The sequence below is a fragment of the Podarcis tiliguerta genome, assembly GCF_965153285.1.
Source record: "Podarcis tiliguerta genome assembly, chromosome: 14".
NCBI lineage: Eukaryota > Metazoa > Chordata > Lepidosauria > Squamata > Lacertidae > Podarcis > Podarcis tiliguerta.
In genome coordinates this window covers 49,177,721-49,395,544 of record NC_139547.1, presented here as the reverse complement: position 1 = coordinate 49,395,544, position 217,824 = coordinate 49,177,721, and the positions used below count along the sequence as shown (strand labels likewise).

At 47.9% G+C, this 217,824-nt stretch overlaps 4 protein-coding genes and 1 long non-coding RNA gene across 15 annotated transcripts; 3 read left to right on the top strand and 2 right to left on the bottom strand.

Annotated features, from left to right (window-relative positions):
- The first annotated feature begins 5,975 nt into the window (after nucleotides 1-5,975).
- TMEM184A (transmembrane protein 184A) lies at nucleotides 5,976-39,189 on the top strand. Its single transcript, XM_083413650.1, has 9 exons — nucleotides 5,976-5,995; nucleotides 27,330-27,572; nucleotides 30,380-30,545; nucleotides 31,595-31,685; nucleotides 32,185-32,260; nucleotides 33,702-33,793; nucleotides 34,747-34,916; nucleotides 37,229-37,426; nucleotides 38,832-39,189. The coding sequence occupies exons 2-9, from the start codon at nucleotides 27,330-27,332 to the stop codon at nucleotides 39,074-39,076; spliced, it is 1,281 nt and encodes a 426-aa protein (XP_083269776.1). The 5' UTR covers nucleotides 5,976-5,995; the 3' UTR covers nucleotides 39,077-39,189.
- Nucleotides 39,190-44,309: 5,120 nt separating this feature from the next.
- On the bottom strand, nucleotides 44,310-75,660 carry MAFK (MAF bZIP transcription factor K). Of its 7 annotated transcripts, none has more exons than XR_014504932.1 (4): nucleotides 75,519-75,660; nucleotides 54,312-54,391; nucleotides 49,813-50,620; nucleotides 44,310-49,290 (listed from the first exon to the last, which is right to left on the bottom strand). XR_014504932.1 is itself a non-coding variant. In XM_083413818.1 (3 exons), exons 2-3 carry the CDS (start codon nucleotides 54,345-54,347, stop codon nucleotides 50,186-50,188), a joined length of 471 nt encoding a protein of 156 aa, XP_083269944.1. In that variant the 5' UTR covers nucleotides 54,348-54,391; nucleotides 75,519-75,660; the 3' UTR covers nucleotides 44,310-50,185. The 7 variants fall into 7 exon arrangements, 5 of the variants coding, with proteins under 5 accessions (XP_083269944.1, XP_083269947.1, XP_083269943.1 ...); XR_014504933.1 differs by lacking the exon at nucleotides 75,519-75,660 and adding an exon at nucleotides 59,589-59,943; XM_083413818.1 differs by having other exon boundaries at nucleotides 44,310-50,620.
- Nucleotides 67,688-105,296, top strand: LOC310664348 (lysosomal alpha-glucosidase-like). 4 transcript variants are annotated; one of them, XM_083413387.1, is made up of 20 exons: nucleotides 67,688-67,799; nucleotides 80,002-80,533; nucleotides 82,402-82,547; nucleotides 82,820-82,985; nucleotides 84,385-84,481; nucleotides 85,982-86,101; nucleotides 87,327-87,445; nucleotides 88,438-88,569; nucleotides 89,205-89,315; nucleotides 89,638-89,751; nucleotides 92,333-92,417; nucleotides 93,072-93,189; nucleotides 93,364-93,497; nucleotides 94,721-94,872; nucleotides 96,310-96,458; nucleotides 97,669-97,810; nucleotides 98,862-98,960; nucleotides 100,380-100,544; nucleotides 101,805-101,951; nucleotides 103,014-105,296. In XM_083413387.1, exons 2-20 carry the CDS (start codon nucleotides 80,012-80,014, stop codon nucleotides 103,074-103,076), a joined length of 2,781 nt encoding a protein of 926 aa, XP_083269513.1. In that variant the 5' UTR covers nucleotides 67,688-67,799; nucleotides 80,002-80,011; the 3' UTR covers nucleotides 103,077-105,296. The 4 variants fall into 4 exon arrangements, with proteins under 4 accessions (XP_083269513.1, XP_083269512.1, XP_083269515.1 ...); XM_083413386.1 differs by lacking the exon at nucleotides 67,688-67,799 and adding an exon at nucleotides 75,338-75,492; XM_083413389.1 differs by lacking the exon at nucleotides 67,688-67,799 and adding an exon at nucleotides 75,358-75,488.
- On the bottom strand, nucleotides 104,529-108,243 carry LOC310664565. Its single transcript, XR_014504954.1, has 3 exons — nucleotides 108,140-108,243; nucleotides 107,184-107,293; nucleotides 104,529-105,454 (listed from the first exon to the last, which is right to left on the bottom strand). It is a non-coding gene; the product is annotated as an uncharacterized lncRNA (long non-coding RNA).
- A 162-nt stretch (nucleotides 108,244-108,405) lies between these two features.
- INTS1 (integrator complex subunit 1) lies at nucleotides 108,406-198,286 on the top strand. Of its 2 annotated transcripts, XR_014504883.1 has the most exons (48): nucleotides 108,406-108,573; nucleotides 110,782-111,045; nucleotides 112,295-112,491; nucleotides 113,672-113,809; nucleotides 114,568-114,727; nucleotides 116,139-116,244; nucleotides 119,052-119,238; nucleotides 120,404-120,549; nucleotides 122,955-123,096; nucleotides 123,204-123,380; nucleotides 125,154-125,262; nucleotides 126,457-126,577; nucleotides 130,618-130,695; nucleotides 131,779-131,936; nucleotides 134,414-134,510; nucleotides 135,707-135,798; nucleotides 136,568-136,628; nucleotides 137,042-137,239; nucleotides 140,703-140,832; nucleotides 142,331-142,510; nucleotides 144,634-144,783; nucleotides 146,451-146,630; nucleotides 148,055-148,159; nucleotides 151,302-151,469; nucleotides 155,061-155,172; nucleotides 156,853-157,014; nucleotides 157,908-158,054; nucleotides 159,772-159,870; nucleotides 160,736-160,860; nucleotides 162,678-162,932; nucleotides 164,656-164,815; nucleotides 166,012-166,152; nucleotides 171,420-171,600; nucleotides 171,718-171,841; nucleotides 173,498-173,628; nucleotides 175,361-175,448; nucleotides 177,485-177,711; nucleotides 179,580-179,703; nucleotides 180,929-181,062; nucleotides 183,673-183,865; nucleotides 186,858-186,985; nucleotides 187,106-187,218; nucleotides 188,306-188,422; nucleotides 190,562-190,632; nucleotides 192,430-192,521; nucleotides 193,684-193,793; nucleotides 197,580-197,940; nucleotides 197,998-198,286. XR_014504883.1 is itself a non-coding variant. In XM_083413298.1 (47 exons), the coding sequence occupies exons 1-47, from the start codon at nucleotides 108,516-108,518 to the stop codon at nucleotides 197,693-197,695; spliced, it is 6,552 nt and encodes a 2,183-aa protein (XP_083269424.1). In that variant the 5' UTR covers nucleotides 108,416-108,515; the 3' UTR covers nucleotides 197,696-198,286. The 2 variants fall into 2 exon arrangements, 1 of the variants encoding a protein (XP_083269424.1); XM_083413298.1 differs by having other exon boundaries at nucleotides 108,416-108,573; nucleotides 197,580-198,286.
- Nucleotides 198,287-217,824: the final 19,538 nt, after the last annotated feature.

Sequence of the window (217,824 nt, the reverse complement as noted above, 5' to 3'; positions counted from 1 at the left end):
GCAGCAAATTCCACTGTCAAACAGCTCTTACTGTCAGGAAGTTCTTCCTAATGTTTAGGTGGAATCTTCTTTCTCGTAGTTTGGATCCATTGCTCCATGTCCGCTTCTCTGGCGCAGCAGAAAACAACCTTTCTCCCTCCTCTATGTGACTTCCTTTTATATATTTAACATGGCTATCATATCACCCCTTAACCTCCTCTTCTCCTGGCTAAACATGCCCAGCTCCCTTAGCCGTTCCTCATAAGGCATCATTTCCAGGCCTTTGACCATTTTGGTTGCCCTCCTCTGGGCACGTTCCAGTTTGTCAGTGTCCTTCTTGAACTGTGGTGCCCAGAACTGGACACAGTACTAGGAGGAGAGACCAACCTTACCAGTTGCATCTTGGTCCCAGTTAAGTACACAGAGAGTAGCAGCCGGACAGCACAATCCTGATCATGGGTACTTAGAAGTGAGTCATCCTGAATTTAGTGGAATTTACTCCCAGGTGGAAGGAGTTTGGAATGCAGCCTTAATGATTACACTGGGAAACAATTTTTTTGTTGCATTGACACCTGCAGTTGTTCTGACCTAATTTCGAGGTGCTGATTTCATATCTGAAGTTGGTTTTGTTCTGTAAGCTCTAGTTTTTTTGCAATTCATGTTTTTTCACTTTTCATCATAATCTTTGTTTTTCACAAGAATTCAATATTTCATTAAACACATAGCCAAAGTAGTACAATATGAGCATAAATGTAAGTGGCTTATATAGCATTGAACATGACATGTACAGCATTGAAAATGACATGTATATCTAGGTACAGTTGGAGGTATGCAAAAAAATGTATTCCCTTGGGATACACAGTATAAAAGTTAAAGGGACCCCTGACCATTAGGTCCAGTTGTGACCAACTCTGGGGTTGCGGCGCTCATCTCGCTCTATAGGCCGAGGGAGCCGGCATACAGCTTCCGGGTCATGTGGCCAGCATGACTAAGCCGCTTCTGGCGAACCAGAGCAGCGCACGGAAACGGCATTTACCTTCCTGCCGGAGTGGTACCTATTTATCTACTTGCACTTTGACGTGCTTTCGAACTGCTAGGTGGGCAGGAGCAGGGACCGAGCAACGGGAGCTCACCCCATCACAGGGATTCGAACCACCGACCTTCTGATCGGCAAGTCCTAGGCTCTGTGGTTTAACCCACAGCGCCACCCGCGTCCCTTCCATACACAGTATACTGGGGAACAATTTTTTTTCATTTTCTGTTGCATGAGATTTTCACCCAGGTGTTATGTTCAGGTGGCTCTCCATCCCAGAAGCTGGGAGTAGACTTTAACTCCATCTCCCCTGCAGCGTGCAATTGCGCCTCACCCGAAGATTAAATCTTGCAACTCGCTTGGAAGACGGAGACGCCATAATCACTGTTGTCACTCTGCCTTCCGAGGCTGCAGAGGGACCCAAAATCTGGCAGCCTCTTTCTGGCAGCTGATGCGTCCAGATGCAGTCAATTAAACGGGTGTTTTATGGCACCTCTGCAAGTTACAAATTGGACAAGCGATTGCCAGGAAGGAATTATGTGGCACCTAAGCGTCCATCACCGCGCCGTAGCAGTGCCGTAATTCAGGCTGAGATGTGTGCGAGGCATAGAAAAGCAGGCCCATCGATCTGACGGTCTCTGCAAGGCAATCTGTCACCTCGCTGGTTCTCTGGAAGTGGTGGCTTTGGGATGCGTTTCGAATGCCGGGAGAACCGTTGAGGTTATGCAGTGATCATGACCGACAGGTGAAGTGGGAGCCTGCTCTGCATCTTGACACAAATGTAAGGGGAGCGTGCTGGATCAGGCCCATGGCCCGTCTCGTCCAGCATGCTGTTCACACGCAAGCAGGATCTGAGCACAAGATCAACACACTCCTGGGGCTTCCAGCAACTGGTGTTCAGAAACATTACAACCTCCAAGTTTGGAGGCAAGGCAGAGCCATCATGGATGGGGGGTGTCGCTAAGCCCTCTCCTCTATGAATTTGTCTAATAATAATAATAATAATAATAATAATAATAATAATTTATAGCTACGAGCTCTTGTGTGGGACAAGGGTGGCGCTGTGGGTTAAACCACAGAGCCTAGGGCTTGTTGATCAGAAGGTCAGTGGTTCGAATCCCCGTGATGGAGTGAGCTCCCATTGCTCGGCTCCTGCTCCTGCCAACCTAGCAGTTCGAAAGCACGTCAAAGTGCAAGTAGATAAATAGGTACCGCTCCGGTGGGAAGGTAAACGGCGTTTCCGTGTGCTGCTCTGGTTTGCCAGAAGCGGCTTAGTCATGCTGGCCACATGACCCGGAAGCTGTATGCCGGCTCCCTCAGCTAGTAAAGCGAGATGAGCGCTGTAACCCCAGAGTCGGCCATTACTGGACCTCATGGTCAGGGGTCCCTTTACCTTTACCTTACTAGCTCTTGTGCTTGGGTCCTGCCTGCAGGATTCCCACAGGCATCTGGCTGACCACTGTGAGAACAGGATGCTGATCCCTGGGACAGCTCAGTCAGTAGAGTACGAGACTCTGAATCTCATGGGTTCGAGTCCTGCATTGGGCAAAAGATTACTCTATGGTCCCTTCCATCTCTGTGATTCTGTGACTAGATGAATCATTGGCCTGATCTAAAAGGTTCTCATGTTCTTCATACAGTGGAGCCTCGGTTTTTGAACATCTCGGCTGCCAAATGTTTTGGAAGCCGAACACCGAAAACCCGGAAGTGAATGCTTCTGTTTTCGAACGCGCCTCAAAAGTCTAACAGCTTCCACAGCACTTTTTTTTTCTATTTTCCCCATTCAGTTTGCCGACAACCCTCTGATTGTCGAACATTTTGGAAGTCGAACGGACTTCCGGAACAAATTACACTTGAGAACCAAGGTTCCGCTGTAATCATTACTTCAGAAATCACCGGAGAGGATTTTGAGGAGAAATTTGGGGATCAAATCTGTTGAACAAGGGAAATAGCAAAGTTACACTCAGTAGGCTGTAAGTTCTTTTGCTTGGGAATCATAGAATCATAGAGTTGGAATAGACCACAAGGGCCATCGAGTCCAACCCCCTGCCAAGCAGGAAACACCATCAGAGCACTCCTGACATATGGTTGTCCAGCCTCTGCTTAAAGACCTCCCAAGAAGGAGACTCCACCACACTCCTTGGCAGCAAATTCCACTGTCAAACAGCTCTTACTGTCCGGAAGTTCTTCCTAATGTTTAGGTGGAATCTTCATTCTTGTAGTTTGGATCCATTGCTCCGTGTCCGCTTCTCTGGAGCGGCAGAAAACAACCTTTCTCCCTCCTCTATATGACATCCTTTTATATATTTGAACATGGCTATCGTATCACCCCTAAACCTCCTCTTCTCCAGGCTAAACATGCCCAGCTCGCTTAGCCGTTCCTCATAAGGCATCGTTTCCAGGCCTTTGACCATTTCGGTTGCCCTCCTCTGGACACGTTCCAGTTTGTCAGTGTCTCGCACTCCAGAGCAAAGCTGTCTCCCTTCAGTGCTGTCCAATAACGAAGATGTCCCAGTAGCAATGAAATCCATTTAAATTCCACTGGAACATCAATTCAGATGTCCTCACGATTAAGCACTTCCCAAACTCAAACAATGAGGACTAGGTCCTTGCTTTTGGCAATGGTTTGGATTCTTTGGCATCCAAATATGATGCAGAGATGCAACCCACTTGGGTGATGTTTTTATTAGACACCAGGAGGTAGGTCTACTATATGCTTAACGCCTTTCCCAAGAAGAGTATCTTGAGAAGGCGGCGTGGCGGGTGGGGGACTGGAACAGCAAGTCTGGCTTCCTGTGAAACATCAAAGCAGGAGACAGGAAGAGGGGAAGGAGCAAGGTGTAATCAGCAACAGAAAACTGAAGGCAGGAGGAAGTACAGTAAATGGCAGGCACCAGGTTTCTTTCTCTGCTGCCAGTCAGTGCTGGTAATTACTGAGCAAGAAGGAATAATGGTCTGACTTGGTACAAAACAGCTCCCTTTGTTCCTAAACTGTTTGCCCTCTCGCACAGCCCTGGAACTGGCTGGGCAGGGGTGGGGTTGGGGAGCCAAAGAGGCTGATTTGTGGTAGGCTCAGAATGGACAGAATAAAGCACTTCTTTACATATATATATATGGCATTTACATACACTTCTTTACATATGGCGACAGCAGCCACGAAATTAAAAGATGCCTGCTTCTTGGGAGAAAAGCAATGACAAACATAGACAGCATCTTAAAAAGTAGAGACATCACCTTGCCAACAAAGGTCCGTATAGTAAAAGCTATGGTTTTCCCAGTAGGGATGTATGGAAGTGAGAGCTGGACCATAAAGAAGGCTGATCGCCAAAGAATGGATGCTTTTGAATTATGGTGCTGGAGGAGACTCTTGAGAGTCCCATGGACTGCAAGAAGAACAAACCTCTCCATTCTGAAGGAAATCAGCCCTGAGTGCTCACTGGAAGGACAGATCGTGAAGCTGAGGCTCCAACACTTTGGCCACCTCATGAGAAGAGAAGACTCCCTGGAAAAGACCCTGATGTTGGGAAAGATGGAGGGCACAAGGAGAAGGGGACGACAGAGGACGAGATGGTTGGACAGTGTTCTCGAAGCTACCAGCATGAGTGTGACCAAACTGCGGGAGGCAGTGGAAGACAGAAGTGCCTGGTGTGCTCTGGTCCATGGGGTCATGAAGAGTTGGACATGACTAAACAACAACAACAACATATATATATGGCATTTCTGAAATTAAAGCTGCGTCCTCTTCAAACTTATCTCACAGGAATGCTACTGCAAACAAACACAGTTCAAAGAACTTGTCCTGTTATTCACTCACTGAACAAGCCCACTCTCCTGTAGAAATTATTCTGAATTGCAGTATCTGTAAATCCATGGTTTATCAGTGGTTAAAAATAATTAATACCATATGTTTAAACCACATTTAAAACACATGGCTTTCTCCCAAGGAATCCTGGGAACTGTAGTTCCACGTGGAATTACAATTCCCAACATCCTGAACAGTTCCCAGGAGTCTGGGGGGTGTAAGTCATATGCATTCAATGTGCATTGGCTGAGCTTTAAATATACCATGTGGAGCTGCCCCTTGTCAGCTCACAGCTCCAACCAGACCCCTTTTGCCCAACATTGTTCTCAAAGATCAGCTGTGTGCCTTGCCACCTAAGTCAGCCAGTAGGCTATACAGTGGTACCTCAGGTTAAGTACTTAATTCGTTCCGGAAGTCCGTACTTAACCTGAAACTGTTCTTAACCTGAGGCACCACTTTAGCTAATGGGGCCTCCTGCTGCTGCCGCGCCGCCGGAGCACGATTTCTGTTCTCATCCTGAAGCAAAGTTCTTAACCCGAGGTACTATTTCTGGGTTAGCGGAGTCTGTAACCTGAAGCGTATGTAACCCGAGGTACCACTGTACTAGCAAGAGCATTGCCATAAAACTTGATAGACCAGGGTTCAAAACCCCACTCGGCCATTAAGCTCCCTGGCTGACCTTCGGCCCATCACAGCCTACCTCGCAAGGTTGTTGTGGGAGGATAAAATGGTGGCGGGAGGAGAATTATGTGTGCCACTTTGATCAACTTGGAGGCATGGTAAAAAAAGAAGAAAACAACAAATAAGCAACCAGGAAATGTGGAAAGAATCGCCATCCCCGTCTTGGCCGGGCTCTCCGTTCCGTGCGCACCTGTGCCAGGTGTGGCTGGGAAGGGAAGCAGGCGGCGCCGCGGAAGGAGCGCCCAGGTGCCGGGCGACGTTTAGGGGCCATCTCCAGGGAGACGCGCAAACAGCAAAGGCCAGCGAGGCTGGGACTGAGCAGGAGGGAGGAGGAGAAGGAGGAGGAGTCTCTGGGGAAAGGAAACCAGGTGGAGGTACGGCCGAGGGAGGGCTCTCCGGGGCCGGATGGGACGAGAAGAGGAAGCAGCCGCGCTGGGAAAGCGCCGCGCTTCCTGGAGCTGCGCCTCCGCCCGTGCGCTCCTGTTGCGCGCCGGACGCAGGTGAGTAAGGGGGCGCGCGGCCGGGAGGAGGAGGAAGAGACCTTCCTGTCCCGGGGGGCAGGTGGGGCGGGAGCGGCCCTAGAGAGAGAGAGAGATCTCAGCCGGTTTGGGCAAAAAAAGAAGCAGGCAGGTCGCCAAACGAGGCTGCCCTTCTTTAACCCAAACTTGGAAACGCGCTGCGCTCCTTGGAGACGTTTGGGAAGTTCCATGGGAAGCGGGAAGTTTTCTTTTGATTGTTGACGTTTCTGTAGCAGAGCCAGCTGGGGGGCGTTGGTTTACTTTTGGGGATTCAGTTCTAGCCCACCTGTTTCTCCAAGCGGCGTCCGTGGTTCTCTCCTCATTTAATCCTCACAACAACCCTGTGAAGTAGACCGGGTGTCTGTGGCAGGTCCGAGGGTCGCCCACTGAGCTCACGGCCAAGTTTGTGCATTTGAACCCTGGGCTTCCAAGCCCCAGTAGTCGGGGACACTAATCAGTAAAACCACCGCGGTTCTCATGTTATTCCTCTCCCTCTTTCTGACAACCAGCAGCGTGTAAGGCCAGTCTCCCCATCTGCATGGATTTCTATGCCACATGATCCCCCTTAAGTCTCCACAGCCCTGCTTTCTGCTCAAACTGGCTTTCCGATCTAATTTATCATAGCCTATAGATCTCAGTCGAGGCTGGCCCTTTCAGAAGAAGGGGGCATTGCCCCACCAGCCTCAACTCGGTCACCTCTCTGTCTCCCTGCTTTGAACCGGTTCAGGGAGTCGCACAAGCTGTCAACCTCCTCCTCCTCCATCTCAACATTGCTCTTACAGAGGAGGAGGAGGATGGGGATAAAATTAGAATTACATGGCTCTCTAGTGCCACCTACTGCCGGGCCGCCTTGCCTCCCCCACCCCAGGCCTATGGGGCGCCAGTTGTCACTGGTCCCATCTTTTCCACAAGCAACTAGCTTTATAAGGATTCAGCCGCCGAAAGTTTGTTTGTGTTGACATGTGTGATTTCAATCCTAAAAACGCTTGCTGTTTTTAGAGTTTTTGGAGAACTTTGGGAGTGTGGCTTTTGTTTTTAGAACAGAAATAGTATGCCAACAGCACTACTTTTATTTTTTAACTGCAACACGCAACAGAACTTGAGTATCACAAGGTGAAATAATTTCTTTATATATAAAGTTGCTGTAGCATTTGTTCTGGATGTTAAATACATTGTTTACCTTTGTTATTAAATTGGTTGGGTTTGCCTGCAAGGAAAAAGCAGGGCATATATTTGTTTGTAAAAAATACAGCAGTGCAAATCTCTTGTTTTGAGAGCTAAGTTGGACACCATAAGAATATAAAGAACATCTGAAGTGCCTGCTGGATCCAGCCAATGGCCCACTTGGTCCAGTATCCTGTTCTCCCAGTGGCAAACCAGGTGCCCCTGTGAAAAACCCTCAAGCAGGACTCGAACCCAAGACCCATCTTCCCTCCTGTGGCTTCCAGCAACTGGTATTCAGAAGCATTGCTGCCTCTGACTGTGGAGGCAGGGCAGAGCCATCCTGACTAGCAACCACTGAGAGCCTTATCCTCCATGAATCTGTCTGCTCCTCTTTTAAAGTCATCCAACTTGGCGGCCGTCACTGTCCCCTGCCGAAGTGAGTTCCATAGTTTATGCAGTACATGAGGAAGTAAACTACCTGAGTTTAAAAACCAAAGTCTGACACTTGAAGCCCAATCCGACTCAGAAGTAAATCCTCCCCCCCCCCCGCAGCTCTCTGAGGCTTAAAGGTAAAGGGACCCCTGATCATTAGGTCCAGTCGTGACTGACTCTGGGGTTGTGGCGCTCATCTCGCTTTATTGGCTGAGGGAACTGGCGTGCAGCTTCCGGGTCATGTGGCCAGCATGACTAAGCTGCTTCTGGCGAACCAGAGCAGCGCACGGAAACGCCGTTTACCTTCCCACCGGAGTGGTACCTATTTATCTACTTGCACTTTGACGTGCTTTCGAACTGCTAGGTGGGCAGGAGCAGGGACTGAGCAATGGGAGCTCACCCTGTTGCGGGGATTCAAACTGCTGACCTTCTGATCGGCAAGTCCTAGGCTCTGTGGTTTAACCCACAGTGCCACCCGCGTCCCTGAAGCTTACTCGTAGGTAAATGTAGTCCTAAATTATGAAATCTGTCCTCGGTCGTGTTAAATTTAATTCCAGCATTCTGTATGAAGAAATATTTTAGGCTCTGCAGGCACCCTCCATTCGGGAGGAAGCAATGGCCGTCTTGTATAAAGCTGTGTGAACACAAGGGTTTTAGCGCGGAAAGAGGTAATTAATTTATGTTAAACGATATTTAGGTCCCAGTCCTGATATCTTTCACTGAAGAAAGAAGGGCAGCTCATTAAACACCCTTTAATATGCTAGCAATCTGCTTGTAATTGATTAATTCACAGATTGAACATGAAGAATATGTAATCTTGATGCAGGTGCCACTTTGAGGCTCTCTAATAAAATTAAGGGGTTTTGGAATAAAATTAAGCAGGTGAATTAATTTATCCCCTTGAGAAGTGTTTCAGCATTGTCTGAATTGAGTGGCGTATATAAGATGTTTTGAAAAATCCATGTAAGGGCTTTGGGGGGGCTTAATCCAAAGAAAATTGTGTATGCCTTAGGCTGTGCATTCAAGATGTACTTAACTGAAAAGTCAGCCCCGTGGGAACCAGCGGCATTTGCTTCTGAGTAAACACGTTTTGAGGCTTCATTCCAGTCTCCTTGGTTTCAGTGGTGCTTGGTTCTAAAGATATGTTTGTGTACCACAATCCTTATTGGGTTTACTCAATAGAAAGGCATAGTGATTTCAGCTGTGTTGAGGAAGTCTGGTTTGAAGATGGCACCATGATGCTCCAAAACATGGCTTTAAATGAGACTTGGAGGAGAGTGCACTTAAACTTTCTGAAGCCTAAGTTATACTCTTGGAGCTGGCATAGCCCAGTAGGACTGTGCTCTGTGTCTTTCATCCTGAGCCTTTAACCACCCCACCCAATCCCCCCAAAAAGAATCATTTAAAAAACTTTTCTTACAGGGATCCCTGGCATGCTGCGAAGTGCACTGCTAATGAGATCCCAGCTACCTTTCCCGCCCCGACCTGGCCACAGTGATCCATGCGACGGTCATCTCCAGGCTTGACTACTGTAGTTCGCTCTACGCGGGGCTGCCCTTGAAGCTGTCCCAGAAACTCCAGCGGGTACAGAATGCTGCAGCGAGGCTCCTCACGGGGTCTCTGCCTTGGGAGCATATTCACCCAGTGCTTTTCAAGCTGCACTGGCTCCCGGTGGAGTACAGGGTCAGGTTTAAGGTGCTGCTTTTGACCTTTAAAGCCCTTCATGGCCTAGGACCCTCGTACCTACGGGACCGCCTCTCCTGGTATGCCCCACGGAGAGCCTCAAGGTCCATAAATAACAACACCCTAGTGGTCCCAGGCCCTAAGGAAGTTAGATTGGCTTCAGCCAGAGCCAGGGCCTTTTCAACTCTGGCTCCGGTCTGGTGGAACGCTCTGTCTCATGAGACCAGGGCCCTGCAGGATCTGATTTCTTTCCGCAGGGCCTGTAAGACAGAGTTGTTCCGCCTGGCCTTTGGCTTGGAGCCAATTTGATTCCCTCCCTCTCTTTCTTTTTTCTTTTCCTTCTCCTCCTGCGATGAGGCTACATTTTAATATTTTAATGTTCCATTATTTTAATGTTGTACTTTACTTTTGTTTTTAAGTTGTAATCATTCATCTTGTTTTTATTATTGCTTGTAAGCCGCTCTGAGCCCGGCCTTGGCTGGGGAGGGCGGGGTATAAATAAAAAATTATTATTATTATTATTATTATTATTATTATTATTATTATTATTACCTTCTGCTCTGAATTCGCTCGGAAAAAACCCTACATTTGCCTCTGTTTGTATAAATTGACCGGTGCAAATCTGTGATAAGGGGCTGTGCCCCAGGTTTTTAAGAGCCCGGAAACATTGGCTTGCCTTCAAGTCCAGGGACGAGAGCTGAGCGATTTCTTTAGCTTGAGCTGAAGGTACAAAGCTGCCTTCTGTCATGGCAGGCCATTGCTCTGTTGGGCTCAGTATACCCTGCTCTGGCTGGCAGCACCTCTCCTGGATTTCGGGCATACAGAAATGTCTTCCCTGCTGCCTTGGACCTGAACCTTTCAGCTGGCAGTTCCAGGGACTAAGAGCAGACGCACAGCATGTATTTAAAGCATCTTCAGCACACATCAAAGAACGTAAGAATGGCCTGCTGGATCAGGCCAAAGGCCTAGCCAGTCTGGTATCTGGTTTTCAACAGTGGCCAGCCTGTGGGTAATCTGCAAGCAGGATTTGTTCACAAGAGCCCTCTCCCCTCCTGAATATTCCAGCAATTGGGCTTCAGAAGCATTGCTGCCTTTAAAGCACAGGGCTTCCCCCAAGGAATTCTGGGTACTGTAGTTTGTTAAGAGAGCTGAGAATTCTAACTCTCAGCCACAGCTCCCAAGATTCTTTGGGGAAGTTATGTGTTTTGTATGTGCATTGAATATATGGAGTGGATTTCTTCAAAGCAAGAACCATTACTATCAAATAATAATAATAATAATAAATAAATAAATAAATAAATTACTACTACTACTACTACTACTACTAATAATTTATTATTTATACCCCACCCATCTAGCTGGGTTTCCCCAGCCACTCTGGGCGGCTTCCAACAAAAGATTAAAAATACATTAAAACTTCTGTCATTCAAAACTTCCCTAAACAGGGCTGCCTTCAGATGTGTTCTAAACGTCAGATGGTTGTTTATTTCCTTGACATCTGATGGGAGGGCGTTCCACAGAGCAGGCACCACCACCAAGAAGGCTCTCTGCCTGATTCCCTGTAAGCTCCCATAAGCCCCAGCCTGCATAGCCAGGGCTGATGGGAGTTGTAGTTCAGCTGCACCCAGTGGGCTACAGGTTCACCAGCACTGATCTAGGCCCCCATCTGGCAAGTGGGAGCAGTTTCTTCCCTGCAGAAAGTGTTGGCCGGGTGATCTTGAAAGCCTGTGATGAGATGATTCTGTGCCTCGCAAGCCATCTTGTTCCTTGCAAGCGACTATTTAAAAATAATAACTGGGTGCCTTGTTCTGCATTAATCAGAGGTTGAAGGGCCCGTGCATCTGGCTCTGCCAGGTGTTCCTCTTATGGCTGCATAAGCTTTTTAACTCAAACACTCTTGGTGCACTTCCGCTGGTCAGTGCTGGCTGTGGAAGTTCTTGCTGCTTGTACTGGGAGAAGGTGTGAGGTCCCTTTGCGTTTATGCAGTGGCGTAGCATGGGTTGTCAGCACCCGGGGCAAGGCAAGTAATTTGCGCCCCCTAACCCGTGGATTTGCGCCCCCTAACCCGTGGATTTGCGTATATACATATACAGTGGTACATCAGGTTAAGTACTTAATTCGTTCCGGGGGTCCGTTCTTAACCTGAAACTGTTCTTAACTTGAAGCACCACTTTAGCTAATGGGGCCTCCTGCTGCCGCTGTGCCACTGGAGCACAATTTCTGTTCTTATCCTGGAGCAAAGTTCTTAACCTGAAGCACTATTTCTGGGTTAGCGGAGTCTGTAACCTGAAGCGTATGTAACCTGAAGTGTATGTAACCCGAGGTACCACTGTAGCTCAGGAAGGTTGAGATTCAGTTGACATTCCTGCATTGCAAGGAGTGATAACTCAGTGATGGCACATCATTTCTCACTCGCTGGATCATCACCTTGTCGCCGTGAGTGGGCTCTCCTAAAATTTTACGCATCACTTGGGAAGACAAGTGAACTCATGCCAGTGTACTGGAAGAAGCCAAGATCACCCGTGTCAAAGCGATGGTTCTTCAACATCAGCTTCGTTGGACTGGTCATGCTGTGACGATGCCTGTTGATAGTCTTCCAAAGTAACTACTCTATTCTGAACTTAAAAATGGGAAGCATAGTGTTGGTGGTCAACAAAAGAGGTTTAAAGACTCCCAAGGCAAATCTAAAAAAATGTAGTGTAAACGCAGACAACTGGGAAACACTGGCCTGTGAGCGCTCCAGTTGGAGAACAGGCTTTACCAAAGGTGTCGTGGGCTTTGAAGATGTTCGAACTCAGGACGAAAGGGAGAAACGTGCTAAGAGGAAGGCACACTTGGCAAACCTTCACCATGATCAGCTCCTGCCCAGAAACCTATGTCTCCACTGTGGAAGGATGTGTGGATCCAGAATTGGCCTCCACAGTCGCTTATGGACTCACTGTTAAGACTGTGTTTATGGAAGACAATCTTAATCGGCTACGAGGGATAAGAAGAAGAAGAAGAAGAAGAAGAAGAAGAAGAAGAAGAAGAAGAAGAAGAAGAAGAAGACATCATTTCCATGCGGCCAAAGGTGTAATTTGTTGTGTATTTGAAAGACCTCTGAAGCATCTCACTGATGGTGTGTCCTTTGGAGCACAACAGGCGCAACAGCAGAAAATGTTCTTTTGTTTGTCACTGCCATACAATAGTCTTTAACACTATGCTGCCACCAACAAGACTTAACAGGTCATTCCTGCAATCTACCAGGTCTATAGAAGGACAGGCAGGTGGCTTGCCAGTTAATCAGGTGCAGAGTTCTTCAGGCCTTTACCAGCATTTGAAATTCTCCAGGCCCATTTTGCAGCTGGCTATTGGCCAGTTGTGACCAAGTGAAGATGCCCCGGGGTGCACCTGATGTCTCCACCACCTGGAGGTGCATGCCTGGAGATTCTTAGATCTTGACTATTTCCACACACTAGCAGCGCATCCTGTAGAATTCTACCCATCATATTTTATCTGCACAATCGGAATGAATTTCAGGAACCAGAAAGCCAGGTTGAAAAATACACCTTTCGAGCACTCTAGCTGCAAAGTGGCAAGTAGGCATTCCATTTTGGTGACTGAAAGACATCTACTTCTGCTTTATTGACTATGCAAAAGCCTTTGACTGTGTTGACCACAGCAAACTATGGCAAGTTCTTAAAGAAATGGGAGTGCCTGATCACCTCATCTGTCTCCTGAGAAATCTCTATATGGGACAAGAAGCTACAGTTAGAACTGGATATGGAACAACTGATTGGTTCAAAATTGGGAAAGGAGTACGGCAAGGCTGTATATTGTCTCCCTGCTTATTTAACTTATATTCAGAATTCATTATGCGAAGGGCTGGGCCAGATGAATCCCAAACCGGAATAAAGATTGGAGGACACAAGGAGAAGGGGACGACAGAGGACGAGATGGTTGGATAGTGTTCTTGAAGCTACCAGCATGAGTTTGACCAAACTGCGGGAGGCAGTGGAAGACAGGAGTGCCTGGCGTGCTCTGGTCCAGGCGTGCTCTGGTCCAGGGGGTCAGGAAGAGGCGGACACGACTAAACGACTAAACAACAACAACAACCCTGGTTTCAGGAGCCATTTGGCACCTAGCTTATATATCTGAGTTTCTAACACTGCCCTTTACATACAGTCCTACCTTGGATCCCGAACACCTTGCAAGTCAAATGTTTTGGCTCCTGAAAGCTGCAAAAACCCGGAAGTGAGTGTTCCGGTTTGTGAACATTCTTTGGGACCCAAATGTCTGATGTGGCTTCTGCAGCTTCTGATTAGCTGCTGGAGCTTCCTGCAGCCAGTCGGAAGCCAGGGTGGTGCCACTGTACAGTGGTGCCTCGCAAAACGAAATTAATTCATTATGTGAGTTTTTTCATCTTGTGAATTTTTCGTCTTGTGAAGCACGGTTTCCCATAGGAAATGCATTGACGGTTTCCCAAACATCTTGCGAAGCAAGCCCATAGGGAAATTCGTCTTGCGAAGCAACTCAAAAAACAAAAAACTCTTTTGTCTTGCGAGGCATTCGTCTTGCGAGGTACCACTGTATCAGAAAGCCACCAAATGCAGGGCTCTATCTTTTCTTCTTCTTTTTAAATAGGACTATTTAAATAAAACAATAATTTATGCTAGTATACCTGGGAAGTCTCTCATGTTGTGGCCTCATGTTGATAAGGCGGCTTGGCCAAGCAAAGTCAGAGGGAATAATTAACCAGGTTCCTGCTCAGGACTGGGATTTAAAATCTATACGAAGCTTAGCACACTCTTACTGAAAAGCAAACAGAGGTTTAGGGTGTGGTTCCACAGCTTTGCTTATTTACTAGAGTTCTAGGAAGCAGTGGGTGAAAGGCTTGTTTCTGAACTACGATGTCGCTGGGTAAGATTCACGGGAATCCAGGCAAAACGCTCTCTTGTTTTTAACAGCATGTTTTCTCCGGCTCTGTGTGTTTGCAACGAAACAGGTTTTTCGGAAGGCAGGTTTTTCAACTGGTGGCTCCCCTGTGATGAAAGGTTGCAACATCTGGGATTTTTTTAGTTTAGAGGGGAAAGCGTGTAAATGGGTGGCATGATAGAAAAGCGTCTGAAATTATACGTGGTGAGTAGAACGTGGGCAGGGTTTTCTCCCTTCCATAACACTAGAACTCACGGACATGCAATGAAGCTGGACGTTGGCAGATTCCTGACAAGACAGAAGTACTGTTTTGCGGGGACAGGGGGCGGGCTGGTGTGGAGGCCTCCCTGGTCCTGAATGGGGTAACTGTGCCCCTGAAGGACCAGGTGCGCAGCCTGGGAGTCATTCTGGACTCACAGCTGTCCATGGAGGCGCAGGTCAATACTGTGTCCAGGACGGCTGTCTACCAGCTCCATCTGGTACGCAGGCTGAGACCCTACCTGCCCGCGGACTGCCTCACCAGAGTGGTGCATGCTCTGGTTGTCTCCCGCCTGGACTACTGCAATGCGCTCTACGTGGGGCTACCTTTGAAAGTGACCCGGAAACTACAACTAATCCAGAATGCGGCAGCTAGACTGGTGACTGGGGGCGGCCGCCGAGACCACATAACACCGGGCTTGAAAGACCTACATTGGCTCCCAGTATGTTTCTGAACACAATTCAAAGTGTTGGTGTTGACCTTTAAAGCCCTAAATGGCTTCAGCCCAGTATACCTGAAGGAGCGTCTCCACCACCATCGTTCTGCCCGGACACTGAGGTCCAGCTCCGAGGGCCTTCTGGCGGTTCCCTCATTGCGAGAAGCAAAGCTACAGGGAACCAGGCAGAGGGCCTTCTCGGTAGTGGCGCCTGCCCTGTGGAACGCCCTCCCATCAGATGTCAAGGAAATAAACAACTACCTGACATTCAGAAGACATCTTAAGGCAGCCCTGTTCAGGGAAGTTTTTAATGTGTGACATTTTAGTGTATTTTTGGTCTCTGTGGAAGCTGCCCAGAGTGGCTGCGGAAACCCAGCCAGATGGGTGGGTACAAATAATAAATTATTATTATTATTATTATTATTATTATTATTATTATTATTATTGACAGATAAAAGAAAGGACTTTTTCACACAGGGCCTTGTTAAACGGTGGAACTCACTTGTGCAGGAGGAAGCTGCAGCTGCCAACCTAGATGGTTAAAAAAATTAGGAGTAGATGGAGATCAATGGCTGCTAGTCAGAATGGCTATGTTCTATATATCCACTGCAGTCTTGGGCCTGTTACTCTGAAGTAAGCCCCATTGTGTTCAGTGGGTGCCTACTCCTAGGAAAGTGTGCCAAGGAATCAAGCCCAAGGCTTCCCATCCACCTTCTTGGCATGTTTCTGAGCATCTGTTACTTCCCCTCAGCAGATAAATTTTGTTTTTCAGCTTCAGGGACTGTGATGGTACATATTTATACCATCACAGGTCAGCGTGTTCCCAAAAGATTGCACTTGTTGATGTTCTGAAACCTGATGCGAGATGTTGCAAAATGTAACTCTCGAGATGAAATGTGCTCGATAAAGGACATCTGGCTCACAGCTCCTCTTCCAAGCTCGTTTTGGCCTCTGCAAATTTTAGGAGGATGTGGCAGTCCAGTCCGAGATTCCTTGCAATCGAGCCTTCGGCTTCATTAAAAACTTGAGCAGAACCTCAGCAGCAAAGGACTTACAAATGTCGCTGATCAAATGCTTAGAGGGCTGGATCTGAAGGAGATAAAGACCGGTGTGTGGCGGGGGACAATTGGCATGGTTCAGTGGTAGAGGACAGGATGGATAAAAATCATCATCATCATATTAATCATCAGATTTTTAAATTTAAATCAGATTTTTTTTATTTAAATCTGATTTTTTTAAATTTAAATCAGATTTTTAAAATAAAATGCTGAGCTGGATAGACAAATGGTCTGGCACAGGGGTTGGTGTTAAGATTTTTATCCATCTGTGCTGCTCCAGCAGTAGCACTATGGTTTGTGTACATCATGTGAGTGTCTGAGTGAGCGTGAGACAGGAAGTCTGAGTACTGTTGGAAGTTAGTTTCACTTCTGAAAGTGTTGCTGTTCTGTACTGGTGCTCAAAGAGCACAGACGTGCTGATGGATTCTCTATATACAGACTGTAAAATAGCTGCTGAATCTTTCTTCTGCAATGATATGCCAGAAGACAAGTGTGCTCCTCTCAGGAGAGAGGGGTCGCTTATCACCGGTCTCTCTGGACTAAGGGAGATTTATAGCCAGGGAGGACCATCAGAGAGAAGCCCCAGAGTCTTCGGAAGTTGGCGGCCTTCCCGGGCATGTTTTCAACAGGTTTACTTTGCCTGGGCCGGATCAGTCCTGCGGAGCCCCCTCTGTGGGCCAGATAATGAGCATGCCTGAGCGCATGCGCTCGAGATTTCTGGCGTCTACACGAGTCTGCACATGTGCAGATGTGATTTCCGATGCCACAGAAGAGAGTCCCCACACCGCACCATGCCGGTTAGCGGCGCGGGGACTCGCTGAGCGTGTGTCTTGGTTCTGGAGTGGCTCATGGGCCGGTTAAACAGCCTCCACAGGCCGCTTCTGGCCCATGGACCGCAGGTTGCTGACGCCTGCTCTGACAGCTTCCTGTGTGTTCCTCGGTGGCATGGATGCGGTGGAAAGACCATGCGAGTCTAGTGTCTCCTGGTTGCGGTTCAGATTGGTGGGGAACAGGATCAGCAAAAGGCATTTTTCCTCTTCTGGAGAACTGGTCTAACAAGCATCCCATATTGACACCAAGCAGGCTCCTTCGCCCTCCTCTTTTCAGCACCTGCTAAAAACATTTCTGTTTCGACCAGCCTACCCAGATGTTTAGAAAGCTGGTGCGAGTTTTTTTATCTGTCTTTAGTCTATTGTTGTTGTTTTTTAAATAATATTTATTAGAAGTTTCAAAGTTACAGAAAAAGAAAAAGCACAAGAAAAAGAAGAGAGAAGAAAAGAAAAGAAAAATCAATACATAAAAAAGAACAAAAAACACAATACATCAAAACACAAAAAGAAACAGAAACAATTAAAAACATCCTTATCTTTCATTAACTTATTTCCTCAACCTCCTCACACCTCCCTTTTTTGTATTCCAGTTATTAACTATATCAGCAAATCCTTTCCCTCTTTCACTGCTTTCTGTCATTTAATTATCTTAATTTATTTTAACATTATCTTACCATCAAAACCTTAAAGTTTATTTATACTTAACTCCTTATAATGTTTCTACTAAAGTCATGTAATTTCATTCCAACATTTCCTAACAATCATTAATTTTACAATATTTCTCTGAATAGATTTTTTAAATTTTTTCCAATCTTCTTCCACCGTCTCTTCTCCCTGGTCTCAGATGTCTTTAGTCTATTGTTATTCTGACTTTTGCTGAAGTCTTACATGGTTATTAACTTTCCTCGTTGTCTCATCTTTTTTTGTAAACCGCTGAGGTTTTTTTTGACAACCAAGCAGTGTATAAATCTTACGACGTAAAGGTATTCCTACTGTTCCTACAATCCAGCCTCCTGCATATATTTTGGACCACAACCCCCATCTTCCCATGACCATTTTTAATGCTGGCAGTGGCCGATGGGAATTGTAGTCCAAAATTTCCAGAAGGGCCCCACACTGCGTGCCCAGGACTTACTGTAAGTTAGATAGATGATGAATAGAGCTCTGTCTGTTATTTGGTAATGCAGATTGCTGTTCCTATTATATGGGCGCAGAATATATGTCTCACAGGGAGTACGCGCAAATAGTGTGCATTGAATCAGTACTGCAGCTTTTTAATTGCTAGACTCTAAATGGGAAATACACCAATCTTCAGATCGCTCAGTCAAGATTCAGTGGGCTTACCTGTCATGGACTGATTGGAGGCAGAGGAATGGTGGAAGGAACAGCTGGGGAACCCCCAAGAAAAGATGGCTCATAATAATAATAATAATAATAATTTATTACTTATACCCCATCCATCTGGTCGGGGCTCCCTCCCCAGCCACTCTGGGCTGCTACCAACAGAATATTAAAAACACGATAAAACATAAAACGTTTTGGTATTTATCACCCGTGTTATACAAAAATCTCCAAATGGGTCCGGACTTCAATGTCTAAAACTCCTTGTAGAGGACAAGGACCCAGGGATCACGCTAACGGTGGCCAAATTCTGTGCAACTGCTATAAAACTTAGGGAACAAGCTGTATTACCAGAATGATTAAGGTTTTAAATGACAATTTTGGGTTATATTTTAGTAATTAAGATTTAACTTACATATTTTTAACTGCTGCTATATCTGTATTGTCCCTGTTATACCCAATTGCAATTCATTGTATCCCGATCGTGCTTTATGATTTTCCTGATAAAGTCATACCTCGGGTTACAGATGCTTCAGGTTGCGTTTTTTCAGGTTACGGACCGCTGAAACCTGGAAGTAGCGGAACAGGTTACTTCTGGGTTTCGGCGGTCGCACATGTGCAGAAGCGCTAAATCGCACTTTGCGCATGCACAGAAGTGCTGAATCGCAACCCATGCGTGCTCAGAGCGTCCACTGTATTGTAAGTGAGCCGGAACTGGTCTGTGACCGTAATAATAAATGCATTCATCAAACATAAAAAACTTCCCTAAACAGGGCTGCCTTCAGGTGTCTTCTAAAAGTCAGATAGTTGTTTGTTTCCTTGACATCTGCTGGGAGGGCATTCCACAGGGCGGGCGCCACCACCGAGAAGGCCCTCTGCCTGGTTCCCTGTAACCTCACTTCTTGCAGGGAGGCAACCGCCGGAAGGCCCTCAGAGCTGGGCCTCAGTTTCCGGGCTGAATGAAGGGAGTGGAGATGCTCCTTCAGTATTGCCTGCTCTGACTGGCAGTGACTCTCAAGGGTTCCAGGGAGGAGCTCCTCCTAGTCCTGCCTGAAGATGCCCAGGGTGGAAACCTGGGGCCCCTGGCATGCAAGCAAGTGCTTGAACGCTGGATTTGTGGCCCTTCCCTTTCCAAGACGGGGTGGCAGAATGGATAAGGAAGAAATTCGGTGTTTCCGAGCACAATTCAAAGTGCTGGTGCTGACCTTTAAAGCCCTAAACAACCTCAGTCCAGTCTATCTGAAGAAGCGTCTCCACCCCCATCGTTCTGCCCGGACACTGAGGTCCAGCGCCGAGGGCCTTCTGGCGGTTCCCTCCCTGCGAGAACTGAGGTTACAGGGAACCAGGCAGAGGGCCTTCTTGGTGGTGGCACCCGTCCTGTGGAATGCCACAGATGTCAAAGAGAACAACAACTACCAGACTTTTAGAAGACATCTGAAGGCAGCCCTGTTTAGGGAAGCTTTTAATGTTTAATAGACTATTGTATTTTAATATCTGTTGAAAGCAGCCCAGAGTGGCTGGGTATAAATATATTATTATTATTATTATTATTATTATTATTATTATTATTATTAGAAACAAAGCAGGCAGGCGCTGTGCCCCTTGCTGCTTCCTTTCCCATGACATCAGCCTAGTGACTATCTTTGCAGCCCAGTTAATGTTTACTTGCTGGACTGTGCCCGGCGGTACCTGCTTGGCCCCAGGAGCCGTTTCCTCTGCCAGCTACGATTCCCGGGGGTGAACTGGTGGCTAGCTGATCCTTTGCTCACGCCTCTTCTGCCTCTCTCCTCCTTTAGATGCAGGTGTCCCTCGTGCTGAGCTCTGAGCCGCTGCCCTGCGGGACCACCCAGCCCCTCGGCAGTTGGGGCTGCTCGTCTGCATCCCGAATTCCTCAGCCCAGCGTTCTCCCCGCCTCCCCGTTCTTCGGAGAGCACGAAGAGGAGTATTTTTAGCCGCTTCTGTGTTCCTCGGCTGAAGATAACTGAAGCTCTTCTCCTGCAAAAGTGTGGGGTGAGTTGCACGTGTGTTGCAGGGGGGAGAAGGAGGGAGGCTCACCTGAGAAGGTAGCCGAAGCGTGCGTCTGATGGGGGTGGAAGCGGTTGCTGGAAAAACCAGGGTGATTTTTTTTCTATTGCTCAACGGTGTGCCTAGGTGGGAACAGGGAAATATTAAGGCCTGCTTCTCATCTCCAGAGGAGCTTGAACGGGAGTCTTACCCTGTTACGGGTGCGAGGTTTGATCGTTTAATTGGTGAATTAATGACTGAAAGCTCATGTTGATTGGTGTGGGCAAACTTTAATGGATGAAGTGGGAAGCTTAGGGCATGTTTGTTCCCAGAGTGTGTTAACTGTGTTACTTATGTGTGTGTCTGTGTGTGTATGTGTGTGTGTGTGTGTGTGTGTGTGTGAGAGAGAGAGAGAGAGAGAGAGAGAGAGAGAGGGAGGGGAAAGAAAGAAAGAAAATAAGTGGTTTATGAAGTCGGAGCTTCTTTCTGAATCTAAGAAGTGGTCAGTGTTTCTTTATTTCATAAAATTTATATACCGCTTGATTGCAATAAAACCTGACCTAAGCGGTTTACAGAAAGAATAGAATTTTGATAAAAACAGATATGAACAACTATTTAGAAAAAATAATTAGAATCACCGATAAACCCAAAAGGATTAAAACACACATCAATTTTCCATGTACAGTGGTCTCTCTGGTTGCGAAAGGCAACCTGCAGCGGCGCGTCTGCACAAGCGTGGGTTGCGATTCACTGCTTCTGCGCATGCGCGTGACGTCATTTTGCGCTTCTGTGCATGCGTGAGCGGCGAAACCCGGAAGTAACACTTTCCGGTACTTCCGGGTTGCCGCGGGACGTAACCTGAAAGAATGTAACATGAAGCGGACGTAACATGAAGTATGACTGTATCTGGTTTTAGCAGGCATTGAAATGGCATCTGGCTGATGTCGGTAGGCTAGGAGTCCAAAAAGTGTGGGTCCTGACACACTAAAAGATAAATTTCTTCCAGTAATAGAGCAAATTTTGCTTAAAAAGCAGCCTTAACTCAGGGAGCTCCCGGGCCGCTGCCATTTTCATGCGGGTATCAATCACATACCAGGAAATTCATCTTGGGCAACAAAAGCTGATTTGGAGCTCTCATACGGCAATCTTGCTCCTTAGTTGCAATAAGGAAAGCGATGGCAAAATGCACTGGGATAGCATTTGTTCTGTGCAGTTTCATCTGACCTCCCCAGAATTAAATCACAACAAATGCCCAGGAAATAGCTGGCATTGTCTGATCTCCTTGCAAAACCATAGGGGTGAATCATCAGTGATCAGGTCATCTGGGAGGGATTGAATGGTTACAGGCCCACCTACAATCTATGAATGAGTTGGCTGTCCAAATTGGCTGTCCAAATTGTTATTGGTCCCGCAGACTTTAATGGATCAGTTTGATTTATTTATTTTTTAATCAGCTTATCTGATTATCCCTCCAAACTCCTACACGTGGTTAATTACATTTATAGAAGAGTCACAAAGGTGATGGACGTCTGGCGACATCTTAAGAAGTGTGGAGGAAGGAGGACTTCTAGGAGTTCCTTGTGTGTAACAACAAAGCTGAGATAGCTCCATTGGTGGAGCATGAGACTCTTAATCTCAAGGGTCATGGGTTCGAGTCCTGCCTTGGGCAAAAGATTTCGCGCATTGCTGGGGGTTGGACTAGAGGAGATTCATGGTCCTTTCGAACTCTACAGTTTTATGGGGAAAAAACTATGGGAAAAAGGGGGACTTTTCCACCCTGATCTCCAGACCTTTCCATCTTTTGGGCAGACTCCTTTAAGCAGCTTACTACGTTCTTGCTTCTCACAAGGAGGCAGAACCAAGAGGCATAAATAGAGAGCAGGACCAGAAAAGAGGCGCCACTCCTGATAAGCAGGGACAGTTGGAGCATCTGAGAATGTCCACACCCTGCACTGTTTCCATGCTGCTAAACAGGCTTCTGTGCCAGCCCAATGTACTCGCGTACATTTTGCTGTGAGATCTCCTGTGCTTAGTTTCTGCAGCAGGATCTGTTGGTAAACGATTCACTGGTATCGCTCGTTCCTTCTACAACATGGATAAATATCAATGATTAAAAAAAAATATATAAAATAAAAAAATTAATTTTTAAAAAAAATTAATTTGGATTTTTTAAAAATTTAAATTGGATTTTTTTTATTTAACTTCGATTTGTAAAATAAAATGCTTTTGGAGGAAAAAAAGATTTCTAAAGATTTTCTACTTAAGTTAAATTATAGTCCAAAGGCTATTCACCAATTATACCAGCAGGAAAGCCTTTCTGTTAAAAAAAATATGATTTACAGTAAATCAAGTCTTACTGACTAGTGATTTAAATCGTGATTTAAATCAATTTGATGTAAATCAAATCCACCCTGCTCTCCAGCACTTGCAGAAACTGCCTTCCTGACCGTTGGATTCACTTTTGGGAGCAAAGCAGCAATAAAATTGCATTGGGAGTGCGGAACTCCAAATCTCAACGGTTCCTTTCAGCCTGGCCCAGGTTGGAGTGATGGAGAGATTTGGTCCAAAAACATCTGGACGGCCACAGTTCCCCATCCCATAGTTATTTGAAAACTGCTTTGTGGTTGATTTGCTTCTTATTCTTCAGAAGTAAATACAAGAGTTTATTGTGTCTTGAATATACCTTTGCTGGAGGCCGGATCTGGCCCGCAGGATAATCTCTATTGCTTTGGGACAGCCTTCTCCGAACCTGGATCCTTCCAGATGTTTTGGACTACAATTCCCATCAGCCCTAGCCAGCGGGACTCTTGGACACTTGTTGCGGTTATTGGAAACGTTGGTGTGTTTCTTCTTTAAAGGAGGAATCCCAGAATAGAAACCTTGATAAATGTAAGGAATGACATCTAAAGATGGAACTGTGTCGTCCACCACCTAAAAATACACATGTATTATTAGTTTGATGCTGGGAACGGGACACCCTGAGAAATCCTGGCTCTGTTGCTTCTGCTGGCAAAAAAAATCTTTGTCTTTTGGGCTCAGCAAACTATAACAGGAAGACCACCAAGAACGGGGAAAGGTGCAAAGCATTAATATAATAACAGTATCTTAAAAAGCAGAGACATCACCTTGCTAACAAAGGTCCGTATAGTAAAAGCCATGGTTTTCCCAGTAGTGATGTAGGGAAGTGAGAGCTGGACCATAAAGAAGGCTGATCGCCACAGAATTGATGCTTTTGAATTCTGGTGCTGGAGGAGACTCTTGAGAGTCCCATGGACTGCAAGAAGATCAAACATATCCATTCTTCAGGAAATCAGCCCTGAGTGCTGACTGGAAGGACAGATCCTGAAGCTGAGACTCCAATACTTTGGCCACCTCATGAGAAGAGAAGACTCCCTGGAAAAGACCCTGATGCTGGGAAAGATGGAGGGCACAAGGAGAAGGGGACGACAGAGAACGAGATGGTTGGACAGTGTTCTCGAAGCTACCAGCATGAGTTTGACCAAACCGCGGGAGGCAGTGGAAGACAGGAGTGCCTGGCGTGCTCTGGTCCAGGGGGTCACGAAGAGTCGGACACCACTAAACGACTAAACAACAACAACAACAACAACCCCATCCACCTGGCTGGGTTTCCCCAGCCACTCTGGACAAATTCCAGCTGAATACTAAAAACAATACAGCATCAGACATTAAAAACTTCCCTAAACAGGGCCGCCTTCAGGGCCGCCATCAGCCAAGAAAGCCCTGCTTTTAAAAGACATCTGCGACGGATTTTGGTTGTCGCCCTCAGGAGAATTTCTGCAATCCAGGGGGCTAGTGGAGAAAGCGAAGCCAGAGAAACAAGAGTTGAAAATCTTGCTTTATCTAAAACCAAAGAAGCGAGAGTCACTTCAACCGGTGGTTAGAAGGAGATGCAATCATGCCCACTGAACTGCTGAATAACCGAGTTTCCTGTTTAGAAATAGAGGGTTTGGGAACATATGGCGCTGTAATTTGCTGAGTCAGACCCAATGGTCCATCTATTTGTTTATTTTATTAATTAAATTTGTATACCGCCCTTTACCCATAGATCTCACAATATAACACATGCAATATAAAAAGATAAAGAATGCAATACCGTTAAATCTGTGGCAGCTCTTGAATAGCTTCTGTTGCCTACCAGATAGGTTTAGGAAGATATAACATCTTGGTTAAGTAATTATCTCAGAGACAAATAGTGCACTAGATAAATATACATTTAGAGAGAATTGGGAGGAAGTCAGTGGAACTAAGAAGAAGACTGTGATAAAGTGTAACAGATTATTTGATGTTTATTTGTTATGGGTGGTTTTGATTTTGTTTTGTTTTTTTTTAAGTTCAATAAAGCAATTTAAAAACTATATATATATATATATATAAAGACAAAGTACATAATAAAAACAAGAACACACACAAGCCAATAACACACACCCCTCCCCCAGAAAAAACACATTTAAAAGAGGTATAAGATGTTAATCAGCCAAAGGTCTGGCACCAAAAGGTATATATTTGAAAGTCCTGATGTTTTTGGAGGACGGGTCCCCTCAGCCCTGACCTTTGGCCCTGCTGGCTGGGGCTGATGGCAGCTCAGCATCCAGCGACATCTGGGGAGGCCCAGGTTCCTCATTTCTGATTGCGTGTTTGTGTTCTTAAACAAGCAAGCAGTGACTTCTAGGAAAATGACTTCTCCATGTGGAATTGCAAAATAGAATCTGTGTGGTTTAGTGGTGGAGAGTGTTGGGCAGAGACCAGGAAGAAGCAGGTTCTAATCTCTGCTTGATCAGCAAGGTCACTGGGTGACCTTTGGCTAATATCTCTCTCTCTCTCTCTCTCTCTCTCTCTCTCACACACACACACACACACACACACACACACACACACCTACACCTCTTAGCTACTTTGCAAGGTTGCTGCTGGAAGTTTGGGTGCAACTGAGCTTGCTGAGAGGGGTTTTCATGGTCGGGCACTGAGGTCCAGCTCCAAGGGCCTTCTGGTGATTCCCTCCCTGCAAGAAGCGAAGTTACAGGGAACCAGGCAGAGGGTCTTCTTGATGGTGGCACCCGCCCTGTGGAACGCCCTCCCACCAGATGTCAAGGAGATAAAACAACTATCTGACTTTTAGAAGACATCTGAAGGCAACCATGTTTAGGGAAGCTTTTAATGTTTGACCTTTTATTGTGCTTTTAATATTCTGTTTGGAGCTGCCCAGAGTGGCTGGGAAAACCCAGCCAGATGGGCGGCGTATTATTATTATTATTATTATTATTATTATTATTATTATTGGGCTGTGTGAAACCTTCAGCTTCCCAGGCCATCCCAGTAAATCTATGCTGACTTCTCTTTGTCTTTTTGATGTTTAGTGTGATAAATCTTAGGCTGCGTTCAGCTTTACAACTTCTTCTCCTCATCACTTACTTCATCCTTTCTCATCCTGTGGGTCCCCAGATGTTGTTGAACTACAACTCCCATCACCCCCAGCTAGCAAGGCCAGAGTTCAGGGATGATGGGAGTTGTAGTCGAACAACATCTGGGGACCCACAGGTTGAGAACCACTGACTTGCTTTCGCTGGACCTTGAGGCAAGAGGTCATATTGGAACGATCTTCTGAGAACAAAAGAGCAAGCATGACTTCTTTGTTTCTCCAGCTAGATGGTTAGCTAGCATTTCAGACCCCAGCTAGAGTGTTGTGTTCAGTTCTGGGTGCCACAGTTTGAGGATACTGATGAACTGGAAGGGTGTGCAGAGGAGGGCAGCCAGGATGATAAAGGGTCTGGAAACCCAGGCCTTATGCGGAACAATTGAGGGAACTGGGTATGTTTCGCCCAGAGAAGAAAAGAGAGGTGACATGATAGACATCTTCAAATATCTAAAGGGCTTCCACATGGAAGATGGAGCAAGCTTCTTCTCTGCTGCTCCAGAAGATAGGACCCAAACCAACAGATTCAAATTATAAGAAAGGAGATTCCAGCTAAACATCAGGAAAAACATTCTGAGGTTAAGAACAGTTTGACAGTGGAATGGACTCCTCAGAAGGTGATGGACTCTCCTTCCTTGGAGGTTTCTAAGCAGAGGTCTGATGGCCAACTGTCATGGATGCTTTCGTTGAGATTCCTGCATTGCAGGGGGTTGGATTAGATGACCCTCAGGGTCCCTTCTGACGCTACGATTCTCTGATTCCTGTCAAGAATGTAAAGGTAAAGGTACCCCTGACCGTTAGGTCCAGTCGCTGAACGATTTTGGGGTTGTGGCGCTCATCTCGCTTTATTGGCTGAGGGAGCTGGCGTACAGCTTCCGGGTCATGTGGCCAGCATGACTAAGCCACTGCTGGTGAACCAGAGCAGCACACAGAAATGCCGTTTACCTTCCTGCCTATTTATATACTTGCACTTTGACGTGCTTTCGAACTGCTAGGTTGGCAAGAGCTGGGACCAAGCAATGGGAGCTCACCCCGTCGCAGGGATTCAAACTGCTGACCTTCTGATCGGCAAGCCTTAGGCTCTGTGGTTTCGTCAGGGAAAGCTGCGCTGGCAAATAGACAGTTGAAAATATATATATACACAAATAAAGCTGTATTCGACGGACGGAAGGATATATGATTTCTGACATGACTGAGAATTGTAGAGCCAGGGACGGAGAACTTTAAAGCGTTAAGATCAGAAGTCAGAAAATATGAAAACAATGTGAAGAGGTCCAGACTATGGGGAGCCCGGAAAAATTAATAATTACACTTTGGACTATAATTGGTCGTTTGTTTGTTTTTTTAGTTTATTATTTTTAATTGGATTATGATTCGGATATGTTGATTGGTTGTTTTTATTGGAAAATCAATAAAAAATATTTATTTTTTTAAAAAGACCATAGCGCCACCAGCATCCCTATTAAGAATGTACTTCCTGTAATAAATGCAAGCGTTCTTATTTTATACCAAGTCTCAGTCTGAATACCTTTCAACTAAAGGTGTGCTCCAGGCAAGGATCCGTTTAACGAAGCTGCATCTAAACTCTGCCGTGTCTGCCATTCTGACCTTTGACAATAAAAGGGTGCAATAAAAGCTGTCATTGCGAAGAGCTGAGAGCAAACACAAAGCCCTGATTCTCCCCCGTGCCTCCTGCAGAGGTGTCATAGGTTACCTTTTTATCTCCCGATGGCTCACCTTTGCTCTCTCTCTCCTCTCTGCCAGATGAACAACGCAACGCTCGCCAACGCGTCTTCTCCCCCCGGCAACATGTCTCCTGCCACGCTGAGCTTGGATTTCCTCCCGTCGGCGGTGGGCTCCGGCCCCCTGGTCGTAGGCGATGGCTCCCAACTGAGGGCCGACCAGAACCACTCCCAAGACAGCCAGCATCTCTTCCTGACCACTTCGGCGGCCAAGGTGATCTCTGGCCTCTTTGTGTGGGCTGCCCTCGTCATCACTTGCCACCAGGTAAGTTGGGAGAAGCTCAGTGGCGTAGTGTGGGGGGTGCAGGGGGGGCCGGCCGCACCGGGCGCAACATCTGGGGGTTAGGGTTAGGGGGTGCAAATCCACGGGTTAGGGGGCGCAAATCCACGGGTTAGGGGGCACAAATTACTTGCCTTGCCCCGGTTGCTGACAACCCACGTTACGCCACTGGAGAAGCTGGAGGCCCCAGGCTCTCAGAAAGACCGTATCTTGCCATAGGGACGTGCCTCAGGCTCCGAGATCTATAGGGGAGGCCCTTTTCTCAGTCCTGCCACCCAGAAGGGCAGGCATGGTGGAGATATGGGAGAGGACCTTCTCAGTGGCTGCTCCCAAACAACTTTGGAATTCCCTCCCAAATAAGCTAGGCTGGCTCCCTCCTAGTTGTCCTTCTGCCGGCAGGTGAAGACTATTTATTCCTTTGGGAATGGATTGTTTTTTTAAAGAACGGGCTTTTAAATAGTGTTGTTATTGAATTACTGGTAATAAAAACATTTCATTACCTTTGAACAATTGTCTTGTATGCATACCCGTAAACATTTTTGTACAGTGGTGCCCCGCAAGACGAATGCCTCGCAAGACGGAAAACCCGCTAGACGAAAGGGTTTTCTGTTTTGGAGGTGCTTCGCAAAACGAATTTCCTATGGGCTTGCTTCGCAAGACGAAAATGTCTTGCAAGTTCCTGCGATTTTTTTTCGCTCCCCACCCCCTTTTTCTAAGTTACTAAGCTGCTAATAGCCTTTCAGCAGCTAATCCGCTAATCCCTTAAGCCTTTAATAGCTGCTAATAGCCGCTAAACCGCTAATAGCGCTAATCCGCTAATCCGCTAATGGGCTTGCTTCGCAAGACGAAAAAACCGCTAGACGAAGAGACTCGCGGAACGGATTCTTTTCGTCTTGCGAGGCACCACTGTACTTTTGTCCCATTTACTGTATTTGTTTCCCCCGATTTGAGCTATAAAATGGTGGTTTTCTTGAGTCTAAAAAACAATTTTTTAGAAAAGTTTTTTGTTTTTAGTTTTTTGTATTTTATCTGCTGCTTTGAGTCCCAGTCTGGGAGAAAGGAATAATAATAATAATAATAATAATAATAATAATAATAATAATAATAATATAACAGGGCTTTTTACAGTTCCCCAAGTTCATGCCCTACAGATGATGTTGGACTACAACTCCTAGCATGCCAAGTGAAGACACAAGTCTAAAATAATAAATTTTATTTCTACCCTGCCCTTCCCGGCCAGAGCCAGGCTCAGGGCAGCTAACACCAGTAAAATTATAGTAAAAACATAATGGGGGGGGGGAACCAATTTAAAATACAGGCAAGGGTCAGACTGAGTCCAAACCAAAGGCCAGGCGGAATAGCTCTGTCTTGCAGCCCTGCAGAAAGATGTCAAGTCCCGCAGGGCCCTAGTCTCTTGGGACAGAGCGTTCCACCAAGTTGGGGCCAGTACGGAAAAGGCCCTGGCCCTAGTTGAGACCAATCTAAGCACCTTGCGACCTGGGACCTCCAAAATGGTGTCATAATAACACCACCTAACAGCGACACATCTTTGTGTTAAGTTTTTTGGAAGGTGCCACAGCAATTTAAATGGGCTCCTCCTTACCAAGCATGATTCCTAGGAACAAAGGAAACTGCCTTCCACTGAGTCAGGCCCCTGGTCCATGGAGATCAATATCGCTTACACTGACTGGCAGCAGCTGGTTATGGACAAGGTTCTCTCCCAGTTCTGCTCGGAGATGCCAGAGACTGAACCTTGGATGTTCTCCTTGCACCACAAGTGCATTGCATGCTTTGCATTCCAATGAGCTGTAGGCTTGCGCTTAGAACAAGATTCTAGTCCTCATGTTCTAAAGACGAGGCTGATTAATGAAAGAACATTGGAAATGGCCTTTTGCCAAGTGGATGATAGGTGTGCCTAGCTCGGTGTTGTCCACACCAGGGATGCCTCTGGAGGTTGCAGACTCCCAACTCCCATCGGTCTCAGACGGTGTGGCTTATGGCTGAGGATAATAATAATAATAATAATAATAATAATAATAATAATAATAATAATAATATATTTATACCCTGCCCTTCCCGATTCAAAAACTGGGCTCAGGGCAGCTAACAACAAATTTAAAACACTTTAAAACACATAATTATAAAACCAGCATAAAATACAGTATAAAAACATGAATAACAATAAAATTCAGAAATCAATTTGTTAATCCCCAGGGCTAGCTGGCTGAATTGGTCCTACTTGGGCCAATGAGGAGGCCAGGGGAGAATTAGCTGTGGGGTCCCAGAGTGGGTGACCTTCATAAAAGGGGAGGGGGAGGGAAGAGAAGGGAAATAAAAGATCAGGCTGAATTCAAATTAAAGGCCAGGCAGAATAGCTCTGTCTTACAGTCCTGATGGAAGGAGGTTAAATCCTGAAGGACCCTAGTCTCATGGGACAGAGCATTCCACCAGGTCGGAGCCATCACTGAAAAGGCCCTGGCCCTGGTGGAGGATAGTCTAACTTCCTTAGGGCCTGGGACCTCTAAACTATGGTTATGCGTGGACCTCAAGGTCCTTTGTGGGGCAGACCAGGATGGGAGAAACTTGCTCTCTTGCAGACATGGGCAAAGTTGGCCCTCCAGATGTTTTGGGACTACAACTCCCATGATGCCTAGCTAACAGGACCAGTGGTCAGGGATGATGGGAATTGTAGTTCCAAAACATCTGGAGGGCCAACTTTGCCTATGCCTGCTTGTGTTTCTCTGGAGTTGATGCCCTGCTACCCACAGCCGTGCCCGTTTCTTTTCTTCCAGATCTTCTTGCACCTGAAAAGCTACACCATCCCCAACGAGCAGCGCTACATCATCCGCATCCTATTCATCGTGCCCATCTATGCCTTCGATTCGTGGCTCAGCCTTTTGCTGATCGGCAGCCACCAATACTACGTTTATTTTGACTCGGTGCGCGACTGCTACGAAGGTGAGCCGGGTTTTGTGGTTCGGCCTAGGAACGTGGGCGCCTTGTTCTGCGGCGGGCTGAATTTGCACCGCCGCCTGCCACATAGGCAAAAAAAGGGCGCGCAGGGCTCTTCGATCCCCAGCAGCCTGCACATGTTGAAACGGCTGGGTTTCTTTTGCAATAAAGTTCAGGAGCAAGGAGTTCATTTCTGTTCCGAGAAACCCTTCTGTGGTGAATTGCACAAGACGTTCTGAGTGTGGCTCAGAAACACTGTGGCTGAGGACAGGCGCATCTTAGAGCATTGGCAGCATCCTTATCTTCTTCGGCGCAAAGCACACCACTTCCTCTCCAGGGCTGAGCTCTGCAAATCCTCCTTTCTCTCAACATAAATTTTCTTTTCCGCAAGCATCCAGCAAAAGTCAATTGTGGAAGGCATCAACTGGCTAGTACCAGTGTCGTCGCCAAGATGTGTTTCAGCTCTTTGATGCAACAACTAAGGAAATCTTTCTTTCTGAGGAGCAAGAAATGGGGGGGGGCTTGCAAGTTTTGGCAGAGTCAAAACCTCTTTTTTGGTCTGTTTGGGGGGGGGGCAGGGAAAGGGAGAAATTCCAAAAGCAGTCCAATGAGGACTGAGTTTGCTTGGTAATGCAGATGGACAGTGGCGAGGCTCTGAGAGGGTATGCAGTGGCTGGAATGCTAAATGAGGAAGACCTCACGCTGCAACATCTTGTTGCAGGCCACGTGGACCAATTTTTTTTGCATTGCCCATGAGTTTCACAGTCTTCTGTCTGCCAATAGAACTGCTTTCGTTTCATCTTTTCAACACCTGCTGAAAACGTCCCTATTCTGTCAGGCTTATGCAGACAATTAAAAATATGTCTTTCCATGATAAGTTAGCTGATCTCTAACATTTTATATGGTTTTTATGTATGGCTGTTGCAAACCACTCTGATATACTTTTCATGAGCAGTGGTGTAGATAGATAGATAGATAGATAGATAGATAGATAGATAGATAGATTGTAGGGTGGACTGTTTTTAACTGCCAATCTCGCTCCTTCCGTGTTTCAGCCTTCGTAATCTACAGCTTTTTGAGCCTTTGCTTTGAGTACCTTGGAGGGGAGAGCACCATCATGGCTGAAATCAGAGGGAAACCCATTGTGTAAGTTGCTATAAAGTAAAGGTAAAGGGACTCCTGAGCATTAGGTCCAGTCGTGGCAGACTCTGGGGTTGCGGCACTCATCTTGCTTTACTGGCCGAGGGAGCCGGCGTACAGCTTCCGGGTCATGTGGCCAGCAGGACTAAGCCGCTTCTGGCGAACCAGAGCAGCGCACGGATACACCATTTACCTTCCCGCCAGAGCAGTACCTATTTATCTACTTGCACTTTGACGTGCTTTCAAACTGCTAGGTGGGTAGGAGCTGGGACTAAGCAACGGGAGCTCACCCCATCACGGGGATTCGAACCGCCGACCTTCTGATTGGCAAGTCCTAGGCTCAGTGGTTTAACCCACAGCGCCACCCGCGTCCCATGTAAGTTGCCATATTAGACTGCTAATATGGAAATGTCCACTGCTCCCCATTGGTTAGCAGTGTCCCCCTGCAGCATACCCTTGGCGCTCCTAGCCTGTATTGATGGGGGCTTGTCTTATCTTTTCCTAGGTCTAGCTGCCTCTATGGAACGTGCTGTTTACAAGGGATGTCCTATTCGATTGGATTCCTCAGATTCTGCAAGCAGGTGAGGCTCACAGGAGAGGCACTGCCTATCGCTGCAGCTGGACATTTTTCATCTCTGATGAAAATAATACAGTGGAACCTCAGTTTTCAACCTTTTTTTTGTTTTTGTTAAATCATTTTTATTAATTTTCCAATAAAAAACATCCAATTAACATATCAAATCATAATACTCCAATTAAACTAAAAAACTAAAATAAAAAAGACCAAATTATCATCCAAATTATAATTATTAATTTTTCGGGACTTCCCATAGTCTGGACCTTGAAGCATATCTCCAAATCTTTTAATCCTTTCCGGAAGACTGTTCGGCTTCCGAAAAGTTCAAAAACCGAGGGTCAATGGCCTGGATGCAAAGACAATGGAAAGAAATGAAGAACAACGGCTCAGAAGCCGTTTGGCTTCAGAAAATAATTCGAAAACCAGAGCAGTTACTTCTGGGTTTCCGGCGTTCGGGAGCCAAAACGGAGGCGTTCGGGAAATGAGGTTTGACTGTACCTTCCAGGGAGTTAGCTGTGTTAGTCTCTTGTGGCAAATGCAAAGAGAGAGAGAGAGTGAAAAAAGAACAGCCTTGCCTCATCTTGTAGCAAAGGTTTTAATGATTTTCCTTAGACAGAAAGCATTTATCGTCCCTTGGAAGCTATGTGCAAGCATTGTTGTTGTTCTTGTTTCTACAGATGTGCAACAACAACAACCCCACACATAATACTTAGGGGGGGAATTTAAGAGAACTTTAAGAGAAAGGGTGGACAAGAAATAGAAACAAATAGTGCCAGGATACTGGGACCTACAGGCATATGTGGTGGGACTGCCCCAAAGTAAAAAGGTTCTGGAGAAAATTAACTTCTGAGATCTCATTGATAACTGAACAAATGATTCATTCCTCCCCTTGTCTCTTTTAAATTTGTGCAATTGGTTTGAGACATGAATAACAGTTTCTCACCTTTTGATCGCGGCTTTTTATCTCAATACCCTGGATTACTAGTATTCCAAACCTTGGCAGATCGCCTTTGGGAGGGAAAATCACATAAACTAAAGGGCTCAAGGGACCAAAATGCTCAAGGTCTCGTCTTTACTGTTTGGATTCATTTTATTTCAGATACGAATGCAGTGGCTCAGGAGCCCATGGGTCTATGCGAGTGTTCAGAGTTATATACAGGCAGCTCTCAATTTAAGCTGGGCTTATGTTTTGGGGATAGCACCTAAAGCCATAATTTATAGTCAAAACACACTGGGTTCAGTAGTGGGTGGGATTGCCAAAGGTTCCTTAACCCTAGATGCCTGCCACTACCCCCTTTTTATTTTATTTTAATTTGCCACACGCATAAAGCTAAATGTGCACAACTTAAATGCACACAAGTTGCCTCTGGTGGTAGGAAGCGTGTGACTGTAATGCATTGTCACTGCCTTAATGTGCTTCAGTTGTGATTGTTCAATCTTTCTAGGCAACGCTGCAGTTCTGCATTGTGAAGCCTCTGATGGCTATCATCACCATCATCTTGCAAGCCTTTGGGAAATACAACGACGGCGACTTCAAGTGAGGAGACGGGAGGGTGCGGGGAAAGGGCGGGTGGTTTTTATGGTCTGGATGGGGTGGTTCAATGCCTTGACAGTTTTCCTTGGAAAAGGAAAAGTTCAGGGTAGCTTTCTGGAAGGCAATTGAAATTCACAAAAATAAAGCAGCTTGAAACCAATACTATATTATTATTATTATTATTATTATTATTATTATTATTATTATTATTATTATTTTAATGGAGCAATAAACCATTTTCGCTTGGCTGACCCACAGAAAAATTTAAATGATGAAAAACTGCTAAACTGCCATGAGAGAGGAATGCAAATGGCCGTGATTTGATTACATTTCACGAAACCATGTGGTTTCACTGCATCCAGAATGAACAGTGATTGTGGACCTCTTTGTCCAAAGGAGCCAAGGCAGCTTGAATCTCCTTTCTTGTACAGTGGTACCTCGGGTTATATACGCTTCAGGTTACAGACTCTGCTAACCCAGAAATAGTGCTTCAGGTTAAGAACTTTGCTTCAGGATGAGAACAGAAATTGTGCTCCAACAGCGCAGCGGCAGCAGGAAGCCCCATTAGCTAAAGTGGTGCTTCAGGTTAAGAACAGTTTCAGGTTAAGAACAGACCTCCGGAACGAATTAAGTACTTAACCAGAGGTACCACTGTAACTTGAATCCATATTCCTTAAAAATTTGAAGAGGGCTATCGTATTGCCTCTCGGTCGTCTCTTCCCAATTCCCTCGACCGTTCCTCATCAGGCTTGGTTTCCAGACCCTTGATCATCTTGGTCGCCTTCTTCTGCACATGTTCCAGCTTGTCAACATCCTTCTTAAATTGTTGAGGGGGTTAAATGAGAAGCAGGATGGAATCAAGCCCAGTCCCTTAAGCGCCTTGGAGAACGGAGAGGGATCTAAATGCAATGATTGTCTGACGCTTGGTACCTCCGTGTGTGTTTTATGCTTCCCAGCATCCACAGTGGCTACCTCTACATCACCATTATCTACAACTTCTCCGTCAGCCTGGCTCTCTATGCTCTCTTCCTCTTCTATTTCGCCACCATGGAGCTCCTGCGGCCGTTTGAGCCGGTCCTTAAATTCCTCACCATCAAGGCAGTGATCTTCCTCTCTTTTTGGCAAGGTGGGTTTCCATCTTTCCATCTCCTTCAGAGGCAGCATCTCCTCTCTTCTGACTGAGCAAGATCTGGAGGGAGAGCCAGGGCTGTGTAAACATTAGGAGGGTTGGGCTGGGACCCAGCAGGTCTGGGTTTGAATCCCCATTTGGCCAAGTTTCTCGAGGGAGCTCTTTAGCGGAAGGGCTGGAATAGGAACAAAGGCTTTTGAGACTTGGCAGCTAAAGCCAAGGACGTACCTGGCAAAGGTTGGCCCCCGCCATGGGCTCAGGACCAAGGGGGCATGAATATCATGCTAGGAGTATTTGTGCCATGTAACATGGAGGTGTCTCTACCACAGTCGCACCTTGGAAGTCAAACAGCTTCGTTCTCAAACGTTTTGGGTCCTGAACGTCACAAACCCGGAAGTGACTGTTCCAGTTTGCGAACTATTATTGGAAGCCTAACGTCTGATGCGGCTTCCTTGGCTTCTAATTGGCTGCAGGAGCTTCCTCGGCAGCCAATCAGAAGCCGCGCTTTGGTTTTCGAACGTTTTGGAAGTCGGACGGACTTCCGGAATGGATTCCGTTCGACTTCCAAGGTACGACTGTACTATTAAAGTAGCACTGGTGGTAGCAGGCACCAGCGTCGCACCAATCCAGCTCCAGAGAATTTGCCCTTCCAAAGTGAGAGGGCAGTGGAGCTGTGAAGGTGGAGGGAGCCAGGATGGTCATTGTACCTGCGGGGGTGTGTGTGTTATTGTTTTGTCATTTTGATTTAATTATTTACTTGTGTTTTATCTTGTACTTTATTCTGTGAACTACCCTGGGATCTCTTGATGAAGGGCGGTAGAAGGAAGGAAGGGAGAGAGGGAGGGAGGGGGGGAGGGTTGTGGGGACATACAGGCTGAGGCTTGACTGGGCTCTCTGACATTGCTTGCTACACCTGGAAAAATTACTCCCCCCCCCCCCGTCTCTCTGTGTTTAAAAATAACGTAAAAAGTGATGAGAGACTAATTCATCGTTCACCCCATCTGCAGATGCCTCCCTTAAATACTTGAAGAAATACAGTCGTACCTTGGTTCTCGGACGCCTTGGTCCTCGAACATTTCAGTTCCCAAATGCCACAAACCCAGAAGTGTTCCAGTTTGCGAATGTTTTTTGGAAGTTGAATGTCCGACGTGACTTCTGCTTGAGTGCAGGAAGCTCCTGCAGCCAATCGGAAGCCGCACCTTGGTTTTTGAACAGTTTCGGAAATCAAACGGACTTCCAGAATGGATTAAGTTCGAGAACCAAGGTACCACTGTATAGGCAGCTGCCTTAAAGTGAGTTAGGTCAGAAGGAAATTGAATTGCTATTGATTTATATTTATATGCAACTTTGTATTAATGTAACATTTTAATATGTGTATTTTTGCAATGTTTTGTTTGAGTTGTCTGCCGTTGCTTCTGTTTTGTACACCGCTTAGAGCTATTTTCCATATATTAAGCGGTATACAAGTGAAATAATAAAATCAAATCATCAAAAATCAAACCTGCACTCACTGGCAGTCGCTCTCAAGGGGTTTAAGGCAGGTGCAAGGCATGGGGCGGGCAGCAATACAGATCCCTGCCAAGGGCGCAAGGGAGCCTGGGCACATCTCTGGCTAAAGCCCTGGTGGCAAAATAATGTACTGTATTTTTCACTCTATAGGATGCACCCAACCATAGGACGCACCTTGTTTTAGAGGGGGAGAACAAGAAAAAAATACGCTTTCTCCCCCTCTCTGCTCAGGGCCCATCAGCGAAGCGGCAGGAGAAACGGAGCCCCTTCCATTTCTCCTGCCGCTTCACTGAAGACGCACTGCGCAAAGAGGGGGAGAATTTTGTTTTCTTGTTTTCCCCCTCTAAAAAAAGGTGCGTTCTGTGCGTTCAAGGTGTGTTCACCCGAAGCCTCCGGAGCGCAGTGGGAGTTCCCGCTGAGCTCTGGAGGCTTCAGGCGGCTACCTTGGAAGCCTGGAGAGCAAGAGGGGTCACTGCGCACTGACCCCTCTCGCTCTCCAGGCTTCAGTGAAAGCAACGCAAAACCTCCGGAGTGCGGAGGGAGCGCTCCCTCTGCGCTTCGGAGGCTTTGCGTTGCTATCGCTGAAGCCAAGGAGCCTGCATTTGCTCCATAGGATGCACACACATTTCCCCTTAATTTTGGAGGGGGGAGGGGAAGTGTGTCCTATAGAGCGAAAAATATGGTACCTCACGAGAGAACTGCTCCGTGGACCTGTGGGAAACCCACATGCACCAAGAAGACCTGACAAGCCACCTAATGCTTGGGTCGGTGATAAATTGACAAATATTCCCTTTGCACAGGGATGTTGCTGGCTATCCTGGAGAAATGTGGGGTGATCCCAGAGGTTCAGATTATCGATGGGAACACGGTGGGAGCTGGGACGGTAGCAGCCGGCTACCAGAACTTCATAATCTGCATTGAAATGCTGTTTGCTGCCATTGCCCTTCGATACGCTTTCACCTGCCAGGTGTACAGGGAGAAGAAGGAAAGTGCGACATGTGAGTGTTCTCAACAAGGTTGTGTTCCTCTGATGCTAGCCTTCTGCCACCTGGTTCCATACAGATGTTTGGGGCCGCATCTGGGGTTGATGCGGTCTTAAAACATCTGGACAGCACCAGGGTGAACGAGGTTGCTTTAAGTCAGGGCTTCCCAATCTTGGGCCTCCAGCTGTTTTGGGACTACAGTTTCCATCATCCCTGACCACTGGTCCTGATAGCTAGGGATGATGGGAGTTGTAGTCCAAAAACAGCTGGGGGGCCAAGTTTGCGAAGGCCTGTTTTAAGTGTACAGGGAGATGGGAGGTGGAATCAGAGGAGGAGAGAGAAACCAAACCTGGAATTGTTTGTTTCTTTCCTCTTAACATTACACTATAATTCATATGTGCAAATGATGGATGAATGGTGGTACTCAAGTAGAGCATGCGCTTTTGTGAAATTCCCCAGTAACAGGGCTCTGCGCCCTGGATTCAGCATCAGATATAAATCTTGCGTATTAATTGTATTTGCATGCTTTTGTTTCTGACGCATAAATGCTTCTTGGGACAGAGGCTTTTTCAGCCAAGTGGAAAGGAGAGAAAAAAGACTTACCGTATTTTTCGCTCTATAGGACGCACTTTTCCCCCTCCAAAAATTGAGGGGAAATGTGTGTGCGTCCTATGGAGCGAATGCAGGCTCCTTGGTTTCAGCGATAGCAACGCTAAGCCTCTGAAGCGCAGAGGGAGCGCTCTCTCCACGCTCCAGAGGCTTTGCCTTGCTTTCGCTGAAGCCTGGAGAGCGAGAGGCGTCAGTGCGCACCGACCCCTCTCGCTCTCCATGCATCAGGGATAGCTGCCTGAAGGCCTTCGGAGCGCAGTGCAAGTTCCCGCTGCATTCTGGAGGCTTCAGGTTCCTTTCGCTGAAGCCAGGAGAGTCTTGCTAATGCCCCCTGCCTCCCACTCACCTGGCTGGCGCCCACGCCTGCTTGAGGCGGAGTCTAGCCCCGACCACAACCACTCCCCTCTTTGCAGGAGGAGAGTCTTTGTTTATTTCCGTGACATCTGACAGGAAGATGTTCCACTAGGGCAGGTGCCACCACTGAGAAGGCCCTCTACCTGGTTCCCTGTAACCTCGCAGGGAGGGAACCGCCAGAAGGCCCTCAGAGGTGGACCTCAGTGTCTGGGCAGAACAATGGGGGTGGAGACGCTCCTTCAGGTCTACTGGGCCGAGGGCTGTTTAGGTCTTTAAAGGTCAGCACCAACACTTGTGCTTGGAAACATCCTGGGAGCCAATGAAGGTTATGTGATCTTGGCGGCCACTCCCGGCCACCAGTCTAGCTGCTGCATTCTGGATTAGTTGTAGGCATGTTGTAGTAGATTATGTAGTAGATTATGATTATGCTTCTCTTGTGTCCTCCTTTTGCTCCCAGCAAACCTTGCCCCGATGCAGAGCATCTCCAGTGGTCTGAAGGAGACCATGAGCCCCCAGGACATTGTCCAGGATGCCATCCACAACTTCTCCCCAGCGTACCAGCAGTACACACAGCAGTCCATGCAAGAGGCTGGCGAGCCGGGGCAGAACGGGCACGTGGAGCCCAAAGCCGATGGCCAACACATCAAGAAGAGCAAGAACATTGAGAAGAGGGTGCTGATAATCTCCGACGACGAGCTATAGGGCACGTCTCGCAGGTGGGACCATGGTGGGTTTTGTAGGAAAGACCTCCTTGCCACCTTCCAGCTCAGTTGCTGCGGACAGAACCGGATGTCAGATGGGCTGGCCGACGTGAGAGAAAACGGAGGTGTCGCCACCAATCCCGTCAATTGGCTATTGCCTCGAGAAGGCTCAAATACTTGGAAAGTTGGTTTCTCAAGCCCTCCCACTTCTTCGCGTTTCCTCGGCCTTTGCGCTCAACCCACTGTGTGAGCCTTTTCCTCCGGCTTTTGGGGATGCGCCGTGAGGGCACAAAATGGCGGCATGTTCCGGAAAGTTCCAAGAGGTTCTGGAAGATGGCTTAGAACACCTCCAGCCTCTCTCTTATTGGCTGAAGCAAAGATAGTGTAGTGGGGACGACTTTTCTCAGTTGGACTCTGAGCGACAGCTCTGGTTCCAAGATGGGAGTGGGTTGGAGACTGGCTTGGAAGAACGGGGAAAGGCCAGGATTGCGGGACCAGAAGTAATGGTTTTGAATGAAAACTGTGCCCCAACAGCAATATAGTCTGGGTTTGGTCCCATGGGAAGGAATGAAACAAACTGAAGTTTTGAGTGGGGAGCTGCAATGGCTACAGCTGAAAGCAGAGGCAAGTGGGAAGTGAGGAACTCCTTATGGAGCAAATGAAGACTTCAAGGAAGCTTAAAAATTGCTATTCCTAGTCCGTTCTTGGTGCTAAAGGAAAAACCTTTTAAAAAAAAAATCAAAAAATTTTTGGGGCGTGTTGGTTGAACCCAGATCTATCTCAGTAAAGCCATTTTAGCGAGACTAATCTGCTATGGATCAGGAATCTTGGCCCTGTATCAGATTGGTGGTGGTGGAATTGAAACTGTTTCCTGGAGAGGAAAGCTGAGGACAATTTGACCACATAGTAGAAAGAATGTAGGCAGAAATCTTTGCTGCGTTTAACACAGACACACACTGTGTGGGCTCAGTTCTGGCTCCCACCATTGTGGAAATTTCACACATATAGGGGGCAGCATAAGAACTGCCTGTGGCTCTCCCCTTGGAATGTAGAACATGTAGAAAGGAAGACCAGCCTATGGACCTCTAATCTTGTGCGACTCCCATCTCCCCATCAGCTCCAGAGAGCATGGCCGATAGCTGTAGTTTCCGAGTCACCTTCAAAGGCAGCCCCATGTAGAGAACATTGCAGTAGCCCAAGCAGGAGATGACCAGAGCACGTACCACTCTGGTGAGACAGTGCGTGGGCAGGTAGGGACTCAGCTAGCATACCAGATGGAGCTGGTAGACCTTGGATGAGGAACTGGCCATCATCATGGACAGTTGAGTGTCCAAAATGACCCCCAGGCTGCCCACCTGGTCCTTCAGGGACACAGTTACCCCATTCAGGAGCAGGGAGTCCTCCACACCTGCCCACCCCCTTCCCCCAGAAACAGTTCTTCCATTTTGTCGGGATTCAACCTCAATCTGAAGACCGTCATCCATACTCTAGACAGGGCGTTCACTGCCTTCAATGGTTCCGATTTAGAGAGGTAGAGCTGGTTATCACCCACATATTGGTGGATACTCAGCCCCAACTCCCTGGTGATCTCTCCAAGTGGCTTCATAGAGATGTTAAAAAGCATGAGAAGGGGGACAGAGCCCCGAGGCACCCCACAAGTGAGAGTCCAGGGATCTGAACACTCATCCCTCCACAGTGGCGTAGCGTGGGGGGTGCAGGGGGGGCGGCCGCACTGGGCGCAACATCTGGGGGGGGGGGCGCGCTCACAGCTCTCTGCCCCTACCTGGCTTACTCACTCTCTCTCACTGCAGTGCTGGCTGTGCGAATCCGATCCGAGCCGCCGGGTCACCGCCCACTGTGGAGGGGAGGGTGCCAGGCGTGCAGTGCGGTGCGGAGAGCGAGGGACTATCTGAGGGAGGGACAGTGCAGCGGGGGGGGGGTGCAAATTACTTGCCTTGCCCCGGGTTAGGGGGCGCAAATTACTTGCCTTGCCCCAGGTGCTGACAACCCACGCTACGCCACTGTCCCTCCAACATCACTTTCTGGACACGGCCCAGGAGAAAGGAGCGGAACCACTGTATAACAGTGTACCCAAAACCCAACTCCTCTAGATGGTCCTGGAAGCTACCAGGGTCAATGGTACTAAAAGCCGCTGAGAGATCCAGCAGAACCAGGAAACAGCTTTCACCTCTGTCCCTAGGCTGCAGGAGATCATTGAAGATTCTGCTTGCAACTTCTCTATGCAGTGATAAAATGTATGTAATAATTTCTTCTTTGGATGTTGCATCTTTTACAGAGAGGTGGCAACTGCTGGGAGTGTAAACTTGTACATTTTAAATTATTTATATAAAAAGGCTTCTAATAAAATGAAGAGGGGGGAAAAAACATTTCTGTGTGCATTTTCAAATCACTGTTAAGTATTCCCCTAGCAGGCAAACCCGTTCTCTGAATAGGAGTCCTCTGTAACCCAGGAAGGCACGACCTGGGACTGGGAGGGATCAACAAGCTGCCGGGAAGCCCCAAGGTTTGCAGAAGTACAAAGAAATTTTTGCAGGGAAAAGCTCAGAATGTTCCAACCGAGTCAGAACTCCCTGAGCTCAGGTAAGCAAGAAACTTCAGTACAGTCGTACCTCAGCTCCTGAAAGGGACTTGGGTGGCGCTGTGGGTTAAACCACAGAGCCTAGGACTTGCTGATCAGAAGGTCAGCAGTTTGAATCCCTGCGATGGGGTGAGCTCCTGTTTCTTGGTCCCAGCTCCTGCCAACCTAGCAGTTTGAAAGCACATCAAAGTGCAAGTAGATAAACAGGTACCGCACCGGCAGGAAGGTAAACGGCGTTTCCGTGTGCTGCTCTGGTTCACCAGAAGCGGCTTAGTCATGCAGGCCACATGACCCGGAAGCTGTACACCGGCTCCCTTGGGCAATAAAGCAAGATGAGTGCCACAACCCCAGAGTCGGTCACGACTGGACCTAATGGTCAGGGGTCCCTTTACCTTTACTTTACCTCGGCTCCCGAATGCCTTGGGAGTCAAAAGTTCCGGCTCCCGATCTAAACACGGAATTGAGTGTTCCGGTTTTTGAACGTTCTTTTGTAAGCCAAATATTAAAATATAGTAATTCATCAAATTCTAAAATATTAATATTCCTCCTCACGCACCCTAGTCAGCAAGCAGCACAGCAAATTCCCTTGCAGATTGTTGGAAGCAAGTTGATGATTCGTTAGAATCCTTTAAATTAAGCAGTCCAGTCTGGCTTGTCCAGTCTGGATTGTTCCTGGTAAGTTTCCCTTTTATTTCATCATCATCATATCATTTATACCCCAGCCATCTGGCTCGGTTCCCCCAGGCACTCTGGGCGGCTCCCAATGGAATATTAAAAACACGATAAAATATCAAACATTACAAACTTCCCTAAACAGGGCTTCCTTCAGATGTCTTCTGAAAGTCAGATAGTTGTTTATTTCTGTGACATCTGACGGGAGGATGTTCCACAGGGCGCGTGCCACCACTGAGAAGGCCCTCTGCCTGGTTCCCTGTAACTTCCTGCAGCCAATGAGAAGCTGCGTTTGGGAAGTCGAACGGACTTCCGGAACGGATTCTGTTCGACCTCCGAGGTACGACTGTATATAGAACCAAAGGGGAGTGTGGAGCAGACCCCTAATGGGTGTTGTCTGGGCAGAGTTCTGAGGGCTCAATACAGAAGCTTGGAGGGTTGCATGTGCCCCACAACTCCTGTTTGAGCCTGATACAAATGCTACTGCATTTCAACTTTTGCTGTCTGCCTCGAGGGCCCTTACGTCTTTCACTTAATGTTGGACACAGAGCAGAATAACTGATGGATTTTGTTGTCAGGGTTTTAAGCAAGTTGTCACTGTTGCATCTTTTCCTAGATGCCCTTGACACAACTATGTAAAGGGACCCCTGACCATTAGGTCCAGTCGCCGCTGACTCTGGGGTTGCAGCGCTCATCTCGCTTTATTGGCCAAGGGAACCGGCGTACAGCTTCTGGGTCATGTGGCCAGCATGACTAAGCCGCTTCTGGCGAACCAGAGCAGCGCACGGAAACGCCGTTTACCTTCCCGTCGGAGCGGTACCTATTGATCTACTTGCACTTGGACGTGCTTTCAAACTGCTAGGTTGGCAGGAGCAGGGACCGAGCTACGGGAGCTCACCCCATCGCAGGGATTCGAACTGCCAACATTCTGGTCGGCAAGCCCTAGGCTCTGTGGTTTAACCCACAGCACCACCCGCGTCCCTCTTGACACAACTACTAGTGCTCTAATTAAGTGTGCATGACATCTCCTGCCCGGCAGCCTAAGGCTGCTAACAAATTAAAGCCCTTCAGGCTTTTCCCATTAGCTTTCTCCAGCCCTTCTCGTCTCCCCTAGGAAGAGCCCTGTTCCACCAGGCCACAGGCCCATCATCATCTCCAACAGCTTGTTCCTCACAGTTGCCTAGAGGAAGCTCACAGGCAGGGCTTGCGCTCTCCAGCAGCTGTTGCTCTGAGGCACACTGTGGAGATGATCACTGGAGAACTTGAAAGCTTGATAAGGAGGGGTAGTGTTTTAATTAGTCCTATGAAAGGCAGGATCGCTGTGGTTTTTGGAGTCCCCAAACGGACTCTGCTGCCTGCCAGCTTTTGTTCATTTTGGTTAGACTACGCAAATGCAGAGTGGCGGCTGGATGCCCTCCTTCCATCAACTGCTGCTGCCAAACATTTTGCTCTGCTTTCCTTTGGGGCAACCCAAGACCTCCAGACACACAGCCCAGGCTTGTGCCCTGGGGAGGCCACTTTGGTGCTGCTAACACAGCAGTTTGACTTCACCCCTGGAGACACACTTCATAAACTCCTGGGGCAGACTGATGCCAACCATCTAGGTCATGGGTAGGCAAACTAAGGCCCGGGGGCCGGATCTGGCCCAATAGCCTTCTCAATCCGGGCCTTGGATGGTCCAGGAATCAGTGTGTTTTTACATGAGTAGAATGTGTCCTTTTATTTAAAATGCATCTCTGGGTTATTTGTGGGGCATAGGAATTTGTCCCCCCCCCCCCTTTTCAAAATATAGTCCGGCCCCCACAAGGTCTGAGGGACAGTGGACTGGCCCCCTGCTGAAAACGTTTGCTGACCCCTGATCTAGGTCTTTCATGTAGCCCTCCTGGCCTCTGTGTCAGCTGTAGGAAGGAAGGCAGCCTGAGGTCCCAAAGTTTTGAACATACTGATCACAGACCAGGTCAAATCTGAAACCAGAAAATGCTTTATTGGAAAGGTACAAAAAAAACAAAAACAAACCAAAAACCAGTCATTGCAGCTTAAAATTTACAGCAATAAATTAACATTGTGTTGTAATTTATTTATTTTTTTGTCAAGAGAAAAGTAGATTGGACACGCACACACACAGTGAATATGCCTTACGAAACAGGCACCCACATTACTTGATATATCAATAATTTATTTCATAATAAAAAAGCAGCGCACGAAAAATAAATATCGAAATGAAAATCAAGTAAAACCACAGAAGATAGAATGAACGGGTGACAAAAAAAAAGAGAGACTTTCCTACAATTTTTCAAGGATGAGTGAAAATGGGGGGAGAAAAGCATTATGGTCGACTATCGGTGAGAAAACACTCCCATGTTTATGGAGGTAGGGACACAAAACCTTAAACATTGAAACCAAATAGTGGTAAAGCTTAAAAAGACTTGAAAAGGGAGGGGGAAGGGAAGGGCTTCACTTTCTTGGCTTTAGGCCACTGGAGTAACCTGAATTCCCTTCTGATTTCTCACATTAAGAAGCCTCACTGCTGACTGCTCCAGGTACCCATTTCTCAAAAAGTTGCACATCCTTCACAATCCAGCTTGTTAGCTTTCAAATACTGAAGTGTCATGGATTATGGCAGCCTCCCCCGACCTCCAGATGTCCTCCAGATGTTGTTAAGAGGACAACGCTGACCATCCCTGGCCATAAGGGGCTGGGGCTAATGGGATCTGGGAATACATGATGCAGATTGAGATGGCAGGCTTGGACCACCTGTGGGGAGGTCAATTTCTTTGATACTCCCCCATTTGTTTGTTTTTTGAACTCCCCTGTGTGTAGTAAGCCAACATGGAAGGGAGAAAGGTTTAGCATGGTTTTCTCCCTCATGCGTAAGGTTACTGCAAGTGAGGAGTGTTCAGTGCATTCAAAATCAGGATCCATGCCTCCCCCCCCCATGGAACCTGGTACAGTCCAGAATGATACCATCATGGTAGCCTACACAACAGCTCCAATACTGAGCAAGCCTTCCAAGAAAGGCAGTTGGTCTGGCCAAACAGCAGCAGGGATCAGAACAGCGCAACTGGCTGTTAGTGGACCAAAATTAGTCCATGGGATGTTTCATTTGGCCCAATCATCTGCCTCTCTTGGACATGCTAGCACTGAGGAAAAGAGTTCAGCCCCAGTAGAAAACAAGGCAGACCCCAGAACCCCCAATGGCAAGTTGTGCCCAATGTGGACATCATGCACAGCAATGGTGTCGTGCATGTTTCCAAGGCTCCTCTAACAGGTCCTGGAGGCTGGATGGGCAAAGATGTGCCAGACCTAGCAGAGAACAGCTGGACTGTTAACCTCGCATGAAGGTGAGCTGACACCGAGACGGGAAGATACCGCAGGAGCCGAATTTGGGGCGCCATTAAAAGCAGAATAGAAGACGGACAAATCTGACCATAAACCACTGGGCAGTTCCTTTGGAGGGGGACACTGAGCTGGGCATGAGTCGCACCAACACTCAGAAAAGCCAAAGCATACACTGAACATCTTTTCATGTACGGAGAAACCAAGCTCAGGATGGTGGAAGCTGATGAGCAGAAAACATGAAGGGATGTTTCGTGGTTTATAAAAAGTTGGCCTGCAATCCCTTGCTGCATGAATAACACACTTGAAAACACACACACATCGCAGGTGGTGGTTTGCGCACATGGGTTGCATATTAACTCACATGTTCAAGTGCCTTCCATGTAGGAATTGTCTAAGTGGGCATATGCATGTAGGACAGGCTAAGGATACACATTCCTGCAGCGACTGATTGCACAATTTGCTCAGGTCTCGTCTCCTGAACTTTCCATCCTTTTGGTGCACAGACTTTTGAGAGGAAAGTGTTTCCAATGGATATCTCTGGCTGCAGCCACAGGTGTCGAAAAAGTAGGTGAGAAATAAAACTAAACAAAGCTTTCAGATTCCTTCTGTCATATTCCTGACTCGTCAGAGAAAACTATCGGTTCTTCTCTCCTCCCCACTTTCTCTTGGAAGCAGACTTTTTTTTTTAAATAAGAAAACGACAATATACCACACTAAAAAAGACAACAACCCAGACAATATCTTTTACAAAAAAATCTGTACGATAAAATGTATATAATTATGCATTTATTATATATATATATCTATATATATTTATATATGTTTCTATAAGTGTGTCTCTCAAATATTTCCACATGGTCCTTAAATGATATCCAATATGGATTACCTACCATGGCTATGGTAACGACAGCTTTAATAATGCCTTCGGCCTCTTGCTCCTGATCAAATTACAAAGGTACATAGTCCTGGTGTTGGTTGGGTTGTTTGCCCCACAGAAGCTGCTCTTAGTTCTCAAATTAACGGCAGAGATCAGGCTGAGGTCACTCCCTCAGAGATTATCATATTATCCACGGAAATTCTAGATGCTTCATGTGCCTGCAGACCACCTATGGAGGAGGAGGTTTTCCAGCAACTACCCTATGGGGAGAGTAAGCAGCAACTAGCTGGTGGTAAACACACAGCTGCTAAGGGCTAAGCCCTAAGGCTGAAGCCTTAATTCCGCTGGCTGCAAACACAATTTCAGTTAGATTGTTATTGGAGCGTCTCCTACCAGTTTCTTTTTTTAAATCAGGAATTGCTTGCCTGCACCTCTGGCCAACTTTCCTAGAACTGAGGGAGGCAGGTGATTACTCAGTTGCAAAGAAACACTACTCAAGAAAATGTCCGTGTCTCTGTTCTTATTCTGAAAGGAAACCCCATGAAACGCATTCAAGGAAACCCAAGAGCTGTACATCTATGGGACTCCAGCACTGTACGGTGGTCATTAACTGGGCGCAGCCTGTACAGAACAATTTCTGGAGTCAACGTAGGAGCTGCTATTGGTGATGCCCTTCGTATGGCAGCTTTTGAGCAAGTCTAGTCTTTCGTTATCTCTATGATGAAACAGACCTTAACACTATCCTCTCGTTTTCAGGGTCCTGGCTATGACAGTGAGCCTGTGGCCATACATGTGTGGTTGAGCACCATTTCCAATCTGCCCCAGCCAACAAGGCTACGAGTGAGGGATTGTGGGAGCTGTAGTCCTGCAACATCTGGAGGGCCACAAATTCCACACTGCTCAGCTATGAGATGGTCCTGGGCTACAGACAGCGGTTTCCTTCTTGAGAATAAATCCTTGGGCGGGGCAGGGGGAGGTTATGAAGCACCCAGGCATCCTTCAGCTCATAATGGCTCGCCCTATTTGTTTTCCAAAGCTCCAACAGTGCAAATTATCTAATACCTTTCTCCGCTTTATGAACTCGAGAAGCTTGCAGAGATCCAGGGCATTTTCCAAAATAATTTTTTACAGGAAATAAGAGCAATATTTTGTGATTTTTTTTTCTTCCTCAACCTTTGCTGAGGGGGTCAAAAAAGGCATGGGTTAAAACACAGGACACTGGCTTGCCTTCTAGAGGGTAATGTGAGGCCTGGAAAGAAATGAGGTAATCCTGAAAAAAGTCACATCTCAAGACTCAGAAAATAAGCCACCGGAACAGTGGGCTGGTAGGAATTTAAGTCTTGAATAGATGACTTGGTTTTTGTTTATTTTCATTGCAGTTGTTGCAAGTGTGCAACCCTGCTAACTCTTATTGCGTGTAGACACAGTAGGCGTTAGCGGCAACGTTGGTAAAGGATCTGCCCTGTACATGCACCCAACTGCCATGGGCGATATACCATCTGTATTCCTAACTCCATTAAGGGGAGTGTAGTCTGTGCTTGCCACCATCCATGATAGTGTCAAGCAGTGGTGTGTCAGGCAGAGTATCACTCCTGCAGCAGCAAACGCACACACAGAGTGAGAGTAAAGTTGGCATTGGCTATATGGGAACACACACAAGGTTTAAATCGCCACCAGCATCTTCACCGGCCCGCCCTGGTTCAAATCCACGTCACAGATTGCCCCACCGGCAACATGCAATGGTTCAGGTCTGTTTTGGAAGTTCTCCAGCCCTGTTATCAATATACAGAGTGGCGCATAATGTGCAAAACAGAGCTTCTTCCCTGTAAAAGGATGCCATCCTCCAAAAGGAGCAAGTCAGGGAGAAATTCCAGGGTAGCTTTTTTATTCTGGTATGCTTACTTGGGGCTTATGTGTCGAGTATCTGGTGGGGAGGAAGCATTCAAAAGGTCCTATCTTATACCAGCAGTCTAAAATGGTGCAGGCCCTCTAAAGTGTTGCCACATGGGCCATTTTGGCTCCAAGCCTCAGGGTCCTCCCTCTTTTTATCTGGGAACCTTACAGGAGTACCTTTTGCTAAGGAAAAGGAAGATTACTTTGTCTTGCAGGCACAGCTTAAGTCAACTTGTATGAGGTCCTTCCTTTTCATTTAATCTGAAAACCTGTTGCTTTTCCTTACTTCCTTGGATTTTACAAACTCATTTACAAACTTTAACTCCTCTCTTTCCCCACTAAATTCAAAAATCTGTTTTCCTCTCCCTCCACTCTTCCACCCCACCTCCCAAGTCCTCTTCTGCCCTCCCCACCACGAACCAATCAGCTCCAATCCTTCCTGTCTCAGATCCACGAAACACATTTCTCCGCCCATCCCCTGTCCCAACTTTGCAATTACTTGAGAAAGAAACCTTCCTGCATTTTCAAACCTTCTTGCATTCCTTGGCAACATTTCATCTATGCCCTGGTCTTGAGATTATCTCCAAGGATCTGTTCCCTTGTAGATATTTACATCTACTAGACAGCTCATCCAAGAACACTGCTCTTTGTTTTCATCACTCATCTTTGCCATATGTTGTCTTTTGGCATTAAAGAGCACCAAAAAGAGCTCTTGTGAAGTCAGAAAGAGGATATGTTAAGGCTTTGTGTTGATGTCACACTTGTTTCTGTCTCTTACGTGAAACTTTCTTGTCTTCTCCTGCATGCTTCTGCTTTACAGGCCTTTTAGCAGACCCTGTAAGAGAACACCTTGTCAGAGAACGGGCTTCCTGCCGTTAACAGTATCTCTCTCTTTTTTACAGCCCACCCACATCCCCACACTCTTAACACTTTCTCATTTCCTTTTCTCTGCAGCGTTGTTCGGTCTAGATCTAATAGTTATTGTTATGAGAAAGAGAGAGAAAGCAAGAGAGAGAGAGAGAGAATTATTGATTTAGAAGTAACAAGACTACATTTTTAAAAAGACATCTGACTCACAGGCACATTGTGGGGAAGTAGCTAGAGAGACATTTTTGCATTGTAGATACTGCTCTGTTTGCTAAGCCACACGGCAAAGGGGAGGGGAGATAACCACACCAAAGGTGGAAATTCACCTGTGAAGGTGTTTCCATAACTGGAGAGATAAGACATTGTTCTATGACATTCTGATGAACTCTCAGCATAAGCTGCTCCAGAGCCAATTGCTCATTCTGTGACTGACATAAAGCTGACTACGATCGGACATTTTTTTCCCCTGTTCTTCATTTATTCAAATTGCCTGTCAATTCTGCCAGGCCATCCGTTTCTGAGTGGTTCAGTTTCACTCCAAAATGTTCTGGAGAATACCCTGATGTCTTCTCTCGACTGGGGAGCTGCCTGGGACTTAAAGAGGCTGTGAGGAATAGTTGTGCAAGACCCCTCGTGCAATACCTACTACTTGATACGGCATTCCCATTTCAGCCGCAAGCGGCTTGACAGAACCTGAAGTGCCCAGCAAGAACAGCCCATTAGTTTCCCCCTTTGCAGAGTCCACTTGCTAGCTTTGGGGGAGAAAATGGATCGCTGATCTTTCAGGAAGGCAGGCTCCTAAACCCATCAACGAGATCCTACTCTCACTTCCAAAAGGGCTGCTAGTTCTGCCACTTTGGAGACTAGGAGGCCGCTGAAAATGGTACAGAAACAGACGAGATTTCTGCCGACTTCACGATGGTGATGACGCTGGTGGCGGCAACTTTGGTCGGAGTGATGGGCCCCCGGGCAACGGTGCGGGCAAAGGTCTGCAGCGCCTCGTACTTGGAGCGCAGGGCATCCAGCTCTAGCTTCATACTGCTGTTTTCCCGGGCGAGCTTCTCCACCTCCTGCTGCAGCTCCACCCGCTGCCTCTCCAGCTCCTCCTTCTGCGTCACACGCTTGATGCGGCAGCTGGCGGCGTAGCCCCGGTTCTTAAGCGTGCGCCGCCGCTGCTTCAGGCGGATGACCTCCTCTTTCGTGAGACCTCTCAAGTGCTGGTTCAGCTCCCGCACAGACATCGACACGAGTTCATCGTCACTGAGCACCGGGGCGTTCTCTCCCGACTCCTCCTTGACCTGCAGACACCAATGTCACAAAGGCAGCTTATGGATCACAGAATCATAGAACAGGAAGGGACCACAAGGGCCATCTAGCTCAACCCCCCTGCAGTATAGGAATCTGTTGCCCAACATGGGGCTTGAACCCACGACCCTGAGGTTGAGAGTCTTGTGCTCTACCGACTGAGCTATCCCAGGTCTAACCATCGCTCAGCCTTGCTATCCTGTACGCCTCGGTAACTTCCTGATTATTTGCTATCATATCTGGAACTGCCCTTGAAGGCTGTCCAATTAGTTCCAACTACTGCTGCCCCTCTTCTGACCAAGATGAGCTGACAAAACCGTATTATACTTGTTCAGCAACTGCACTGGCTTCCAGTGCAGTTCTGGGCTCAAATCAAGGTGCAGGCTTTGACTTCTATAAGTCTAAACTGTTTGGGTCCAAAGTATCTCTGGGAATGCCTTCTCCCGTGTGAAGATATACTAGAGCAGGAAGGAGGCATGTTGGGTTTTAGTGGTAGATCTCTGGGTTATTTGCAGTAGACCAACAAAAGTCCCTGGCCCCAAATAGCGAGTAAAATGGTAAGAAAAGCAACCTTCTCTGTCACTGCTTTCCTTATGCTAATCACTTAATCTCTTGGCCTCAGTTTTCCTCACGTGTAATGATTGGAATAGTAATTGGCTGCCTCTGACCACTTCTTTGTGAATCTCTACTACCCAGTTTCAGAGTTCTGCATCAGAATTCCTCATCTGCAGGAACTCAGATGGAGAATTCTACAGTGGTACCTCGCAAGACGAATGCCTCGGAAGACGAAAAACTCGCAAGACGAAAGAGTTTTCCGTTTTCTGAGTTGCTTCGCAAGACGGAACGTCTTGAGCCTTTTTTTTTAAGCCGCCAATGCATTCCTATGGGAAACCGTCAGTACACAGCGGTGCTTCGCAAGACGAAAAAACTCGTAGAACGAAAAAACTCGCAGAACGAATTAATTTCGTCTTGCGAGGCACCACTGTACTTGAAATCTGCAGATGATCCAGTGAGTGGCACTTGGTGCAGAGTAGTTCCTACCCAAGTCAACATTTACACCTGACTCTTCCCTCTGAGCCCAAAGCATTATTCACAATAATCATTCATCATTTATAAAAAACCTGAATCAACACGGTTAAAAGTTATGGTAATGTACTAATTTTTTAAAATAAGTATTTTTTTCACAAAAATTAGCAGTATCATTCATTTTTTATAATTCAGATATGTGGCAGTAACTTTTCTTTTTCTGCTGCTGTGATAAAGTTAGTGCTTTAAAAAAATACCTGACCTGTATTTGATCTGCTTAATTGACCAAATCCTTTCCCCCTCTCACAGAATTATAGGGTTGAAAGGGACCCCAAAAGACATCTAGTCTAACCCCCTGCAATGCAGAAACACAGCTAAAGAATCCATAACAGGTGGTCATCCAACCTGTTCAAAAACCTTCACCACCTTCAGAGGGAGTCCGTCCCACTGTTGAACAGCTATTTAAATCAGTCAAATGCTCAACTGCAGTATGTAAATAAATTAATATTGGCTATCTGTTTGCTTCTGGGCCCAATTCACAGTGCTGATGCTAACTTTTAAAAGCTCTAAATGCCTTGGGAGCCAAATATCTTATGAACTGAGTCTTCCCACATAGGTTATGATATTCTGCTAAAGCCCTTCTCTAGGTACTCCTTTAGCAACAAATGACAGGGTCTTCTCAGCAGTGAACCCATCACGCCCCCCCCCAAGCCCATTTATCACTTATGCTGAGATGATATGTGATAGCCATCTTAAGAGCTATCACATGGAAGAGGGAGTATGCTTGTTTTCTCCTGCTCTGGAGGGTAGGACTTGAACCAATGCTTTCAAGTTACAAGAAAAGAGATTCCGACTAAACTTACTGACAGAAAAACTTTCTGACAGCAAGAACTGTTTGACAGTGGAACAGACTCATATGAGAGGTGTACTCTCCTTCCTTGGAGATTTTTAAGCAGAGGTGGATGGCCAGCTGTCATGGATGCTTTAGCTGAGATAGACTACATGATTCCACTTCTATGATCCCATGCTCAGTCTTATTCTGGGGGCTGCCCCACCCCCCAAAAACCACCCAGGTATTGTGAATTTGATGGATTTTTTAAAAAATAAAATGGATTTCCTGTGTAAAGGACCACGTTGATATATTTTAAGAAACGTCAGCGTTTCATGGGCTGAGTGTTCAGCCACTCCAGGTCCCACTAATAAAAGAATGCTGCCCTCATAAGGGATTTTGGCATTTTTCCAGTGGGCCAATGGGCCTTTGCTTTTTGCCCACTTCCCACAGCGGCATGAGGACATCCTGCTAGCTGCAGGGCAGGAAGCAGCAGAGTGGCTCCTTCCTTCCTCTCCACAAGCCACGTCAACCTCAGGATGTTGTACCTCAGAAGGGCTTCCCATGTCCCTCTTCCACGAGGAATGGAAAGGGAAATGACTCAGATGATTATGCACGGAAATTCATGGCCATATGAAGACATCCAGGAAATCTGTTACAGGACCTGAGCGCGTGAAGCTGTTTAACACGGAATCAGACCATGAGTCCATTTAGCCTGAGCTGGTTGACAGCAGATCAACTGGGCATCAGGTAGACGTGCTTTCCAGCCCAATAACCAAAATCCTTTTATCTAGAGATGCTGGGGGTTGAATATGGAAATTTGTGCCTTGCAAAGATGCACCCTACCACCACACTATGGTCCCCAGCCTGTGTGTGTGGCATGAATTTTCCTGCAAGATTCCACGAACTGCGTAAAACTTCACTTCAGCTCAGGTCCGGATATAGAATATTGTCCTCGTCTCCAGCAAGTTAGACACAGGTATCCTTAGTTTCTCTTTTAAAAGTGATGAAGAAAAACTCTCTTCTGAAGGAAAGCTGTATAGCTGCGTTATCGGCAGGCAAAAGAATTTGGCACCGAACAATGTATTTTAAAGAATTACCGCTGGGGAAGGTGGTAATTTAGAACAGGGAACCTGTGACGCCCCACAGGATGGAGTCTAGCTCACATCAGCGCCAGCCAGCATAGCCAATGGTCAGGGACTCTGGAAGTTGCAGTCCAACAATACCTGGAGGTCTACAGGTTCCCCGCTTGTGATTTAGGAGCTCCACCACCATGAAAACTATTCTCATACAGAGCACACACACAATTTTTTTAAAAAATAAAAGCTGTGCGTCCTGCATTCTGTTTCACAAATGCTAGCCAGATGCCTCTGAAACAGCCTTCCCCAACCTAGTGCTCTCCAGATGTTTTGGATTACAGTTCTTCCAACCAGCACAGACAATGGTCTGTTGCAACCCGGGAGTTGCAACCCGGATGGGAGTTGCAACCTGGAATGTAAGGATGGCACTAAGTTAAAGGAAGGCTGCTCTGGGAGTTCACAAGCAAGGTGTGAAGATAATGGGCAGCTGCAGCATCTGGCACATAGAGGTATATTGCCTCTGGCCATTAAGGTTCTATGAACTTGTCTCAGTTTTCTTTAAAAAGCCATCTATGCTTTATATCAGAATGGAGGGGGGGGGGGAGCCTGTGGTCCTCCAGATGTTCCTGGACTACAACTCCCAGCATCCCTGATCATTTGCCATTCTGGCTGGGGCTGATGATAGCTAGAGTCCAGCAACACCTGCAGGGTTGCAAGTTCCACTTCCCCATTTTATGCCACTTTACTTACCTTTAATGTTTTGTTTGGTTTTGGATTAGTCGTCATAACCTGGGTACGGTCACCTGGACAGAACTGCTCAGAAATTGCAACTAGATGGGAAGAGAAAAGGGGGAGAGAGAGAGAGGCAACAGGTTTAGAGAAAGGAAACAGACCCAGAAAAGACATTTTAAATGGGACATTTCCCCCACCACATTCATATGCTGCATTTTGATTCAGAGAACGTCACATATCTTTTATATGTCAAATCTATTTAAGGCAATGCTCCTCCATTATTTTTTGAACTCTTTCCCTTGTCTTTCTGCTCATTTCCGGAACCACGTAAGCCATCTCGCCAACCATTGAGCCCACAAGAGAGCATACGGATATACAGGCTCCTAAGGTATGTATGGACGGATGTGTGCCACCAAAAGACGGGGGCCAATTATCCAACAGTGGTATTAGAAAAGGCATAAATTCAAGGAGACCTTATTCGAGACCTCATCTTAGAACCACTTGTGGGGAAACATCATTAGGAGAATGCTGGGCTTTTCCTGGGCTTCCCAATTCGGGCCGGGGTGGATGAGCATTGTAGATGTGTCAGGCTCAAGAACCTGTTGTATCAGAGAAGTGCTAGGCAAAAGGGGGGGGGGTACACAATCAGCAGTGAAAACAGAATCCCCTAGTTGCTCAGTCTCATTCAGGGGATCTTTAAAGGCCAGAAAGCACGTCCTGATCTGTTGTGGCTTATCGGTATGGCTGGCTTCCCTGTCACTTTTCTCAACACCAGAATGAGTGGGGATGGGGATGGCACAGGCTCAGTCTCTGCCTGATGCCCCCCCCACTTGTAAGTTTAAAACCCACTGTAGTCTTGCGTCATTCCATAGCAAACACAAACTTAGTCTCATTGATCTACACTGCCTTCTGTTAGGGGACAATCATTTTGGGGCTGGGGAAGCTCTTTCTTCTATACCACTCCTGGAACTCTGTACTTCCTCCCTCTGTTGCCCAACAACCCCATCGTGAAATGAAAACTGCTGCCTTAAAGAGAATAAATTAACAAAACTAGCCTTTTTACAATATAACATGCAGGATGTGGGGAGGTAGAACTGAAGCAACATCATGCCCTACCCTGGCCATCAGTAGCCATTTTTGCTAGTTGGCGCATTGAGTGGAGCTACTAGAACTTCTAACTCTCAAGTTGTCCCTGATTTCCTCCTCCCTCCCAATCCATTTTCCTTATGTGAGGTGCCTTTTTAGATTACTAAAAAATAAACTAAAATATTAAAACCAATCCCTGCCCTCAGGTCTGCAATCTGTAAGTCACGCTGGGGAACTTTTCCTCAATTGAAGAGCAGGATACAAATTATTTAAATAAATGAGATAAACAGGTCTATGATTTCAGTCCCACCTATGTTATTACAGGCAAAAACAGGGATTCCCCATTCTCTGCGATCCTATCAGACATCACATGCATGCAACCAGAGCTCATTTAAAGAAAGAAGCAGCACTGATTATACATGTTCCATGGGGCTTCTTTTAAAAGACTCACCCTGTATGTGTGTCTAAGAACTTGCATACAAACCCCTGGGTGTGTAACACTGGACCTTCCTTGTTGAATAGGCATTCTCTGTGTGTTCATGTTAGGCATGAGAGCCCAACACACAGCTAGTTGCCAGCATTCACTAGACAAAGAAAGTATCAATATCTCAGATTGTACATATATAGGAACATAGGAAGCTACCTTCTGTCTAGCTCAGTATTGTCTACACTGACAGGCAGCAGCTGTCCAGAGTTTCAGACAGGAGACATTCCTTGCCTTATCTGGAGATGCTGGGGACTGGACCTGGGACCTTTCGCAAGCGCTTCATAGCTGAGCTATGACCCTTCCTTATTAGAAAACCACTTTATACAGACTCAGGGCCACTGGTCCACATAGCCTGGTGTTGTCTGTCCTAATGGGCAGCAGCTCTCCAATGCTCCCACCTTTTCTAGTCTTGCAACCACAAATCATTTTAGGTACAGTGCCAGGGTTGGATCTGAGTTCCTCTTCCTGCCTGAAAAAGATGCGCTCTGCCACTAAGGTGCTTTGCGCCTGAAGGCATGGAACCCAAACAAAATCTGGGGTGATGTTTTTGGCTATTAGGCTAGGGAAGGATTGTGGAATAACAAACCAGAACACCTGATAGGACCGAACACAACAGCGGCTTAATCCACACTCAGAAAGAAATCAGAGTGGCAAGATGGGAGAAGATGAGAAAGCAGCCCGAGATAGACATCATTTCTGTCCAGGATTTTCATGTAATTACCAAGTTATTGAGGTAGAGAAGAGCTCCTCCATCCCTACCTCCCATCTCCCACATCACTGTGTCCACAGGCCTACAAAGACTTTAGACCCAATTTTTATCAATTTGCTTATCCTGGATTCCAGCATTTCATGATGCCAACCTGATTCTCCCCCCCCCCCCCCGGTTTAAGTGAGGGGGTTTCTAAATTTGGAACAGTTCCTTATCTGTTTGTCTGGGTGCCGTTTGTTCCGTAAAGCTAACCTTTTCTTCCCCAATCTCAACAGCTCTAGCCGATTGCTATTTTCTTCGTACAGTTTTTGAAAAACCATGCAATAGTATCTTGGAAATCTGCACAAATTTATTACAATTACAGAATCAGGGTTAGCAGATAGCAGAAACAGGGAATATGTTTTTTCCCCCAATTAAAAAAACAACACACACACACACACACACACACACACACACACACAAACTTTTACTTAAGACACCCCACCACCCCACACGAAGGTCACCTAAGAGCTAAGGGATGATAACCTCTGGCCTTAGTCCCCACCCTGCTAAAGATTTCAACAGTGCAAGTAGAAAAGTGAACAAACCTCTGCCCACCACCACCTGTAAGCCTCCCAAATCTCAAGGCAGACAAACAAACCACACAGGAAAAAAATCACAAGACGACAAGACAAGGATGGTGGAACAGGTTGCAAAAGAGAAAGAGAAAAAATGCAACGTTCTCCTCACTTTGTGGGGTTCTCTCGCCCTAAGGCTGAGGGAGGGGGTGCCCTTCTGATCTTCCCCGCTGTGTGGAAATGTGGCACACAGCAGCGACGCCTCCTCCCCACTCGCCCTGAGGACGGCTGCCCTTCACTCTCACCTCAGGTACACTTTGCAAACTACACCCCTTCAATCAGCGCAGGAGAGGCAGTCTGCCTGTCTAGACCTCGGCGGCAGAGCCTCCACCTGCATCGCGCAGCACGGATGGATGACACAGTTGGAGCGCCTGTAGGAGAAGGGGGAGAGGGCAATGCAGCTGTGACATCACAGCAGCTTCCTTCTCCCCTGCCAGCCTGGGCCGGGGGAGCGGAGGGTCTGGGCGCTCAGGGCTGTCGCGCCTAGCAAGCACAGGCGGCTTTCAGAAGCTGCAGCACCGGGCGTAAGGAACCTTAGAAGACAGTCTGGACCGAGTTCTCCCTTCTCCCCTACAAGCTCCCTTCCGGAGAAGGAAAACTTGTCTCCATCCACCTCTACATCGTGTCACACGTTCTAATCATTCATTTTTTTTAAAGAAAGGATACTCAGCCAAAGCATCCCAAGCATGATTCCCTTCCGATAGTTGCCATGGTGACCTTGGGAAAGTAGCCAACCCCGAGACGGTAACCATGGAAACAAGAGAAGCCCAAAAGCAAATCATGACTTGGGGTCATCTCTGTGCAAAGACACTGGGAGGACAAAGGGAGAGTCAACAAACTCAATTGGTTTCAGGACACTCTTTCCCGCCCCCCTAGAGAAAGTGAAAGGGGGAAGTCCAGCAGGCTGAATGGAGGAATTTGAGCAGGGGCGGGGCGGGGGGGGGGGGAGCCGGTCTGGCTCAGCCACAAATGCTTCTCCCTTCACTTGTGGTGATCAACACAGTTCAGCTTCACGTGACATGCGCGCAAAATTGAAAACGAGAGAAAGGACTGCTGCTGTGGAAATGAAAACATTCCCTTTCAGGGGCCTTGCACTTCTTGGGGACATAGCTGATTTGAACCAGGTCAGATCACTGTGTCTGTCTAGCTCTGCACTCTTGGCCCTGACTGGCAGCAGCTCTCCAGGGTTTCAGGCAGGGGTCTCTGCCAGCCCTGCCTGGAGATGCCAGGAACTGAACATGCAAAGCAGGTGCTCAGCGATGGCCTAGCCTCTCTCCTCCAGAAACTCCCACTGAACTACGGCCATGCTTCTTTAAAGAAACAGATGTGGAATAGTGTGATACAGAAGTTCCCAAAATGGTCCACTGACCACCAGTGAGCCGTAAGTGTTATTCAGCTGATCCACTGCATGTCTGCAAAAATGCATTTAAAATCGCACATCATGTAGCACAGCGCATTACAATTACTACAGCAGTCAGAAAAATCATTAAGTGGTCCACCAAAACCCTCAGCAATTTCCAAGAAGTCCATACATGGAAAAGTTTGGAAGTTGCTGGTGTAATACAATAAAGAAAAGTACCTCTGAGTAGATACAGAGTGCCTTCCCCTCACCGCTAAGCAACCACACCTTGCGGTTAAAACAGGGAGGCATCGTTTGAGAGTCTGGACACCTGTTAGAAATCAAGCACAGCTCCCAGTAATCCTGGGTAGCAGTGTGAGAATGCAGCCCAAATATTTTAAAACTCTGAAAGTCTGTAGGTGCTTACAGAGGCTCTTCCGCGTCACTGGTCAACTCTGTGCTGATACACTGAATGTGACTGTATTTGCCAATCCCTGTAGGAACTGGAAAGACGAACAGAACTGACAAAACTAGTAGGCGATACAGATCCATTACTAAGGTAGCCAAGGTGTGGGAGGCAAATGAGGACAGAATGAAGAAGATGCAAGAAAAGGGAAGGACTCAACAGGCTGAGGAATTGTGGGATATATTTTAGGAAGTGGAGGGAACTGTTATTCCTACAGCAGCATCAATATAACTCAAGCACCGAGTGTAGTAGCAGTGTCCTAAGCTTGATGTGAGCCAGGGCTGCCAAGGTACCTAGAATCCATTTCTTCTTGGGATGAGAAGCAGGGGGCAAAGGCAAGGACTGCCTAACAAACGTGGGTACTGAAGGGCAAGAGAATCGGAGGATCCCCCACACAGGGAGGCTGCAAGGGGGTTCTAGGCCTCAGGATCTCCCGGAGAGAAAAGCAGGAGGCTTTGGAGGGCAGCTGAGAGCGGTTAAAAGCCAGAGGAGCGAAAATCACAGGCAAGCCACATAACGGGAAATGAGAAAAGGTGGGGCGAGGCGGTAGAGAGCTTTGCAGAGAGCTGGAAAGGAGCCCAGCAGCTTTACCTTGGATTTGCAGAGCCCTTCCCAAGCCCTTGCTCATTTCTGTGCAGCTCTCCTCTCCCGCCCTCATGTTTGGACTTTGCCGTGCACCATGGAAGCCTCCTTGCTGCTGCCCCGGGCACCTCCCGTGCGGAAGGCAGGTTGTGCAGGCAGGAGAGGCATGAAGGCAGGAACTCCGCAGGGTCTCTCTCTCTCCTCCCGCCAAAGGTTTTCGGTGAGAAAGTCAAGGAAGCAGAGCGGGGATGTGGCGGGAACAAAACAAGCTCAGTTCCCTTCCCTGTGTATGTACACATACACACACACAGCATGCCTTAGGCCATGCATCCCTTTGGTGCCATAGCTATGCAATGAGTCACCAGCTGTTTACAGAGTGGGAGAAAGCTCACATTCCCACAGAACCAGAAACACTTCCTCCTCCTCCTCCCTGCCTCCCCACCCCAACCCCTATAAGGAGAGGCATACACTGGAGTCTTCCTGTACTTGGCAGGGCTCTACCAGAAAAGGGAAGCAGAGAAAAAAAGTGAGAGGGAGGGAGGGAGAGAAGGCCACATCCCACTAGCAGACACAAAAAGGCTTTTGATCCCGGACCTGGAAATATTCAAAGCACTTCTCCCCTCCCTTCTGCCAGCTGATGGGAAGGCTAACCCGAAGCATGCTCAGAGATGGGAGGAAGGCGCAGGACTGGGACAGTCCAAAGGCTGAGAGTTGCTGCTCTTCCATCTGCCCACCCAACCAGCTGCTACTTTTGAGAACGCCCTTCGACTTCCTCCCGCCTTCAGGTCACCTGCTGCATCTTTATGTCTCCTGCTTTTGCTGCTGCACCAGAATCTCATATTTGGCATGTATGTATGCATGGATGGATGGATTGCATGAGGCAGCAGCAGGGATGTGCAGCACTTTGGTTGCATCTCTACAGGGCGGAAATAAGAACCTAAGAAGAGCCTGATGAATCAGGCCAATGGCCTACCTAGTCCAGCATCTCACAGTGGCCAAACTGATGCCTTTGGGAAACTCTCAGCAGAGCCACAACCACAAGAGCCGGCTCCCCTCCTGCAGTTTCCAGCAACTGGTATTGCAAAGCACTGCTGCCTCTGACTTGATAACCTTTTCCACGAATTTGAAGCCATCTAAGTTGGTGGCCCTCACTGTTTCCTGCAGGAGTGAGTTTTATAGTTTTAACAATGTGCTGCCTGAAAGACTTAAAACTGTCCCAAATCTTCCAACATTCAAATTCACTGGATGTCTATGATTTCTACTGTTATGAGAACAGGAGAAAAACTTCTGTCTGTCTGTCTGTCTGTCTGTCTATCTATCTATCTACAGTGGTGCCTTGCAAGACGAAATTAATTCGTTCTGCGAGTTTTTCGTCTTGCGAAGCACCGCTGTGTACTGACGGTTTCCCATAGGAATGCATTGGCGGTTTTAAAAAAAAGGCTCAAGACGTTTCGTCTTGCGAAGCAAGCCCATAGGGAAATCCGTCTTGCGAAGCAACTCAGAAAATGAAAAACTCTTTCATCTTGCGAGTTTTTCGTCTTCCGAGGCATTCGTCTTGCGAGGTACCACTGTATCTAATTTTATTAACTTCTGGGGAAGATGGGAATCTCAGACCTCTCTCTCTCAATTGCATTATACTAAATCTCTCCAAATTGCTCATTTTCATTTCCCCACACTGTCATCCACACTATGGAAAATCCTGACTAGCTAGTAGCCCCCAAACACTGGCTTCCAGCCATTAGTACCTACTAAGGAAACATCTAATGATCATCACTGACCACCAAGAGCACAACAGTAAACTGTTATTAATTCTGATAGCCCTTAATATGTGACATTATTCTACATTGCTCATTATGTTCTCAGAACATCCTCTATGAAGCTAAGCCAAGAGACAGCAACTTATCACAGACGATTCAGGACACTTAATGGCTGTGTGGAAATTTGAACCCGGCTCTCCCACATCCATGCTCAATGCTACGAATTTCCACTTAGCAAGTGTAACTATTGCAAGTCATTGCAGTCATGACTGGCCATGAAAACCAAGAGGAGTCAACCAAACGTGACAGCATGCCATGAGATTTATAACTGCTGTCAAAAGTAAATGGTCAAAACAAATACAGCATTGCAAGCCTGGATACTTCCCCTAATCCAGGATACTTCCCCTAACCCCACTGTCTTGCTCCTCAACCTGATCAAAAGCTGTCATCAGGGATGTAAAAAGAGAGAGAGAGAGAGCTGTGCACTTCTCTCTGCTACTCTCAACAACCAGGGACCTGCTCCTGGCCACCATATTGACAGAGGAAAATAGAATGGTCACTATAAGCACACCAGAAAAAGCAAAACATGCTGAAATAGTTACCTGCAGTGGGTAATTTATTATTATTTTTAAAGCTGCAGGCAAGCAGTATTGCAGAAATGCTTCTGGTGCTTTGGGACGGGAGAGCAGAAGATAAGCACAACTCCGACTTCTGCTATCAGGCCAGAGAACCCAGGGCCACTGGGAGGCTTCCTCCCAGGAAGAATATTAAGGCAATGGGGAGACCAACCTGGCCCCACCCTGCCTGAGTAGACATGCCGTTCCAGCCCCAGGGAACGCAGAAGCAAGCAAGGGACACTCTAGAGTCTGGTCCCCTCCACTGGCTGAAGAAGAAGAGGAGTTTGGATTTGATATCCCGCCTTTCACTCCCTTTAAGGAGTCTCAAAGTGGCTAACAATCTCCTTTCCCTTCCTCCCCCACAACAAACACTCTGTGAGGTGAGTGGGGCTGAGAGACTTCAGAGAAGTGGGACTAGCCCAAGGTCACCCAGCAGCTGCATGTGGAGGAGCGGAGACGCAAACCCGGTTCCCCAGATTACGAGACTACCGCTCTAAACCACTACACCACACTGGCTGAAGGACCAAGAGCCACCCATTGCTATTCAGGCAACACCACCAACAAAGGAAGAACAACCTGGCCCCAGGTAGAGGTAAGTGCTCTCCAAGAGCACACTTTGAAAAGCTCCTCTCCCTCCAGTCCCTTTCCTTGGTGCCTCCTGCTCTTTTAGTCTAGCCACTTTGGGAGACAGCAATTATCTAAAAAGTGGGATAAGAAATATAGTAAATAAATGAGATAATGCTGGATAACGCCAGGGCAGCTGGGCAGGAAGGAGGCTGAAAAAATTAAAATGTGCCGTGGTGCTTCAGAGGCTCATTCCAGCACATGAAAAGCTGGTGCTGCTTATAAGCACCAATAAATCATTTTGGCCATCCAGTTCTCTCTCTTAGCGGAAGCCAGCTTTTTATCAACAAGTCAACCTGCATGTGTGGTCTGAATGAGGCTGCTGGAGCCACGAATGCCAACTGTTCTCATCTCCAGTACAATTATTGACTCAGCCTGCACGGGTAACTCACTCAAGATTGCCAAGGTACATTCCCTTGCCTGTGAGAAAGGATGAAAAAACTGCTTCAGGCTGCCTTCATTTATTTATTTTATTGTGTTTATTACATTTATACATCACCTTTATATTCCAAGGATCTCAAGGTGGTGCACATGGTCCTCCTCCTCCCCATTTCACCCTCACAACAACCCTGTGAAGTAGGTTAGGGTAAAAAGATGGTGATTGGCCCAAGGTCACCCAGTGAGCTTCATGGCTTAGTGGGAATTCAAACCCTGCTCTCCCAGGTCATAGTCCAACATTCTAACAATTATACCACATTGGCTCGTCTCAGCTTCTGGTGTTCCTTAGGCTTAAATAGGAAAATGCTCCCCCGTTCTATCAATCCTTACTTAAAACAGGTTCCCAAGATTCTGCCTAGGGTGGCCAACTTTTTTTTTTTAATCTGACACCAGGAAGCAGCCAGAGAAATTTATTAAAATATTATTATCAAAATAAGGTATATACCATCTTTCATTTTGAGAAGAAAAATCAAGGCAGTTTGCAAACAAGTAAAAGCCAACAGCAAAGTCACAAGTAAAAGCCAACAGCAAAGAAACAAGTACAATCCACATTATAAAAATATAGCTACCCATAATCAAAATACACAGTATAAAATTTCATCGACAACATTAAAAATCCATAATTAAAATGTGTAATGAACAAGCCCATTGAATGGCATAACAGTTACAACATCAATTAGAACAGGTAAACTCCTCAATTTTCAAAAGTGGCAAGCATTCACCAACAGAGTCCCTATTCAGCCTATTGGTCCTCATACATCCAAGGACTGGTTCAGCTTCTGCACAGCCTCTCCTGACTCAGAGGTAACAGAGAAACATCCTGATGATTACTCCAAATGGCTTCATACAGATGTTAAAATAGCACCTTGTGGCACCCCACAGCGAAGCTGCCAGGATGCAGACACATCCTGGCTGCCAATCTGGCTACTGGGCTAAATTGAAGATGCTCCTACTAAGATAGAATTCTCTATACAGCTCAGAAACCCAGTTACTTCAGAGACCACCTTATCCCTTGTAACTTAAAGCTTTCAAGCTGCAAAGTTCGGCTAATAATTGTATTTACAATTGACATCCATTTGCTAAAATGGATTCTCTGCCCCCGCCTGAAAATAACACACGGGAAAATTTCCCACCCCACAACAGTGACCACATCACTGCCATTTTCAGGAAACTAAATCAGGTTGCCCAGCAGTGCCAAAGATCACTCTCCTGGGGCAAGAGTACAGCATGCTCAACAAGGTAAGGAGCACAAACTTCCCTCACTGTTGTAAGGTTGACAAATTCAGCTTCTCTGGGTTCAGATTTTGGATTGCCTGGGTAAAAAAAATGTTACACGTTGAGGGTGATAGACCATTCATAATCTGGCACTACATACAGAGATTGGATGAATGGCGTTTGACAGATGGTGGTGGTTCGCTGTGTTGGTCAATATGAGCTGACAAATGCTAAGCATTTCTTCCATTTTTTTCTCTCCCACTGAATCTTCAAGGGAGGAAACCTTACTCCATTAATACAAATGTATTTCTGTATTGCAGTATATTTTTATTTATGTATTTATTTTCATTTATTATTACATTTATATCCCACATTTTCTCCAAAGAGCTCAAAGCGGCACAAGCACTTATTCCCCTCTTCCATTTTTACCCTCATAACAACCCTGTGAGGCAGGTTAGTCTGAGAGAGAGTGACTGGCCCAAAGTTACCCAGAGATCTTCGTGATCAAGTGGGGGTTTGAACCCTGGTCTCCCAAGTCATAGTCCAGCACTCTAACTACTACACCACAATGGCTCTTTGTCATCAATCTCCACTTTGTCCTTAAATGCAGAACTATACCTGCCTCCCCCACCCCACAAAAAAGTATTGATCTCTTGCCACCTTCAGACCTAAGCCCTCAACTGAAACAAAGAGACCCACTGCGTTTAACTAATATTCTGCTTAGGTTGCAATCTTTTACACACTTACCTGGAAGTAAGTCCCGCTGAAGACAATGGGACTTACTTCCGTGTAGACAAAAGATCACGATTTAGTCATTATTCTTTCTTTTATCTCCATTTCTATGATTCTATGGAAACATAGTTATCCCTAAAGTGTTTTTTTATTTTACTTTTTATAAAATATCCCAAACTTCAGTATTTTTCTTTAAATGAACACAGTAACCAAAGCCCAACAAAAGGAATCACAGGGGCCAGTGAACATTAAGCATGGACCGTTGCTTGCAGGGAGATGCTTCCACTCTATCCTTCACAATTTTTTTCTCCTGCTCCATCAATCCTCACTCATACACGGTCAGCCCGTTACCCACAACAACATAGCAAGGGTGGACATGGGCAGTTATGAGCATCATACAGACGGTGAGCATATGCAAAACATTTGCCTTGAACTGGTGGTGGTGGTGGGAAGGAGAAAAAAAGGGAAACAGGTGAGTCACAGTGTTTACATAGCAGGGAGAATTCACCCAGCTGGCCAGGTTCCTGTTTCCCTAGTGATCAGAGCCAGCAGCGAAAAACGGGCAGGAGCCACCAAGCTGAAAGAGGCTTCTGCCAAACCACGGCTCTCTGGAAGAAGGCTGGATGGGGATCAAAGAGTCTTCCGTGGTCTGGGAGGCAGATGCTGCAGATAGTCTTTGGTTACAAAGGAAACAAATGCAGAGGGAGAGGCATGTCTGTGCTTTGGACAACACAGATTGGCAAAAATCTATGACCTATCAATGGACAGGGATAATGGCAGTGTAATCCACCTGAATATATGAAGCTGCCTTAGACCAGGTCAGGCCATTGATTCGTCAAGCCCACTATTATCCACACCAGCCTTTGCAAAGCAGGTGCACTTTAGTTATTTTGGACTACAGGTCCCATCATCCAGCATATTGGCTGGAGCAGGTAGATCAAAATATCTGGAGGGAGCCAGATTGAGGAAGGCTGGTCTACTCCAACTGAAAGTGGCCCTCCAGGACCTCCAGCATAGGTATTTCCCATCATCTGCTACTAGAGGTCCTTTTAATGGGAGATGCCATTAATCAGGGACCTTTTGCATTCAAAGCACACGTTCTGCTATTTCAAAAAGGTTGCAGCCCTCATTCACCTGTTTTGCACAGGCGTCTCCAAATTTGAAGCCCAGGTCCTTGCACACTCAAAGCAAGAATCATGCTCCTAAAACTCAACACCCAAGTATTGGCACTTAGTGTATTCTAGAGAACCCTGGGGTTCCTCAGAAGCTTGTTAGGCATACCTCAGTGAGATCAATAATGGTGGACTGATTTCCTGAACGAGCATTATGCTCACCGCAACACATCTTTTCCTGCAATGCTCAATGGCAGGGGAGCATCAAGTGTGGTGTGTTATGAAAGAGTGCCTACTGCTCATACAGGGTAGGGGTTGGGCCCAATCGCAAGTCCATGTAAGTCAAGTTTTAAGAACACTGTGACATCCCCAGAATGTGCTATAACATTGTTTGGCTCCTTGGTAGATGATCAGATGTGAAAAGAGAATCCAGTGGGAAAAGGGTCTAAGGCCTAAGGCCCATGGGGGTCATTTAACCGGCCCATGGACCCCCACTGCCAACTCGGGGACCGCCACCACCTGCTTGGTTGACTCCCATGCGTCAAGCTAAACCGGCCCGGAGCGGGGACTGCCTTCTGCGATGCTGGGCGGCTTCCCATTGGCTGCTGGAAGCTCCTGCAGCCAATGGGAAGCTGTGTATGCCTCCTACGTGCCAGAAGGAGGGTTTGCACATGTGCGCACATGTATGCACACTCTCTGGCCCACCACAGCATCTGCGGGACCGTGAACCGGCCCAAGCCGCAAAAACTTTGCCGACCCCTGGTCTAAGGGAACCTTTCTGAAGTTTGTCAATCAGACTTCCAAGAAGTACAGACCAGGCTTTTCAGCTGATGAGTCTGAGTCAGTTCACCCACCACCTTGCTCTCTTGGGGGTCCCCAATGGAAAAGGCAGAGGGAATACTGGGGCCACCATATGCAGCTCCAACCCAGAGCACTGCTGCTTTAAAGCCTTTGCAACCTCACTTAACATAGATAGATGCTTTCCCCAGGAGCTCTCCAGACGCTGAACAACTGTTACTCCAGGTTTGATGGTCAGCACCTTGCAGACTCACAGCTCAACCAGAACTGGAGAGTGAGTTCAGGCGGCACAAGACAAGTTATCACTACTGCAAATCTCACTAGCATGAAATACAACACACTAAGAGTTCATTTGAAGATGCTGCAAATATCATCAGCATGTGCTGCCACACAGCATTAATAATGCAGTTTCCTAGCCCTTAATCTTTTATCGCTTCCATAAAGTGGAGGGGGCAGCTGTGGTTTCTTCCACCACCATGAAACTCTCAATACAGCCAAGGCTGCAAAACTGAAAATAATGCAATCTCTAGAACCGTTGCTCTTATGAAATACTGCTGCTGCCGAGACCCTTTCTCAGTTAATGATCTGAAGCCACTAAAACATTTCACAAAGCCCAGCTCAGCTCTTTGCTTCTCTGATGCAATCCGTTCCAAAACAATTTTATCTGTGACAAAGTCCAGATTTCAGCAACCCCCTTTTTCCACTTGCTCATTTGGTCTCTCTGTAGGTACAAAATAGGGTTAATTATCCCTTGCCTACGGCTCTGCTGATACTGTGCACTGCTATTGGGTAACACGGGTGTCCATCATGTTTAGGAAGTGACTGCAAGAAGGAAGGCTTCGCTGCATTACAGCTTGTACACGGAAGGAAGAAAACACAGCAAGCAGGCCAGCAAGTTGCGGGTTTTGCCGGTGCAGAGGCAGCAAGGTAAATGAATTAAATACTAAACCACATCAGGCAGACTGGGATAGTGGTTTAAGCAGGGCTGCACTGTCAAAACAAGAGGGCCTCAGAATTCCATCCACAAAAAGAGGCACAACTTTCCACCTTAAGAGGACGGAATACTCTATATTCTGCTTCTTTATCTACTTCCAAGAACCTTTTTTTTTAAAAAAAGAAGCCAGCAAGGAGATTGAAGGGAAGCAGAATTGTGTGTGTGAGAGGCAGCCAAATAACAGAGGTCCTCTACGGCCTGCCCTTGGCATAAGGATTTTTGCTTGCTTAGCTAATTCCTGATTTGCAAAGGTCTCTTTTCTTAGGACGTTCCCCCTAAGATAGTTTCCCCCTTGCTTAGTTTTGAAAGAAGAGGAACAGCTTTGGAAAACAGGAAGGAGAAAGTTTCGGATTGCTTGAAACGATTGCTTGAAGTGATTTTGTGTTTGGAAGTATCTCAGTTCTACAACTGGGAAGGGGGAGTTCCTCTAGCGTCTAACGAATTGGCATTGTTAGCACAGGTTGTGCTTTTTTGTGCATGTGCTTAAAGTGCTTCACGCAGTTACCTTGGTCATTCGCGGAGGATACGTCAATCAACAACTATCAGTGGTTATTTCGATCCTCCATGTTCAGAGGCAGCGTGCCCCGAATGTCAGTTGCTAGGGGCAACAGTGGGAGACGGCTGCTGCCTTTGAGTGCTGCTTGTGAGCTCTTGAGGTACATTCAAATGAATGCCACGGGAAGCATGATTCTGGCCTAAACAGATGCCTAGTGTGATCCTGCAGGGTTCTGCTTACATGTAAAGTAAAGTAAAGCATGTGTAGCACCATTTTATAGGTGATGGGGCTGAAGTTGAAAGACTCTTGGCTTGCCAAGATAACCCAATGGGTGCCTTTAGAAACCCTTCCCATCCCTCTTCCAGTGTTAGAAACTCAGATATATAAGCTAGGCGCCGAACAGCACCTTAAACCAAAGTTACAGTTGCCAAAACAGAATGCCTGGTTGCCATTTTGGGGCCGAATGGCTTGAAAGTTATATTTTTCAATACAGTGGTACCTCGGGTTGCAGATGCTTCAGGTTACAGACTCCACTAACCCAGAAATAGTACCTCGGGTTAAGAACTTTGCTTCAGGATGAGAACAGAAATCGTGTGGCAGCATCGCTGCGGCAGCAAGATGCCCCATTAGCTAAAGTGGTACCTCAGGTTAAGAACAGTTTCAGGTTAAGAAAGGACCTCCATAACAAATTAATTTCTTAACCGAAGGAATCACTGTACGACTTTTTGGTTCCTGAAATTCATTCTGATTGTGCAGATAAGATGTAATGGATAGAATTCTACAGATGTGTTGCTAGTGTGTGAAAACAGTCAAGATCAAATGATCCCCAGGAGTGCACCTCCACATGGTGGAGATGTCAGGCACCATCCTGGCATCTGGCTGAAAGCGGCCGATAGCCGGGTGCAAAATGTGCCTGTGCTCTTCACAACACACTTTGGTCTCTTGTCAGGGGAATGCTCTCAACCCAGAGGTTGCTTTCCATTTCCCCACCATCTTTCTTAGCGCACAGCCAAGTTTCTAGTCACAACAGAGTGCCAGACTTATTGGACACTCTATTATCTAAAGCAGAGACAGAAAACCTGTGGATGTCCACGAACATCAGGAAGGCAACTCTCATCAGTCCCAGCCAGCACTGCTCATGGTAATAGATAACAAGAGTTGTCCCACAACCTCTGGCAGGTCCTTATAACTGGTCTAAATGAAAAATGGTGGAATTCACAGAAAGTTCTCCCTCCCCAAACATCTACTTCTTTCCTAACTTTTTTTTTAAAAAAGAGCATTCCCCCCCCACGGCAGTCTTTCCTCCCTCTCATACGAGATACTCTGGCCTGTATTCTGGACAGGCGTCACCAGGTTGTAAAATACACAAAGCCCTACTCCACATATCCTATTATGATTCTCAAACAGCAGCTCCATTTTTTAGGCTGACCATTTTTGAAACTTTGAGACTGAAAAGCCTGGAGAGCTGTTATTCCCAAAAAAGGTTGAAGCCTGCTGGGTTTCTGCAAGTCCTTTAGTGGACCTAAAACAACTCTATGCTTAATCATGTCTATACAATGCAAATAATGGTTGCTTTTCTAGCTAGTCCCCTCTCAGAACTGTAATGGGGATCATAAGCTGACCTGACCAAAAGTTACAACACCAGCCATGTTTACTTTCCATAGGGATGCTTTCCTGTAAGAGCAAGACCTGGGGAAAGGGCTCTTTAATCCCCTTCTCTCCCACAAGAGCAGCAACAGATGCTTTGGTTTCATTCTCCCGTTATACATGTTAATCTATCAGGGTGCATAAGCGAAAGTACGTAAGTGGCAAAAACTCTGGCAAAGGCTATGCTCACACTGGAGAGTGGAGAGCCATGAGCCTGTGTCTTGGCTTGGGAGAAATCAGCAGAGGAGCCTGCAAGGAGTTCTCAGGTCACTAATGCCCATCCATTGTCTAACCAGTAAGGAAGCAGTATGCTGCACCAATATTAACCAGTGGGCAAGTTATATTGGCCCTTACTGTGCCAGCATTCACTGAATTCTTTTGATTTGAATCCCATGAGATTTTTGGAAGTCTCCCTGGTGGCCCTGTGAGAACAGATGATTAAGATACACTCCCTAGTTGAAAATTTCAACTATGAGCTGTCATAAGAAGGTACGACCAATTAAAGCAGTCTACAGTAGTTCACAGATTGCAGAGATTAAATGATTTGTGGAAAGCGAAACTCCCTTTTCTTTTGCAATAGGTTCCGCTGCTGCAGAACCCAGTTCAAGCGACTTCCCTCCATCGGTGTCTTTTGCATGCTTCCCACAAACAACCAAAGCCTGCTGTGCATGCCATCAAGATGCATGGAGATTAGATTTTGCTGAATGGACTCATTTGAAGTTAGCTGGCCAGGATGCATGCATGCTACCACTGAAAGTGTAAAGAGCACAATGACTCAGAGGCACCTCATATCCAGAGTCCCTAAAAGGAGTTAATCTGCCGACTCATTCGCCAGGGCTGAAATTCCTGGAACCCAAAGCCAAACTTTCCCAACCACAAGCAGAGTACTGGAGCTCATTCTACTCCTAAAGTACAATTACACATTCATCCGTGAAAAACAAAACAACATTTAAACTTACTATAAGAAAGTCCAGAATAGATTTCACACCAACCTACCCACATCGCACAACTGCTCATGCATGTGCAACCTATGCAGCAAGCTGTGAATGTCACAGCCCCTCTGGCACTAAATAAATTCCAATATAACTCCCCCAGCCCTTCACATATTCATCATTCTCAGCCTTCCCATAAGGCAGGTTGGTATGGTTATTCCCCTGACTACTGAAAGTGAGACTGATGAACTGAATTGATTGGAGGGCTGCGGTGAGACATGAAACCAGGAGTTTCCTTGGTTTTAACAATATTAGACTCGGGGGCACTGGGTAGATTCCACTAGTAGCAAACAAGAATATATAAATTCCTGCTCACACACTCATCAAACGTAAAGGTATCCAGAAATGAAACCATGTTAATTTGTTGCAAAAAAAGTGGCTTTGGATTAGCAATATACTCTCAATTTATGCCAGGGTTACAATCCGCGGAAAACGAGTAAAGCCAAAATCGTGTACAGTGGTACCCCGCAAGACGAATGCCTCGCAAGACGGAAAACCCGCTAGACAAAAGGGTTTTCCGTTTTTTGATGCGCTTCGCAGGACGAATTTCCCTATGGGCTTGCTTCGCAAGACGAAAATGTCTTGCGAGTCTTGAGATTTTTTTTCGCTCCCCACCCCCTTTTTCTAAGCTGCTAAACCGCTAATAGCCTTTTAGCAGCTAATCCGCTAATCCCTTAAGCCTTTAATAGCCGCTAATAGCTGCTAAACCGCTAATAGCGCTAATCCGCTAATGGGCTTGCTTCGCAAGATGAAAAAACCGCTAGACGAAGAGACTCGCGGAACGAATTAATTTCGTCTTGCGAGGCACCACTGTATAGTCAAAACACACTGGGCGCAATGGTGGGTGGGATTGCCAAAGTTTCCCCCCCTGTATATGTGGGTATATGTGTGTATATATGCCAAGTGCTTAAAGTGAAATGCACTTAAATTGCAAGTTACCTGTAACTGCAGCACAAACAGCACCTGCAACAAAACGTTGCCATGTGATATGCTCCTTCCATCACCCCACCAAATAGGAAACATAGACTCTGCTGGATGGGTCTGGGGTTTACCCCTAGTCAGCTGTCATGCGCGCGCACACCCACACACCCCATGCATGAACAGTGTCTTTTTGGCTACATAAGCTCAGCTCTAGAGTAATTTCATAGACCAGAATCCAGTTTATTGTATAAATTATAAGATTACACGGTGCATATATAAAATATAGCCACACGGGCACATGGCTATGAACAAACTAAGTAATTGTAAACAGTGGGGCCAAGAGGCCATGAAATGCCAACAGGTGCACCGCTGCTTACAAACATGTACCTGTGGATGTTCACAACCTGCCAATAGAGGGGAAACATTTCACATGCCACTAACTGTTGCACTTTTAAGGTGTCAGAAAATCTAATCTATCTAATGCTTTACAGTATAACATAAGCAAAACGGCAGGTCTCTGCTCTCACAAGCTTCTACACACGCATACATATATCACACAGGCATAAAACTAGCTATTTGCTTGAAATAACCTAGGTATTACCTCCATGTGGCCTACAGAGACATCTGTAAGTTGGAAGATAATAGGGTTTCTCCCTTTGCCCCCTTTTATGGTGTCTGAACCACAAAATGATTCACATAAGCATGAGGGGCAGGCAGTGAAAGCAGTCTCTGAGCTGGCGTGACATTTGTGGTTTTACCTAAGAGATCAAGAGCATGTAACAATCGTATATGCAGGCTGTCTATGCAGTTCTACAATGTGGTAGTTGTAGTTAAGAAGTATTTTATACAGAATATTGTATGCATGGTGTAGCAGTTAGTGCAGTTAGTGTGACAAGCTAGGACCAGGTGGGCATAGGTCAGCTCCCCATTAAGCCAGGAAGCTCCCTGATGACCATGGACCATACTCTATGCCAAAAAATATGCATCGGAAGGGGTGTCAAAGGTCATCCAGTCCAAGCCCCTGCTGGTGCAGGAAAGTCACTGCTACAGCATCCCTGATAGGTGACCGACCACCCAGCCTCTGTGTAAAATCTTGTAATAGAAAGTCTGCCACATTGCAAGCCATCTATTCAACTATCAAACAGCTTGTGTGGTCAAGAGGTTCATCCACATCCTTTGCTCTGTGATCTGTTTGACAGCTTTCCAATATCTTAAGAAGGCTGTCAGACTACCTCTTCATAATATCTTCTACAGGCTGAACATTTTATTGTGTTCTTGTTTTGTATTTTGATGTTGTGAACTGCCCTCTGATCTTTGGATGAAGGGCAGTATACAAATATAATTATTATTGTTTTTCTAAACTGCTTTACCCTTTCCTTACAGGACCTTGTCTCAATACCCTTCCCAATTTTCGTCACTCTCTTTTTGACAAGCACCAGGGTTGTTGCAAAATTTAGAGGTTCAGAACGGGGGGCGGGCATGGCTGTGTGTATGTTATCCTCAGCTTCTTCAAGTGCAGTTGGGAGACAAATGAAATAGAACCTATTATTACATATTACATATAACAGAGATAAAGTTTTGCCTTCTGGCTTCTTGAACTCCTCTGGTATGCAATAAATACATTTATACAGATACTTTACAGTATGCTAATTTGAAAAGCAGCAACATTTTGGGAGCATAAAATAGCCTTACAGGCTACACTGACTATGTGTCCTCCTTCACAGAGGACAGTCCTCTGTATCTGAATCTGAAGAGTCATGTATTTAAAAGGCTGTCCCATTCAAGTACAATGTAAAGAAGAAATCATAAGAAGGAAAACAAAAGAAAGTATTGAAGGTGCCCATTAACATTACCAGCTGAGTAGCAGAAAGGTCGCCTGGCCACATTGTTCATCACCATGACAAAATGTATTTCCATTGAAATTATAGTCATTATTTCAATTTCAAGAGGCTTTTAAGAGCTGCTAATGTAAGCATTCACTAACTTAGAGCAGTTCAATTTTACAATTTATTTGTATTGGTTGCTGCTGTTTAAGTTTGTTGGTTGAATTTGCTGCATTGGCCCCATAAAAGGTAAAGGGACCCCCGACAATTAAGTCCAGTCGTGAACGACTATGGGGTTGCGGTGCTCATCTCGCTTTAAAGGCCGAGGTAGCTGGTGTTTGTCCACTTCCGCAGACAGTTTTTTTGGGTCATGTGGCCAGCATAACTAAGCAGCTTCTAGAGAAACCAGAGCAGTGCACGGAAACACCGTTTACCTTCCCACCAGAGTGGTACCTATTTATTTACTTGCACTTTGACGTGCTTTCGAACTGCTAGGTTGGCAGGAGCTGGGACCGAACAACGGGTGCTCACCACGTCAGGGGAATTCAAACCACCGACCTTTCGATCAGCAAGCCCAAGAGGCACAGTGGTTTAACCCACAGCGCCACCCGCATCCCAATTAGCCTCGTAGACTCATGTAATTGTAATTGGAAAGGACCACAAGGATCATCTAGTCCAACCCCTCCTGCAAGGAAGGAATCTTTTGCCCAAAAAGGGTCTCAAAGCCACAACCCTGATAATAAGAGCCTCATGCTCTACTGACTAAGCTATCCCAACTTCAGTATGTGTGCTTTGTTTATTCATTATCATGAATAAACTGTTTAGTTTGTTTGTTACTAACCTGCTAGCCACCTGTGAACATAAACCTATGTTGAAGGGGCAGGATAAAAACGCTAAAAATGGGGAGCCCCATTCGCATCTAGAAGCAAACATAACTAGTGATGGCATGTCTGCGCACGCACGCGTGCGTCGCTTTCTGCTGCTTTTGCGCATGCGCGTGACATCATTTTGAGCGTCATTTAACAGGCTCTGTTACTTCCGGGTTGCCACAGAGCGCAACTCGAACACGCTCAACTCGAAGCGTATTCAACCCGAGGTATGTCTGTATGATTCTAAGGAGGAGGGGTGAGCTCCCCGTGATGGTTAGTTGCAAACAAGCAAGTGGGGTGAGGGTGAGGTGGGCTGAAGCTGACAGGCAGCGCCCCCCCCCACTAATGGACCAGCTTCCCCTCCCAAAATAATAATAATAAATTATTATTTATACCCCGCCCATCTGGCTGTGTTTCCCCAGCCACTCTGGGCGGCTTCCAACAGAATATTAAAATACAATAACCTATTATAAACATTAAAGCTTCCCTAAAGAGGGCTGCCTTCAGATGTCCTCTAAAAGTCAAACAAGCTCTGATCCACACAGGGGCAGGGAAGAGGGGAGAGAGAACTTCATACCTACATAGATAGATATGGCGTGGTAGACTTTATTTTGCCACCACGTGCTTGGCTCCAGCAATGACTCAGCAAATTCCTCCCTTCAGCCTTTTCCCTCTCTCTCTCTCTCTCTGTGACCCCTCCCATCTAGGCTCCTCCCCCTCCCTTCCACAGGGCGGCGCATGCGCGAGCCGGCCCAGCGCGCGGCCCAATCCCGGACCTCCCTCCGTCCCCTCAGCGGTCCAACCGAATTCGCCTCTGTTTTTCTTCCCCTCACGAAACAACAAAGCCGCGCCGCCGCCAACCGCCGCCACTCCAGTCAGTCAGTCAGTCGCTCGTTTGCCTTACCTTGGACTAGGCGGGCGGGAGCGCGGGGAGGGCGGGAGCGCGCGCGCGCACCCGCGGCTACTCTTCACCCCCCCCCTCTTCTACCCGCCGGACAGAGAAGCGTGAGGCGAAAACTGGCGAAGGGGCCTCGCAACGGCCGGCCGGGCTCGCGCCTCGCCTCCCCTCAGCGCAGCGGCCTCGCTCTGGCCTCCTCTCCCTGGCGCGCGCGTGCCGCGAGTGAGTGAAAGTCAAGTTCTCCTCCCCGCCCCCATCGGGGACGGGAGGGAGGGAGGGGAGGGGAGGCCGGGAGGGAGAACAGCGGCAGCAACAAGCGCGCGCCGAAGCTCCTCCTCCCTCTCGAGCCGCCCAGCCAATCGGGGCTCGGGCCGTTTTCCGGGGACGGGTTGTCACCCGAGCCTCGCCACGGCAGACGTCAGCGAGCCGGGGGCGGGGCAAGGGAGCAAAAGCCACGCCCTCTCGCTCCTGCTTCTCTCCCTCCTCCTCCTCCCGGCTCTTCCTTCCTCGCTCCCACCCACCCGCCGTACTTGGCGTAGCCACGCCCACTGAAGAATGTTCATTCATGCGGGGGAAGGAAGCGCGGGAAAAGCGGGTGAAGAGCTGGGTGGTCTCTGTCGGCAAGGCGCATGTGTTTCCTGATGGTTTTGTTTCTGTTGAAAGGGAGGGGAGGAAGAGACTTTTAAGGGCTGGTGGTTGGGGGGCGGGGTTAGAAGCCACATCAGATACAATATTACCATAGAATTGTAGAGTTGGAAGGGAACCCAAGCTTCAAACCCTCCCCCCCCCCCCCCCCCCCCGCAATGCAGGGGTCTCAGCTAGGGCATCCATAACAGATGGCCAAAATAATAGTAATTGCCAGGGGTATTGTAGTGCTGCTGTCAATTACAGTGAAAGACCTACACTAGCTCCCAGTACATTTCCGAGCACAATTGAAAGTGTTGGTGCTGACCTTTAAAGCCCTAAACGGCTTCGGTCCAGTATACCTGAAGGAGCGTCTCCACCCCCATCAATCTGCCCAGACACTGAGGTCTAGTGCTGAGGGCCTTCGGGCAGTTCCCTTGCTGCAAGAAGCCAAGTTACAAGGAACCAGGCAGAGGGCCTTCTCGGTAGTGGCACCCACCCTCCCACTGGGTATCAAAGAGAAACTACCAGACTTTTAGAAGACATCTGAAGGCAGCCCTGTTTAGGGAAGTTTTTAATGTTTAATAGACTATTGTATTTTAATATTCTGTTGGAAGCCGCCCAGAGTGGCTGGGGAAACCCAGCCAGATGGGCTGGGTATAAATAATAATAATAATAAAAATTATTATTATTACAGTGGTGCCTCGCAAGACGAAAAGAATCCGTTCCGTGAGTCTCTTTGTCTAGCGGTTTTTTCGTCTTGCGAAGCAAGCCCATTTGCGGATTAGCGCTATTAGCGGCTATTAGCGGCTATTAAAGGCTTAAGGGATTAGCGGATTAGCTGCTAAAAGGCTATTAGCAGCTTAGTGCCTTAGAAAAAGGGGGTGGGGAGCGGGGAAAAAAACCCCAGGAATCGCAAGACATTTTCGCCTTGCGAAGCAAGCCCATAGCAAATTCGTTTTGCGAAGCACCTCCAAAACGGAAAACCCTTTCGTCTAGCGGGTTTTCCGTCTTGCGAGGCATTCGTCTTGCGGGGCACCACTGTATTACAAATCAGCCTGCTGTTTGCAACATTTTTCTTTGTGTGCTCAAGTTATGGTCAAATAGCTACCTGGAGTCCTTTGTCAAGTTCTGGGCACGATAGTTTAAGAAGGATATTGACAAGCTGATATGTGTGCAGAGTGGGATGACCAGGATGATAAAGGGCCAGAGAACCAAGCCTTATGAGAAACAGTTGATGGAGTTGGGTCAAGGGGAGATATGAGAGCCATTTTCGAATATCTAAAGGGATGTCACCTTTTTCAGCTGCTTTGGAGGGTGGGATCCGAACAGAAAAGTGTGGAGATTCTGACTAAATGCTAGGAAGAACTTTCTGACAGTAAGACTCCCTTGGAAGGTGGTGGGCTCTCCTTCCTTGGAGGTTTTCAAGCAGAGCTTGGATGGCCACCTGTCATGGATGCTTTAGCTGAGATTCCTGCATTGCAGGGGGTTGGACTAGATGGCCCTTGGGGTCCTTTCCAGCTCTACAATTCTGTGTAAAATCTGCCAAGTGAGAATAACAATTCATAGATCTAATGAAGGGGTCTCTTATTTGTTCTTTCACAATAGCAGTATAGTCTTATACAACTCTTTTTAGACGTAAACTGAGTTCTGCTAGTCTCTTAAGGTTGCTCAGTACCCTTTTCTATGCGGTATAACAGACAGTGTCCCCCCTACCCCCATTCATTTATGTTACGTTTGTTTCGTTTGATTAAATCAAATTGGTTTGGGATGTCTGCACATTTGAATTCCTCCTCTAAAAAAGCTTTAAAAACAATCATTTTGGATTTTTGCCACAGTAGGAAAGCACGAAAACACTTTCGCTTTCTATTTCTCCACAGTGAGATCAAATAAATCAAAGGGTGTGTGGGTGTGATAAATAGGTGCCTGAAAAACAGACAAGAGTGTGTTCAAGAACCCAGATTGGGGGAAAGGTAGCAAGTTCTGCCCTAGAGTGATAGTGCTGAATTTTGCACCTTGCAATAATGGCTTTTCTCTGTGTCCCTGTATGTACTTTGGGGTGTGTGTGTGTCTGTGTGTGTGCAAATTCTATGAAACTTAAAGCACAGCCAGTGCAGGTCTACTCAGAAGTAACTAAAGGCTGTGAAGTGTTTACGCTGCTTCTGTTGCAAGGAAAGGACACTTACAAATTTTTCTGTTCGTAGACAGGCTTTTACTTATCATCACCATCATCAGTTTTGTTGCTGTTTCCTAAATACCAGGCAGTGCACACAAAAAAATTAAGAACATATGTTTCAAATAAAAACTTTTTTAAAAAAAGCAGGCAAGAATGATTAACAATTGTTGCGCAACAAAAAACAACTCAGCCTCTAAAAAGCAAACAGCGTTAACTGTTTGCCACAGCTAAGAATGCAGCCCAGGCATATAAGCCACAGAATCCAGCTCATGGTGTTCCTGGGAGCAGGCTCAAAAAAATATTCTGCTGAAAAGAAAAGCAAGAGTTTATTCTAGGAGGTTTGCGGCAGTACCATCCAACAGTTGCAAGGCGGAAGGCTTTATTCCTTCCTGCTGTTACCATTATCAAGCACAAACACATGGAGGTATGGTCGGGGAGGTGGATTTGTTTTAGCTCTCCCAAGAGGTGAGCCCAGCTGCAGTAAATAAGGAAGCACAGGTTGACTGCAAGGTTTTTTGACATGTGTGTATATGTTGCTTTTTAAAGCTGCTGCCCTCAAGACTGGTAAAACCAAGTACAGTGGTGCCTCGCAAGACGAAATTAATTCGTTCTGCGAGTTTTTTCATCTTGTGAATTTTTCGTCTTGCGAGGTACCACTGTGCATTTACAGTTTCCCATAGGAATGCATTGACGGTTTTAAGAAAAAGGCGCAAGACGTTTTCGTCTTGCGAAGCAAGCCCATAGGGAAATTCATCCTGCGAAGCAACTCAAAAAACAAAAAACTCTTTTGTCTTGTGAGTTTTTCGTCTTGCGAGGCATTTGTCTTGCGAGGTACCACTGTAGGATATTGAGATACTAACATAAGGACATAAGCAGGCCAATGGTCCATCTCATTCCTGATCAGTCACTGACAGTTTAGCTTTTATATGCGAGATTAATATTATTTTTTTTGTCCTGACATGCAGCACCTTACATTTGTTTACATTGCTTGGCATTCATGTTTTTACCACCCATTCACTCAGTTTGGAAAAGTCCTTTTGGAGCTTTTTCCTGAACAATGTAGTATCATCAGCGAATGTGATCACCTCATTTCTCACCTGTAACTCTAGCTCTTTTATGAACAAGTTAAAAACCACACGTACTAAAACTGCTTCTTAGGACACTGATTAATTTCCTACTTTTGTTGTGTCAGTTGCTATAGCAGGAATAGGGAACCTGTACTCCTCCAGAAATTTTTGTTGTACTACAACTCCCATCATCCCTGTGCATTGACCACACTGGCTGGGGCTGATGGCAGTTGGAGTCCGATAATGTTTGGAGGTTCACAGGTTTCCCATCCTTGTTTTGAAGCCTAAAAACCGTACTTGGAATTAAAGATCTTAAACAGCTTTATAGGCTCACGTTCAGTTTCCACGCTTGTGAAAGATGCTGGCACTTAGGGAAGCTGTTTAAAAACTGGCAAGATGTGCTCAGTTCTATTGATCCAGCAGCTGCACTTTTGGCTGTGTGAACTTTCTGAATAGTCTTCAAAGGTCGTCTCTTGTACAGTTCATCGCAGTAGTCTAATGTCAAAGTTACTGGGGTGGTGGTAGATAACATTCTGCGCTTATTTCTTCAGTTCCTGTGGTTGCGAATAAGAGAAATTATTGTCACTGTGGGTTTCTTCTTCCTTTCTCCTTCCTCATCCAGCACGCAGAAAATGAAGTCCTATCAGAAGCTGACGGCAGACGTCCCCCAGATCACAGAATCCGGAGAGGAGGCTGCTGATGAGAAACCGTTGTGTCATCAGAAGTTGTCCGCTTGGTGGCTGGGTGGGGGCCTCCTGACGGTGGCCGCCCTGCTTAGCGGGGTGACCGTCTGGGTTCTCGGGCAGATCTGGTGGGGTCAGCACGGAACGCTGCCCCTGACCAAGTGCGTCTCCATCCCAGAAAGCCTCCGCTTTGACTGTTTCCCGGAGAGAAGCACAGTCGTGACGCGGGAGCTGTGCGAGGCCCGGGGATGCTGCTTCGTCGATGGTGACTGGCCTCCAGGCAGCGCAAGGGGGGTACCCTGGTGCTTCTACCCGCCTGACTTCCCCAGCTACACCTTGGGCAGCCTGAATGAGACTGAGCTGGGACTGCGAGGATTTCTGACCAGGAAGGCAAAGACCTATTACCCCAGAGATGTTGAGAAGCTGCAGCTCAGCGTGGAGTTTGAAACAGATGCCCGGTTGCATGTCAAGGCGAGTCGTTTCCTATGAGTTATTGTTCCCAGAGCTGTCATTTTCCACTTTTAATCCTACTGAGCCTTCACAAGAGAGCTGGGAATGGGCTGCCAGCCCACGAGGGATCACGCATTTTGCTTGCAGAAGGTCCCTGGCACCCCCGAGGGAAAAGGCTTCTCAAACTCTGGAGAGCAGTTGCCAGTCTCTGTACACTAGGGTTAATAATAATAATAATAATAATAATAATTTATTTATATCCTGCCCTCCGCAGCCAAAGCCGGGCTCAGGGCGGCTAACAATAAAATAATACAACATTCTAAAATCATTTTATTATAAAATTAATTCAAATCAAATTGGTTGGGCAACCAGGGGCCCTCCAGGTGTTGCCAGGCTCCTGTTATGCCTGACCATTGACCATGATGGCTAGGGCTGATGGGAGTTGGAGCCCGACAACCTCTGGAGAGCAACAAGCTCACCGCTCCTGTGCTAGATTAAATGATAAATCATGATATTCAGTGATATTCAAGTAGCTTACGGTGCACTGAAATGAAAACAGGCAAAGATCTCTCACTAGCTCCAAAAACGTGAGCCATATGTTCGATTCTGCATGCTGGCTATTCCAGGGTTGGAGAATCCGTTGTTGGACTCCAACTCCCACCAGCCCCTTGCAGCATGGCCAGTGGACAGGGATTCTGGGAGTTGTATTCTCAAAGCATCTGAGGGTGGGTGTGCACTGGCTCCCCACCCAGATCAGCTCTGCTATTTTCAGCTGGGCAGTCCTGGGGCGCAACGAACCCTTCAGGGCAGGGGCCTTGGGGGAGAGGAGAAAGGGCATACTTCAGTGGTGGAGTATCTGCTTGGGGTGTACAAGTTCCCAGGATCAGTCCCCAGCTTCTGCAGGTAGGGCTGAGGAAAACCCCTTCCTGAAACCCTAGTCAGAACTGATGGGCCAGTGATCTGACTTCCCACATACCCTGATGTTCATGCTGGATGTGCGTTCGGAAGGGAGAGAGGCAGTGGAAAATGGGAGATTTGTACATGCAGGAAATGCTAGTTTTGCGCAATGAAAAATGCTTTTGAAAGCAAACGGACCGTGCCCGCCTCATCAGGCTGCTGGTCTTCAGTCAGCCTTCATCAGCCTGATGCTAGTATTATTATTATTATTATTATTATTATTATTATCATCATTGTTATCGTTATTATCATTCATATTCATTAATAGTAATAATAATAACGGTAATGAATACTTGGTAGTTGCACGTTACCCAAGGAACTCCAGACAACTGACAACACATCTTAAAACAAACATAGATACATTAACACAAACACATTGCGTTTACAATCAATGCAGTGCAGCCGCAACTTAACGCCCAATTTACTCGTGTGATTTCAACCTTGTGCGGTTGAAAGCCGGCTGGTTGAAATTGTGCATATCAGTTGTACACAAGGCGGGTGCAGAAAGAGCTTTTAAGCTCTCTGCCTTGCTGGAGGGAGTGTGTGTGTGTGGGGGGGGGGGAGTTCCAAGGGGGTGGTTCAAGTATACATGTTTTGGTGTATACACTCCATCCCTGCGTTACCCCTGCACAAGATGCGACCGTACTGTACATTCTGTTTATAATTTATTTGATGTCAGCTGTCGGAGACTGCCTCTCCCATCCGCCCCACTCAGCATAGCCAGGCTGGCTGGGGCTGATGGACATTGTGGTCCAAGGCATTGGGAAGACCTCAGGTTGGCAGAAGCTGTCTTAAGTGGTTGCAATTGGAGACCTCCTTTCACTCTCACATGCGGCTTTAGGATCCTGGCCTCAGCTTGAGCCCTTGGTACAATTCACAGTGTCTTGCATCTCCCATTTACCTGGGTGTGTCTGTGTGTCCCCTTTTTGTAGATCACGGATGCCACAAAGTCTCGGTACGAAGTGCCCCTTGATGTTCCTCCAGCAACCAAGAGAGCAGAGAATCCATTGTACACCATTGAGTTCTCCAAGGAGCCCTTTGGGTTGATTGTGAAGCGGAAATCTTCGGGGACCGTGCTGTAAGAATTCGTCTCTTCCCCTCTAAATTTATATATTTGTTATTCACTTCTTAAATTCATGTCCCGCTTCCAGGCTCATGCAGTAGTGTGTGAAACAGGCCTAAAGCAGTACCTCTCCTTGAACTTGACTTAATATCCCACCACATTTTAAAGCTACTCTCTCTCTGTTCAGCCATGAGGACTGGAAACACTTTTGGCAAAGGGAAACATAGGTAAGCAGCCTTTTTCTCGTCACCTGTCCTTCCTAACATCTCTTCCCCTCCCTTCTTTAGGCTGAACACAACAGTGGCTCCCTTGTTCTTTGCTGATCAGTTTCTGCAGATTTCTACAGTCCTTCCATCCACATTCATTTATGGACTGGGGGAACATCGAAGCAACTTTTTGCATAGTCTGGAGTGGAACACCCTGACCTTCTGGGCCCGAGATGTCCCTCCTACGGTACCTTTTATGCAAGATTGGGGGGGGGGGTCTTAACTATTTTCAGTCATGCTGTAGCTTTATTGCCCCCTCCCTGGTCAAATGTTCTCTCTTATTTCCTCCTGTTTCCTTACATGTTTGAATGGCCAAAGGTGGATCAGATTCTCCCATGCTTTTTTAATAAAAGTTGATTAATAACAACTGCTGAGTCCCCAATTCAATTAAGGAACTTGGTTGTGTTAGAGGGGTTAACCTTACCCCCTTCAGGCTGCCTGAGCCAGCATGGTGTAGTGGTTAAGAGCGGTGGACTCGTAATCTGGTGAACCGGGTTCGCATCCCCACTCCTCCACATGCAGCTGCTAGGTGACCTTGTCTCTCAGCCCCACTCACCCCACAGAGTGTTTGTTGTGGGGGAGGAAGGGAAAGGAGAATGTTAGCCGCTTTGAGACTCCCTAGGGTAGTGATAAAGCGGGATATCAAATCCAAACTCCTCTTCTTCTTCTTCTTCTGCCTTCCTATTTAAAATTCCCTCCTCCCCCAAAGTGGCTGTTTGCCCCATGAGCCAATGTTCCCATAAGGCCCCATGTTTGTAATCACCAACACCTGTCAGAACCATCACTCCTCCATAAATGCGACCCAGGGAAAAGGCAAGAAGGTTCTGCTCCATACATATAGTTAACTTGTGGAACTTGCTGCCACAGTCAATGGCCATCAGTTTAGATGGCTTTGTGACCAAGCAAACCCAGGGAGGTCCATCCAATGATTGCATTCCATCTCCTCCTTGTAGCCTTCCTGGAGGCATCCAGTTGGCCACTGTGGGAAGCAGGATGCTGGACTATCATGTTTGGCTGCCTCTCTAAACCCAAGAAGAGCCTGTTGGATCAGGCCAATGGCCCATCTAGTCCAGTATCCTGTTCTCACAGTGGCCAACCAGATGCATCTGTTGGGCTATCTGCAAGCAGGACCCTGAGCCACAGCAGGAGAATAAGAAGAAGAGTTTGGAATTGATATGCCACTTTATCACTACCTGGAGGAGTCTCAAAGCGGCTAACCATCTCCTTTCCCTTCCTCCCCCACAACAAACACTCTGTGAGGTGAGTGGGGCTGAGAGACTTCAGAGAAGTGTGACTGGCCCAAGGTCACCCAGCAGCTGCATGTGGAGGAGCGGAGATGCGAACCCGGTTCCCCAGATTACGAGTCCACCGCTCTTAACCACTACTCCACACTGGCTACAGGCACTGGGAGGGGGATCTTGGGCTTGGGTTTTGCTTGCAGGTTTCCCACAAAGAGGCATCTGGTCAGCCACCGTGAGAATGGGATGTGGGACGGGCTGGGCCATTGGCCCCAATCCAGCAGGGCTCTGCTTGCGTTCTTATGAAGTGCTGGCTGAAAATGAGTCTTGACTTCTTTTTGTTTTCAGGAGTCCTACAATCTCTATGGCGTCCACCCCTTTTACCTTGCCATGGAGAGAGACGGAGCTTCCCATGGGGTATTCCTCCTGAACAGCAACGCAATGGGTACGTGTCCCCTTGGCACCTTTTGGGGTGAAATAGTTTAGATACTTAAACCAATCTGAACGTTCTGAGCATTGCCCATGTGGATCTGCTTGAAGGCGATGAATAAAGAAAACCAGGGAGTTTCGGGCTCTTCACTGGAAGCAGCGAAGAGAAAATGTTTGTAAGCTCACTTCTTTTGAATAACTAGTCAGAGGGTGGTCAAAAGTGGGTTCATCTTCAGGGGTTTGTATGTATTTTTAAAAAGTTCCGGGTGACACATGCTTTTCAGGTAATCAGATGGACTTCAGATGCGCGGGAAGCCAATCTGAGTCAGTGCTTTTGAAGTAACAGAGGAAAATGGAGTTTTGGAGGTGCAGCAGGGGCTTTTTATGGAGGCAAGAGCCATCTGTTTCCTGCCGCGAGGCGGGCTCTTTAGCAACCGCTGGGCGGTTTAACCGCATCTTGCAGCTGCTGGCTCCTTGCCTTCACAGCCAGCTGCTTCTCAACCCTCCTTGGCTGTGTCTTGTCTCTGACCTTCTCTCCAAGGGATTTGGCCTTTTGACTGCATGGAGACTGCAGAGTGGCTGGTAGAAAAAGAGAGGGAGAGGCAGGTGGCCTGCATCAGCTGAGAGGGCTGCAGGCACCCTTTTGGCCAAGTACTTCCAAGACACAGATCGTGTCGGCAAAGCCATGAAGCGTAAGGGAGAAGAGGGATCTTGGTATGTCCCCGAGGGCTCTTAAGAACCAGTGAAGTGGCTCCCAAACTTTTTTGGGCCACCGCCAGCTTGGATCCATAATGTCACCCCCAGTGCCTTCCTTCATAATTGTGGTTTGCACAACTCAATAAAATTCAAAACAGTAAAACACTTAATTGCACATTTATTGCAGTTTAAAAATTCATCAGAATTGATGTACTTGATCCACTGATGCCAGCCTTTCAAAGTCTGACAGTCCTTTATACCTCCAGCAATTTCCAGCATTTTATTTTTTTTAATGGAGGGTTGATGGATATCGAAAGCCATAAATTCAAATATCAGCTACACTAAAGGTTTCTGTTGGATACCAAATACAGATCTTCTCTGTTCTCCCCGTTTTTGTGGATTTCTCCAAGCTTCCTTCTGCCCAACAATGCCCATTTGAATTCAACATTTATTTTTATTCATTCATTCATTTGCTTAAATATTTATGCATCACCTTTTTGCCGAAGCCTAGCAATACAGAATTTTTTTAAAACAGCTTTTCCCCCCTTTTTCTTTTTAAAAGCAATGGAAATAATCAAACAGGACAAATAACAGATGAAATGTCTCAGCACTAATGTGCACAGCACACACTTTCGCTTGCCTCACCACTTTCCCCGGGGAAAACACACTCTTGAACATTCGTCAATTGGGCTTTCTGTGGATTGATGTTTGCTCTGATTCAGCCCTGGTTTTCCCAGAGAAAGCAGTGAGCAGGTGGAAAACCACACAAGCAGAACCGTGGACAAACCCTAAGTCTTCCTCTCTCCTGTTTGTTGCCTAGAGGTGGTGCTTCAGCCGGCACCTGCCCTCACCTGGAGACCCGTTGGAGGCATTCTGGATTTCTACATCTTCCTAGGCCCAGACCCCAACTTGGTGGTCCAGCAGTACCAGCAGGTGATTGGTGAGTATCTATAGGCTCCTCCAAACGTCCCTTTGTCTATTGTGCTTTGTGCTTTTGATAGTAGGTAAACAGTCTGGGTGCAGGCACCCTGCTTCGGTTCCAATCCCACAGCTTCCTGCTGAACTCCTGCAATTTTTCACATGACAAATGTTCCTGGTTTGCCCTGCTTTCATTATGCTATAAATTCCCCCTCCAGGTGGAAACAATGCTGTAATACTGGGGAAGCATGGCAGAACGATTAATAAAGTGGGGGGTGATGTGTGGATAGTCAGTGGCCCATGCATACTGGAAATAGTTACAAAAAGAAATGAGAGAGTGTTGAGGAAGTGGTGGGCATGAAAAGGGGAGTAGAAGACAGTGACAGTCGATCCACCCACCCCAAAACACAGAAGCAAATCATCTATGACCCCAAGTGCAGTGATTCAGAGCTCAATTTCCCCCAGCGTATTGGGTTATCCCTGCACTGGGTAAACGTGAATCATGCTGATTGGTGTTGTTTGAGGTTCTTGTCATGTGGACTACAACAGTGTTCATCCATCATGGGTCCCCAGAAGTGGGTGGACTACAACTCCCATCATGCTTGCCCACCAGGCTAAGCTGGCTGTGGAAGATGGGAGTTGTAGCCCACCCACATCTGGGGACCCAAGATTGAAGAATGTCAGGCATGCATGCAGGAGCCAGGCCCTGTGACTGGTAAGGCTTTGCAGGACTGGGGCCTTCCTGAGTTTGTTCCGGAGAGGCAAGGCACAGCCACACAGGTGAGGCTGCTTGGTAACTCACTGCACCTGGTGGCAAGAGCCGGGAAGGGATATAAGGTCAGCATTTTCCTTCAGCTCCTGGCCACAGCAACTCGTTTCTCGCCTTGCTGTGTTTGGCTTCTTGCTTCCTGATCCTTGGACCTCGGCTTCTTGACTCCTTGCTTCTTGACCCTCGGACCCTTGACTTTGTGACTCCCTGCTTCCTGACCCTCGGATCCCAGGCTTCTGGACCCTCATTCCTGCGCCCACCTCGCCATCTTGTCTCCGATCCCGACGTCCTCAGCCGGGACTTCGATCGCCCGTAAACTGGACCATGACAAAGAACACTGGACTATGTGGATTAAATCGGAACGCAAATAACTGCAAATACACAGTAAACTCTGACCTGGACAAGTCAAAAGGCACAAGAGGAAGAAGACCGTGGCTCTGGGGCAGCACACCTAACACTTTCCTGATTTTTGTTTTAGGTTTCCCTACCATGCCTCCCTTTTGGGGGTTGGGCTTCCATCTCTGCCGCTGGGGCTATGGAACAAGCAACGAGACCTGGGAGATCGTCAAGGCCATGAGGAATTTTCAGATCCCGCAGGTAAGCATCAAGAGGGACCCTCCAGAATGAGAAGCTTGCAGACTTAGGTCAGGGGTGTGGCACATAGTGTTTCCCATGCAAAGGGTCTCGGGTTCAAATCCTGAATCTCCCAAGGAGGGCTCCTGTCTGAAATCCTAGAGGGCCATTGTCAGCCACTGTCGGCCAATGGTTGCCAGTGCTTTTGAATGCCAATGGCTGGGAACCACAGGAGAGAAGAGGCCTCTAGGGCTTGGGCCCTGTTTGCGGGTTTCCCCGCAGGCATCCGGTTGGCCAGGAACAGGATGCTGGACTAGGTGGGCCCCTGAGCTGCTCCAGCAGGCTCGTTTTACATTCTTAGGACAGTACACACACCCCTCCCTTCTGCTTTAGCCTCACAATGACCTTGTGAAGTAGGTTAGGTTGAGAGAGAGTGAATCGCCTAAGGTCGCCCAGTGTGTTTAATAGCTAAGGCGGCAATCCTAATTTAACTTAATTTAATAGTAAGTTAATTTAATAGCACTGAATAGACTGAATCATTTAATAAGACTGAATTTAATAGGACATACTTCTGAGTGGAGGGACGCTGGTGGCGCTGTGGGTTAAACCACAGAGCCTAGGGACTTGCCGATCAGAAGGTCGGTGGCTCCACATGACCTGGAAGCTGTACGTCGGCTCCCTCGGCCAATAAAGCGAGATGAGCGCCACAACCCCAGAGTCGGCCACGACTGGACCTAATGGTCAGGGGTCCCTTGACCTTTACCTTACTTCTGAGTGGACATGGATAGGATTGTGCTGTTAGTAGCTTTCTGCAGTTCTGGTCCAACACTGTTTCTTTCTTTCTCAACGGAGGTAGCACAGTTGAGTAGAGCATGGTGCTAATAATGCCAGTGTCCCAAATCCAATCCCTGCATGGGGCAGCTGCATATTCCTGCATTGCAGGCAGTTGGACTAGATGATCCTCCGATTCCCTTCCAGCTCTACAGTTCTATGATACCTATGCTTTCTTTTTGCAGGCTGCCCAGTGGAATGATATTGACTACATGGATGGCTATCGAGACTTCACCATTGACTCCCAGAAGTTTGGCACTCTCCCCCAGTTGGTGGAAGACCTTCACAAACATGGGCAGCGCTACGTGATGATTCTGGTAACCTCTCTCTGCTTTTCTCACTTCTTTCTTACTCCAGCAATATAAATGTGCAATTCCAAAATACAATTTAATTTTTTCAAGCAAGGTTAGTAACATCCTGTCGCTCTGGTGTAGCTTTCATCAAAGGCTGCTGCTATGCTGGGACTCTTTATTTAGAGCTTTGCATTTCCCAAATCCTGTGTGTTTCACTTATTTAGCCATGGAGGCAAAATGCAATCTAGAAGCGAGAACGGAAAAAGCGGTTCCATGTGGCATTAAATATAGCATTCTCTTCCCCATAAAAACTTGCATTGCCCTTCATCCATGGACGAAATCCTGTTTGCTCAGAAGTACTTTCCAGCAAAGATCCCTGTTCTCCCTACAAATGGCCTTTTATTTAGTGATGTGTGCTTTCCCCCCGTTCTATAGAGCTTTTCCACCCGACTGACATACAGTTGCAGGGACGGGAGGGTGGGGGTGTGACATTATGGAAACGAGGCAGCGGCCTGAAAATGTTGAGGAACCACTGCTCCAGCCCAGTAGAACATTTGAGTTTCCTGCCTTTCTTGAAGCAGGTAGCCAAAGATCCATTTGGTGCAAGAGGCTGGTTTCATTGCTGTGTGGATCCTAGCCTGTTTTTGCTTTTCCCCCAGGACCCAGGAATCAGCAGCACCCAACCTCCAGGCTCTTACTGGCCTTATGATGAAGGCTTGAAGCGTGGAATATTCATCAACAGCACCCAAGGAAAACCTCTGATAGGGAAGGTGAGAGCGAAGGAGCAGGGTGCATTTTGCCTCTTCAGTTTACTGTTTTGAATTTTATTGTATTGTTATCTTCCTTAGTGTGTTGTACAAAGAGCTATTCTCAGTACAGGGTATTCTCACTGGGGATACTTTTATGGAACCCAAAGGCTGGTGGCAACTACTGGCCTAGATGGTAAACATGAATTAAAAAATAAATAAATACGGGTAAGCCTGGTGGGCTGGATAAGGTGCTAACCTATTGCACCCCATGCAGAGAGTTGATTGGGTTCAACTCTGCCTGAATTTTATCCATCGGATTTGTGCTGTTGTCCCCACCCCCTAGGTCTGGCCTGGCCTCACCGCTTTCCCCGACTTCTCTAACCTAAACACTCACCAGTGGTGGCTGGAAAACCTGGACAGATTCCACTCCCTCGTCCCCTTCGATGGCCTTTGGATTGTAAGTTCCTCCTTCAATCTTTTCCGGTTTCTAAACAGAAAAGTTGCAACAGTTGAGTGGGCACTGAAAAGGGGAGGTGATGATTATTAGATTTGGAGTATTAGATTTGTAGTATTAGAATCACAGTTGGAAGTCACCCAAAGGATCATCTACTCTTTTTTTCCAGTTTTTCAAATTTTATTTATACTTTTCAAGTTTATGCATTTCACTAATTTTATACATTTCACTAATTTTACAATCATTTTAACATTTCAAAACTTGCCTTCCTTCCCCCTCTTTCTGCGATTCCTTAAATGTATTTTTAATATCCTTTGCATATCCATATTTACTTAATTTGCTCATTTATTCATCTACTTTAAGTATATACTCTTATCAAACTGCAGGTTAATACAATAATCCTGCCAATGATCTTACCTGCTCACAATTTTTCTGCAAATATTCAATAAACCATTTCCATTCTTTTATTTTAAAAAGTTTGTTATCTTGATTTCTTATTCTTCCGGTAAGTTTTGCCATTTCTGCGTATTCCATAAGTTTTTGTATCCATTCTTCCTTTGCTGGGACTTCTTACTTCTTTCCATTTTGGGGCGAGTGACATTCTAGCCACTGTAGTAGCATACATGAATAAGTTTCTATACATTTTAGATGGTTCTGTCCCTGTAAGCATTTATGTTCCACCTCTGTCTCCCAGGAGCTCAAAGTTTGGTATGTGATTCCCGCCACTCCTCGTGGCATCTCCACAACAACCCTGTGAGGTAGGTTAGGTTGAGAGACAGAGAGTGGCCCATGGCCACGCAGTGAGCTTTATAACTGAGTGGGGAATTGAACCCTGGTCTCCCAAGTCTGTCACTCTAATCACTCCTTGTGGGAATTTTCAGGGTGGCAGGAAAGGATATACTGTTTATTAATATCCTTCCTAACTTGCGCTAGCAAGTTCCTTTACTTAGCAGAGTTACATTCCCCTTTTTACATGCACAGCAGACAGCTGGTTGCAGGCTCGTGTGAGCCTCTCACTATTATACAATTCAGTCTGTCTCAGATTGAATTGTACGTTCCTGGTAAGTTCCCTTGAATCCCTCCTAGAAGAATAAAGACACCACAATCTTATTCACAGTCAATAAAAGAAGTTTACTCACATCAGTTCACAGTTGGATTCCTGAAGGTAGACTTAGTTACATATGGGGGAATAATCCCAGTGCTTCTGCTAGCTGAGAGCTAGCAGAGCAGTCCTAGCTAAAAGCTGGTCAAACGAAGAAGGAAGTCAAAAAGAGGGAAGGGTGCTGCATAACTTGTCCTTTTGTTACCTGGGCAGGTTAGGTCACACCCACCTATCACATACAAACGGAAGGATGCTCCAGCCAGAAGGAACACGAAGTTTTGACTGGCTGGACCAAACATTCCCTTGCATGTCTTCTCAAGCATTAAAAGGCATGTTGTACTTGACTGCCTCTCATGGATCACATCCCACACTCCTCTGACCCAATGTGGGAGCTAAACATTAAAGCCCAGTCCCAGGGGTGCTGTTAAACAGCAGACCAGGTGCAAGGCTGGGGGAAGGACCATAGCTTATTGGCCGAGCACCTGCCTTGCATGTAGAAGGTCCCAGGTCCAATCCCTTGGAGAGCCACTGCGGGTAGCACTAAGCTGGGTGAGCCAGCGGTCTGACTTGGTATAAGGTAGCTTCCTAGCGGCAGTGTGGCTTAGTGGTTAGCATGTCAGACTAGAACCTGGGAGACCGGGGTTCGACTCCCCAGTTGGCCATGAAACTCACAAGGTGACCTTGAGGGCTAGTTGCTGCCTCTTGGCCTAACCTACCTCGCAAGGTTGTTATGTGGATTAAACAAGGAAGGGGGAAAGAACTGTGTGTGCCACATTGAGCTCCTTGGTGGGATGGAAACACAATAAATACCTGAATAAATGCGCCCCTAAGTTGATCCTGGCAAATGTAATTTCTCCCAAGAGGCGTTTCAATAGTTTAGTTCCCCCATGTGGCAGCAGAGGGAGGTGATAAGAGACCTGTTTCTCTTCCCTGCTCCTGTTTTTCCCCAAATTAAGAGCGTCAGCTGCCGCAGCCAGCCATGTGGGGCAGGAAAAGGGGGTTTGGAGGGCTGGTGAGTGGGTAGGAAGGAAGGGGGGGCGGAGAAAGAGCAGGGGGCAGGCAAGGAGGCTTATGGGGAGATGAGGGAGGGAGGGAGGCTTGCAGGTCAGAGCTGCTGCTGGTGGCCTCCAGTCCAAATTCAGATTGGCTCAAAAACAAGCCAAGTTATTTTTCACTTTTGCAGACAGGATGGGGAGTAGCATGGCTTATTTCTGAGCCAACCCTATTTGAGGAGCTGGGGGGGGTCACCCCTCACTGCTTCGCAACCTATGGTCAGGCCATAACCTTAGGGCTACATTCACATTGAACAAACACAGATATCTGTGCCTTCGAAACACGGAAAAATGTTGCGCTGAAAATGCTCGTGTTGGCTTCAGGGCAAGTCCCATGGTCTGCAACTGACCTGTGCTTGAGGAAAGTTTAAATTTCCGTGGGTAGTGTGTGAACTGGGCATTTTAATTGGCCCCAATCTCTTTGCTTTAGGACATGAATGAACCTTCGAACTTTGTGGATGGCTCCACCGCAGGCTGTTCCCAGGAAGAGCTGGATAAACCCCCATACGTGCCTGGTAAGAGAGGAGATGCTTTAGATCCTGCTGTACAGGCCCATGATCCTACAATAGCCTTCTTGAGTGACTGTCTCTGTGTTTGTGTGCAACAGGAAGAGAGAGAAAGAGAAATGCAGTGGTGCCTCGCAAGACGAAAAGAATCCATTCCGCGAGTCTCTTCGTCTTGCGGTTTTTTTCGTCTTGCGAAGCAAGCCCATTAGCGGATCAGCGCTATTAGAGCAATTAGCGGTTTAGCGGCTATTAGCGGCTATTAAAGGCTTAAGGGATTAGCGGATTAGCTGCTAAAAGGCTATTAGCGGCTATTAAAGGCTTAAGGAATTAGCGGATTAGCTGCTAAAAGGCTATTAGTGGCTTAGATCAGCTGATAAGCGGCTTAGGGGCTTGGGGAAAAGGGGGGGAGGGGGGAAAAACCCCAGGAATCGCAAGGCATTTTCGTCTTGCAAAGCAAGCCCATAGCAAATTTGTCCTGCGAAGCACCTCCAAAACGGAAAACCCTTTCGTCTAGCGGGTTTTCTGTCTTGCGAGGCATTCGTCTTGCGGGGCACCACTGTGGTCTCCATGGGTCAACCACCCCAGACAGGAGCTCGTATCTGTTTGCCAAGCACACACGATTTGTTGTACTACTTCTAACCAGCCGTTCTCTTTCCCCACCAGCCGTGCTGGGAAATTCCCTTTCCGCCAAGACCATCTGCGCCTCCTCCAGGCAGAACGCATCTGTGCACTACAACCTCCATAACCTCTATGGGCTGATGGAAGCCAAGGCTACTGCTAGGTAAGCTCCCATCGCCTTGGTGGATGGGTTGGTCTGGGGCATGAGAGCATCAGTGACAGACAAACAAGACAGGTCCGGTTTCCAGGGCCAAAGTTCGCTGGCATCCCTTCCCGTGCTCTCAGCTTACAAGCAAACATTTTTGCTAGTCTCCTTTTCCTTTCCCCCCACTTTTAGCGCACTAGTCAAGATCCGAGGGAAGCGGCCTTTTGTCATCTCCCGCTCCTCCTTCCCCAGCCAGGGCAGGTATTCAGGGCACTGGCTTGGCGACAACAGAAGCGAGTGGAAGGACATGGTCTGCTCCATCCCAGGTACGTGCATGTGGTTTTCTTTTCCAGCTGCAGACACAGCTCTCCAGAAAGACTCACGGAGAGCCTGGCTGTTGGATGAGGTCCATAGCCCATCTAGTCCAGCACCCTATTCTTGTGGGAATGTTGTGGATAGTAGGAGAGGATACATTGATTAAACATTATCCTTCCTCACGCTCGTGAGCTGGTGGTAGAGCACATTCTCTGTATGGGAAGCTAGTTGGTAGATTCATTTGAATCTCTTGAGTTAAGCAATCCGGTCTGGCTTGTCCAGATTGGATTGTTCCTGGTAAATTCCCCTTTATTCTCTTTTAAAAACAATAAAGACACAACAGCCTTCTCTTTAAAATATTAAGAAGTTGACTTACATTCAGTTCACAGTATGATCCTGGAGGCAGCCTTTGGCTTGTAGTTACAGAAGATAGTAGTTACAGAGACAGAAGTGGAGCCTGGAGAGGAGGGGGTGTGGCAGCCATGAGACAGAGATGAGGCAGGCAGCTGAAAAAGCCAGTGAGTCCCACCCTCCTGCTGCAACCAGCTCCCTCCCCCCGGTCTCCTAGAACAGTGTTTCCCAACCTTGGTTCTCCAGCAGTTTTTGGACTACAACTCCCATCATCCCTAGCTAGCAAGACCAGCAGTCAGGGATGATGGGAACTGTAGTCCAAAAGCAGCTGGGGACCCGAGTTTGGGAAACACTGTCCTAGAACATGCAGAGAAATGAAAAGAGCAGAGGAAAGAATGTTTGCACGCTAACACTGTCTCATATTGCTTGGGGGAAACCCTGGGGAGGAGGAGACTTAGGCAGTGGTGGGTAGGCAGGGACCTTCAGTCCTCACCACTGCCTCTTTGGGGCAAGACCTACCGGGAAGAATTGCTGTGATCGTTAGGCCTGCACTGTTTGGGTTTCTTTGAATAAAGGGCTAACTTCACTAACACTGGGTGTTTTTTATGGACCAATCCTAGCTCCGGCTCCTTCCAGACCTGTTTAACCACGCACCTTCAATTCGGCCTGGGAAAAGACTGGAAGCAGTATAGTTGTTTTAAATCAGGCATAGTGTCCATAGGCAGGTGGCTGCATTCTGTACCAGTCGGGGGTTTCGGACTGTCTCCAAGGCCTGCTCCATAAACAATGCATTGCGGTGATCTAATCTGAAATTCAGCCGGGTGTTAATGTCAGTAATCACCTGGCCACTACTGACTCCTTTCCCCTCTGCCTGAATCCTCAGGGGTGCTCAGCTTCAGCCTCTTTGGGATCCCGTTGGTCGGGGCAGACATCTGCGGCTTCTCGGGCTCCACTTCGGAGGAGCTTTGCACTCGCTGGATGCAGTTGGGAGCCTTCTACCCCTTTGCACGAAACCACAACACTCAGGATGTGAAGGTGAAGCTGCTGGGGGCAGAACAGGGACTCACATTAAGTGTTTCTCAAACTTCCGATTAGCTAATGCATTCCCACCCTCACAGCCTTTGAGTTAAAACATTTTGCTTCTCTTGTTTTCGTTAATAAAAATTCTTCAAAACCAGAATTGGAGGCACACTTTGCTAACGTGCAGCACGATTTGTTTTCAGGTAAAACAGTAAGGTCTGCCTGTCTTCCTGAGAGTGCTCCACCGCCCCTCTGCATGAGTCTCTGATCTGAGTCTGCTTCTCCAATTGGGAAGCCGTGAGCTCATGCAGAGATGCAAGAGGGAGCCTCTTTTGAGTGCCGGTAACCAAACCACCCAGTTTGCTTTATGCCGTTGACATTCTTTTGCCCCTTCTTTCAAAGTGTTTGGTCGCACCTGATGCAGAACATGATTTTCTGAATTGATCCTCAGATACGACTCAGAGCAGGGTAAAGAAAGCTCTGAATTCAGCTTCCCATCATTCATAGAATCATAGAATCATAGAGTTGGAAGAGACCACAAGGGCCATTGAGTCCAACTCCCTGCCAGGCAGGAAACACCATCAGAGCACTCCTGACATGGTTGTCAAGCCACTGTTTAAAGACCTCCAAAGAAGGAGACTCCACCACACTCCTTGGCAGCAAATTCCACTGTGGAACAGCTCTTACTGTCAGGAAGTTCTTCCTGATGTTTAGGTGGAATCTTCTTTCTTGTAGTTTGGATCCATTGCTCCGTGTCCGCTTCTCTGGAGCGGCAGAAAACAACCTTTCTCCCTCCTCTATGTGACATCCTTTTATATATTTGAACATGGCTATCCTATCACCCCTTAACCTCCTCTTCTCCAGGCTAAACATGCCCAGCTCCCTTAGCCGTTCCTCATAAGGCATCGTTTCCTCATAAGGCATCGTTTCCAGGTCTTTGACCATTTTGGCTGCCCTCCTCTGGACACGTTCCAGTTTGTCAGTGTCCTTCTTGAACTGTTGGGGTTGTTTTCTTATTTATTTGATGTCTTCCTTGCCCTTCACCATAAGATCCCAGGGCAGGTTGCTACAATGTAAGCATACAGTATTTAATTCATTTTTTAAAAAAAGTTCAAGTTTCTGCACAATCTGGACCATTTTTGTTTGTTTGTTGCATTTATAACCGCCCCCCCCCCCTTTTCTCCAAGGAGTTCAAGGTGGTGCACTTGGTTCTCCCCACTCCTCATTTAATCCCCACAACGGCTTTGTGACGTAGGTTAGGATAAGGGCAGTGACCAGCCTCCAGGGTCACACCCAGTGAGTTTCATGGCCGAGTGGACATTGGAACCCCGGTCTCCCGGGTCCTATGCAAGGACTGTAACCCCTACGCCACACAGCTTCCTTTGCCATGGTCCTCTGTGTGCCACCGTTTTAGCTCATTTGCCTACTGTTGTTTTCCACCCTTCTCTTCAGGCCCAGGATCCCTCCGCGTTCAGCCCTGCCGCACGAACTGCCATGAAGACAGCACTAGAGGTCCGCTATGCCCTCTTGCCGTACCTCTACTCCCTCTTCCACCGGGCTCACCTGCAAGGGGACACCGTGGCCCGGCCTCTCTTCTTCGAGTAAGGAATTGTGCCGATTTCCAGGGGGCTTGTAAGTGGGCATGGTTCAGGGCTAAGAGAACGGCGCAGCTCTCTCCCTTGCCTTGCCAAAGCCCTCTTCCCGGGGGGTGGGGTTATCCACAGGAAGTTCAAGGTCCCTAACAGAATCAGGAACCCATTAAACCAGAGGCGGGGGCACTTTCAACCTGGGACACCCAAGCCACATTCACGCCACACAGTTAAAGCTCTGTGCTACTGCTTTAAAAAGCAATGGCTCCTCCCACAAAGAGTTGTGGGAGTCGTAGTTTGCTAAGGGTGCTGTGAGTTGTTAGGAGCCCCTGTTCGCTTCTCAGAATCTCCGTTCCCATTGTGGTTTGACACTCCATTAGTCTTCCCAGGAAATTGGGAATTGCAGCTCTTGGAGGTGCCATCATTGCATGTCCTTAGGCGCCAGGCAAAAACATTCCTCTTTACCAGGGCCTATGGCTATTAAATGGGGTGCGGGGGGCGCTGTGGGTTAAACCACAGAGCCTAGGACTTGCCGATCAGAAGGTCAGCAGTTCATAGAATCATAGAATCATGGAATCATAGAGTTGGAAGAGACCACAAGGGTCATCGAGTCCAACCCCCTGCCAAGCAGGAAACACCATCAGAGCACTCCTGACATATGGTTGTCAAGCCTCTGCTTAAAGACCTCCAAAGAAGGAGACTCCACCACACTCCTTGGCAGCAAATTCCACTGTCGAACAGCTCTTACTGTCAGGAAGTTCTTCCTAATGTTTAGGTGGAATCTTCTTTCTTGTAGTTTGGCTCCATTGCTCCGTGTCCGCTTCTCTGGAGCAGCAGAAAACAACCTTTCTCCCTCCTCTATGTGACATCCTTTTATATATTTGAACATGGCTATCATATCACACCTTAACCTCCTCTTCTCCAGGCTAAACATGCCCAGCTCCCTTAGCCGTTCCTCATAAGGCATTGTTTCCAGGCCTTTGACCATTTTGGTTGCCCTACTCTGGACACGTTCCAGTTTGTCAGTGTCCTTCTTGATGGTGACTGGTTCCAAGGTCACCCAGGGAGCTTCATGGATGCGTGGGGATTCGAACCCTGCTCTCCCAGGCCCTAGTCAACATTCCAACCATTACGCTTTAAGGGAAGCCATAGCTTTTTCAAGGGGTCTTGTGGTGCTTTTAATGTGTGGCGTCAAATCAGTGTGTGGTGTTCTCCCTCCTAGGTTCCCGAAGGATGTGGCCACTTACTCCATTGACAGGCAGTTCCTCTGGGGGCGGGGCCTGCTGGTGACTCCCGTGCTGGAGCCTGGCGTGAATTCGGTGATCGGCTACTTTCCCCGAGGCTTGTGGTATGACTACTACACGGTAAGAGCGTGCGGCCCGTCAGACCAGCCGCGATGGTCTCATAATTTCTCTGCTTGGGTCGTCATTGTTGCCCCAGGAAAGGAAACTGGGAAATATTCCTCTGCTGGTTCCAGTGGCGTAGCGTGGGGGGTGCAGGGGGTGCCGGCCGCACCGGGCGCAACATCTGGGGGGGGGGGCGCTCGCACTCGCAGCTCTCTGCCCCTACCTGGCTCCATGGGTTAGGGGGCGCAAATTACTTGCCTTGCCCCGGGTGCTGACAACCCACGCTACGCCACTGGCTGGATCTCACAGCATTAACACCCCAGAAGATCTTGCCTCCCCTTTATTTATTTATTTATTCAATAAAAACTATATACCTCTTGATCGTAGGGGAAATGCCTCCACACGGTTCTCAAAAAAAGATAAAACGATAAAATTATCGCTAAAACCATAATTGCAACCATAATTTAAAACATACAAATAGTTAAAACCGCAACAGAATAAACTAAAGCAGGGTTTTCCCAAACTTGGGTCTCCAGGTGTTTTTGGACTACAGTTCCCATCATCCCTGACCACTTGTCCTGCTAGCTGAGGGTGATGGGAGTTGTAGTCCAAAAACAGCTGGAGACCCAAGTTTGGAAAACCCTGGACTAAAGCAACTTGAAACCTATACAAACTTTCTAAGCATCTGGGTAGGCTTGTCTGAATAAGAATGTACATTTAGCGGGTGCTGAAATAAATGCAGTGAAAGCACCTGCCAGATCTCAAGAGGCAGGGAGTTCCAAAGGGCCCCTTAGGTTTCCAGAGAAGCCCCAGATTTAGTTTTGGGGTCCGGCACAGAGCAAGACATGCCTCTAGCTTGCAGTATCAGCCCAACACACATATACACACACCCCTCCTATACATAGTCCCTTTCAGTTTGTTCTCTTCCCTAGGATGATTTGGCATCCAGGGCCTTAGTTTGCTTACCCATGCTCCAGATGTTTGGGGCTGCTGGGAGGTTGGGAGAGGCTGCTGTAATCTGACTGCTTGGCATGAACCTGACAGCTCAGCCTCTTGCTGCCCCCTGCAGGGCTCTTCAGTGAACAGCAGTGGGGAGAACCTGAAGATGGCTGCACCTCTGGACCACATCAACGTGCATGTGCGGGAAGGGACCATCCTGCCAACCCAGGTGAGGTCTGATAGTTTTCATCCTCTTCCACCTGCCACCATGTGACTTTTCTTTAAAAAGGGGGTGGGTAGGTATCTCTTGGACCCCCACATATTGCGGGACTGCAAGTCCCATCATCCCCTATCCCCTGACCCTGCTGGCTGGTGCTAACGGGAGTTGAGGTCCAACGGCACCTGCGTGGTCACATACTGCCCACCACGGTGCTATAGGATAACCTCCGTTGCCAAAGACAGGCTTTGTTGTGGTTTACCTTTCGAACAAGCCAACGCCAAACCACGATTGCTGGAGCTCATTGTTTAACCACAGCAAAGATGAACCGCAGGCCTAGCTCTGGACGGCCCAGCAAACTGTGCTTAACTGCTGAATTTGCCTTCCCAGCCACATGGGAGCAGGAGAGGGAAGCCTGGGAGGGGGCTTGGAGACCCGAGGAACTCAGTTCTGTTTGTGCATTATTATGCTGTTTGTGCATAATATGCACAGTTCCACTCTGTGCGTGTTATGCACAGAACAAGAAATGCCTCTAGCTTCCAGCATCAGCCCAACACACACATAAACACACCCCTCCTATACATAGTCCCTTTTGGTTTGTTCTCCATCCTAGGATGATGTGGCATCCTGCCAGGTGAGATGGCAAAAAGGCCCATCCATTTGTCTCTATAGCAACAGAGCAACCCCCTTTGGATATGTTAAATCACAGTACTTAACTGGCCAGCCCAAACCTTTCCCTTAAGAAAGGAACTGTTACAACTTGTTCAGTAGCCTTTTCTAAGCAGACCTGGAAGGAACCCAGGGTCTGATCCAGACTGACACCCATTTAGAACAATATAATTACAGACACAAAGACCAGTTTAGTGCAATGTGCAGTGAGATCAAAGTGAGAGAAGGCCTTGCATACCACTGTATAAATGTTGTTACCAAATAAGTGTTGGACATTTGTTGCTGTGAATTTATGAACTGAGGCCATATCCACACCATATGTTTAAAGTGCTCTGGCGCCATTTCAGACAGTCACAGTTTCCCCCAAAGAATTCTGGGAGCCGTAGGTTTTTTTAAGGGTGCTGAGAGTTGTTAGGAGGCCCCTGTTCCCCTCTCAGAAAGAGGCAGCCTGCCCCGCTTGCTCGGACGAAGGCAAATACGCAGGCAAGCAGAGCACCTTCTCAGGCTCCCTTTGCCAAGGCTGAGGCTGGGCTGTGAAGTGGGCAGGAGATCCTTTGCCCGAGCAAGCAGGCCAATTCCTTCCCTTCCTCCTGGTCGCTCCTGCCTGCCTCCCTCCACATCCCAGCCCCTTTTCCAGCCTTTCTCAGTGTTACTTCAGACATCGTGATATATCACAATGTTGAAAACCAGACATCGCCCAGCCCTAGTCGGGGCTGCTTTCAGTGAATCTGGATTTCACACGCTGATCTCTTTCCCTCTCAGAAACTCGGAGGCAGCACATCGGTGGGCAATGGGAATGCTCTTCACCTGATTGCGGCCCTGTCGCAGAACGCCAATGCCTGGGGAGACCTTTACTGGGACGACGGTGAGAGCCTGGACACGTTTGCCAAGGGCGACTATTCTTACTTAGTGTTCAACGTCACACAGGTAAGAAGAGCCTCTTTGCCCTGCTGTGGTGTGACCAGCAAGTTACCTGCAGTGGTGCCTCTGGTTACAAACTTAATTCGTTCCCTGCTCTTCGGCAAAAGGAGGGCTCCCAAAGCAGCTTGCATGCAATAAATTAAAACAAAACAGTCCCTTCCCACAGGTCTCTGATCTAAAAAAGCATGGCACACAAGGGGAAAGTGACAAGGAAGATGAGGAGGGATTAAACGTGGACCACCAGTTTTTAAACCATTGCTCAATAGGGGCAGGAGGCGCCTGATGGAGCTGGGCTTTTGGCAAAGGAGACGGAATGAGCCCCGCTTCTCATCTCTGCCCCTGAGGCAGTCTGGGGGAAGGTGATGCTGGACGGCAGTAGTTCTCACAAATTGTGGTGTACCACACTGATGTGGCAGGAAAGGGTGCCAAGTGTGGCAGGAAGATTCAAGGACAATCAATGAAAAATGTACCGTATTTTTCGCTCTATAAGATGCACCAGACCATAAGACGCACCTAGTTTTTGGAGGAGGAAAACAAGAAAAAAAATATTCTGAATCTCAGAAGCCAGAACAACAAGAAGGATCGCTGCGCAGCGAAAGCAGCAATCCCTCTTGCTGTTCTGGCTTCTGGGATAGCTGCACAGCCTGCATTCGCTCCATAAGACGCACACACATTTACCCTTACTTTTTAGGAGGGAAAAGGTGAGTCTTATAGAGCAAAAAATACGGTAAACATTTCACTGTAGTATCAATTTTTATTTTTGCAGATTATGGATAGATATATTTTCAAAATGGGAGCAAGAGCAACGAGTGATACTGCAAACAATCCTAATTGTGTTTTCCAATATATTTCTTCTCACTAAAAAGATGTGGCACGAGCAGTTTTTTATTCTGAAAGTGTGGTCCAGAGAAAAAAGTTTGCAAATGACTGCCCTAGGGTGAGGAGCTGGCCTGCCCCAGCAGAACCAGTAGAGCGAGCCCTGCTTCCCATTTCTCTCTTCCGCTGATGTCAACCGACCTTGAGAAGTTGCTTCAAATCTAGTAGATCTCTTCCTGTGGCCTCGTCAGACGGGAATCACTTCTACTCTTCCTTTAGCGACAGCCCCAGAGGATCTGCACACAGACTAATCTTTCTGAAGCAGGGTGGTATGAATGAATCGATCCCATATTAGCAGTGGGGAAGAGAAGAGAGGAGTTGAGTGTGTTTGCTGAAGCAGGGAGGCAGCTGTGACCAGGGAGTTCCCGCTTTTTTCTCTTTTCCTTCCAGAACACATTCACGTCCACCGTCCTGCATTCAAACACGGAAGCCACGTACGTCACAGTGGATGCGCTGAGTGTCTACGGGGTCCGAGAAGAGCCAAAGGCAGTCACTGTCAATGGCAAGGAGAGGCCGTTTACCTACCTGACAAACCAGGTAACTGACAGGCAGCTTGGATGTGCAGCAAGTGGGTGCTAGAGGCAGGGTCTTGTCTGTGTTGGCACCTAGAATCTGGCATGCCCTCCCAAGAGAGGCCCATCCCTGCTTGTTTTTCACTGGGCAACTCTATGATTCTACTGCCTTTGTTTTCTAACTTGGTCACTGTACTGTGTTTAGCTTTATTCTAATTTAAACAAAAAATAGAAAGAAAGAAAGAAAGAAAGAAAGAAAGAAAGAAAGAAAGAAAGAAAGAAAGAATAGGACATAGTTGGCTGTAACCCTAAACAGAAGCACTCCATGCTGCAACATTTTCCTGCAGGTTTCACTTAGAATCACAGAATTGTAGATTTGGAAGGCACCCCGAGGTCCAATGCAGGAATCTCAGCTAAAGCATCCATGGCAGATGGCCATCCAAGTTCTGCTTAAAAACCCCCAAGGAGGGAGAGTCCAGAACCTCCTGAGAGAGTCTGCTCCACCGTTGAACAGCTGTGACTCTCCGAAAGTCCTTCCTGATGTTTAATCGGAATCTCCTTTCTTGTAACTTGAAGCCAACAATTTATTAGATTACCACTGGCAGCTTTTTTTAAAAAAATAATTGCAGTAGAAAAATGGGGGCGGGAGGGATAACTATTAGAGACGCAAACTATTGAAGGGAATAAAGGTAAAGGGACCCCTGACCATTAGGTCCAGTTGCGGACGACTCTGGGGTTGCGGCGCTTATCTCGCTTTACTGGCCGAGGGAGCCGGCGTACACCTTCTGGGTCATGTGGCCAGCATGACTAAGCCGCTTCTGGCGAACCAGAGCAGCGCACGGAAACGCCGTTTACCTTCCTGCCAGAGCGGTACCTATTTATCTACTTGCACTTTGACGTGCTTTCGAACTGCTAGGTTGGCAGGAGCAGGGACCGAGCAACGGGAGCTCACCCCGTCATGGGGATTCGAACCGCCGACCTTCTGATCGGGAAGTTCTAGGCTCTGTGGTTTAACCCACAGCGCCACCCGCGTCCTAATGAAGGGAATAAAGGCCCCAGCTAATCACTGATCTCGCTTCCTTCGTAGGTTCTCACTGTGAGTGACCTGCAGCTCAATCTCAGCCGCGGATTCAGCGTCCACTGGATGTGAGACTGGCAGAGTTTCCTCCGCCCCAGCCGTCTGAATGTACTGTTGCCGGCAGGCGGGTCTGCCGCCCGTCCAGGCCCTCTGGCTGGGGGCCGCACACCCCTAGAAGGGTCTCCATGGCCCCGAGCCTTGTGCTCTCTTCTTCGTGTCTCCTCAGGAAAAGGGACTCCCTACTGCTGCTTCGGCTTTTGCTGCATTTCTGCCAAAAAAACAAAAACCAAGCCCCATCTCTGCCGGGCCCTCGATGGGGCGAGGGTTTCTTGCACGCTGCTGGGCGTCCCACCGAGCCATCCCGCGCTTTGCTGCTCCCGTCGGAAAAGGGAGACGCCTCCGTCGCCTTCGCTGGGTTAGAGTGCCTAAACTGTGTATCTGTGTGCGTGAGTTTTGTGCGTGTTTCTAAAGGTAGCCCAGGATCTCTGTGCTGCTGCTGCTGCTGCTACTGCATCCTTTATCGCACTGTCTCTGCTGCTGCATGAGAAGGGACTCTATGCATGCCAAGCGTCCCAAGCCCAGTGCCTGGTGTTCCCGGTTTAAAGGATCCTAGATAGCAAGGCTGAGTGGGGGGAGAGGACCTCTTCTTCCTAAGATGCCACATGTTTGTCCAGCATAACCCTACCCTCCAGGGTCCTGATTTGGGGAGGGGAGGATGTGCAAGCCAGGGTCTCTGCTGTCTTTTTCTGGGAGCAGGACCTGAAGGGCAGAAAGGGCAGCACCTCCAAGCCAGGCAAAGGTAGGAGAACAGGTTCCTGAGCCTTCATCCTCCGTGCCAATGAGAGGGGCAGGTGATGTTCACCGCAGTACCCTTTTGTTTCCGCAGAGGGCGCTAAAGCTTGAGCACTCTCTTGGGGCACCTTCACACCATGCATTTAAAGCATGGGTAGGCAAATTGAGGTCCGGGGGCCGGATGCGGCCCAATCGCCTTCTAAACCTGGCCCACGGATGGTCCGGGAATCAGTGTGCTTTTACATGAGTAGAATGTGCCCTTTTATTTAAAATGCATCTTTGGGTTATTTGTGGGGCGTAGGAATTCGTTCATTTCCCCAAAAAAATATAGTCCAGCCCCCCACAAAGTCTGAGGGACAGTGGACCGGCTGCCTGCTGAAAAGGTTTGCTGACCCCTGATTTAAAGCAATATGATTCCACAGCGGTGGCTTATGCCAAAGGATTCTGGGAGGTGTAGTTTGTTCAGGGTTCTGAGAGAGCATTCCACAAACAGGAATTCCCTTTGTAGAGGGACTGATCATTAAACCACTCTGGGGTCCCCTCGCAACTCTTAGAAGCCTTAACAAACCACAGCTCCCAGAATCCTTGGGGGGGAATGGCCATTTACAGTGGTAAATGTGAGGTATGAATGTGCTGCTAAGGCTCAGCCTCAATTCCAGACATTTTCTGGTTCATAAGAAGTGTCCAGCTGGATCAGGCCAGCATTGTCACTGCAGCCAACCAAATGTTTGGGGTTAGCCTGTTTAGGCCCGCTGTCTGTGTGCAGGAGCCGATCAAAACAGAATTCCTCCAGGACCTGAGCCCAAGAGTACTCACCCGGAGTTCTGGGACGCAGCACAAGGCAGCTTGTTCTCAAACCAACATCGTTAAGCCAAAGCCCTATTTTGCCAACATTGCTTTAAACCCACAAAGATCAACGGAGGGTTTTCACTTCGCCATAACCCCGTTTGTTCGATGGCTCACAGGTTCTGCTTGAAGGTGCCTTCCAGCGATAACCGAACCGGGCTCCACGAGCTGCTCAAACAATAGATGCCACTGTTGACCCTAACCCACAGCCTCGCCCAAGGCTGGCCCCTTGGGGTTTTGCCGCCTTAGGTGAGGTTCGCTTCTTTCAGTGCTGCGGAGGTTGTGCCTCTTGCATCACATCCCAACACCTGCTTGTTTCGCCAAGAGGGAATTGGGGCTGGTTATGAACCCGCCTCCTGTTTGAATGTGTCTGCAGTGATTCAGAATGTATCCTTGGGGATGGGGGGGATGCTCAGTTGCACTATTTTTTATACAGATCCCTCCTCCCCCCCCCCCTGCAGTTTCATGAGCAGAGCAGGGAGCTGCCTGCTTTGCTTCTGGCCATTTGGGAAAGGCCAGCAACGGTGAAAAACAAAGTGAGTGGCGCATTCGGATTGTTTAGCTTTTACCCGTTCATTTGGGGCTTTGCATCTGCCATTTCTCTGTGGCTGGCTGTACCCAGATTGACTCTCAATAAAACAAACCTTCAAAGAGTTCAAAGTGATTCACTTCCGTTCATGAATGCTTGCTGGGCATATTCAAAGAGAACCAAACCTGCAAAGCGTGGCGTAGCACAAATTCAGGACCCTGGTGAAATGATGCACGATCCGCTTGCCACTTCTCGAGCAACGCACGAGAGAGCAAACCTGTCCCTGGGCCATACAAAAATGCAATGTTAAATACAGCTTTGCCATTCTCGTTTTAAATGCAAACACTGGTAGCTGGGGGTTGCAGGAAATGACAACTGGAATTACAGCTGGCAGTAGTGGAGAGCTTAATTCTTTTCTCAGTTGATTGTGGTCCTGAATAAAAATTAAAATAGAAAGCTTTTCTAGGAAGAAATCCTCAATCAACACTTGTTATTGCGTTGGCTGCAGAACTGGCTGAATGTCCCTTCACTCTGTCGCATTTGGCTGAGTCAGGGAGGCATGGCTGGCTCTGGGTGCCAACATCTCTAGGGCAGAGATGGAGAACTATGGCTATAACTCCTGGAGAGAGCATTTGGCAAGCAGGGAGCCACAACTGAATGTTGGGTTGAAATAAACGACAGACAAGTAGCAAGTGTCATCTGGGAGGCATCTCCCGAGCATGTCTCGGGGAGTCCCTTTTATTGAATATTACAGCATTGCCTCGTATGTGCTTGCTGCTGATTGGTTAACACAAATGCGTTACAAGGGTTGCGCATAAGACATTAATCATCAATAGATAAAAGGAACACGGAGTTAGACAGGCATGAAGACCTCCTTAGTAAACAATCTATAATGATTGATATAGCGAGACTTAAAGAACGTACAGAAAGATAGGTATGGGTCAGGAACTCAATGTGCACTGAACATTCCAGGGTGATAAGAAGAGAATGTATACAAATAGATAAGAACAGGTCAGGAGACAATGTGGACTGAACATTCCAGGCTGGTGTCAGGGTGGTGAGAAAGGAATGTACAGAAAGATAACTTACAGAAAGATAACTACTCAGCAACTGAAAAGGCCCGTTCTTGTGTTGCCACCCTCTGGACTACCCATTGAGAGGGCACACAGAGAAGGGCTGCAGGTTACAATTGCAGGTATTGGATTCCTAGCCTACATTCCATATGCAATTCAAAACAAAATAGCAAAGCATCAAAATTTTGTTTTATGAAACGGCACAAAACTTATACATGTGCTGAAACGTACTTGCAGGTATATGATGTGCAACACACGGCAGGGATCGGATTTCCTCACATTCTTTTAATTCGCATTAGTAGGACGCCACTTGGTTTAAGTGGGGATAAGTAATGACGAGAACAGGAAAATGGAGGGAGAGTGTGGAGCGTAAGGAAATCAAGCAAGATTCCGTTTTTCCCCACAACACGTGATTCTCAGGGACCTTTCCAACTCTACATTTCTATGGTTCTGTGAACTATGAACTGCAATTGTCTAATTTTACTCTCTTTGGTGCCCACTGAGCCTAGGGCTTGCCGATCAGAAGGTCGGTGGTTCGAATCCCCGCGACGGGGTGAGCTCCCGTTGCTCGGTCCCTGCTCCTGTCAACCTAGCAGTTAGCAAGCACATCAAAGTGCAAGTAGATAAATAGGTACCGCTCCGGCGGGAAGGTAAATGGCGTTTCCGTGCGCTGCTCTGGTTCGCCAGAAGCGGCTTAGTCATGCTGGCCACATGATCTGGAAGCTGTACGCCGGCTCCCTCAGCCACTAAAGCGAGATGAGCGCCGCAACCCCAGAGTTGGTCATGACTGGACCTGATGGTCAGGGGTCCCTTTACCTTTACCTTTAATAGTCTGCCTATTGGGTAAGCCAGCACAGGGTTACATCTGGTATCCCATTCCCACCAGCAGCAGCAGCAGCTATCAAGGCCAGAAAAAATTCTCAGCCCTCTCTTCCTCACCTGCAGAATAGCAATGGCGCAAAGTGTTTTGCGTGACATCCATAAGCTTTGTTTATCTGTGTCTGTTCTGCTGCCTTGCTCAGAACGGTGATGCATCCTGGGCCAGACCACTGGGGCAGATCATGGCATAAAAATACAAGGTGAAAACACAAAATACGTAACAAGACCAAAACAAGAACACTTTTTGCCCCCTTTGCTAGCCCTGTCTAGTGCCATTGTTACGGTAAAATCTGGGTGCGAGGCTGCTCTGCCACCCAGCTCGTCGGACTAAGTCCGCGGGTCCCTGCGGAGGAAAATGAGCGCAGCCGGAGACAGGAGCAAACTGCAGAAGATCCAAGTTTATTGCGCAACAGGTTCAAGGCGAGATTGAACAGCGAGAAAGGGGTGACATGAACTTTTGAAACTTCCCTCCCTGTCCCAGAATACAGTGCAAAATACATCCGTTACATCATGAATACATTAAGAAGAGGTTGGGTTACACAGGATTAACATGGAGGAGGGAGGGGGGGGAATATGCAGAGCTGGAGATATGCGTAGATAAGCACATCCTGAGTCCCGGTGATGAGAAGACAATGGTCCATGTATGCATGGTCTGCCACCTGGCATTGCCCGGAGGAAAGGCTTGGCAGAGTGATTTGACAGGATTAGGGTCTTGGCACCTTGCTTGAGGGATTATGGAGGACAGGGGAGGTGTCATGGAGTCCTAGAGAAATTGAGCAAATTGGCACGTTGATTTTCTATGAATTTTATAGATTTTAGTCCCTTTGACATTGACAATTGGAAATAAATGGATATACTGTAGCGAAGGAGGTGAAGAAGACATGCCCCCCCCAAGACATGCCCCCCCTTCCGTATCAGCCATTGACCATGGATTACAATCGTGGTGGTGTGCGGGTGGAAATCGTTATTTTGTTTTGTTTTTAAATTAAAGAAATATCAATAATCAATAAGTCTACCGCTTGGGAGCCCCGTCGTCGCAGTTCCCCTTGCCAGCCACCCCGCCGCCGGCCACTAGGTGGCGAAAGACTCACATCGACACGGTTTCCTCGCTTAACTTGAAACGATCCCGAAGCTCTAGGTGGCGCTCCGCGGTCTCCTCCGGCAAAGGGGAGAGAAAAGCCTGCAGTTCCCCCTCCCGGCCGCGCGGTGGCGCCAGAGCCTGGCCCAGCCCAGAGCCTGGAAGCGCGCGTTCGCTCCCCTCCCTCGCCTTATTTTTGTTCCGGGTCGGGAAGGGCACGCGCGGCCTCTTCCGCTTCCGCCTTCCTCTCCGTTAACTCCCTCCCTGCCGGCACTTCGACTGTGAGGAGGAAAAGCGGAGGGGGCTCCGCGGGGATGAACCGCCCGAAGCCCGCGGCCGCGCGCCGCCCCAGCGCCGTCGCCAAACCCTCCGGTGGGTAAATGGGGGTGGGGAAGCGCGTGCACGAGACCCGGGGGGAAGGGCAGCTCCGCCCAAAAAAACCAAAAAACCCTCTTCTCCACCCCCCCCAGAAGGAATGACGTAGAATCCTAGAACTGCAGAGCTGGGAGGGGGACCCCCAGGGGTCATCTAGGCTGACCCCCCGTAACGCAGGAGTAACAGCTCGACGATCCTTGGTGGGTGGCCGTCCAGCCTCTGCTTGGAAACCTACGAACCACAGAAATGTAGAATTGGAAGGGATCCCCTGCAGCCTTTCTCAACCTGTGGGTCCCCAGATGTTGTTGGCATCCTGATCAAATTTGCAGATGACACCAAAGTGGGAGGGGTGGCTAACACCCCAGAGGACAGGATCACACTTCAAAACGACCTTGACAGATTAGAGAACTGGGCCAAAACAAACAAGATGAAATTTAACAGGGAGAAATGTAAAGTATTGCACTTGGGCAAAAAAAATGAGAGGCACAAATACAAGATGGGTGACACCTGGCTTGAGAGCAGTACATGTGAAAAGGATCTAGGAGTCTTGGTTGACCACAAATTTGACATGAGCCAACAGTGTGACACGGCTGCTAAAAAAGCCAATGCAATTCTGGGCTGCATCAATAGGAGTATAGCATCTAGATCAAGGGAAGTAATAGTGCCACTGTATTCTGCTCTGGTCAGACCTCACCTGGAGTACTGTGTCCATTTCTGGGCACCACAGTTCAAGAAGGACACTGACAAACTGGAACGTGTCCAGAGGAGGGCAACCAAAATGGTCAAAGGCCTGGAAACGATGCCTTATGAGGAACGGCTAAGGGAGCTGGGCATGTTTAGCCTGGAGAAGAGGAGGTTAAGGGGTGATATGATAGCCATGTTCAAATATATAAAAGGATGTCACATAGAGGAGGGAGAAAGGTTGTTTTCTGCTGCTCCAGAGAAGCGGACACAGAGCAATGGATCCAAACTACAAGAAAGAAGATTCCACCTAAACATTAGGAAGAACTTCCTGACAGTAAGAGCTGTTCAACAGTGGAATTTGCTGCCAAGGAGTGTGGTGGAGTCTCCTTCTTTGGAGGTCTTTAAGCAGAGGCTTGACAACCATATGTCAGGAGTGCTCTGATGGTGTTTCCTGCTTGGCAGGGGGTTGGACTCGATGGCACTTGTCGTCTCTTCCAACTCTATGATTCTATGATACAACTCCCATCACCCCTTGCTAGGCAGGCCAGAGCTCAGGGATGATGGGAGTTGTAGTCCAACAACATCTGGGGACCCACAGGTTGAGAACCGCTGCCTAGGGTCATCCAGTCCAACCCCCTGCAAGGCAGGAATCTGAAGCCTCCATGGCAGATGGCTATCCAGTCTCCAAGGGAGGAGAGCCCAGAACCTCCAGAGGGAGACCGATCCATTGTTGAGTGGCTCTCGCTGTCAGATGTTTCACTGGAATCTCCTTTCTTGTTACTTGAATCCTACCCTCCCTGGCAGGAGAAAACAAGCATGCTCCCTCCTCCATGTGACAGCCCTTAACATACAGTGATACCTCGGGTTAAGAACTTAATTCATTCTGGAAATCTGTTCTTAACCTGAAACTGTTCTTAACCTGAAGCACCACTTTAGCTAATGGGGCCTCCTGCTGCCACTGCGCCGTCGGAGCATGATTTCTGTTCTCATCCTGAAGCAAAGTTCTTAACCCGAGGTAACATTTCTGGGTTAGTGGAGTCTGTAACCTGAAGCGTATGTAACCCAAGGTACCACTGTATTTGAAGATGGCTATCCTATCTCCTCTCAGTCTCCTCTTTTCCAGGCTAAACATACCCAGCTCCTTCAACTGCTCCTCATAAGGTTGGCTTCCCCACCCTTGATCATCCTCAGCACACTTTCCAGCATGTCAATATGCTGCTTAAATTGTGGCGCCCAGAATTGGACACACTCTTCCAAGTGTGGTTTGACTAAGGCGGAATAGAGTGGGACTATTGCTTCCCTTGATCTGGACACTAGACTTATGTTTATGCAGCCTAGAATAGCATTAGCTTTTTTTGCTGCTGCATCACACTGTTGTCTCACGTGAAGCTTATGGTCCACTAAGACTCCTGAACAGCAATACTCAGCTACCTGAGCCAATGATCCGACTCGGTATAAGGCAGCTTCCTGTTTTCTCCCTGACTTTGCATTTCTGTGAACTGCTCTCTTTTTCCCTCCTAGGTCACCCGCCTCCGGGAGATTTCATTGCCTTGGGTTCGAAAGGCCAGTCCAATGAATCGAAAGCAGCCGTCACGCTGCTCAAGCCGGCTTCGGCCGGGTTGCCCTCCGAGCGGAAGCGGGAGGCTGCCTCCAGTCTTGCCAAGCGCCCCAAACTCTCCTCGACGCCCCCTCTCAGTGCCTTGGGACGCTTGGCGGAGGCAGCCGTGGCTGAGAAACGGGCCATTTCTCCTTCCATCAAGGAGCCCTCCGTGGTCCCCATTGAAGGTAAAGAGAGAGGGAAAGACCGTTTGCTCCAGAGAAGGCAGTATACGCCTCTGAATACTAGTTGCTGGAAACAGCAGGAGGGGAGGGGGCTTTGTGTTCGAATCCTGCTTGAGGGTTTCCAGGAAAGGCATCTGGTTGGCCATGGTGAGAACAGGATGTTGGACTTGATGGGTCATTGGCCTGATCCAGCAGTTTCGTCTTGTGTCCAACAGACATCACTTGCATAGCAACACCCTAGTGGTCCCGGGCCCTAAGGAACTTAGATTAGCTTCAACCAGAGCCAGGGCCTTTTCAACACTGGCTCCGGCCTGGTAGAACGCTCTGCCTCACGAGACCAGGGCCCTGCAGGATCTGATTTCTTTCCGCAGGGCCTGTAAGACAGAGTTGTTCCGCCTGGCCTTTGGCTTGGAGCCAATTTGATTCCCTCCCCCCCCTTTTCTTTTTCCTTTTTCCTTTCTCCTCCTGCGATGAGGCTGCGATATTTTAATGTTTCAATATTTTAATTGTTGTATTTTAATCTTGTTTTTAAGTGGTATTCATTGAACTTGTTTTTATTATTGCTTGTTAGCCGCCCTGAGCCCGGCCTTGGCTGGGGAGGGCGGGGTATAAATAAAAATTATTATTATTATTATTACAGTGGTGCCTCGCAAGACGAAAAGAATCCGTTCCGCGAGTCTTTTCGTCTTGCGGTTTTTTCGTCTTGCGAAGCAAGCCCATTAGCGGCGTAGCGCTATTAGCGGCTTAGCGGGCTTAGCGGATCAGCTGATAAGCGGCTTAGCGGCTTGGGAAAAAGGGGGGGGGAGGAAAAAAACCCCGCAGGAACTCGCAAGACATTTTCGTCTTGCGAAGCAAGCCCATAGCAAATTCGTTTTGCGAAGCACCTCCAAAATGGAAAACCCTTTCGTCTAGCGGGTTTTCCGTCTTGCGAGGCATTCGTCTTGCGGGGTACCACTGTATATGCAGATGTTTTGATGCAAAGATAGATGATGGACTTTGTTGCTCTGATGCAGATTTCAAGCCCTGGTGGCAAATATGAACCATGCTGCAAGACTTCTGCTCTTGGCACCCTCACCAAAAAGGTTGTCTACCTTTAGGTTATCAAGAGTGTTACCTTTTTTCCACCCCCCCCCCCCGAGAAGCCATTTGCCTTGAGTTTTGGTATAACATTTATTTGGATTGCTTAAAAACGACACCTGCCAATAGGCTGAGGGCTCTGAGGAACCCATTTCTTGCCTGGCTCTCTTTGCAGTGGCCCCAGCGGTTTTGCTGGATGAGATTGAGGCTGCGGAAGCCGAAGGCAATGACGACCGCATCGAAGGGGTGTTGTGCGGGGCCGTGAAGCAGCTGAAAATGAACCGGGCAAAGCCCGACACCACTCTGTACTTGAGCCTGATGTACCTGGCAAAAATGAAGCCCAACATCTTTGCCACGGAAGGAGTGATTGAGGTGAGAGCCGGATATGTCTTTGTGTATCAAGATTAGAAATATTGACTACCTTAATTCTAGTGGCATGGTAGGATAGACAATGGAACATACCTCTTTTGGAGAAACTAATGTAGCGCAAAGGAACACAAAGACCAATGTTGATTTTTAAACCGTATGGTGCATGCTTTCTCAGTATCAGGAAATGACGATGTGGCCCCCTTTCCATTAGCTATTCACAACTCACTCAGGGACAATTGGTTAAAAAAGAGAGTAACGGTAAAGGGACCCCTGACATTAGGCCCAATGACTCTGGCGTTGCAGCGCTCATCTTGCTTTATTGGCCGAGGGAGCCGGCGTACAGCTTCCGGGTCATGTGGCCAGCATGACTAAGCCGCTTCTGGCGAACCAGAGCAGCGCATGGAAACGCTGTTTAGCTTCCCGCCAGAGTGGTACCTATTTATCTACAGTGGTACCTCGGGTTACATACGCTTCAGGGTACATACACTTCAGGTTACAGACTCCGCTAACTCAGAAATATTACCTCGGGTTAAGAACTTTGCTTCAGGATGAGAACCAAAATTCCCAATGATTCCCTCACATAAAATATAATACCTAAATTACAACAGCTGCATAATTATACACCTAATTTTAAAACCCACCACCCTACTTCCCTCCACAGCAATTCAACTTCTTTATATTTCTTTCTACCTTTCCCCCCTTGCATTCTATAATAATAAAAATCCTTTGCTTCAGGATGAGAACAGAAATCGTGCTCCGGTGGCACGGCAGGAGCAGGAGGCCCCATTAGCTGAAGTGGTGCTACAGGTTAGGAACAGTTTCAGGTTAAGAATTGATCTCCAGAACAAATTAAGTACTTAACCCGAGGTACCACTGTACTTGCACTTTGATGTGCTTTCGAACTGCTAGGAGCAGGGACCGAGCAACGGGAGCTCACCCCGTTGCGGGGATTCAAACCGCTGACCTTCTGACCAGCAAGCCCTAGGCTCTGTGGTTTAGACCACAGCGCCACCCGCGTCCCTAAGAAAGAGGGTAGAAGACCCTTAACTGATAGAATCAACTCTAAGCTATTATACAAACCTGCTTAACATTTGACCTCACCATTTACATGGAAGGCTTTCTTAGCAGGTAGGAAACTTTCAGGATCTCTGCTTGTTCTCACTGGGGGAATTTGCTTTTGCAGGCACTGTGCAGTCTCCTCCGCCGAGACGCCTCCATCAACTTCAAAGCCAAAGGGAACAGCCTGGTGTCTGTCTTGGCCTGCAACCTCCTCATGGCGGCATACGAGGAAGACGAGAACTGGCCTGAGATCTTTGTCAAGGTACATCAGCTTGGGGCAGTGCTTGTGTGGGAGGCTTACTGGAGGCAGGCGGAAGTGTTAAGGCTGTGTGCAAGGACAGGAGCATCTTCAACACCTGTCACTCGAAAATAATTATCTCTTTTAAAGTGTTTTTATCCCTGCTCTTCAGATGAAAAGGCTCCCAGAGCGGCTTTGTTTTTTTTTTAGATATACACAGTCAAAAGGAAACAAGGCAGGCCCTGATGGACATGTCACAAAAGGAAAAAGCAATGGGGAGGGAAGAGGAAATCAAGCAAACTCAGCAGCAGTTCTTAAAGTGGCCAGCTTGAATCAAAACAATTCAGGGGCCAATTGGAGTGGTGTTGTCACTCCCTCTGCTGCAGCCTGGTGGAATGGTAGAAAGAGAAGCTAATACAACATTAATTGAAATATCCTACCCCATTAACTAATGTTTTTATTAAGCTATGGAGGTTTTATTATTTTGGCTAAAATTAGAGGGAGCCCAGAGTTGCCGGTGCTGCAATTATCAGCCACCGTTCATTTCTGCCACACAGATCTGTGCCATCCCAAAAGTTTGAATACCCGTAACACCAGCATCTGATATAAGAGTGGCTGGAAAGTACTGATCTTGTCTGTTTGGGGCACACCCACCCACCCCGCTTAACTGCTTTGATGCCTGTGTGTTGGTTCTCTTGACAGTTGAGCCCTGGGATACAAAAAGGGGACCAGTGCTTTTCGGTGTAGGTGCAGAGAAGAGTTTCTGTTCATCTCCTTTACAGGTTTACATTGAGGATTCTCTGGGAGAGCGTATCTGGGTAGACAGCCCCCACTGCAAGACCTTTGTGGAAAACATCCAGACGGCTTTCAGCACCAAGATGCCCCCCAAAAGCATTTTGCTGCATGGGGAGGTTGGACGCAGCGGAGGAGACCTGAGCGCTGGTAGGGCACTGACTCAGAGAGTTGCTTGGAAGGTGGTTGTTTGTTTTCTGAACATACAGATAACAACGTCAACATGCAAGAGAATCACATCCATTTTAATTGTGTTCACTGTGAAGTCCAGTAGATTAAAGTTAAAAGATCTCTATTGTTTGATTGATAAATTATGGTATGCGTAGACCTGTTGACGTATGAAATCAAACCAAGCTAAACTGCCAGTTGTGTTTTTTACCTTCCATTGTCTTTTTGTTAACTTTTCAGTTATGTATTGTTTTACTCAGGGGTCAGCAAACTTTCTCAGCAGGGGGCCAGTCCACTGTCCCTCAGACTCTGTGGGGGACCGGACTATATTTTGGGAGGGGAAATGAATGAATTCCTATGCACCACAAATAACCCAGAGATGCATTTTAAATAAAAGGACACATTCTATTCATGTAAAAACACACTGATTCCCGGACCGTCTGCAGGCCGGATTTAGAAGGTGATTGGGCCAGGTCTGGCCCCCAGGCTTTAGTTTGCCTACCCATGGTTTTAAATCCCACCTTTTCCTCCAAGGAGCTCAAGATGTGGCATGCGTGGCTCTCCCCCTCCTCATTTAATCCCCACAACAACCCTGTTAACCTCATAGACAATGACCGGCTCATGGTCACCCAGTGAGCTTTATAGCCAAATGGGGATTTGAACCCTGGTTTCTCAGGTCTTAGTCTGATACTTTAACCACTGTGCCACACTGGCTCTCAAATTTGCCAGATGCTTGGATAACGTTAATCCTGTACCACTTTTCCGATGTTTACTTATCAGCTGATGAGCTGCCACCTTTGAAACTAAAACTAAGTCCTTGTAAGGAACATCAGCCTTTTCATCATCAAATAGGAACAACAAAGCCAGCTGTGGAATACACTGAAGCTTGCATCCTACTATTTTACCAGTCTCTTCAAATACCTTTTGCCAAAATCAGTTTGTTACGGAACAGTTCCACCACATATGATCAGTACAATCCCTCCAGCGTGGTTTGCTTAACATTTTGTTGATGCAGAAGCTTAAATGGAACTTCTCAGAAATTGACCCGGTGTGAAATTTTGACAATGGTGCTTGGCAGGTCCTGGGATCTGAAGATGAGATTAGCAGAGAAATTGCCACAAAATGAGATGGCGTCATTTCATAGGGCTTATTTCAATAAACCATCGTTTAAGGTTAACCACAGTGTACAGTTCAGACGTAGCACTAAACTGTCGTTAATTGAAACTGGAAATGAAAGCTTCTGCACTCCTCGCAGCTCTTCTGGAGAGGAAGGGTGAGAATGAGTCTGTGATGTTTGCTGCTTGTTCCCACTGTGACAAACCACGGTTTATTGTGACATCTGAACTTGCTCCCTTTCTCTGTGTTGAAATGTGTATTCTTGGCTTTCCTTCAGGGAACAGCCCACATCCCTCTGTGCCTGAAGAGGAGGACAGCCAGAGCGAGCTGCTGATTGCTGAGGACAAGATGAGTCCAGAGCAGGAAGGACAACTGATGCCCAGGTACGCTCACCCATTGATGGCAAATGCCCTCGCTTCAAACAGCACTGGAGAACTGCAGAATGATTGAAGGAAATGTAGTGTGTGAGATTCAGCTGGACCTTCCTATGTCTTTATTAACCCTATAGCAGGGGAGGACAGACTCCACACTTACAGGACCTTCTTTGTGCTTTATCAGATCCACCCAGGGGAGCCAGGTGCAAAAGCATGGTGTCCTCCGCTGCCGAGCTTTGCTTTGAGAGCCAGAACTGAGGAGCAGTCACACTCCTCCCCACCCCCCAGATCCATTCCTGGTCACCCCCTGTGATGGCTTGTGAGTGCTCTCCGCAAGAAATGCCTCTGCTCACTCAGCGATACATATATACAGTGGTGCCCCGCAAGACGAATGCCTCGCAAGACGGAAAACCCGCTAGACGAAAGGGTTTTCCGTTTTGGAGGTGCTTCGCAGGACGAATTTGCTATGGGCTTGCTTCGCAAGACGAAAATGTCTTGCAATTCCTGGGGTGTTTTTTTCACTCCCCACCCCCTTTTTCTAAGGCACTAAGCTGCTAATAGCCTTTTAGCAGCTAATCCACTAATCCCTTAAGCCTTTAATAGCCGCTAATAGCCGCTAAACCGCTAATAGCGCTAATCCGCTAATGGGCTTGCTTTGCAAGACGAAAAAACTGCTAGATGAAGAGACTCACGGAACGGATTCTTTTCATCTTGCGAGGCACCACTGTACGTCCTTTATTTTACATATGTACAAGCAGCACACATAATCATGCGTCCTAATCCTCCGGGTCAGATTCTTGGAGTGACTTACATCCGCCCCTTTTCCAGCAGAAGAGGCGAGGCGTTCTCATGTGATGTCTCTGTCCCCTCCTCTTTAACACCCTCCTTTCCTGAGCAGTTGGAACCAGCACTGCCTCGCTGTCCGTGCCAGAGCTTCCTGTGCGGTGTTGAGGCTCTGCCCCAGCATCTGAGAGCCTTCCCTCCTCCTGAGTTTCCCTCCTTTCCTCCACTGTCACTTCCTGCCCCCCTTCCTCTACTTGTCTCTCCTCTTCCCCTTCGTTCTCCGTCAATACCATGACAACCCCTAGCTTTAATTTGAAGTGTGGGTGTCCGGGATGGGGGGCAGAGTCAACTTGTTGTTGCTGCTATTGTTAATGAAGTAAAGGCATGAGGCGGGAGTTGAGAATGCAGGTGAGCTGTGCCCAGGCAAGCTGCCAGCTAGCTCTGCCGAGGCTCTTTTTATTAGCACAATATGCAAAACCAGTCAGATGCATTTTGGACTGTGCCCTTTACATCTTCCAATCCCGCGATCGTGGGGTAGTCCAAAGTTATTTTGGCACCTGTTTCCACCGCGTCATTTTCCCCTTGCACAATGTATGATGAAGGAGACAAAGGTCACAAGACAGGGCATGGCAGACCACTGAGAAAGCCAAAGGTTAGATAGAGGGCATGATGTTCAGAAAGCTGTGGCTTGTCTGTGGGTGGAAGTGTGCTCCACGCCCGGCGATCATTCCTTCAGTTAAACAACCAGGAGTCAAACTCTTTCCAATTTCCTGCAAATCACTCACTCCCAGTAGATCCGTATGTGGCTTCTCTCATCCCTGCCTTATAGGCGTTGTAATTCCTATAGCTGTAGACGCAGTGATTGCATATGGCAAAGGCTGGGAAGAAGAAACGACGGGATTAGTTGAGGGCAAGAAAAGATGGTGATTAGACTGTTCTGAGGCACAGTTGGTACTAGCATGAGAGACAGCCTTTTCTGTGTCTGCTCCCCTATTGGGGGATTCCCTCCCAAGAGATGTCATCCTGGCTCCCTCCCTGTTATCCTCCAGCTGGAAGATCAAGATTTTCCTCTTCAGACAGACCTTTGGAAACTAAGGTGCAGACAGACGATGCTGATAATGGGGTTGCTCTCAGGACAAACCGCATTTGTAATTGCTGGTTCTCAACGTGCTTTGATGTGTCTCATTTAGTGTTTCCCACTAGTTTGTTTTTGGCATTTTATAATAATGCTTCTTCCAAATGTTGTCATCCGCCCTGAATCCCAGTTCGGCTGTGTGATAGACCTAAAAGCCATGGCCCCAAACCTGTCCTGCTCTGTTAACCTCCTTCTAAAAGCAGCCTGTGCTTCATGCCCAACATTTGTTTCCGAGCACAATTCAAAGTGTTGGTGCTGACCTTTAAAGCCCTAAACGGCCTCGGCCCAGTAGACCTGAAGGAGCATCTCCACCCCCATCGTTCTGCCCGGACACTGAGGTCCAGCTCTGAGGGCCTTCTGGTGGTTCCTTCCCTGCAAGAAGTAAGGTTAAAGGGAAGCAGGCAGAGGGCCTTCTCGGTGGTGGCGCCCACCCTGTGGAACGCCCTCCCATCAGATGTCAAGGAAATAAACAACTACAGTGGTACCTCAGGTTAAGAACTTAATTCGTTCTGGAGGTCTGTTCTTAACCTGAAACTGTTCTTAACCTGAGATACCACTCTAGCTAATGGGGCCTCCCACTGCTACCGCGCCGCCAGAACACAATTTCTGTTCTCCTCCTAAAGCAAAGTTATTAACCCAAGGTACTATTTCTGGGTCAGCGGCGTCTGTAACCTGAAGTGTCTGTAACCTGAAGTGTCTGTAACCCGAGGTACCAGTGTACCTGACTTTTAGAAGACACCTGAAGGCGGCCCTGTTTAGGGAAGTTTTTAATGTTTGATGTTTTATTGTGTTTTTAATAGTCTCTTGGGAGCTGCCCAAAGTGGCTGGGGAAACCCAGCCAAGTGGGCGGGGTATAAATAATAAATTCTTATTCCTATACGACTTTGTCCTGTCCCAGGTACGACGACCTGGCCGAGAGCGTGGAAGAATACGTCCTGGACATGCTACGGGACCAGCTCAACAGGCGCCAGCCCATGGACAACGTGTCCCGGAATCTCTTGCGCCTCCTGACTGCCACCTGCGGCTACAAGGAGATTCGACAAATGGCTGTGCAGAGGCTGGAGATGTGGCTGCAGAACCCCAAGGTAAGAAGGCTGGGCTTGGTTTGGAATTTTTAAAAAACTGAAACTCCCTGTTCCCTTACTTGAACTTGGAGATGGGGCTGGATTCTAGCCAGGACAGGTATTTTTTGTTGTTGTTGTTCTGGCATGTTTTGTGTGTGTTTATATTGTAAATCGCCCTGTGATCTTCAGACGAAGGGCAGTAAGGAGATTTAATAAATAATCTGACCTGATAGTCTGACCTGATATTAGGCAGCTTCCCATCTTCATTTTTTAAATCATTTTTATTGTTTTTGCAAATACAAATGTAATGGTTCTAGGGGTTGCTCGTGCGTAAGTTGCCTTTACTCCTGGCTAGGTTGCATGGTTGAACCCTTTCTGTCAGGACAGCCTCAAGATCCGTGGCTGCCTCAGTCGCTGGCAGAATCCGTCAGTGGGTGTTTCTTGAACCTTTTCCAGCATAAAAGCTGTTTGACGCCCAGTCTCCTCCCCCGTTGCCTGCGCGAAAGTTTCCTGCGCAAGGTGGGTGTGGGCAACGGAGTACTCGTACCCTCTCCGCTGGTCTCCTGCGAAGAGTCCTGGAGCCACCTCTCCGATTCCTCTATCTCCTCCCTTTCCCACTGGTGTTACGCTGATTACCTTCCCCAGCGGATGGGCTATCCCTCCTTCTACTAGGACCTTCTCCACCATCGTCCGGGAGCCTCCTCTCCGCCTCCTGCTCCGATGCCAGTTCCCTGACAACAAAGTACAAATAAACACATACTTATAAGAACATATCTGTATAAATTCTCTGAATCTCGAGACTTCCCCCCCATTCCCTCCATAAAGTCTTATTTTAAGCATCTACAACTGCATATTCAATCATTCTCCAATTTTTATATCAAACCGTATTGTCCATAATATTTTTTTACACTACAAGTGAGTCAAAATCCTTCTCTTGTTTCCATCTGCTTACAGCGGCCTCCTAAGTAGCTTATAAAATTTCCCCATTCTTTTATAAAGTTTTTATCCTTTTGGTTTCTGAGTTTTCCAGTCAGCTTTGCCATTTCAGCTTGGTTTGCCATTCTTCTCTGGTAGGAACTTTATCTTCTTTCCAACTCTGGGCTAAGCTTCCCATCTTTGTTTTATTCACGTGGCTTCTTTCTCCCCTGCCTGCCCTCATTGCACCCCTCTTCCCCTTCCTTCCCAGCTCACCAGGCCTGCCCAGGACTTGCTCATGTCGGTCTGCATGAACTGCAACACCCACAGCTCTGAGGACGTTGAGGTGGTCTCCAACCTGATCAAAATCCGCCTCAAACCCAAAGTGCTTCTCAACCACTACATGCTGTGTGTCAGGTAAGCCCAGGCTGAAGCCAGGCAAAAGGCCCTCTTTCACTAGGCCTGGGGGCCTAATCCGGCCCGCCGGTTGGGTAAAAGCGTAAAAAATCAAGCTCAACAACTTTAACCCTAAAAAAGATCAACAACTTTGGATCTGGCCCTCTTTGAAAAAAGTTTGTGGACACCCCTGCGCTGACACCTGAGTAATAATAAATAATAATAAATTTTATTTAAACCCCGCCCTCCCTAGCCAGAGCCGGGCTCAGGACGGCTAACACCAGTCAAATTACAATAAAAACATAATAGGGGGTTGGGAACCAATTTAAAATACAGGTTAAAAATACAATTTAAAATGCAGCCTCATTTTAATAGTAGCCCATAGATAAAAACCATAAAGGGAGGGAAACATAAAGGTCAGACTGAGTCCAGACCAAAGGCCAGGTGGAACAGCTCTGTCTTGCAGGCCCTGCGGAAAGATGTCAAGTCCTGCAGGGCCCTAGTCTCTTGTGACAGAGAGTTCCACCAAGTCAGGGCCAGTACTGAAAAGGCCCTGGCCCTAGTTGAGACCAACCTAACCACCTTGCTACCTGGAACCTCCAAAATGTTGTCATTTGTGAACCTTAAGGTCCTCCGCAGGGCATACCAGGAGAGGAGGTCCCGTAGGTAAAGGGCAAAGGTGGGCCAAATCCTCCTTGTGGGTAGGGCTGGACCGATAACCGATTTTCAACATTGTGATATACGGGCTAAACATCGTGATATACCAATGTATCATGATGTCTGGAATAAGGATGGAGCTACGTAGAGGCATTGGCTGGCTTCACTGCTTTACCTGCATTGTGGTTCTTGCATTACACACACCCACATCCACACATCGTGATTCACAATATATTGCCACGTCAAAAATTATGAAAACGATAGTGCAATACGGACTTCAAACTGGTTTTGGACAATATATCAGTCTATCGCCCAGCCATGCTTGCGGAGAGAGCAGGCGCAGTAGGAGCAAGGTTTGTGCACATCAGTGGTTAGGAAAAGAGACTGGTGGACCTTGAATTGTTGCTAATGGAGATGGGGAAAGGTTTCTCCCCTACATCTGGCAGGTGCCAAGGACAGGTAGAATTCGCATTAAGTCCAGCAGTCTGTCTAGGAGCCTAGTTACAGTCAACTTGGTTGGTTCTTTGTTCAAAACCTCTGGTGGGAATACCACCCCGTATAAGAATTTTGGTCTGATGTGCGTTAGCAACTGATTAGTGATAATATTAAATTTATGCTAGAATTATTTTTTTGCTTTCATAATGTTTAAAGACTGCTTGACTGTTAAAAGGAAAAGCAAATGAGCAAACCACAAAGTGATAATTACCAGTAATAACAAGAACAACTATCTAACACATTAAAAATAAAAATAAGTAAGCAACAAACTAAAAACAGGGTAAGACATGTCAACACATCTGGGTAGGCTTGCCTAGACCTAAAATGTTTTTATCTAGTGCTGAAAAGAGTTCAATGAACGCTCTGGCCTGATGTCAATAGGCAGGGAGTTCCAAAGTGTAAGTGCTTTCTTACAAATACAGAATGACATGGCACATATTAAAGGTAAAGGTAAAGGTACCCCTGCCCGTACGGGCCAGTCTTGACAGACTCTAGGGTTGTGCGCCCATCTCACTCAAAGAGGCCAAGGGCCAGCGCTGTCCGAAGACACTTCCGGGTCACGTGGCCAGCGTGACATCGCTGCTCTGGCGAGCCAGAAGCCGCACACGGAAACGCCGTTTACCTTCCCGCTAGTAAGCGGTCCCTATTTATCTACTTGCCCCCGGGGGTGCTTTCGAACTGCTAGGTTGGCAGGCGCTGGGACCGAGCAACGGGAGCGCACCCCGCCACGGGGATTCGAACCGCCGACCTTTCGATCGGCAAGCCCTAGGCACTGAGGCTTTAACCCACAGTGCCACCCGCGTCCCATGGCACATATTACATGACACATAATAATGGCTTTACAGGACATCACAAGGACACAAAATTTAAGGACTTGCTTCGGCGTTTCCTTATAGTTGCTAGGCAAACCACCCTTTGATCGTGGAAAAAATTGGATACCCTAAACTTACCCACGTTATATAGAATGATTTGGACTTTAGCAATAGCATTAAAAAATGCATATAGAATCCAGGTTCTGCAAGGAAAAGGAAAAACCACAATAATTTTACGTCACCTGGCAGAACTTTATTACATATGCAGCGGGCAACTTTAATTACATGTAACATGAACTATGGAACTTCTTATTCTTTGAGGAGGTCTTGACATGCCTTGTATATCACACAGGTGCTTTTGTCAAATTCCCGCTCCTCTTTTTTCTACATTTTATGTAGTATTGTTTTTCTTCTGCATAAATAAGCTTTTTCCCCCTTTAAAAAAAACTCCATTTCCTTCAGGGAGCTGCTGAACGCCCACCGGGACAACTTGGGCACAGTGGTCAAATCGGTGGTCTTCAACGAGCTTTCGAATGCCAGAAACCCCAACAACATGCAGATTCTCTACACCGTTTTGCAGCACAGCCCAGAGCTCGCTCCGAAGGTAGGTGGCTGGTTAGCCAGGGCTGGGGAAGCAGTCGGTGGGGCAGATCCGCCCCCTCTTGGCAACCCCACTTAACGCAGCATCATCTCCTCTTGCTCTCTGCCCAGTTCCTGGCGATGGTCTTCCAAGACCTGCTGACCAACAAAGACGACTACCTGCGCGCCTCGCGGGCCTTGCTGAGGGAGATCATCAAGCAGACGAAGCACGAGATCAACTTCCAGGCTTTCTGCCTCGGTCTCATGCAGGAGCGGAAGGAGCCTCAGTACGCAGAGATGGAGTTCAAGGTAAGAGGCGCGCTCAGTTTCCCCCACCAGTTGCTTCTGCGAAAGGCGCCTTGTATGGTGTGTTCCTTCCGTGTTTTTGTTTGTTTTTGTAATTTTCAATTACTAAAGGTAAAGGTACCCCTGCCCATATGGGCCAGTCTTGACAGACTCTAGGGTTGTGCGCCCATCTCACTCTAGAGGCCAGGAGCCAGCGCTGTCCGGAGACACTTCCGGGTCACGTGGCCAGCGTGACATCGCTGCATCTGGCGAGCCAGAGCTGCACACAGAAACACCGTTTACCTTCCCGCTAGTAAGCGCTCCCTATTTATCTACTTGCACCCAAGAGTGCTTTCGAACTGCTAGGTTGGCAGGTGCTGGGACCGAATGACGGGAGCGCACCCCGCCGCGGGGATTCGAACCGCCAACCTTGCGATCGGCAAGCCCTAGGTGCTGAGGCTTTAACCCACAGCGCCACCCGCGTCCCAATTACTAAAATCCGATAAAAACCACATTTTGTCAATCTCTAATTCATATGCCAATATATACCAATTATAAAGCCAATTATACATTTTGTGCAATTTCCCGTGTGCTGGATTTCAAGGTGGAATGTGCTTTTTTCCCCATCCTGCTTCCGAAATCTTAATTAATCCAACTACATTCAGTCTTGTTCTTAATCCCTTATGCACAGCTACAGAGCTTTTGACTTCCATTCGTATTATCAGATTTAACGAATCTTATTTCTGTAACAGAAGTTCTATGTCCTATAAATTTCCTGTGTGCGATGTTCACCGTATTTTTTGCTCTATTAGACGCACCGGACCATAAAATGCACCTCCCACAAAAGCCAGGGATAGCCGCATGAAGCCTCCACAGGGCAGCAGGATGAAGGCTCCCCACTGCTCTACGGAGGCTTCGTGCCACTAAGGCAGAAGCTAGAACAGCTAGAGGGAGTGCTGCGCAGCACTCCCTTTGGCTGTTCTGGCTTCTGGGGTAGCCCGTGAAGCCTACGCAGGGCAGCGGGATGAAGCCAATGGGAAGCTGCGCATGCCTCCTCCGCACTGGAAGGAGCACCGGAAATAGCATTTGCGCATGCGTGCGTGTACACACACTCTGGCCCACCGCGGCGTCTGTGGGACCGTGAACCGGCCCATACCACAAAAACTTTGCCGACCCCTGACAGAGCTGTTCCGCCAAGCCTTTGGCCAGGGCACAGCCTTACTCCCTCCTATGGCAATCTTCACAGAACTCTAGCCCAATGGTTGCTATCAATTTGATTTGAAGTAATTTTTAATGAAATGATTTTAGAATATTGTATTATTTTATTGTTGTTAGCCGGCCTGAGCCCGGCTTCGGCTGGGGAGGGCGGGATATACATAAAAATTTATTGTTATTATTGTTATTATTGTTGTTATTGTTATTATTGTTATTATTATTATTATTATTATGTACACTGTTCCGTTCTGTTGTTGTATTTTTGAATCCCCCTCTCTCGGGGAAGAAGAGAGAGAGGAACCATGTTTTCCTTTGTCCAGATTTGTGTATAATAGAAGTAGCTTAGTACTCACACCTCCAGTCTAGCTCTGCTGTTGTTGACTCTGCTAAGGCAGTGTGTGCTCACGTCCCAAGACGTGAGTCATGGAAGCACGTTGGGGAAGAAGACTGATGGATTTCCCAAGCGCCACGCAGAAGGGAGAACCGGGCTGGCACATGTGTCGTTTGCCTGGGGGGCCTGTCCTGCCGCCCGGCAACCCCCCACCCCACATAATCACCATCCTCCCCTCTTATCCCTGGCAGGACCGCTTTGTCATCCACATCACAGACCTGCTGGCCGTCTCCATGATGCTCAGCATCACTGCCCAGGTGAAGGAAGCCGGCCTCGCGTGGGACAAAGGCGAGAAGAAGAGTAAGTGGGTTGCATCACCTGGCTTAGTCTCTAAAAACAGGGCGAGGAAGAGGGAGCTGGGTAGACATGCAGGATCTGTGGGCCTGCTCTGGAGATGCTGCCCAGAACCGATGTGAAAATAAAGCACGTAAATAAATAAAATTATGAATTCCATCACATGTCTGTCATAATAAATCTGAGCTTTGTTGCCTGTTTCGAGAACGTTACCCTCTTTTATCAATTAAAAATGAAGCATTTGCATGCCCAAACTGCACAGACAGCAGCAGTGGTTTCGTTTGCAAGAGTCGGGGGCCGTTTTTCCAGCGCCAGTCCTTCAGCAAAGGATCCCTTTTGTTTCCCCAGGATCATGTGATTCTTACTATCTCTTTTTCTTAATCTGCATCTGAACATTGTTAACAAGATAACTCTTGCAGGCAAAAAATTGAACTCCAGTTAATTTTTTTAATGTGGTTCTTTTTTGAGGGGGGTGTTATTGGCTTGTTGTTTTCATTTTGATTATATGTATTGTGGTTTTACATTTTGATTTTGTTCTGTGAACCACCCTGAGACATCCGAGTATAGGGTGGTATATAAATTCCAATTAATAAATATAAGTAAAATGAATTTTCTTATTGCCGCCACCCACCCTTCAGATCAGTCTGCCCGGACTTAAGAACAGAGCTTATGTGTTGAGAGCCACAATTTCCCCCATGGTAACCTGTTTGGAGCCGCATTTTGTTTGGGGGGGGGGGGCAGGACTGCAACCAGAGGTGGGCAGGATCACACCGAAAAGAGTGGGGCCACCCTTTCTCTTTTCCTACTACCCTGTTTCCTTTTTATCTCTCTCTTTCTTGCACCCTTCTTCTCCCTCTAGCCATCCCTCCACACCCTTGCATCTCCCTCTCGCTTTCCTGCTTCATCCCAGCCCAGAGAAGGACTTGACCTCTCTTGCCAAGAGGTCTGATCACTTCTGGAAGGCTTTTGAAATCAGGCCAAGAGGGGCATGAACTGAGGCCCCTTGGGCTGCAGATTGCCCACCCCTGGCCCGGAACCTTGACCCACCTGTTTTAAGTAAGATGGGGAAGATGCTGACTTTGGCCCTTTGCCCTTTCCCCTTCCCCACCATGGCTGTGTGCAAGAGGGCTTCCTGGCTCTGCCGTCCTGGGACTTGATGACGTTCCTTCTGACCTCCTCTGCCTCTCTCCTTCTCCCCAGACTTGGAGGTCCTGCGTGCCTTCCAGAACCAGATCGCAGCCATCCAGAGGGACGCGGTTTGGTGGCTGCACACGGTGGTTCCCTCCATCACCAAACTGGCTCCCAAAGAATACGTTCACTGGTAAGAAGCTGAGCTGGAGTTGATGGTGCACCCGGCCTCTTGGGGGAATGTCCTGGGTTCCCTCTGACCACCCTCATTCAGACCAGGATTCGATCTCGGAGCCAGAAGGCAGAGGGTGGGGAATCAGAATAAGATGAAATGGGGGGGGACGGGACATGCATGGATCTTCTGACAAGGTAGGAGATTGCTCCTTCCCTGCCCAAGAGATCTTGTGGGAAGTTTCAGGACAGATTCAGCACATAGTAGTAGTAGTAATAATAATAATAAATTTTATTTATACCCTGCCCTCCCCGGCCAGAGCCGGGTCAGGGTGGCTAACACCAGTAAAATTACAGTAAAAACAAAATGGGGGAGGGGGGAACAAATTTAAAATACAGGTTAAAATGCAATTTAAAATGCAGCCTCATTTTAAAAGTATCCCATAGATCAAAACCACTGGGGAAGGGAAACATGAGGGTCAGACTGAGTCCAAACCAACGGCCAGGCGGAACAGCTCTCTCTTGCAGGCCCTGTGGAAAGATGTCAAGTCCCGCAGGGCCCTGGTCTCTTGTGACAGAGCGTTCCACCAAGTTGGGGCCAGTACTGAAAAGGCCCTGGCCCTAGTTGAAACCAATCTAACCATCTTGCGACTTGGGACCTCCAAAGTGTTGTCATTTGTAGACCTTAAGGTCCTCTGCGGGGCCAACCAGGAGAGGCGGTCCTGTAGGTACGTGGGTCCTAGGCCGCATAGGGCTTTAAAGGTCAAAACCAGCACCTTAAACCTGACCCTGTACTCCACTGGGAGCCAGTGCAGTTGGTAAAGCGCTGGATGAATGTGATCCCGCAGCAAGGACCCCGTAAGGAGCCTTGCCGCAGCATTCTGCACCCACTGGAGTTTCTGGGTCAGCTTCAAGGACAGTCCCGCATAGAGCAAGTTACAATAATCAAGCCTGGAGGTGACCGTCACATGGATCACTGTGGCCAGATCAGGGCGAGAAAGGTAAGGGACCAACTGCTTAACACAGGGACAGGGAAGCTGCTGGACATTGATTGGTGGATTACCGTATTTTTCGCACCATAGGGCGCACCTGACCATAGGGCGCACCTAGTTTTTAGAGGAGGAAAATACGGAAAAAAAATATTCTGAATCAAATGTTGCACTAAACTATTTAAAGCAGCAAAGCGGGCGGCTCCTGTCCACTTTGCTGCTTTAAATTGAGCCTCAGAGGAGGGTAGGAAGGGGAACCACGGCTTATCTAAGTCCAGTTAATAATGCTGAGCCTGACTTATGGCCATCGAGATTAGCCTGGCCATCTCAGTGGAAATCTGGGGAGGCTGGGGTGGACTTTTCAGTGGTCAAAGTGTGGTTGTGTCTTCCTGCCCGGCCTCTATTTCCTGCCCTCTTTCCCCCCTTCACCCCTGCACCCTGCTTTGAGGGAAGGAAGCAGAGCCATGGATCCTCTGCTCGCAACTGCAGTGGATTCCCTCCACTTTGAAGCAGGAAAGTGGGAGAGGAGCTGCTTACACAAGTGTAAGCTGCTCCCCTCCCACTTTTCTGCTTCAAAGGGACCCCGGGAGAAGGGAATCTGCTGCATTCGCCAGCAGAGGATGCATGGTCCCCTTCCTTCCCTCCTCCGTAGTTGCTTTGAAGGAGGAAAGTGGGAGAGGAGCTGCTTACACGAGTGTAAGCTGCTCCCCTCCCACTTTCCTGAGCAGCGGAGATCCATGGTCCCCTTCGTTCCCTCCTCCTCCTCCTTGGTGCTTTGAAGGAGGAAAGTGGGAGAGGAGCTGCTTACACGAGTGTAAGCTGCTCCCCTCCCACATTGCCGCTTCAAAGCAATCACGGAGAAGGGAATCTGCTGCAGCCTCGAGCAGCGGAGGATCCATGGTCCCCTTCCTTCCCTCCTCCTTAGTTGCTTTGAAGGAGGAAAGTGGGAGAGGAGCTGCTTACACGAGTGTAAGCTGCTCCCCTCCCACTTTCCTGAGCAGCGGAGGAGCCATGGTCCCCTTCCTTCTCTCCTCCGCAGTTGCTTTGAAGCAGGAAAGTGGGAAAGGAGCTGCTTACACGAGTGTAAGCTGCTCCCCTCCCACTTTCCTGAGCAGCGGAGGATCCATGGTCCCCTTCCTTCTCTCCTCCGTAGTTGCTTTGAAGGAGGAAAGTGGGAGAGGAGCTGCTTACACGAGTGTAAGCTGCTCCCCTCCCACTTTCCTGAGCAGCGGAGGAGCCATGGTCCCCTTCCTTCTCTCCTCCGCAGTTGCTTTGAAGCAGGAAAGTGGGAAAGGAGCTGCTTACACGAGTGTAAGCTGCTCCCCTCCCACATTGTCGCTTCAAAGCAATCACGGAGAAGGGAATCTGCTGCAGCCTCGAGCAGCGGAGGATCCACGGTCCCCTTCCTTCCCTCCTCCTTAGTTGCTTTGAAGCAGGAAAGTGGGAGAGGAGCTGCTTACACAAGTGTAAGCTGCTCCCCTCCTACATTGCCGCTTCAAAGGGAGCGCGGGAGGAGGGAAGCTGCTGCAGCTTCCCCAAGCTCCCGCAGAAGCCGTGCGCTCTTTAAAGGGGCTGCGCGGCTTCTCCTAGCTTTTCTGGGAGGTGCGGGGATTCCCCCACCTCGTAGAAACGCCCGCAGGAGCCGCGCAGCCTTTAAAGAGGGCGCCGCTCTTTGGGGCTTTTCCCCGAGGAGGGAGAACGGACCGATGCGGCCAGTCAGTCCCTTCTCCCTCCTGGAGAAAAGCCCGCAAGAGCGCACGAAGCTTGTGTGCGGCTCTTGGGGGCTTTTCCCGCCTGCCTCCCCCTTGCATTCGCTCCATAGGACGCACACACATTTTCCCTTGCTTTTTAGGAGGGAAAAAGTGCGTCCAATGGTGCGAAAAATACGGTATATTTCTATGCTGATTTTCATTCAAACGATGAGATCCCTGCTTCATGCAGTAAATAATGACATGACAGCATTACAAATACAGCATAACTCTCGTGGAATAATTAGCAAGTCGCCAGTAAAACAATTACAAATCATCAGCGAAACAATTTCAATTATGAGGCGCTATTAACAAAACAACTACTACAAAATAAACTAAGTATCGCAATTATAGTCATGTTTTAGGACTACAGTATTTGTAATCTAGAAAGCAATATTACCGTTGGCACAACAGCAGCCAAAATTAAACTAAGCACTGTTCAATTCATACACACGCTCCCCACATCCCCATGACTGATAATCTTTCAATCTGTTCAGCTCATTAAAATGCCCAGGCATATACCGTACTTTTCCGTGTATAAGACGCCCCCATGTATAAGATGCCCCCTATTTGGGGGGACTCAAATATAAGAAAATGGGAGGAAATGGCACGGAGTTGTTGAGTTGAGCTATTTTTTTGTGGAGAATTGACCTGAATTGAGCTTTTTTTGCGGAGGAATGCCAAAAATCACTCCCCCCCACTTGTCTCTAAATCCACCTCCCGTCTGTCCCATCACCGACAGAAGCTGCCAATCACCCGCCCAATTGCCAGAGCGTCAGCCAATCAACGCCACCCATTGACACAGCAACCAATAACACGCCCAATAGCCGCTGACAGCCTCGGCAGCAACCAGTCATACGTCCACCCTATGCACTACCCGTGTATAAGACGACCCCCACTTTTTAGCATGATTTTAAAAGGGGAAAAAGCATAGTTTTATACACGGAAAAGCACGGTAATACCCGTGGCAGCAACTCCTTTCTGAAGGTTCCTCGGGCTGGAGGTGGGGCAGCACCGGGGAAACCAACCCCCACAAGATGACAACGTCTCTCACCCCTACAGTTCTTCCTCTGGTAACAACCTCCTTTTGAAGACTCCTGGGGCTGGAGGGTGGGGCAATGCAGGTGGAAAAAGCCATTGCCTGACGGACGGCAGAAACCTGTCACCCCTCCACTTGAAAGCTTGATGGGTGGGCAGGGAATCTCGTTGGAGCAACTTTGCTGCTCCTGTGCAGTCTTGGAACATTTCCTCCTGTTCTTGGGCTTTTGACCCTTTTCTTCCTGGATCAACTGATTCTGACACATCGCTTTTTCTTATTTTTTAAGCCTCCACAAAGTGCTGTTCACAGAGCAGCCAGAGACCTACTACAAATGGGACAACTGGCCTCCCGAGAGCGACCGCAAGTAAGTCGGGGGCTTGGCTTGGCTTTATTTATTTAAAAAACCCACAAAAGCCCAGGGAAAAAGGTTGTCACTCTTATGCAGAAAGGTTATTGGCTAGTGTCAGGGAACTGCCATCGGCCAGAGGCGAGAGATAGAAGGGCAGTTGTGTCACAGGGAACCTCCAAAAATCTTGCAAAGCAGTTCCTCTTCCGGCGAGGAGGAAAGCCCCACCTCCAGTGGAGGGGGGGGGTGCAAGGACCAGAGGATGCTAGTAAGAACCTTAACACCGCCCCTGAGCCAGTTGGAGAGGAGGGAAGCACGCCTTTGCCATCGCCCATCATGCGCAGTAGTCTGAGGCGCAGGGAGGGGCAGAAAAGGCTGGGGGTGTCAGGGAACTGCCATCGGAGCGGGAGGCGGAGAGGAGGCTCCCGGACGATGGTGGAGAAGGTCCTAGTAGGAGGAGGGATAGCCCATCCGCTGAGGAAGGTAATCAGCGTAACACCAGTGGGAAAGGGGAGGAGATGGAGGAATCGGAGAGGTGGCTCCAGGACTCCTCGCTGGAGACCAGCGGAGAGGGTACTAATACTCCGTTGCCCACACCCACCTTGGGCAGAAAACTTTCGCGCAGGCAACGGGGGAGGAGACTGTGTGTCAAACAGCTTCTATGCTGGAAGCGGTTTAAGAAACGCCCACTGACGGATTCTGCCAGCGACTGAGGCAGCCACGAAACTTGAGGCTGTCCTGACAAAAGGGTTCAACCAGGCAACCTAGCCAGGAGTAAAGGCAACTTACGCACAAGCAACCCCTAGAACCATTACAGGGGGTGACGCGACTTTTATGCTGGGGGGGAGGTACAAAAACAGACCACTCCCGGATTCTGCTAGCGATTGAGCCAGACATGAACTTATGACGCTCTTCACTGTAAATAGTTTGCACCCAAATAAAGCCTGTAAAAGACAGGTCGGAGTCCTGCCTGGTTGCTCTCGAGCAACCGCAACAGCACCTGACAGCTAGGTTTGCGGATTTGTTTGACTTTGCACCCTACATGGACTGACTATTTGGAAGTCAGTAGCTCTTTCTCTCTCCCTCCCTCTCTCTCCCCAGCTTCTACCTCCGCCTCTGCTCCGAAGTGCCAATCCTCGAAGACACACTCATGCGCATCCTCGTGATCGGCCTGTCGCGGGATCTCCCCCTCGGCCCCGCCGATGCCATGGAGCTTGCAGACCATCTGGTGAAACGGGCGGCAGCTGTGCAGGCAGACGGTAGGATTCTGGAAGCGAAGCCTCAGTTTCGCACGCCCACCGGTTTTATTTTGCTTATGCATCTCCAGGTGCTGGAATCATAGAATTGTAGAGTTGGAAGGGACCCGGAGGGTCATCTACGATACGATAATCTTTATTGTCATTGTCAACAAAATTGGAAAATCTACATAAGACATTCAAAACCCAACAAGCCTGTTATCCCAACCTGGTTAGCCCCCTAAAAACTCTGATACCCCATTTTTAAATACAATATACTTCCATAGGGACGCGGGTGGCGCTGTGGTTTAAAGCCTCAGCGCCTAGGACTTGCCGATCGAAAGGTCGGCGGTTCGAATCCCCGTGGCGGGGTGCGCTCCCGTCGCTCGGTCCCAGTGCCTGCCAACCTAGCAGTTCGAAAGCACCCTTAAGTGCAAGTAGATAAATAGGTACCGCTTTCTAGCAAGAAGGTAAACGGCATTCCGTGTGCTGCACTGGCTCGCCAGATGCAGCTTGTCACGCTGGCCACATGACCCAGAAGTGTCTGCGGACAGCGCTGGCCCTTGGCCTCTTGAGTGAGATGAGCGCACAACCCTAGAGTCTGTCAAGACTGGCCCGTACGGGCAGGGGTACCTTTACCTTTACCTTATACTTCCATACAGACTCCTTACACTGTGTTTAAAACCAAAATCGCATTTGGATAGAAACTGTTTCTCAGGCGGCTAGTCCTGGCCTTTATAACCCTGCACCTTCTTCCAGAAGGCAGAAGCTGAAAGAGATCATTTCCGGGGTGTGCGCTATCCTGCACTATCGCTGCAGCTTTCTTATGGCACCTGGAAGCGTAGATTTGATCCAAGGTGGGAAGAGTGTTCTCTCCGCAGTCTTTATAACTCTGGACAGCATTGTTTTTCCCCTGACTGTGCAGCTCCCAAACCACACACACAGACTAGTTCTAGTCTAGTTCTAGGTAGGAACTCAGCAAAAGCGTCCACTGTTGTTGGACTCCGGTTCGCATCAGAGCCAGCCAGGGGTGGAGGAAGGGGGGTGCGGTGGGTGCGGGGCACCCCGGGTTTCACCACTGGGGGGGGGTGACCAAATGCCAGGCAGCACTCACTGTGGGGCCTGCAGCGTGCCCGAGCCACGCATCTCTCCTGGGAAAGACACGGTGGTTTGGCACCCGCAGGCTCCACGCTGCCCAAATGGTCTGCCTGCTGCCTGCCCCCCAGCTGTAGGGCAGCTGAGTGGGAGGAGGCAGGCAGACTCCAGAAGCCCCGCGGTGCGGCTCGCGCCACCCCTGGGCACGCCGCCCCACGCGCCTGAGCGGCTTCCTCTGCTGCTGGACCCAGCCAGCGCGGCCATTGGCCAAGGACGATGGGAAATGATAAACAAGGCCACAGTTTCCACATTTCTACTATAAACGGCGTGAGGACTCCAGTCAAAAATCAGGATGAACACCTGCCAAATAATCCTGTCTCTTAAAAAAACACAAGTTCCCCGTTTGTGTGTGTGTATGTGTGTGTGTGTGTAAAGTGAAACCTAAGGGGCTGGCCCTCATGGCAGCAGATACAGTCACAGTGGCGTAGTGTGGGTTGTCAGCACCCGGGGCAAGGCAAGTAATTTGCACCCCCCCCCCGCTGCACTGTCCCTCCCCCAGATAGTCCCTCGCTCTCTCTCCGCACCGCACCACACGCCTGGCACCCTCCCCTCCACAGTGGGCGGCGACCCGGCGGCTCGGATCGGATGCGCACAGCCAGCACTGCAGTGAGAGAGAGTGAGTGAGCCAGGTAGGGGCAGAGAGCTGCGAGCGCGCCCCTCCCCCGGATGTTGCGCCCGGTGCGGCTGCCCCCCCCCCTACACCCCCCACGCTATGCCACTGTACAGTCATACCTCTTGTTATGTTTGCTTCAGGTTAAATCTTTTCAGGTTGCATCCCGTGGCGACCTGGAAGTGCCGGAAAGGGTTACTTCTGGGTTTCACCTCTTGGGCATGTGCAGACGCACAAAATGACGTCACACGCATGCGCAGAAGCGGCGAATTGCGAGTCGCGCAGATGCGGGTTGCGTTCTGGGCTCTGGAACAGATCCTGTTCACAACCAGAGGTACCACTGTACAAATAAGATTAGAGCAGAGTTTGCTCACAACCTTTGAGGGTAAATGGAGTCTAGGTGAGATTTCCAATCGAGGCAGAAGGACTTTTTCACTTATAAACTTCCCTGTGTCTCCCCAATGTATTTGTCTCTATTTTCCCATTTTTACTCATTTATTTTTCTGCCCTGCTTTCTTTCTGCGAAGCTCCATTGGGCATCATCCTGTCTGGGCAATGGACCAGACCCGGGCCAGCTTACCTGTGCTTTCTGTTACTCCTGTATAACCTAATTTCCTTATCCCTTTCGTCAAATCTGCACTGTTTTCCTTTAGGACTCCGCTAGCTTTGAGTCTGCAGTCTTAAGAAATTGAATTGCGTCAACACACAGCTCATGACACACGTCTGCTTCCTTTAGATCTTGAAGTCTTGAGAGTGGAGAGGATCCAACTGATCGATGCCGTCTTGAACCTGTGCACTTACCACCACCCAGAGAACATCCAGCTGCCCCCTGGGTAACATTTGCATGCATGAAACTCTTGGATGGTGGCTAATGGATTGAAGTTGAATCCTGACAAGACAGAAGTATTGTTTTTGGGGGACAGGGGGCGGGCTGGTGTGGAGGACTCCCTGGTCCTTAATAGGGTAACTGTGCCCCTGAAGGACCAGGTGCGCAGCCTGGGAGTCATTTTGGACTCACAGCTGTCCATGGAGGCGCAGGTCAATTCTGTGTCCAGGGCGGCTGTCTACCATTTCCATCTGGTACGCAGGCTGAGACCCTACTTGCCCACAGACTGTCTCGCCAGAGTGGTGCATGCTCTAGTTATCTCCCGCTTGGACTACTGCAATGCGCTCTACGTGGGGCTACCTTTGAAGGTGACTCGGAAACTACAACTAATCCAGAATGCGGCAGCTAGACTGGTGACTGGGGGCGGCCGCCGAGACCACATAACACCAGTCTTGAAAGTCCTACATTGGCTCCCAGTACGTTTCTGAGCACAATTCAAAGTGCTGGTGTTGACCTTTAAAGCCCTAAACGGCCTCGGTCCAGTATACCTGAAGGAGCGTCTCCACCCCCATCGTTCTGCCCGGACGCTGAGGTCCAGCGCCGAGGGCCTTCTGGCGGTTCCCTCATTGCGAGAAGCAAAGCTACAGGGAACCAGGCTGAGGGCCTTCTCGGTAGTGGCGCCCGCCCTGTGGAACGCCCTCCCAGCAGATGTCAAAGCGATAAATAACTACCTGACATTTAGAAGACATCTTAAGGCAGCCCTGTTCAGGGAAGTTTTTAATCTGTGATATTTTACTGTATTTTTTGTTTCTATGGAAGCCGCCCAGAGTGGCTGGGGAAACCCAGCCAGATGGGCGGGGTACAAATAATAAATTATTATTATTATTATTGGGCTAGAGAGAATAACTTCATTTTATTGTGAGCAGAAAACATAAGGAAGGGGTGGGGAGCCAATAATAGTGAATGGCTATGTCTAGGGCAGTGTTTCCCAACCTTGGGCCTCCAGCTGTTTTCGAACTACAATTCCCATCATCCCTGACCACTGGTCTTGCTAGCTGAGGATTATGGGAGTTGTAGTCCAAAAACAGCTGGAGGCCCAAGGTTGGGAAATGCTGGTCTAGAGCATCTTTGGGCAATGGAAGCAATTTTTTAAGAAAATTAAACTACAGCAATGCAATATGATTGTTTCTGTTTGCTTTGAAGGTACCAGCCTCCAAATCTGGCCATCTCTACTCTCTACTGGAAAGCTTGGCCTCTTTTGCTCGTTGTTGCCGCATTCAACCCCGAAAACATTGGTGAGTGTAATGAGGACAAAAAGAAGAGCCTGCTGGATAGGGCCCAGGACCCATCTGGTCCAGCAACCCTGTATCCCCTTACCAAACTACAATGCTCTGAATGGCAGAAAGTCATTCCCTTTTCCTAGGAAGCTCAAGGAATTGTAGCTCTGCGAAGGGGATAGTGGGGGAAGTCTCAGCATCCTTAACAAACTACAACTCCCATAATTCTTTGCTGGGGGAGCCATGGCCGTTTAATTATATACAGTGGTTATACTCGGGTTACAGATGCTTCAAGTTACAGACGCTTCAGGTTACAGACTCCGCTAACCCAGAAATAGTACCTCGGGGTAAGAACTTTGCTTCAGGGTGAGAACAGAAATCATGCAGCAGCGGCGGGAGGCCCCATTAGCTAAAGTGATGCTTCAGGTTAAGAGCAGTTTCAAGTTAAGCACGGACCTCCAGAACGAATTAAGTTCTTAACCTGAGCTACCACTGTGTGTATGTGTGTGTGTGTCTGTGTGTGTGTATATATATATGTGTGTGTGTGTGTGTGTGTATTAGCTGAGAGTGATGGGAATTGTATTCCAACAGCTTCTAGAAGGCATCAGTTCAAGGAAGGAACTGACAGCCAAAAATAACACGTGATCTACTGGGGAGAGGTGTGTCATTGGGAAGAGTATTGCAGAGAGCTGTGTTCAAACCTCTGGCTGTTCTGCATGGTGCCATCTCAATTCTCTCTCTCTCTCTCTCTCTCTCCCCCCCCCCCCCCCCCCCGCTTGTGTCTTAGGTCTCGCTGCCTGGGACGAGTACCCCACGCTAAAGATGCTCATGGAAATGGCCATGACAAAGTAAGTATGCTAATCCCGGCTATTTTGGGGAGCTGAAGCTTAGTCTGTACATAGGGCAGATTCCCAAGTGGGCCAAACGAATTGTACAATTTCTGGCTGCAGGTGGATGCTGCGTTAAGATTAAAAGAGTGGGGGAACCAGCTGAAGGCTGAAGATTAGCACAGGAGGTGTCCTCCTGTTCTGACCCCAGATGGAAACTCAAAATGGGAAGGCAGGGCAAGAGTTTCTGATAGCTCTGAGTGAGCAGCTTTTACCCTCGAAAGAGGCACTCTTTACGCTGCTCTGTGCTCCTGCGGTTGGTTTTCTGTCCTCTTAACACCAGGGCCTTTTGGGTGGTGGCGCCTGCCCTCTGGAATGTGATTCCAGGGAACATTTTTGATCTTCTCCTGTGGTCTTATATTCCCCCATCTCAGCAATTACTCCTACCCTCCTTGCACTCTGACGGACGAAGAGACCCGCACGGAAATGATCAGCCGCGAACTTCAGATCTCGCAGCGGGAGAAGCAAGAAATCCTCGCTTTCGAGGGCCACCTGGCGGCAGCGTCGACGAAGCAGACCATCACGGAGAGCAGCAGCCTCCTGCTGTCCCAGCTCACCAGCCTGGATCCCCAGTAAGCAGCCTCTGTTGCCCCAGGGCAGCCTTCCCCAACCCGGCGCCCTCCGTACGATTCAAACCGTGCCGGCTGGGGTTGATGCGAATTGTCTTCCAAAGGGGAATGTGACACAAGTTCAGGTCTTTCAAAGTGGGGGGAGATCATGGGATTGAAACATTTTATTGTCACTTGTACAACTTGTATACAGTGAGATTACACAAGCACCCCCCACTCAGCTCTCTTAGTCTTAATTCCCCTCGTTTACTGACGCACACCCACCAAACCCGGAAGTCAGTTGCCCCGTTGTTATCTTTTCATTCAGCAGCCTAACAGCCCATGGATAGAAGCTGTTCTTTACCCTGTTGGCGCGACTAATCATGCTTCTATATCTTCTGCCCGAGGGCAGGAGATCAAGAAAGTGCCGGCCAGGGTGTGAATCATCCCTGAGGATTTTCCTCACTCTCCTGAGGCAAATTTCTTCTGCTATTTCATCCAGCGGATTCACGGGACAGCCCATAATATTTTGTGCTGTATTCACCACCCTCTGTAGGCACTTCCTATCAGTTGATGTCAAACCAGCGTACCCCACCGCGATGCAGTATGAAAGGACACTTTCTATTGTTGAGAGCCAGTGTGGTGTAGTGGTTAAGAGCGGTGGACTCGTAATCTGGTGAACCGGGTTCGATTCCTCGCTCCTCCACATGCAGCTGCTGGGTGACCTTGGGCCAGTCACACTTCTCTGAAGTCTCTCAACCCCACTCACCTCACAGAGTGTTTGTTGTGGGGGAGGAAGGGAAAGGAGAATGTTAGCCGCTTTGAGACTCCTTCGGGGAGTGATAAAGCGGGATATCAAATCCAAACTCTTCTTCTCTTCTTCTTGACCGGTGGAAGGAGATAATCAAAAATGTTTGACATAATATGGTGCAGGGATGTACCATAAATGAAGGTGTGGGTGGTGGTGGGGATTCAGGAGCCCTCCCTGTGGAACGCCCTCCCATCAGATGTCAAGGAGATAAAGAAGTACCCTCCTCTTGGAAGACCTCTGAAAGCAGCCTTGTATGGGGAAGTTTTTCATGTTTGGTGATTCATTGTCTTTTTATATGTGTTGGAAGCTGCTCTGAGTGGCCAGGGCAATCCAGCCAGATGGGCGGGGTATAAATAATAAAATTGTCATAATAATTATGAAAACACTAAAACAAATAAAATTATACAGTATAGTACATAAAACATTATACACCTTGGGTGTAGGCTACCTGAAATACCATATCTCTCTATACAAAGCTGCCTGGGTGCTAAGATTCTCAAGTGAGCACCCTCTCATGGTCTCATCAGCATCAGAGGCACGGTTGGCGAAATGACATGAGAGAGCGAGAGAGCCTTTTCTGCTGATCCCAAATTGTGGGATTCCCTCCTGAGAGAGGCTCGTCTGGCTCCCTCCTTGTCATCCTTCTGCTGGCAGGCTAAACCCTCCTGTTCAGACCAGCCTTTGGAAACAAAGGTGCTGTCAATGCTGATCCCTGGGCTGCTGGCAGGGTTTTAAATTGCTTTTTAATCTATTTCAACTCCTGCTTTTAAGTAGAATCATAGAATCATAGAGTTGGAAGAGACGACAAGGGCCATCGAGTCCAACCCCCTGCCAAGCAGGAAACACCATCAGAGCACTCCTGACATATGGTTGTCAAGCCTCTGCTTAAAGACCTCCCAAGAAGGAGTCTCCACCACACTCCTTGGCAGCAAATTCCACTGCCGAAAAGCTCTTACTGTCAGGAAGTTCTTCCTAATGTTTAGGTGGAATCTTCTTTCTTGTAGTTTGGATCCATTGCTCCGTGTCCGCTTCTCTGGAGCAGCAGAAAACAACCTTTCTCCCTCCTCTATGTGACATCCTTTTATATATTTGAACATGGCTATCATATCCCCCCTTAACCTCCTCTTCTCCAGGCTAAACATGCCCAGCTCCCTTAGCCGTTCCTCATAAGGCATCGTTTCTAGGCCTTTGACCATTTTGGTTGCCCTCCTCTGGACACGTTCCAGTTTGTCAGTGTCCTTCTTGAACTGTGGTGCCCAGAACTGGACACAGTACTCCAGGTGAGGTCTGACCAGAGCAGAATACAGTGGCACTATTACTTCCCTTGATCTAGATGCTATACTCCTATTGATGCAGCCCAGAATTGCATTGGCTTTTTTAGCTGCCGCGTCACGAGTAATTCGTGTTCTGTGCATTTTATAATGCTGTTAGCCGCCTTGGATGCCAGCTTTGGAAGGAAGGTGGGATACGAATACATCAAATAAGTGGGAAATGTAGAGAGCGACAGAGTCCCCTCAGGGCAGCTGGCAGCCAATACTAATACAGTGGTACCTCTGGTTGCGAACGGGATCCGTTCCAGAGGCCCGTTCGCAACATGAGCAGAACGCAACCTGCGTCTGCGCGTGCGCAGGTCAAAATTTGCCGCTTCTGTGCATGCATGTGACGTCATTTTGCGCGTCTGTGCCTGCGCGAGCAGCGAAACCCGGAAGTAACCCTTTCCAGTACTTCCAGGTCACCGCGGGACACAACCTGAATCCATTCAACCTGAAGCAAATGTAACATGAGGTTGTTGTTGTTTAGTCGTTTAGTTGTGTCCGACTCTTCATGACCCCATGGACCAGAGCATGCCAGGCACTCCTGTCTTCCACTGCCTCCCGCAGTTTGGTCAAACTCATGCTGGTAGCTTCAAGAACACTGTCCAACCATCTCGTCCTCTGTCGTCCCCTTCTCCTTGTGCCCTCCATCTTTCCCAACATCAGGGTCTTTTCCAGACAGTCTTTTCTTCTCATGAGGTGGCGAAAGTATTGGAGCCTCAGCTTCAGGATCTGTCCTTCCAGTGAGCACTCAGGGCTGATTTCCTTAAGGATGGAGAGGTTTGATCTTCTTACAGTCCATGGGACTCTCAGGAGTCTCCTTCAGCACCAGAATTCAAAAGCATCAATTCTTCGGCGATCAGCCTTCTTTATGGTCCAGCTCTCACTTCCATACATCACTACTGGGAAAACTGCCTCCATTTCCCCCCCCCCCCCTCTATTTCTCAGGAGGTGATGGGACCAGTAGCCCTGATCTTAGTTTTTTTGATGTTGAGCTTCAGACCATATTTTGCGCTCTCCTCTTTCACCCTCATTAAAAGGTTCTTTAATTCCTCCTCACTTTCTGCCATCAAGTTTGTGCCATCTGCGTATCTGAGGTTGTTGATATTTCTTCCGGCAATCTTAATTGCGGCTTGGGATTCATCCAGCTTAGTGTCTGTACTAATATTTTTTTTTCTTTGTGCAATGACCTTCTGACAGCTTTGCCCTAGCCGCTCTGGCCTGTGTGCTGTCCTTTGCCTGTGCTGCCTCGCTTCTGCCTTCCCTCAAGGCAGACAGGTCTTTAGCAGCCTCCAGGGAAGCAGTGGAGGGGTGGGGAGTGTTGGGAGAAAAGCCAAGAATCCCCCTTCTGTTCCCTTCTCAGGGGCCCTCCTCGCCGGCCACCTCAGCCTGTCCTGGACCAGGTGAAAAGCTTCAACCAGTCTCTCCGCTTGGGGCACCTCCTCTGCCGCAGCAGACACCCTGACTTCCTGCTCAACATCATCCAGAGGCAGGTGAGTGCCATTCGTGGGGGGAGGCAGGGGAATTGAAGGCACCTGAGGGCTGCCGCTTGGTTTCATCGTTCTGAAAGCTGTCCATCAGGAAACGGGGAGCCTTTGGGTTCGCATCAAATGGTTCGACTCAACGTCTGGATGCGCTTAGAATGTTGGAACAGGGTTGTTCAATCGGAGCAAGACTGAAAGAGGGTTGGGAGGAGATGGAAATGGGGCGGCTTTTGTAGAGATGGAAATGGGGCGGCTTTTGTAGAGTGTTGGGAACGGCACATGGTTGGCTCTGCTTAGTGATGGCCCTCTGTTTGCAGAGTTCCTCCACCACCCCAGTTATTTGGTCGATCCCAACAGTTCCGGCTTTCCAACCAGCTTCAAAGACCCATTCATTCATTCATTCATTTCATAAAATGTACACACTGCAGGATTATTTTTTAAAAAGACACCTCAAAGCAATTTACACAGAGAAGCAAATGATAAAATTCTCAGTGAAAACTTAAAAACAATTAGAACATTTGAAAAATTAAGACCACATAAACCAAAAACAGATTTAAAGGCATGTCAACATTCTGTGTATCTGGGTAGGCTTGCCTAAGCAAGAAATGTTTTTTTTTCAAGCACCATAAGGAGTGCAGCCTGTTATCAGTTGTTCCAAAGTGTAGTAGCCTCCTCACTCAAAAAATGGGTTTCTTACAGATGTGGAGCGGGTGTTGTGTAGCACCAGTAGGAATGCCAGTTCTGCAGACTGAAGCAGCTTATTTTTTATTTATTTTAATTATTGAATTTATCTACTGCCCTATACCCGGAGGCCTCACCCTGTGATAGGAATTTTATGGTCTTAGATATATGGTAATGTTTATAACTGCACATACATAGATCAACACAGGAAGACCAACCTGGAACCATTTTGATTCCTAAACTGACCAAATCCTTTCTCTGCAAGGTTAAACTGGAAAAGCCTCCCCATTGTCTCTTTCCTCACAAATCTTGTCTCAAGGATATGTCCATTTGAATAAGGTGTGAGCCTGTGACCTGGCCCAGGAAATAAGTATTTTACCACTACAAAAGAATGGCCAGGCACCCCAGGCAATCCAATCAAGTAACTTGCCAGACAGGAGATAAACTGTGACAGGAGAAAAACAACATTTAAATTTCTGTGATGTAGGTGGGATGTATCTGAGGGGTGGTCTTAGGTTACACCCCTTCTGTGATGTATGCATAATGTTTCTGGGGGTGGTCTTGATCCACAGGATGGGAATTTCAAGCCCTTGCACAGCAATTTTGGGGGTCCTCTTCCTCTCCTGCGTGTGAGGGGAGTACCCTGTTGCAACAGTTCAATAAAGATCAGGCTTACTAGCTGCTTTGCTTCTCAATATTCTCTGGTTGGCCTCTGTTATTTTCTCCTACCAATAGGGAACCTATGTAAGGACTCTATATGGGCTCTTGGATACCCCATAAGGGAAAAGGGCATATTTTTATTTACAACAACCCTCTTCTTCCTTAGGCTTCTTCGCAATCGATGCCATGGCTAGCAGACCTGGTTCAGTCCAGCGAGGGCTCCTTGGATGTTCTCCCGGTGCAGTGCCTTTGTGAATTCCTTCTGCATGACGCCGCTGACGAATCCGCCTCTGGCGAGGAGGAAGAGGAAGGAGAAAGCAAAGAGCAGCGTGCTAAGAAACGAGAGGTAGCTGCTCTCTCTTTGCATCAGCCACTAGCCATAGCAATAAAGCAAAATGAAATTTACCAAAGACAGAGGTAAAAACCTAACTCTACGTGGGGCTACCTTTGAAGGTGACCCGGAAACTACAACTAATCCAGAATGCTGCAGCTAGACTGGTGACTGGGAGCGGCCGCCGAGACCACATAACACCGGTCTTGAAAGACCTACATTGGCTCCCAGTATGTTTTCGAGCACAATTCAAAGTGTTGGTGCTGACCTTGAAAGCCCTAAACGGCCTCGGTCCAGTATATCTGAAGGAGCGTCTCCACCCCCATTGTTCTGCCCGGACGCTGAGGTCCAGCGCCGAGGGCCTTCTGGCGGTTCCCTCACTGCGAAAGGCCAAGTTACAGGGAACCAGGCAGAGGGCCTTCTCGGTAGTGGCGCCCGCCCTGTGGAACACCCTCCCATCAGATGTCAAAGCGATAAACAACTACCTGACATTCAGAAGACATCTGAAGGCAGCCCTGTTCAGGGAAGTTTTTAATATGTGACATTTTAGTGTATTTTTCAACCTTGTTGGAAGCCGCCCAGAGTGGCTGGGGAAACCCAGCCAGATGGGCGGGGTACAAATAATAAATTATTATTATTATTATAAATGCATTCTCAAGGTTTAAATTAATAATCAAACAATAGAACTTGTTCTAATTGCCCCTGCTAAAAGATTTGCAGTTTTTGCTGTCACCTGATTATCTTGATCTGCCAAGAGAAAGGACACAGTAGCAATGGTTGAGTGACCTTTTATGGATAGTAGTAGAGAGGTAAGCAGCTCAGTCCTCGAATCTTTATGCAAGCTAGAAGCACATGAGCTACTGATTCAGTACTGCCATCTCCACATAGACACAACCATATTTCCAGTGGGAAATCGACCCTCAAGTGAGGGAACTGCCAAAATGCCCTTGGAGCTGGATCTCAGGCTGAACGATGGGGGTGGAGACGCTCCTTGAGGTCTACAGGGCTGAGGCCACATAGAGCTTTAAAGGGCAGCACCAACACTTTGAATTGCGCTCAGAAACGTACACTGGGAGCCAGTGTAGATTTTTAGGACCCGTGTTATACAGTCCCGGTGGCTGCACCCAGTCACCAGTCTGGCAGCCGCATTCTGGACTAGTTGTACTTTCAGAGTCACCTTCAAAGGTAGCCCCACGTAGAACGCATGGCAGAGCATTCCCCACTGTGGCAGGACAGTCTGTGGACAGGTAAGTTCTCAGCCAGTGTACTGGATAGCATTGGTAGACAGCCACCATTTGTTAAGGTTGCTGAGGGTTGTTAAGAGAGCCCAATGTTCCTCTCAGAGCTACCATTTCCCTAGAGTTTCCTGTGAAGCGGAATTGATTGCTCAACCACTCTGGGGATGGTTGCCCTGTGAGGGGTACAGGAGATCTCCTAAACACCCTCAGCCCCCTTAGCAAACTGCAGCCCCCATAATTCTCTGGGGGAAGCCAGAGACCACGTGATACCGGTCTTGAAAGACCTACACTGGCTCCCAGTACGTTTCTGAGCACAATTCCAAGTGTTGGTGCTGACCTTGAAAGCCCTAAAGGGCCTTGGCCCAGTATACCTGAAATAGCGTCTCCACTCCCATCGTTCTGCCCGGACATGGAGGTCCAGCTCCGAGGGCCTTCTGGTGGTTCTCTCACTGTGAGAAGCCAAGTTACATGGAACCAGGCAGAGGGCCTTCTCGGTGGTGGCACCTGCCCTGTGGAATGCCCTCCCACCAGATGTCAAAGAGAAAAACAACTACCAGACTTTTAGAAGACATCAGAAGGCAGCCCTGTTTAGGGAAGCTTTTAATGTTTAATAGATGATTGTATTTTAATATTCTGTTGGAAGCTGCCCAGAGTGGCTGGATATAAATAATAAATTATTATTATTATTATTATTATTATTATTATTATTACTACTACTACTACTGTTTAAAGGGGCATCAAGCTCTTCAGATGCATGGTGTGGATGCGGCCTGAGCGATTCTTTGAACCCCAGCCTCCTTTGCCTTGGCCTTGCCACGGTAGCTGCTACCCCACATCAGCTCTCAGCGGTTCAGTAGCTGGGGAACCGCTGGGAAGAAACGGTGACCTCTTTCTCCACAGAGGCAGCAGAAGCAGAGGCAGCTGCTTGGACGCCTCCAGGACCTGCTGCTGGGGCCCAAGGCCGACGAGCAGACCACGTGCGAAGTCCTCGACTATTTCCTGAGGCGCCTTGGCTCCTCCCAGGTGGCCTCACGGGTGCTGGCCATGAAGGTAAGGAAATTGGCGAGGACAGTGTCGCCGGGCCTCTCTTGAGCCTCCTGACAATGGGACTGCTTCACAGGAAGATGCTTCTTCAGCTTATTCCACTGGTAGCTTGGCCACCTCTTGCCCTGTGTACCCATTCGGATGTGGGTTTCAAATACAGTGGTGCCCCGCAAGACGAATGCCTCGCAAGACGGAAAACCCGCAAGACGAAAGGGTTTTCCGTTTTCAGAGGCGCTTCGCAAGACGAATTTCCCTATGGGCTTGCTTCGCAAGACGAAAATGACAAAAAAATTTGAGGGGGTTTTTCCGCTCCCCAACCCCTTTTTCTAAAGCGCTAAGCTACTAATAGCCTTTTAGCAGCTAATCCGCTAATCCCTTAAGCCTTTAATAGCCGTTAATAGCCCTTAAACTGCCAATAGCACTAATCCGCTAATGGGCTTGCTTTGCAAGACGAAAAAACCGCAAGACGAAAAGACTCGCGGAACGGATTCTTTTCGTCTTGCGAGGCACCACTGTAAAAGGATAAGATTCAAATGGCAGTGAGCACAACAAGTGCAGCAAAACATAGCGATATATCCATAAATCCTAAGCTGATTGAGAGTTATGCAGGGTCTTCAGTCAACTCTCCATTCCAGTTTTATTTTTTAAAAAAATTATTATTATTATTATTTTCTAGCTGACATTCCGAGGCTACTGAGCAAATGCAGCCCTCGCTAGACTGTTGAGGGTTTGGGGGTGTGTGTTTTACTCCCTTTGTTGGCTTCTTTGAAAGATAGTTTTGCCACCGAGCCACATGAGGAGTGGTTGAGGGAATTGGGTATGTTTAGCCTGGGAAAAGGGGAGACTGAGAGGAGACAGGATCACCGTCTTCACATACCTCAAGGACCGTCATATGGAAGAGGGAACAAGCTTGTTTTCTCCTGCTCTGGAGGGGAGACCCGAACCAATGGCTTCAAGTTACAAGAAAGGAGATTCCAACTCAACATCAGGAATAACTTTCTGACAGTAAGAGCTGTTCGACAGAGGAACGGTTTCCCTCTGGAGGTTGCGGACTCTCCTTCCTTGGAGGTTTTTTAAGTAGAGGTTGGACGGCCATCTGTCTGTTAGAATTCCTGCTCCGTGATTGCAGTCATGGGATTGTTGTCTATCACATGATGGTGTATGTTTTGACTCCACAGAGTGGGAAGTGACGGAGACAGGATGTTTGCGCTATTGTGTTCCGTGAAGTGGGACTATTGTCCTTAGTTCTTTGCTGTCTGATGCTAGAGAGAGAGGGAGCCATGTTGCAGTGCTCCCTGTGTGTTTAGATGTAAATAAAGTAGATTAGCCAAAGTGCTGAGTTGCTGAGGTCTGTCACGCGCATGATGCGCAAACTCTGCAGATCCCTAAGTGTGCCGGTGTCAGTTGGCATCGGTCGCTGTGATGTTTGGGCAGAAGAAAGCTTTTGAAGCTCCCGAACAATTAACCAGGAGGGAGAGAACATGCCAGTCGGGCATGTGTCTCTGCCAGGGTCCTACTCGAGTGTAGGCTGAACTCCTGACACTGTCATGGATGCTTTAGTTGAGATTTCTGCATTGCAGGGGGTTGGACTGGATGACCTTCGGGGTCCCTTCCAACTCTGCAGTTCTTAGTGGTCTCTGTATTGTATCAATTTGCCTCTGTCCTTCCTGCAGGGCCTGTCCTTGGTGCTTTCAGAAGGAGGACTCCGTGACAGAGAAGAGAAGGACCACCCGATGGAGGAAGACTCTGGGGACTCAGAGCTCCTGCAGGGCTACCAGTGGCTCTTACGTGACTTGCCCAAACTGCCTTTGTTTGACAGCGTTAGGGCTGCCACTGCGGTTGCTTTGCAGCAGGTAAGATCTCCAGCTTAGGCTGACACGGAAGATGGCTTCGTCTCAGGACTTGGTTGCTAATCTGACTTGGTTCTCGGTTTAGTTCAAAATGCTGGCCTTCACCTTTTAGAGAACTGGTGGGTTTGAGACCAGGGCATCTCGCAACCTGCCCTCTGATGAGCCCCAGTCCACATGCTACATAACTAGAAAAGCAGTGCTGGGCCCTCTTCCCCCCTCCCCATAAATTTTACTGAAACTAATCTAAATGAATATGAAAAAAGAAAGAAAAAGAAAATACAAAGTCCTTTCTCAAAGGTAGATTTTAAGCCTCATTTTTTTTTAAAGAATTTTTTTTTATTATTTTAGTTTTATTAGTTTTTCAATTACGCTCCCATAATAGCCTCATTATAACAATACCGATTTATAATACAATTATTGATACCAATTGTTCAAATACTGAATTATATAATTTAGATAAGGTGGCATGCTAAATTTGATGGTTTGATTATTTCCTTTATTTCTGCATTCCAAAATCTTATTAATTTCAATTACATTCGGGTCACAATCATAATCCCTCATACAACAACTGCAATATTAATCACTTCTGTTTGTGTCGACCCATTAAATGATTTATAAGACTACAAGTGAGGAACTCATAACTAGATCCTTGTTCTTCCTGGGTGCGTTTGTTATTCTGTCCGTGGTGTTTCTTCCTGTCTTTGAAAGATGTTATGTCTTTCTTTCCCCCAGTTGTTGCTATTATCCCTCATGTCTTGGATGGAGCTATCTTAATCCTTATTTCACCCAGAAGGGGCTGGACACGCCCCGCAGCTCTCACGTGGGAGCTTCCAGTTTATCCTCCTAGTCTCCCACCCTAGAAGTTCTTCCCTTCCCTGCCTCTTACACAGGTTCCTCATTGACCCAGAGTAGAGGACACACACACACACACACCAGAAGCAAAAGAAAGAAAAAAGAAACAGAGCCCAACAAGACAATAACAATAATCCACCAACAGCATACAAATCAATATGGCTAACCTGATCCAAAGCACCCACCCACCCCACTCACACACGAAAACAAAGACCACCACAGCCAACCACAAATGAACATCTACACCCATGGCCAACCCCAACCTCTCTCACCACCAAAGAAACACAAGTGAACAGCGCGAGCAACGCTGACACCAAACCCTACATATATAAGCAAAATAGAAACATCGCCACCCGCCCCCGCCCCAATGTCTCAACAAATGAAACTGATTTGTAAAAATGTTACATGGAAAAAATACGAGAGACATTACACATACTTCTGTAAAGCAATAAAATTTTTAATTAAAAAAAAATGAAAAAAGAAAGGAAAGAGAGAGAATTAAAATAAAAAGGGTTTCCAATTTTCCGTTGGTTAGTGTTGAGGCTGAGAAACACAATTCTTTCTGCTGTTTCCAGGCCATCCACATGGAGACGGATCCTCAGACGATCAGCGCTTACTTGGTTTACCTTTCCCAGCATGCTCCAGTGGAGGAACAGGGACAGCACAACGACCTCGCGCTGGTGAGAGAGAGGCCTTCCGTTTTAAGGGCCCAACACACGGATCTGTGGTGGTTCCCTCTTAACTTTCTCCTCGGCCATGTGTTCTTCATAGCGGGTTCTTTGGGGACATTTCTGGACTTCAGCTCCCATCACCCCTCACCACTGGCCACACTGGGAGGGCTGATGGGAGCTGGAGTTCAAACACATCTGGAGGGCCACAGATGCGCCTCTTCCAAGTACAGTCTTACCTTGGTTCTCGAACGCCTTGCAGCTCTAACGTTTTGGCTCCCGTACGCTGCAAATCCAGGTGTGAATGTTCTGGTTTGGAACCTGAACATCCGCTGCTGCTTCCAATTGAGTGCAGGTAGCTCCTGCAGCCAATCGGAAGCCGCGCCTTGGTTTCCGAACGTTTTTGGGAGTTGAACGGACTTCCAGGACGGATTAAGTTCGAGAACCAAGGTTCCACTGCAATGGGCTTCTGAAAACCAGCTGCTGGAAGCTGCAGAAGGGGGGGGGGGAGAGCTCCTGTGCTTGGGTTTTGCTTGCAGGTTTCCCGCGGTTGTCTGGTTGGCCACTGTAAGAACAGGACGTTGTGTTCTGTTAATGCCTGCTTGTTATTAAGTGATAAACTGTGGACCTCTTTGGATAACTGGGTTATTTGAGAGGCAATATCTCTAATTTGGAGGGACTCGGGTGGCGCTGTGGGTTAAACCACAGAGCCTAGGGCTCGCCGATCAGAAGGTCGGCGGTTCGAATCCCCGCAACAGGGTGAGCTCCCTTTGCTTGGTCCCTGCTCCTGCCAACCTAGCAGTTTGAAAGCACGTCAAAGTGCAATAGATAAATAGGTACCGCTGCGGCGGGAAGGTAAACGGCATTTCAGTGCGCTGCTCTGGTTCGCCAGAAGCGGCTTAGTCATGCTGGCCACATGACCTGGAAGCTGTCTGCGGACAAATGCCAGCTCCCTCGGCCAATAAAGCGAGATGAGCGTGCAACCTCAGAGTCGTCTGTGACTGGACCTAATGGTCAGGGGTCCCTATACCTTTACCTTTTACCTCTAGTTTGTTGAAAGACATACAGTGGTACCTTGCAAGACGAATGCCTTGGAAGACGAAAAACTCGCAAGACAAAAGAGTTTTTTGTTTTCTGAGTTGCTTCGCAAGACGGATTTCCCTATGGGCTTGCTTCGCAAGACGAAACGTCTTGCGCCTTTTTTAAAAAACCGCCAATGCATTCCTATGGGAAACCGTCAATACACAGTGGTGCTTCGCAAGACGAAAAAATTAACAAGACGAAAAAACTTGCAGAACGAATTAATTTCGTCTTGCGAGGCACTACTGTACTCAACCGTTCTTGCAATTAGAGTTAATTGGGTGCTCTCCCTGCTTGCTATTCCTTCCTCTCTGAGCGGCACAGGATCAACTTGCCCCATTGCTGGATCCAGTTCCACGCTCTCACCTTGAATACTCTCCCCACACTCACAATAATCTTCAAGGGGAGAAAACTGTTTTTTTTTTTGTTGGAACCATAAAAGCAGATTTGTTTTTTAAAAGTCCTCTATTTTAGATTGTTTGGGAACCGGTGAGAGAGCTACATCCTCTGGGTCCCTGGTAGCATTTACTAGCCGGCATAGCTTCACCGTGGGGAGTAAACAAGGAGAGGTTTCCCCAACCGAAGAAGAGAGAAAAAATAGAAAGTACTCTGTTTGTTCAATTTAAGAGCTTCTCTGTGTGGTGACTGCCAGGAGTTCCAGGAACAAAGTATAGAAGGGAGCTGGCGGTTAATAGCTAGCATCTGGCGGCCTGCCCAGGATGCTTCACAGAACTTGCCCAAGATGTTTCTCATAGCATAGACAAGAAGGTGCAGATAGAATAATAGTGCCACTGTATTCTGCTCTGGTCAGACCTCACCTGGAGTACTGTGTCCATTTCTGGGCACCACAGTTCAAGAAGGATACTGACAAACTGGAACGTGCCCAGAGGATGGCAACCAAAATGGTCAAAGGCCTGGAAACGATGCCTTATGAGGAACGGCTAAGGGAGCTGGGCATGTTTAGCCTGGAGAAGAGGAGGTTAAGGGGTGATATGATAGCCATGTTCAAATATATAAAAGGATGTCACATAGAGGAGGGAGAAAGGTTGTTTTCTGCTGCTCCAGAGAAGCGGACACGGAGCAATGGATCCAAACTACAAGAAAGAAGATTCCACCTAAACATTAGGAAGAACTTCCTGACAGTAAGAGCTGTTTGACAGTGGAATTTGCTGCCAAGGAGTGTGGTGGAGTCTCCTTCTTTGGAGGTCTTTAAGCAGAGGCTTGACAACCATATGTCAGGAGTGCTCTGATGGTGTTTCCTGCTTGGCAGGGGGTTGGACTCGATGGCCCTTGTGGTCTCTTCCAACTCTATGATTCTATGAATCTCAGTAGGTTGGTAAGTTTAAAAGTAGAGAAGTAGGAAAAATTACTTCCCTGGGTAGCAATCAATGCTAATTACAGTCCTGTTATCTGCGGAGCTCTGAAGCCTGCTTGCTAAGCCATCGCCATCTTGGAACTCCCCCTGTTGGGCCTTTGGCCTGATCTCACAGCCTCTCATTAATAATAATAATAATAATAATAATAATAATAATAATAATAATAATATTTTATTTATATCCCGCCCTCCCCAGCCGAAGCCGGGCTCAGAGCGGCTAACAACAGTAAAATAATACAACATTCTAAAATCATTTCATTATAAAATCAGTTCAAATCAGATTAATGGCAACCATTGGGCTAGAGTTCTGTGAGGATTGCCAAAGGAGGGGGTCAGACTGTGCCCTGGCCAAAGGCCTGGTGGAACGGCTGTCTTGCAGGCCCTGCGGAACGATGTCAAGTCCCGCAGGGCCCTAGTCTCTTGTGACAGGGCGTTCCACCAGATCGGGGCCACGGCCGAAAAAGCCCTGGCTCTGGTTGAGGCCAGCCTAACCTCTCTGTGGCCCGGGATCTCCAAGATGTTTTTGTTTGAAGACCGTAAGGTCCTCCATGGGACAGACCAGTAGAGGCGGTCCCGTAGGTATGAGGGTCCTAGGCCGTATAGGGCTTTAAAGGTTAAAACCAGCACCTTAAACCTGATCCCGTACTCCACCGGGAGCCAGTGCAGCTCTCATGCCTTGTTTGCCCTTGACTTTCTCAGGACGTGGCCAGGCTGATTGTGGAACGGTCCACCATCATGACCCACCTCTTCTCAAAGCTCTCCTACAGCTCAGAGTCCGACGCCGTGCTGGTGGCCCTGCTCTCCGTCTTCTCCCGCTACATCAAGCGCATGCGCCAGAGCAAAGAGGGCGAGGAGGTCTACAGCTGGGTGAGTGGCCCTCTCTTTCCCCGCTGAGTCCCTGGAGGAGTGCCTGTCCTGTTACTCAGTGACCCCGTGCATTACGGTCATGGGGGGAAGTCCTGCTCGGGACAGAGGCTGGGAGAAGGGCAGCAACACGAGTCAGGGCTTTTTTGGTGGCAGCCCCATGTCTTTGGCATTCCCTCCCAAATGGTTTGGTCTGCCTCCACAGAAAGGAATGTATCATTCCGTGTAAGTGTCTACAATTCACGTTCAGTGAATGAGGCTTCCATCTATTGCAGCGTTGCAAAACAGTTTGTTTGAAAACCAACAGGACACACAGCTAATCTCTTTTGTTGTTGTTTTGGAGTAGGGTTCCCTGCGATTAGGAAGTAACTACGAGTTATGACGCCTTTATTGAATTGTGCCATTGTTTTGAGAAATGTATTGTTGTTGTTTATTTGTATGCAATTGGGTTTGATATTATAATGATTGCAATGTTTGTGATTTTTTTAAAAAATGCTGTTGCGATTATTGTGAGCTCAACATTTGTTGTTGGAAATGTATTTTAATGATCATTGAATTTTCATTATCATTGCCTTAAACCTCTTTGAACGCCATGTTGGAGAAAGGGCTTGAAATAAATCTATCAAATAAATAAATTTACCCTCTATATTTATTTTGGTTTTACTCTCCCTTTTGGACAAGCCCTTGCAAGGCAGTTTATGATTATTTAAAACACAATGAAGCAATGAAATAAATTGAAACAGGATCAGTTTCTTTTTTTAATGTAAGAGCCAGCAATAAAAGCTTTTTGGAGGTGCTATATATATATATATATATATGCTTTCGTAGATTTTCACGGGTACAGGAATGCAGGTTTTGGTGTCCTCGGGTGTCTTCCCGTGTAAAAGTTGGGGTGTCTAGGCGACGTTTCGACGAGGTCTCACTCGTCATCTTCAGGCTGGTGCTTTCGGCTTCTTGTTACTGGAACAGAGCAGGATCTCAGTGTTTGAGTTCCTATAAATACTGTTGAGGAGGTGTGGTGTATAGCCTCCAATGTTCTGGGCAGAGAGGAGGTTCCCAGGCTAGTGTGCCTTTTCTTCTTTTGTTCCTTAATTACTTGAGGGATATCTTGAGTGATTTCTTGAGTGATTTCCTGAATCCCACTTAGGTGGGTCATTAGGTGTGGATTAGTTGCTAAAGCCTTCGTGTCTTGAACTCTTGAACTTTGTGAAGAGTTTTTCTGAGAAGATGGCTGTACAGCACTTGGTTGTGCTCTGGCTTGGCTTCGTGTATAGGGGCGAGCTGTGGTTTTGTGGCCTGTGCCAGCCAGATCTGTGTAGGGATTGCAGGGGGGTGCAGCATCCGGAGGTGCCACCCTGGTTTGGCTACTGGATGGTGTCTGTAATTTCTGGATGAAAAATCATCCAGATGCCCCAAACTCTACGGCCTCCCCAAGATACACAAAGAAGGAACACCACTCAGACCAATAGTCAGCTCCATAGGCTCACCTCTACAAAATCTCGCTAAATTTCTCGCCAAGCAACTTCAGCCCTATGCAGAATCCATCTCTTCACACGTTCCAAACTCCTTCCAGTTCATAGAAACAATAAAGAAGCAAAACCTACAACCCAATGACCTACTTGTGAGCTTCGATGTTGTATCTCTCTTCACACAAGTGCCCATTAATGAAGCCTTGACAGCCATTCAAAACAAATACAATCCCCCCGAATACATCTTGGACCTGACCAACCACTGCCTAACCAACACGTACTTCATCCACAATGGACAAAGATACAAACAGATAGAAGGAGCACCTATGGGATCACCCCTCTCACCGGTCATCGCTAACCTGTACATGGAACACTTTGAAACCAATGCTTTAGACAAGTCAGAACACAAACCCAAACTTTGGCTCAGATATGTTGACGACACCTTTGTAATTTGGCCACACGGGAAGGAAAAACTGGATAGCTTCCTCACACATCTCAACAGCCTACACCCCAAAATACAATTCACTATGGAAATAGAAGCCAACAACCAACTTCCCTTCCTTGACGTCCTAATCTACAAAAAACCTGATGGCTCCCTAGGACACACTATCTACCGGAAAAAAACACACACCAACCGCTACTTACATGCACAATCACACCACCACCCTGCACAAATAAACTCCGTAGCCAAGACTCTCATCTCCAGAACCAAACGCCTGGCTGACGAAGACCACTTGACAACTGAGTTACAGAATCTCTCAAATGTGTTAATTGCCAATGGATACCAGCAAAACAGGGTTACGAAGCTAATCCAAAAAGAAACACCCCCCAAAAACCAAGACACAGAAGAAAACAATGGCATAGCCCTCCTTCCTTATATCAAGGGCACTACAGATAAAATTAGCAAAATCCTCCATAAACACAATATCAAAACAGCCTTTTGCACCAACCAAAAAATAGCCAATATCCTCAGAAACCCCAAGGATAAAATTCAGTTGGAAAACCAAGGGGTCTATGAAATACCCTGCAAAGTCTGCCCAGCCACGTACATTGGACAAACAAACAGACGAATAAATGCACGGATCGCAGAACACAAGAATGCCGTCAAAAAAGAAGAAAAAACTTCTTCTCTTTTCCAACACATGAAAGAAACAGGACACGAAATTAATTTTGCAGATTCCAAATTGCTCTTTAACATGGAACATCACCACAAGAGAATAATCATGGAAGCCATCGAGATAGAGAAACACCCTCACAACATGAACAAGCGTGACGACACATCCCGCTTGCCAGACATCTGGAAATTAGCCCTCCCCACAAAATCTGACACCAGATCCAGAGGCACACAGAACGCCATCACCAATCAACCACACCAGACCCAAACCCAGACCCTCTCCACAGATAAATTACAGACACCATCCAGTAGCCAAACCAGGGTGGCACCTCCGGATGCTGCACCCCCCTGCAATCCCTACACAGATCTGGCTGGCACAGGCCACAAAACCACAGCTCGCCCCTATACACGAAGCCAAGCCAGAGCACAACCAAGTGCTGTACAGCCATCTTCTCAGAAAAACTCTTCACAAAGTTCAAGAGTTCAAGACACGAAGGCTTTAGCAACTAATCCACACCTAATGACCCACCTAAGTGGGATTCAGGAAATCACTCAAGAAATCACTCAAGATATCCCTCAAGTAATTAAGGAACAAAAGAAGAAAAGGCACACTAGCCTGGGAACCTCCTCTCTGCCCAGAACATTGGAGGCTATACACCACACCTCCTCAACAGTATTTATAGGAACTCAAACACTGAGATCCTGCTCTGTTCCAGTAACAAGAAGCCGAAAGCACCAGCCTGAAGATGACGAGTGAGACCTCGTCGAAACGTCGCCTAGACACCCCAACTTTTACACGGGAAGACACCCGAGGACACCAAAACCTGCATATATATATATATATATATATATATATATATATATGATTGATTTAGAAACGTTCTCCCCAAGGAAGGGGCCAGGCAAGATTCTTAGGGGTGAGCATTCTGCAAGTGAGCAGCCGCCATTTTTCTCCAAGAGCGGTTGCATTTCATTACCCAATCTTCTCTCTCTGCCTCTGCCTCTCTCTAGTCGGAGTCCCAAGATCAGGTATTCCTCCGCTGGAGCACCGGAGAAACAGCAACGATGCACATCCTGGTCGTCCACGCCATGGTGATTCTGCTGACTCTTGGACCACCTCAAGGTGAATGATGGAGGTCATGTATTTTCCAGTGGATGCTGGATCTGCCTCTCTGCCCAGCCCCCTTTGCCCCGGGCAGGAATTAATGGATCTACGCCTGATTGAGCCAAATGGAATGGGGAATCTCTCCTTGAATCCCTGCAAAGCTTCTCTGAGAGGCTCTGTCTTTCTCCTGTGAAAGTGAATCTGTGGAATGAAGCGCCAATTGCAGATTTCAGTTCAGTGCTCCTGGTTTTTCTCCCCCTACATAAATCAATAAAAGGTCCCTAGGCCTTATAGGTGCAGAGGCAGGTGAGACCAATGCCCGGGGAAATCTCTGATGCCTTTAGCAGTGGCTACATAGCAGTTTCCAGTGGATCTTCTTTAGCGATCTCTCATAGCCAAGTAAGATTGTCCTTCATGAAGACGGTCTTAACAGTGAATCCGTAAGGCCAATTCTGAATCCACATGTCCTTCCACAGTGGAGACAAAGGTTTCCGGGCAGGAGTTGATCACAGTGAGGGTTTGCCAAGCGTGCCTTCCTCTTAGCACGTTTCTCCCTTTCGTCCTGAGTTTGAGTGTCTTCAAAGCCCACGACACCTTTAGTAAAAGCTGTTCTCCAACTGGAGCACTCGCAGGCCAGTGTTTCCCAGTTGTCAGTGTTTATACTACATATTTTTAGATTTGCCTTGAGACAGTCTTTAAACCTCTTTTGTTGACCACCAGCATTACGCTTTCCATTTTTAAGTTCAGAATAGAGTAGTTGCTTTGGAAGACGATCATCAAGCATCTGCACAACATGACCAGTCCAACGAAGTTGATGTCGAAGCATCATCACTTCGACATTGATGATCTTTGCTTCTTCCAGTACACTGGCATTAGTTCACCTGTCTTCCCCAGTGATGTGTAAACTTGTTTTGGAGACACCGTTGATGGAATCTTGTGAGGAGCTGGAGATGGCGTATATAAGTGGTCCGTGTTTCACAAGCATGGGACCTGAGCGCCCTGTGTGGCTTCTCGCCTGTTCAATACAACCAGCAGAAGCTGAGTCAATTCTGCCCACTGGCCTGATTTGCATAATGGATATAGAGGGCAAGATTTTTTTTTTGTGGGGAGGAGACGTTTGGGTGAAGTTGAGCAGGATTTTGATGCACACATATCTCTGTTGTTAGTAGGGAGTGGGCTTTTGTGGGGCGGCTTCTGTGACCCTCTCTATTCTGTTTCCTGAGTTGTGGTAAAAAGATCATTTACCAGCTTGCTGCTCTCCCCCAAAAAAGTACCGTATTTTTTGCTCTATAAGACTCACTTTTCCCCTCCTAAAAAGTAAGGGGAAATGTGTGTGTGTCTTATGGAGCGAATGCAGGCTGCGCAGCTATCCCAGAAGCCAGAACAGCAAGAGGGATTGCTGCTTTCGCTGCGCAGCAATCCCTCTTGCTGTTCTGGCTTCTGAGATTCAGAATATATTTTTTTTCTTGTTTTCCTCCTCCAAAAACTAGGTGCGTCTTGTGGTCTGGTGCGTCTTATAGAGCGAAAAATACGGTATTTTTTTCTGGCACCTCCCCAAAGCCCCCAAGAAGCCCGGGACTGGGGGAGGGGAGTTGTGGTCCACAACATCAGGAGCGCACCAGGTTGACGAAGGCTGGTTTGGGGTGTAGCAAATATGCGCGAGGCAAGCAAGATGACTCTCCGAACATTTATTTAAAGCCGGGGGCGGGGACTTTTGCACCCTGCTGGACATCTGGTTCCCCGAGAAGAAGCCCCTCCCCACCGCTTTCCTGGTGGACACATCGGAAGAGGCCCTTCTCCTCCCAGACTGGCTGAAGCTGCGCATGATCCGTTCAGAGGTGCCTCGGTTGGTGGATGCAGGTAGGTAGGCCGGCCGGCCGGCCTGGGGATGTGGGAAGAGACGCCATTGGTGGCCTATCTGTTGAGCTATCCTCCATACATGAAGTCACAGGAAGGGCTTGAAATACAGTGGTACCTCCGTTTTCAAATGCAATCCATTCTGGAAGTCTGGTTGAGTTCCGAAATGTTCGGAAACTGAAAGCGGAAGCCTCAAAACGGAAGCCTCAATATGGAAAACTCAAAATGGAGGCATTTACTTCTGGGTTTTTGGCGTTCAAGTTCCGAAATGTTCGACTATGGAGGCGTTTGAAAACCGAGGTACCACTGTATAAGCAACGAATTACTGAAAGACTTACCGATATCGAGGCTTAGATAATAAAAGTGTATGTGTTCAAAAACAGCTATTAAAAAGGAGTAACCAAAACAACATAAGGGAAGGAGGGGTGGGAAGCCGAGAAGGAATTATGTGTTTAAAAAAGCTATTTGATGATAAGAGTTTTGTAATACAGTGGTGCCCCGCAAGACGAATGCCTCGCAAGAGTCGTTCCACAAGACGAATTTCCCTATGGGCTTGCTTTGCAAGACGAAACGTCTTGCGATTTCTTGCGAGTTTGTTTCCTTTTTCTTAAAGCCGCTAAGCCGTTAATAGCCGCTAATAGCCGCTAAGCCGCTAATAGCCGTGCTTCGCAAGACGAAAAAACCGCAAGACGAAGAGACTCGCGGAACGGATTAATTTCGTCTTGCGAGGCACCACTGTATTTGTGGTCACTTATTTTAGAGAGAGAGAGAGAGGCCTGTTGAGTTACCTGTGACACAACTGGCCGTGCACCTAAGGCTCTGTGTCATGTGATTTTTGCGGGTTCGCAAGGAACTTGGAGCGAGCCGGTTCTGACTTGGGGGGTGTTTTGTCCCAGCTCTGCAAGACCTGGAGCCTCAGCAGCTGCTGCTGTTTGTCCAGTCCTTTGGCATCCCCGTCTCCAGCATGAGCAAGCTTCTGCAGTACCTGGACCAGGCCGTCTCGCACGACCCTCAGACTCTGGAGCAGAATATCATGGACAAAAGTAAGGGAACTCAGGGCTGCGGCAGCGGGCGGGGGGAGGATCCCCTCCTCAAGCTCCATCTTTTCTCTTTTTCCTTTTTATATTTATTGGGGGGGCGGAAATCAGTGATAAAAAAATTAAGTGACACAGGAGGGAAAGTGAGGGGAAGGAAAAAACAAAGATGTGTATAAGAAAGAAAAAAACTCTCATATTGAATTTTTGTACAGTGGACGCTCAGGTTGCGAACGTGATCCATGCGGGAAGCACGTTCGCAACCCGCCGCATTTGCAACTTGCAGCGCCGCGTGTTGCACGTGTGGATCGTGATTTGGCACTTCTGCGCATGCGCAAGTGCCGAAACCCAGAAGTAACCAGTTCCGGTACTTCTGGGTTTGGCGCAGTGCACAACTCAAAATCACACAACCCAAAGCATCTGTAACCCAAGGTATGACTGTACAGTGGTGCCCCGCAAGACGAATGCCTCGCAAGACGGAAAACCCGCTAGATGAAAGGGTTTTCCGTTTTGGAGGTGCTTCGCAGGACGAATATGCTATGGGCTTGCTTCGCAAGATGAAAATGTCTTGCGATTCCTGGGGGTTTTTTTCCGCTCCCCACCCCCTTTTTTTAAGGCACTAAGCTGCTAATAGCCTTTTAGCAGCTAATCCGCTAATCCCTTAAGCCTTTAATAGCTGCTAAACCGCTAATAGCGCTAATCCGCTAATCCGCTAATAGGGTTGCTTCGCAAGACGAAAATGTCTTGCGATTCCTGGGGGGTTTTTCCCGCTCCCCACCCCCTTTTTTTAAGGCACTAAGCTGCTAATAGCCTTTTAGCAGCTAATCCGCTAATCCCTTAAGCCTTTAATAGCTGCTAAACCGCTAATAGCGCTAATCCGCTAATCCGCTAATAGGGTTGCTTCGCAAGACGAAAATGTCTTGCGATTCCTGGGGGGTTTTTCCCGCTCCCTACCCCCTTTATCTAAGGCACTAAGCTGCTAATAGCCTTTTAGCAGCTAATCCGCTAATCCCTTAAGCCTTTAATAGCCGCTAATCCGCTAATGGGCTTGCTTCGCAAGACGAAAAAACCGCTAAACGAAGAGACTCACGGAACGGATTCTTTTCGTCTTGCGAGGCACCACTGTATATTGATTTTATTATTGTTCTTATTATTCAGCATCAACCTTCTGGGCATGGGTCATATTATACGGGCAGGTTTGTTTGTGCGTATCATAATCTTCCCAACCTTCTGCCTTCCCGATGTTTTCGGCTTCAACTACCATCACGCCCTGTTTTGTTAGCAAGGGCTGATGGGAGTTGGAGTTCCCAGCGTCATCTAAAAAGCACCACACCCACCAGCTCTTCCCAGCAGGGAAGGGCATTTCCCCTTTGTTTTAGTTTTCCATGGGACACTTTCTGTTCCATTCAGACCACATCCACACTATACATTTAAAGTGCTATGATCGCACTTGGAACAGTCATGGCTTCCCCCAAGGAATTCTGGGAGCTGTAGTTTGTTAAGGGTGCTGAACGCAGCCAGCCAGAAGTATATGGGAAAGCTCACAAGCAGAACCTGAGCTCAGCAGCCATCTCCCCACTTGCGATTCCCAGCAGCTGATCTTATCCGCACAAGCAATTCCCTAACTCCACCCATATACAATTAACTCCAGTGCCCCCTAATGATTGAAATGTATAACCACACTATCCACTGACGCTTTTTTTGTTGCCGATTTGTTCTCTTTCAGATTACATGGCTCACCTGGTGGAGGTCCAGCATGAGAGAGGAGCTACTGGCGGACAGACATTCCATTCGCTGCTCACCGCTTCTATCCCATCTCGCCGAGGTATTCGTTCGTTCGTTCATTCATTCATTCATTCGTTACGCATGCTCTTACATGCCACTTTCTGTCACAAAGTAACTTCAAAGCTGCTTGCCTAAAGTGCTCAGAACAGAATAAATAGAAATCCCAAAATGCAGCTTTAAAGCCACAGCGATAAAGCTGTTACACTCAAGAAGCAGTACCAAAAAAGAGACCAAATGTGGTTTGGCAGCGACGGCGGGGGACGGCAAAAATGTCTTCTCTGTGTGGCGAAATTCCAGCAGTTTATTTCCTCTCTCTCCCCACATTTTTAAAAATTGAATTTTAGTAGCAGCAGGTGGCTTACAGAAATGAAACAAAAAATTGTTTTAAAACAGCCGGTTTTTGCAATTGCCAATAAAGAAATATAGAACTTAACTGAATCGGTAACAAAACACTCCAAGAGGGTGTGGTCTATGATTACAGAAGGCAACTACAACCAGGGAAGGGCAGGGTATAAATAAAAATTTATTATTGTTGCTATTATTGCAACCTGATCTCGCAACCAGTGTGCTTTCTGTGCTGCCATCTTATCTGCCCTCCTTGACCTTGATCCGATGTAGGCTTTCCAGCAACACTGAGTCTGTTAACTCTCTCCCTCTCCCAGTTCTCCTTCGCCTAACTGTTCACCCCCTGGTTCTTCCCAACTGTTTTCTGAACTATGTCCCTCTGCAAACCATTGTTCCAAATCTATACTGTCCCACTGCTCCTGGGAAGATTCAGGATCCTGATCAGGGGTAGGGGGGGGTGCTCCCACCGTTCCTGCTCAGTGCCCCCCTCATCCAAACAGTCCCTGACAAGTTCTTGAAAAAGCCCCACTCTCAAGATTTCCCCATTATTCTCTCTTCAGACAGCGATGATTCTCCGCGACCCAAAAGCAGCCTCGAGACTCCACAAGGGCAGGGCAGGATCCGTGCTTTGGCCCAGATCCGAGTTCTCGGTCCAGATGATGACTTGGCAGGCATCCTCCTTCAGGTAGGGACCCTGATCCTTACCCCCCCCCCCAAACCCCCTGTCAGGAGCTTGTCCTACACTCGAGTAGGACCCTGGCAGAGACATATGCCTGACTGGCATGTTCTCTCCCTCCTGGTCTTTCGTTCGGGAGCTTTCTTCTGCCCGAACATCACAGCGACTGATGCCTACAGACATCGGCACACTTAGGGATCCGCAGAGTTTGTGCATCATGCGCGTGACAGACCTCAGCAACTCAGCATTTTGGCTAATCTACTTTATTTACATCTAAACACACAGGGAGCACTGCAACATGGCTCCCTCTCTCTCTAGCATCAGACAGCAAAGAGCAAAAGAACAAAGGACAGTAGTCCCACTTCACAGAACACAGCAACACAAACATCCTGTCTCCGTCACTTCCCACTCTGTGGAGTCAAAATATATACCGTCATGTGATAGACAACAATCCCGTGACTGCAATCACGGAGCAGGAATTCTAACACCCCCAACCCCACTTTGTTTCTTTGCATGTTCTTCCACGCTGTCCATGTCTCTCTGGCGAAACTGCAGACAGTCTCCGCCACAGAATTATTGTTTTGCTTATTTATTGCAGTTCTTAGTCCCTTTTCTTTCACAAAAAGTGAGCCGCAATGACTTCCAAAACAGCACAAAATGTTAAAACCTTAAAATGCATGTGTGCATTTAAGAGACAGGTCTAAGGCTTCCCATACTCTGAAAGAGGCCACAAATATCTAAACCCAGTTTCTGAGCAAACATATTCCTGTCACCATGCCGGTTCTCACACACACATATATACATCCCATGATTCCCCATCACTCCATTTTTGTTCCTTCGTTGAAACCTTTATTAGCTGTTCTTCAGCCTTGCCTCTCTGAGCAACAGATGCCATAAGGCAGTGAAAGACAACAGGTGATAGATTCTGTAAGACTGCAGTAACAAATGGCAACTGCTGAAAATCTGGTATTGAAAAAACGGGGTGGGGACCAGACCTTTGCAACGGCCCAGGCAGATTTTTTTTAAAAAATTGGAACATTTTTATCTGGCACAAAACGGAGAACAAAGATGGTGCCAGGCAGGCTTCCATGGAAGGGGAGTTCTACAGATGCAAGGCCACTACTGAGAAGGCCCTGTGTATTGTCATTGCCTGCTTAATTGCAGATGGGTATGGAGGGCAGAGGGATGTGGGTGGCTCTGTGGGTTAAACCACAGAGCCTAGGACTTGCCGATCAGAAGGTTGGCGGTTCGAATCCCTGCGATGGGGTGAGCTCCCGTTGCTCGGTCCCTGCTCCTGCCCACCTAGCAGTTCGAAAGCACGTCAAAGTGTAAGTGGATAAATAGGTGGGAAGGTAAACGTCGTTTCCATGCGCTGCTCTGGTTCGCCAGAAGTGGCTTAGTCATGCTGGCCACATGACGCGGAAGCTGTACGCCGGCTCCCTCGGCCAATAAAGTGAGATGAGCGCTGCAACTCCAGAGTCGGTCACAACTGGATTTAATGGTCAGGGGTCCCTTTACCTTTACCTTTATGGAGGGCAGACTTTGGGGCAGCAAATGCCATGGGCAGATGGGGCTTTTGGGCCCTCCTCATTTCCTTCTCACCACCAGCCCCTTCCCGGTGGATCCCTTACCCCGAAAGTCCATGCTTCCTTTTCTCCCCCTCTTTGACCTTTCCCACTGCACCGAGATCTGCAGAAACCCAGGTATTGCGGCTGGGAGAAAAGGAAGCAAAAATGTAGAAACCTGGAAACCCGTGTTTTTCCTAGTCTGTAAGCAAATGCAGCTCCCTCGCTTTTCTGATGCCTCCTTTTTCGCGCCTTGGGCAGCTCTTTCCGTTGACTCCAGATCCCCGCTGGCAGAACTCGAACCCGCGCCCCCTTTCCTTGGCTCTGCAGCAGGCGCTGGGGAAGGAACTGGTCCGGCTCCGCCAGGGGAACGACACCACGCCAGGGACCGCGGTGAAACTCCTGCAGGCGGTGGCGGCCCTGCTGAACTCTCCCCATGGCGGGGCGCTGGTGATGGCGATGCACCGGAACCACGTTGCATCTTGTCCGCTTATGCGCCTGCTTTTCCAGTGTCAGGTGAGGACTTCTGTGGGTGGAGGGGCCCAGGTTGTCATCCGAGGCTGCCAGGGTAGCTCAGTTACAAAACAACAACTAACAAACCTATGGTCACGTAAAGCATTCTCAATAAACACACAAGATGTAACCGGCTGTGTTCTTAGATAAATACAGTGGTGCCCCGCAAGACGAATGCCTCACAAGACGGAAAACCCGCTAGACGAAAGGGTTTTCCGTTTTGGAGGTGCTTCGCAAAACGAATTTCCTATGGGCTTGCTTCGGAAGACAAAAATGTCTTGCGAGTTCCTGCGGGTTTCCCCCCCCCCTTTTCCCCATGCCTCTAAGCCGCTTAACAGCTGATCCGCTAAGCCGCTAATAGCGCTAAGCCGCTAATGGGCTTGCTTCGCAAGACGAAAAAAACCGCAAGACGAAGAGACTCGCGGAACAGATTCTTTTCGTCTTGCGAGGCACCACTGTAAAGTATGCTATTCATTGTATCAAATTTCAACAGAAGTATCTCATAAAGTTCAATAAATGAACAAAGCAGAAGACCTAGTGGATCAGATCATTTTCTAGTCAGTTCATTCATAATCTCCATCCGTGTAATGGCGTCTATTCCACCTGCCTGTTCATAAAGTTCAAACAATCTGCATGAAATGTTGTTACACTTCCACATAATACATATGGTATGTACAGTTAGTTATTGTTTGATATTATTTTTGCTGTAAAATATGTGAGATCATGATATTGTATTTATTTGCATTACTCAGTGCTTCAACTACTGATGGAGCCCAGGACGGCGAAACAAGGCCAATATTCCGGAAATCCTTGTCTAGACTCTGTGAAAGGATTTTGTGGAAGTGTAACAACCTTGAACGTTGAAAGCCAGACATTGCTCAGCCCTAACATACATCATGATTCGTGATACATTGCCTGGTCAAAAATTATGAAACCGATATCACATTATGGACTTTAGACCGGTTTTGGATGTTATATCAATATATCGCCCAGCCCTAGCTATGATTCTATTAATCTATGATCTGTGTGGGTAGATGAAGTCTGGCCCATACAAACAACCAGGTGGTTGTTATTTCATATTAATTAATCTATTAATTTCCCGCATGCCACCTGTCAGGGAACTGCCATCGGAGCTGGAGGCGGAGAGGAGGCTCCAGAGGGATGGCGGAGAGGGTCCCAGTAGGGAGAGAGGTAGCCCATCCGCTGGGGAAGGAAATCAGCTTAACACCAGTGGGGAAGGTGGGCAGATGGGGGAATCGGAGAGGTGGCTCCAGGACTCTTCGCCGGAGACCAGCGGAGAGGGCACGAGTACTCCGCTGCCCACACCCACTTTGCGCAGAAGACTTCCGCACAGGCAAAGTAGGAGGAGACTGGGTGTCAAACAGCTATGCTGGAAGAGGTTTAAGAAACGCCCACTGACGGATTCTGTCAGCGACTGAGGCAGCCACGGAACTTGAGGCTGTTCAGACAGAAAGGGTTCAACCAGGCAACCTAGCCAGAAGTAACGGCAACTTATGCACGAGCAACCCCTAGAACCATTACACCACCCTACCAAGCATTTGTGGTACCAAAGGTGAAGGCTCCAGTTAGCCTTCTGGTAGCCCTGGCTTCAAGACCACCCTGGCAACTTAGCAGGAGGAAATGTAAGCTCCTCTGGTCTGCCGTTCTCTTGCCTTGCCCCTTCGCTTTGTGTTCTGCCTGTAACCCCACCTGTTCCCTTCTCCAGCGTTCCGTCCCCCAGGACACCACCTTCTCCTCGCTGTTTTTCAAAGTCCTCATGCAGATGTTGCAGTGGCTGGAGAATCCAGCTGTGGAGGAAGGGCCTCTGCGGACCCAGCTCAAATCCTTCGCTGTCCAGTATTCCTCCAGACACCGGATCAATGACGGTAAGAGGGGCGGTTTGGGACGCCTGGGGGAGGACTTGCCACTGCAGGCTGCATGGGGCAGAGACCTTCCTTGGGGCTTATGCCACCCTGTAAAACTGACAGGGTCTCACTCAGGGTGGATTTGATTTGAGGCAGAAAGGGCATCTATACAAACAGACTACTAGCTTCATTCTGGCAAGGAAAATACATTATCATACTCCACAGCAGGGTGGATTTGATTTAAATCAAATTGATTTAAATCACGATTTAAATCGCTAGCCAGTAAGATTTGATTTAAACTTGATTTAAATCTCTCTTTTTTTACAGAAAGACTCATTCTTGCTGGTATAATCCTAATATTTACACCCAGATGAAGGTTTCCTGTTTGGAATAATAAAATTTCAGAGTAGTTTTTACAGTTATATCAAAAATTACTGATTTGGTTATACTATTAGAAATACATTGACAGATAATTATGAAATTGTGGTGAAGTTTAATAGGTTTACTGTTTATATTTGGACAACTTTTCCGCAGTACTTTATTGGAAGGAGAAAAATGATCATTTCCTCACTAACAATTTAAACAATTTATTTAACTAAAACACTAACATTATAGCATATGTATCCATGTTTGTTAACTGATGTGGTTAAACAATTTTTTTAAAAAACCAAAAACCTCAGACTGAGTTTTAGCACACATGAAAAACTTGAAACAAATCCTTATAAACTTGGGACTATAATGTAACTTAAATAGCGAACTATCTTTAGAAATATTTTTCCTCCAAAAGTATTTTATTTTAAAAATCCAATTTAAATTTTAAAAAAATCAGATTTAAATTTTAAAAAAATCGGATTTAATTTTTTTTCTAAAATCCAATTTAAATAAAAAAAATCTGTTTTTTTTAAAAATTTATTTTTTTTAATCATTGATTTTAACCAACCTGGTCTCACTGCTGCTAGCAATTGTGCTGCAGCATCCTGCAGTAACCACAGCTTCCATTTCATGGGCATGGGAGGCCCCACACATAACTCAGAACTGGTTCCTCCACCTTGCGTCAGCTCTCCAAGTTTATCAGGCAGAGGCCTTTCCCATCAGCCGTGACCTTGTAACAGAAGGTGGTAGGAATCGAACTCGGGCCTGTCTGTAGTCAAAGGGCCTGCGCAACCATTGGGCCTGGCTCCTGAGCGATCCTTTATTTCCTCTCTTCTTCCTGGCAGTCCGCGGTGGATTCCTGCACCTTGCCGAGGCTCTGGCTTTCCGCCGGGACGCCGACGTCATCGGCCCGACTGTCTGCGCCATCATCACCACCTTGAAGTCTGGGGAGAAGTATAACGTGGAGCCTGAGCTGGTCAGCAAAGGTAAGACCCGTCTCGCTTCCTCCTTCCTCCGATCACAGGTGAAGCAGCACCAGCTGCTCTCCTAGAATCATAGAATCATAGAGTTGGAAGAGACCACAAGGGCCATCGAGTCCAACCCCCTGCCAAGCAGGAAACACCATCAGAGCACTCCTGACATATGGTTGTCAAGCCTCTGCTTAAAGACCTCCAAAGAAGGAGACTCCACCACACTCCTTGGCAGCAAATTCCACTGTCGAACAGCTCTTACTGTCAGGAAGTTCTTCCTAATGTTTAGGTGGAATCTTCTTTCTTGTAGTTTGGATCCATTGCTCCGTGTCCGCTTCTCTGGAGCAGCAGAAAACAACCTTTCTCCCTCCTCTATGTGACATCCTTTTATATATTTGAACATGGCTATCCTATCACCCCTTAACCTCCTCTTCTCCAGGCTAAACATGCCCAGCTCCCTTAGCCGTTCCTCATAAGGCATCGTTTCCAGGCCTTTGACCATTTTGGTTGCCCTCCTCTGTTCCAGTTTGTCAGTGTCCTTCTTGAACTGTGGTGCCCAGAACTGGACACAGTACTCCCGGTGAGGTCTGACCAGAGCAGAATACAGTGGCACTATTACTTCCCTTATTCTAGATGCTATACTCCTATTGATGCAGCGCAGAATTACATTGGCTTTTTTAGCTGCCGCGTCACACTGTTGGCTCATGTCAAGTTTGTGGTCAACCAAGACTCCTAGATCCTTTTCACATGTACTGTTCTCAAGCCAGGTGTCCCCCATCTTGTATTTGTGCCTCTCATTTTTTTTGCCCAAGTGCAATACTTTACATTTCTCCCTGTTAAAATTCACCTTGTTTGTTTTGGCCCAGTTCTCTAATCTGTCAAGGTCGTTTTGAAGTGTGATCCTGTCCTCTGGGGTGTTAGCCACCCCTCCCAGTTTGGTGTCATCTGCAGATTTGATCAGGATGCCCTTGAGTCCATCATCCACGTCTCCTGCTCCTCTTCTTCTCCACGGGCTGCTGGGAAACGGGTGTTCTGGGCCAGACTTGGACTGACTCTTTCCTCCAGCATTTATGCGTCCAATTAGGTGCAATTAGGTCCTGCCTCTCTTCTTGGTTGGGATTCAAGGCAGCTTCCAACATTTAGAAACTGCACTACAAAATGCACTACAGTGGTGCCCCGCAAGACGAATGCCTCGCAAGACAGAAAACCCGCAAGACGAAAGGGTTTTCCGTTTTCAGAGGCGCTTCGCAAGACGAATTTCCCTATGGGCTTGCTTAGCAAGACGAAAATTGTCGAAAATTTTTGAGGGTTTTTTCCGCTCCAAAACCCCTTTTTCTGAAGCGCTAAGCTGCTAAAAGCCTTTTAGCAGCAAAACCGCTAATCCCTTAAGCCTTTAATAGCCGTTAATAGCCCTTAAACTGCTAATAGCGCTAATCCGCTAATGGGCTTGCTTCGCAAGACGAAAAAACCGCAAGACGAAGAGACTCGCGGAACAGATTCTTTTCGTCTTGCGAGGCACCACTGTATTATAATACGATTAGTATCTTATGCAAAGGTTCAGATTTGAGGGTTTGGCCTATATGCGAAACTGTGCATACTTTTTTTTAATTTTCAAAGATCTTTATTGAAACTTAACATATATATATAACCAAAGTTCCCAATGATTCCCTCACATAAAATATAATACCTAAATTAAAACAGCTGCATAATTATACACTTAATTTTAAAACCCACCACCCTACTTCTCTCCACAGCAATTCGACTTCTTTATATTTCTTTCTACCTTTTCCCCTTGCATTCTATAATAATAAAAATCCTTTACTTCAGGATGAGAACAGAAATCGTGCTTCGGCGGTTCGGCAGCAGCAGGAGGCCCCATTAGCTAAAGTGGTGCTTCAGGTTAAGAACAGTTTCAGGTTAAGAATGGACCTCGGGAACAAATTAAGTACTTAACCCGAGGTACCACTGTAATCTTTGAAATACTTCCACTCCATTCTTAACTTTTGATTTGATTGATATCTTATAATTGAAGTTAATTTTGCCAATTCTATATACTCACTTAATTTACAAATCCACTCTTCCTTTGTTGGTGTGTCCTGAGATTTCCATTTAGTAGCAATCACTACCCTAGCAGCTGTTGTTGCATATAAAAATATTTTTTTTTCTTATGTGGTGTGTCTTTGCCCACCAACCCTAACAGATAAGCTTCAGGATTTTTTATCAAGGTTTTTTTTTTAGCATTTTCTTAAGTTCCTCATGTATTATTCCCCAAAACTTCTTTATTTCCTTGCAACCCCACCACATATTAATTACCATATTTTTCACTCTATAGGACGCACCTTTCCCCCTCCAAAAATTAAGGGGAAATGTGTGTGCGTCCTATGGAGCGAATGCAGGCTCCTTGGCTTCAGCGATAACAACATGAAGCCTCCAAAGTGCAGAGGGAACGCTCCCTCCGCGCTCCGGAGGCTTCGCGTTGCTTTCACTGAAGCCTGGAGAGCGAGAGGGGTCAGTGCGCACCGACCCCTCTCGCTCTCCAGGCTTCAGGGATAGCCGCCTGAAGCCTCCGCAGTGCAGCGGGAGCTCCTGCTGCACTCCGGAGGCTTTGGGTTCCTTTTGCTGAAGCCAGGAGAGCAAGACTCTCCTGGCTCAGTGAAAGGAACCTGTCAGGGAACTGCCATCGGAGCTGGAGGCGGAGAGGAGGCTCCAGAGGGATGGCGGAGAGGGTCCCAGTAGGGAGAGAGGTAGCCCATCTGCTGGGGAAGGAAATCAGCGTAACACCAGTGGAGAAGGGGGGCAGATGGGGGAATCGGAGAGGTGGCTCCAGGACTCTTCGCCGGAGACCAGCGGAGAGGGCACGAGTACTCCGCTGCCCACACCCACTTTGCGCAGAAGACTTTCGCGCAGGCAAAGTAGGAGGAGACTGGGCGTCAAACAGCTTCTATGCTGGAAGAGGTTCAAGAAACGCCCACTGACGGATTCTGCCAGCGACTGAGGCAGCCACGGAACTTAAGGCTGTCCAGACAGAAAGGGTTCAACCAGGCAACCTAGCCAGGAGTAATGGCAACTTACGCACGAGCAACCCCTAGAACCATTACAGAACCCGAAGGCTTTGGAGCGCTATCCCTGAAGCCTTCAGAGCGCAGCAGGAACTCGCGCTGCACTCCGAAATCTTTGGGTTCCTTTTGCTGAAGCTAGGAGAGCAAGACTCTCCTGGCTTCAGCAGAGAGGGAGAGCTGTGCAGCATCCCTTCAGCGAAGTGGGAGGAGAAATGGAAGGGGCTCGGTTTCTCCTGCCCCTTCGTTGAAGGGGCGCTGAACAGAGAGGGGGAGAATTTTTTTTTCTTGTTCTCCCCCTCTAAAACAAGGTGCCTTCTATGGTCGGGTGCGTCCTATAGAGCGAAAAATACGGTATCGTTCCAGGGTGAAACTATGCATACCTGAGCTGCCCTCTTGGAACCGCCACTGCATGGGCATCCTTACAGCTCTGGGATGTTCTCATGAGATCTCACAGGGCCGTCTTGAGTTTCTGTGAGATCTCCCGCAAGATCTCGCGCGACTGTCTCCAGGCTTGCAGAGCAGGTGACCCTGGAGGACCTTGCCCAGAAATCAAATTCAAGCGCTTAAAAGCTCTTTTTTGCACCGGGAAAACCTTGCACGCATTTAATTTGTACGATTTCAACCAGCCAGCCTTGCAAGATAGAAATCACACAAGTTAAGTGTGAGGTGCAATTGAAAATACTTTTTTTAAAAAAACTGGTTGAAAATGATAGTTAAAATACATCACATTCAGAACCAGCTGCAGGAACGCCACAGCAGTGGCGTAGCGTGGGTTGTCAGCACCCGGGGCAAGGCAAGTAATTTGCCCCCCCCCCCCCGCTGCACTGTCCCTCCCTCAGATAGTCCCTCGCTCTCTCTCCGCACTGCACCGCACCGCACGCCTGGCACCCTCCCCTCCACAGTGGGCGGCGACCCGGCGGCTCGGCTCGGATTCGCACAGCCAGCACTGCAGTGAGAGAGAGTGAGTGAGCCAGGTAGGGGCAAAGAGCTGCGAGTGAGAGCGCCCCCCCCCAGATGTTGCGCCCGGTGCTGCCGGCCCCCCCCCTGCACCCCCCACGCTATGCCACGGCGCCACAGCAATGCTGTAGAACAGAGTGCGAGAGGCAGCGGGGATTTTAGTGTCGCACAGAGCGCTGCTGAAATCGGAGAGCCCAAAGGCTGTCATTGCTTGGCACCCAGTGCATGAAGTGCTGAGAGTCAAGGAGTGTGAAGCTACTTCCTTTCCTCGCTCAGTCCGTTTCCTGCCTTCCCTAGCTAGTTCTAGCTAACATTCTCCTGCGCACCTCCTGCGGTTCCTGTTCCTTGTTTTTCTGTTTTCGTTTGCCTCCATCCATGGCACAGCTTCAGGGACAGGTCACGCTCTAGATCGGCATTTCTCAACCTGTGGGTCCCCAGATGTTGTTGAACTACAACTCCCATCACCCCTAGCTAGCAAGGCCAGAGCTCAGGGATGACGGGAGTTGTAGTCCAACAACATCTGGGGACCCACAGGTTGAGAACCGCTGCTCTAGATGCTGCTGGACTCCGACTCCCATCAGCCCCCAGTCAGCAAGGGATGATGGGAGCTGTAGTCCGGCAGAGTCTGGAGAGGTCCTCAAGGTTCCCAGCCTCTGCTCTGAAGGGCATTTAGTGCAAAGGTTTTAATCCAAGTCCTGGGAGACACGACCACCTTTTTCTCTCCCATGCTTCCGCTGAGTTTCTTTTTTTAAAAAAATATTTTTATTAAGCAATTTCAACATAACAAATTATCAAATCATATAATCACATACATTATTTCCCCCCTTTTTCCTGCTCCCCCTTCCACCCGTCCCTCCCTCCCCCACCCAACAGCTCCTCTCTGATTTCTCTGCACACATTATTCTCTGCATGTTATAAAATTATACGTATCCTTGCATTGTCTATCTTATCATGTTATCAACCAATAAATTTGTGTATGTTTATTCAAAACCTGCCAAGGAGTCCAGTTCATTTTGTAAAAAGTTCCCATTCTTCCTTAAAGTCACAGTTGTCCTTGTCCCACAGTTTGTATGTCAATTTAGCCAGTTCTGCATAACTCATCAATTTTTCTTGCCACTGTTCTTTCATTGGGATTTCCTCATTCTTCCATCCTTGTGCTATCAAGACTCTTGCCGCTGTTGTAGCATACATAAATAAATTGTTTATTTTTCTTGGCTTCCGCTCAGTTTCTTAACTGGCTTCTGTCCTTTCCCTCCATTTTGCCAGTCCTTCGAGGCCTGACAGAAACACACTCGCCGTACCTGGAGGAACTGCTGGCTTCCCTCTTCTCGGTTACCATGGAGATGCCATCCTGCTTCCCTGCCACGGGGCCCATTTCTGTGGTGAGCTCGCTGCTGCTCCAGGACAAAGAAGAGACCCCTGTGAAGAAAGAAACCGAGAGCTGCAGGTGGGCTGCTGGCTGGGCAGGTTTGCCCTCTGCCCTCTTTAAGACCTTGACAGGCTCAGCCGCCTGCCTTTCCTGTCGGTATTTTTCAATGTCTCCTTCCTCCTTTTCTCCCACCAGTGCCGAAACCTGCCAGCTGGGGCCTTCCTCTGGCCTGTTCATCGACTGGCTGGAGATACTGGACCCCGAAGTGATCAGCAACTGCCCAGATCTCCAGCAAAGGCTGCTCTTCTCCTGGAATAAGGTGAGGAGCCATCAAGCCTGGTGTACCTGTGATGTCAGGTGGCATCTCCAGCCAGTGGCGTAGTGTGGGTTGTCAGCACCCGGGGCAAGGCAAGTAATTTGCGCCCCCTAACCCGGGGCATAGCAAGTAATTTGCGCCCCCTCCCCCCGCTGCACTGTCCCTCCCCCAGATAGTCCCTCGCTCTCTCTCCGCACCGCATGCCTGGCACCCCCCCCCCTCCACAGTGGGCAGCGACCCGGCGGCTCGGATCGGATTCGCACAGCCAGCACTGCAGTGAGAGAGAGAGAGTGAGCCAGGTAGGGGCAGAGAGCTGCAAGCGCGAGCGCGCCCCCCCCCAGATGTTGCGCCCGGTGCGGCCGCCCGCCCCCCCCCCCACGCTACGCCACTGTCTCCAGCTCCCAAGAGCTGAAATTGCTGAAGACATCCTAGTGGGGACTTCCTTCCCCGTGTCCGGAGCTGCTGTCAGAGGCTGGACTGAGGAGGAATGGTGGGGGCCACCGCCCCTTCTCCTGAAGCTTCCCAAGGGCAGGAGGGCAGTATAGATTTAGAAAAGCGGTTTGCAGAGGGGCATGATCCAGATGGGAAAAGCTGGGTGTGGCGATCACACAGGGTCCCCGAACATTTAACGGTCTACTGATCCCTGTGCCACCACTGTGCTCGCTTCCCCGCTGCCACCAACCAGTTACTCTCAGGTAAAACACTGAGTCCAGACAGTTGTTAAATGTGAACCAAATAAACAAGTTTATTTTATAAACATTAACAAGTTTATGGTTTCTCAGATAATATTCCTGTCAGTTTCTTAACTTTAGTTTCTTTACCGGCCTATACCTTCCTAATACTTTCTGACTGATTATCTCAACTGTTTGACTGACTCCTCTTAAGAAATTCTCTCATTCTCTCACATCAGACTAGCCCAACCCACAGACTTATCCTCTCTGTCTCTTCTAACTCCAGACTGTCTTCTCAACCACCCTAACTCTAACTCTAAAAACCCCCTCTGTGCTTAAACCTTATACACAATTAACTCCGCTCCTTGGGTTCCCATTGGTTAGTCATTTTACAGTTAGCTAACCCTTTCCTTATGAACCCAGAATGATGTCACACACCTAGGCGGGCAAACGCCACACTGGGAAATACCGGGTGAGGAACAGCTAGAAGAGGAAACACCAGGAGAGAGACAGATGGCAGATTCAGTTCCTTTGGGAAGCATTCCTGACCCCCCTTCGCCTAAGACTAGGCGGGCTCTGAGAGTGATAGAACAGAAAGCGCAGAGCTCAGATTCCCTGACGTAGGAATGATGTAGATTTATGGGGACAGAGGGGGTAAACCTTTACTGGGAGCAACACCATTTCTAGAGAGATATGCATTCCTTTGTCTTTCGCTGTGATTATTAAAGAAACTAACTGGTAAGAATGCTCCTTTCGTTTGATCTGCTTCTTTACTGCCACCGGGGAAGGGATCCGATTCCCCAAAGCCTGACAGCTGTGCAAGCTTCTTGCCTTTGCCTTCATCGCCCTCTGTGGCTTTGCCTTGTCTTCGTCTCTTTGCCCCAAGTACTCCCTTGTAGCTCAGTAGCCAAGCAGCTGACTTGCAAGCAAAAGATCCCAGCTTCAGTCCCATATCCCTCCATAGTTACCTTTCCCCTTTCTCTTTCAGGATAATGGCTCTTCCGAATCAGAGCCACCCTCTTTCCGCCCATACCTTTTGGCTCTCCTGACTCACCAGTCCAGCTGGACCACACTGCACCGCTGCATCAAGATCCTGCTTGGCAAAAGCCGAGAGCACAGGTGGGTCAACCCAGAGCCTCTTCGGGTGGCTTCGCTAATTCGTAAAAAGTGTATCTGTATCGCTGCATCATAAAACGACAGGGCGGCGTGCAGCATCGATACATAATGCGACAATACAGTGGTACCTCGGGTTAAGTACTTAATTCGTTCCGGAGGTCCGTACTTAATCTGAAACTGTTCTTAACCTGAAGCACCATTTTAGCTAATGGGGCCTCCTGCTGCCGCTGCGCTGCCAGAGCACGATTTCTGTTCTCATCCTGAAGCAAAGTTCTTAACCTGAAGCACTATTTCTGGGTTAGCAGAATCTGTAACCTGAAGCGTATGTAACCCGAGGTACCACTGTACAGTCATACCTCATGTTACGTTTGCTTTAGGTTACGTTCTTTCAGGTTACGTCCTGTGGTGACCCGGAAGTACCAGAAAGGGTTACTTCCGGGTTTCGCTGCTTGCGCATGCGCAGAAGTGCTAAATCGCGCTTCGCACATGCACACAAGCGCCAAAATGCGCTGCGCACTGTGCAGATACGGCACTTCAGGTTGCGCTCTTTTCATGTTACGAATGGGCCTCTGGAACACAACCAGAGGTACCACTGTATAGATAAAAGTGTTTGTGCAAAGAACCACTGACTCGCATGGCCTCAGGTGCAGTGCCAGAGATGCTCGCATGGACTGGCTAGATGCAGAGGAATGGTGGAAGGCACCAACTGGGGAACTCTCAGGGGAAGAAGGCTCAGAGCCAGGGGAGTGGTGGTGGGACACCGAGGAGGAGGGAGCAGACTGGGAGGAGGAAGTCTCGGAAGCTGAAGAGGCGACAGGGCTCAGTGAGCAGAAAGAGGCTGTGTCAGAGAGCAGTCCAGAATCAGAGGCAAAAGCTTCCCTTCCCCTGGTCTCCCAGAACCCGCAGAGGTATGAAGAGGGTGGAGCAAAGGCAGACAAGACGAAGGAGTCTCATATTGCTTGGGAAAGGGAGGCTTAGCCAACGGTGGGAAGGCAGGAACCTTCAGTCCTTGCAGCTGCCTCTTAGGAGCAAGCAGGAAGAGTTGAGGTGCTCACTAGGTCTAGCCCTCCTGGAGTTGTCTTGTTTCTTTGAATAAAGGGTTGACTTCATCAAAGCCATGTGAGCTGCTCCTGGCACCTGCTTTCCAGTGACCTGCAGGTCCTGTTTCATGCCATGCACACAACCTCTTTGCCACCAGGTCATTGAAATGGGCTGGTCGTTCCTGCAGCCCCCCTTGCAGGCGTGATTCCTTATGCCCTGGGGAGAGAGGAGGGGCATGCAGTTGGGAGGAAACAGATTTCAGATGGAAGAACCTTCCCCCCAAGCCCAGTTTTAATCTGCCAGTGTGTGTGTGTGTGTGTGTGTGTGTGTGACTGTGTATCAGTGGCGAAGCGTGGGTTGTCAGCACCCGGGGCAAGGCAAGTAATTTGCGCCCCCTAACCCGTGGATTTGTGCCCCCTAACCCGTGGATTTGCGCCCCCTAACCCGTGGATTTGCGCCCCCTAACCCTAACAGATGTTGCGCCCGGTGCGGCCGGCCCCCCCTGCACCCCCCACGCTACGCCACTGCTGTGTATCAGGTGTTGGGGAGAGCAGTGGATGGTTGTCAGATGGAGACAGACGCAGCAGAGTGATGGCAGTGGATCCCAGGTTCTGCTCCTTGGTTTCCCGAGTTGGTTTTGTGCCATTTCCCCCTCCTTTTGATTTATCACACCTGCGTTTATGTCTTTGCTTAGATTTGACCCAACGGCGTCCTTGGATTTCCTCTGGGCCTGCATTCACATCCCTCGCATTTGGCAAGGACGGGATCAGAGGATACCTCAGGTAATGAGCTGCTTTCTCTACTGCGCAGCTCAGCAAGGAGAAGGTGGCCTTTCCGTGGCCTCCCTCCAGGCATGGTTGGACTCCAGCTCCAATCTGCCCCGGGCAGCGTGGTTGGTGGTCAGGGATCATTAGAGCTGAAGTCCAATGGGATCCGGAGGATGCCACGTTCCCCGTCCCTGGCGTGAAGGGGGTGCACTTTTCTTTCTTTTTTTTATAATTAATTTTTATTCAAATTTCCAATACACAATTTATCCAAATTTAACATTCGCCTTATACATAAACATCTTTTGGACTTCCCTCAACCTATTTGACAATTCTTCCAAATTATCACTGCTTCTCACATTTCTTAATTTTATGTTGCACTTCACCTCTCTTAATTTTAACCTATTTTTCAAACAACATTTCAGTCAATCTTTTTCACAAAGCTTCTTGAAAGCCAACAAGCGTTAGTTGCTCCTCACATACATTTTTGATATATTCTGTAAATTTATTCCAGTCCTCGGAAAATCTCTGATTGCGTTGGTTCCTTATCTTCCCAGTCAATTTGTCCATCTCTGCATATTCCGTCAACTTCCTCCTCCATTCTTCCTTGGTCGGCATTTCTTCCTGCTGAAGGGGGTGCCCTTTTCAAGTCAACTTGTTGTTGGGCGGTTGGGGCATAAGAAGGAAGGAAGGCTTGCTGGCCCAAAAGGCCATTCTCAATGATCCTGCACAAATGGATCCAAAGAGCCCTGCGACTAAAACCCAGGGCCCTTGCCTGACCACAGATGTGAGCCCACAGATGAGCTCCTGAAGGTGGCTTAGTTCAGCAGTAGCAAACTTGTTTTCTTCCTGCTCTGGAGGGTAGGACTCGAACCATTGGCTTCCAGTTCCAACAAACGAGATCCCGACTAAACACCAGGACAGTAGGAGCTGTTTGACAGTGGAATGGACTCTCAGAAGGTGGTGGACTCTCCTTCCTTGGAAGTTTCTAAGCAGAGGTTGAATGGCCATCTGTCATGGATGCTTTAGTTGAGATCCCTGCATTGCAGGGGGCTGGACTAGAGCATAGGTAGGCAAACTAAGGCCCGGGGGCTGGATCCGGCCCAATCACCACCTAAATCCAGCCCGCGGACGGTCCGGGAATCAGCGTGTTTTTACATGAGTAGAACGGGTCCTTTTATTTAAAATGCATCTCTGGGTTATTTGTGGGGTATAGGAATTCATTCATTCCCCCCCCAAATACAGTCCGGCCCCCCACAAGGTCTGAGGGACAGTGGACCCCCCCCCCCCGAAAAAGTTTGCTGACCCCTGGACTAGAGGACCCTTGGACTGCTTTCTTGACTTTCCAATTATATATGATTCCACTGTTGTTCCACTGTCAAACAGCTCTTGCAGATCTTAGATGTTGAACTGCAACTCCCAACCAGCCTGTCTAATGGTTGGGTTGATGCTGCTGGAGTCTATGACAACTACTGGAGGGCACCACGTTGGCTACCCCCATTGCAGACCACCTCCACAGGGATGCAAGTGGCACTGTGGTCTAAACCACTGAGCCTCTTGGGCTTTCCAGTCAGAAGATCAGCGGTTCAAATCCCCGTGATGGAGTGAGCTCCTGTTGCTCTGTCCCAGCTCCTGCCAACCTAGCAGTTCGAAAGCATGCCAGTGCAAGTAGATAAATAGTTACCACTGTGGCAGGAAGTTAAACGGTGTTTCCATGAGCTCTGGCTTCCGTCACGGTGTTCTGTTGCGCCAGAAGCGGTTTAGTCCTGCTGGCCACATGACCTGGAAAGCTGTCTGTGGACAAACGCCGGCTCCCTTGGCCTGAAAGCGAGATGAGTGCCGCAACCCCATAGCCGCCTTTGACTGGACTTAACCGTCCAGGGGTCCTTTACCTTTTTATTTTAGACCACCTTCCCAGCCCGCTAGTTGCAGGAAACCCAAATCAGGAGCAACCCCCAACCGATGGCTGTTGCTCTGCTGAGATACCTATTTGTGTTGGAGATTCAAAGTCCTGGGTTGCCTTTGTTCACATCCGTCTCCAAATTGCATCGCAGAAACGGAGGGAGGAGTTTGTTCTGCGTCTCGAGGCCCCTGAGCTGATCAGCCTGGTGGAGCTGATCCTGGCTGAATCGGAAACCAGGAGCCAGCGCTCTGGAGAGGCCTCCTGCTCCGTCACTCAGTCCCGCCTGCCGCTCCTGCTCAGCTGCTGCCACGGAGATGTCGAAAGCATCAAGAAAGTCGCCGAGTACTTGACAGCCTGTATCCAGCAGTGGGGGAACAGGTGAGGCCTCGCTCAGGAAAAGGCACACTTCGCCCTGCAAGACGGGTGCATCTTTGTTGTTGTTGTTGTTTGTTGCTTAGTCGTCTTAGTCGTGTTCGACTCTCCGTGATCCCATGAACCGGAGCATGCCTTGGGAACTCTCAGTTTCTTCTCAAAGCTTCTCCTTTTTAATGTCCATGGAGTTTTCTTAATAATCAATAAGCACACAAGACATAACTGGCTGTACTTTTGAATAAATATGGTATACTATTCATTGTATCAAGTTGTCGATTTCAACGGAAGTCTCATAAAGTCCAACAAAAAAAGCGGAAGACCCAGTGGATCAGTTCATTCTCTAGTCAGTTCATGCATAAGGTCCATACATGTGTAAGTGTCTATTCCACCTGTCTGTTCATAGAGTCCAATAATCCACACAAAAGGTTGTTACAGTTCCACAGAATCCTTCCACAGAGTGTAAGACAAGGATTTCCGGAATATTAGCCTTGTTTTGCAATCCTAGGCTTCATCAGTAGATCAGGCTCTAGGTAATGCAAATAAATACAAAAGCTTAATCTCACACATTTTTTCAGCAAAATTAATGTAAAAAACCATAAACAACTGTACATACCATATGTAATATTACAGGATAGTGGATCTTATAGCATAGTAGTGGCTATAACATCCACTATCCTGTAATGTTACATATGAGCCTTACATATGAAGCCTAGGTTGGCGAAACAAGGCTGATATTCCGGACTAGAGAATGAACTTCTTCTGCTTTTTTGTTGAACTTAATGAGACTTCCGTTGAAATCTACAATTTAATACAATGAACGGTATACCTTATTTATTCAAAAGTACAGCCGGTTTTGTCTTGTGTGTTTATTATGTTTCACGTAACCGTAGGTTTGTTGTTGTTTTGCATGGAGTTTTCTTGGCAAAATACTGGAGTGGTTTGCCAGTTCCTTCTCCAAGTGGATCACATTTAGTCTATACTCTCAGCTGTGACTTGTCCATCTTGGGTGGCCCCGCACGGCATAGCTCACAGCTGCTTGGAGTTATTCAAGCCCCTTCGCCACGACAAGGCATGCGTCTTGCACACATTTAAAGCGGCTGAAATTGCACAAATTAAACACACGAGAGGTTTTCCCAGAACAAAAAGAGCTTTTGAGCTCTCTGCATCGCTTGCCAGGTGAGGCCCTCTTGCCACACTGGCTCTGGAAGCCCGGAGATAGTCCTGCAAGATCTCAAAGGAACTTGGACGGCCCTGCAAGATCTCACAAGAGTATCCCAGACAGGTCCGCTGAGCAGGCCTTGCCCACTAAGCAATGCAGAGAGCTCAAAAACTATTTTCGTGTTGGGTTTCCCGGCTCTGGGAAGCTACGGATGCTTGAATATATGCATTTCTGTGTCTACACTGAACCCTTGGAACGGAACCTCTTGCATAAGATCTAATTGTATGGGACAGCTTTTGGCAAATGCTGAAGACGCTCCTCTTTTGAAGTATATATTTTTAAGGACCCTCCTTATTTCTCTGATCTTAAGTTGTTTTATGTTGTGCTTTAATTGTTCTACCCCTCCCCCGGGACCTTAGGGGGCTCAAGATTGGAGGAAAACGCTCATAAATCCTTGGCAACCTCAAAAAGTCCCTCTGGAAGAAACATGCACTGTTTGTTTCCATTTCTTCACTCTCCACGTGTTTGCAGGGATTTATCTGGTATCCCTGAGGACTAGCGGCTTGCATTTTAAAATAGCTTATTCCGGCGAAGCTGTTGGGTTGGCATTGCCCAGTGAGGGCAAAGCTGGGGATATGAAGCAGATACATTTGGTCGACTTGGAAACCCTTCCTGTATGGCTCAGTAATCTTCTGTCTCTTTTTTTCTGTTTCAGCTCAATGGGAAAACATTGCCAAGATCTTCTCCTGCAAATCTATCTTCAGCTGCCAGAGCTCCTGGTGCCAGTCCCTGGGACCCTACTTTCCACCGAAGGGGCCACCGACAGCAGCACCTGCAAAGTAAGGGCAGGGGGAGAGGACAAGTGTTGAGAAAATGGTCAAAGGCCTGGAAACGATGCCTTATGAGGAACGGCTAAGGGAGCTGGGCATGTTTAGCCTGGAGAAGAGGAGGTTAAGGGGTGATATGATAGCCATGTTCAAATATAGAAAAGGATGTCACGTAGAGGAGGGAGAAAGGCTGTTTTCTGCTGCTCCAGAGAAGCGGACACGGAGCAATGGATCCAAACTACAAGAAAGAAGATTCCACCTCAACATTAGGAAGAACTTCCTGACAGTAAGAGCTGTTTGACAGTGGAATTTGCTGCCAAGGAGTGTGGTGGAGTCTCCTTCTTTGGAGGTCTTTAAGCAGAGGCTTGACAACCATATGTCAGGAGTGCTCTGATGGTGTTTCCTGCTTGGCAGGGGGTTGGACTCGATGGCCCTTGTGGTCTCTTCCAACTCTATGAGAAAAAGCCTGGACCCTCCATTTTTTTCCTTAAGCCATTCCAGCACAGGCACCCGACCAGCTACACAGTTCACAAACCCAGGAAAGCTTCCCTCTGGCAACGAGTTTGAGAAATCCTAGTCGTGATTTCCACTAAGGGATTCATTTGCCTGTCCGCTGGGTGGTGACCACCATCTCCACACCCCCCCAAAAGGGTGTCAAATGCTTGACCTTCCAAATGTGACCTGTGCTCTGATTGTCCCCCTCCCAAAAGATAAAAAGCACCAAGTAACTTTCACCCGGTCCAATGTGAAATGAGGGAGTCTTTGAAAATGGGTTGCGGTCTCAAACCTTTCGTCCCTTGTGTTCCATCATCAACCCTAAGGAAACGATCCGGAAACCTGCCATTGACCACCTCCTCTTGGGGAGACTGGAAGTCTCTTTGCAAGTTGGGAGGTTGGAAAAGGTAGTTTTAGCACATTCAGTCCATTTCAGGAAGTGTTTGAGTGCCTGGCCGATGCCACTGTGGTGTAGTGGTTAAGAGCTGTAGTCTCGTAATCTGGGGAACCGGGTTCGCGTCTCCGCTCCTCCACATGCAGCTGCTGGGTGACCTTGGGCCAGTCATACTTCTTTGAAGTCTCTCAGCCCCACTCACCTCACAGAGTGTTTGTTGTGGGGGAGGAAGGGAAAGGAGATTGTTAGCCACTTTGAGACTCCTGAAGGGGAGTGATAAAGCGGGATATCAAATCCAAACTCCTCCTCCTCTACTTCTTCTTCACTCTTCTCTCTCTCTCCCTGCAGCTCGACGCCCTGGTCCACCGCTTCATCACCCTCCTTGCCGACTCCAGCGATTCCAAGACGAGCGGGAGCCGCCTGTGGGATGCCAACATGGCGTGTCGGAAGCTGGCCGTGGCCCACCCCATCCTCCTCCTCAGGTTCTGCTCAGCCTGCGCTGCTTCAGGGACTTTTACATTATCTTTATATCCAGTGCTTTTTTTTTCTAGGGAAGAAAAAAGTACAGGAACTCAGCAGGACCTTTGTACTAGTAGGGCAGGCGACTCTCCATTTTCACGGGGGTTCTGTTCTGGGCCCCGCCCCCTGTGCACGTACGCAAAATCACATATAAGGGGGAGCAGCCTGGAGTGTCCTAGTGGCTCAAAGAGGAGGCCCATCCCAGAGCCCAAAGAGGTCCCATGAGCTCAGAGAGGCCTCCCTGCATGTCAGCTCTGCAGGAAACCATGTCCCTCCAGCTGGTGTACGCTGACACCCAGGGAGGCTTCTTCCCCGTGCATCAGCTCTGCAAGCCACCATGTCCCTCCGGCTGGCATGTGCTGACCCCCAGGGAGGCTTCTTCCTCGTGCATCAGATCTGCAAGCCACCATGCCCCTCCAGCTGGCGTGTGCTGACAGCCAGGAAGGCCTTTTCCCTGCATGTCAGCTCTGTAAGACACCATGTCCCTGCAGCCGGCGTGTGCTGACACCCAGGGAGGATTCTTCCCGGCGCATCAGCTCTGCAAGCCACCATGCCCCTCCAGCTGGCATGCGCTGACACCCAGGAAGGCTTCTTTACTTCATGCCAGCTCTGCAAGCCACCATGTCCCTCCAGCTGGCGTGTGCTGACACCCAGGAAGGCTTATTCCCTGCATGTCAGCTCTGCAAGCCACCTTGTCCCTCCAGCTGGCATGCGCTGACACCCAGGAAGGCTTCTTTGCTTCATGCCAGCTCTGCAAGCCACCATGTCCCTCCAACCGGCATGCACTGACACCCAAGGAGGCTTCTTCCCCGCACATCAGCTCTCCAAGCCACTATGTCCCTCTGGCCAGCATGCGCTGACACCCAGGGAGGCTTCTTCCCCGCACATCAGTTCTGGTGGTCCATGAGTTAGAGGCGCACCCCCCCCCCCCCGGTGCCAAACAACACCCCCCCCAGGTGCCAAAATGTGAACTTTCTCCACTCCAAACCACAGTCATCCTTCGTAACTAACAATAATATGGACAGCAAAGCCCTTAGGGGGAAGCAGTGTAGCTCTGTGGCAGAACACCTTTTTGCATGCGTGAAGGTCCCCGATTCAGTCCTCGGCACCTTCAGGCAGGGGAGGAATTAAGATCACCATCTGAAATCCTGGAGAGCTGCTGCCAATCCAGCGGACATCACAGAGTTAGGCATGCTAAAGGTTTGACTCGAGGTCTAAGGCAGATTCCTATTTAGATCAGCCCTTTAGTCTGAACGGTGAGGACTGGAAACTTGCTTTGTTTATAGGCAGCAGCTCAGCAGCAGAGCACCCACCTTGTAGGGACTGCTCTCCAGCCATATAAACGAGAGCGGGCGAGACCAAGAGTGGGTCAAGAAGGCGGTTTCTGCAAGCACTGAGGAGGGAAGTGAGAGGCAGATGGGGCTGGTCCGCCTGGGAAGGGAGCCCATCTAGGAGAGGAAAAACTCTGACCCTAAACCTCCACTTCCTTGTGGGAAGACAGTGCTAAGGAGTAAACCCTGCACAAATCTGGAGTGAGTCCCTAAGGCGGTTGAGGGGCGCCTTGTAAGCCTCCTTCCGGCAACTCCTGCAGCCCAGCTGGTGCCAACCGTCTTGTTCTGCTTTCCTTTGGACCCCATCAGTGAGGCCAAGAGGGGGATCTTGTTATCCGGGCAGCCCAGGACCCCCTTAGACATTGCCCAGGCTTTCCCCCAAGGGGGCTCACTTTTGTAGGAATGATCGCTAAGTGTGGAGCACACTCCCTGCCCGCGGGCAGCCTCAGCTGCCTGCACATGTGACCTTGGGGTGCGGAGCACACTCCCCCTCACAGATAAGGCCACAGCTGTCTGAACATCTTGCCCTCTGTCTAACCTTTTGCGGTCTCAGTAGTCTGCGGTGTCCTGTCTGAGACCTTTGTCTCCTTCGGCATACATTGTGCAAGGGGAAAATGACGCGGTGGAAACAGGTGCCAAAATAACTTTGTACCACCCCACGATCTCGGGACTGGAAGATGTGTAAAGGTCACAGCCCAAAATGTACCCGCCTGAGTTTGCATATTGTGCCAATAAAAGGAGGCTCCACAGAGCTGGCCGGCAGCTTGCTTGCAGCTCACCTGCATTATCAACTCCTGCCTCATGTCCTTCAACTTTGGTGCTGCAAACACAGCAGTTTGACTTCGCCTGCGAAGGGGTACAGTGGTACCTCGGGTTAAGTACTTAATTCGTTCTGGAGGTCCGTTCTTAACCTGAAACTGTTCTTAACTTGAAGCACCACTTTAGCTAATGGGGCTTCCTGCTGTCACTGCACCACCGCCACACGATTTCCGTTCTCTTCCTGAAGCAAAGTTCTTACCCTGAAGCATTATTTCTGGGTTAGCGGAGTCTGTAACCTGAGGTGTATGTAACCTGAAGCATATGTAACCCGAAGTACCACTGTACTCCACTGTCTCTTGAGACAGGCTAAAGGATGGGAAGCCCAAATCCAAAACTCCTTCAGGAAGAGGGATCAAAGAGTAAGTTCTTGCTGCCTGCTGCAGAAACGTCTTAAGGCGGCCTCTCTCCTCCCTCTATCCCCAGGCACCTGCCGATGATCGCGGCCTTGCTGCATGGACGGGTCCACCTCAACTTCCAGGAGTTCCGCCAGCAGAACCACCTCACCTTCTTCCTCCACGTCTTGGGCATCCTGGAGCTCCTGCAGCCGCAGGTCTTCCAGAGCGAACACCAGGAGGCGCTGTGGGACTGCCTCCTCTCCTTCATCCGCTTGCTTCTGGTAGGAGAGGCTTTTGGGGCAGAGAGGGGAGCCACACTCTGGCAGGGGCAGGGGGGGTTGCCAAAAAGCTGGGTGCCCTGCAATCTTGTGGCCTTATGGGGGGCGGGTTGCAGCCATGCACTGTGGACGCAGAACTCCTGGGGTGAGCAGGCTCTAGGCTTGCAAGGTCAGCTTTGCTTTCTGCTGTTATTTATTTGTTTCAGGGGTTTGGGGAACCTCGGGCCCAGCGGTCAGATATGGCCCCCCAGGCCTTTCTACCTGGCCCTTGAGACTCTACCCAGGCCCTTTCTAGTCATACCTCAGGTTGCATCTGCTTCAGGTTGCGTTTTTTCGGGTTGAGGACTGCCAAAACCCAGAAGTACTGGAACGCGTTACTTCCGGGTTTCGGCAGTTGCGCCTGCACAGAAGTACTAAATCGCACTTTGCGCATGCGCAGAAGCACCGAATTACAACCCGCACGTGCGCAGACGTGGGTTGCGAATGCTGCGGGTTGCGAACATGCCTCCTGCATGGATCACGTTCCCAACCCGAGCGTCCACTATAATAATAATGATAATAATAATGGCCTTCTCAGTAGTGGTGCCTGCCCTGTGGAATGCCCTCCCATCAGATGTTAAGGAAATAAACAACTATCTGACGTTTAGAAGACATCTGAAGGCAGCTCTGTTTAGGGAAGTTTTCAATGTTTGAAGTTTTATTGGATTTTTGATATTCTGTTGAAAGCCGCCCAGAGTGGCTAGGGAAACCTGTTAGCTAGGGATGATGGGAGTTGTAGTCCCAAAACATCTGGAGGGCAGAATTTGCCTGTGCCTGTTTGATGCATATGTATTTGGTATTGTATCTAATTTACAAATAAAAATGATTTTGAAAAAATCAATCAAACCTTCAGGGAGGGAGATTCCCATTGCACTGTTGAATGTTTCTTGCTGATGTTGGACTCTCCTTTCTTGGACTCTCCTTTCTTGTAACTGGAGCAGAAGAAAACAAGCTCGTTCACCAAGTTCTTCAAAGTGAGATCTTGGAGAGCATTTATATCCAGCTAAGGCCAAGGAATTAAAGAACCTTTTAATGAGGGTGAAAGAGGAGAGCGCAAAATATGGTCTGAAGCTCAACATCAAAAAAACCAAGATCATGGCCACTGGTCCCATCACCTCCTGGCAAATAGAAGGGGAAGAAATGGAGGCAGTGAGAGATTTTACTTTCTTGGGCTCCATGATCACTGCAGATGGTGACAGCAGCCACGAAATTAAGAGACGCCTGCTCCTTGGGAGAAAGGCGATGGCAAACCTAGACAGCATTTTAAAAAGTAGAGACATCACCTTGCCAACAAAGGTCCGTATAGTTCAAGCTATGGTTTTCCCAGTAGTGATGTATGGAAGTGAGAGCTGGACCATAAAGAAGGCTGATCGCCAAAGAATTGATGCTTTTGAATTCTGGTGCTGGAGGAGACTCTTGAGAGTCCCATGGACTGCAAGAAGATCAAACCTATCCATTCTGAAGGAAATCAGCCCTGAGTGCTCACTGGAAGGACAGATCGTGTAGCTGAGGCTCCAATACTTTGGCCACCTCATGAGAAGAGAAGACTCCCTGGAAAAGACCCAGATGTTGGGAAAGATGGAGGGCACAAGGAGAAGGGGACGACAGAGGACGAGATGGTTGGAGAGTGTCTTCAAAGCTACAAACATGAGTCTGACCAAACTGCGGGAGGCATTGGAAGACAGAAGTTCCTGGCGTGCTCTGGTCAAGGGGGTCACAAAGAGGCGGACACGACTAAACGACTAAACAACAACAACAACAACAACAAGGCCAAGCTGACGTTCCTTCGCTGGTGGTGTTGCTTGAATGGCAATGGGTGGCTCTCGTTCCTTCAGCAAGTGGATAAGGCCAGACTCCCTGGGGCAACCAGAAGTTGGAATGGCCAGGGTGGGGCTAGGCTGGTCTCCCCATTGTCTTAATGTTCTTCCTGGGAGGCCACCTTGCGGTGGCCCTGGGTTCCCTGGCTTGATAGCAGAAGTCGAGGTTCTTCTTCCCATCGACTCCGCCTGTGTGAACCAGCCCTTAGAACACCCTGGGTTACAGGAGAAGGATGAGCCTCCAGGCTGCTTCCAAAATCTCGTCCCCATACTTATGGCAAAATATTGGAAAACAGGGAAAGTACCACAAATGTCAGAATGGCAGGTTAAGATTTGTGAGTTTGCCAAGATGGCAAAAATGACTGCATCAGTCAGGGGCTGCTCCAATCAAAAATTCTATACAGAATGGGAATGCATAGGGGAATACGTGAAGAAATATGGTGTTAAAGCAGAACTCTTAATAGGCAATTGTTAAGCGTGTAAGGACAAAAGAAGTAATTATAATTTAACAGTTTTCATGTTATTCTATTTTGTTAAAGCAACTACAAAAAATAATATTATGATGAGAAGATCACACACAGGTGAAGGGAAGCAGCAGGGAGGAGGGGAGAGTTAGGTTGAATTTGGGAAATAAAATACAGTGGTACCTTGGGTTAAGTACTTAATTCATTCTGGAGGTCCGTTCTTAACCTGAAACTGTTCTTAACCTGAAGCACCACTTTAGCTAATGGGGGCCTCCCGCTGTTGCCGCGCCGCTGGTGTGCGATTTCTATTCTCATCCTGAAGCAAAGTTCTTAACCTGAAGTACTACTTCTGGGTTAGCGGAGTCTGTAACCTGAAGCGTATGTAGCCTGAAGCGTATGTAATCCGAGGTACCACTGTAATATATGGGACAGCAAAGGATATAATAGATTCTTATAGAATAGTAATATATTGTAACCAGAATAGAAGTTCAAAAGGGGAAGTAAGTGTATTTTTAGTATTTTCATTATTGTAATAGTTATTATTGTTTCTTATCGGTAGAAGGCAATGTTAATTTAGGCTTCTTCGTTTTGTTGTCTGTATAATTTTCTTAAGTCAATAAAAAAAGAAAAGAGAAGAAAAAAATCTCATCCCCAGTCGCCTTTGCTTTGCTTCAGAGCTACCGGAAGTCTTCGCGCCATTTGGCCGCCTTCATCTCCAAGTTTGTGCAGTTCATCCACAAGTACATAACTTCCAACGCCCAGGCAGCTGTCGCCTTCCTGCAGAAGCACTCAGACCCCCTACAGTAAGTCTCTCGCTCCGGGTTTGTCCAGGATGTGGGGCGGTTGGGAGCTCAGAGGAGGGAGATGGGGTAGCCCAGAAGCGATGTGAGCACACCCGCGGCCATTGCTCTCCTTCCCTGCAGTGACCTCTCGTCGGACAACAGCGACCTGGCGATGCTGAAGTCTCTCCTGGCTGGCCTGAGCCTGCCCAGCAAGAACGGCGCCGCGGACCGAGGGGCTGACGAGGAAAAGGACGGTGAGTCTTGGGCTTTCCATTTGAGTTTCACCTCTCACATTTGTTTGTTTAAACTTATTTAATGTTTTTATAACTCGCCCTTCTCCCAAGCTGGGATTTGAGGTAGCTTACAACGTTTAAAGGAATGCGGGTGGCACTGTGGGTTAAACCACAGAGCCTCTTGGGCTTGCCAATCAGAAGGTCGGTAGTTCGAATCCCCGTGATGGGGTGAGCTCCCGTTGTTCAGTCCCTGCTCCTGTCAACCTAGCAGTTCAAAAGCACAAAAGTGCAAGTAGATAAATAGGTACCACTCCAGCGGGAAGGTAAACAGCATTTCCATGCACTGCTCTGGTTCGCCAGAAGCGGCTTAGTCATGCTGGCCACATGACCCGGAAGCTGTAGGCCGGCTCCCTCGGCCAGTAAAGCGAGATGAGCGCCGCAACCTCACAGTCGGCCACGACTGGACCTAATGGTCAGGGGTCCCTTTACTTTTACCTTTACAACGTTTAAAACATCATTACAAAACATGCAATCATAAAAAGAATCCAGTTGTAAACAATAGGCAGGTCCCAGGAGTTCAGGGGTAGTTTTTAAGAATAATTTTATAAGTTGTGTGTCCTTGTTTCTCAGTTTGATCCTTTTACATGGTTTTGTACATTTTCTGGTATTTTATGCATTGTGATTTGCAGTTGTTTTATTGATTATAGATTAGTAATTATTGTAATTGATAAGTGTAAACTGCTAAATTATTATTTGCTGATGTTTACTGTTGGATTCTGATGGATTATTGAATACATGTATTGCTTTATTTGATATAAGTTGCTTATTTTAATGTTGACTTTTGATTTAGGATCTGGTTGTTACTATTAGTGTTTGATGTTTTGTTATTATTTTTATGTGTGTTGGAAGCCTCCCACAGTGGCTGGGACAACCCAGCCAGATGGGTGGGGTATGAATAAATTATTATTATTATTATTATTATTATTATTATTATTATTATTACTACTACTACTACTACTACTACTACTGCTACTTCTGGACTCTGAGATCTGTGCACCTAACAGAGCACTAACAAAACCCTCTCCCTCTCTCTTCTGTGCATCTTCAGATGAAGTCCCCGGCGCAAGTTCCTTGCCCCTTGTCAGTGTCTCTCTCTTCACTCCTCTCACTCCAGCTGAAATGGCCCCGTACATGAAGCGACTCTCCAGAGGTCAGGCTGTGGAGGGTAAGTCAAGGCCAATATGGTCTGCATTGACTGGGCAGCAGCTCTGCCCAGGGTTTCAGACAGGCTATTCCTCATGGTGAATGTGCTTCTGAAAACGATAATGTATTTTGAAAACACTGATCTAACGCTTGCACAGTGCAGGTACCCAAACGTTGCAGAAGCGGGGGGCAATGTTCAATGGCAGGGGGCATTCAGCAGCATCATCATCATCATTTTATTTGTATGCCGCCTTTCCATAGTTAAAACAATGCCCAAGGCGGCTTACAACGTGGCAAGATTCCCATAATAGCCAACATAATAAAAGTCATAAACAATAAATAAAACACATCAAGAGGTACAGAACCAAATGGAAAACAATTTCCATTTTCCCCCCATGGTAAATCTTTATTGGTTTAAAATACAAACGTACAACAAAGGTAAGTATAGAGGAGTTAAATACAAAAAAAGAAAACATCAAGACATAAAAGAAAAACTTGGAAAAGACAACAAAGAAAAGAAAAACAAGAAAAAGAACCAAAAATTTATAGAAAATCATATCCATCAAATACAAATTTCTGCATAAAACTTCCAATCATTCTCATGATACTGTTTCTATTGTCATAAAATCTAAAACTAAAAATACAACGTTAATATCAACATCAATTTAAAACGACGTAGATAAAAAATAAATTTTTTTTTGAAAAGGAGCCCTCTCTGCTGAGCAACAGTAGTCCTTTATGGAGCCTGTCAGGCCCCGCCCCAGGCCAGGTGGAGAGAGGCAGAGCAGCGCCCTCAGGCTCCCTTAGGATATTCACGTGCCGCTCCTTGCTATGGGGGCCCCCTCAATGGGGAAGCAGTTCCCTACAGAAGCCACAGGCGACCTGTGAATCGGTCTAATGCTACTACATTACATCCCAACTCTTGGTGTAAAAGCCTGTGAATCAGGAAACTACTGGCTAAATCCTTGCCTCTGCTGTGAACTCCATGGGTGGCCTTAGACAAGCCACTGTTTCATTTTTCTCAGCATCTGTCTCCCCATCTGTACTATGGGGGGGGGGAATAATGATACTGAACTGACTTGGAAAATTGTTGCAAGAATTACAACAAAATGGTGTGCCTGGAGTGCTTGGAACAGCTATGTTGTTGTTGTTGTTGTTATTTATATATTTATTTCAATTAATTTATTAATCGCCTCCTAAACTGTGGGTTAAACCACAGAGCCTAGAGCTTGTGGAAAGACCAAGAAAGGAAACACGAAAAATAAGAGCTTTTTAAAGTTATGTATGTAGCTCATTTAGCCATGGTTAACAAGCAAATCAGGGACGCGGGTGGCGCTGTGGGTTAAACCACAGAGCCTAGGGCTTGCCGATCAGAGGGTCGGTGGTTCGAATCCCCGCAACGGGGTGAGCTCCCGTTCCTCGGTCCCTGCTCCTGCCAACCTAGCAGTTCGAAAGCACATCAAAGTGCAAGTAGATAAATAGGTACCACTCCGGCGGGAAGGTAAACGGCGTTTCCGTGCGCTGCTCTGGTTCGCCAGAAGCGGCTTAGCCATGCTGGCCACATGACCCGGAAGATGTACGCCAGCTCCCTCGGCCAATAAAGCGAGATGAGCGCCGCAACCCCAGAGTCGGCCACAACTGGACCTAATGGTCAAGGGTCCCTTTACCTTTACTTTTAAACTGCCATCTCAAGGTGATTTACACATAAAATAATTAAAAACGGTTAAACACACAAAAAACAGGAAATATATTTAAAACACAACCAAAAGCCTAACAAGTGGACACTCGCAGTCGAGTCCCATTTATCCAGCCAAGCAAGCCTGTTGGAACTAAAATGTCTCCGGCTGTTCCAGAAAGTGCAGATAGGGGGCACCTGTGGTATATAGCAATGCTATTCCACAGAACAGGGGCCACCACACTAAAAGCCCTGCTCCGACTTACTGCAGAGAGAGTTTCTGAGATTTTTGGAACTTGCAGAAGAGACTATCCTGCAGACGGCAGCAATCAACTTTGTGTATAAGGGATAAGTTTGATTATGAAGAGCTGTTATAAAGCAGATTGCGTTCCCTTGAGAGGCTGTCAGCTCCTTCCTCCCCCTCTTCTTAGGGGTAGGGACACCAGATTGCTCACCCCAGTCTCTTTGTTTTGCCCTGCTTCCCAGATATCCTGGAGGTGCTGACCGATATCGACGAGATGTCCAGGCGAAGACCGGAAATCCTTGCCTTTTTTTCCGTACGTTGCCCCCATCCTCGTTCAGTTGTCTGCTTTGTGTGTCTCTTGCTCTGCCCTAGTCCCCTTCGGTGGGATGTTCATTAGCACCCCCTTCCGGAAAAAGGGTTGACAGAGCCTGTGTCACCAACCACTTTGGCCATGGGTAGGCAAACTAAGGCCTGTGGGCCGGATCCTGCCCATTCGCCTTCTCAATCCGGCCTGCGGATGGTCTGGGAATCAGTGTGTTTTTACATGAGTAGAATGTGTCCTTTTATTTAAAACGCATCTCTGGGTTATTTGTGGGGCATAGGGATTTGTTCATTTCTTTTCCTTTTCCCAAAATATAGTCTGGCCCCCCACAAAGTCTGAGGGACAGTGGACCGGCCCCCTGCTGAAAAGGTTTGCTGACCCCTGACTTTGGCCAGACTCCTAAGCAGCCTAATCGCCTGCGGTGAATAAGAATTCCATGCAAGCGGTTAGGAAACGTTTGCAAAAATGAGAAGTCAGTGCTCCGCAAGCAATCCGTAACCTAGGTGGCAGGCAAATGGCAGGGGCAGGGAGGCTCCAATGTTGATGTGTGGGCAGCTTGACCTGGGTATGAGTTTCAGGGTATCCCTTGGGGTACCCTGGCTCCCTTTCATCCCAGCATGCCCTGGGGCTAACTGTAGGCTCCACCTCTTCCTGCTCTGTTTCTGGGCACAAGCCAGCCCTGGCAGTGCCAGTTTCCCCCATGGCTTCTGCCAGCCACTGTAAACACTCCAGAGACTTGCCAAAAGGGAACACTTCTGCAGCCAAGTTCTTTGACTTCTTTGGGGTTGCAGGAGGGGAAGAGAGTCTGAGCTGGAATGCCCACCTCTCTCCTATGGAAAAGCCCACCCTGGAAGTTGCTTTCTCTTACTCTGAACAACCGAAAGGGTTCTGTAACCATTATTATTATTATTATTATTATTATTATTATTATTACTATTAAATTGTTATACAAACAAAACAAAGTATAAAAACATTTCAATTGAATACAAAAAAGAAAAGTAAAGAAACAGAAAAAAAGAAAACAGAGCAAACGCAAAAAGTAAGAACATAAATATAATACAAGGTAGCTATAATAGACAGCTCAGAATGTCCTTTCTCTACCAAGATGCTGACCTTCTGGGGTGAATCTCTTTTTATTATGCTTTTGGTTTTTTGACTTCTGTCGACCTCACGCTGGTTCATTTCTTATATAACTAAAGAAATTTCTCTGTATTTGAATATATTCCTCATCTTGGTATAAGGAGACATTTTCCTACTTACGGGTTTATTCTAAACACAACCAAATCTTGAACCTTGACTCGATAGGTAGATATTTAGGCATTCCCATTCCTTCTGGACTATTTTATTTGACTTGTTCCTTAAGGCTTCAGTCCACTTAGCGAGTTCCAAGTACCGTATTTTTTGCTCTATAAGACGCACCAGACCACAAGACGCACCTAGTTTTTGGAGGAGGAAAACAAGAAAAAAAATATTCTGAATCCCAGAAGCCAGAACAGCAAGAGTGATCGCTGCGCAGTGAAAGCAGCAATCCCTCTTGCTGTTCTGGCTTCTGGGATAGCTGCGCAGCCTGCATTCGCTCCATAAGACGTACACACATTTCCCCTTCCTTTTTAGGAGGCAAAAAGTGAGTCTTATAGAGCAAAAAATACTGTACTTGCTTAGCTTCTGTAGCCATTCTTCTCTGGTTGGTATATGGTCACCCTTCCAGTACTTGGCTATTAGTAGGGGTTCGGTAACTATTGTTACTTGCATTGGCCTCCAACGTCTTTTCTCTCTTCCACCGCTCAGACTCACCTGCAAAGACTGATGAGCTCTCCCGAGGAAACCTGCCGGAATCTCGCCTTCTCCCTCGCGCTGCGCTCGATACAGAACAACCCCAGGTGCGGATGGGCAGACCCTGCGTGGAGGGCAGGGGGGCTGATGGGGCCTAGGAACCGACACAGGAAGTTTGACTCGAGCCGCTTTGCTCATAGAGGGCAGCCCTTGAAAATCCCAGCGAGGGGGAACAAATTCCAGTCCGTTTCCGAGACAGAGATGACAGAGATCACTCAATTAGAAACCAAATCAGTACCAGGGCAATGCTGTCCAACAAGGAATGGGCGGCTCTAGATCTCAGGAACCGCATGACTTGGTTGTAAATCTGCAAGAAACAGGAAGCGGTGATGGGTTTGGGTACAGGCCAGCTGCAAAGCTGAACAACTGTAGTGTAAGAACACAAGAAGAGCCCTGGCAGGATCAGGTCCGTGGACCATCTAGTCCAGCATCCTGAACACAAGAGCACTCTCCCCTCCTGTTTTCATGTTGCATCTTTGCATGCCGCTGAAAGGTAAAGGAACCCCTGACCATTAGGTCCAGTTGTGACCGACTCTGGGGTTGCGGTGCTCATCTCGCTTTATGGCCAAGGGAGCCGGCGTACAGCTTCCGGGTCATGTGGCCAGCAGGACTAAGCCACTTCTGGCGAACCAGAGCAGCTCACGGAAACGCCGTTTACCTTCCCGCCGGAGCGGTACCTATTTATCTACTTGCACTTTGATGTGCTTTCGAACTGCTAGGTTGACAGGAGCAGGGACTGCGCAACGGGAGCTCACCCTGTCACGGGGATTCAAACTGCCGACCTTCTGATCGGCAAGTCCTAGGCTCTGTGGTTTAAACCACAGTGCCACCCTTGCCGCTTAGATATTCTTAAAAATACTAAGCAGTTCAGGCATGCTTTTAAATGCAGATAAAGCTCAATTTTACAAGCTGTGGCGACAGCCGCTAACAGGGGATTCAACACATTTGTGGTGGAAGGAGTAGGCTGTTCTTCACGATGGCTGCGCAGAACCTCCCTGCACAACTGCAGTCTACCTCCAAATACCAAATGCGAGGGAACAACAATGGGAGAGCGCTGTTGCCCTCATGTCCCCCTTGGGGGCTTTCCATATTCCTGCCTTCTGTGCAAACAGGACACTGAACTAAATGGGCCTGTGGCCTGATACAGCAGCCTGGCTTTCCTGGTATTCTTGACTCACCGAAATCCTCTCTCTCCTTTCCACTTTCCAGCATTGCGGCCGACTTCCTCCCCACGTTCATGTACTGCCTTGGCAGCCGTGACTTTGAGGTTGTTCAGACAGCTCTGAGAAACCTGCCCGAGTACACCCTCCTTTGCCAAGGTAAGAGCAGGCAGTTGCTTTTCCTGATGCTTCCACCGTGCTTTGCAAGGTGGTTGTAAGAACTGCAGAGCTCAGTGTAAGCGAGCAAGAGACTCTGAGCACTCAGAAAATGCCATGGGGAAGGGGGAAGAGGTTTGCATTTGTGTAAGGCTGGCTCCTCCGATATAACAGAAGCACAGCTAGGGAAGGGGTAAAGAGCACTTGACCTTCAAGGAGAGAGGCGGTGTGGAGCAGCGGTTAGAGACTGGGGAGATGCGAGTTCGAATCCCCACTCAGCCATCACACTTCCTGGGCGGCCATAGGCCAGTCACTGGGTCTTAGCCTAGCCTACCTCACAGGTTTGTTGTGAGGATCAAACAGGAGAGGAGAACCATAGCTAGCTTCTTCATGCTCCTTGGAGGATGAGGGGGTAGGCTTGTTGTCTGGGCAGCCCAGGACTTCCATACACACTGCCCAGGTCATTTAGGTGCTACTAACACAGCTGTTTGGCTTCACCTCTGGAGGCACACTCTGTTGACTCTTGAGACCGATGGTTGCCAACATGGATGATGATAATAATAATAATAATAATAATAATAATAATAATAATAATAATAATAATGTATTACAGTGGTACCTTGAGTTACAGACACTTCAGGTTACAGACTCCGCTAACCCAGAAATAGTACCTCGGGTTAAGAACTTTGCTTCAGGATGAGAACAGAAATCGCGCAGTGGCAGCAGGAGGCCCCATTAGCTAAAGTGGTACCTCAGGTTAAGAACAGTTTCAGGTTAAGAACTGATCTCTGGAACAAATTAAGTACTTAACCCAAGGTACCACTGTGCTTATACCCTGCCCATCTGGCTGGATTTCCAAACAGAATTAAAAGCGCAATAAAACATTAGACATTAAAAACCTCCCTTAACAGAGCTGCCTTCAGATGTCTTCTAAAAGTCAGATATTTGTTTATCTCCTTGACATCTGATGGGAGGGCATTCCACAGGGTAGGCGCCACTACCGAGAAGGCCCTCTGCCTGGTTCCCTGTAACCTCACTTCTCGCAGTGAGGGAACCGCTAGAAGGCCCTCGGAGCTGGACCTCAGTGTCTGGGCAGAACGATGGGGGTGGAGACGCTCCTTCAGGTCTACTGGGCCGAGGCCGTTTAGGGCTTTAAAGGTCAACACCAACACTTTGAATTGTGCTCGGAAACGTACTGGGAGCCAATGTAGGTCTCCCAAGACTAGTATTATGTGGTCTCGGTAGCCACATAACAAGATGGAGCAAGCTTGTTTTCTCTTGCTCCAGAGCATAGGAACTGATATCTTCAGATATCTTCTAAAAGTCAGATAGTTGTTTATTTCCTTGACATCTGATGGGAGGGCACCACTACCGAGAAGGCCCTCTGCCTGGTTCCCTGTAACCTCACTTCTCGCAGGGAAGGAACCACCAGAAGGCCCTCAAAGCTGGACCTCAGTGTCCAGGCTGAACGATGGGAGTGGAGACACTCCTTCAGGTATACTGGGCCGAGGCCGTTTAGGGCTTTAAAGGTCAGCACCAGCACTTTGAAGAGAGCCAGCGTGGTGTAGTGGTTAAGAGCGGGAGACTCGTAATCTGGGGAACCGGGTTCGCTTCCCCGCTCCTCCACATGCAGCTGCTGGGTGACCTTGGGCCAGTCACACTTCTCTGAAGTCTCTCAGCCGCACTCACCTCACAGAGTGTTTGTTGTGGGGGAGGAAGGGAAAGGAGAATATTGGCCGCTTTGAGACTCCTTCGGGTAGTGATAAAGCGGGGTATCAAATCCAAACTCTTCTTCTTCAGGTATACTGGGCAGAGGCAGTTTAGAGCTTTAAAGGACAGCACTAACTCTTTGAATTGTGCTCGGAAACATACAGGGATAGTTCTTTTCCGTTATTTCCAAGATAGGTCCTGCTGCTAAACCCCACCTGCCCCGGCCCAGCACCGGAATAGCTTTGCCTCCTTTTAGCCCTTTGCTTCTGCCTCTGTGCTCAGTTTCAGCTCCCAGCCTTCCACCCTCCTTCGAAACCCAACTTTTCCAGCTACTTTTCTTTACTCTGAAAACACAGGTGGCATTTAGTGTGAAAGCCCCAGAGGAGCGACTCGTTGGCTTTTCCTTCAGATTCTGTGGGTTCGGCTTGGGCTTCTCAGAGTTTGCGTCCTCTTCTGACAAATGGGCTTCTCCGGCCCGGTGGTGGCACGATGGGGCCGTGTGTACGCTTTGGTCAAATGTCAGTAGGCAACCTTTTTCTCTGATCCTGGGCAAATATTGGCAGGCGTTCCCATTAGGCCGAGGCGATGCTGATCAGTACGGTGGCAGCCCAGCTCAGTCTCTGACATTGCCGATTGAGTTGTGCGGTAGGAGAGGGGAAGCTATAATAATAATAATAATAATAATAATAATAATAATAATAATAACAACAACAATAATTTATTTATATCCCGCCCTTCCCAGCCAAAGCAGGGCTCAGAGCGGCTAACAACAGTAAAAATAGCACAGTTTACATAAAATCACAAGCAATTAATTATTATTTTTGGAATTTTTAATTTGTATACTGTCTTTCTATCTTCCAATACTCAAGGTGGTTTACAAGCTGAAAATGTACATCTTATAACAATCTAATGCAATATAAAAATGTGATAATAAAACATAACTTTAAAATAGGCAACCTACATCAAAAAAGTAACATTCAACAGTCATTAGAATAGTATTAAATAATAATAACACAAAAGCTAAACAGAAATCCACTCAGCAGTTACAATAAATAAATTCTAAACTATAATCTAAACTATAAACTAAATATAATGTAAAACAACAGTAAGCCACAAAATACATTCTAGAATCAATTCAGAATCAAATTAATAGCAACCATTGGGCTAGAGTTCTATGAGGATTACCAAAGAAGGGGGTCAGACTGTGACTCAGCCAAAGGCCTGGTGGAACAGCTCTGTCTTGCAGGCCCTGCGGAAAGATGGCAAGTCCCTCAGGGCCCTAGTCTGTTGTGATAGAGCGTTCCACCAGATTGGAGCCACAGCCAAAAAAGACCTGGCTCTGGTTGAGGCCAGCCTAACCTCTCTGTGGCCCGGGATCTCCAAGAAATTTTTACTGGAAAACCATAAGGTCCTCCGTGGGATATACCAGGAGAGGCGGTCCTGTAGGTACGAGGGTCCTAGGCTGTATAGGGCTTCAAAGGTTAAAACCAGCACCTTAAACCTGATCCTGTACTCCACTGGGAGCCAGTGCAATTGGTATAGCACCGGGTGAGTGTGATCCCGCGGTGAGGACCCCATAAGTAGTCTTGCCGCGGCATTCTGGGCTGCAGCAAGCTGGACCCCAGCCCAAGAGCCCTCTCTCCTCCTGTGGTTTCCAGCAACTGGTATTCAGAAACATTGCTGCGTATCAACCTAAGCTTCCTTTTCCTGCTTATTTGGCTATAACATTTGATAGAATACAGATAATTGAACAAACTTCGTTGCATTACATTCTTCATTAAATTATCTTTCCATCGATATATAATTTCATGGTATTACTCCAGAAGAAAGTGGTGTTATGAGCCATCAAACCTCAGAAACACACTTTCCCCAAAAGGTTTCTACAGTTTTGGCCACTAGTGTAACCCCTCTCTTCCTAACTCACGACTCTGCTTCTGGGTTTTTTTTGGGGGGGTGGGCATGAGGAAGGGTCCTGGGCCAGCCTGCGTTTCCTGTGGCGAACCCACCCGCCTCCTCAATGAACCTGCTGTTCCTCCTTTGTCTCCTCTGCCTGTGCCCATCTCTTGTTCTTCTTCGCAGAGCATGCCGCCATTTTGCTCCAGAGGGCCTTCCTGGTGGGGATGTATGGGCAGATGGACACCAGCTCCCAGATCTCGGAAGCCCTGAAGATTTTGCATATGGAAGCCATGATATGAAGAGGGACAAGCTGGTGGCTCAGGACTCCGAGAGGACAGAAGGACCTTTCTGGACCTTGATAGTGAAGAACCCGAGGAGAAGGCACATGCTTGAGTCTGCCTTCTGGCAAGGACCAGTCCCTGGTACTTCTTACCAGGCATCCTCCACAAAAAAGGACAAAGGTCACTCTGGCTTAAGGGATGCTGGTATTGCTCCACTCCAGCCAATGATTAAGGTCAGGGATGGGGAACCTGTGGCCGCCCAGGTGTTGTGGGACAAAACTCCCAACATCCCTGGCTGTTGACCATGCTGGCTAGGGCAGATGGGGGCTGTAGTCCAACATCTGGAGGGCCAGATGTTCCCCAGCTCTGATTTAGGCAGAGAGCAAAATGTCTTGGAAGTCCTGATCAGAAGCCATTTTGCCTCTCCAGTGGGGACCAGTGTGGTGTGCACCCCTCTCATTTGGGGCGGCTAAAAAGTGGGGGTATCTGTTGGACTCTTCCTGGGGTGCGGTTTTGCCAAAACACCTCCCAGTGCAGCCAACCAGCTCCACAACAACGACCTGATAATGTTTCATTTTTTAAAAAATTAAAAATAGCTGTTTTCCTGTTGCGCTGCCTTTATTTATGCATCTCTGTTTGGTTTCTCTTTCCGTTTTGGTCTTGAAAATGTAACCCAAGGGGTAAATTTGCTTCTGCCTCGTTCAAAAAACAAAACACAGTTCCTTTCTGTTTTTAACCTTTTGCACCTGTTTTTAACCTTCATTAAAGATGATCTGCGCTTGCACAACGGCACCTGGTGATCTCTGGATGAAATTCTCCAGGTTACAGAGATAAATCTGAAACTGCTAGATGTCTACTACAGTGGTATCTCTGGATACGAACGGGATCCGTTCTGGAGCCCCGTTCACATCCTGAAGTAAACGTAAGACGCATGTGCGCGGGTTGCATTTCATTGCTTCCGCGCATGACGTCATTTTGAGCATCTGCGCACGCGCGAGCGGCGGAACCCGGAAGTAACGCGCTCCATTACTTCCAGGTCGCCGCAGAGCACAACCCGAAAATATTCATTTCCGAAGGTACTTCAACCCCAGGTATGACTGTAGCCATCAGTCGCCCTCTCCTCCTCTGGGAATATGCCTAATCCTCTTTAAAAGCCATCCAGGTTGCTGGCCATTGCTGCCTCCTGTGGCAATGAGTTCCCTAGTTCAACTCTGAGCTCTGCAAAGAAGGGCTTTCTTTTATATGTCCCAGGTTGCTGCTGGTCTCTAGCTCTCATCAGCCCCAGGCAGCAGGGCCAATGGTCACAGGTGGCAAGAGCTGTAGTCTAGCAACACACAGAAAGCCACAGGTTTCTGGTTCTTACTGGGTGAACCTTAGGGTCTCATGGGAGAAGGCACTTGGTTATCGCTCTCTTCGGTGTAGTTAAGAACTGAGAGATCCACCTGGGCAATAAATAAATAAACCAGCTGTCCTTCGTTTAAACCACATGCCCTTTGGCCCATCACTCGCCGACCTGTCAAGGACGCAAGTCCTTATCCGCTTCTGTAAGGCTTGAGGTGATGCAGCGACGAGCCCAAGACAAACGAAGTGAAGACCCAGTAGACAAAGACCCAGGAGCCAGAGAATTAGCGGTCCTGAGATACTCGGTGACGGCCGGATTGATGGCCCTCCTAAACACCGATGGACAGCAAGAGACAGATCGCTGTTGTCTGGTCTTCTTTGCCTGGGTCATTTCGTCTCAGCGACAGGTTATCCATTCAGTACAAAGGACCGCAGTGTAGAAATGGATGTCGACCCAGCGGCCTTCTGCTCCTTTGTTTCACGCTTCCCTTTAACACATCTTGATTAAATCTGGAAGTTCGGCAGGGAGGAGTCGATACCCGCCGGGGCTTCTGGGCTTGGGCCGTGTGATGGCCAGGTGTCTATGTAAGTAGCATCTTCTGCATGACATGAGGTGTAATTAAGGTAAACATATAAAGGTAAAGGTTAAGGACCCCTGACAGTTAAGTCCAGTCATGAACGACTCTGGAGTTGTGGCGCTCATCTCGCTTTACTGCCGAGGGAGCCAGCATACAGCTTCCGGGTCATGTGGTCAGCATGACTAAGCCGCTTCTGGTGAAACCAGAGCAGCACACGGAAACACCGTTTACCTTCCCACTGGAGTGGTACCTATTTATCTACTTGCACTTTATTGTGCTTTCGAGCTGCTAGGTTGGCAGGAGCAGGGACCAAGGAACGGGAGCTCACCCTGTTGCGGGGATTCGAACTGAAGACCTTCTGATTGACAAGCCCAAGAGGCTCTGTGGTTTAGACCACAGCGCCAGCTCCGTTCCTAAGGTAAACGTATAGCTAGGTGTAAAAAAAATGTGTGTTAGGTTGGGAGGGGGTGAGAGAGCGTGCTTGGAATGTGGGAAGTGATTGGCCAAGAGCTTGAAAGGGGAGTTTGAATGCTGGTGGGAGACAGCATAAGAGCATTAAAAGAGCCTTGTTCAACCCATCCAGTATAGCATCTTGTTCTCCCAGGGGTCAACCAGATGCCTGTGGGAAGCCAGTGAGCAGGATCCAAGCACGAGAACCCCTCTCCCCTCCTTTTCAGAATGCCCTCCCATCAGATGATGGACTCAAGGGCATCCTGATCAAATTTGCAGATGACACCAAACTGGGAGGGGCGGCTAACACCCCAGAGGACAGGATCACACTTCAAAATGACCTTGACAGATCAGAGAACTGGGCAAAAACAAACAAGATGAATTTTAACGGGGAGAAATGTAAAGTATTGCACTTGGGCAAAAAAAATGAGAGGCACAAATACAAGATGGGTGACACCTGGCTTGAGAGCAGTACATGTGAAAAGGATCTAGGAGTGTTGGTTGACCACAAACTTGACATGAGCCAACAGTGTGACGCGGCAGCTAAAAAAGCCAATGCAATTCTGGGCTGCATCAATAGGAGTATAGCATCTAGATCAAGGGAAGTAATAGTGCCACTGTATTCTGCTCTGGTCAGACCTCACCTGGAGTACTGTGTCCAGTTCTGGGCACCACAGTTCAAGAAGGACACTGACAAACTGGAACGTGTCCAGAGGAGGGCAACCAAAATGGTCAAAGGCCTGGAAACGATGCCTTATGAGGAACGGCTAAGGGAGCTGGGCATGTTTAGCCTGGAGAAGAGGAGGTTAAGGGGTGATAGGATAGCCATGTTCAAATATATAAAAGGATGTCATATAGAGGAGGGAGAAAGGTTGTTTTCTGCTGCTCCAGAGAAGCGGACACGGAGCAATGGTTCCAAACTACAAGAAAGAAGATTCCACCTAAACATTAGGAAGAACTTCCTGACAGTAAGAGCTGTTTGACAGTGGAATTTGCTGCCAAGGAGTGTGGTGGAGTCTCCTTCTTTGGAGGTCTTTAAGCAGAGGCTTGACAACCATATGTCAGGAGTGCTCTGATGGTGTTTCCTGCTTGGCAGGGGGTTGGACTCGATGGCCCTTGTGGTCTCTTCCAACTCTGATTCTATGATTCTATGTCAAACAGGTAAACAGCTGCACAACTTTCTGAAGGCAGCCCTGTGTTGGGACGTTTTTAATGTTTGCCGTTTTGCAGTGCTTCTATTATGCTGGAAGCCGCCCAGAGTAGCTGGGGGAACCCAGGCAGATGGATGGGGTATAAGTAATAAATTATTATAAGTAATAAATTACTATGGAAGGGACCCAAAGGGCCTTCTGGTCCAAACCACCCCCCCCCCTGCATTGCAGGAATCTGCAGCTATCCCATACAGAGATCAAACCGGCAACCTTGGCGTTATCAGCAGCATGCACTAAAAACGCGGGTGGCGCTGTGGTCTAAACCACTGAGCCTCTTAGGCTTGCCGATCAAAAGGTCAGAGGTTCAAATCCCTGTGACCAGGTGAGCTCCCGTTGCTCTGTCCCAGCTCCTGCCAACCTAGCAGTTCGAAAGCACACCAGTGCAAGTAGATAAATAGGTACCACTGCAGCGGGAAGGTAAACGGCGTTTCTGTGCGCTGCTCTGGTTTCTGTGAGGGTGTCCCATTTTGCCAGAAGCAGTCTAGTCATTCTGGCCACATAACGCAGAAAGCTGTCTGTGGACAAACGCCGGCTCCCTCGGCCTGAAAGCGAGATGAGCGCTGCACCCCACAGTCGCCTTTGACTGGACTTAACTGTCCAGGGATCCTTTACCTTTACTAATCAACTGATCTTATTGCTGCAATTGGTATCCCAAAGCATTGCCGCTTCCGGCTGTGGAAGGTAGAGCAATAGCCATCATGGCTACTAACCATCGATAGTTTTCTCCATGAATTTGTCTAATCCTCTTTTTAAAAAGCCATCAAGCCTGGTGGCCATCACTGCCTCATGCAGGACTGAGTTTCACTATGTGCTGCGTAAAGAATTTTATTTTATCTGTCCTGAATCATCCGCCCTTGGATTCCCACAAGTTCTAGGACAAGGAGAGACAGAGAAGAACTTCATCCCCTTTCTCCTTGCCGTGCATAATTTTAAACCCTTTTATCGTGTCACTTCTTTACTCGCCAGAAAGTCCCAAATGCTACAACCTTTCTGCATAGGGGAGTCGCTTCTTCCCATTGATTGTTTTGGTTTCCCTTTTCCAACTCCTCTTTGAGACGAGGCGACCAGAACTGTGCACAGTACTCCAAATGCGGTTGCACCACAGATTCGTATAACGGCATTAAAACAGCTTTGTTTTCCTTTCCTTTCCGAAGGATCCCGGCGTGGGAGGGTCAGTTGCGTTTGGGAGTGGGTGGCAGTTTGAGTGACCCCTGGAGGTTGAAAGATTATTTGGGATAGAAGCAGAGTTCAGCCAACACATATGGCCCAAAGTAACAAGTAAGAATACAAAGCTGAAACCTTATGCCTCTCAACACTTAAGTGATCATAAAACTCTTGTTTATTAGCTCTGTGTCAATAAATTGCCGCATTGCACCACGTGCTTCTTGATAGGCTACTTCAGAGGCGAGAAATATCACGTTTCATTATACAAAGGCAAGGGAAAACAGTCCAATAATATCATTTCTGGCATGCATGACCGTCAGCTTATGGAACTCACCGCCACATGAAGCGATGGTGGCTGACACTGGTTCAGGTGGCTTTCAAACAGAGGGCAAATCCATGGACGGACCGTTCTGTCAACAGCAAGAAGATATGGCGACTGAACAGGACCCCCATGTCAGAGGCACGCTACCTATTATTATTATTATTATTATTACTATTACTATTTCATAATAATAATAATTTATTATTTATACCCCACCCATCTGGCTGAGTTTCCCCAGCCACTCTGGGCGGCTTCCAATAAAGTGTTAAAAACAGTATAGCATCAAATATTTAAAGCTTCCCTGAACAGGGCTGCCTTCAGATGTCTTTTAAAGATAGGATAGCTGCTTATTTCCTTCACATCTGAAGGGAGGGCGTCCCACAGGGCGGGCGCCACTACCGAGAAGGCCCTCTGCCTGGTTCCCTGTAACCTCACTTCTTGCAACGAGGGAACCGCCAGAAGGCCCTCGGAGCTGGACCTCAGTGTCTGGGCTGAACGATGGGGGTGGAGACGCTCCTTCAGGTATACAGGACCAAGGCCGTTTACGGCTTTAAAGGTCAGCACCAACACTTTGTATTGTGCTCGGAAACGTACTGAGAGCCAATGCAGACCTCTCAGAACGGGTGTTATGTGGTCCCAGTCACCGGTCTAGTTGCCGCATTCCAGATTAATTGCAGTTTCCGGGACACCTTCAAAGGTAGCCCCACGTAGAGTGCATTGCAGTAGTCCAAGCGAGAGATAACCAGAGCATGCACCACTATGGCGAGACAGTCTGTGGGCAGGTAGGGTCTCAGCCTGCGTACCAGATGGAGCTGGTAGACAGCCGCCCTGGACACAGAATTGACCTGCACCTCCATGGACAGCTGTGAGTCCAAAATGACTCCCAGGCTGCGCACCTGGTCCTTCAGGGGCACAGTTACCCCATTCAGGACCAGGGAGTCCTCCACACCAGCCCGCCCCCTGTCCCCCAAAAACAGTACTTCTGTCTTGTCAGGATTCAACCTCAATCTGTTAGCCGCCATCCATCCTCCAACTGCCTCCAGGCACTCACACAGGACCTTCACCGCCTTCACTGGTTCTGATCTGAAAGAGAGGTAGAGCTGGATGGTGAGGACAAGTGAAAGAGGAGGTCTGGTAGCATATCCCGCCCAGATGTGCCAAGCTGTGTCCAGCCCTATATATTTGGGGGGGCGGTGTCACGAACTTGGTGTTTGCTTGCAGTCGACCAGGTAGCGGGAAGCAAGGCTTGTGAATCTGCAGCTTCCTTCCTCCGAAACCTCAGGCCAGGCGTGTTTCCCATCACGGAGATTGCTGCATTCTCTGGAGTCAAACTAACAGTTCACATCTGACCGCGGCAGCTTCAGCAAACGACTTGAGTGCCCACAACGGGCCTGGAATGAAATCCGAGGCTAATCGCCTAGGTATTTCCCCGGACGGCTTCAGAATGACGAATCTGGCTTGCCTGCCGCTGGATAGCTCCCCCCCCCCCCGGTCCTGCCAACCTCTGACTCTTTACCAGCGTCCGGCCAAGGAGGCAGCGTCGCCGAAGGCTTTGCCCTGCTGATGGAAAAGGAGTTGGCAGACCTGCAGAGCTGACCTGGGATCTCCCCAGGCTGAATTATAACTTGGGAGTCCAGGGTTCAAATCCCCGCTCATCCTTGAACCTTGGAAGCTGGGTTAGTGCCTCTCAGCCCGACCTACCTGTCAGGGAACTGCCATCAGTGCCGGAGGGAGAGAGCAAAATCCAGAGGGATTCCGGAGAGCGTCCCGGGATTGGGAGAGGCAGCCCATCTTCTGGGGAAGAGAATCAGCGTAGCACCAGTGGAGAAGGGGGGCAGGTGGGGAAGCGGCGAGGCGATCCCATGACTCCTTGCCGGGGACCAGCGGGGAGAGTAGAGGTCCTCTGCTGCCTACGCCCTCCTTGCGCAGAAGGCTTTCGCGCAGAGAGAGTAGGAGAAGACTAGGCGTCAAAGAGCTTATTTGCTGGAAGAAGTTTAAGAAACGCCCACTGACGGACTCTGCCAGCGATTGAGTCAGCCACGGGTGAGTGGCTGTCCGGACAGAAAAGGTTCACTCAGGCAACCCAGCCAGGTGTTTGCACCGGCTTACGCACGTGCAACCCCTAGAACCATTACACTACCTCACAGGGTTGTTGTGGAAATTAAATAGGTAAAGGACCCCTGGATGGTGAAGTCCAGTCAAAAGCGACTATGGGGTTGTGGCGCTCATCTCGCTTTCAGGCCGAGGAAGCCGGCGTTTATCCGCAGATAGCTTTCCGGGTCATGTGGCCAGCAGGACTAAACCCATGGGTAGGCAAACTAAGACCCAAGGGCCGGATCCAGCCCAGTCACCTTCTAAATCTGTCCCATAGATGGTCCGGGAATCAGCTTGTTTTTACATGAGTAGAATGTGTGCTTTTATTTAAAATGCATCTCTGGGTTGTTTGTGGGGCATAGGAATTCGTTCATTCCCCCCCACAAAGAAAAATATAGTCCGACCCCCCCACAAGGTCTGAGGGACAGTGGGACCTGCTGACCCCTGACTAAACCCCTTCTGGCGCAACGGGACACCATGATGGAAACCAGAGTGCACGGAAACGCCATTTACCTTCCCACTGGAGCGGTACCTATTTATCTACTTGCACTGGTGCGCTTTCAAACTGCTAGGTTCGCCACTCTGAGGTCCTGGGAGAAAAAGGTGGGATAGAAAAGTAATAATAATAATAATAATAATAATAATAATAATAATATCAGATTGCCTCATTCCCCCGCAAAGAGGCAGATGAGATCCCACATGAATCAAGAAGCTGGGAAACCAAACTCCAAACCCATTAACAGAGCCAATCCCCGCCCCCAAATGTAGGAACACCCCCCCCCCCAGTTCCCTGCACACACAGAGCGTCAGTTGGAGCTTTTTTTATTCAGCTCATGAGTCATTCCCAATAAACTCTGGAGAGCAAAATGGCCATCGCCGCAATCTGCAATCTCTTTATTAGTGTAAAAATAAAAGGAGTAATTTTATTGCTATTACAGCCTGTTTGCCATTATTTGCATAATTGTTAAATGCTAATACGACAATTAGCAATTATAGCTTAATAATTATGCCGCCGCAATAACTGTCCTATTGTATCATAATGAAATTCTTAATTGTTGCTACGGGTCCCCCCCCCCCCTCCATTCAGTCTCCGCTTCCTGTGAAGGAGCAAGAGGGAGAAAGGAAAGCAGAGGGGCTGAGAGATAAAAAGGGATGTTTCCTTGAAGAAAGGGAATATAGATATTTGTTAGCAATGTTATTTAAACCAGGAGGGGGGGGTTGGGAGGTGGGCAGAGCTTGGGCTCGCATGACTTTTGGCGTGGAAAAGCCATGCCCCACTTGCTTTAATAAATAATCATAATAAAACATTATTTCCTAGAGTTCATAATATTGCAGGAATTTATGTATAGGTTGGGGGGGGGTTGCCCCTCCCGCAGATATCATGCACATGCAGCCCACTACCAAAACCAGCACAATCGCTTTTGTGACTTTTGTGATTTGTCCCCACAAAACACTTCATCACAGTTTCTTCCTATCTATTCAAAGGGCCTTTACTGCACGATACCAAATGTAAGAATTCACTGATAAATGTAGCTATGTACTGGCTCACTGGGGAAACTTCAGAAATTGATATAGACATGTGAGCTCAGCTACTCAGCAGCCCCTCTGCCTGAGTGATAATTCCTGGCATCCTGATACCTGAGTGCCGGACAGGTAGCCATTCCAGAAATAACAAACCCAGATGAAGACAAAAGGGTGTGATGAACTTGGCTGGGAAACAGGGAAATGTAAATATCATTTTTGTTACGCTTGATGGGTGTTTGGTGGAGGGCAAGGAGAACCATGGGGCAGGGTCCAGGATGCTCAGGTCTGCCACCAGACCTCACCTTTCATGATGTAACCCTGATGTATTAGTGATGTAGTTGGGGGGGTGGTGTAACATGGGGATTACAGCTAATAAAAGTGTTAAGTTGTGGGTGAACATATCCGAGGACACAGCGATTCTTCAAACAGCTCTTGTTTATTCAAAGGCCAGAACAGAACTGAACAGCAAACAGCTCAGCCGGCCTGCTTTTATAGGCAGCCGGCTATCAACATTGTAGCAACAACAACCCAGGGTTTCCCGCCTAAAGTAACTGACGTGGACCTGAGTGAAAACTATATACACAATACCCCTGGTGGCCAGGATGAGAACTTCAATACATAACAAAAAGTTTGGGTTCTCTTTTGTTCGGGGCTTCCATCTTGTTCCACCTTGTGGCAAGTGGGAGTCCTGTCGCTACAGTCTTCAATAAAGATCAAGCCCACTGGTCGCTGTTTTGCTCTGGTATTCCTTGCTGGTGTCCTTATTTTTTTTGTCTAAGGGACAATAACTTTGTTTAATAACTCAATAACTCAATAACTTAATAACCTCAATAACTCTGTTTAATAACAAACCCGGATGGCGAGTGCTCTAGCAAAAATTGGGTCATTGGAAAAAATTGGGTCATTGAAAAACAAGAGGAGGATATCGGCATGCAAGAGGGGGACCCCAAAATCTGAAGGATGGGAGGAAACCTTGGTGGGAGAAAGAGAGAGAACAAAACAGCCCAATGAAGTCTGAGAATGATCTGGTGGGGTACAATGGAGTACCGGTATTTTGGAATAGCATGGCTGGCTGGTTCTGCTCTGTCTCCACAACCAGAGAAACTGATGCTTCCTAATTTTAGTTGCTGGGAGCTGCAGGAGGGGAGAGTTGGTCTTGTGGTCCGCTCCTGTTTGTGGGACTCCTCCAGGGGTCTGGTTGTTCACTGCGACAACACGATGCTGGACCAGGTGGGCCGTGGGTCGGATCCAGAAGGCTCTTCTTCCGACTCACCTGTGCTTTGAAACATGCCCCGGCCACCCAGTAAGGAAATTTCTTAGAAATACAGTGGTACCTTGGTTCTCAAACGCCTTGGAACTCAAACAACCTGGAACCCAAACACTGCAAACCCGGAAGTAAGAGTTCCGGTTTGCAAACCTTTTTCCAGAAGTCGAACGTGCTCCATTTTGAGTGTTATGCTTCCGATTTGAGTGCCACACTTTCATTTTGAGTGTTACGCTGAGGTCTGCTTTTGCTATTTATTTTGCGTTTTTGTTTTTGAAGCTCTATTATTATTATTTTTTGCATGGTGAGCTCCCCCCCCAGTGGAAATAAAGACACATGACACAATTATTAAGGTTAATGGGCTAAATAAGGCCACAACTTTATTGGTTACAGGTGATGAGCGGTATTGGCTTAGGCATTGGTCCTAACCGACTATATCCGGCTTCAGCCCCTCCGCTTGAAGTCTGGAAAGGGTTAACCACCAGTAGGGGGAGTCCTGCTGATGCACATCAACTAGGAACTCCCCTGGGGTCACCGCTAGGGGGCGTGCCTTAGGCCCTCACCTCCATAGGCTTTGGACTGGGCCACACCCCCCGGAATCCTTTACCGGACTACCCTTCAATATGCGGGGCAGGCGATGGCGCTTCCTCCCCTCTTCCATCTACAGAACTATACCAATGCCTAACCGCCAATACCCAGAAAGTTGTGACAATTTGCTACGAGGTAGGCGAAAAGCAAGTAGCTGATGCCAATTTGCCAAGTGGAAAAATTCCTACCAGGCCCCTCAATAGCGACCAACCAAGGCCCATAGCAAGGTCAAGGAACGAAAACCTTAAAGGGCAGGAGGGTGGGAAACAAGAACAGCTGGCAGGCAGCAAAGAGGGAGATCCCTGGCCGTGTCCTGCTTTAAATAGGGCAGGCCACACCCCCAGAGCCAGCTGATTGGCTGGCCAGGGGATGACATGGCTGGGAATCTCCCCAATCGCGCGGGGCTGGGCTCCAGCAATTCCACCTCCTTCGAAGGGTGGAAGTGGCTTTGTGTGACTGTGTGGGAACCCAGTTCAGCTACCCATTGATTGACTGACTGTGTGACTGCAGTACATTGTTTATTGCTTTCATTTTAGGGATCAAGGGTCTCGTTAGAGAGTAAAATTCATGTTCAATGGCTGTTTTAGGGGTTGTTTTTAAAAGTTTGGAACGGATCAATTCGTTTTGCATTACTTTCTATGGGAAAGCGCGCCTTGGTTTTGGAACGCTTTGGTTTTGGAACGGACTTCCGGAATGGATTAAGTTTGAGAACCAAGGTACCACTGTAATGGGGAAAGGGGGAGGGGGAGAAAGAGGAGCAGGAAATTTGGGGCAAAAACTTGGGGCTAGCCACATCTCTGCTTCAGATCTGTTCCACCCCCATGAGAAAACTGCAAGCGCTGGCAGACCTGCCCTCCTAATATTAATTTACCGACCTCATCAGGGCAGGGGAGGTTAATTGGCTAATATTTGCAGGATGATTAGATGCTAAATTACTCTTATTGTTTATCACTAAACCCACACCATCGGGGGCTTTTAATTGCCGTCAGGAGGGAGCGGCTGCATTCCCGTGGCAAGGCTGCCTTGGTTTCATTTGGACTTCAACCTCCAGCTATCTCCAGGGCTCAGCTGGGATTGCCTCTCTGGAGTCACTGGGCAGAAATGCACCTGAAGGCTCGGCTGTGGGTTTAAAGCACACACCTTCCCTCCAGAGAATCCTGGGAGCTGTGTTTTACTCCTTGCACAGCTAAAGTTCTCAGCACCCTTAAATGGCAGGCCCCAGGATTCTCGGGGGGCGAGGGGAGATAATCATGTGCTTTCCATGTCCAGTCGTACCTTGGAAGTCAAACGGAATCTGTTCCAGAAGTCCGTTTGACTTCCAAAACGTTCGGAAACCAAAGCGCGGCTTCTGATTGGCTGCAGGAAGCTCCTGCAGCCAATCGGAAGCCCCGTCGGACGTTTGACTTCCAAAAATTGTACGAAAACCGGAACACTTACTTCCGGGTTTCGATTATTTGGGAGCTGATTTGTTTGGGAGCCAAGGTGTTTGAGATCCAAGGTACAGCTGTACAGGGTGTGTACACAGCCACGGTTTCCGTTTTGAATATTAAGTCCAAACACCTTATTTGACTTGGCAGAAGATGGCCATTGATAGCAGGGCAGGGGGGATTTGCCTGCTCTTGTTTAAAATGTCAATAGCTGTTACGCAAGAGTAAGGCATAAAGAGAAACTGAGCGGCTACATTGCCGAAAAAAGAGGACACCAGTTTGATGGATTGATCTAGTTTATTTACACGCCACCTTTCCACAGTGAGCTCTGCCCAAAGTGCCATGCAACAGACTTCCCGCTATTTTCAAATACAAAACATTGGTGGAGGGAAGCAGCTTAGGCCTGCAGCTATTTTTTGCTACTTAAATTTGGCAGCTCAGCATAAACTTGCCATCCTACATAATTTCCTTTATTTGGACGTTAGTGAGAAATGCCCAGAAAACTCAAGGGAGTAAAAAAGGGAGAAAGATTTTAAATTTTAAATTCCATTTAAAATGCATATTTAGGGCAGTCAAAATCGGGCAGTCAAACCCAAGTGGTTCCCTCTTCTTGAACAAAGAGGCTAGGATTTTTAACAGAGTTAAAAGGGGACTTTTTTTTTTTGCAAAAAATACAATACATTCATTCCATTGGCATATACAGTAGGCTGCCTTTGGCAACAAACAACAATTTGCGTATTCTAATTTATATGGAAGATGCAAATTTAGAAATAGTGACTATGAATGTGAAAGGAAGTTTGGTGTCAAATTGACAAAGGTTTTTTTATATACTGGTCTAACTCAGTATAAGGAAACAGGAAGTATATTAAAAAAAACCTTTGTCAATATGAGACCAAACGTCCTTTCACATTTATTGAGTTGTGGGTCCTTTTTGTTGTTCTTGTGTCTTTTGCCCTTCCTCAAAACAGTTCCAGTTTGTCTGCATCCTTCATAAACTGCAGCAATAATTCAAGCATATAGCCACCCAGAGCATAGGTGCCAATCCCTTGAGGCCCTGGGTGCCCGGGCACCCACAAAATTCCCCGTGAAGCAGCCGGGCACCCACAAATTTCGGTCCAGGGTCATGCACGCTGTATGGCACCGGCCCTGGGCACTCCTGACCCAAAGGAACACCTCTTTGGCCCTTCAATAAGTAGGGAGCAGCCTGTTGCAGAGTGTTACCGGAAAAATCCGAGGGCTCCCTTGGACAAAAAGTAAAGACACCAACCAGAGTAAATTGGAGCAAATCAGCAGCCTGTAGGCTTGGCCTTTATTGAACTGTTGCAGCAGGGTGTTCCCCTCACTCACAGGAGAGAGGAAAGACCCAGAAAATGGTGTGCAAGACCTTATAAAAACTTTTGAAATTCCCATCCTCCAGGTCAAGCCCACCCCCAGAAACATCATGCATACATTACAGAAAGGAGGGGTTGAGGGAGGAGTTGTGGTGGTAACCTGAGTGTCCTGTCACCTGGCTGGTTCCCTTCTACCCCTCCCCATGAGTCATTTTCTGAAGACAAAAGGTAGTCGCAGTTTCCTGCCCCATGAGGGAAGATCTGATCATTGTCCTTTGTTCCAGTCTGTGCTGAATCCATTCCCATATGCAAGTTCTTTGTGATCTTGATTGTCTTCTGTCTGGGATCATCAGGGTTGGCATAGCAACTGAGCAGGGCTCCTGTGGATGTGCTGGTATGGTGAAGGGATTATGGCGCCCTGTATCAAGCCTTCCGCATTTTGTAGTCTTTCCTTCATGGAGTAAAATAAAAGTGGAACAGTGCAAATCTGATGTATGGTTGATTTTCTATGAATTTAGAACAGAAGTGTAGCGTATGTAGTGTGTGAGTGTGTGTGAAATTTGTACAAACTGAATGATGGGGGGGGGCAGTTTCTTGCTACAAGAGTAAATCAATATAGTCATACCTTGGGTTACAGACGCTTCGGGTTGTGCAATTTCGGGTTGCGCACCGCACCGAACCTGGAAGTACCGGAATGGGTTTCTTCTGGGTGTCGATGCTTGAGTATGTGCAGAAGCATTAAATCATGCTATGCGCAGAAGCGCTGAATCATGACCCGCGCATGCGCAGACACAGCGCTGTGTGTTGCGAACGCTGCAGGTTGCGAATATGCTTCCTGCATGGATCACGTTCGCAACCCGAGACTCCACTGTACAGTACATAGCTGTCAAGCGTCCCTTATTTGGAGGGACAGTCCCTTATCCCAGCGCCATGTCCCGCTGCTGTCCCTTATTGATGATGTCCCTTAAATAAGCTACTGAAGGTAATGGGGCCCTTTCTATGTCTAGCTGTCCTTTGTCAACAACAAATTGTTGCTATTTTTTGTGTGTTGAATATATGCTATATGGTAATTTATGGACCTAATAGGTATCTAAAGCCATTTGCACACAACAAAATATGCATTTTATCAAAGTAATTGTTGATCCCTTATTTTGGCTGATGATCCCTTATTTTCGAGGCTGCTAGTCCCTTATTTTCAAATCTGTAAGTTGACAGCTATGGTACAATGGTTCCTCAGGTTACAGACGCTTCAGGTTACAGACCCTTTAGGTTACAGACTCCGCTAACCCAGAAATAGTACCTCGGGTTAAGAACTTTGCTTCAGGATGAGAACAGAAATTGCGCGGCAGCAGCAGGAAGCCCCATTAGCTAAAGTAGTGCTTCAGGTTAAGAACAGGTTCAGGTTAAGAACGGACCTCTGGAACGAATTAAGTTCTTAACCCGAGGAACCACTGTATAGGAAACAGCAGGCAGAGTTTGGCAATGGTTCAGCGTGGAGGTTTAGAGCTTGGCACTAACAGAAGACTTAGGGTGCTAACAGGCATTTCCCTGTTTTTATCAGAAAGTGTACAAGGTCGCAGGATATGGAATCGAAGGAACGGACAGACTGAGTGTTAGAATCATTGTGGGTGCAAGATTGCAAGAACCTAAAACCAGCTGGAACAGGCCAGGGGCCCACCTAGTCCAGCAATCCTGTTCTCACAGTGGCCAACCAGACGCCTGGGGGAAACCTTCAATCAGAATTTGAACACAAGAGCAACTCCTGTTGTTTCCAACAACTGGGATTTCTGTCTCCAGCTGTGGGGGTAGATCATAGTCCTCATGGCTAGTAGCCATCTATAGCTTTCTCCTCCATGAATTTCTCAGCCATCCAAGTTGCTGGCCATCGCTGCCTCTTGTGGGAGAGAGTTCCACAGGCTAAATGCGCGAACAAGTCCTTTCTTTTATAGTCCCAAATCCTCAAACTCTCTGCTTCAAGTTGATGAGCTCTAGCGTTAGGGGAGACAGAGGAAAACTTCTCTCTCCACGCTTTTGTCACGTTAATGCAAAATTTAATAACCTTTTAAAATGTTGCATTTTACTTGAATTTTCTCTAAACTAAAAAAAGAGAATGCTGCAGCCTTTATTCTCAGGGCAGTCATTCCATCTCATTTATCATCTGAGTGGCCCTTTTCTGAACCTTCTCCGTCTCTGTGATACCCTTTTCGAGATGAGGCCAGGGCCGGATTGAGGTTTGATGAGGCCCTAAGCTACTGAAGGTAATGGAGCCCTTTATATGTCCAGCTATCCTTTATCAACAACAAATTGTCACTGTTTTTAGTGTTGGATATATGCTATATGGTAATTTATGGACCTAATAGGTATCTAAAGCCATTTGCACATGTTGCCGTGCAACCAGTCCATGCAGAATGTAGGCACCCTATATATAGAAAGGAGCAAACCAGTGATATTTTAGGGAGCAGGCTAGCAGGCGGGGCCCGTTACTTACATCATAGGAGCCCACACAACACAAAACACTGTTACTGTATGTAGGTTTTATTTTATTTGTTTTTTATCTTAGACTTTGGAAATGTACATCCAGGGTTTTTTCCCTTAAAATTTTTTTGGGGCCCCCAAGAGAGTGGGGCCCTAGGCTATAGCTTGGTTAGCTTATACGTAAATCTGGCACTTGGTGAGGCCGCAAGAAACATACACGGTATCCCAACTGCAGTCGTACAATTGTATAACTCCATTACGATATTGGCAGGAATTAGTTGCAGAGAGTTATTTGGATCCTTGGCTGGGGTCCTTTGCAACGGAACGGTCCGTTGCTAAAACCCATCTGGGCTTTAAACTCCTTGCCTTTTGACATGCCTCGTGGGCGCCGCTTAACGGCTAACGCAGTGCAGATCTAAACAGATGCCGATTCCGTCCGCTTTCGTCCGCCGAGCCCGGCCATGACTGAAGGAAGCGAAGTTCCACAGTGTCATATATTTTCCATCAGCGGCCGACAACCTATTTATTATCCCGCTTGTAGAGCAACATATGCTAAACCCTTATTACAAGAGATTCCTATAAATGGCGTAAAGGATTAATAATGCATTTATAACACAACTTTGCTTTTTAGTATGAAATGATCTATAAACGTGTAATAAATGTTTTATAATGTTTTTGTAGCCTGTTATAAATGATGGATGGGGGGGAGGCTATAGATGCCGCATCAAATATTAATGGCGCATTGTTTGCGCCGTTGCGCCGCTGCAGTTCAGGAGCCCATTAATAATAAAGCGTGCCGAGATGCGGGAGAGGGAAAAGGAGAAAAGTTGCGGGCGGTGGACGGCGAGCCATTTATAACGCCATCTATAATCCTTACCGTAAAGTAAATGCATTGTCCGGTGACCGCTGATGTAGACGGAGGGAATGTGGTGAATTATTTGTAACGGTGGTTATATATTAATGTATATTATCCATATCGTGCCCATAGAACTGTCATCAATATATTATATGGCATGTATTATTAATAATTCCAGCCCAATTTATGAGCAACAGCTCTGGCAGAGGGGGAAATAAGCCTTACCTCTCCTGTTTTGCCGCACCGTCACCCGGGAGCGACGTAAGTTTCTTGGGTCTTCCCCGACATTTGCTGCGAATCAACGGCGACGGTTTCTCTCTCTGGCACACACACAGCTCCCACCATGATGCCAAATGCCAGTTTGGCATGGAGTAACATGACAAAACTGATACATGACCAGTTAGGGGACATTGCTCATCGCTTAAATGCTGCCAGCAATGTAGATGGCATTTCTCAGCATGAAATAAGAAGGAGAGGTCGCTGCCCCAATGAGCATACACTCCAATCTCAGAGCAGCAAGAGACTCCAGGGGTTCCCACATGCACCCAGGGTTTGGTTGCCCTGGAATAACTGCAGAGACTGCGATGTCTTTAGGATACATGGTTTTATTTACACATACATACCATCTGAGCATGGGATGCGGGTGGTGCTGTGGTCTAAACCACTGAGCCTAGGGCTTGCCGATCGGAAGGTTGGCAGTTCGAATCCCTGCAATGGGGTGAACTCCCATTGTTTGGTCCCTGCTCCTGCCAGCCTAGCAGTTCGAAAGAACATCAAAGTGCAAGTAGATCAATAGGTACCACTCCTGCGGGAAGGTAAACGGCATTTCCGTGCGCTGCTCTGGTTTCACCAGAAGTGGCTTAGTCATGCTGGCCACATGACCCAGATAAACTGTCTGCAAACTGCTTCCTTGGCCTGTAAAGCAAGATGAGTTCTGCAACCCCAAAGTGGTTCGTGACTGGACTTAACTGTCAGGGGTCCCTTTACCTTTACCATCTGAGCATAGGATGGAGGGGCTCGCAGCATTAATGCTCCAACAGATCTTGCTTGCCCATTAATGTTCCAGGGAAGCCCCCAAGCTCACAGCTTTGGGTCCAGCACAGAGCGAGACGTGCCTCTCATTCTCCACCTTCCAGGATCAGCCCAACTCTCAAATGCAACTCTCTCAAACTTGGTCCCCCTTGGCCTATTGTTCTCCATCCATCATTGGCCTGTTGTTCTCCCTCTTTGGCCTACTGTTAGTCCAGTGGGGTGGAAAAATGCTCGCCCATCTGTCCCTATGGCAACCACTTTAAACATGTAAATGGTGGTACTTAACTGGGCAGCCAGTGCCATTCCCTTAACAAAGGAACTAGTTTAACCAGTTCAGCAGCTTCTTCTACTAGATTCTGAGTCTCACTGGGCACAAGATCACAGGCTTCGAAGGGACCCAGGGTATCATCCAGACTGACCCCCCCCATAAAAACACCCCATAACAATTTAATGTTAGCCTTGGGAGAGGTCTAACTAGCAAGATTAAGGGCTGTGATGGTTTCTATGAGAGAATCTGGAAAGGATGCAAACCACTTCAAATGATGGTTGGCCATGTGAGAAACCGATGCTGGACTAGATGGGCCTGATCCACCAGGGGTCTTTTTATGTTCTCCTTCAAAATTAGCAATAATTACCATGATGACTTTTTTTTTTTTAAGGCAAATGGCAAAATCATGGAAACAGGGCCAGCTGACCTTTAGGGGAAAACAAAAATGAAAAACAGAGGTGAAATTGATAGACATGCCCATCACTTATCACTTCTCAATGTAATTATTTGGCACTTGCTAATGTTCACCTGTGGACGTGGGTGGCGCTGTGGGTTAAACCACAGAGCCTAGGACTTGCCGATCAGAAGGTTGGTGGTTCAAATCCCCGCCATGGGGTGAGCTCCCATTGCTCGGTCCCTGCTCCTGCCAACCTAGCAGTTCGAAAGCACTTCAAAGTGCAAGTAGATCAATAGGTACCGCTCTGGCGGGAAGGTAAACAGTGTTTCTGTGTGCTGCTCTGGTTCGCCAGAAGCGGCTTAGTCATGCTGGCCACATGACCCGGAAGCTGTACGCCGGCTCCCTCGGCCAATAAAGCGAGATGAGCGCCGCAACCCCAGAGTCGGTCACGACTGGACCTAATGGTCAGGGGTCCCTTTACCTTTACCTTAATGCTCACCTGAATATATGAACTGCCTCTCCGTTAGAACACAATGTCTTCAAAATGGTCTGTCTGAAGTGATTAAGCTATGATTTCTCATCCATAAATGATGCTCTCCATTAGCCAGCAAGGAGTGAGCTTGTGTGAACCAGCCCAAAGAAGATTTATTACAGTCTTCTTCAACCTCGGGACCTGAGATGTTACTGCATTACAACTGGACGAAGTAACTGTTAGGCGGATTTGCAGCTGGTTGACTGAGCCCATTGTTGTTCAACATCTTTACAAATGACTTGGATGAAGGTATTGAGGGGGTGCTCATCCAGTTTGCAGATGACACCAAACTGGGAGGGGTAGCCAATGCTGCAGAAGAGAGAACCGGGATTCAAGATGACCTTAACAGACTGGAGAACTGGGCCAAAACTAACAAAATGAATTGCAATAGGGACAAATGTAAGGTTCTGCACTTAGGCAGGAAGAACCAGATGCACCACATGAGGGATACCTGGCCTACTAGCACTACATGTGAAAAGGATCCAGGGGTCTTAATAGACCACAGTGTGGTGCAGCAGCAAAAAATAAGCTAGTGCTATTCTAGGCTGGATCAAGAGAAGTATAGTGTCCAGATCAAGGGAAGTAAAAGAACTACTCTATTCTGCCTTAGTCAGACCACACCTGGAATACTGTGTCCAATTCTGGGTACCACAATTTAAGAAAGATGTTGACAAGCTGGAACGTGTGCAAAGGAGGGCGACCAAGATGATCAAGGGCCTGGAAACTAAGCCTGATGAGGAACGGTTGAAGGAGCTGGGTCTGTTTAGCCTGGAAAAGAGGTGACTGAGAGGAGATAGGATAGCCATCTTCAAATACTTCAATGGCTGACATATGGAAGGTAGAGCAAGCTTTTCTCCTTCTCCAGAGAGGGTGAAACTCAAAATAATGGATTCAAGTTACAACAACAACAACAACAACAACAATTTATTATTTATACCCTGCCCATCTGGCTGGGTTTTCCCATCCACTTGGGCATCTTCCAACAAAACATTAAAAACTTCCCTCAACAGGGCTGCCTTCAGTTGTCTTCTAAAGGTCAGATACTTGTTTATTTCTTTGACATCTGATGGGAGGGTGTTCCACAGGGCGGGCGCCACCACTGAGAAGACCCTCTGCCTGGTTCCCTGTAAACTCACTTCTTGCAGGGAGGGAACTGCCAGAAGGCCCTCGGAGCTGGACCTCAGTGTCCGGGCTGAACGATGGGGGGTGAAGACGCTCCTTCAGAAAGGAGATTCTAACCAAACATCAAGAAGAACTTTCTGACAGTAAAAGCTGTTCAACAGTGGAACAGTC

What these genes read in the sequence shown, in the direction of transcription:
- TMEM184A (XM_083413650.1), top strand. Translation starts at nt 27,330, where the DNA reads ATGAACAACGCAACGCTCGCCAACGCGTCTTCTCCCCCCGGCAACATG. An exon ending in TACAACGACGGCGACTTCAA is followed by an intron (nt 33,794 to 34,746) that starts GTGAGGAGACGG and finishes TATGCTTCCCAG; the next exon opens with CATCCACAGTGGCTACCTCT. An exon ending in CTTCCTCTCTTTTTGGCAAG is followed by an intron (nt 34,917 to 37,228) that starts GTGGGTTTCCAT and finishes CCCTTTGCACAG; the next exon opens with GGATGTTGCTGGCTATCCTG.
- MAFK (XM_083413817.1), bottom strand. Translation starts at nt 59,655, where the DNA reads ATGAGGGCGGGAGAGGAGAGCTGCACAGAAATGAGCAAGGGCTTGGGA. An exon ending in AAGGGCTCTGCAAATCCAAG is followed by an intron (nt 54,392 to 59,588) that starts GTAAAGCTGCTG and finishes CTTCCCATCTAG; the next exon opens with TTGCAATTTCTGAGCAGTTC. An exon ending in AACCAAACAAAACATTAAAG is followed by an intron (nt 50,621 to 54,311) that starts GTAAGTAAAGTG and finishes TGGTGTCTGCAG; the next exon opens with GTCAAGGAGGAGTCGGGAGA.
- LOC310664348 (XM_083413386.1), top strand. Translation starts at nt 75,353, where the DNA reads ATGCGCGAGCCGGCCCAGCGCGCGGCCCAATCCCGGACCTCCCTCCGT. An exon ending in ATGCCCGGTTGCATGTCAAG is followed by an intron (nt 80,534 to 82,401) that starts GCGAGTCGTTTC and finishes CCCTTTTTGTAG; the next exon opens with ATCACGGATGCCACAAAGTC. An exon ending in ACAACACTCAGGATGTGAAG is followed by an intron (nt 94,873 to 96,309) that starts GTGAAGCTGCTG and finishes CCTTCTCTTCAG; the next exon opens with GCCCAGGATCCCTCCGCGTT.
- INTS1 (XM_083413298.1), top strand. Translation starts at nt 108,516, where the DNA reads ATGAACCGCCCGAAGCCCGCGGCCGCGCGCCGCCCCAGCGCCGTCGCC. An exon ending in CGCCGTCGCCAAACCCTCCG is followed by an intron (nt 108,574 to 110,781) that starts GTGGGTAAATGG and finishes TTTCCCTCCTAG; the next exon opens with GTCACCCGCCTCCGGGAGAT. An exon ending in CCCAAAGAATACGTTCACTG is followed by an intron (nt 126,578 to 130,617) that starts GTAAGAAGCTGA and finishes TTATTTTTTAAG; the next exon opens with CCTCCACAAAGTGCTGTTCA.